Raw genomic sequence first — 287506 nt, 5'->3', positions numbered from 1 at the left:
CAGCAAAACCTAGGTTGTTTCTAGCACGCCCGAGTCGGGGGGTTTCCGGTTTCAGCCGGGACCCTGACAAATCACGGCTGGTTCATCTGAGAGTGAAGAAAAGGTTGCCATGGGCCCCTCTAAACAGATCCTGCTGAGTCTTCGGGGCTGGCTCCAGCTCCCATGCTCTCGCTAATCAGCGCCGGGGAATAATTGGATTCTTCACCCACCCCTCTAGGGCTTGGCAAGGCATCTACCGCTGTGGAAGCTTCAGCACAGCAAAGCTTTGAAGCACCTAGCGAACTTTAAATATGAGAGTCATTCCGCTGCAGTCAGTGGGCCTACCCCTGTGCACTGAGTTAAGTGCTCTGCTGAATCAGGAAAGCGATCCAGCACTGTGACAATCAGTGACATTTCGGGGTGTGTGGGGGGCGGTGATTGGGCTCAGACGCAGCATCCCAGAAATGGAAAATTCTCAGCAAAAAACAGGGAGCAATCTTTTTTGCAATTTCTTCTGGGCAAAAATCAATTTGCCTCACAACCAGAGCAAATTCCTTTGTCAAGGCCTGAGGCTCCGAACTGTGGCAGCATCCATCGCCGCTGGGTCTGATGAGTAACTCTGAATCCCTGCAAGGGACGCCCCGTGAAATCAGTGCCGCGCCTCAAGGAGTTTGCCTCTGGACTGGGGAACTGAATGCTGGAGCAGCCTAGATTTACGCAGCCAAACAAGACCCGCAGCAGTGATTCTCAGAGCCTGGGTCAACTGCCGTGAGCTGGCAGGGGCTAAAAACAAGCAGGGTAGCCTTTCGGGCTTGGGCTGAAACCCAGCGAGGGGGAAGAATCTCGGCGCCTGGGCCCTAGCCCAAGCAGGCGCATCTCCCCTGCTTTTTTAGCCCTGCGGCGTGAGCCCAAGTGGTTTACCCGGGCCCTGAGGCTCATTGCCGTGCAGGTGGTTTTGCTGGGTAGAGTTACCCTACGTTTGTCTCATATGGGGTTCTGAGCATGGCCACAAAGAAACCCTCCTAACAGTCCTCCCAGGGATGCAAAGGGTTCCAGGCTGGGAGAAATGCCAGATTTAAAAAAGCGTTTTGCTTCACTTTTGCTCTTTTAGGAAAGCCGGTCGCATTGCTGGCTGGGTTCATTTTATCCTGCCCCCTTTACGAGGCAGAATGAGGTCACAGTCGTGCAATCACCCAGGCACATTGCCCCATGACCTCTTCAAAGACACAATCAAGATTCTCATCCACGTGGCTTTCACCAGGCTCCAGTAGTGAAATATCTTCCCGGGTACCTCCCCAGCCCCCGCACCCCAGCTCCTCGCAGGTCACATAGCAGGAGTGGTAGCAACAATCCCTCCAGTGTGGTGTGTTAACTCCATTCCAGCTCCATGCCTATTGATTCAGAGCAAGGCAAAACAAAACTCCTTAATGCTGCCTTTCAGCTGTGCGATATCAAAACAAATTGACCTCCTGACCCCCGGCAGCGGGCGGCTTATGTGCAGAGGCCTAGGATTAGATTGCCTCTGCTCCGTGGTGGATCACGAGCCTGGCTCGGAGGGGTTCAGCCCTAAATGCGGTAGATCAGGGACTCGGCCAATGGAGGGGGAAGAAAAAATAGGAAGACAACCAATGACTTCAGAAGTCATAAACGCCGCGTGAAAATCGACGGGCTGGGTTATTGGCATTGGCAGCCCGTGTAGAGAAGAGAAATCTATCGATCAGGCTCGGCTCAAGCCAGTTGCCGAGCAGCTCTGTTCCGGGGTAAGTTTTAATCCATAAATAAAATTAGCTGGAACAACTGCAGTTTAAAAGCTATGTAGGCGCAAACTGAGATCTTCCCAATACCGTACGGCACTGTCTGCAGGCAAAAGACGCCTTGCTGAATGACAGCCCAGGGGTTAGCGCCCTTCCCATGCCAAGCTCCCCCCCAGCACAAAAGGGGGATGGGAAGGCAGAGTGGGGGCTGAGGATTTGAGGAGGTCTACTCTCTGCCCTGCCCCCGACATGCCCTAGGCTGGGCTGGGGGCACAGCTGGCTCTGCCAACTGGACTCTCTCGGAGAGCTCCAGCCCCTGGGCACAAAGGGGCCAGCACCAAGGAGAGAACCGGACCCAGTATGTGGCTAAAAGTACATGGCTGGCTTTGTTGCACTCACAGAGCGTTTGGGCAGAGCCGCGGTGGCTGATCAGAGGGGCCTGGGCCATGCCTGGTGAGCTGGCCTGGGGGAGCTGGGATCAATGCACTCTGCATCATGCCTTAGTGCTGGGTAACACCCTAAGCCCCTCTACCAGCAGCAGCATGGTGGCAGAGGGGCCTGGGCAGGGGCCCCAAGCTAAGACTGTGGAGCGCAGTCAGACACTTGTTAGCACACAGAGGAATCCAGGTTCCGGGTGCCAGCCTGTAACCACTTCCCCCGGCTGCAGTGCTAGCAAGGGAGCTGAATATCGGCCAGCCTCTGCGGCGTGGAATCTGCAGAGACAGGTGCCATCACCGCGGCTGCTCACTTCGGAGTGACATGCTGCGGCTCAGCAGGGCATCCTGCTGGCGCACGGTCGCCCTGGGGCTTGCAAACACAACACGCTTCACCAGCAGCCCTGTGGTCAGTGGGTGACATTCCCTCCAGGCGTGATTTGAGCAACACCAGCCAGGCAGCTGAGGACGATAGGTGCCCAAAGCCCATTGGCATTGGGCACCAAACTCCCTTTGGCACCAGTGCACATCCCGTCCCTCCTGCCAGAGATAAATACCCCGCAGCCTGTCGCGTGGAGTGAGAACTTAAAATGACATTGTGCATGGCATTTAACAACTACCCACCTACGTTTCAGATTCAAACAAGTTGTCTTTGCTTGTGGTTTCATTGTCAGGGATTAATTGCACACATGCGCCCCATCCCTCCTATGTGTGGGGATCAATAGCACAGAGTAGAATGAAGACATATCTCCTGGTAATACGGCAACAGAGTAAGTTTGCAGGATCCGGGCCATGGATCCTCTGCTCCTCTGGGAGAGCAGAACGAACTCCTACCCCTCTCAACGCCCTCAGAAGGCATGAGACACAGTATGAATGGAGCCACTGAGTATGCCAGTGAAGTCACAGCAGTTGTCTCAGCCGGAGTGAGAGATGAAACCGAAATTCCACCAGCTGGGTGCCACCAAAATACCCAGGGCGAATTGGGTAACTTGGATCCACATGGTTTCCCAGTTAATGAGGACCACGTGCTTTGCAGTAGGGATGACAAACCCTGATAAGATTTCAATCCTGGTTGTGTGTTCCCTCCATCCAAGAATGTGTCCAGTTAGCTCAACACTGAGCCTGACCTCCATGCCGGGGTTTCTTCCTTCCTGCCTATATGCTGGGCTCACCCCAACTCCAGCCCCACCATGATCCATATTTGGGGAGATGAGGCCGGGGGACCAGGCCACTTTGCCCCCCTGGTGTCTGCCTCTGAAGTGATTCTCAGAAGGAGAAGAATTCCACATGGACAAGCAGTCAGGGGTAAATGGAATTCACCCACTTCTCCTTTGGGGAATACAGCATTTGGTTTAGGGTAGTTTCCCCTCTTCTTTTGTTACCTCTGCAGCCGAGGGATGCATTGTCATTTTGGTGGTTCCCAATTCCACCCCACCCCAGTGTCCCGGGGGTAGTCATAGCCAAGAGGAGTCAGGGGCATGGACCCAGATCCTCAATGGACCTTTGATGATCCAGGTCATCGTTCTTTTTTGCTCCTCTTGGGAGAGTAGAACGAACCCTTCTCCACAGGCTCAGCAAAAGAGAAGTGAAATCCCTGCGGCTTCCCAAGCAGTGGCACTGGCCATCCGTGCCTGCCGAAAACTGCTACATTTGAGATGGGATCGCAGCTTACCCCAGAGACCGTCTGAGACGCTGGAGGCTCCGACGGCTCACGCAACCGCAAAGGCCTCGCCCGACTGCTGCTGTGGTGAGCTGAGGAGAGTACGCTGCTCTGGTCCTACGATGTGAACTACAGTCAGCTGAGGGCCAGGATGGGAACACCTAAAGCTTTCGCTTCCAGTGGAGCTGAAAAGCAGGTCCCCAGAGGTGGGACGAGGACATTTCGCCCCTTATCCTCTCACATTCGGGTTTGTGATATGGTGCAGTTGCTGGGGCTCTGTCTGTGTGGCAGGAAGAATTATCTGCAGGTGAGGAGTGCACAGTGGTAATTGCCAGTCTTTCCCCTTTGGTCTGATGCCAAGAAGGAAAGCGCACACCAGGAGTGTATTGCCACCCTGGCAGTCACTCAAATGGCAAGAGGAGAGAGGGAGTGTGTGCCGAGTGGCGAGCCCTGCAGAGAGAGCGGCATCCTATAAACACCCGGCTTGGGTACCGTGACCCACAATGCACCTTTCCAGTAACACTTGACTCAAAACCTCTCCTTCCCTCCCACAACCATGCTGCATGCATATTGGCTGGCCCAGCTTTGTAAGTCAGTCAATGGTCACAGGACACACATACAAGGCTGCCAAGCAGGACTCCAGCACATCATCACTTGAGCTAAGGAAGGATTTCCATCAGTTGCCCGAGGCATTAATGGCGATAACCTCTTTGGGGGCATGCTGCTGGTAGATGCAAATTAAACAATGCTGAGTCAGACCCCGAAATCATAAGACTGGCTTAAAAAGTGCGAGAATTAAAAAACAAAAAAACGAATTACTTTTGGTTTCTTTTCCTTTGCATTCTGGTTGCTGATCCTTTAGAGTCACACTTGAGGTTACTGCAGTTTCTGTGCTTACATATTTCAGAGTAACAGCCGTGTTAGTCTGTCTTTGCAAAAAGAAAAGGAGTACTTGTGGCACCTTAGAGACTAACCAATTTATTTGAGCATGAGCTTTCGTGAGCTAAGCTCACGAAAGCTCATGCTCAAATAAATTGGTTAGTCTCTAAGGTGCCACAAGTACTCCTTTTCTTTGTGCTTACATAAAGGCTAGAAACCCTTACTATTTCTAAACAAACAAAAGCTGAGCTTCTCACATACACAAATACCCCCAGAAGTTGAGACTTTTAAGAAAAACACCAGAAATCACGAGTGGCAATCAAATCACAAGAACTGGCAACAATGAGATTAGTTTAGTCACAAAATGTGATTTACCTTTTACATGGTTAGATCAGGGAAAAATACCTGTGGATTCTTTATCAAGCAAACAAAACACCCATAGAAAGTTTTCAAATAATAAATCCCACTTCAAGATTTCTCTCTTTTTTATCACCCATCAAGTAACTTTCCTGTCATTGTGTTACCATTCAGTGAGACTGCATAGCCCATTAATAAATCTTTTAGATAAAAGATGGGCTGAGCCACTCTCTCTAGCCAATTTCATGCACAGTTAATTTGGGAGATAATTTATACTTTGGCTTCTTGACTGCTAGCAATGAGTGGAAGCCGGTGACATGCTTATTTATATGTTGATTTCTTTGGATCAGACGCAGCTATTAAAGCGATCAGGGAAATCTACGAAAAAAATCAAGACAGTGATATTTTAAAAATGCAAATCAATGGGCAGAGGTATTGTTGGGTTAGTGTCCAGGTAGCACGAAGATCATTTGTAAACCACTTGGCCATCTACCATGATCCCCTGGTGAGAAAATGATAACCTGCTGACAGAAATTTTTAACCTAGAGAATTACAAAGACAATTATTTCCCTGCTATCAAATTCTATTGGATAGTTCCAAAAACATATGCAAAGAAGGAGATTCAATTCTATTGGGTTTTAGATAAATTCCTGTAGAAACCTATCAATTCTGAGGCTGTTCATTTCTATATTATTTTGCATAAGGGGAGGAGTTATGCTTACTGACAAAAGACTGATTGTTGTCTTGGGAGTGAGACATGCTGGGTTCAAATCCTGGAGAAGCTTCCACAAAGCTGCAATGGAGTTGTCCTTTTTTCTGTGCGGCTCAAACAGAATTTTCAGGCTTGATGCAGAAATTCCTGGTGAGGTTCTCTGGCTTGGGCTCTGATGGTGAGCAGACTGGATGAACAGGAGGACAAGGATGGTCCCTTCTGGCCTAAAAATCTATGAAAATTGATGTATGAAAATCGATGAAGATGAACTATGAACTGCCCGGTTTTGCCCAATTTCTTTTAAAAAAGGCCATTGCCTTAGGTCGGGTAAATAAGCAAAGCTCCAGGCGAAATCCAGAGACTAACACTGATTTACTCCCCCTGCGGGTCTGGCTCAAATTGTTCAAACAAATCAACCTTTAAAAAAAAATCCAGTTCTGAGAGAGGTCTAACCAAGAACCTTGATTCCCACCAACGCTTTGGAGGAGTTTGGATCAGGAGTCAGCACATAGTTCGTGTCTCCGTGCCTCAGTTTCCCCTATCAAATGGACATAATGATACGTCTGTCCCTCACAAGGGTGTGGTGATGCTAAAGTTATTAATAATTCAGAGTGAGGGGCCTCAACAGATCTAAGGATCTGGGTCTAAAATACTTTGTTGATTAGACCCACAGAGCAAAGGGGTTTGGCTAAACCTCCAGCCAAGTGTTTCATCTGCATAATCTTGTGAGTGTGGAATTGATAGGGAGCTGGGATGCCATGGCATCCACTGACGTGATCAGTTAGATGCTTATCAGAACGATGGAAAGTTCACACCTTGTTATTTATCCGACACCTTGGACAGCGCACTTACAAAGCAATGAGCTAAAATACATTGAAATCAGCAGGTATTAAAACTCAGTGGGAGTTTTGCCTGAGAAAGGCCCTCAGGATCTGATTTTTCCATGATCAGTAATTAATTAACTAGATGTCACAACAACCCCCTGTAAGGTAGGTAAATATTATTACTCTCATTATTCACATGGGGAAACTGAGGCACAGAGCGGCAACGGGATCTGCTCGTAGTCACACAGTGAGTCAGCGGCAGAACTGGGAATAGAATCCAGGAGTTGTGGCTCAGCTCCCCCTCAGCTCTAACCATCGGATAAACCAGGTTCAAACTCACGCTCTGCTCGTTGGAGCCCTGGGCGCATGGGACCTCAGCAATGAGTGAGTGTTGAGAGAATTCAGAATTGGTCAGCGCTACACTCGGCTGATGCAGCAACTTATGGTGTCGGACGCCATCAGGTGGTCGAGAGACATCTCCCTAGAATGCATCACCGGACATAGGCAATACCAGGAGGGATGAGCTGGAGTCCTGATGAGGAGCACAATGGGGAAAGTAACTGAAATACTTCCCTGATGGATTGTATTTTCTAATGGCCAACCTACCCTAAATTCTCAATTACTGAGGGACAATCTTCACTCATTCCTATATTTGCTTGCCATAGCCAACTCTCTCTATAACTTTCCATGAGTGATGTACCCGAATGCTTGGATGCTAACATCTAAATTGTATCGTTAATTTTTTTAAACTTATTTGGGTTATTGCTGATTATGTACTATATATATTGTATTACTTTTAAACCAACCGTTGTACTTTTGAATAATTAAAGCACTATACCAGAGATCAGCAACCTTCGGCACACGGGCTGCCAGGGAAAGCCGCTGCAGCGCCAGGCCGGTTTGTTTACCTGCCGCGTCCGCAGGTTCGGCCAATCGCAGCTCCCACTGGTTGTGGTTCGCCGTCCCAGGCCAATGGGGGCTGCGGGAAGAGTGGCCAGTACGTCCCTCTGCCCGCGCTGCTTCCCGCAGCCCTCATTGGCCTGGGACGGTGAACCACAGCCAGTGGGAGCTACAATCGGCCGAACCTGCGGACGCAGCAGGTAAACAAACCGGCCCGGCCCGTCAGCGGCTTTCCCTAGCGGGCTGCGGGCCAAAGGTTACCGATCCCTGCACTATACCCAGATGTACAGACTCTCTTTTCTTAACCTATATATTAGATCATTCTCTTTAACACAATTTGTATACCCGATGAGAGTGTACCATGTGCTGAAGTTGCTGGCTTGAGGGCCACTGCAGTTCTAGCAACCTCCGCAGTGATGAATGGTAGCCATGTAGCAAGGTATTAGCTGTGGGACCCTAATGATTTAAAGAGATGACTACATCACAGCTCATAAACTCACCGCACTGCACCGGTTTACTAACACGAGCGTCAGAGAGAGGGTCCCACAGGAAAAATAAACACAAAGATTTAATTTCTCATGGAAGATTAGAACAGCTATTGACCTGCCTAGCAGGAACAGCGACCCCAGCAACAGCCATTTCCTAGCTTTACAAATTAATTAGCAGAGATCCACCGGGCAGGGTTGGTTTCTTTATGAATTATCCCTGAAAGGTGTGGGGTGGGGATGAAGGCAGTGTGTTCAACAGAGCAACTCCTGCTCATGGTCTATAGCACAAGGCTGGTTCCAGAAAAAAGATGACCGAGTTGCAATTTGTAGTTAGATCTGCTATTTAGATGTCTAACTCTTGATGTCACTGTTTGGCAGCTGGAGAAGGTGCCCCCCTTCCCCCCCGAGAAGGTCTTCCTCCCTCTGCTTTAACCTCCCTTGCACTGGTAAAGGGCAAAAGCCAGGAAATGAAGCTGTGGCAATGACCATTGTGTTTATTAAAAAGCCCCCAGGAGTTATTTAAGGCCAATGGCTGTAACATGTTCCGTTTCCACTGGGAAGACTTTATATCTTACAGCCCTAGAAAACACCAGACAGACAGCTCCTTTCCCAGGAATTGGGAGCCTGTTCACAGACACCTACAGGACCAATATATATTTTTATATTAAAAGAAAAAGTCAATAGGCAGCTGCCTGAAAAGACACTAAGCAATTTACAGGTCTCGTCAGCGGCTGCTCAAGCCAGACCAAGCTGTACACTTGATTCTCAAAGCCCGAGTAATTGAGCTGCACTGCCGAGCAGTAGAAATGCCGCTGATCATACCAAATGCTGCAGAGAGAGATGGATTTCCAGCAGATCGTCAGACAGCTCTCTCCCCACCCCCACACGGCAGAGCTTTTCTAATCTATCGAGTGTCTCATTTGCATAATCTTGTTAGTATCAGCTTGGTAGGAAGGTGGGAGACCAGGTGCATCCACCAAAGTTGTCCCTTTCTCATTAGATAGACAGAAAGATGCATTCTATGATGTTTCCTGCTTTTGCTCGCCAGAAGAGCGTCAGGTGAACATGAGAGTAAGAGCATCCCTGCAAAAACAGGTGTATTACATGAAGATAACAGTCGGGATGTAGAATCCTAGTGGAGACAAGATTCGTGTCATTTTTAGCCTGGATGTGTCCAGGTGATGTGAACCCTATATCCCCACTGGGTCTTGACTAGCTACATCCAGGTAACAACTACTGTCCCCTTGTTTCTCTTGGGATTTTACACCAAGTTAACTGTCTCGATGTAAAAACACACCTTTTTGCAGTGAGGACATAACAGCAAGAAGGGCGGCTGCTGTGCTGGTGTATTTATCTTGTTTGCTGGAACCAATTGCATTGGGAGATTTCTTCTGTGGGAGCTATTTAGAGATGCAGACTGTGAAACAATGAAGACATGAAATGGCAGAGAAAGGTCAAGCAGAAAACTGCAGCCCATGGAACTTGGCGACTCCCAGGGAAGCTGCAAACCTCTGCAATAATCAATTCCAGTGGTTTGTTAATTGTTTAGGAACCTGCAGAGCGATGAAAGTAGAACATGCAGGCATTCAAATACAGAAGCCCCAGAATGAAATCAAACCAACCAGCCAGGTAAAGGAAGGCCCCGATCCTGCTATCAGGTCCTTCCAGCCAGGCCTTTGCAGTCCCTGTGGAACCCAGGCATGTGCAGGATAGATCCGATTGCAGGATGGGGGCGTCTAAGGTCCGGCTCCTGCTTCCATTGAAATCAATTGCAAAACTCCCATTGATCTGAATGGTGCAGGCCCTAAATGAAGGACTGTCCAATCCCCTTTGGGTGCCCCCTTTGCTCCAAGTCCTCCTTTAAAGGGAGACAAGGCAATTTAGGAGAGCTAATGAGTACTTGTTTATTCAAGGATTGTTCTGAAATTGCAGCCCTGAAAGTAGCTGTTAATTGACTGTGTCTTACAATGGTAGCTTTGTCCAAGGGCTCTGTGGTAGGTGCCTATCATATAAAGAAATAACACTGAAAGGAGTTATCCACTGAATGCATCCGATGAAGTGAGCTGTAACTCACGAAAGCTTATGCTCAAATAAATTGGTTAGTCTCTAAGGTGCCACAAGTCCTCCTGTTCTTTTTGCGGATACAGACTAACACGGCTGCTACTCTGAAAACTGAAAGTTTTTCCTTTATTCCGTAGGCTGCTGAAATGACAACTAGGACATGAGATGTGCCCATGCCCAGCCACCCTGCTGCCTGCATCCTGGCATTTCTGTTTGGAGCAAAGAGCCAAGTCTCTTCAAGCCTAATTGTTGCAGAAGGTTGTTAATTAGAGCTGGGGTGGAATGTAGTTATAGAGTAATTGGGCTTGTCTACATGTGGAGTTATTCAGGGGTAATTTAATCCACAGCAACAAGACATTCTTGTTCTGCAATGAGCATCCATACATGGAGGTATTCAGGGATAGCTAGTGGGCTTTAACTTCACATCCTACCCTAATCCAAATTAAGCATCCAGTGTAGACAAGCCTGCAATCAGATACATTAACGTGGCCACCTGATTCTGAGCGGAACCCCAAGTGGTTCTGACTGCAGCATCAGGTTAAGAAGCTATTGGGCCATGGTCTGTGGATAAACTACTGCAGGTGAGCAGCTCAGTAGGGTGGTGAGTTGGTAGCCCGTGAGCATAAATAGGGAGTGCAGTGGCTGCGCATGGGGGATTTGGCTCCGTTAACTGGAGAGAAAAACAAGTGATGGTTTAGGTCTCTGTGTTGCAGCTTGCTACAAAGGGAAATCTTTTTCTGTGAGCGCTGAGCAAACTTGCTTTGATCACTAAGGTTCTGCAATGTTCTGGGGGGATAAAGCGCTTTGCAGGCCAGTTTGCAGGTGTTGCTGTGTTAGAGGCTTCCCCCATCAAGACCGTTTGGATTGTAACACAGAGAGGCTCACAATAACAACAAGATTTAGCACTGGGTGCTTTTCATCTGCAGGGAGCTTCGCACATTTAAACTAATTAATCCAAGTGTCACAGGCATTACAGAATCTTCCCAAGGCTCCTTTCTGGGGGGGAGATGAACAATCTCATTTGGTGGATCTGGGTAGAGTCAGCAGGGAGGGAAATCAGGAACATGCTGCTGCTCTGACAAAACAGAAAATATGGGATTTAAGACCTGTTGAAGTGGGTGGTGAAATGTCCGGGGGGTTGAGTGGCAAAGGAGCAGGCCCTGAGAGAGGAAAACACGGTATTCATTGGTATGATTGTGGCAATATGTTTTTAAAGTGTCAATCGATAAAGCATAAAGTCAAGAATTAAAGGGACAGTCTAAGACTGAATCCAGCCCATCGCTTAGGCTGTATGAAAACGAGCTTTAAAAACCTAAGACCCATGGGAAATAGTTCCAGGCACACATAAGAAAAGTCTATTATAATAATAACAGATATTTTCTAAAGCCAAGAGTTGTCCAGCTGCAGCGAAAGGCACCCTGTCAGTGCAACTGACCAGAAACAGAAGGCTAGTACAGTATGGGTAAGGACTCAGGAGTCTATTCCCTACCCTGACCCCTGCCACAGACTCCCTGTGACCCTGACCAAGTCACTTAGTCTCTCACTGTGCCTCAGTTCCCCATCTATAAAAATGGCAATAATCCTGTTGTCATCCCCTGTCAAGGTTCCTCCCCCACTCTGAACGCTAGGGTACAGATGTGGGGACCTGCATGAAAACCTCCTAAGCTTATCTTTACCAGCTTAGGTCAAAAAGTTCCCCAAGGTACAAAATATTCCACCCTTTGTTCTTGGATTGGCCGCTACCACCACCAAACAAATACTGGTTACTGGGGAAGAGCTGTTTGGAAACGTCTTTCCCCCCAAATACTTCCCAAAACCTTGCACCCCACTTCCTGGACAAGGTTTGGTAAAAAGCCTCACCAATTTGCCTAGGTGACTACAGACCCAGACCCTTGGATCTTAAGAACAATGAACAATCCTCCCAACACTTGCACCCCCACCTTTCCTGGGAAATGTTGGATAAAAAGCCTCACCAATTTGCATAGGTGACCACAGACCCAAACCCTTGGATCTGAGAACAATGAAAAAGCATTCAGTTTTCTTACAAGAAGCCTTTTAATAGAAATAGGAGTAAATAGAAGTAAAGAAATCCCCTCTGTAAAATCAGGATGGGTAGATACCTTACAGGGTAATTAGATTCAAAACATAGAGAATCCCTCTAGGCAAAACCTTAAGTTACAAAAAAGATACACAGACAGAAATAGTTATTCTATTCAGCACAATTCTTTTCTCAGCCATTTAAAGAAATCATAATCTAACACATACCTAGCTAGATTACTTACTAAAAGTCCTAAGACTCCATTCCTGGTCTATCCCCGGCAAAAACAGCATATAGACAGACAAAGACCCTTTGTTTCTCTCCCTCCTCCCAGCTTTTGAAAGTATCTTGTCTCCTCATTAGTCATTTTGGTCAGGTACCAGCGAGGTTACCTTTAGCTTCTTAACCCTTTACAGGTGAGAGGAGTTTTCCTCTGGCCAGGAGGGATTTTAAAGGGATTTACCCTTCCCTTTATGTTTATGACATCCCCTCCTTCCCCCCATCTTACTGCACAGCAGCTTGATGGCTTGGATCCCATGACAGTCCCTGAATTATCATCATCTGTGATGTGTTTAATTTCCTTCCCCTCCCCTATATATTGTCCCATATCGCACCTATGGTAAAAAAATAACATTGCTCTTCGTGGTATAGACGGCGTCAAAAGCAAAGGTTCGGTGTCTTACTCCTGCCAACTGTGGGATGCAGGGTTAGACCAAAAAAAGGGATTTTGCTAATTAAGGCCCTTATCCAGGACTCGGGTCTCCTAGCAAGGATTCTGGGGCTGCCCTAGCCCATCAGACTTCAGGACTGGCACCTAATTCTTCACTCCGCAGATACTAACTCTAGACTCAGTTGTGCAGGGGTGTGGGAGCCTCTGGGAGGGCTCCTGAGTGTGGCTCTTTGTTACCATCGGCTACAGCAGAGTAGGTGGGAGGGAGCAGGCTGCCGGGCCGGTGAGAACCCTGTGTTCTACATATGCACCTCACCGTTAGCTGCTGGCTGGGGGCGAGGCTGTCTTGTGGGAATTGGTGGGATGTTCCCTTCCCATCTCTGTGGCTGGTCCTCATGCCAGGCCCCCACCTGTTCTCACTTTCTCCGAATAGCAGTTCTTTCTCATGCGCTTCCGTCAAGCAGGAATCCCAGGTGGCAACAGGTCTTAGCCTTTGCATTCCCTGGGTGGCATCTAGACAAGTCTACACTTAATCATAGAATCATAGAATCATAGAATATCAGGGTTGGAAGGGACCCCAGAAGGTCATCTAGTCCAACCCCCTGCTCGAAGCAGGACCAATTCCCAGTTAAATCATCCCAGCCAGGGCTTTGTCAAGCCTGACCTTAAAAACCTCTAAGGAAGGAGATTCTACCACCTCCCTAGGTAACGCATTCCAGTGTTTCACCACCCTCTTAGTGAAAAAGTTTTTCCTAATATCCAATCTAAACCTCCCCCACTGCAACGTGAGACCATTACTCCTCGTTCTGTCATCTGCTACCATTGAGAACAGTCTAGAGCCATCCTCTTTGGAACCCCCTTTCAGGCAGTTGAAAGCAGCTATCAAATCCCCCCTCATTCTTCTCTTCTGCAGGCTAAACAATCCCAGCTCCCTCAGCCTCTCCTCATAAGTCATGTGTTCTAGACCCCTAATCATTTTTGTTGTCCTTCGCTGGACTCTCTCCAATTTATCCACATCCTTCTTGTAGTGTGGGGCCCAAAACTGGACACAGTACTCCAGATGAGGCCTCACCAATGTCGAATAGAGGGGAACGATCACGTCCCTCGATCTGCTCGCTATGCCCCTACTTATACATCCCAAAATGCCATTGGCCTTCTTGGCAACAAGGGCACACTGCTGACTCATATCCAGCTTCTCGTCCACTGTCACCCCTAGGTCCTTTTCCGCAGAACTGCTGCCTAGCCATTCGGTCCCTAGTCTGTAGCGGTGCATTGGATTCTTCCATCCTAAGTGCAGGACCCTGCACTTATCCTTATTGAACCTCATCAGATTTCTTTTGGCCCAATCCTCCAATTTGTCTAGGTCCTTCTGTATCCTATCCCTCCCCTCCAGCGTATCTACCACTCCTCCCAGTTTAGTATCATCCGCAAATTTGCTGAGAGTGCAATCCACACCATCCTCCAGATCATTTATGAAGATATTGAACAAAACCGGCCCCAGGACCGACCCTTGGGGCACTCCACTTGATACCGGCTGCCAACTAGACATGGAGCCATTGATCACTACCCGTTGAGCCCGACAATCTAGCCAGCTTTCTACCCACCTTATAGTGCATTCATCCAGCCCATACTTCCTTAACTTGCTGACAAGAATACTGTGGGAGACCGTGTCAAAAGCTTTGCTAAAGTCAAGAAACAATACATCCACTGCTTTCCCTTCATCCACAGAACCAGTAATCTCATAATAAAAGGCGATTAGATTAGTCAGGCATGACCTTCCCTTGGTGAATCCATGCTGGCTGTTCCTGATCACTTTCCTCTCATGCAAGTGCTTCAGGATTGATTCTTTGAGGACCTGCTCCATGATTTTTCCAGGGACTGAGGTGAGGCTGACTGGCCTGTAGTTCCCTGGATCCTCCTTCTTCCCTTTTTTAAAGATTGGCACTACATTAGCCTTTTTCCAGTCATCCAGGACTTCCCCCGTTCGCCACGAGTTTTCAAAGATAATGGCCAATGGCTCTGCAATCACAGCCGCCAATTCCTTCAGCACTCTCGGATGCAACTCGTCCGGCCCCATGGACTTTGCACATCCAGCTTTTCTAAATAGTCCCTAACCACCTCTTTCTCCACAGAGGGCTGGCCATCTCTTCCCCATTTTGTGATGCCCAGCGCAGCAGTCTGGGAGCTGACCTTGTTAGTGAAAACAGAGGCAAAAAAAGCATCGAGTACATTAGCTTTTTCCACATCCTCTGTCACTAGGTTGCCTCCCTCATTCAGTAAGGGGAAACTTCCTCTGTTCTCATCACACCCTCTTCCTTCTCCCCATCAGTTGGTTCAAGCCTGGGAGTCGGCTCTTGTTGCGAAGCAGCGCATTCATGTTAGTTCGAGCCCTGGCGAGGTGCTGAGCACGTGACGTGTGCTAGGCCTTTGAGCCTGGACGCCGTCTTGGGACTGGGACAAGATCACACTCGGCTTTTGCCACATCTGTCTGGCCCCAGCTTTGTCTATTGCAGCACGCTGAGGCGAGACCTGCCATTCTGTCCTCTCCACACCTGGACCGCAGCCTGACTTAATGGACCTTTTGACTGTCGGGCTGGGTCCAGGGGGCTTTTCGCAACAAGGGAGGACAGGCTTTGCCATTATGTCGTGGTCTCTTTAAAAGAAATCAGCGTAAAATATCTGCGCCTGCTAAATGGGAGAGGCCAGAAAGGGGGATATTGCAGACTATGTGTGAAAGGGACTAGCAGGCTTCTGAGAGCCTTTGCACATATCGGGGAATGAAAGGCAAACAGGAAAGGGGTATAAGCAGTGTCTGAAATTAGTTCTTGATTAGGGCAGGTTTTTAGATTTACAGGGCTGGAATTTTTAAAGCACTGGCCTTGGATCAAGACGTATGCTCTGATGCAAAGCCATTTGGGATTCCGCAGTGAATCGTGTTTAGTGTTTCAGTCCATACTGTGGAAACCACAAAACCAGCTGAAGCTCATCGGATCCTTTTCCTTCCAAGCCAGGTGCTCTCCCTTTCCCGCTTCTCACATTATGCTTGGGTGCAATGGGCCATCTGGACTGGGGAGAGGGCGGAGCTGTCACTGTCATGGCATGGGTAGCCGATCTTCGGAGGGGTGGATTCCCTCACAAGTCAGTGGTTGGCAACATGTGGAAGCTTCCACTGGGTTGTTCTCCTTGTTGTATACAGATGATCAGGCGGGTTTGCATGTGGCCCCAGGAACTGGCCCCAGGAACTGCCATCACGGATTAGGAATCTTCTGGCCTGGGGGCGTATCTTGTTGCGCTACAATTTGTTCCACACACACTGTGCGCAGATTCTCCCACCTCTCACGCTTCCATCACCTCTCGCCTAGCTCCCCACTGCAGATCTTTCCCCGTTCCCAGTCAAATGAGAGCACGGCTTGTGCTTAGCACCTATTTCTGCTTACAGCAGGCAGGTTTCCTGTTCCCTGACTAACCCCAAGTTGTGTGGTTTTGGAGGTGAAAGGGATCTTGCATAAAATTCTACATTTTACAACAGCCACGTGGGTCCACTCTTTGCTGCTCACCCGTCTTAGACAGTGAAATAGGCTGATGGAGGGGTCACCCATGTTTCTAGGCAGTTCTGCTTTCCATATGTGACCTATTAGTCTGACTCTGCAGAGTTAGGCCAGGGACTTCCACACCAAAGCACAGATCTCTACAGTTTACACGAAAGGGGCAACCCCATTAGCAGACTGTGGACCAACAAGTAGAGGGGGGTGTGATGTATTTTACAAGCGTGTCTCATGCACCTTGCAAATAAACGTTTATATCAAAAGTCCCAGCCCTGCTGGAGCTACTCCTGCGGTATCTTCCTCCCACTTGCAGGCTGTTAACACAGAAAGACTGCTGTCGGTTTTTTAAAGGACTGACGTTGTTTTCTCTGTTCAGTGCCAAACAAAGACAGGCCGACAGGGGAGTAAGAGAAGCAGGTGTCAGGACAGCCCTGAGGATGCTTTGGACAACCAAGGAAGCAGTTAAACCAGGATGGGCCAATTTGTGCCCAGTGGGAAAAAGAAGCAGCAAAGGGAAAGGATATTTGGGAGAAATCTCTCTCCCATCGGGTTACCCACAGCACCTTTCACTGGGGCATGTAAGCTGGAGATGTAGTGTGGTGCACTGGACAGGGAGGACCTGCTTTCTCTCCCCAGCTCTGCTCCTGACCTGTTGTGTGACCTTGGGCAAGTCACTTCACGCCCCAGTGCCTGTTTCCCCTTCCACACTTTGTCTGTGTAGATTATTAGGGGCAGAGACTCTCTCGCACTGTGTTCATACAGCGCCCAGCATAACGTGGGCCTGATCTCAGCTGAGGTTCTAGGCACTATTAATAATATCTAACTACCAAGGGTTTTCTAAGGCACTCGTCAGTGCAGGATTCAAGCTCTTAGTCTGCAATGTTATTCTGAAGATGCTGAGAGGCCCTTGTAAACAACGAAAGGGAATAGAATAAACACATAAAACTGTATACAGTGATTGACATGAAAAAAATCCCACTCCAGGAGTTTTTGCCAAAATCAAATATCTGTGATGAAAGTAAATAAAACTGCCTCTTACACCTGAAATATAAAGTGAAAGGTTTGTTACTAATAGGAAACCTGCAGCTGTAGATAAAGCCTTTTATCTGATGCGAGCACCTGGCATTGATACACAGGGGCATGCTGTGTGCTAGGAATTCTGGAAATCAGAATCAGCTAAGGAGATAGACGGCAATCGCAATAAAATACCACTTCAGGTAAGGGAGAGGCACTCCAAATCAGCACCCTGTTTATCCGGCATCAGGGAAACATCTCAGCCCCGTGCCAATAAGTGAAAACAGGAACCATCTTTTTCTGCGGCAAACGAGTTTGCTGGGTAACACCCTAATCTCTGCATTGACACCCCTCATTGCTAGAAAACACACTTTCAAACAGCATCATGTGGCAGTCTGGGAGGGAGAGAGGCTAGCGCTGCTCAGCTCTTCAGCTCATCTGGTGTAGGGCCTCACATTTAGAGGGGAGAGTTAAGGAGAAAGGGTGTTTTTACTTTGGCCAGGAATAGCGGGGAGGGGAAGGGGAGGCGAGACCAGAAGGGTAAGCTGACCTATTCTTTTGTGGCGTTGTCAACCTAAACTGCACAAGCATGGGAACCAGGAAATGAAACTGACGAAATATTTTGATATATACAGAAAGAGAGAGTGTGCAGGTTACCAAACAAGATGGAGAGAAGGAGACAGTACAGTGAATAGCTGCTACATTGTCTGCAGGGCAGCTTTCATTAAATACAAGACAGGATGGATGAACCACCTGGAGTTGGCGGGGGGAGGGGAGAGTCAAGCCTCTCCGATTATTTTTGGGTGGGTTGCAAAACGCGTTCAGGTACATAACCCTTAAACCCAAGGTTGGTTTCCAAGGATGATTCAAGGTTTTAAAAAAAAACAATCTTGCTAAAGGCAGCCTGTTCTATGTATCCGGGGTAGGCCCAACTCCCCACAGCTGGGGGGTACAAGCGAGTGCCATTCTTAGGGGATACCGAGACACATTACCATTGATGTTTGTGCTCTCCCTGCCCCATGCACCTTTATTTGCAGTCTCCTCCTGGTTTGGTTTTTTATTGGGGCCCACTCCCTGTGCCATTTTAAACTCTATTTTCCAGTCCTCCTTAGCACAGGTCATGAACCCAAAAACACTGCCTTTACTTTGCATTTTCAACCTTACTGATGCTTAAATGGGCTTGAAATTAGCCACAGGACTTCTCCCTCGAGTACTCTCAAAGCTGGGCTGGATATTCGTTATCGCTGCTGATCCGTTTGCATTAGTCCTACAATAGCTACAATTGCTCCTGGCATCTTCCCAGTACACACACATCAAGGTGTAGTGCCAATCCCCAGAAAATGAATCCAAGTAAGCAGAAAAAACCTGCTTAAATCTGAACCAGAGCTCAATCAACTCAGAATGCCCTTCCAGCCTAGAGCTGCTGGTTGCTCTGTGTTGCCAGGGCATAGTGAGAACATGAGATCTTTATTCGTGTTATTCTCTGGCATTTAAGAATGGGAGGGTCAGGGGGATTTGTATTAAAAATCAGATTTGGTCAGCCTGAACCCAGAAGGAGGATAATGAATATTGTACTAGACAGGACTATAAAGCAAATGAATAGAAGATAGGCTACTACCACCTGCTGGACAGTTTCCCCAATAACACTGATGGACTAAAAGCATTTTTATTAAAGCAAGGCTGGGAGAGCTATAAAAAGGGGGTTTTAGAAGAAGAGTGGCTTCCCCTAAACCTTCTTGTTTGCCTGCAGTTTCAAATGCAAAGGCCTGATTTTTGACACCAGTCTCCCATTTAGTGGGCAGACCTACGGGCCGAGCCCAGAAATGAGACTGAGGTCTACATCCAGCACTGGCATCTTCTGTTAATTGCACTCAGTGTGAAATGTAGCTGCGGAACCTCGCTCGGGGTGAGACTGGAGGCTGAAGAGAATGCGATTCCCTTTAAAAACCATCCTGCAGTGGAAATCTTCACAGTGCATTTTCCTTCCAGTGTTGGTGTGTTTACAGAACAATTCCTCCAGGAGAGGCAGGTGGGCAGGAAACTTTGAGGGATGTTTCCATTGCTTCTGCCTTTAGTATACCTGAACTGGGAAGAGAAAGAAGGATAAATAAGAGAACATTACAGGATACTTAACTCTCTAATAAAGAACCCCAAATTCACGAACCTTCCCCTCAAAAGAGCAGTTAGGTTATTATCTAAAGCAGTGATACGCAGACCTCAGTGGTTCAGGAGCCAAATTAGTGCTCAGACTTACCCAAAAGAGACGCAGTAGTGTGCATTCATTGTTTCATTTACTATAGTACTATTCACATTTAAACAATCTGACGGGGAAATATTTAGTTTTTATATGTATATATATTATTCTCACAGCAAATAAGTTCGTACCCTAGTGCAAGTTGACAACTTACTTGGTTAATAACATAGTAAAAGCATCCTGATTGGTTAATAACTGTAACAGCTGTGCTGCAAAGAGCTGCAGGAGACGCATTAAAGCCGCACTCTGAGTATCACGGAGCTAAAGAGAGATTCAGGTATTGGACTCCTACCACTGGCATTGACCAGCTGAGGGCTGGACATTATATTCTGTTTGATGCATTGTGGTGCCTCCAAAAGCAAACGGGAGTGCAGTGTTATTTATTTTCAACAGCGATACCCTAGAACTCATCCTTTGTTAATCCCCTCCCTGCAGAAAGTATTTAAGGCACAATCTAGAGAGAGAGCTCTTCATTGTTGGGGTTAGTCAGCTCATTGATCCATGGCTGCAAACTGGAACCTAGTCATGTCTTGCCATGTAGTAATGTGCACGCAGAGGGTACACGTCTGTGATTGCGACAGGCGCGCTCGCATATTGGAATCCTGGCAGATCCAGGAGGCTCCACTCAGCAATCAGCTTTGTAGGAATAATATCCCTTAGCTTGACATTTCAAGTGAACCCTAGTCAGTTTCGTCTTCCCCTTTAGGTCACTATTTCATATCAAGCCCAAATCATTGCAATAACCCAGAGTCATTGGCACATGATAGCTTTTTGGCAGTAGGATTTTCCTGTTCCCCCTCCACTCTGAAATGGGGTGTAAGAACCCTGTCCGGAGTTGCAGGTTAAGTACAGCTGATTCATGGGGCAGGTAGGCACATTCAACTCCATCCTGAATTATAAGACAAATGGGTGTCACCCTTACCAGAGAGGGAGTTTGGGGTCTGAGCCAGCCCTCTCTCCCTCTGGGACTGCTGTGTTATTTTGGACTGACAGTTTGATTAGTAAACTGGCTTTTTAGCTCTCGGAGTAGCGTGCTGTGTGTGTGTTAGCAGTAGGGTCGGGACTCTACCACCTAACAGGTGGTCTCGTGACTTTTTGGCCCCAGCCCGGATCTTAGCAGTAAAAGGCCTTCACTCAAAGAGGTTAGGCAAATGACTAATGTCCTGACCAGCCAATCAGCTAGGAATGGACAAGATGACATGCAGAATCACTGGCCAATCCGAAGCAGTGACACCCCAACGTTCCAAAGCACGCTTGACCTTTGGAAGGTCATATGAGTGCAGGAAACTATTGACCGCGGCGCATAATTGCACAAAACAGACTGCGTTCCTATGCTTATTGCACATCCTGGGCTGTTCGAAAGGTCAGGGCCGAAATCTCTCCATTCAGGAAACACTGGGCTGTGAACATTAATAACCGATCATGGAAATCTGTCATCTATATCCTTTCGTCTGTCTCCTAAAACCTCCGTTAGTTAAATGCCCTAAGGGCTAAGCTGCTCCAAGGCTCTGTGATGCTGTGCTTACATTTTGCCATCCACTAATTGTATTAAGTTTTGAAACACCTTCCTGTTCTTCCATGGCAGGAGAAAAAATGGGTGTTGTTTTGACAGCTGGAGGAAGTCTTTGTTTGCCCACTTTCTACTGTACATAATATTTAAGCGCAAAGAGGTATGCGTCTGGAATCCTATTAGCTGAACAAGAATAGAGGTTGAAAGTGTCTCTAAATCATGCATCGAGAACAGAAGGTTTTTATAGCTGGTAGGAGAAACAGTTCCTCAACTTAGCACTGTAAATGTCAATCACAAATACACAGGTCATCTCAGAATTGATGGCCACCTTGTAAAGCTGGAAAAGAAACGAATAATTAGCAGGAGCAAAATATTCGCCCAGTGCGTCTCGGCATGTGGTGGAGTTTCAAGGGGGTGTTGAGAAAACAGTTTACGCCAAACCCCTGGCTTTCTGGTGGTATTTCAGGCAAGCTGCCTCCAATCCCTGATTCAAGGAAGTCTTTGAGCGCATGCTTAAGTCCATCCCTGTTCAGGAAAGTCAGTCAGGCTTCAATACGTCCTCAAAGTTAAGCACATGCCTAAACGCTTTCCTGAATTGGGCTGTCAGAGTTCTGAGAAATGTGGAGACCAGAAATGGGTCTAAGCAGCAATGTCGGAATCCAGATCCATATCTCCTAAAAGGTGGGATGGTGCCAGGCTCCAGGGATGAGTGTGGGCCTTTAGTTTACCGAGATGTGCAAAAACACCAAATAAATAGAAGGCAATAAGTTACCCAGACGGCTTGGAACCTGCCTTGCTCTGGCTCAGGTTGTGGGGTGAAGCTGTTTTGGATTAACATGGGATCTGTGGGCTCCCCAACTCCTTTTTCTATTTTAATTCTTTGTAAAGGTGTGAGAAAACATCGGGTGTTTAACATAAAGCCGTGGGATTGCCAAGGTGTCTGGGCGCAGTCCCCTCTGTCTCCTGCTTGTGTCTATTGGGAGATATCCTCTCCACTCCTTCTGTGTCTTTGGGCTTGGTCTTCACCCATTGAAGGCAATGGCAGAGCTTCCATTGTCTTCAGTGGGGGGTAGGTTCAGGACCTCTGCAGGTGGTTGGAGGGGCAGCTGGGGTGGAGAAATCTACCCTCCAACCCTACTCTCTGGACTATCAGCCCATCTGTACTGATTGTATGGCGCACACTGAATCCATGTAAAAGTGGATATGGGGCCGTTCCTCTGATCCCGCCCCAAGACCCACTTCTGCGGTGGCCTCTCTCATTGGTCTACAAGAAACCAACAAGGAGGCCCTTTGTGTGCTGTGTAGGGGCTGGGGGTGGACAGGCAGCCCTGTGCCTCCTCTAGGGGGACCTTCATGCAGCCCTTATGCTGGGCTGCAGAGCCGTGCACTAACCATCTGACCAATGGGTGAATTGCACCCTGTACCGTACGTGTGTTTGGTCTCTCCTTGGAGTTAGATGCAGTCCACCTCTCGGCAGCAAAGCACCAGCATGGCTGTGAGCCCCTACAGCTGCACGTGGTTTCTGCTATGCTGTTGTTTGTTTTATAATGTGACTCTCCCGGAGGAGAAGTTAATGTGGGGAGAATCCTCACTAATCTTCATAGTTGGCTTTTTCAGCCCCATCTAACTGCAAACAGCTGAAAACTGCAAACAGCTTTCCCATAATTCTGACTTGGTACATAACCTTGGCTTAAATCATCATGATAATGACAGCTTTGAAAACCTAATATTTGATTTTGTCTTTGTAGCTGTTTGCTTATTTAATATAAAAAGTCTGTTTTACATACAAATATGGCATATCCGTGCAAAAGCTCCATGCAGAGAGAAGGAAGTCTGGAGGCTTCCAGTAGGCTGTTGTTTTATAATGCTCTAATGGATGTTTCTATTTCTAAAATACAAACGATTCATTAAAAATGAAGGGCCAGATCCTCACCAGGTACAAATCGACATAGTCCCCTTGACTTCAACAGACACAGGCCAACAGACACCAGCTGAGGATCCAATCCTGAGTTTGCCAATCTCCCATCTTAGTAGTTAGACTTCTAGCACTGGTATAGAAGCACTTTAAATACTTGATACTTTTTAGCTGTCTGCCATTATGTGACGTAATTGAATGGGACTTTTTTTCTTTTGACTATTTCTCATCAGATCCTACCTGTATTTTATCATCTTCCATCCTCTCCTCCTTACTAGGACATAGAGAATCTCCATTAGTAGATCCTCCCATAAGGGATGTCTCTATCCGAACCACATGCTTCTCCGCACCTGTCTGCTTTCCCCCAGCCCTTAGGTTAAAAACTGCTCAACGACCTTTTTCAATTTTAAGTGCCAACAATCTGGTTCCATTTTGGTTTAGGTGGAGCCCATCCTTCCTGTACAGGTTCCCCCTTTCCCAAAAGTTTTTCCAGTTCCTAATAAATCCAAACCCCTCCTCCCTACACCATCGTCTCACCTACGCATTGAGACCCTGCAGTTCTGCCTGTCTAACTGGCCCTGCGTGCGGAACTGGGAGCATTTCAGAGAATGCCACCATGGAGGTCCTGGACTTCAACCTCTTACCTAGCAGCCTAAATTTGGCCTCCAGGACGTCTCTCCTATCCTTCCCTATGTCATTGGTACCTACATGTACCTTGACCACCGGCTCCTCCCCAGCACTACACATAAGTCTATCTAGATGCCTCAAGACATCCACAACCTTTGCACGAGGCAGGCAAGTCACCATGCAGTTCTCCTGGTCATCGCAAACCCAGCTATCTATGTTTCTAATGATTGAATTGCTCATTAATACCTGTCTCTTCATAATAACTGGAGTTCCCTCCCCTGGAGAGCTATTCTCAGTGTGAGAAGATACCACATCATCATCTCGAAGGCGGGTCCCACCTATGGGATCGTTTCCGTCTGCTCCAGTTGGATGTTCTCCTTCCCTGAGGCTTTCATCCTCCTCAACAGCACAGAGGCTGTCAGACCGGGGGGTTGGACCATTCTGCTGTGTCGTGGAAAGTCTCATCTATGTACCTCTCTGTCTCCCTTAGCTCCTCCAGCTCAGCCACTCTGGTCTCCAAAGCCAGTACATGGTCTCTGAGGGCCAGGAGCTCCTTGCACCGCATGCAAAGATACACCACCTGCCCATAGGGCAGGTAATCATGCATTCTGCATTGGATGCAATAAACTGGGCAGCCCCCGTGCTGTTGCTGGACTTCTGCCTGCATTCTCTTTTTACTTCTGCAGCTGGTTCCTTTGTTGTTGTTTTGTTTTTATCAGGGGGTGTTTTGGGCTTTAAGTTTAAAGAAGTTTAAGGAATGGTAAGTGTATGTAGTTCCCCCTCACTCTCTCCCTGGAGAACTCCCTCGCAAAACTCCACTGTTAGCTGCTCCTGTTCACTAGCTCCTCTGGTTGCTTAGGAGGGGCTTTCTAAAAGTCTTCCTGAGTAGTCCTGCCCGCTGGTTAAGGGTTGATGGGTGCTAAAGGGCTTTGGGATCAAAGCCTCGTTAAGAAGCTCTCAGCCTTGCCTAGCAGGCTGCTAGGCTCAGCACCCACATGGTCAGCACACGGTCCCCCAAACAAACAGACCACATAGTATATTTCAGTCCAGCAGCAAGCACACCACAACAAACACAAACCCTGCCTAAACTGTGACCTTCCCAGCCAACCCCCTTTACTTTTCTCCTCAGTGATGATAAACTGTGTAATGGCCACAGTTAATCTGCCACCCAACTCTTCCTAAGCAAGCACACGTATTCATAGGGTAAAAGCATTATTCAGACAGAGCATTACAGACTCTGCCTCTGCGTTCTCTGACTCCTATGGGCTTCAGAGAGAGTGTCTTTCTAAAATAAGGCAGGATCCTTTGTTTTGTGTCCACAAGCTGGTGTCTCCTCCCCTTACCAAACTCACCTTGTGAGCACGGCAGGGGCTGGAGATAGCCCTGCAAGGAGAACAGTGTTGGTAGATGGCTAGCTAACTGAGGCCACTGTGGCCCTTTCCTGAGAATGTGTGAGTCACTGCTGCAGGAATTGAACTCCTTGTCACCTCATGGGAGAATACATCCTACTAATCAAAACACAGATTATCATTCATAAGCATATTATTACTCTCGCCCACGTTCTTCATGGGGCCAGAATAGGGAAAGGTCATCTTTAGCTTTTGGGAGTTTCCCCATGACTCAGTGAGAGAAGCACAGGAAATGGAAATTTCATTTTGAGAATTTCGGTGACCAAAAAGCAAGTGAGACTCTGCTGAACCTCTGGCAAGGGGAGCCTCTCCAACATCATTTGTCAAAGCACTTTGCCAAATAATTATGCAATAATAATTGATTAATCTCAGAGCTTTTTTCCCTTTTCTTCGGTGAGATTTGCATCTCAAGACTCTAACAGGGCTTGCTGCTATGGGAATGGTTTTATTCTATTCTCTGGATCGTGTTCTGCTTTCATTTACACCGATGGAGCTCACGGGTGTTAATTAGAGCTTAACCTTTCCAAGAAACAAACAAGAGACTGCAGGTAGCATTCACCAATGTAACAGCTGCTGCAGAATGACTAGCCTCAGGAAAGCAGGATCAATGTGGTGGTCACAGGTTTATAAGCAGCAAAGGTTTGAGACTGTGTGAGGAGAGGAGCATTTTGAGCTTTGGTTTGTCTTAGAGACACTACATGGAATAAAGCTGCCTCGAGGACCAGGATGATGTATTTCTTTTGCTGGTACTTTTAGATCCTGGTGTTTCCAAGCCATTCAGTGACTGTGCAGCCATGGGAGGATTAAGAGAGCAAGGCAGAGAGAGACCCCCTGACAACTGCCGAGCCCAAATCCCTTGTGAGGAAGAGCTTCAAAGTACAATATGTCTGCATGCTATCTTTGCTAACCTCAAGATGGCCCTGGGGATTCTTTTCTTTGGTCTGCAGACATTAACGGAGCTAGCAAAATAAAAGAAAATGATGAGAAAGAGATGCACCATAGTAACAGAGCTGCTGATAACCCAGAGTGGGTCAGCACACACTGTAGGGAAGCGGGGGCTTTGTTCCTTTCCTTAGTTTGGCTCTGAAGGAAAGGATCCAAGAGGCACATTAGGATGATGAGCACATCCTTAATAACAGAATTCCTGCTTGCATATCTGCTGAACTGTGCACAGCTCTCCCTCGGAAGCAGAGAATAAAGGCTACTCACAGGAAAGCTCCATCCATTTTGCTCAGCGGCCTTGAAAACTCCTGGGGATGAGAGAATCTCTTTCCCCCCCCCCCCCCACTCCAAACAGACAGCAGAAGTGTTTATTTTTTGGCCTTTCCTTTATTTGGTTTAATGTTCTTCTCTTCATGGCTTCACTCCTCCTGCTGCTTCTTCCCCTTCACAAATACTCTCCAAGCAGATGAGGGTGAGGTCAAGGAGCAGAAGTTTGTGACTTTGAGGAAGGAACAGGCAACGTGATCCTCTCTAGACTCTCTGGGGCAGGGACTGGCTTTCCTGTTGGTTGTCTGTACAGTTCCCAGTGCAATGGGGCTCTGATCCTCGATTGTGATTCTGTAGTGATAATAGGGCAGGAGCGCTCTGACAATGGGCTACAGAGAGTCACATAGGGCATCACGTTTCGGCATCGCTGGCTCACACTAAGCCAGGCAAGTAGTAACTGAGAGTCTTTACCACCTCATCACCGTTCAGTGGCGTATGCAAAGGGAATTGGTGGTCTCAGCCCAATTCCCATTGGTGAGAGGTTCACTGCACTAATCTGGACCCTTGTTTTAATCTCACCAGTCTGTGAAGGCCACACAGACTGAACTGCTTTCCCAGGTCCAGCCCTAGTGGTGTGTCCACTGGACAGGTTGAGACGCAGCGGCAGGCAGCCCTTCCAAGGAGAACTTCCATGTTCTGCAGGAATGGTTATCCTACACGCTGATCCTGGCTGAGGAGCACACAGTGCAGCGGAGAAGTGGGGAGGGGAGGATGCAAAGATGGTGTTAGATGCCTTGGGGCTCCCCTAATTCTGGGCCGGCTCTGCAGAGTAGCTCGGAGCAGCCGAAAGGCTGTACTAATTTATGTCAGCTGCCAAGAGCCTTACCAAGCAGTGTCGGTCTGGCCACGCACCCGTTCTTTGGCCATGGCCCCTGCACAAAGGAGAAGAGCCATTCTGTGGGTTCTATGTCAGGGACGCTCACCCTGTGCTGGGCTGATACTCCCAATGCTCTTTAAGGTGCAAAGTGTCCCAGTTGAGGGTGGGAGTGGGAAGAGTCTGGGCCTATATCTCAGATTCATGATACTGTGGAGTGCTTGGGTGATCACTGTGGGGTTTTGATTTGGATAGGGGAGCATGGGATTGTGCTATACATTTCCCGTAAGCGTCTTGGGCCCGCCATCTTCCAGGCCGTCACTTCAACCCCTCTGTTCACGTCAACGCAGGCATTTAACGAACCGCAAACCTTGCAAAAGGACTGCCAGCATCCTGTGTCTACAACAACTCCTTTCTGAACCGGAGGCTCTCCCAACTGTTCCTCAAGGAGTCAGTGGATTTTTAAGCACAGATGATTAATGGCTGAACGGCTCTGTTTGAATCCCAAAAGCAAGTCCTGCTTTCCAAGTGCTGCTCCGCTCTTGAGAACATCCCGTCTCCAAGTGAGCTGAGCCAATTGCAATAGAAATCAAAGAGAAAGATACGGAGGCTCAGAGCAAAGGAACTGCTGAGAGCCAGGACTCTACATATAACTCTTCTTGGAGCTAATCTGCTCTCAGGGGAAGCCGGTTGTAAATCCTGCGATCAGAGCTTCCTTTTTGGAAGGAGGGAGTTGAACCTTGAACACGGTCCAGTTTAGTGGGGGACGTACCTTCTGCTAAAGTGCAGTAGCTAGTGTGAAAATGCTGGTGTCAGCTGTGTCTACACAATGCCCTGCAACACATCAAAAGGCTTCAGAGCTTTCAGAGTCTCTGTTAAAGGGGATCAATTCACGTTATGGGTCGACATATATTGTTTACTAATGACGGCCATTCCCCCCCACCTCTGATAAACCCGCCTGACTGTCACCCCTGTAGGTTGGCGCTTCTAATGCACAGCATTAGGTACCTGTCATGAGAGTTATTACATCAGTTTGAAGAGGCTGTTCGATCCCTCTCATAGCTACGCTGGTGTTTGTTGTCAGCACATAGCAGCTGCCTACCATGCCAGTGCAAATATATCGTCCCTGCAGCCTGGTGTCCAGGTCTGCTATTTCACAGGAAAGACAGAACAGGGAGTAATGGTCTCAAGTTGCAGCGGGGGAGGTCTAGGTTGGATATTAGGAAAAACATTTTCACTAGGAGGGTGGTGAAACACCGGAATGCGTTACCTAGGGAGGTGGTGGAATCTCCTTCCTTCGAAGTTTTTAAGGTCAGGCTTGACGAAGCCCTGGCTGGGATGATTTACCTGGGGATTGGTTCTGCTTTGAGCAGGGGGTTGGACTAGATGACCTCCTGAGGTCCCTTCCAACCCTGATATTCTATGATTCTAAAGCCCAGCTCACCCCTCTGTCTCTCACACATTATCCCAGGGAGGTGTGTGGAGAGTTTTCTCCACCTCTCACCCCAGGAACATCTTATATCCTGCAATCTGAGGGCTGGTCACCCTTTGAACTTCTAGCTCAGATGATGTCACCTTTCTTCCTTAGTTCAGGTGGGAGCTGGTGAGCTCCACAGACATGCCAATAATGTTTATAAAAGCCTGACTCATTTGATTAAGGTACTAAACTGTCATCTTAACCCTGGCCTCTGAGAAATATCTCCAGGGTGAAATGCACCCCCCCTACACAAAAGCTCTTCTAGCTGCAAAATATAGCTTGAGGGGTGTGTAGGCCTCAGGCCGTTGTTCTGCACTGGGGTGAATTTGCTCTCGAGAGAGAGAGACAGCTGAAGCACAGATTACAGGCCAGTCCATTTCCAGGTCGCCCTGCCCTGAAACCTCTCTCATTCCTTCCACATTCTGCCGCCTGCAAAGGACAGACATGGGTCTGCCTACGTGTGTCTAACTGCCTGGGTCCCATATATGTATTTTCTGCCTTGTCTGAAAGGCAGACATGTTTGCTGCTGCCCCATGGAGGAACATCGTGTAGGGCTATCACTGTGATGCTGGCTATATGCAGATCCCATGGGTTGGAGCTGTTTCTCTCCCCTGCCCAATTCATTAATCCATGCATTGAGTGGCCTACAATATTTTTCTTTGTATTCATGTCAACATGATGTGTTCTCTGTCCGATATGATCTGGCAAATGTTCTGTTATTTGAAAAAGAATTATTAATGACAGCGCTGAGATTAGTATCTGGTTCGAAAGAATTTACATCTTGCTCTGCTCTCACAGGATCAGAGTTGGCGACATTTTCCTCCATGCTGAGTTTGCAGACATTGGGAGAGTTTTCGTCACTGTCTCCATGGCGTGAAATTGATTTGGCATGTTTCAAATGACTTTTCCGCTGTTTTACGGCATTGTTTCCCATTCTGGGATCTGAATGATGGGCCATCTGACTTACCGTTCCATGTGTTCAAATGTAGGCAAAAATCTGTTTCTCTCCACTGCTTCTCATTCCAGTATTGCGCCTAATCACTGGCTATCAAATCTATCTAGTCTTAATTCTTATGTATCTAAGTGTCCATTAGAGCAGCCTTAACCAGTAACGAGAAGGCCAACCATCCCCTTTGCTAAAGGCACTAAACTGGGAGTCAGGAGCTCCTCCACAGACTCTGAGTGACCTTGGGCAGATCACTTAATCTCCATGTTCTGGGCACTGTGGAGGCATGCAGAAGAGACAGCCCCTGCCCCTGAGGAGCGTACAGTCTAAATAGACTAGGCACACAAAGGGTGGAAGAAAGATAGGATTATTATCTCCATTTTACAGCTCAGATCCGGATTGTAGGTCCTGGGTAGTGATGGAAATGTTCGCTCGCAAGACCTAGGAGTGACTCCAGCTCTCATGGACACTTTTCTTTCTCCCAAAGCCTGATTACCCAACTGAGATTAAGAGAGCAAGGCAGAGAGAGATCCCCTGACACCCCGAGTGTTCAAAAATCGCAAGTCTGGCTCACCAAAAATCACGAGATTGGCTTGAAAATCCTGAGATGATGTAAAATAATAGCTTTGGGGTTCTTTTTATTTGCTGTCTGCTTTCTGAGCCTTTCGGGTGCACTGGGGTCACATTTGGAAGCTTTCTCCACAGCCACGGGGGCTAGAAACTTCATTTGTCTTTAAGAACGAAGGCTGAAATCAGCACATCTCCACTTGACTCCAGGAGCTGGGACTTTAAGGAAAACAACAATTATCATGAGACTCATAACAAAATCATGAGAGCTGGCAACCCTGCAAATGTCTGGAGGAGCCCAAAGATAGGTGGAAGCACATCTGCTCCTCCTGCTTCTGTTAACAGAGAGAAGACAGGGAAGCTTCCTGATACAACAGCTGCTTTCAGTCCAAAGTATTTGTTCCTCTTGCCAGAATGACTATCAAACACTTTAATAATGAAGGGAGAATGCTTAAAATACATGGTCCATGCCAGTTTTGTGTTGCAGCTTCAGCCAGCAGATGGGTTATACAGCCGCCATCTCTGGGGGAATGGCAAAGTTAAATGTGTTGCAGTTATCCAGCCCCTTTCCCAAAGGGGTCTCATAGCACTCTCCAAACACTAACAATGAATCCTCAACTCCCCTGGAAAGTGGGGGCATACTATCCTCATTTTACAGCTGGGCAAGCTGAGGCAAAGTGACTTGCCCAAGGTCACACAGCAAGTCAGTGGCCCCACCAGGAATAGAACCCAGGAGTTCTGAGGCGTTGCGCTAGCAACCACATCACTTCTTTGCCACCGTTATTTCTTTTCCGTATTTAGGGCAGAGATAGCTATGTGGACGGATTGGGCAGGCAATACTGAAAGCTGCAGCAAACCAATTTGGAAGGAATGTTGCACAAAACATGAAGGCCAGCAGATACCCAGAACTTTTCCTCTGAGGGCTTCAGCTGTTCATTTTAGAAACCCGCTCATATGCCTTTGACCTTTCTGGTTTCATGAGAAAGCAGGAGAAATACTAAAATACCCCAAGGAACAGCTAATCTGGTTTTCTATCCAACCTGACTGTTCGAGCACGACTAGAAAGCTAGCAGGGAAATCCTGATTTCACATTATTACTGGTCCGATTTTCAGATCAAAGAAGTTCAGTGAAGTGGGATAGACTCTGAGTGCTCATTCCAAACCCAGGGAATCTCTGTATTAACTGAGCTCCCTTTCATCCCAAAGGAAGCTGGATGAAACACACGGTACCATTGATCTCCTAGGAAACAGTGAAAAATATAAAGTGAAATGAAGGGCCAGCCCACCCAAACATCCTACTGCTCCTGGCCTCAGCATCGGTCCAGTGGTCACCAATGAGATGTGAGCATTTGTTAACAGTTACCAAACAACGGTATCTGAGACAACAGTGTGCTTAAAACAGGAAATTGGGGTTGTCACCATGTGGTATGTGTTGGCAAATATTGGATTTTTAATGGCCACCACTTTAATTTATGAAATATCAAAGGTGGCCAAAATGTGATTATTGCATTTGTCAGCATAGCCCAAGGCCTTCCTCCACTTTAATACACAGGTGCAGCCCCCGGGAAGCAAAGATCCCAGCATGCAATGCTCCAGCTTTGTCCAAGCAGCCAATGCCTGCAGTCTACTCCATTTTATTCAAATTAATGTGGCCCTCAGTTTGCTGCCACTCTTGCCAACATAACTTTCGGGTTGGACAAGCTCTGGTCCCCGCCCCCCCCCCAATCCTTTGAGTGAGCTGCAGTCACAATAAGAATGGGCACCTGCTCTTCTATCCCTGCCAACTTCCCACCAATCATGACTTCCCTACTCAGCATCCACCCGGCTCTGAGTACTGCATCCCGTTAATCTTCCAAGACTGACAGGGAGCATTAGCCACTAATTACATTTCCACTATCCCAACAGTGGCCAAGATTTATTCTTCTGAAGCTCGTTACTGCAAATTGCAATCCCTGAGAACAGAGGGGTTGGATGCAGAGCGAGGCCTGGTCTATACTACAGACCTATAGCGGTATAATGACATCCACACCCCTGAGCGACGTAAATCTACTGACCTAATGAGCTACGCCGGCGAGAGAGCTTCCATGAATCAGGGTCACAAGGAAATCATACAAATGCTTTCCAGTGAAGTGTATTGCATGCTAAGGCTGTAGCCTATAGGTATTTCCTATGTAAGGCATAAATATATGTTAAGGCAGTAACACAAGGTGCCGGCAAGCCTCCAGGCCCGTAAGACAATAGCTTAGCATAAGCAGCTAACCAGGAGTAACCCTCGCTCATAAGATAGACTGCTGTAATGCACAGTTATGACTAAATGGCTGACAGGTACCCCCAAGATGCCAGCTGATATGCCAGCTTTAGGCATTTGATGTCAGAACATCCACAGGTGTCCAGCCACAAGAACGCCATGGTAACTAGTTGAGGCATGTGCTAATGAATTTGAGTAAAAGGCCTTGTAACCTATGGGAGAAGGGCACCCTCGATATGAATGGAGTGGGGAAGTGCAAATAAGGAAAAGGGGCTGAAACCCCTATTGAATAAGCACGAGGCATAGTGGGCACCAGCACAGCACATTACGGAAGTTGCATCCCGGCCTGCGTGCCTTGGGAGATGCCAGGATGACAACCACTGGTGAGGACAAGGATGATGACTGACACTTTGGTTTGTTCCACAAGGGATGGTGAGAGTATGTGGATGCCCAGACGCTCATTCGGTATTATCCTCTCCTGCTGGTAATAGCTCATCTTAAGTGATCACTCTCCTTACAATGTGTATTTTTTTATGGTCTGTGTCTATATATAAAATCTGCTCACTGTACTTTCCACTTTATGCATCCGATGAAGTGAGCTGTAGCTCACGAAAGCTCATGCTCAAATAAACTGGTTAGTCTCTAAGGCGCCACAAGTCCTCCTTTTCTTCTTGGTATTATCTCTGTCTGCCTCGCTGGGTTGGAGCGTTCCTACCTTTGCTAACTGTGTTAATAAAGTTATTGCAAATTCAGAAGGTTTTTCCTATGTGTGAGTCTTGCAGCCGTACCCGCTGGGGTTCTCAAATTAACAGTACTTCTAATAACAGGGCGCCTGACCTAGGGCCGAGACCCTGCCAAGCCTCAGAGTGTTAAATGGGTAGTCTTAAGTGATCAATATAACTAATGCACAGCCAACAGCTCAGGCAACAGGGTAGTGCATAGACTAAACTAAGAGCATTTGCAAAGTTTACATTCACAGAACATAAATCCCTTGGTATCCTGCTGTCAGTTGAATTGTCTCGTGAGACTGACAGCACACTTGGTAAGGCAACTCACATCTTTTCATGTATTTATACCTGCTCCTGTATTTTCCACTCCATGCATCTGATGAAGTGGGTTCTAGCCCACGAAAGCTTATGCCCAAATAAATTTGTTAGTCTCTAAAGTGCCACAAAGACTCCTCGTTGTTTTTATAAAAGAAAAAAGAGAAGATAATATGAGTAGTAAAACATCCGTAAATAGAAACGCTCAGGAACTAGACAGCTTCCTAATCTAACTCCTGTTCTGAGTGAGCAATGCAGGGCAGTCAGGTATCCAAATGCTTTGCAATGTAGCTTTTTTTTTCCAGGCTAATATTTTTCCCTGTGGCTAAAATGTCCTGTATTTTGATAGGTTTGCCCATTGCACAAATTCCTGCAGCCAATGGCACCTACCTGGGATGTTGAACACGCATCATTTCAGTCACCTGTCAGATGAGGCATTAAAGCTACATCCCTTTCGGCGTCTATTGCAAAGAGGGGGATAAAAATGTTTTATGTTACTCTTAAAAGTACAGGGAAGGTGGGAAGAGCTATGGCTGTGGAGAGTGAAATGAATTCTCCAGTATTTCTTCTGAATAAAATTCTTTTCCAAACTTCGCTATGATTTCCACCGAAGATTGGACCAACTACTGGAGAATTCTAACCAATCACAGTGCCACTAGTTAGTGCCATTTTGACTGTACTTTTAATGGTAATGTGAAAGCTTTTTCTTTCCCCTCATTGAAGCATTTCTCAATTTGATCAAGCTCTGGAAGCTTGCCACTGAGAAGGGCTGCCTAGCAATGCAGGATTTAAATGAGCTGCTTTTGAGCAGAAGGTCTAATATATTAGAGCATTAATCCTCGAAGTCACCATGCTGACCCCAAATCAGCCAATTTCATTTATCTTATAATCACGAGAGTCTAAAAATGTAAGTTACAAGCTGGCCCTTTCTAGGCGTTAATTCTGTCCATTGAATAAATCATATCAAGCGGGTTAATGAAACTGGAGTGAAACCTAAAAGCAAAATTGTCATCAGCATTCAGACTAACGTCCTTGTTCCAATGATACCGAAGAGATTTAGTGGTCTGGGGGCAAAATCCTGATTTTAGCTCGATCTGACCCCAAAAGAACTGAACAGATTTTAGAATTGTCCTAATCCTTGAAAAAAGAACAGGAGTACTCGTGGCACCTTAGAGACTAACAAATTTATTTGAGCATAAGCTTTCATGGGCTACAGCCCAATCCTTGGTCCTTAGTGAAACTCCCATTGGCTTCCATGGGAAAGAAGGACACAGGGCATGTCTGGGATTTACTAGCCCCTGGCAGGCTTGAGCCCCATGCCCATGCTGTGAAGTTTTGTAAGTTATGGAGAGAGCAAGGACTTCAGGATTAGGCCCCTAGGGTTGGGTACCATCCTGTGCAGTGGGCCATTGCAAGCCCATACATTGCTCAGTCCCACTTACACCCTCGAAAGAGGACTTTTGGCACAGGCATCCCTACTGGTGCCATCTGCTAATGGTTCTGAAGAACTTACTCAGGACAAAAGCCTCACTGAAATCAATGATGTGAGAATACAACAGGGACCTGAATTTCACAGGTACGAGTGGCCAGGAATTACAGGGATTCCAAGCCCAATCTACCCTGTGTGACGCCTAGTGTTAAGCTGTTTGAACGCAGCTCTTAGGAAATTGCGGGAATGACTGTGACTAGGATAAACTATTCACCAGCTAGTTAGAACCATCGGCATAAAAAACTTCTCCTCACTGTCAGACCCCAGTGGATGCAGAACCATGATGATCATCCCTGACTGTGTTTCAAAGTCTGGAGTACCCTGCTTATTGGGTGCTGGGAACACCAATGCAATGGTGAAGACCATGTCTGCTAGGCCCTTTACAACATGCGTGCAGGAAATAAGGATCCCATATTTGCTATGTCATCTTTTATTTTTGGGATCCCAAATAACTTTACAGAGTGGAGCACTTGTTCACTCCCCTGCCACTGGAATGTAACCATCTTCGGAGCGCTACGTGCTATTCCTCCTGAGCCAGAAGCACTAGGTGACAGTTTAGGACAGGAAGTGAAGAAGGTTCTTGTATCCAGTTCAATGAGGTTGATGGATTGTAACAACTATCCAAAGTGGAATTGGGGCAGGACACCTGTCCTTGCAAAAAGTGCCATGGACCCTTTTAACGATGATCTCACAGGCAAGATGGCACTTCCGTTCATACAATACCCCATACCCAATATTGGGTCAATACTGTTCCAGAGAGAGGTGTATGTACTGAAACACTTCCTGCGGTACTGGTCTGTTCCAGCCCTGGCTTCTGAGATACGGTGGGATCACAGCCTGAGGTGACTCAGCTGTAGATGGGACCTTGATTTTAATGTTTCATCCCAAGGACTGTTAAAGAGACGCATGTCCAGCCGCCCAGGGTGACTCCTCTAGCTGCCAGAATTCCAGAACCGGGCATCCTCTGATTGGGTCTGGCTGGCTTCTGTTCCCCGCCCTGTAGTTACAAGCAATTCTCCATGTCCCTGCAACTTTGGGGTTGGTCTCATTTCATGCAAGTATTTGGAAAATTAACTCCAGAATCCACACAAAAATCATTTCTGTTGAACATAACGACTGTTCTTCCCAGGGAGCTGTCAGGCGCTCGACGTAAAGCTGTGAATCATAGAATATCAGAGTTGGAAGGGACCTCAGGAGGTCATCTAGTCCAGCCCCTTGCTCAAAGCAGGACCCATCCCCAACTAAATCCCTGGTAAATCACCCCTTTTGTTTGGAAATGGATTGAGGAAATAGAAGCTATATTTTTAGCCTATCTCCTTCCTCCATTGCAGGCTGGTTGGAGCCGCATTTAGAAGATGTCTGCCGCATTCAGGCAGATTGTCAACTGTAAATTTTACGCAAAATAGTAAAAGCGATAAACAAACACGTGGTTTTTTTGTAGGGGAAGGATATGATCGCTATTCAGATTTATAACTCTCATCTCCCCTGCATTTCATTGCTTCTGTAAAGGTGGAGCTGTCGGCCTCTGTATTACACTGGCAAAAATGTTTCCCCTTTTCTCATTTAAGTGTCAGCATGAACTCGATCCACAATTTGGAGGAATATGGAGATATTTTTTTTCTCTGTTGCCTCATCATGGGGGCAGCTCCATTTGCAATATGGTGGATTTTCTCCTGTTTTACAAGTGCGTTTTGGTGCTGGTGACCAACTGGTGGCGCTTCATGGTAGCCAAAGTCTGCTGCTGTCCCTAGGCCTGGCAAAGTGTGGGCAGAGGCAATGCACGCTTCCATCAACGCTGAGGTGTGGAAAGACCAGCTGGAGTTGGCACCATTGAAGTCCCAGGTCTCCTGGGAACCTGCTGGGGAACTTCCTGTAGCAGCTTACTATCAAGGCCTGTCAGCAGTACCGCTTAGTCATGGACACAGCCAAAACCCCACTCCCTGCAGCTGCCGCTCCCTGCAGAGGAAGCCTGTGGACAGAGAAGACCAGGAGAGAATGACTGGGGATGTGTGGGGCCCCTGCCCAGACTTGCCTTCCATCAAATTGCATGGTTTGAGGACATAATTTGATTAGTACAAGAGGCAGGACTTTCCCCTCTTGTATATGTCATTGCAGAATGTTGGGGTGGAGTCGTCTTCCTGTGGAGTATTAAATACTACTTAGAATTTCACATCCAGAGGTTTCAAAGCACTTTTGCAGAGGAAGCTAAGTATGGTTATCCCTGTTTTCAAAGTGGGGAAACTGAGGCACAGAGCTCTTGCTGCGATTTGCCAAAGGTCAGATGTGGCAGATGTAGCTTAGGGTTCCTGACTCTGTGTCCAGTGCCTTACCTATGCTGCCTCCTCCCTGCTAGGGGCAGGACGCTTGACCAGATGACCCAGTGTTCTTCCATATGAATCCTGTATTCTCAAGTTCCTATCCCTTTTGACCTTAGACCCTGGGCCCCACTGCTGTTGGATTGTTTAGAATACAAAGTAGTAGCCCACTTTTAAAATGATCTCTGAAAACTGGAGTTCGGTTCGGGTCACCAACTTCAGACCCCGATGCAAAGTTGCTCAAGAAGTGGGGGAGTTTGGATGTAAGGTTCTGGCTGAGACCCCTCTCTGCTCAGGATCTCCCAGGGTGAAACGTCCACTTCAGTCCCACTTAAACCCTTTTAATGCTTCTACTATAACAGTTAGACGTGGAAGCTGGAGGCAGCTGGCAATGCCGACCCCAGTAGCTGTTCCAGTAAATAACACAAATCCCCACAAAGTCTCTCTTTATTAAATACCCAAAGGCAAGCTGAAACCATGTCTCTTCAGTGTGAAGAGCTGATGGACGGAGCGCTAGAGGAGGTCATTGGCAGACATCAGCTGATCCCTTGTGAGGCGTGGGGGGGACCCTTTGCTCCCAGAGTGTTCCAACTTTTGGTGGTCTGTCGCCCAGGGTGTGAAGGTGAAATCTAATGCGTGGCCAGCCATGTGGCTGGCGCACAAACCAGCCAGGAGAAACCAGTGATGAGTTCTTGGCCTAGCAATGCATCCTCGGCATTGGCAGTCTGCAGAGTGAAGTCTCCCAGTGCAAGGGATGTTGAAGAGACCAATCCCAAGTCTGGTAGCTGGTCTGTTACTTTTGGTATGGTAGGAAGTTGGGTCCTTTACTCAGGGCATGGGGAAGTTGTGTACAGGAAGTTGTCCCTGTGTTTTTCCCATCCCTTGTCTCACGTACGATGTCAGTCATCTTATACTCCACCTCCCACCCTGTCCATTTTAATATCTTCTTTTCTCAGGTGATCCATGCCATGCCATTTCTTTAACTGAGAGAGAAAACAACAATGTTGAAATTGCAGGCTAATCTGAAGTTAAACAAGGAGGTGATAATCCTCCTTAAGAAAATCCAGGTTTTTAAATGCACCGGCTGGGCTTTTGTTCAGCTGCTCCAAAGATGGATTTACTGCTCGTGGCCACTGTCAGGAAAATACTTCTCAACAGAGATGACCCTGGTTTTGTTACCTCTGATTTACAACTGGCTGCAGGACTGACGGTGCACTGGGCCAGGGGCACGGGGCTGTGATAGGAATTTCTCTTGCTGCACTTCTCTTGCTTTCACTAATCCTGCAAGCCCTTACTCAGGCAAGTAGTCCTTACTCATCAGCCTAGTGGCCCTATTGATTTCAGTGGGTCTGTTTTTCATCCCGCATGATCCATAACTGTCTGTCACGGCACGCTGCAAGGCCCTACCTTATTTCCAGTGCCTGGGAGGTGAGCGGTGCTGGCTATCCGCAAGGAGGGGATTTTGTTACATTGGCTCTGGGGTAACTGATGCATCTGTGTGTTGTGAGTGTACTTTTCAAAGACTGTCAGTTCGACAGACCCCATTTTACTGTGAGGTGGTAGAAAGCCAGATCAATGCATATATAAGGTAGGAGAAGATGGGCTCAGAGCCATTTGCTTTTTAAGAGAACAGTCTCAAGGAGCTGGCAACAGGAAAGGTTTGGAGAGTCAGCTCAGAATACTTGAATGGGGATCACGACATGTTCTGGGCCTGGAGCGGGTGAGAAATATATTCACACAAACATCTGAAAACCAATGAATTCTCTGGGACCATTCCGGGAGCCAGGAAAATGTGTCAAGGAAACTGCGGCATTCAGCTCAGCTGGTACTCGTGGGAGGGCAGATTTGGATGCAGGGCATCTGATATACTTTAGTCAGCCACAATTTATTGGGCTCACCACAGGAGCACTTGCATGAGAGTCTCTGGCCTGTGTTAGGCAGGAGCCCACCGTAGACAATCAAACGGTCCCTTGTGGCCTTAAACTCTGTAAATCTAGGATGAAACCACTGGGCAAAAGATGGATGAGGTTGCACCAAGCACAGCCAGTTCCAATCCCTTTTGCAAGAGCAGGCGAGGACGGATTGGGACCGTCCCCATTATTCTAATGAAGTCACATCTGATCTCCTGGATCATTTTCTTCTATCTAAAGCAACTAACCCAGTAAGTACAGAAATTGCACAAAATTGGGGGAAATACAGCGAGAGTTTTAATATAGACACTGTTGCTAGGGCAACTGCTTGATAACCTATCTAGCCTGCTTTGCCTGTGACTCCTGGAGAGAGATCTTGAGAGTATTCTGCCAGCCACAAAATTAGGAAAAGCAGTAAAACTAAAAGCATTAACAGTCTGACAATAAGTGTGAAAACATCCCCAAAAGTAGGAGGGAGAGGGTACTGACTGCTTTGTGCAGAGACCAGGACTACCAAGGCCTCAGCATGCTCATAACACTTGTAGTTCTTTTTTACGATAATGACTATAATCTAATCTCATGCTTCAGGGCTTCAGCCAAGTGACCTGCAGGAGTCAGGAAGGAATTATTTTTCCTAATGCACATTTGTAATCTGTTTCCCCCTCCTGCCTTGCTTTGAAGAAGAGAGATCTGCCACAGCTGAAGGCAGGATATTAGTGGGGGGAGACTGGTGTGCCGAGGTGGTACAGAGAATCCTTTGTCTTAGATGTCTGGCTGGTTGGGTCTGGCTCACGTGCTCTGGGTCTAACTGAGCACCAGATTTGGGGTCAGGAGGGAATTTCCCCCTGGTCAGATTGGCTGGGACATTAGGAGTTTTTTTTTGCTTTCCTTGGCAGCATGGGGTATGGATCACCTGCTAGGATTATCTAGGCATGTCTCACCTCAGCAATTCCCTGCCAGCGCAGGGACTTCCAGCTCTGAGGCCCCCTTGGTCTCTCCTCTCCTCTGTCTGGGGCACACAAGAGTCTCCTCAGGACTGGAATGCTTTATTCTAATGGAAGCCCTTGGGCTCAGCGTAGGGACATTTGGCTTGTTATAGGCAGGTCAGGCTAGATGCTCTAACGGCCCATTCTGGTCTATGCAACTATGAAAAAAGAAGGTTCCATGGAAGATTGAGCTATAAGTGTCATGTATCCAGTCCCCAGAACTATCCATTCCCTCCTTATCCTCTTACCACCTCTACGTGATCCTTGGCTTAGAATCATAGAATATCAGGGTTGGAAGGGACCTCAGGAGGTCATCTAGTCCAACCCCCTGCTCAAAGCAGGACCAATCCCCAATTTTTGGCCCAGATCCCTAAATGGCCCCCTCAAGGATTGAACTCACAACCCTGGGTTTAGCAGGCCAATGCTCAAACCACTGAGCTATCCCTCCCGCCCTTAGCACCAGCTCTGTCTCTCCCCACCCCGCTTGGTCTTCTACCTCTCTGACCAGGGTGCCAATGAGCTTCATGGCTCGGGACGGCGCATTCCAGGGTGAGCTCCTCAGCTTTGTAATGCTATGAAGGGAAAGGCCTGGCCAGGAGTTCGATCAACGGGAGGCCTCTATGCAGAGCAATAGCCAGGTCCTTGCGGGAAAATGTTGCTAGCACGGCTCTCTCTCTGAGCCAGGCTTGAAGCAAAGCTCAGCAGCACGGCCACCTTGCCCTCTGACTCAGCACCGACTCAGACCCGGAGCATGTTGCTAGAAGATGCTCTGGTGCTGGACACCCCACCTTTCTGATCAGACGGAAAACCCAGGCACCTGCCACCACTAATGAGCAGCTGACCCTTTTGATCAGAGCAGCAGAGAGGGAGAAAAGCGAGGCCATGCGCCCCAGACTCTGAGCCCCTACGTTCACTCTCCAAGCTGCCGTCCTTCTGAGTCCGTCTCCCTGGCTGTGAGAGACATCCCCCCGTGGGAAGGGTCGCACTGTGCAGAGGGGATGTCAGCCCCAGCAGGGGCTAGTTGCAAAAATGCCAATCACCCTCCAGGAGCGACAAATTCCACTTTGAGCAGCTTAAATGCTGACAAACGCTGGTGCAAATCCTTCCCCACAGGGTGCTTGAGAAACCGGTCTGGAGGCAAAATAAACCCACACGCCCTCACTTCAGGTTAGTGGTCTGAAGTGGAATTCTTTTCATTCAGCAGATGAACAGCACCGACGCTAAACCATTTAGGTGCCTCTCGCTTCCCAGCTCGCTTCAGCTTAAAGCCTGTTGCCCCTTGCACAGCCGGTGCGGTAACCAGGGTGGTTGCATGCTCTGCCTAAATGCGTGGAGTTAATGGGAGACAGTGAAACTCATCACACGCCAAAGAGTAATTGTGCTAATGAGAGGCAGGCCTGGGCCTCCGGATTAGTAAATAGTAAGTAACTGAGCCATGGGGTATCCATCCTCTTGCTGACTGCATCATGCCCTGAGCTCCAGCTAACAGAATCCAGGAGTCCTGGCTATCAGTGCCCTGCTCTCAAGCCTAGAGCCAGGTCAGCAGCATTTCCGGCTTCTCCCAGGCAGCCCCTGCAGGTGTCCTGTAGGCCTGGCCTGGAAGTGACACCACTATCGGTACTGGGGGAGTTTGGCCTCTGGGCCGATTTAACGCTGGCTCTCTCTGCTGAGATTCCCCTGAAGGGTTCCCCATTCCTAGTTTGGTGGCTGCTGAGATGAGCCTACCTGCCTGCCAGCTGTGGAGTGAGACAAAGCGTTTCACATAGGTCCCTAAACGGCTGTTAAGTGAGAATCACGTTCTGATCCAGGCTGGATCAAGCCCTCGTGCCTTTACCAAAGCACTGAGCCATGCACATGTCTCTGCCCCGGGGAGTGAGATCTCACCTCGCAGCTCCTGTTCTGGACACCGTGGCACCTGTCATGGGCTTCTTCTGCGTCAGTTTTAAGATCCCTGTCTTCCTGTTCCGTGACTGGCATGATCTCCTGCTCACCCACACGGCTGCTCTCCCTTCCTCCTACTCCCCTTCTCACTCCATGTGCTCTCCCCAGTCCTCTCCCTGGCTGCCTTTCCTGTGCTCAAACCAGTGCTGGCTTTTGGGCTATATGGGGATCTGCTGGCCTCTCTCCTCTGCCAAGAGGCTCCCTCCCCTTTCCTGTCCATCACAGATTCCCAGGCCAAAAGGGACCATTGGGATCATCTCGTACAGGGGTTCTCAAACTTCATTGCACCGCAACCTCCTTCTGACAGCAAAAATTACGACACATCCCCAGGAGGGGGGACCGATGCCTAAGCCCAGCAAGTCCCCCATCCCCAGGCAGGACAGGGGGAGCCTAAAGTCAAAGCCTGTAACCTGTGCCCCACCACCAGGACTGAAGCCCTCAGGCTTCAGCTTCAGCCCCCGGCCCCAGCAAGTCTAAGCCAGCCCTGGCGATCCCATTAAAATGGAGTAGCGACCTACTTTGGGGTCCTGACTCACAGTTTGAGAACCGCTGCCCAGTCTGACCTCCTGTATAGCACAGGCCAGGGAATTTCCCCCAGAACTTCCTTAAAACCCACTCCTTCCACAAATCCTTCCTAGCTAGCTCTCCCTTCCCCTGCCCCCTCCCCCCTGCACCCCTCCTCCGGCCCCTGTGTTTACCTATGGCAAGCACCCTGAAGATGAGCAGTACCACATATGCTTAACGGTGATAAGAAATAGCCCTGACGATCTGAGCCGGCAGTGAAGGAGAGAACCTGCTCTGCTGAGAAATGAGTGGGTCAGTCAGCTCTACCTGGATATGTGGCTCGGGGGGCTGGAGTGTGCATCTGGCCAGAGGCGAGCACGGCCAGAGAGGAAAAGAATTGCTCCCTGAGCAGTGTTGTTTGTGCTGAATGGGGAAGCGGAAGCCAGGGTCAGGATAATTTAGAAGCAGAGGCTTTGCCAGTCTGGCTCAGACGTGGTAGCAGCCTTGATTGATGCTTCACAGGAAGGCAAAACCACTCGAATGCACCTGGCCAGTTGTGCAAAATGTGTTCGTGTACAATTCCTTCCGGAACCCACGCAGGGAGCAGTGCGCGCCTTGAGGCATGAGATCGGATGCCCGCTAGCTTCACCTGCATGACTGCCATGGACTAACTACAGTCAAAATAACCCTCAGGCCCAGCCAGATGGAGTAACAGGCCTCTCTCAGTGCAGGCTAATGGAACTTTTCAAGCATCTTGGCTTCCTCTGCCTCCTTTGCTTTGCCCAGGGGCTGCAGCCGGCTCTGGACAGGGGTTGAACAGGCACAAACGGTTGGTACATTGTCCTCCTTTCCTCTGTAAAATATAAAAAAAGCGGGGAGGGGGTTTTTGTAGCAATGGGGGAGGTCTCTGGGAACTTCCCCAAAGGTCCTGATATCCTTTACCAGCTTTAGGGATAATAGGTCCAGGTTGCCAACTTACCAAGGGGTGCAGTGGGTTTTCCATCACTGGCTATTTTAAAATCAAGATTGGATGTCTTTCTAAAAGGTCTGCCCTAGTTCCAACGGGGATTAATTCAGAGCTATGCAGGTGGTCAGACTTGGTGCTCATAATGGTCCTTTCTGGCCCTGTAATCTGTGCATCATAGGTCTTGCAATAGTTGGTGTTTTTTCTTAAATCTCCAGCTCCTGGTTTCATGTGATTAAAGGAAAATCTCCACATTCATTCATTCATTCATTCATTCATTCAAAAAAAGTACATTTTTAGCCCTCGTGTTTATGGAGGAAAACGTGACCCCTGAGCGCTCTTTAGAGCTTCAGAAGCCAGAACGTGAATAAAGAGAACCCCACATTCATTATATTTTTAAAAGCTCATTATTTTAAAGCCAATTTCCTGATATTTGGGGGTGAAAACTCAAGATTTTTGAATGCATGGGGTTAGCAATCGCGTACTCTCTCCCTTATCCTGGTCAGCTCCCTGATTCGATGCTGGCAGACAGTGGCTCTCCCTGTGACGATCATCAGCAGGTGACCCGGGCTCAGGCGCTGACTCACCGGCAACCTGCTTTGGAGGAAAAGAAAATGCCCAAGTGCAGCCCCCAGCAGATGGAATAAGCTTCCCGTTCTCCCTGCACACTGGGGTCCTCTTGCTCAGGCACTGTCCAGCCATCCCTGTCCTCTGCCAAGCCCTCTGAGGCTGCCTGCGCTTTGAGAGAGAGCCTTCATTTTCGCTTGGCCTTGCAAGCTTCTCTCTTTCTCTCCCCTCATGCTGGGATGTTAAGCCTCACTAACTTAATGACAGTCATAGACGATAATGTCATCGAAATCTGCTGAACATACATTTCGTGATCTTAATGAAATTACGGGCTGCCTCGGCTAACCATGTTTCCAGTGGGATTGCTGGAAACTGGCACAAACATGCTGAAAGCAGATAGATAATCTGATGTCATCCCTTGCCAATAGCAGACCGATTGTACACTAGCCGCAGCGGTGGCTTGCCCTCTCAAGGCCTTTCCTCACATCCAAATACCACTGGCGAATCTTAAACAGCTGGATTGATCGGGGTCCAGTGTTCAGCTGGTTTGACTGAGCAATTAGGGGAATGGTGGCGAACCAGCCGCAGTGTTGGGACCGCTCTGGGGCAGGCCACAAGGTTGGGGCTTGTGGCTAAGCTGGGGCAGCTTTCGTCAGGGGGTTGCTGGAAACGTTGAACAGCAAGACGCTGATGAGAAGCAGGGGGTGAGAAGAGACAGATCACCAGCACCGGAGGAGTGAGATCTCTACACACAGAACATGTAGAGCAAAGTCAGCTGCATTCTCCTAGATCCTCTCCCCCTCCCCAATGCATTCAACCTCTTCTCCACAGGCCACCTCTCCAGAGTTGGGAGTTCAGTTCCCACGGCCCCGGGGTTCTCCAGGAGCAATCACATTTCAGAGGGAGGTGGGGGCGGGTATGTGGAATGGGGTGGAGGGCCGCTAAATCATAGCATGGATGCTACTGGAGAGCCACCAGCCTAGGACAGTCTTTGCCTGGCAAACCTGCTTCCTCTCCCTGGTACTGTGGGAAGGCAAAGTCTGGGAATCCCATTGTCTGAGAGTTTAATGACAAACTGGGTGAGCATGAGCCCCACTGTTACGTTTGCTCCGCAGCCACCAGCCCCCTGGACTCGCTGTGAGTGGGGCGAGATATGGTCTGTGACATCAGCACCACCTCGCAGTAAGAGGCTGCATCGGCAGTGCTGCCTAGTGGTGCAGGGTTAGGGGAAGCCCAGGATCTTTCACTCCACTGGGTTCCAACCCAGGGGCTCTCTGGGCGCCGGAAGGCCGGAGTCCGCTACCTGCAGTCGGCTAGCACTCTCCCCTAGGTCTCTTCCTATTGCTGTGCCCCCGCTTGGGGCACGTTATAGCTGGTGGTTGTCTCTGGTCCATGGGTCTCAGTGGCTGAGGGAGTCCTGGCTCTGTGCAGGAGACCCCGCTCCCCCCCCCCGCCCCCAGCCCCCAGGATGCCTTCCTGGCATAGTCCCTTTGCAGCAGTGAGCGTACATCTGCCTCTCTTCGCATGCTACCCTGCTGGGCTAAAGACATTTCCTTTTAAGTCCATGCCCAGCAGGCCTGTGGGGGCCAGGCTTCCTGGGTCCAGCGCCATCCTGCACCCGGCACTCTCCTGCCCCCCGCACACTCACTTACACTGTGAGCTGGCAGCCTTGGGCCATGCACTCTCCCTGCCCTGACGGTGACTTAGCTTATGGCTTCACTGCCCCAAACGATGTAAAACAACCTCAGGATAAGTAAAGCGGGTTGGCTGCTGCCCTCACTGTAAAATCCAGGGGAGGCCGGGGGGGGGGGGGCGGGCAGTTCGCACCGTGATGTAGCTCTTCTTCTTCAGATTGCGGGTAACAGCCCATTCTGCTAGGTGCTGCCCAAACACGGAGTAGCCAACAGGTCACGCCCCCAAGAACCGACCATCTAAACACACAGGGGAAGAGAAGCAGAGGCACAGAGTGGGGAAGTGATTTGCCCAAGGTCGCCCAGCAGATCAGTGGCAGAGCTGGGAGTAAATCCCAGGTCTCCTGATTCCTAGTCCGGTGCCAGGCAAAGCCGCTCCCTCCTCTTATTTTACCTGAGCCATCCCTGGGACACACCTGCTGTGTGTGTGGCATGGGAGTCCTGGCCCATCAGAAAGTGGGAGAGAAGCAGAGGAAGCACACGAAAGCCAAGACAGATTCTGCGATGAGCTTTAATCCTGGGGAACCGATCAAAGCTTTGATTACCTGTCTCTGTCCTTTCAGAAGCGGCTGCAGGGGAAGTCAGTGACGATGACATTTCTCTAAGCAGTGTGTTGCCAGAAACCAGGTGTCTATATTTGCCTCCCAGATCAAATCTGAAATCGGTTTGAAAATGAAAGGAGGAGGCTGCAGCTTCCAGGCAGAGGCTTGCTGATAACTTAAGAGCTGGCGTAAGATTTGCAATAGATGGGGGGATGGGAGCAGCAGCATAGCTAGTGCATGTTTTAAATATCGTTATTATTTGCACAGCTTCTTTCCTCTGGAAGGACCCCAAAATGCTTTATAAGCTGTGTCTAAAGGGAATCATCGCTGAAATGCAGCCACCTCTGGGGTGGAACATGGCAGTTGGTCTACACTAGCGATGCCACGTAACAGACTTCTGGGAGGGAAAGTGAATAACTTCTTTGCCCTGGCAGGGGGACCTTGCACGGTAGTCGCCCACCAGGGAATGCTGGCACATTGGGTGCGTAGCGAGAGAAGCATTGATACCTATTGTATCCCCAGCACCATGTCCTGCAGCCCTGGGATTTTCTTTGGAGGTCTCCCCTTTATGCTTTTCTCACCTCCGTCCTTCCTTCTGCCTGGGGCAGAAGATTTGCAATCATTTTTTGGTCTGTGTTTGTACAGCGCCTAGCACAATGGGGCCCTGGGCCATGGCTGGGGCTCCCAGACATGATGATAGTACAGGTAATCAATAATAATAATAATAATTGCACTGACATAGCTGCTACCGTCTCCTAACAATGGGTGAAAGGAAAGTGCACATGGAGATGCCCTGCCATGGTTACTGTGACCGGCCATGGCTGTTCTCTTCAGGTGAAATTCACTGTTGGCTCTAGCGGGACGTACGTGGTGCATCTCCTCTATGAGTGTGGCATGGCACCTTAGTTAATCCTTTGCTGCAGGCAGAAGAATATCGGCTGTATAGAGGACACTGCCTTTTCCCGTTCACACATGAATCTCTTCTTCTGTTTCATCCTCTCACCTCATCCTAATCGCGCAGATGCTCCGCTTCCTGCCTGGAGAAGTCAGACACGGTTGGATTCAGTGCAGTAACCTCAGCATGGTAATAAACTGACAGCTTCCACCCAAGCCCAGACTGGGTTTCCTTGATTGTGGAGCATTGAGAAGGTGTTTTTCTTTCTTTTTTCTTCTTCTTCTTGTTGTCAGATCTGGGGAGCAAACGCAGCGGCAAACAGCCATCAAATTAGTTATTTTCTGCTTTTGTGACTAGAGCACACTTCAAAGTTCCTTTTATTTCCAGCTAAATAGCCTTCAGAATTGCATTCTCCTGCTCGGCCAATATTTCATGAGAAAATTCGATTGTGAACTTTCCCTGCGTCCTATCTGCTGCAGAGCCAGGCCAGCTCAGCAGGCCTGATCCCAGGCCCCGGGGCATGCCTAGAACACCACAGGGGGTGTTGATCTACCTGGTACCCCACCCGCAATAAAAGCAGCTTGGTGGCATGGGCAGAACGTGGACTAAACAGCTTAGAAAGGGTGGCCTAGGCTTGGAGAAAGCTGTATGTCACTCATCCGCATTCAGCACCACGGCCAGTGTGTGGGGAGAGAAGTAAAGCAACGTAAAGGAAGGAGATACAAGGAGAGCTGGGAGGGAGAAGAGAAATGGTTCTTCTGGGTGCTGGGCACTTTCTCTCCGGAAGGATTCTTCTTCCTCCTTGGCAAAGTCAGTCCCCTGCAGCCGGATCAGCCAGACTGGGACCCGGTGAGGCACTGCCTGCAGATGGGTTGGTTTTGTCCACTGCATGCAGATTGTTTTGGGTGGGGGTGGGAGTGGCTGATATTGTTTATGTGCATACCACTGCAAAGAGGGACACACCATCCCTGCCCAAGGAGCCTATGGGCCAAGTACTGATAAACTTGTAGCGGTATCGAAAAAGAGAGAAAGGGCAGAAACTCCCCATCCCACATGGAGCCCTGGGCTGAGAAGCTGCAGTGAGCTTGTTTGTGTCAGGGCTGAATTTAGCCCTCCACTTAACCCCTTCACGGCTGATGGCACACAGGTAGAGTCCAAAGGCATCTTAATGGCAGGACCATCAAGTGGGACCCGGTTGCACCATGGCACACGTAGGGGTCCCCAGTCTGAGATGCAGCAGCTGTGTTGTTCAGAATCCAAGCGGGGGGAAACCACATATTTTTCTGAGAAGAAAGATGCATGGCAAGAAACATACAGTTGACGCAATACAATAAAATGCTACTTTGCAAAATACAGCAGCCGGAAAAGCACTTGGCTCTGAGAATACCAGTTGCTTCTTTCAGCCCAAGTAAGGATGGCCGGAGCCTTAGGCCTGGTATAAATCACCCTAAAGCTATAGGGGCTATGCTAATTTACACCAGGCCAAGATTTTAACTGAACCAGGCAGAGAAAAGAATTTAGGTGATTGCACCTTTCATGTGAGCTAGAGATGGATTTCTGAGCAACAACGCCAGACAGCCATCCCTTAGGCACAGAGCGCTCACCCATGGAAACCAGAGTCCTCTTCCCATATTCTTTCCTGAGATGGGTAGGATTTAATTTCAGTGAATAGATGCTTTTTCATTCCGAAGAGCAGTTGAGACAGATTATTGTTTTCAAGTGAAAATTTCAGGGTAGTTTATTTATAGGAGCTGCTCCTTGTGCTTTATATAACTCGCAGCTTGAGTGATGCTGGAACACCAGACCTTGGGGGACAAAAAGTCTTGAGGCTTCCCTCGCAAGAAGTGGCATCTTGATGACCCACTCGGAGTCCTTGTGCATCTGCATTTCTCTGCCCGTGCTACAAAGCCAATGTTTTATTAATCCAGCTTACTGAGGCACTGGGAGAATTGCAGATCTGTCAGGGAAGAGTCAGAGGCAGCAATCAAGAGCTCAAACTTCTCCCCTTGCACTTATGTGACAAACCCATCTGGAAAGACAATGAGTCTTGCTAGCTTTGGAGTCTCTAATAGAGTCAGTGTGTTGCAGGAAGGGAGCAGGGGAGTGTTTAGTTTCAGAGGCATGCAGGTTCCTATTTGTGTGGAGAAGAGAAAAGAGGCAAGGAATGGCATTTGGGATCCGTTGGGAGAAATGAACTAATCTGCTTGTGGATAACTGTCGTTTTATCTCCCTGCCTTTTCAGCTTTAATCCTCTGTGTTTCTTTTTAGCTTCTTTTTATCTCTTGCTTTTTAATATTTCTGCAATGCTATTTTTTGTTGGTGGTTTTTACGCTGCCTAGCTGAATGTCAAAATGCCACATGTCCCTTCACTAGCAGTTGGGAAAAGCATCCTAGCCCCAAGGGAGTGTCAGATGTTCACAGAGGTGCTACTTTGCCTTTAGAGACGAACAACCAGCTACCTAGCAGCCTAATCCTGCATCCCTGGCAAAGCGCGTGTAAGGGGGCTGCTCCACTAGAGGATAACAACCTACTCCTGATACTGCTTCTTTAGCTCAAGTGATCAAGGTCTGGGCCACAAATTGAATGTGCTCGGTTCAAACTCTGGTCACAACCCATGGGAGGAGATCATTATACAGAGTGCCTCAGTGCACCCTAAAGCAGGCAGAATCCCTCTGCATCTGGCTCCTTGTGCCCATGCTGCTAAGGATGAGCAGATCGGTCTCCAAGACGAGCTCAAATTTGTGTTTTAGGGGTGATTCCTTTTTCTCTCAGGATAACGTGTTTCATTTTACCCCTTCCTATTTTGAACTTTGGGTGGAAACAGAAGAAACAAAAACAGCACCAGAGGGCGGTGTTCCTGCTGGAATCCCAGCCTGGATCTGAAGTAAGAGGGAGCAGAAATCCAGTGAGAGTATTCCCAGCCCTGTTTACAGACCAGACAGGGTCAAGTGGTTTCAATTAGTATCTGAACTTTCAGTTGTTTATCTGGGCTGATCCTTCTGAGGGCTTCAGTCATTGCTCTGCAACAGGCCTGCCTGTGAAATGTACAAATGTGCAGATACCTTCAAAGGCCGCTCAGGACCAGGAAACTCCGAATTGCAAAGAACTTACTGTGCCTGTAACATCCAGAAGACAAACTCCCCGGACCACTGGCAGGACGCTGGAGCAAACCAAGAAAAGCATGCTTTCTGGGTCTTACACTGAGCACCGTGTAGGCAGGGCCAGCGCTTGGAGAGTCTCGTCAGTCTGGTGTCCATACCTAGTGCAGTGAAAACAGGGTCAGTGAAGTCCAGCCATGCACTTCACTGCTGCGACTCATTGCCATGAGATCCTCTTACCTCTCGGACACAGCACGACCTGGGTCTGCTTGGCTGATAACTTTGCACTCAGTTGTTTCTGCTCCTTCTTATTGTATTTATATAGCTCCTGAAAATGGACTAGTCAGTTTCCTGGCCCCTGGCCCAAAGATCTGACCCTCACAGGCCAGCACGCAGTCTGTCAGCAGGGCGGGGATGCTGCATGGAGCTATTTAAAATTAGATCATGGTCAGAAAATTGTCTAGGTAGAAATGGCCCCTCCTTACATACAGGATCTGCTCCCCGGGTGTCTCCAAGTCAGAGCCGTCACCTTACTAATAACTAACAGATTTTCGCTATGTTTAGCCCCTGCTGGGCTAACCAGCAACACAAGGGTAGTTTTTGACCAATTAGCTAAAGCCGGCCCCTGGCATAGTCTGCAGCCACCCACAGGAAGAGTCAGGGACTGCTTTGCTGCCTGCTAGAACTTTGCTGACACAGGTAATCAGCTGTTCTGCCGGCAGTGGTCCTGCATCTTTGGGGCACTGACGGACCTTCATGATTCAACACCATATAGCCACCAATTGCAGAATCGCCATTGCTAGTGAGGATGGAAGAGAATCCAAGTCCCAGCTTGTGGCTCTGGCTGTTAGAAAAAAAACCATCTCTCCACTTGCAATTTTGAGCCTATCTGACACGGAATAAGTTGAGTGGGAGCAAACATGCAGCCCTGGAAAAAGCCTAATAGAGCATCTGGGGATATTCAAACTGTGCAGAGGGGCACCCAGTGGAGCTCATAGGGCCATATTTCAAACATCTACACAATCTGCTGTCATCAGAGTCTCATTCTGGGGACTTGCTTGGGTGGAGCTTATTTTGTGGGTGGAGCTTGAAAGAGGACCACCTCCTTCCCCTCTCCAGTTTGACCCCTGAGTCTCTTTTCAGAGTTGCATTGTAGGTAACATCTGAAGCAGTGGACCTTAAGGTCCCATAATGTGTGGAAAGAAGGGTGGTAGTTTCTTTGTGAGAAGGTCCCGCAAAAAGGTGAATCGGAATGTGCTGACGCGGCTCTTCCTGGGAACAGCTGTAAGCCACCGATATACAGAAGCAGAGTATGTGCTATCAAATGTTCAACAGGCAATTACCAGGAGGTAATGACTTAAATTGCTCAATTTCATTGCAAAACGCAATTGCTGTGAAACAAATGAATTAAGCTTCTGTGATCCTTAAAGCCACAGAAAAAAAGGCAGATGATATTGTTAGCATTCGGAGGGGTTCCTCTGTTGTTGTGCAAGCTTTAAGGTTTGGTTTTCTCTGGCATCTGGAAATATATCTGATCTGCTTCTGAAATGCCTCTTCCATCACAGGCTAGGCAAGGCTAGGCTGTGTCTGGATAGGCACCATTAAAAAAATGGTTGCACTAACTCCAAAGTATTAGAGAAGGAGAGGAAACAATCTGTAGGCCCAATCCTGTTCCTATCTCAACAGCTTATCACCATTTTGTGGCTGCTGTATACATATATTGTCATAGGGTAATTCCCATGGTGCCATGCAACATACATAAAAATGAAGAAGCCCGCAATTTACAAATATTTCCAAGTTTCCGAAGCAAAATCATCAAACACCAAGGTAGTATTTTGAGAGGAAGGGTTGCCAAGTGGTTAGAGCACTAACCTAGGACTTGGAGACCTGGGTGCAAGTCTCTGCTCTGGGATAGACTTCCTGTGTTACTCTTGGCAAATCATTTAGCTGCTCCGTGCCTCAGTTTCCCCATCTGTAAAACAGGGTTAATAGCACTGCCCTACCTCCCAGGGGTGTTATGTGGATAGATACATTAAAGACTGTGAGGCCCTCAGAAACGATGGTGACATAAGTATAAGTACTTACGGTAGAGCCCATTATACACCTTGCCACGCTCTGATGAGTTTAGAATGGTTTGGTTGGCTCCACATTACATACAGCGTAAATGCTTCTGTAATTCAAAACTGATCGGCCCTGCTCGTGGGAGACAGCACGCTGTGTGTGGTGATCTCTTGTGTTTTGCTGAAAGGAAATAACACCAGATTGCATCACAGATATAAGCAACCGTGTAACTTGTGCGATACTCACTCTAGAGAAGGCTGAGGGCAGTAAGATGTGCAATACCTCAGGAAAACTGTAACTTGGCCAAATATTTGCAGACAGCCCCCTTAGAAAGGCTGGGATGGAACAAAGATCAAAATCCTCCATATTGGGACAAACTGTGCAACCTCTGGAGGTTAGTGTAGGTCTCTGGGCATCAGAATTCCTGGGGCCTGTTTCTGGCTTTGCCACTGCTACGTTATAGGATGGGGGTTCTCAAACTTTTTCATAGCATGTAGGCCACATCTTAATGGGGTGCTTGTTTTATAGCCACGTCCCCTCCTATTTGTGATTGCATGACATTCCTGCAGCACTTACAGCAACTCTTCTCATGGAAGAACGATGTCAGGAAAGGATCTAGTGCATTTTTTGCTCTCTCCAGGGAATTGCTGGTTTTCTTCCTTGTTGCTCACACTGTCTGCTTTTGTTCATTTCAGTTCTGCCCCCCAGTTATCTTCCTCTGGTAACAGGGAAGAGAACCAGCACCTCTGTTGTACGACCTTGGGCAAGTCACTTACCCCCTCTGCCTCAGTTTCCTCAGCAGTGAAATGATCTTCGCATGCACCTTGCCTCATGAGGTGTTTTGAGCGCAAACTCTTTTTGGTGCCACATTTTGAGAGGTTTGGACACAAGGGGAAGTAAAAATGCAAGATCATTTATTATGGATTGTGATACAGCATGGCCAGAGGGCAGCAGGACAGTGTTAGAAGGGAGCCTTATTCCCTGTGGAAAGAAGAAAGTTTGCTATAAATTAATTAAAGTACCTGAAGCCAATTAAAGCACCTGAAGCCAGGCACATGATAACCCCCCCCTGCTTCAATCAGACAAGAGGAGGAGTTGAAGCAGAGTGGGTTGGTGTTGGAGCAGAGAGCAGTTTGGAGGGAAGCAGAGGAGAGTTTTGAGAAGTGCTGCGGTGGGCTGAGAAGACCAAGACCCTCGGTGAAGGGACACCTGATTTGTGCAGAGGGAGGGCAGGAAGCCCCACAAGCTGAAGGGCAGGAGAGGGAAGTAGCCCAGGGAAAGGAACCACTAGTTCTAGTGGTTTACCGCTGTCCCTAGGGCCCCTGGGCTGGGACCTGGAGTAGAGGGCGGGCCCGGGTCCCTCCCTCTCCACTCCCCTCCTCTAGGGCACGAGTGGGGCAGTTAATACCCCAGTTCAGGGGCAAGAAACGGTGCCCTGAACCCACCCCGCCCCCAAGAAGAGAAAGCGCGAGACCCATCATAGTAGTGCTGGCAATTTGCCACACGATTCACAGATTTTGAAGGCCAGAAAGGAACCATTATGATTCTCTGGTCTGACCTCCTGCATATTAGAGGTCATAGATTTCCAGTGGTTCCAGCTTCAAGGCTATCCCTTCTGGCTAAGCCACAGTGTATGTTTTAGGGAGACATCCAGTCTCGATTTAAAGACTTCAAGTGATAGAGAAATCCCTGTGTGCCGAGGTCAGTGTTTCCAATGGTTTATATTTACCTTCACTGTTAAAAAATTGCTCCTTATTTATACAGTGATTTAGACTGTGTAAGCCAAGTGGGGCTGCATTATGTATTTTTAAACATACAGAGCATGGATCTGCAAAGAGACAGCAGTCGCCTGTTTGATTCCACGGTGCCACTGTCTAATCTTGTAGACAGACGTCTCATTAAAGATGGGTTCAGAGGAGCAGCCGTGTTAGTCTGTATTCGCAAAAGAAAACGAGGACTTGTGGCACCTTAGAGACGAACCAATTTATTTGAGCATGAGCTTTCGTGAGCTACGGATGCATCCGATGAAGTGAGCTGTAGCTCACGAACGCTTATGCTTAAATAAATTGGTTCGTCTCTAAGATGCCACAAGTCCTCCTTTTCTTTTTTCATTAAAGATGGTTACCATACAGGGTATCAGAAGTCCCTTCCTTGACTGCCAAGATGTACAGAGTTCCGGCGTGGTGATGCTAGGTAGCAGAGCGGTTGCGTTGGGTCATAGAGCCAGAGAGAACAGCGGGGTTTATTCAAGTCCCTTAGCCTTAATGAAGTATCCCCTTTGTATTCATTACAACTGAGCCCTGTCTCTTCTCAGCCAGGAAGCTCACTACAGGTTCCGCTTCTGGGCTTTCAGAAAATGCAGTCTCCGAAGCATGATACATCTTGTTTCTTCCAAATATTTTGAAATGAACTTTCAAATGATATCTCAGTGTATTATCAATTTCCTCTGATTTCTGCCCACCGGGGATGCAGACTACATGTGATCTGATTTCTCTTGCCTGGTAGCTGCTTACCTACACTCGGGGTGTGACATGAAGGCACATCAGAGCCTGGTGAGCACAAGCACACAGCCTGATCTAAGCCTGAGTTGAGATCGGGCGAAACCAGAAACATGGGCAGCAAAGACGTCGATGCACTGGATGAACCTCAGAAGGTTCCAGCTTCAGGTTCATTGTGGGTAGCAACTTGCGAGGTTTGGATGTGACCAGATCCTCTTGGGTCTGGTAACCTTATGAAACAATATACTGATGCTGTCCAGCTCTGTGTTGCTCAAATGCAGGCAATGTCCCACACCCGAGCGGTAGAAATACGCGGATGAAGAGGAGATGACTGAGGCTCCATCAGGGAGAACTGAAGTACTGGAAAGGTGAAGTTAGATGCTGCAGTGGATAATTTGGCCAGTGCTCGTCCCTTTTGAAAATCTCACCCATTGTGCCCAGATTCAAAGGTGACAGGAGTATTTAAATTACAGTGGAGAAAGCAGTACAAATCCAGACTCCCGGCACAATGCAGTTTTTTAACGATAAACCAAATCAACCATTAGAACAATTTACCTAGCAACGGGGGGTAAATCCTCCATCACTTGGAAGTCTTTAAACGGAGACTGAGTGTCTTTGTAAAGATCTGTTCTGGTTCAAGGAGAATTTATGGGCTTGATGCGAGACTGGCTGGGAGAAATGCTCTGGCCTGTGTTATGCAGGACTAGATGATCATTATGGTCCCTTCTGGCCTTGTAATCTATGAACCCATGAATCTTATGGGCCTCCTGGACTCATCACTGATCCTTGACACCCAAATGACCGTGGTAGCTATTCACGTCTTTTACCAGAAGGTTGCACCCTTTCCTTCCAGGGCCAGGCCACAACAAGCCATGCCTTTGTCAGCTGCAGGCTGTGCCGAGGCACTGTTCTGCCTGTGGGCCTGAAGGCAAAGTCTGCATGAAAGTTGCAGCAGCCCACTACTGGGTACTGTAAACTGACGAGCACACACCGGTCCAGTACTCTGCACTCTGCCCCAGCTCCCCGTCCAGTTCCAGCTCTCTGCTGAGGTCCTTGTACTGCTCTTGAAAGCCACAGCAGCCTGGGCCCCAGCTGTCTCAGGGATGGCTTCCTGCTCCAGGATCCACAGGGCAGCTGCAATCAGTGGGTCCTTTCCACTACTGGCAGAGCCCAGAGCAGGTTTCCAGGTGACTTCTTCACTCCTGAAATCCATCACTCTCAGCGTTCGTCTACACAGGGATTAAAAAAACCCAGTTGGCCCGGGTCAGCTGACTCAAGCTCATGTGGCTCTGGCTCCAGGGCCACACATGAAAATTGCCATGTAGACAGGCTGGAGCCCGAGCTCTGGGATCCTGTGAGGTCCCAACCTGAATGTCCACAGAGCAATTTTTATCCCCTCAGCCTGAGCCCTTTCAGCTGACCCGGGCCAGCCATGCCCGTGCCCTGGATCTTTTATCCCAGTGTAGATGGACCCTTAGAGAGCAGGGTAAGCACTTGGCATGAGCGTCCCATCAGTGTTGTCAGCAGAAGGAGGCCTGGTGGCATTCATCGTGGAGACTAAGCAAGAAAACCCTGCTGTTGGAGAGGCGGAGACAGGGCCCCCGGTACACGGAGTGCAGGGTTTGAATGTGTATGTAAAGGGCTGGGATTTCCTAAAGGGGTCAACACTGACCTCACTCTGCCCCCACTGAAAGCAAGGGGAGTTTTAGCATTGGCCTCAATGGAGCAAAGTCGGCCAAGGCCAACGGCTTTGGAAAACGCTGCCCATTGTGATGGTAGTGATGGCAGTGCTGAAAATACAATAGAGAGAGAGCTAGAATTGTATCCATTTGCCAAGCCCCTCTATTGCTAATCAAAGGGGATTATAAGGTTTAGATTGAAAACTAAGTACAGGGTATGTTTTATGCATGAGATATTGACTCTTAATTCTTTTATCTCTGAGATTAGCTTCCTTTCTCTGTGTTAATTATTTCCAGTGGGGTTTACTGGAATTTTATGTGTTGCAGGATGATACTTCTCAGAATAAGCCATGCGCTGCATACAGGTTTACGGTGGTGAATGCATCACTAAAAATAACGATTTAAAGAATCGAAAACGAGAGGGCGATAGACAAAGAGAAAAGAAATAAATTCCACCAAGTCCAGAACTTTATTTCATGGAAATAATTATAACAGAGAATGGAAATAATGTTCTTAGTGAATCAGTTGGCTTTAAACTTAGAGGATGCAACAGAAAAGCCCTTACTTTAAGGATATTCCAGAGGTAATAAAAATATCATGAAGGAGCTATTTATGTTTGTAATGTGTTGTCATTACCAGTGGCTTATATCTAGGAACAATAATACAAGAAACCTTCTATTTAAAGAATTTGTCCTGAGAAGTTATTTTCCCCAAGATCCATAGATTGGAGGAGGAAGACCACCGGGGACTCCTGGCCAGCTCCTACCACCAGGACAGACAGGACAAAAGGCAGCATGTAACCCACAAGGATTGGTGGAAGGGTGATAGGTCATTGGTGACCTCATCCCATAGAAGACATCAGCAGTGAGAAAGGTGGGAGCCGGGGTTCTCTGTGAGAAGGAGTTGTGGGGTTGCTTGCATCTTCCCCTGACATCCTGGAAAGGGGAGATGGGGATCTGTCATTTAAAACTCAAACTTAATTTGTGAATCCTAAAATGTTTGGGGGGAAAATAGTCAGAGGAGCTGGAGAAACCTCCTACTTGGAGCCTTCACCCTCCCAAATTCTCATTCCATCTTGCAAGCTCTGCCACACAGCATAATGCCCTACTGTCTGTGGGCAAAGGCATTTTGCTCGGACAAAGCAGACCATTGAGAACTTTGCTGTTGGGCATAAAGAACCTGTGTCCTTCGGGCCTATGCTGTGGTTCTTTCCGGGCAGGCCCAATGAAACCCCATTCATGTGGCTACAAGGACGGCTGCGTGTTCCTTGAAAATCTTGCTCTTGGCATGGATGAGTTGCAGGTATTGCTGATGTGGGACAACACAGGCCTGGCCCGGGTAACAGACCACAGGCCTGTGAACTCCTCTGCCAGTCACACTGGGGCCTGTCTGAAGCATTACCCTGGCTTGACTTTCTCGCCAAGCTCTAATTAAATAATTAGCTTGGTAATTTTCTCCTTTTCACTCGAGGCACCACCGAGTCTGATTCCCATTGTAAACTGCCGGCTCGTGTGTAAGGCCATTAATAGCTTTGCTATGGAGCTTTCACTGTGCAGCGTGAGGAGCTCTGTGTATTTGGGTCTTGGGGTTTTCACTCCGTTTCCAAGAACATCAGTGGAAAGGATTTTATTACAGGGTGGGCCAGTACCAGGAGGGCCTGGGTCGCAGGCCAGTAACTCTGGTGGCTGCCGTCAGGGGGAACAGGGAATTTACAAGGGTCGGGCTGTACAGTATGGACAGAGAGAACTTTGTGACTGACCTAATGTGTTGTGCTAACCTTCTCTGCCTTCTCAAAGAGCTGCAGCACTGAAGTCTGTATTACTTAACTCTTTGTTTGCTCAGCACTTACCGCTAACACAAACTGGACAATATTTTGTGCCAAAAATGAAAAGCAGGCATATTTTGCCAGGAAAAAGGGGTGGTTTATCTCTCTAGCCAATGAGTTTTATACACTCATAATGCACCCATCCATGAATCCACAGACTGAAGCTCAGCAGAACTTTTCTGGTGTAATTGGACATCATGCAAAACTCACCTGAATTAGGGTTTTGTTGCAGATCTGAGTTTGGAGGTGCAAGGTGTCAAACTAATGCAAGGAAAGGCTGTTCTTACGGTCTTTTCAGCCTCACAAGAAGCAAGAAGGACCAAAAACGTCACCTGAAAGCTGATTAGCATGAGTTTCCTCGTGCAATTTGTTGACTCTAGAAGCTGAGCTGTTCATCACAACTCTTGAGAGCTTCTCCAAGCCCAAGGGGCTTGTGAGGCTCAAGTAATTAGTTGTTATAATTTTGATGACGTTGATGCTCATCTGCCACAGGAATCTACAAACATGGGTGTGCAGGACTGCTAGGGAGAGGGCGAAGTGGGGAACATTGGTGTCCACTTGTATGCAGGATGACCTTTTTTAGATAATGCTTTCCCCCCTACTGTAGTGCCTTATGTATTACTAATAGCTTGGATGTGATCTCTCCAGCAGCTGAGTCTGCTCTGTCCATAGATCATAGACATCAGCAATTTCAGCAGAAGCACGCTGGTGAGTTACTAGATTGCGCAAACTCTGGAAGCACTGGAATATTGTTTTGCAGTATTTTTTCCAGTGAGTTAGAATGATCCTGATATCGCAAGTAGTGTCTCAAGCGTACCAGTCACTCCTGCTGCTCCGGAAATCCAGTGGCTACTAGCACTTAGCCTTTCACTCAGGCTTTGCCTACACTACCAAGTTCTGTCGCCAAAAACTGCCTTTTGGCAACAGAACAGCAAGAGCGTACACAGTACAATGCGACTTTTGTCAGGAAAAACGCCCGGTTTCAGTGACAAAGAACATCCACCCCTCCGAGAGACTTTTTTCTTTTCCCCTCCCTTTATCGTGGACAAAGAGCCAGTGCAGACTCTGCTGTTTGTTTTGTCGACAGAACTGGCGTCCCCCAGTATCCCACAATGCCTGCTGGGATGGCTCTGCTCACCGGTTTGATCTCTGCTGCCCTGCAGACATGCACCCCTCCCTTTTCAAAGTTCCGGGAAGTATCTGACAGCTGAGCGTGCGGCTCCGTTGGGGGAACAAAGAGCAAATCGTTAATGTGGAAGGCTCCTGTTCTGCCCTGCACTGGAGCACAGCGGCAGGCAGACTGCTGCTGCAGGGACGGGACTGCTGCGCTGCTTTGACAAGCCTCAGCCCGGAGAGCTCCCAGAGCAGCTCGGGATGTCGCTCCCGGCAGCTGAGGGGGCTGTGGGAGAACTCGGTGGGAATCCTCCCCAGATGCGCAGCTCTGCCTTCCCGCAATGCTCACTGTGGGATACATACCCACGGCGCATTGCTCACCCTGTCGATGATGGTGTCCCCAGTGTGGCCATGATCTGCCGACAGAGGGAGGAAGTGTGAACACCCTTCGGCGATTTTTGTTTTGTTGACTGTTGGGTGTCGACATCTGCCTTTCCGTGGTTATTTATGGATCTAGTGTCTACAGATTTCCTGCGGGTCACCCTGGAGAAGATTTCTCTGGATGCCGGCTTAGGGCTATGCTGTCAGTTTCCCGGCTTGTCATTTTTTTTCTCTTTTCCAATTACACATGCAGGCTTCCTTTAGAGCATCGATTCTAGATGCCAGCCTGGCATTTTCGCTCTCTTTTTGCAATATAGGGAGGTGTTATTTTTGCTTTCACTCTTCTTCTCCTGGCTGCCCCAGTTAGAATTCATTGCCCTGGCAGTTTGTTCTTAGCAGCATCTGCTCATGGCAGCAGAACTGATCTGCCCTAGGCACGGCTGCTCTTGAACTTGGCCCATGAGGCTCTCCAAGGACATTGCATCCATAACAAGGGGCAGAATGCTCCCATGGGAGAGAGGGATTGTTCCATTTGCATCATCACCCAAGGAGCAAAGTGCTTGCCCCAAGGCTGGCAAAACCAGGGAGATTCTGGGTTTGGGTCCCACTGAGGTAACACATCCTTGAACTTCACCAGATGGTTTGTGTTTGCACGGGAAAACTCAAGGGACCTGCCTTTGCAGGCTTTTAACCTGCGTGTGTGTGTGTGTGTTTGGGAGACATTTCTTCTCCCAGTCCCATGCCTTTGCCCCTTACACGTGTAATATCCTGAGCAATCCCTCCCTTTTTTTCTCATTCAGAGCCTTCCTAAAGCACCACTTATTTTGTGTCTCCCAGAAAAGGCATAAATATAGCAATAACATTGTGATTTTCCCAGGTTTGTACAGGCGAGGGAGTGCACGCCTGTAACCCTGGCCCTTTGCTCCATCCCCTGTTGCTCCCTGCTTTCCGCCGGTTGCTGCATCCCCTCCTCTTTGCTGCTTTCGTCAATGATGTGATTGTCAGCTCTTTGGCCAGGAAACCATGTCACGTCGGAGGATTTGCTCTGTGAAGCACCTAGCCCGTTTTGGGGGCAATATCGTCCTTGTCTGACAGTTGCCTTTGAGCTGTCTCTGTGGGTGACATCTCTGTGTCCCGGGCGCGTGTCTGTGTGTGTGTGTCGAGCTGCTCTGCAAAACACATGCCAGCACGCTGAGGAATATCAACAAAACTCTCGTTTAATAGGCGTTAACCTGAGGATTGCTCTGACAGAGTTTGACAGTCCCTGGACTGCCACATACGAAGAAAAAGGAAACCAGATTGCTTTTCTCTGTCAGGACACAGGCGTCCGATCTCCTAGAAAACCTCAAATGATTGGCTAAAGAAAGAGTTAAAAACTCTGTAGTTACTCCTTACAAAATACATTCAGAGATGAGACCTGGTTTGTAAGCTAAGGCTTCTGCTTGCACCTAGATGACTAAACAGCCAAAGAAAAGAGAAATCAGGAAGGGAAAAAAAAAACCCAATGAAAGCAAACCCCGCAGCCCTGATGTTGCTGTCATTTTCCATTTGGCTATGTCTTTTCCTCAGACACATTAAAAAAATATATTTATTTAAATTTTTCCTCTTCTCAATGTAGTTTGCTTTGCTTTCCTGGAATATAGAGATATATAGAGAACTGTGCACTGATTTCTATCAAGAGTTAAAAGCCAACTGTCAAGTAACTAACTATAGAAAAAGGCAGAGTACAATATATGGCTTTTGCATCTAATCCAAAGGGGACTCGCAGATTATGTTGGCAGGGTGGGGGAACTGGACTGCAGTGAAGTATTGATCCGGGAATGAACTGGTGGTTTGGAATTTGCTGCAGGACCACACACAGCTCCTAGGAACTTCGGCTTTGCAAAATGATACCTTACTGAAATACACACACACAAATCCTTTGGTTTTTGACTCCTTTTTTTCCACAGCAAGAACTCAGAGGCGACAGAGTGTCTCTCACAGCTCCCTCTTGGTGTGGCCATGGATTAGTGTCTGCGTGGGTGTGGGGGCGGGTTGCAGGGAGTGGTCCTGAATTGTTTCCAGCTGGAGTAATTTGTTCCTGATTTAGCCATCTAAACAGCTCAGTCTCGGGATTTCCTCCCTAAAACTCTCCATCCCTCTCCTTGTTCTCTTGTGCACAAGGCACGGTAATGGCTGATGGAAAACGGAGCAACATCCTTGTTGCTGAACAAATTTCAGGTTAGAGGAGCGACTGCGAACTCATTTCCAAGGTGGGTGCTCAACCCTTCTCGGCAGAGCAGCAGGCTTTGGGAGGAGCAGGAGAGAAGGAGAGTCAAGCAGGCTGAGTAAGAATGGCTGCTCTTATCCTGTTGACTCCAAAAGGCTCCTTGTTGCCTCTCCAGAGATGAAGGGCTTTTTAAAAGGCGGTGAACATCTAGAGTACGAGCTATTCAGCTGCAAGATTTTCAATTACAATTCAGCTAACTAAAGGCTGCATCCTGTCTGCTGTTGCTGTACTGTGGAATCCAAGCCAAATGGGTACCTGATGCATGATTAGCGTAGATCGGTCCAATCCGGACACTGGGGCCTGAACCGTCCCTCCCCCTTGAATTTTGAGGGAGTTTGGATTCACATCTAGATCCAGACTTCACACCTTGGACACACTGAACTGGAACCTCAAATCTGGGGACCCCAGACTCTGGTTGACATGAGGCTCAGATCCAAATTCAACAGCTCTCCAGCACTTGGTGCCCAGCCCCCAAACCATTTGCTCATTTGTAATCCTCCAAAGGACATTGACGTTACCCCTGCTTTATGGCTTACGGGCTGTGGAGGGCAGGGATGGAGGACCCAGCACTCCATCTCTCCTTGAGAATCATTTTTTCCTCTCCTTCTTTCTGTTCTAATTTTCAGTGGTAATGAATGTCAAATGAGCATGCAGGGGGATCTAATCAGCCTGACAGCTTCAGTGCTAAGCGGCCCTGCAACTACTTCCCCACCCATGGGTGATTGTCAGCACCAGGGGATGGGTCAGCTGTGAGCGCTTGAGGGAGACCTTGGCTTGCCAGAGGAGAGAGCTGGCGTCTGCGAGGAGGGCAAATGGAAGTGGCTTGTGGTGCCCTTGCACCGACGAAGCAGCAAATATTTGTCTAAAGATAATGGCCCTGTCTGAGATTCTGTGACAAGAATGTCAACAGCCACCGCAGGAGCCTGTCCAGGCCCGGCCGCATCTGCTGCCAAAGCCAGTGATGGGAGAGATGATCAGCATCAGCCAGGCCTTAGGCAGGAGGAGGTGGGAAGGACAATACAGCTGGGATGTGGGTGGGGGATGGGGCACGTTTGCTCTTGTTTAAGCCAGTGTAACTCCAGTGTCATTCCTCAGATTTAGACTCATGTAACCACGGCCCTGATCCAGCAAAGCGCTTAGGCACATGCTTAACTTTGAGCATGAGAGTAGTGGAATAGGCCCAGTGGGACTGTTCCTGTGTTTACAGCTAAGCAGGTGCCTGAAATCAGTGGTTCTCAGCCTCTTCCTTACTCCTCTCCACCCCAATGCCCATCCCATTCGGTCAGGACTTCCCTCCTACTGAGTGATCTAAGAAAATCAAGGTGGTCGTGCCCCCCAGGTTGAGAAGCCGTGCATACAGCTAACTATGTGCTAAAGCGCCTTGCTGGATCAGGGCCTGTGAGCTGAATTAGGCCCGGGAAATGCACGGTGAGTTTTACTGTTAATCTCCAGCATTAGCATTACCCCCAAACTCCAAGGAAGGTTATAAATAAAGAAGTAAGTTATTAGGAATGAATGGATCACCGTCAATAATATCAGATGAAATTTTAAATGCCGTGTCTCTGTTCAGCCCTGTTTCAGACTGGAAACCGGAGGCTGCTTCTCCTTCCTGCCATTTCTGAGCATTGTTCGCCACTTTGTAAAGTCTGACAGAGAACGGAAAACGCACCCCGCGTTACAGGAGAGAGAAAACAGTAAAGACAGCAGAGGTGAAGCTTTTCAGGTCGCAAACGCCAATTCACAACAGCACGATCCCCAAAGAATTTAGACTCGTCGATGTGTTTGCCAAGGCATCTTCTCAGCGATGACGGGTAACCATTCTTTTTTCTCATGCAGGGAATTCATTAACAGCTAATAGCAGCAGGTGGATAATTCAAAGAAAGCCACCCACTGGGTGGAACTAGGTACTGGCTGGGAAAACCAAGCCTTTCTGTTCTGGTTAGAGTCCGTTCCCCCAAGTGTCATCTTCATCATCTCGGATAATAGTCATCTGGGACCCCTGTGAGGTTTCTGAGTTTCAGAGCCATGTCCACGGTTTTAATGTAAGTGCTGATCGTTTTTCTCATCTCGGGCGTGTAGGGGTCATATTCCAGTTTCCTCAGCCCGGAGCGCTTAAAGTTTCCATCTTTCTGGCCCTCAACACACAAGAGTCTGTCCTCAAACACCCTGGTGCCCAGGAGGCTCACCATCCTTTTCAGTTGGACAAAGAGATCTCGCTTCAGGTCCTCAAAGTGCACCACAAGGACGTTTTTGCCATACTTCAACCAGTCCAGGGTGTGAGTGGCCCACCAGGGGGCGTAATTCTTAACGAATTCTGGCCATTCTGCGAGAAGCAAAGGAAATCCATTAACAACAGTATCAGTCACAGCATGTGTGAAGGCACTAGACACTATGTAGGTCTCTTGTTTACCAATCTATCTATGAGTAATATTATTAATATTATGGTGGCACTTTGCAAGAGTAACAATTCCCCTATCAGGACAAAGACCTCAGCCCCTGACCCAATGGGATTACAAAGCAAAGGTCAAATCCTGGTCTGTTGGACGTCAAAGAGACCTCTCAAGCAGGGCTGGACTGATGCATAGGTGAACTAAGCAGGTGCCAATGCCCTAAATTTGGGGGGAGAAGACCCAAACCTGAGTGGCTTTGTGACCCCTATGGTTGCCTAGGGCCCAGTGATGGGTCAATCCAGCCCAGCTCTCAGGCATGCAAGGAAGGCATGCAAGACTTGGTCTAAGTGTACAAACAGGAAGGGTGCAATTAATGTAGGTGGGAGCTACGACATCAGGACTTCATTACAGGGTGAAGTCTTTAGGAGTGGCATGAAGGAGAGGGGGGAAGAAGTGGCACTCGTGTTGACTGGGTCTGGGAGCCTGTTCCAATCCTGGGGACACTGAGGAGGAGGTCCTGGAGCCAGCAGTGGGGGGAAAGAATTGGAGGGGGCTAACACTTATGCCAGGGGGACGGGGCAGAAATATCTGGAAGGCTGGAGACTCTATAAACATATCAACACGGTGTTATGGACTAGACTGTGTTCTTGACCCTGACTCAGGCTGAAGAAGGGACATATGGTCTTAGTTTCCCCCAGCCCTGTCTGATATGCATCCGTGTCTCTTCCCCAATAAGAGTAAGGAGGAGGGACAAGTGAGAAAGGATCGGACGGGAAATGTAGGTATCAAATAACCTGGCTTGTTTTCTCCCTTCCTGCAGTCCGTTTGTATTCCTTTCGTTTTCCTGGAAGGACACGCTGAAGCCCCCCTGTACATGGAGACAGAGTCCCTGAAATGTCAGCTTTGTACAGCTGATACCTCCCTTTGAGCCTTAAAGTGAGACCAGCGGTGACACCATGGTATGGCTTGCTCACTGTGTAAGCTTGGCCAATGACCTGCCTTCTCTGTGTCTCATAGCCCATTCTGTAAAAAGGGGATATGAATTATACTGGTTATACTTGCCTAGCTCACTGGGGTGTAACAGGGCATAATTAATGAATGCCTCCAATGTGGGGCAAAAATCTGATCCGTGCTATGGCTGAGATTTCCACACTCAATTCCCATTCATTTGAATTGCAATCGGGCATCCAAATCCTTATCCAGTTTGAAAATCCTGGCATGTGCATATAGGAAAATCCTCTGTATCTGGCCCCACTGTAAAATACAGTGAGATCTTTCAACAACAGGCAGAAGTGTGCACATTATGATGATGATGAAGGTGATATAAAATTTGCAGATGACACCAAGTTGGAAGGGGAGGGTGGGTTGAAAGCACCGTGGAGGACAAGATTCAAATTTAAAATGACCTTGATAAATTGGAGAATTTATTTGAAATCAATAAGATGAAATTCTATGAAGATAAGTGCAAAGTGCTTCAATTAGGAAGGAAAAATCAAATGCAGAGCTACAAATTGGGGAATACCGCTAGGTGGTGGTACCGCTGAAAAGGATCTGGGGTCTATAGCAGATCACAGTGCGATGCAGTTGTGAAAAAAACTAATGTCATTCTGGGATGCATTAACAGGGGTATCATATGTAAGACACAGGAGGTAATTGTCCTGCTGTACTCAGCACCAGTGTTCCCTCTAATTTTTTACCTCCATGTGTGTAATTAATTTTGTTATGTGCACCAATATGGAGGTGATGTGTGGGGGAACTTAGCTCAGCACTGGTGAGGCCTCAGCTGGAGTTCTCTGTCCAATTCTGGGCACCACACTTTAGGAAAGATGTGGACAAACTGGAGAGAGTCCAGAGGACAGCAACAAAAGTGATCAAAGGTTTAGAAACCCTGACCTGCGAGGGAAGGTTAAACAAATCGGGCATGTTGAGTCTTGAGAAAAGAAGACTGAGGTGAGGGGTGGGGAAACCTGAGAACAGTCTTCAAATAGGTTAAGGGCTGTTATAAAGAGGAGGGTGATCAATTGTTCTCCATGTCCACTGAAGGTAGGACAAGTAGTAATGGGCTAAATCTACAGCAAGGGAGATTTAGGTTAGATATTTGGAAAAAGTTTCTAACTATACGGGTGGTTAAGCTCTGGAATAAGCTTCCAAGGGTGGTTGTAGAATCCCCATTATAGGAGGTGTTTAAGAACAGGTTGAACAAACACCTGTCAGGGATAGTCGAGGTTTATTCGGTCCTGCCTCAGTGCAGGTGGCTGGATTTGATGACTCTCCAGGTCCCTTCCAGCCCCACATTTCTATAATTCGGTGTGATTTTTACTACTGTAAGAGCTGCAGTATTTTTAACAAGCGCGGGGGTGCTCTTTTGTTCATGTCTCTGACAACTGTGAACTGTCATGTTTCTAAACTTAACGGCCCTCCTTACAGAACTAAACTGATCCCACATTCCTACCCTGTTCAAATGGTGTTTTCTTGCTGTTAATGGCCTCGTGTTTTTCCAGTCATGGTTGAGTCACTCTCTGCAGCACATCTGCTGAGGAGGAGTCTTTCCATACAGCATGCAAACTTCATGCATGTCATATGCATCACGACAGGTTTCAGAGTAACAGCCATGTTAGTCTGTATTCGCAAAAAGAAAAGGAGTACTTGTGGCACCTTAGAGACTAACCAATTTATTTGAGCATAAGCTTTCGTGAGCTACAGCTCACTTCATCGGATGCATACTGTATGCCACAAGTACTCCTTTTCTATATGCATCACATAACCTTGCTGACCTTGCCGGATTGATCTTTACCAAAATCTCCTAAAACTGGCTTTAAGTCTGAAACTTCTCTTCTGTAGCCCAGTATCTTTTCCCCTTGTAGCTTCCCTCGACTCTGCTGAGATGCTGCTTGCTTCTAAAGTCAATGGGGCTGACTCACTTTCTGAACACAGAACTGGTATAATTTCCATGACAACAATGTCATGTGAGCTGGAAATCTCAGCTACTGAGGCAAGGTAATGCTTGCCTTCTTTTCACTTCTACTGTCAGTGGCAACCACTTCAAGTCCCCCCCGCCTCCTCCCCTCCGGGCATTTAATCAGCCTCGACTCTGCATTTCTTCAGGCCACTTGGGCTCTCTGGGTTTAATCAAAGTGGCTATTACCACCTGTCACTCCTGAAATTGAATGCAAACAGTCTGTCTAATCATGGAGTTTTGAGGTTGACTTTATAGTTTCAATTCTTTCCCTTGGACAACTGTAAATAAAAATGGGCCCCATGTGTGTGTGTGTTTGAGAGAGAGAGAGAGAGAGAGATACTAAATGTGGTGTTTTCTGATCCTCAACACCAGGAGTAGTTCAGCAAAATGGCTCTGAAAGAAATGACAATAGGCCCTGTCGATAAACTTCCACAAAGGTCTTTGGCTGGTGATTGATAACATCCTCAGTGAGCTCAACTAGTCATCTGATTCCTAGGCTCACTTCACACGCTCCCTACTAAAAATCTTTCCGTTATTCCCAAGGTCTCTCACTAATTGATCCCCACATTAAAATCAGGTGATAAAAAGGATAATGAAACACCAATAATAAGCTGTGATTCTGCTGAAACTGTAATACACATGTATCTTATGATGCATAAAAGCTCTGGGTATGTGCTCCTTCCTCTTGTCCTCCTTGAGGAACCAATGCCTGATTAATAGCTTAACTGTATTTAATTCCCCAAAGAATCATTAAAGACGGTATCTGTTTCATTAAGCAGATACAGGACAATTCACCTTGTGTAATCATATCACATAAAACTTTGCTTTGGAACCACTCCAGGGATATCATAAAATTAATGTCACGGAACAAAATACTGATTTCAAAGAGCCTTCAGCCCAGGCTGGTGAAAAGCCCGGCTGCAACCAGGAGGGAAAGAAAAGATCAGCAGCTATATTCAACAACAGCAGCAGCCAGGAGAAGCCAAGCAAGGTCTCATCCCCTCACATGCAGTTGTTCAGATAATTCTGATAGTGCCTTACATGCCCACTGCATTTGCTCAGACAGGGAGCTGCCATACTTCCATTTTTGAAAGTTGGGTTGGTATCCTAGTCACAGCGATAAGCTCCCCTTAGACGGGTGGATGTAGATTCCTCTGCCACTCACACCGGTGTAGATTTGGGCCACTGCAGTGAGCTGAGTCACTCCAGTTCCACAGCGTGGTGTGACCAAGGTCACAGTCTGGCCTGTTCGACTCAACGGGCCTAGAAGTCACTTGCTGAGTGAGAGGTTCATAGATTGTAAAGCCAGAGAGGAGCTCTGCAATCAGCTAGTCTGACCTCCAGCATAACAGAGGCCATAGGACTTCCCTGAATTAATTCCTGTTTGAGCTAGAGTAGATCTTTTAGAAAACTACCCAATCTTGATAAGAACCCACCTCAACTATTGGGAAATTGTTCCAATCATTAATTACCCTCACCATTAAAAAATTGTCCACCTTATTTGCAGTCTGAATATGCCTACCTTTGACTTCCAGCCCTTGGATCTTGTTACATCGTTGTCTGCTAGACTGACATGCCATTATCAGATGTTTGTTCCCCATGTAGGAACCTATACGGTGTGCTCAAGTCACCCCTCACCCTTCTCAGTGTTCCAAGAGTGACTGAAAATCACCATTCATGGTCCAGCAAAGCCCTTCCACACCATCTCAGGTTCTAGTCTACTCAGACATATTTCCACAGGTGAGGCCAAAGCACCTTCTTAGGGCAGAGCAGGTCTTTGGTCAAATCCCATTGTTGGCAAAGGGGAATTTGTAAGTCAAAGCTTGAAACGGCGGAGGGGCTTTCACAGAGATTTCGGCCGCACAAAACGTCACCTTGCTGGGAGTCAACTGCTGGTGTATTTCTGTGAAATACATATTCACCTAATTCAGAGCTGGGTGGAAAAAACTCATCATTGGCATGATGGCGCTGATTCAGGAAAGCACTTAGGCTCATTTCACGCAGGTCCTGAAATGCCCTTCCTGATCTGGGACCTAAAATGCCCTCCCAGTTGGCACTCACAGCCTTTAGGACTGGATTGGCCCTGGGGAGTGAGCTCCTCTTTCAGCCATTGCGGGAGGTTCCCTCTTTGGGGCCGACTGAGCCATGTTGGTGAGGGAAGTTGCAGTAGAGTGACACACAGAAAACAAGAGGAATCCAGTCTCCAGGGTCTGTCTGCGCTGACCAGTGCATAGACAGAGCATACGATGCTTGGACATGATGCAGAGATCCTTATGAGAAAAGTAAAAACCAAGAAGATCCTGTTTCTATTGGTCATTTTCATATCCAGCCAGTTAGGCCTTTCCTTTGTTTGCTTTTAATGACAGGGAACAAGGTACCAGTGGCAGTCCCTGGTCTGCCACTACATACAGACACACATGATTTGGATGCATAAATGTAGCCCCATGGTGAAGGGTTAAAGGTAGGCTTTCCTGGGGGCTAGCTCAGAGGGCAAATGCCATGGAGGATGACTTTAATTTTAAATTAAAATTAATTTAATTCATTTTAAGTTTATGCTTAAAATTAAAGTCATGTCTGACATGAAATAAGTTGGGTGTCCATAACTCAGTGGCAAGAGAAAGGCCAATAGCTCGGTCAGGAAAGAAAAACAACCAGTGCCCTACGTGTGGCCAAACTGACAGTCGCGGCTGAGGAAAGGCCACGGATTAAGCTAGCAAAGAAAATGTAATCATCTCTCTCTTCCCATGAAGAGTCGCTCCCCCTTCCTTCGGCCCGGAGGCCATGGCTGTGGGAAGAATGAGCAATGCTACAGCTGTCTGTGCTGCACAGGAGGCTGCGTCGATAAGGGACTCCCATTCTTCGGGATTTACGGGGAAGTAACAAAATGCTGGCTCACCCTTTTGTTTTAATCTATGGCTCCGGAGCATTCCAGACAAGAGGCCTCTTAAAAGGGTGAGCGGTGTCTTCCTCCACCTTTCATCTTAGGGACTTATCTGGCCCCCTTCACTGCAGTATCTGAGTGCCTCACAATCGTTACTGTTTTTGTTGCACAAGACCCCTGTGAGGCAGAGTCATGCTGTTTTCCCCATTGCACAGAGCGGGACCTGAGGCACAGACAGGCTAAGTGAGTTGCCCATGGTCACATAGGCAGTGTTGCCCAGTGGATAGTGGACTAGGACCCACGAGCCCTGGGTTCTATTCCTGCTTCTGCCATTGGCTGGTGGCAAGTCACTTCTCCTCTCTATGCCTCAGTTTTCCCATCCCTAGAATGGGGATAATCGGATCGACCCTCCCTTGTAATGCACTTTAAGCTCTATGGATGAAAAGTGCTAGATAGGAACAAGGTATTATTGTTATTAGTCTATTGCAGGGCAGGTACTTGCACCAAGGTTCAAAGGTTGTTATCCTCAAGGAGCTGGTTCCCATTCAGGATAACAGCCCTACCACTGCTACCAACATATGGAATTATTCCTTTCACGTGGTAGAGGCTTGTGCTTTAGTGGTTACACAGAGTGGCGGGCAGGAGCCGGAGGGGGGACATGCCACTGCTTCCAGGAGCTGCTTGAGGTAAGAGCCGCCTGGAGCCTGCACCCCTGAATCCCCCCCGTGACCCAACCCCCTTCCCCAGCTCTGATCCCCCTCCCATCCTCTGCACCCCTCAGTCCCAGCCTGGAGCACCCTCCTACACCCCAAACCCCTCATCCCCAGCCCTACCCCAGAGTCTGCACCCCCAGCCAGAGCCCTCACCCCCCTGCACCTCTGCCCCAGCCCGCAGCCCCCTCCTGAGTGGTCAGCCGTATAATTTATGGGGACCTAATGGTACCAAGCAGGAGATCAGGAAATGGGGGCAAGTTTTTCACCACTCTCATTCCGTTGCTGGAAGGGAGACTGGGCTGGAATGTGAGCTGCCAAGTGAGAACTGGACCACAAAACCGCAGGGTCCCAAACATGCCTACAGCTGACCTTGGCTGATTCTGCAGTTAGAATAGTTTGGAGAACTAGCTGGTATATTTCTCTCCAGCCTTTCCCCTTCAACCCTTCGGGGAAACAATCACTTGTAGTAAAAAAGAAAAATCTGCGCTAGTGCCCCGACTCCAATTCCCTCTCTGCCTCTCTCCTTTCCACTGCAGCAATCCTGAGCAGAGATTAATAGAACACACATGGATGCCAATTGCAATGAAAGCAGCCTTTCTTCACTGCACTGTTTCATAGTTATTGACAGAACCATAACTCTGTAATATTAGGTCCTGTGTTTCTAAACCTGCTCGGCACTAAGACATATTTTCCCATTTTTACTGGACTCACTGGTACTCTGGCACTTGGAATCAGCAGTGCGACTGTCTTGCAAGTCCCCCATTGAACGGGGAATGCTTTGGGACAGGTATCCAGGAGCGGGCAAAGCTGAGTGAATGATTTCCAATAGATAATTCCTATGACAAATGTTGCCTTCTTTTCAGTTTGCACCATTGTTAAATTGATTCTCTATTCAGATTTATCGGTGAATTTCTGCAGAGAATAATTTTTGCTCTGCAGGTTATTTGTTAAGAGTTTACTGCAAATATTCAGAATGGGTAAAATTCACCCCTGGGCAGAGGCCACTTATTGTCCACTTCAGCCCTCAAACAAGGGCTTAAGTAATGCCGAGGCACTGTGTGCTGCCCGCTCTGCAGAGGGATATAGTGCATCTGGTTTGCAGTGTGTTGACTATTCTATGAATTCTGGTTTTGTCCTCTGATGGGATGAGTCAGGTAACTAAGCAACACAGTGCTAGTCCCAAACAGGACAGTCCAGTAGGAAATGTTGCTCTTCATGAGTATTCATGCTGGTAAAGATGAAGTGCTTGAGCTTTCATGGAAAGTGAACTTGAAAGGTTTGCAGTTCTATAGATTCACAGATTTCCAGGCCAGAAGGGACCACTGTGATCACCTAGTCTGACTTCCTGCATAACACAGGCAAAGGGTTTCGCCCTCTATTTCCTGTCTCAGACCCACATCTTGTCATTGATCCATTGCGTACCCTTTAGAAAGCCATCCGTTCTTGATGTAAAGACATCGAGTGATGATGGGGACTCCACCACATCCCTTGGCAAGTTGTTCCACCAGTTAATTACCCTCACTGTTACAAATATGTGTCTTATTTAGAGCACATGGTGGTATATTTTGACTTAAATCCAAATCGAAATTAGTTTTTGCATTGGAGAGAGTATTTGTGGACAGATTTTTCCCACCTTCTCCTCAGCTTTGTGTGTTGATTGTTCTAACACCTCAAATAAGCTTCTCTGAGGCTTCCTCTCTCCACATTCTCTGTGCAGTATAATTATTGCTAAGACAATCAGTGAATCATGCTGAGCGCTCTACCTGACTGGCACAAACTTACACAGAGAAATTTCTGGAACAGTTAGCTATCCCAGACCAGTATGTTAAAGAAAAAGGTTTCAAGTGTGGATACAGTGAGGGGAGGCATGGAAATATGCACATGCTCACTGGACCCGAAAACCTGCCCACGTGTACATAGTGAAACCTGCAAATGACCCCATTGGTGCAGATCGGGGAATGGCCTGCCTGGCTACCTGTTGACAGTTGCCCTTCCCTGAGCTACACAAACTGAGCAGGGCTATGCAGGAATTTTGTCCCCTAAACATCAACAGTGGAGGGAGAAATGGACAACTGCCTTTGTCCTGTATCCTTCTGAAGGAGTCATCCCGTATTGCTTGGTGTGATTCTGATCTCACTTGCGTGGACATAAATCCAAGAGAACCCCAGTGACTTCAGTGGGGTAGCTCTGGATAATTGAAAATAAAATCCAGTCTGCTATCTCTGACAGTCATTTGAAGGAGAGCAGCAGATGGGGCTGCCTGGATGGGTATCCAAAAACCTACCACTCGTGGTTCCAGATAGCACTGTTGTCAGCACCCTCAGCACAGAGACCAGGGCATGGAGACACATACTCCAAAGAAAGACTCAGCACCCCGTCATGCCTGAATTCCCTCAGCCTTCACATCAGTCCTAGAGGGGGGCCTAAACTGCTAAAATGTAACCCCAGAGGTGAGCACAAGATGGGCTGTTATTTTAGAAGATCTGCTGCAGTTCAAACAGCCATGAATGCTGGGACGCTCTATGGCCTCTGTCACGCAGGTCAGGCTAGATGATCAATGTGGTCTCTTCTGAACCTATGAACTACCCCAGATTGAGGGCTAGATAGTGACTTGGTTCATGTCCCCCGGGGGGGGGTATGGCAGAGCACAAGCCCCCCTTACACACCTGCATGGGCTACCCAGACCTTGCTTCCAAGACACACAAGCCCCAGCTACTCCCTAGTGGCACAAATGGGTGAGGAGTAGATGGAGACAAGGCTCCACCCCCTCCACCTCCCGGGCACAGATGAGCTGGTGTGAAATGGTGTTATGATTTGTTACTGGCCTAAGTCAACAGCAAATCGCTACTGCCCCAGAGCCAATGGGGAAACAATTCCTCCTGGGACAGCGCCCCTGACGCACCACCCTGTGCTCAGAGCTGTGTCGAAAAAGGCAGAATCTCTCCCCAAGTTTGGCTTCCAGTCGGAGCTGGGGTTCTGCTCTGGGCATGTCTCTGGTATTGGTGGCTTTGCAACGAGGCGAGAGAGAGAGAGCATTTCAGTGCATGTGGCAATAATGAAATCCAGGCACATACCAACAACGCAAAAAGAGATCCCCTTAAATAAACTCTGAATTAAGGGTAGCAGATGTTCAATCAAGCTAAATATTTTAACTCTTTCCAATGAAGTCAATTTCACAACAGCAATTTGTAAATTGCTATAATTAACAAGCATCTACAATATGTGTCTGTGCATGGATGGAAAAGGTGCTTTCTCTGGAGCAGCTGGGTGTGCAGAATTAAAAGGCTGCAACTGATTTGTCTAGCAGGGAGGATTCTCTCCTGCTGGGGCTCCCACATGGAACGTCCAGTCACTCAGAGGGAAAGATCATCAAATCGTAAGAGGATAATTAGCCACATGTCATGGCCAGGTATTTTATGGCATCATCCTGATAACAGTGATTTCTGCAAGGAGGCCAGGCCCCTTTCTGAGAGCAGCTCTGGCTTCAGAGGGGAAAACCCTGGAGGATTTCTCCTTCATTCTACCAAGCAGAGATTCAGGGCCATGTCGGAGTGTATTTGGGAAAGCAAGGCCTCCCAATGGGCTCTTACAAGCATTTCAGTCCCACGGGTTAGTAGAGTGTTGAGGTTAGGCTGGGCTTGTGTACAAGCACTGGATGGTACCTAGATGAAGGTGCTTTTGCCTTAATGAGCTACTTGTTTTGGTTTAACACCACAGGGAAAGGCAGCCCTTGCAGGGGCATTCTCCATCTAACAGGTTTCCTGTTTCAGCTCAGCACATAGTAAGGCTGAATTGAATAGTCCAATGGGAGTGATGGTGTCACCCTCTGCTAACACCACTGTTTAAGGGATAATGTTCCAAATGGAGGAGTAAATGGCTTTGATGGGTGTTTGAGAACCAGCTGCAAAAGCTGCGTTCCAAGCCTGCTGCAGCCCCTGAGGGTTATCTCTATTGTACCATGAGTTAAAAGAAGATAGGGACAATCAATCCCAGCATCCTCTCCGTCTGCCTCTACCAGCCATACCAACCAAACTCTGTGCACCAAAGCTGGGCAAAACATCTTTTCCTTGAATGTTTGCCCAGATTAAAGGCTGAATTTCCTTTCTCCATATCTAGTCCCCTTATGAGTTTGCTCTCTTGGTGAAATGCCCCTTTGTGCAAAGTATGAGCACAAGGCCTCTGATCTAGTGGTAAAAGCCATGGAATGGAAATCAGAACTCTGGGAGAGAGAGAGAGAGAGCTGTGAGAATAGTGGATTTTTCAGTTTGCTGGTAATTCCGAAAAATTAGGAAAAAAATTGAACCGAACATAAATGGTTTTGAAATTTTCAGTGAATCAAAAAGTTAAAAAAAAAAAAAGAGAGAGAGAGAGAGAGAGAGAGAGAAATCATTGTGGGTCAAATGAAATCCGGAAGTGAAATGTTTCATTACTGCGTCATTCAAGCGTTATTTTAAAATGTGACTGAATGCATGAAAAGAAATTTGATGGAAATTTCAGAACAAGAAGTCATTTCAATCCAAAAAAGTCAAAGCATTTCATTTTGAAAATGTTGAAACAAAATCTTAAGACTTTTTGGTTTTCTTTTCCTCAGCCCAAACCAGTCCGAAACCGGCGCAAATACAGAAAGCATTTTGGTGTCCCCAAGTCTGCATTTTTAACTGAAAAAAAGTTTTGTCTAAAAAATTCCACTTTACTCCTGGATTCTAGTCCCAGGTCGGTCACAGGCTGACCACCTGCTGTGGGCTGGTCACCTCAGTGGTCTTTTAATGCATTCAGGCACATTTTAAAATAACGCTTGAATGACGCAGTAATGAAACATTTCACTTCCAGATTTCATAGCAATCTGTAAAAGGGGGGCGATTATGCCGCTGTACTAAGTAAGGGCAAATACTATTATTATACATGAGGCTGCTGGCTATGAGAAGGATGCATTCATTAGGTCCCTTGCAGCCCTGTAATAGCCTCTGCCCTCATGTACTGTATGTAGGTGTTACAACTGTCCACTGTACTGTAGCACAGCTCTGAAAAACACAAGCCAAAGGAGCGCTGGGTATGGTAGCCTCAGTCTTTCTTCCTACTAATAGAGGGCAGTGGCATGCATAACTCAGCCAGCCTAGACTGCATACAAATTCCGGTGCACGTCTGAAGGACGTTTCGGAACAAAAAGTCATTTCAATCCAAACAATCAACACATTTCATTTTGAAAATGCTGACACAAAACACTGAGACGTGTTCTGAATGGGTGGGTGTTTTCCCTCCAACCCAAACCAGCAAGTGACACCGGTGCAAAAAGTATCACGGTAACTTGCATACCTTTGCCTTTCCAATGCGCGTGAGACGCGAATCCAATGTGACCGCCATACTTCCGATTGAATTCAGCCATCAGGGCTTTGTATGGGTTCCGGATGAGCAATATGGCTGAATCAAAGGCCTCGATTTCTTTCTGGCCACTTTCGTGGGTTTTGATGCAGATTGTCCTTCCACTTCGCCAGTGATCCCTTTCACCTTTGAACCCTTTCCAGAAAAATAAACAGACACAAGAGAATAAGTAAATGCAAAAATAATAATTAAAAAAAAAAAAGACCAAAGAAAAGAAAACAGGAAGCAGGAAGAAATCAGATTGCAAGATATATTTGGATGAAGGCAACTGGCAATTTAAAATATATTTGCATCCTCTTTCCAGAAGGAAATAATGTATTTGCTTGGATTCTGAGCAATTCATGTTTTACTTAGCACAGTGCCTGGTTACCCAGTGCAATGATCTGGTGGGTCAGCATGCAACCTCAGCTTCAGTCCTAGTGACAACTGTCAGAGAGTGGGGCCTAATGGTTACAGAAGGGGATGGGAAGTCAGGAATCCTGGGTTGGCTAAATCACTTTGGGCCAGATTGAGCTCTTGTAGCAATGTAGATCAAGAGTAACTCCAGTGGATTCTCTGGAGCTGGGCAAATTGGGTGACCTCTCTCCATGCCTGAGCCTCTCCCATCTGTGAAATGGGATGATGATGCCTGTACTTTACTAGAAGACAGAAGGCTCTGTGAGATTTAGTTTATCAATGCTTGCAAAAATCCACGGTACCGTGGTGTGTTGGAAGGCAGAGGCTGTCCCCAGCTCCACCACACTGTGTCGATCTCAGCCTGTGAGTGCTGAGGTCCCACAGCTTGCTGACGTGAAAGCACGGGGTGGCAGTGGCCGTGTCCTCGGGGCATTCCCAGGGACTTCGAGGGAACATGCTGCTCATGTCTGGATTAGCCGAGGCCAGTTGTTGGAGGCATGCTAGGCAAAGGGCCAACTGAGGTGGTGAACTGTCCCCCTAATTCGCCTCGCCTGGGACTAAACCACGCACACCACAACTGCAGCGACTCTCAGCAAGATCTGGAGCCTCCTCATTGGTCAATGCCATGTCTAAAGAAGGGGCACCAAAAGCCCCATCATTCCCAGTGCTCCCTGGAAAACAGCACTTTGGGAGCCTCCCCCACTCCAGTCAACAAGGATGGGATGTGTCTGGATTTCATGTCCCCAACAGGGCTCCAAGACTGGATTCCTGGGTTCTTTTCTTGGCTCATTCACTGACTCACATGGCTACTCAGGCAAATAACTTCCTCTCAGATTCCTCATGTATAAAAGGAGGATAGCGATACTTAGCCAGGTTTTTGAATCCTGTGCACCAGTACGCAACAGGTGGTTCAGTGCCAAGGATTCTCCGGTGCCTCTGGCTTTGCACTGGTGCAGTGAATTTCACCACTTGTCAGCAGAGCTGTCTGCAAACAGACCGATTTCCCAAATCTCAGCTTTCCTTGAGGCCTCAGTGGCAAACACGTTGGCATTCATGAGCCTTCATGGGCTATTTACAGCATTAACCAACATACCTGAGCCCTGGTCTGAATCTGAGGGTCAAGAGCACTTCTTTTAAAGTATAACCTTCCTGGCTCTGGTAGTTTGCACTCAACTCAGTGGTGGCGGCTCGTAAAGTGAGAAATGACACTTGACAGCCTGTTATGGGTGCGCTCAGAGTGCCCATTAATGCCACCGGCCTTTGCTGTTGTCTGTAAATTGGTTTCACTCGTCCGACTTTTAAAGCGGTTTGTTTATATATAGCAACAATCCAGCTCAGCCACGTCCCCTGTGCACAGCCAATGAGGCACCACTCTTGTTCAGCTGGGGCAGTGTGGGATTTGTAATAATCCCCCCCATATCTCTGACTGAAGATCTCAACTCTGGATGCTGAGGAGAGGAAAGGCAGGCTCACAGGCCGACGGGTTGAACTCATGTTTGGCCAAGCCTAGAGGTGGCCATCGTGACCCGACCCCTGGGGAGTCCAGCGCTGATTTCCATCCCTATGCAGCAGACGAACAGGAGGCTTCTGCACCGCTTCCTTTAGCCCAGTTTGGGGGTGTTAAGTGGTGTAAAAGCATTGCGCTGGTTCTCTGCACCAGCCTCAGTTTTACCCACGGCCCATACGATGTCTGGCTGGGGCTTTCACCCAACACCTGGCCTCTGTCCCTGATCCAAGATGACTCAGCAGAGCTCCTACAAGGAATAATTTGTCTTAAATAAACTTGAAGGGAGCAGATGTCTCTGGGCATTGGGAATAGGCTCCCCGCCTCCAGGTTGTGAGCCTGGTCCTGGCTGAGTGATTTAAAGTCATTATACTGCCTTTGGGAGGAGAGTCAGCGGAGTCAGTCCACTTCCTGCTGGCCAGGTGTCCACAGCAGAATTGGCGCTAACTACAGCCTGGGTAGGGCAGGCCGGGCGCCAGGAGTGCTTGGGGGTTCCTGTGAAGTAGAGGCAACGGCCCAATGTGTGGTTGCCGAAATCACTTTGCTTTGCATCCTGTGCCATCTCCTAGGGCTAAGATAACAATAGCAAAAACTACCTGCAAACTCATTTTGGGAAGACACAGATTTCCCTCTCCCAGCTGCTCTGAATTCTACTTATTTTGCTGCTGAGCACACAGGGCTGTGGCCTCACTTTCTTAGTTCACCAGCTGCAAATCCAACTGAGCAGCCAACCAGCTTGCACTCAACCTGCCGAACAGCCTCGTCTCCATGACCCGCAGGCCTAGCTGTATGAAAAATACACACACCATGTCTAAATAAACAGAAAAAAAACATGTCAACAGATGAGTCAAGCCAGGGGGAGCCAGAGGGTGTAAGTAGATGTATTACATCAATTATGGATGTGTAATTTGCTTTCCTCTGTTATGCTGTACAACATAGCTACATGGTCGCTAATCTATGAGTTGCTTGGATACATTCTAGCCCAGTCAGATGAGTAGAAAGCCCAGAATAAACATGAAATACTGTTTGATTTTTAGCCAGCAGAACAAAATGGTTTGGATCATTAGTGTGTAGATTTTGGTGTGTGTTTTGTTTTTTCTTTAAACTCAGCGGGATAAAGACGTTTAAATAAATTGCTCTAGTGAACGAACATACTCAAGAACCATTGTGCAAAGGAGAACGAGGGGATGGGCATTGGTTGATATAAGTGAACGTGTCTGGAAACTCTATCATGCTGTATCAGCTACAACTATTGCAAAGACATGTCAGATGGGTTCCATAGAATTAAACTGAGCTCAGCATTTTGATACTGAAATTGTAGAGAATCTTGGAATGTATTTGAAATAGACTTCTCATGGACTTGATCTGAGCAAGGACTGGTAAGGTAAAGCCTACCAGGGAAACATGGTCTCTTCTAATCCTAGGAATGACCAGTTCTGGGCATAAGCCTAGACCCCCTGGAGTCACAGGTTCAATTCCCCACATGGTCAGCTTAGTTGGTCATCCTTCAGAAGCACATAAACTGAGTGCCATGCAGTTTACTAGGTGTGAGTCTTTCAGATATCTCCATGGACATGAAAGAATCCTGAAGGTTTGACCAACATTTCCAATGGTGAGCCATTTGCGCACATACTCAAGGAATAATTTATTCATTGACTATTTTACTCAACAACAAAAAAGTTCTTAAAATTATTCACCCAGTTCCAGTGGCAAACACAACGAAATCAAATGTCATGTATGTATTCAAATGACTATCTATGATAACCATTTGCACTGCAAGGCCAGCTCTGGTATGGACAGCATTAGGAGGAGAGATTTTGTCTGAGATTTTGTTAAGAAAAGAAAAGAAAAGAAAAGAAAATGGGATCTATAAATAAAGGTATTGAAAATAAATATAAAATCTGATCATCATTATTCCTCTTATCACAAGACTGAATGCTATTGAAAGACCATTTCTTGAGCACTAATCTAGATTGCAAACTCTCTGGGTCTTTCTAGTCGGTGTTTGTGGAGCAAAATGGTGTCTTCAGAGTAGCACATTCTGTGGAACAAACTGGCCTCCTCAGCACAGCGTGACCTAGTACATACGGTGCATATGAGATTACGCTGCCTGCAGGGTGCCATTTTAAAATGGCATCCTCCATGCTGTCTGGGAGGCAATACATCTGAAAATGGGATCACGCAGGGGGAAAGTTTGGGAACTGCATGCAATGGGGCCCTGAACCCTGCCTACAGCACTACTGTAATACAAAGAATAAATAATAATAATTTATGTATTTTCTTCTGGAGCTTCATGAGAACATAAAAATTACCAGACTAGATCAGGGCAGTGGTCCATTAAGTCTGGTATCCTGCTAGCCACACTGGCCAGCAATGCCTGCTTTAGAGGCAGGTGCAAGAAATCCTGCAGAAGGAACTGACCAAATAACCTTTTCACAGAGAAGTTTCTTCCTGACCCCCCTGAGAGGTTGTCTTATGCCCTGGAGCATGAGGGTTTATAACTCTTCCACAAGTCTTCTTTTATAACAAATAACCATATTATTCCACTTTGGATACTATTGTTAGCCATATAAATGGCGACGCCTTCAATGAATCCTACTAATGTCTTTGGCTCAATTATATCTTATGGCAAAAAGTTCCATAGCTAATTGCATAAGTGCATGAAAGCTGTTCTTCCTTGTGTTGCCCTCACTCGTCCCAGAAGCTATTCCTCTGTCCGTTTCAGACCTTCCCTGCACTGAGCACACCTGTAGCTCTTTATAGTTCTAGCCAAGTCATACCGTCATTTTTTACCTCATCGGGGCAGTGTTGCTATTGTCCCTCCAGGGGCTTTAGAGGCAGAATGGGGGAAGAGCTCTTTCCCTGTAAAAATATTAATTTCTCCATCTCACACAGGAACAAAAGATGGATATCCGCAAAATCATTATGCCCAAGGAGAAACATGCTTTGCGAGTCAACCAGCAGCAGTGAGCAGACCGGCAGGCTAACGTTTTTCTGTTAAGCCATCCTGCATGCCCTAAGCAATAACATTTGCGCTGAAGCAGTCTAATTTGTAACCAAGAGATTGGCCTCTCCCAACATAGGGTGAGGGGATTTACTGCATTTCGAAAGCAGATATTTTCTTATTTGGAGGAGGGAGCGCTTTTGTGGAATGGCCTGTTTTGTGGTAGGAACAGGGGGAGCTGAGCCTGACAAAAAGCAAAGTGATCTGACTCCATGCTCACATTTCAGTCTGAACCAAAACATTTTTTTGCAATGGGGAAGGGGAGTGGATAACTTGTTCTCAGACTTGCCCTTTTCACGCTTTCCCAAGTTACCAGCAAGACGAGAAACAGAAAAAGAACTACTGGGGCTCGTTAAATTATCCAGTGTGAATGATATTCAAAAGGAACTGACCCCCTCTCTCTGTTTGCAAGTCACCCGTGAGCCCGTTGATGGATTTCAAATGCAAACTTTATTCTCTGTTTTACAAAGGGGAACTGAAGTCCAGAGAATTTAATTTAATAATTTAATTTAGCGTTATTCCCTGTTTTACAAAGGTCCAGAGAATTTAAAGTCAAGATTCAGCAGAGAAATTTAGCACGTGTTTAATTTGAAGAATGTGGTTATGTTCCTCTCTGTTCTGCAGAGCACATAAAGGATCCTGGGGGATTCTCCATCACTGGTAATTTTTAAATCAAGATGGGCTGTTTCCTAAAAGATCTGCTCTAGGGATTATTGTGGGGCAGGTTTCCAGACTGTGTCATCCAGGAGGTCAGACTACGTGATCACAGTGGTCCCTTCTGGCCTTGGAATCTTTGCAGCTATGTATAAAGCACGTGTTTAGCTTCAAGCACATGCTTAAATGCCACTAAAAAGGACAAGTGCGCGGCACTTTTTTAGAATCAGGTCCCGTAAAACTGCCTCAAGTTGGGCCACCAGAAGTGTGGTGCTCAAAACCACATGTCCCTTCAGAAATTCCTGCTCATGGTGGCTCCAGATGGAATGGGCTACTGTCTCTTTCAAGAGGCATTAGCGGGCCAGGAGAGACGACTCGGCTTGATGCTGTTCAGTGGAGGTGGGCTGCGGTCCTGCTAGCCACAGGGAGGTTCCATTGGGTGACCCCCAGATTGCCTCTGTTTTGGCCCTTCTCACTAGGGGTCTGTGATGTTTTTGGTTAGCAGTTTGTGCACTCTGGAGGAAGACTGTCAAATCCATGAAAGCCAACCCTTTCTAGTCCTCTACCTGACTGTTAATGCAGGACATCGGTGTTTTACCGTCATAGCCAGCCAGCACGCAGCCTTGCTTTGCTGTATCATTAAATTAACTCTCAGCAGTTTTCCTCTCTGCCCGGGAGATTATGTAAGACTGATTGATGTACCGACGCTGTCTTTGTTATTGTTGCGTTTGGTTGCTGAATTCTTCTTGTGCTCTCTCAGAGGATGGAGATTGTCAACTGTGCTAACTTAGTCTCCCACAGAAGTTATTTTTAAAAAAATCCCTAATGAAATGTGAGTTTAAAGGCAGATTTGATGGTCTTGGGGTGACCCACATGAATCCACAGTTTAGTACTGACATACTACAAAATGGGTATCATAAACAGGGGACAAGGCAGGATAAAGGCAGGGTAAAATACCCATTTAAGGGGGCGGAGGGAGTCTGTTATAAGACCCCCAAATCGTTTTTATAATGCAAAACAAAGTGGGAGTTTGCCCCCTGGCATTTGGTCCAGCCACGCTGCAGTCGGCTGAGCCTGGAGTTGGTCAAAAATGAGTGGATATTTTATTTATTTATTTTTTTTTTTGGTGCAAAAATGTGGAATTTGAAAATTTTTGACAAATTCCAAGCCACTCCAGCCAAGACCTTTTATGGGAAGTTTCAGTCCCCAGCATGGACCACAAGTGACAGCTGCAACACAAACATGACATAGAATTTTTCCACGCCAAAGTGAAGGGCCCAGTCATGGCATGGCCTCGAACCCCAAGCAACAGGCAGCGTGATTGGCTTAGAATCTGTCTCCCAGGTTCCCACTACTCCCAGGACCACACCGGGTGTGGCATGCATCCCCTGGGAGGCTGGCATAGCAACTGTAGCTGGTGCAATGGAATGGAGGGAGCCAAGGCTCCGCACACTCTCCACCCACTTCCCACCTCCTCCTCCCCCTTGGTCCCACAGAGACTGTTCTTCCTGCTTCCCGCAATCCAAGTAGCTGGTGCCAGGGAATTACCCCCTTATTTACTTGGGAGGTCACGCAAGGCAGCCCACAATCTGGCCCTCAGGAAGGTGCGTGTGGATATGCAGGGGGTGAATTCATATTGTCCTCATTTGAGCTAAATGGCACCATGCCCCACCCAGGGCTCCGTGGAAATGGCACAGTCCAGCCCTCGGGCCTTTTCCGAGGAGGTAATGCTAGGTGGACCATGCAAATAGAACTGTATAGCAGGAACAGAAAGGAGTGACGCGTATCATAGAATCATAGAATATCAGGGTTGGAAGGGACCTCAGGAGGTCATCTAGTCCAACCCCCTGCTCAAAGCAGGACCAATCCCCAATTTTTGCCCCAGATCCCAAATGGCCCCCTCAAGGATTGAACTCACAACCCTGGGTTTAGCAGGCCAATGCTCAAACCACTTGAGCTATCCCTCCCTCCCTCCTACACTGTGGAGATCACACCACGAGCCTGGGGCAAGACTTGGCCCAAAGCCTGAAGTCTTTCCTCAGGCAAAATTCCTACTGGAGCCAAAGAAAGTGTTGCCTGAATAAGGACTGCTGGGTTTGGGGCCATTTGAAATGCACTAAGCGAATTCCTAGTAACAAATCTACCAAGACATTGTGATGGCTTGAAAGACTCAAAACTCTGTTTCAGAGCAGTGAGGACAAGAAGGGGAAACAGAATCAGCTGTATGTGCTGGCATGTGAGCAGGTGGCTACACTTCTCAAGGGCCTTCCATTAACTGTGGTTTTCAGGTCCCTGTTACTTTATGTTTTACAGCTATTGCTCCTTCATTGACAACACAAGTCAGCGGCTGCTTTGAAATGAGGTACCTTTAGACCAGTGGCTCTTCACCTTTCCAAACTACTGTACCCCTTTCAGGAGTCTGATTTGTCTTGCGTCCCCCCAAGTTCCAGCTCACTCAAAAACTACGTGCTTACAAAATCAGACATAAAAAGACAAAAGTGTCACAGCACCCTATTACTGAGAAATGGCTGACTTTCTCATTTTTACCACATAATTATAAAATAAACCAACTAATATAAATATTGTGCTTACATTTCAGTGTATAGTATATAAAGCTGTATAAAGTCATTGTCTGGTATGAAATTTTAGATTGTACTGACTTCGCTAGGGCTTTTTATGTAGCCTGTTTTAGAACTAGGCAAATCTCTAGATGTGTTGATGCAGACCTCTGCATACCCCCAGGGATCTGTGTACCCCGATTGAGAACCACTGCCTTAGACCATCCCTGACATATGTCAGTTTCGGGAAGAAGGGGTAAATCAAGAGTAGTTACATTGAATTAAATGGAATTCTACCCACCTATCTATCGATGAGTTTTCATGGCAGGGAGGAGAATTTGGCCTGTGCACCATTCATAGGAGCTGACTCCGTGGGTGCTCTGGGCCTGGAGGCAAGGGGTGGAGTGGGGCAGGGTCTGGGGCAGAGCCAGGGGTCGAGCACCCCCCAGCACAATGGAAAGTCAGTGCCAGTGACACCCTTTATGTTCTTTTGCTCATTAATAAAGCACATTTCCTTCCCTACTCACAGTAGTGTATTTTTTAGTTTAAATCTCCTCTGCTGCCTTTCTTCTGAAATCCTTAAAGTTGTCCAGTTCCTGAGATCCCTGTTGATAGGCCATCGGAAGTCACAGAGATAGCAAAAGTGCTGGTGACGCCTGTGACCTTGCATTTTAAATGTTTCCAATACGCATTAAATTGTTAAAGCTAAGAATGCAATAGACCAAGCTTAGTTTTCAGGTTTGAGCCTCTAAGTCAGTTAAAGACAATTTAATTTCGTAGAGGACCTTGGATGATACTTTGAATGATAGAACCAAATTTTATTAAGGGGAAAATGACTAGTAACAGGCATGCACATTACCATTAATACTATATATATCCTGCTAAAACCAGTTATAACCAAACACGGCCCTGGTCCTTCTTGCTCACTTGAATGTTCACATCTGATTGACTCCAACTTTTATTTTTAACTTTTGCTCACACTAACGAACTCAATTTCTCATACTCCTCTATTCTTAGGCCAAAGCCTAATCTCCACTTATTTCTTAACCGAGCACATTTTAAAGGCTACCCGCCCCTCTCACCTTTGTTGTAGAGCGATCCATCGAAGTAATAGCTCCCAGTGTAGAAACCTGTAGCTAGCTCGATGAGATGGCGCGCCCAAGTGTTGCCCGCCCCGGGAAAGCTTGCCAGAGCTATCAGTTGTTTGGACCGAGCTGGTAAAAACCTTCTATCCATACAACGATTGTCTAGAAAGAGAATAAATGGAAGATGTGTCAAGGTGCAATACATAAGATTCCACCACTGAGGTAAGGGGAAGAGAGGTTTTCAGATCTCAGGGGACATACTAACGGAGATGTGGAAATGGTCATTCAGTGATTGGTCATAATGGCCACCGTGGGGGAGTCTCTTTTCCCGCCCCAGGAGCTGAAACAGCGTTCGGCTTGTTTTGTGGCTAAAGCACCAGGTACCATCCAAACTCCCCTCCACTGTGGCCGCCTCAAGGTTTATTACTATTTTCTGGATCTGTGGACAGTGTGTCAAGAAACATTCCTGCTATTTTGCTGCTACATCCTCAGCCTCGTGTTTGTGTATGATGCATCCCAAACTAAGCACTCTTCCATCAGTTCCTGTGGCCACTGGGGCCTTTCCAGTGATACAGCGACTCTCCTGCCAGTTTCAGGTTCCGCTTTGGCAGCAGGGCATATGAACCACATAGCTCTGGCAGTGAGGATAAGAGGGGGAAACAGAAGGAAAATCAGCTGTATATGCTGGTATTTAAAGACGTGACTACATTACTCAAGGGCCTTCCATTAACTGTGGTTTTCAGGTCCCTGTTACTTTATGTTTTACAGCTATTGCTCCTTCATTGACAACACAAGTCTGCAGCTGTGATGGCTGGCTGGATCCCAGCTGTGCTGCTTTGAAATGAGGAACCTTCAGACCATCCCTGACATGCTTTGCAGGGGGCTGGGATGTGGGGAGGGTGATGGGGATTGCAGGGATTGGAGAACCATCTCCGGGCCGATCCTGCAGGGAGCATCACTTGGACGGGTTTCAATGTACAAACATGAAAGGAAATGATCACTTCCCAAAGGATCCCCCACAGAGTTAAAAGCCGTCATCTAAAGTAAGAATGGCCAACAGGAAGACACACAGATCCACCCCCAAAAGGCACAAGAATCTTTGTGGCCAAGCCAGACACACTGTGACACTCCCATTTGTTTGTCAAAGCTTTTTCTTCTGCTACCCAGCTCCGCCATCATATAGTGACCCCTTCTGAAGGCAGATGGACTACAGCAAAGGACACCATGTGTGCTAATAACAGTGCGTATGTCCTAGAGGCAGACCTGGGCTGCAGTTCAAACTTTGGCCCCAGAGGCCCTGGGATGTCTAGATCAGGGACTTGGGTTTGGCCTATTATAGCTATGGGGGATCTGAGGTGAATTTTTTGGGTACAGAGCTGGACATCCATTTCAAAGGTGGTTTTGCTTCAAGGACATGTGTATGTGATAGTCTGAGTGTACTGGTGGATGTATATCTAATCTGTAGGTACTGTGGGTGTGTGCACACAGTGGAGGTGTGTGCATGCTTGAGTGTATACCTTAATGGGTTTGTGTGTGCAGATGCCCTGTGCTAGCTTATCTCTGGAATAATCATTCTCATTATAGCTGTTCTCTACTGCCTGGTGACTTGGCCCTTAGACTGAAAATCACATCAGGTCCCTAGACCGTTCCCTTCTAGGATATCATTTTGCAGCTTGGAAGACGGGCTGGCTTGGCTCCAGGAGTAAACATTCATAGAATCATAGAATCATAGAATATCAGGGTTGGAAGGGACCCCTGAAGGTCATCTAGTCCAACCCCCTGCTCGAAGCAGGACCAATTCCCAGTTAAATCATCCCAGCCAGGGCTTTGTCAAGCCTGACCTTAAAAACCTCTAAGGAAGGAGATTCTACCACTTCCCTAGGTAACGCATTCCAGTGTTTCACCACCCTCTTAGTGAAAAAGTTTTTCCTAATATCCAATCTAAACCTCCCCCACTGCAACTTGAGACCATTACTCCTCGTTCTGTCATCTGCTACCATTGAGAACAGTCTAGAGCCATCCTCTTTGGAACCCCCTTTCAGGTAGTTGAAAGCAGCTATCAAATCCCCCCTCATTCTTCTCTTCTGCAGGCTAAACAATCCCAGCTCCCTCAGCCTCTCCTCATAAGTCATGTGTTCTAGACCCCTAATCATTTTTGTTGCCCTTCGCTGGACTCTCTCCAATTTATCCACATCCTTCTTGTAGTGTGGGGCCCAAAACTGGACACAGTACTCCAGATGAGGCCTCACCAATGTCGAATAGAGGGGAACGATCACGTCCCTCGATCTGCTCGCTATGCCCCTACTTATACATCCCAAAATGCCATTGGCCTTCTTGGCAACAAGGGCACACTGCTGACTCATATCCAGCTTCTCGTCCACTGTCACCCCTAGGTCCTTTTCCGCAGAACTGCTGCCTAGCCATTCGGCCCCTAGTCTGTAGCGGTGCATTGGATTCTTCCATCCTAAGTGCAGGACCCTGCACTTATCCTTATTGAACCTCATCAGATTTCTTTTGGCCCAATCTTCCAATTGGTCTAGGTCCTTCTGTATCCTATCCCTCCCCTCCAGCGTATCTACCACTCCTCCCAGTTTAGTATCATCCGCAAATTTGCTGAGAGTGCAATCCACACCATCCTCCAGATCATTTATGAAGATATTGAACAAAACCGGCCCCAGGACCGACCCTTGGGGCACTCCACTTGACACCGGCTGCCAACTAGACATGGAACCATTGACCACTACCCGTTGAGCCCGACAATCTAGCCAGCTTTCTACCCACCTTATAGTGCATTCATCCAGCCCATACTTCCTTAATTTGCTGACAAGAATACTGTGGGAGACCGTGTCAAAAGCTTTGCTAAAGTCAAGAAACAATACATCCACTGCTTTCCCTTCATCCACAGAACCAGTAATCTCATCATAAAAGGCAATTAGATTAGTCAGGCATGACCTTCCCTTGGTGAATCCATGCTGGCTGTTCCTGATCACTTTCCTCTCATGCAAGTGCATCAGGATTGATTCTTTGAGGACCTGCTCCATGATTTTTCCAGGGACTGAGGTGAGGCTGACTGGCCTGTAGTTCCCAGGATCCTCCTTCTTCCCTTTAACATTGTTAGAGACGGGATCAATCCTCACAACCTTTCATCCTTAGCCTCAGAATGGGTCCCAGTTTAACTTTCCGTGGACATTGCCCCTCAGTATCCCCTTGCTTAGTGGGAGGCTGGGTTTTATTAGGGGGTTGTCCCTGGAGTACGCATTAACAGAATATTCCAAGGGACAGAGAGTCGACCCGAGGATTTCTCCGTGGTTTGGAAGCACACTGGTTCTCCTGTTTTATTCTAGTTATGTCTTTCTTCATCCTCATTGCTAAAGATGCAAAAGAATGCATCACTGGCTGTACTATAGAGAAAATGTGTCAACTCCGTATGGCTTGCTGTCGTCTCCTGGAGCAGACAGAAGCAGTACACAATTAGATGGCTGCATTGGGGAAAGCCTCACTCACTGTAGAAACACTGAAAAGTGCCAGCCACTAAGATATTCTAACTGGGTACAGCTGCTCTAGTTCAAAATTCTGCTGCTTTCGAGGAGCAGCTGGCCAACTCAGATAGGTGACAGGATCACAAAATGCTCAGGAACTGAACATTATAGAAGTATGCGGGTGGATCTCCCATCCTGGTACTGACCACACTTAGTGCTGCTTTGCTTGAGATCACTGTGCAAGGTGGAATGGGTTTAAGTTAGATCCTTTGTGTTCATTGTTTTCTGACGGTGACATCATTGACCTCGCACAGAATTTGGCAGTTCAACTTGCAGGCATTTTGGAGGTAACATGTTCTAAGAGTTCCTTCCCCTGGTTGCTTCTCTAAAAGATGGGTTATTGCTATTGTTCCTATCCCATGCCCTCCTCCGCTCACCAGAGTCTCCAGATAAAATAAAAGGAACAGCATTATCCTGGCCAAACATCTGCTCCAATGACTAGATCATGAAAGGCAGCACTGAGGAGCTGCAACGTTTGCCTACAGGATGCTGCAGATGGACAGAGGAGTGGCTTTTAAGTGCCAATAATAGATTCTCTGCTCCCACCTATTAGGCTTTCAGCTGCTGAAGTGGGATCAACATTTTATCTTCCCAACACTGATCCCCTGTGCTGAATGCAGCTTATCACCTTCCAGAGCTGGGGATGCCAGCCCAATACTGCATGTCCAGGACTGTTGTCAATCTTATGTAGAATAACCCAGATATATGTTTCAGAGTAGCAGCCGTGTTAGTCTGTATCTGCAAAAAGAAAAGGAGGACTTGTGGCACCTTAGAGACTAAATATGTTAGTCTCTAAGGTGCCACAAGTCCTCCTTTTCTAGATATATGTATAGTTCCTAAGCTGGGTATGTATAAATGCATCCTGCTCTTTTATGTTGATTAATGCAAAAGCATTTTTCAAATGACCACAGAGAAGAGGAGAACTGGAGGAATACTGTACAATAAATCCCTGTGCACACTTGTCTGACTTTTGAAGCCAATTCTCCTGGGCTGGCTGGTGACTCTTTCTCATTCCCATCCCATGAACCTGCCAGTGAACACGAATTGCAAGAATGTTTGTCCAAAGAGCGAAGGCTAAAGAGAATTTTACAGATTATTGGACACTAGGATGGGGGAGCACATGACTTACCTGCCTCCCAGGGAGCTCTGAAGTTTAATGGACAATTAATGTTTGCAGAATGCACTGAGCTCCTTGGATAGCTCCATGCTAAATGTTATTAACAGGAAACTTTCTACCCTTTTTATTTTCTAGCAAAAGCTAAAACTGCTTGAGAAAGTCCCTACAGGAGTTTTTGTACAGAACACAAGTAACCACGTTATAGCAAAACAATGTGTTGCAGATGTCCTTTGAAGCCTTTGCTTACTTTGGGCCCTAATGAAATTGATAAAAAAAGAATCTCCTTAAATGCAGAGCAGAGGGCTCCTTTTTATTTACTTAACGTTTTTTGGAACAATCTTGATGGAGCTGGGTCGGGAAGGAATTTTCTTCCAGGGCAGATTGGAAGAGGCCCTGGGGGTTTTTCGCCTTCCTCTGTAGCATGGGGCAGGGGTCACTTGCTGGAGGATTCTCTGCTCCTTGAAGTCTTTAAACCATGATTTGAGGATTTCAATAGCTCAGACACAGGTGAGATGTTTTTTGCAGGAGTGGGTGGGTGAGATTCTGTGGCCTGCGTTGTGCAGGAGGTCAGACTAGATGATCATAAGGGTCCCTTCTGACCTTAATGTCTATGAGTCTATGAGACCTTGAATGGGGGCTGGGAGAAGTCGCCTCTAATGAAAAGCCCTTGAGTTTTCTGTTTAGGATTCCTTCCTCTAATTTCCTGGACTGGCTTTTCCTTTTCTCCTTCCTTGACCCACAGTCTTTTAGCCTGTGTTGTAACTTGTATGGATCTACTCTCAGCCTTGCCTCTGTGAAATGCTAACAGAGTTCAGAAGACAAAGGCACATCTGTCACCCACTCACCAGAAGACAAGCATATTCTTGCAGTCTTCTGCTGAGCAATTTCATGTATGTATCTACTTTGCATTGCAAGCTGGCAAAGTCAAAATGGTCTATGGAGGTTTGAGGATATTTCTTTCTATGACAGTAATCCCCCAAGCACCTTTCTGTAACATTTCTCAAGCACTGATGTCTTCAAACATGATACCTCTGGGCTTTCCGCCTTCATTTAGGCCGCGTTTTCACAGGGTAATAATGTTTTGTGCTCAAAGAGGGATTTCAAAGTACTTGACAAGCATGGATAGATTAATAAAACCTCATCACCCCCCTGTGAGGAATGTTAGTGGCATTTTATGGATGGGGAAACCGAGACACAAAGCGATTAAGTGGCATGCACAGCAAGTCAATGGCAGTGCCAGGAGCTGCACCCAGAAATGCTAATGCTCAACCTAGCTATGATCACCAGACACGGGCTTCCAACTAGGTGCAAGAACAAAGCAGCTAGTCCCACATATCTGAATGAAGCTGAACCCTAAATTCTTTTTGGTTAGCTAGTGAGATAACTGAAAAGCATTGTCACACGCGGGGCCTACAGGCATTCAGAAGGGACTGATATGCAACGATCCCATGTGATGAAAGTCAGAACCACCCAAACAAGAAGAAAATGCTGCAGTGAATGGAAATGAACAGCCTAGTTGGGACACCGGGTGCTTCTTTGGGAAGGAGACTGGATTTGTCACATTTTGCTTTCAAACAGTCTTCACAGCCTCCTGCACTCTTCCCCCAGGGCAGCAATGGACAGCAGATGCATTGGGATGTCTGGAGGGCTCTGTGACAGAAGATCAGAGACCCATTATTAACCAGTGATTGGTTATTCTGGCCTGTAACTTATTGACAGTGACAAGGAAAAAAAAAAAAGAAAGAAAAGTCTGCTGAAGGCAGATGGCAAACTGTTATTTCCTGTGTCTGATCTAAGCAGTAATTAAAGTCGCATGTTCAAAGGAGGATTTATTTCCTGGGAAATTGAAATAAATGGTCATTTTTAATGAACACCGAATGGATATTTGGAAGCCCGGGTTCTTTTATCCAGGATGACAGAACGCTCAGAGCTCCACGTATTCTATGGCCAGTTTGGACACGAGTGGAAAAGCTGAAATCTGCCGCAGAGACATATGACCATCTGATCAGTCAGTGTGTCCTTCCTCCCACCCCTTACTCCTGTGCCCAGGTAAGAAAGAAAGGAAAAGCTACACAGGAAATACAGCTGGGGCAGAGGAACCAAATGTCAGTATAATGTTCAGGGCAGCTCCACTCTGTGGCCCAGATTAGGACCATTAAACAACGGAAGTAGAGTCTGCTGCCACAGAATTCCCCCAAGAGCCCAGCAGAGGCTAGCACCGGGCACTTGGTGTGTGTGTGTGTGCGGGGGTTAATCTAGTTCTATAGAGCCCACCTGCTGGGCTGAATGTAAATTCACCAAGTCCTGGGGTCTCAAGGTATGTCTACACTACGAAATGAGGTCGAATTTATAGAAGTCGGTTTTGTAGAAAGCGTTTTTATACAGTTGATTGTGTGTGTCCGCACACAAATGCTCTAAGTGCATATAGTCAGCGGAGTGTGTCCACAGTACTGAGGCAAGCGTCGACTTCCGGAGCGTGGCACTGTGGGTGGCTATCCCACAGTTCCCGCAGTCTCCACCACCCATTTGAATTCTGGGTAGAAATCCCAGCGCCTGATGGGGCTAAAACATTGTCGCGGGTGGTTCTGGGTACATATCGTCAGGCCCCCGTTCCCTCCCTCCCTCCGTGAAAGCAAGGGCAGACAATCGTTTTGCGCCTTTTTTCTTGAGTTACCTGTGCAGATGCCATACCACGGCAAGCATGGAGCCCACTTAGCTCACCGTCACCGTATGTCTCCAGGGTGCTGGCAGACTTGTTACTGCATTGCTACACAGCAGCAGTTTATTGCCTTTTGGCAGCAGACAGTGCAGTATGATTGGTAGCCGTCGTCAACGTAGTCCTAGGTGCTCTTTTAACCGGGCTCCTGGGCAAACACGGGAGTGACTCAGCCAGGTCATTTCCCTTGTTTCGTCTTGTGGCGATTCAGTCCCGCACTGTCTTTTAATCTGCAGCTAGCAGAAGACGATGGCCAGTAGTCATACTGCACCATCTTCTGCCGAGCACGCAGGTGTTGACGATGGCTAGCGGTCGTACTGCACAGTCTGCTGCCAGCAAGATGTAGAAAGATAGATGAAGTGGCTCAAAACAAGAAATAGACCAGATTTGTTTTGTATTCATTTTCTCCTCCTTCCCTCCCTCTGTGAAATCAATGGCCTGCTAAACCCAGTTTTGAGTTCTATCCTTGAGGTTTTGAGTTCTGTCCTTGAGGGGGCCATTCAGTTTCTCGCAAAGCCATCCCCTTTGTTGATTTTAATTCCCTGTAAGCCAACCCTGTAAGCCATGTCGTCAGTCGCCCCTCCCTCCGTCAGGGCAACGGCAGACAATCGTTGTGCGCCTTTTTTCTGTGCAGACGCCATATCACGACTAGCATGGAGCCTGCTCAGATCACTTTGGCAATTAGGAACACATTAAACACCATGCGCGTTATCCAGCAGTATATGCAGCACCAGAACCTGACAAAGTGATACCGGGCGAGTAGGCGACGTCAGCGCGGTGACGTGAGTGATGAGGACATGGACACAGACTTCTCTCAAAGCACGGGCCCTGGCAATGTGGGCATCATGGTGCTAATGGGGCAGGTTCATGTGGTGGAACGCCGATTCTGGGCTTGGGAAACAAGCACAGACTGGTGGGACCGCATAGTGTTGCAGGTCTGGGACGATTCCCAGTGGCTGCGAAACTTTCACATGCATAAGGGCACTTTCATGGAACTTTGTGACTTGCTTTCCCCTACCCTGAGGCGCAAGAATACCAAAATGAGAGCAGCCCGCACAGTTGAGAAGGGAGTGGCAATAGCCCTGTGGAAGCTTGCAACGCCAGACAGCTACCGGTCAGTCGGGAATCAATTTGGAGTGGGCAAATCTACTGTGGGGGCTGCTGTGATGCAAGTAGCCAACGCAATCAAAGATCTGCTAATATCAAGGGTAGTGACCCTAGGAAATGTGCAGGTCATAGTGGATGGCTTTACTGCAATGGGATTCCCTAACTGTGGTGGGGCCATAGACGGAACCCATATCCCTATCTTGGCACCGGAGCACCAAGCCGGCGAGTACATAAACCGCAAGAGGTACTTTTCAATAGTGCTGCAAGCTCTAGTGGATCACAAGGGACGTTTCACCAACATCAACGTGGGATGGCCGGGAAAGGTACATGACGCTCGCATCTTCAGGAACTCTGGTCTATTTCAAAAGCTGCAGGAAGGGACTTTATTCCCAGACCAGAAAATAACCATTGGGGATGTTGAAATGCCTATAGTTATCCTTGGGGACCCAGCCTACCCCTTAATGCCATGGCTCCTGAAGCCGTACACAGGCAGCCTGGACAGTAGTCAGGAGCTGTTCAGCTACAGGCTGAGCAAGTGCAGAATGGTGGTAGAATGTGCATTTGGACGTTTAAAAGCACGCTGGCGCAGTTTACTGACTCGGTTAGACCTCAGCGAAACCAATATTCTCACTGTTATTACTGCTTGCTTTGCACTCCACAATATCTGTGAGAGTAAGGGGGAGATGTTATGGCTGGGTGGGAGGTTGAGACAAATCGCCTGGCTGCTGATTATGCACAGCTAGACACCAGGGCGGTTAGAAGAGCATAGGAGGGCGCGGTGCGCATCAGAGAAGCTTTGAAAACCAATTTCATGACTGGACAGGGTACGGTATGAAAGTTCTGTTTGTTTCTCCTTGATGAAACCCCCCACCCCTTGGTTCACTCTACTTCCCTGTAAGCTAACCACCCTCCCCACTCCCTTCGATCACCACTTGCAGAGGCAATAAAGTCATTGTTGCTTCACATTCATGCATTCTTTATTCATTCATCACACAAATAGGGGGATAACTACCAAGGTAGCTCAGGAGGGGTGGTGGAGGAGAGAAGCACCAGGAGGGGTGGTGGAGGAGGGAAGGACAAGGCCACCCAGCACTTTAAAAGTTTAAAACTTTAAAACTTATTGAATGCCAGCCTTCTGTTGCTTGGGCAATCCTCTGGGGTGTAGTGGCCGGGTTGCCGGAGGCCTCCCCACCGCATTCTTGGGTGTCTGGGTGAGGAGGCCATGGAACTTGGGGAGGAGGGCGGTTGGTTACACAGGGACTGTAGCGGCGGTCTGTGCTCCTGCTGCCTTTCCTGCAGCTCAATCATACACTGGAACATATTGGTTTGATCCTCCAGCAGCCTCAGCCTTGAATCCTGCGTCCTCTCATCATGCTGCCGCCACCTTTCAGCTTCAGCCCTCTCTTCAGCCTGTCACTTACTCTCTTCAGCCCGCCACCTCTCCTCCCAGTCATTTTGTGCTTTCCTGCACTCTGACATTGTCTGCCTCCATGCATTCGTCTGTGCTCTGTCAGTGTGGGAGGACAGCATGAGCTCAGAGAACATTTCATCACGAGTGCATTTTTTTCGCCTTCTAATCTTCGCTAGCCTCTGGGAAGGAGAAGATCCTGTGATCCTTGAAACACATGCAGCTGGTGGAGAAAAAAAAAGGGACAGTGGTTTTTAAAAAGCTACATTTTATAGAACAATGGCTACACTCTTTTACGGTAAACCTTCCTGTTAACATTACATACACAGCACATGTGCTTTCATTACAAGGTCGCATTTTGCCTCCCCCAGCGCGTGGCTAGCCCCTCCCCCCTTCCCGTGGCTAACAGCAGGGAACATTTCTGTTCAGCCACAGGCAAACAGCCCAGCAGGGACGGGCACCTCTGAATGTACCCTTAAGAAAAGCACCCTATTTCAATCAGGTGACCATGAATGATATCACTCTCCTGAGGATAACACAGAGAGATAAAGAACGGATGTTGTTTGAATGCCAGGAAACATACACTGCAATGCTTTGTTCTACAATGATTCCTGAGTACGTGCTACTGGCCTGGAGTGGTAAAGTGTCCTACCATGAAGGACGCAATAAGGCTGCCCTCCCCAGAAACCTTTTGCAAAGGCTTTGGGAGTATATCCAGGAGAGCCACGAATGCCAGGGCAAATTAATCATTAAACATGCTTGCTTTTAAACCATGTATAGTATTTTAAAAGGTACACTCACCAGAGGTCTCTTCTCCGCCTGGCGGGTCCGGGAGGCAACCTTGGGTGGATTTGGGAGGTACTGGCTCCAGGTCCAGGTGAGAAACAGTTCCTGGCTGTCGAGAAAAATGGTTTCTCCGCTTGCTTGCTGTGAGCTATCTACAACCTCATCATCATCATCTTCCTCGTCCCCAAAACCTGCTTCCGTGTTGCCTCCATCTCCATTGAAGGAGTCAAACAACACGGCTGGGGTAGTGGTGGCTGAACCCCCTAAAAAGGCATGCAGCTCATCATAGAAGCGGCATGTTTGGGGCTTGGACCCGGAGCGGCCGTTGGCCTCTCTGGTTTTCTGGTAGGTTTGCCTCAGCTCCTTAAGTTTCAAGCGGCATTGCTTCGGGTCCAAGTTATGGCCTCTGTCCTTCATGCCCTGGGAGATTTTGACAAATGTTTTGGCATTTTGAAAACTGGAACGGAGTTCTGATAGCACGGATTCCTCTCCCCATACAGTGATCAGATCCCGTACCTCCGGTTCAGTCCATGCTGGAGCTCTTTTGCGATTCTGGGACTCCATCATGGTCATCTCTGCTGATGAGCTCTGCATGGTCACCTGCAGCTTGCCACACCGGCCAAACAGGAAATTGAAATTCAAAAGTTCGTGGGCCTTTTCCTGTCTACCTGGCCAGTGCATCTGAGTTGAGAGTCCTGTCAAGAGCAGTCACAATGAAGCACTCTGGGATAGCTCCTGGAGGCCAATACCATCTAATTGCGTCCACAGTACCCCAAATTCGACTCAGCAAGGCCGATTTCAGCGCTAATCCCCTTGTCGGGGGTGGAGTAAGGAAATCGATTTTAAGAGCCCTTTAAGTCGAAAAAAAGGGCTTCGTCGTGTGGACAGGTGCAGGGTTAAATCGATTTAACGCTGCTAAATTCGACCTCAACTCCTAGTGTAGACCAGGGCTCAGTAAAGGTGGCCACCATCAGGTGACTTTCCCGTCCTGGGAGGTCTGCAGACTGAGATAGCTGGAGAACCACTGTCCCAGGCAGCGCTCCAAGCTCTGCCTCTGATTTAATGGTGCTCATTGTCCTTTGCTGGGATCACATCAAAGCCTTATAATCAAAACATTCCCCTTGCTGACTTTGAAAGGAAATGAACATGCTCAATATATGGCAGAGTATTCCCGCCAGGGCTTGTAACAAAGGCTGCTGTGAACATGCATCGCACTGCATGTCGCATCAGCCCAACCCCCAGTAGAGGGTGCACTGACGAATGGGAGGTGGGCAACGGGGGGCCACCAAGGATCAGCATTTGGCTAGGCAGCGGGGAGTCCAAAGCTACTGAGCAAAAGTCTTTGTGAGTCAGAGAGGTACTGGCCCTATTCTCAGCGGAGGGGGGGTCGAGCTGTCTTCTGGCAGCCACTTGGCTCTGCTCGAAAGCTGTTAAAGGGGAAGCATCGAGTGAGCAGCTGATGCACCAGCTCTCCAGCATGCACCAGCTCTCCAGCCCCTCTGCAGGGAAGAAGACACCACAGGCACGTAGCAATAACTATCCAGTATTAGCTGAACTCCAAGTGAGCAGCTGCGCTCAGGGGTTCCCGGCATCATTGCTCTTGCTGCAAGAGGAGAGTTAGAAACCTCTCGCGCTGCCTCCCCAGCAGACACACGCTGTCGGAGCAAAGAGCCCGGCCCGACACGCCGTACCTTGCACTTGCGTCTGGTACATGATGAAGTATTCAGCGGTCCCGCAGCTCTCGAACTCCTCGCCGCCACACTTCTGGGCACACAGCTGCTCGTCCTCGCGCTCGTGGAGGGTGAAGAGCGTGGTGGGGAAGCCGCAGTGGCAGGAGGCCCCCCCCAGGGCTGCCAGCGGGTATTCCTGGGGGGGAGCAAGGGACAGAGCCGCTCAGCTGGAGCCGCCTGAAGCAGGCCAGGAGGCTGGGATGTACAGCCCATTGCTGCCTGCCTGCCAGCTGCCACCCACCACCCGCGCCCACCTGCTTCCTGATCGCCACCAACTCAGCCCCAGACACAGGGCCCATTTCTGCTGCCATCAGAGTTCAGGGCCAGCTCCCATCATCTGCAGGGGCAGCATGGTCAGGCCCTTACTTATTAACGCTGGGTCAGTGATTGAGCACAGTGGCCTGGGAAAGTGTTTCCTTTAGTTCTCCCAAGTTTAGTCATTATCAAAAGGTCCATCTACACTGCAGTTACACTTCAGCTATCACCCCACCCAGCAGAACAGGAATAACGGCATTGGTGTTTGGGGCCAGTTCACAAGTCTCTAGGGTGACAGAAGCTTTTCCCTCTCTCTCTCTCTCTCACGATTCCTTTCTGGGTCAGGAGCTGGAAAAGGGCTGTGAATTACAAGAGTGACCGCTCCTAGCTCCTAGGGGTAGGTTTACTCTTAGGCCCTGATTCTGCACTGCGATCTGCATAGGCAGACTGCTCGCAATCTATCCATGGTACTTCGGCGGCCCTCCCTTCACCAGAGCGCCTCACAATCTTTAAAGCCTGCTGTTGTCCCCGTTGTAAGGACGGGGCACAGAGAGACTAAGGCCTAGATGCACAAAAGGAGTTTGGCACCACGGCAATGTGCAATGTGCAAACCCCTGCCCCACCACCACCCGACTCTGTAAGTGCCTGAACTCACTAGGCAGCTACATTTCCATGTTAAAAGGTCCGTAAGCACCTTTGCTGGTGCCTCTGGGTGGGCCTTTGGACACACCCCTCTCCTTGGCATCTCCCGCTGGCTATCTTCACACACACCCCTCTCCACACCGCGCGGGCAAATTCGGTTCAGGGCACAGAGTGCTTTGTAAATGAAATGTGTTCTGTGGGCCAGATTCCAGTGGCACTCCGCAGACCAGCAGTACCTCCACTGCGGCCACGAGCTCTGCAGCCACGTAACCATGCTTGGAGCCGAACCGGGCGAGGGGCGAGGGGTTATCACTCCGGGCGACCCCATCACAAAGCTGCATAGCTAGCAACGGCAGCTTGGCTTCGACAAAAACCAACCCAACCAGAGTTCTAGCATTTCCAGCGCCTCCTCGCCCAGCCGTGGCCCGGCATTCCAAACCACGGGGCTGGAAATTGCCGAGCTATTTGCTAGTGCAGGGTGTAATATATCTGGAGCTATGATACTCCTCTTAGAATCATGGCCTGATGCTGCTCCGGTAATTTGTGAGTTTGTCACCCAGAGTAAGGTTACTAAAAGCCCACAGACTGCATCTTCTGTGACCTCATTTGGATTTTAAAGTGCAGAGTTATGAGGGAACATTCAGAGACTGACAGGCAATTTAACACCCAGGACTGTAGCAACGCTGGGTTAATCAAGGGGCTCGGTGCTCAGGATTTTATTTACACCTCCGAGAGCCAAGCTCTCAGGGGAGCAAGAACAAAGCAGGGCTGAGGTGTAGAGCTGCTGCTTTCCTATTTATCCAATGTGACAGAGTGCAGGGAACCTAATGGTTTTTAGTGGGGCTCTCTGGTCCATCAAGCGGCTGAGGGAGCATGTTCCCTGGGGTAGAGATGCAGACACAGCCAGGGAAAGCTGCTGAGTCTAGCTATATTGTTTTCAAATCCCTTTCTTAACGTCCTGTTTGCCAGGCATCTGTTTGAGCTACATCTGTCTATGGCACTGAAATGTGACAGCGGGGAGACCTCCAGTGTCAGCGGATGCAGGACGGGAGGGCCTCATTAGAGGGCAGCCATTTAAGTATACGTTTGGGCATCCTCAGAGCTCATAGCAACCGAGTCCCAGGAAGTGCTGTCATTGCCAGACAGTGGAGTTTCATTGGTTCATAACAGCATTTATAAGGAAGTCCCCACACACAGCTTCCTGTTTTGAGGGTGGCGATGTAGCCCTATGTGACACTTGTAAGCTGTAGGGATTGTTTGCTGAGGAACTCCCTGCTGCAGACGGTTTGACCTTTACATGATTAACATCTGCAGTTATATGAGCCATCAGAAAAATGAACAATCCTCATGCTTCAGGACATAAACTGTGACCACAGCTGGGGTCAGGAAGGAAACTACCTTCCCCCATTACTATGGTATGGAATCCGCAGTTTCCTCTAACACATTCTCCTTTTTCCCATGTTGGGTTCAGATTCTTGGCCATCAGTCTACTGCTGGAGGTGAAGCATTAATCTGTTATTTCTGGTCAGCGATCTGCCAGTAAGTTTGTTCGTTTGCTTGTTTTCTTTCTTTCTTTCATTTTTTTAAAAATTAACATTCAAACCCAGATTAAGCGAAAGGAGAAATTTAGTGATCCTCAGCGTTGCCTTAGAACCTACTTTTTGTATGGCAAAGATACAAACTGTAAATTTCACCTCTTGTAGTTTGGACACAAGCAATTATTCCATTAAATTGGATTAGAATGTATTGAGTATGATTTTTAACATGACTATTCCGAAGCAAATGCAGAGCTCTGGAAGGACTCTTAGCTTGATCCTTCCCCACTTGCACCCATGTTTCACCAGTCACTCCCTTGGCTCTAGTGGGGTTATTACTGATTTATGTCATTGCAAACTGGAGGTGTGTGCCAGGTCCTTCGCTTAGAGCCCCATTCACTTCTCCCACCTACCTTTTCAGTGCAGAAGTCCACACACTTGTCCACAGACATGTTCAGCATCACCCCAGTCACAGGCAAAGCTAAGGAAACGTTGTCCGGCCGGTGGAAGCATCCGCGAAATATCGCACTGCCATCTGGAATAGAGACAGCTGGTTAGTAAAGGTCCATGTGACATGGAAGACGGAAAGTAACGTCTGTAGTGCCAAGAGACGATATACGAAACTCTCTGAGAGCCTTTCGTGGTCTTCTCCACCTGCCGCCACCCATCCCACCGCAAAACCTGGGCAATCAATCCACCCAAACCCAATCCTTACTTCTGGCTGCAAACTACCCTCAGCAACAAGTAATCCGACCCTCCTCCCAACTGAACAAACCTTCCTGACTGATGCAAAAAGCCTCCACTCCAAATCCTCCTCCACACAAAGGCATGAGAGATAGGTTATAGACCCTTGCCACACATGCCGGTTCCATGCAGTTCCCTAACACCTTGGGCTCGTTCCATGAAGAGAGGGCCAGTATGAATGAGTCTGCAACCACCTACATATCTCTAACAGACCAATGAACAGTGACTGGCTGGTAAAAGGGCTGGCTACCATTGACCTCATCAGGATCTGAATCCATGGTGAAAGGCTCCAACCCCTTGAGCAATCTTGTCTCTTCACTACCACAGATTTATTAAGGACCCTTCCCCTTATTCTCAGGAAACGATCCAACTTTCACTACAATTTTAAGTTAAATAAGCCTCTGGTACAGTAAGGGAGCCAGTTCTAACTGAATACCATTAGCTGTACTCTGAGAAAGCACTTAGAACATTACCCGGAAAAATACTCTTTGCTGCCTTGAATAAAAATGCACCAGTTGAACTAGAAAAGCCTCATGTTTATTCTGAGAGGTTATCCGGAAAACAAACAGCAGCACAAACTCAATGAGAATCTGTCTCCCCATAGACTTTCTTTGCGGTTTAATTCCTTATCCTCTGTTCTATGCAGCTTGTTTCTTTTTTCTCTTGCTATACAAGGAGAGTATTGAGCAGCCTGATTAAGGATCATTGCTTCCAGACACCAGTTACCCCCACTCAGCTACTCTGTGCTCTTCTCCAGCCAGCCTAGAAAGGGTGTCAATTGGAATGCCATTCTGGAGGAGGAAGACCTGTCTCCCTGGGCTCTGAGATGCTGTGCACTGTGGTTATGGTGTGAGTGCACCCACCGGCATACAGTTACACGTTAGCCTGGCACTTTGTGTCTGATCTCCATCATTTTACGAAGGCAGGGTGAATCTTGGAAAGTCTCTGGCCTGATTTGCTTGAAGCCATAGACGACCCGTGACTGCCAATCGTGGGGCAGAGGGGAAGAGTGAATCCTAGACTCTCAGGGTTGGAAGGGACCTCAGGAGGTCATCTAGTCCAACCCCCTGCCCAATGAACTTTTCCCCAACTTTTTAATTTGCCAAAAACATTTTTTAAAAATGCAATTTTGGTTTGACCCAAAGTGATTTTTTCCCCTGTTTTTGAATTGCCAGTAAACCAAAAAATTATAGGGGGTGGACCTAGTCATGCTGGGGGTGTGGCAGACCTCCTGGCTTGAAGTGGTTTCCATCATATACCGGGGTTACAGTTTGGTACAATGGCTCTCAGCACCTCCACGATACCATGCAAAAAATCCATTATTCATACACTTTTACTTCCATCTAAAGTGGCTGCTAGTTTAGATTAAGGAAAAATTCAGTGAGGGAATAAAAATAAACAAGAGAAACAGAGTGATCACAGTGCATGTGCCTCCCGGTAACAGGCTGCAGCAACTCTGAGAACAAAATGGCTGATGTTTTGGAAATATAAAGAAGCAGTACACAGAAAACGAAGTCATCCCAGGTACAAGGCTGCCTGTGCCACATGACAATGGGGTAACTGTTGATTAAAACTGACTTTTTAATGGAACCATGCCATAGGTGTGTACCAACAATGGCTTTGCGCAAAGAGGGTTAGCTTCCCAGAGTACGCTGGCAGCAAAGCACCGCTTGGAGTATTCCACTCCCTTCTGGTCTTCTCAGAGCAATGCCAGTACCATGAACAATTTGTGAGTGTTCATTTGCATTTTTCTAATTTGATTTCTGCTGGCTTTCCTGTGGGACAGCCTGGCAAAAACCCCAAACCATTCCTGCTGGAGATCTTAGACGCAACCAAGTATCACTGTAAATGATCGTTCTCCTGACTGGATAGATTCTCTCTCTCTCCCTTTGACACTTAAGTACTTGCTAATGAGCCCCACAAGTCTAGGGGCTTAAAGATGAAGGGAGGCTGAATACAATGAATATGAAATTACAGACAAGATTCACAAAAGCCTTAAAAAGTCAGAAAGAGATCAAAAACCCATTTCTGACTCATTAAAGAAGACTCTGCATTCACAGATGCCTCTGCCTTTCTGTCTTTCTCTTCTTTCCCTCTCCTTTGGCTGTGTTACAGTTAATCCGCCTGTCCAAATCACTTAATAAGGTTACACCCCTTCCATTCACAACCCTGGCTCCGTTTATGCAAAGTGGGTCTTTATTATCTCGAAGGGAGGTTATGGGTTTTCCAGGCAGCAAAAGTGATCTGCTAAAGTCACCTTGTACTTAGAACATGCACCAGTGAATTACTTTCCTGAAATGGGGAAATTTCCCTCAAGGAAGGAGTCTGTATTTTGGACAAAGTCTGGTGTTTAGAGCAGCAGTGAACTGGAAGGCAGGACTCCTGGGTTTCAAGTCCAGCATCTGCCACTGATTTACTGTGCAACTTTGGTCAAGTCACTAGATTATTTAGGCCCAGCTTCAGGTGTAAAATTGCCACCATCACTGATCACCAGGGGATAGCTATACCCACATAGGAAATATGAGTTTCAAGTTGATGGCATCCCTTTAACAGCCAACAAACAATAACAGACCAAACCAAGCAGCCACTGCGCCTCCAGAACCTTCAGGCTTGGTTTCTGATCATTTGTTTCTACTGCCTCGTTTTAAGGCGCAATCCAAGCTCGACTGTATCTGCCTAACACAGATGTAGGTAGGAAGCTGAGATTTAACCCCAAACTATCACAGCTTTTTTTCTGGGCTCAGCATGACCTTCCTCTAGAGAAGTCACTGTGATAGGGGAGTATCACAAGGAGGTCTCCTCCAGAGGGCATCGAAGGACCTACCATACACCATGACACCCCTGAAAACAAGCAAAACATACACATTTACTGAGTTACATTATTAGATAGTTGGGCCAAAGACAACAGATGCATTCCTTTAGATGTCAAGTGACTAGCTAATTATAAAACAGGCATGGCCTCTAGTCTAGATCTGAGGCTGCTATCAGTCAACCTGTGGAACTCTTTGCCAGAGTGAAGGCCAAGACTCTAACAGGGTTCAAAAAAGAACTAGATAGATTCATGGAGGATAGGTCCATCAATGGCTATTAGCCAGGATGGACAGGGATGGGTCCCTAGCCTCTGTTTGCCAGAAGCTGGGAATGGGCGAGACGGGATGTTTCACTTGGTGATTAATTACCTGTTCTGTTCACTCCCTCTGGGGCACCTGGCATTGGCCACTGTCAGAAGACAGGGTACTGGGCTAGATGGACCTTTGGTCTGACCCAGTATGGCTGTTCTTATGTTCTTATATAAAACCTACCACCTTCGGAAATCCCTGTAATAACTAGTCCTCGTCAACAAAACCATGGCAGAATGAATCCTTTGTGATATTAAAAAATGGACATCCCTTGAGTAATCAAATACATTTCTGCTCCATTAGAGATGGTCAGCGGGGAAAGAGCGCATTGATCAGCAAGCTGTTACAGGCTACCTGGGGCCAGTGGTATGCTTAATGAATTGAAAGGGTCTAACTTCCTGTGGACCAATCAGCTAGTTCTTTTAGGCTACTCTCATAATCAGCTAATTCCATTCTGTGTCTGGATTCCAAAGATGTGCAGCACCCAGGTGTACAAAGTTTGCATTACATATGGAATCAGAATGAAAGTCTCCAATAGTTTCAATGCAGTGTCACTTGCAAATTGCAAATCCCACTCTTCCTATTGATGGTTATTATGGTAGGTGCCTCCAAGCCCCAGTCAAAGCACCAGGGTCCCATTGTGCCAAACAAATCAAGAAGGCAGGCCATGCCCCAGAGAGAAGTATCAGGCAGGACACAACAGATGGATCAAGCAACCAGACAGGGTGGGAAGACAGAAAGACAAGGTACCTTGACTGACTACTAGAGCAAACAATCAGTGTGCCAGCCAGGTTATGATTTAACACAGGCTACCTGCACCGCCGAGTGACGGGGCGAGGAACTGAACCTTAACAGGGCATAGAAATCCCCCTCAGAGCCTGTGCTTCCAATTGTTCTGGAGTGCTCAGCTACCTTGGTGGCTGGCACAGTAGCGAAGACAGAGAGCGTCACTACTGCACCGATAGAAGATGGGTCTCTCGTAGGAATCTCGCCACCACTCACTCCTGCCTGCTTCCTGTATGGGTGCATCCTGTGACCTCCTTGTCTGCTCTGGCACATGATCTCCCTGCTGGCTGGAGAAGCCAGCTCAATTTTCCAGCCAGTTGAACCTGGCCTCCCTCCTCCCACCAAGATGACTTGGCTTTTGACTGCTCTCCTGAATCGGCAATGACATCTCTCCAGAGCCACCTCCAGCCTTTGCTCTTTAATGAGCATTTATTTTTCCTGAGGTCTAAACCACACTCTGGAGTGAGCTAGTCAGATTGAAGTTATCAGCAGCAGAGGTGACCAGAATTTTGCATCCCTCTGGAAACTCACAGGCCAACCTCATTAGTCAAGTTATTGATGCATGGCCACTCGGTTAATACTTCCTTTCCAAGCATGGTATGCCTTATCCATGGGAGACTGCTGACGTGAAGGACTCTTAAAGGACACTGAGAACATTCTGCCAGAGAGAGATTCCTGGCTGTTGTCAAAAGCGGGATGGTGAAGTGGGGGAGCCTAGCCCTTCTCTTCATGGCATTTCACCGAGCAGACACTTACTGCAGAAGAAAACTTCATACTTCCATAGCACCTTTCATCTCATTCAATACTGCTCTTCTGGTACTTCCTAGAGGGCCCAGTTGAGATCCCAATGTGCTAGGTCCTGTCCATACCAGTAGAGAGAGAGAGAGTCTTTGTCCCAAAGGACTTACAATCTAAACAGACAGATGAAGGACGTACAGTCACCCCCACGTTATGGGTGAGACATAGATTAAGCAATTTGTCCAAGGTCACACAGGGAGTCTGTGACAAAGCCAGGGACTAAACCTAGATCTCTTGAATCCCAGCTTGTCTCTTAACCACAAGAATGTCCTTCCTCTCTGCTGCATCCTCAAAGCACTTTATAGCCCTGTGAATGAGGGGAACACCCCACCTGAATGATAGATAGAATTATCCCCATCGTAAGATGGGGAAACAAAGGCAGAGAAAAGTTACAGAGCCACATTTTCACTGCAGGGTTCAGTCTATCAGCGGTGTCTCCTTCACCATTCCAGTCCACAGACAGGGATCAATTCCTACACATCCTCTTCTATCTGCTTCCCCTCCCCCACAAAGCCCACAGATTCTGTGTGCCTGGAGAGCATTTGCTGTGTCCTATTATGATAACGATCTGCAGTCGCCTAATGGCTGTGAAGCTAGATTTGCTAATGGCATTTGAATGAGTCATTTCGAGCTGTGACAAAACAAGGGCAAAAGCAATTTGCAGGGAATGAGCTTCATTCCTTCTGTGTGAGGCTTTTCCAGTGAGACGCACACGTTGCTGCATTTTGCTGGTTGCTTATGTCACAAAACAGGAGGGAAAGCCCAGGAGCAAAGTCTCTCTATTTTTATCCTCTCCTGGGATACCCACCACACTGGGCCTGGGGACAGTAGGGCAAGAAGCACTTCAGATTCTGTCTCTTCTCCTGGACCTGCCCTGACCCTTTGTCAGGGAACCAGATGATCCTTGTTCATTTGAATTTCGCCCTTTGCTTGAGGGGAGGTTCTTGCCTGAGGAGCAAAGAGATTTCCAGGGTTCCCCCCGACAAACAGACGGTCTGTGTCTCATGTGGTTCTCCCTGTCCATGTTATAAATGCTCAGGAGCTGATCAGGGACGACTTGAAACGCTACCACATTCCACTGCAGTAGAAGGGAAGCTATATTCACTCTCCAAGGCTGATGAGCAAAGGCCAACAGGGATGTCAAGAGAAAGCTGTTGATTCAGAACAGAGACCAGAGGGGTCTCCGATTGGTGAAGGTGGCACAGTTTTCACAAAGAATCACTCTCCTAAAGGGGCTGGAGCAGCAGGTGACCTGCTCATCAGAGCAACCTGCTGAATCAGATCCTTAGAGCCGGAGACCGGGTGAATTCACTGTCTGGGCATCCCAATGTCTTTGGCCAGCACAGTCCGGCTCAGTTTGTTACAGACTGGCAGTCTTTGAGAAAGTTTGCATCTACAGCTCTAAGTTCCCAAAAGATTCAGGTTTGCTGGACAGACAGACAATCAAGCTGGTTCTTATAGTATTCAAATGGATGCGCCAATCTCTAATAAAAGTGATAATGCAGAAAAGGCAGGAGGGTTCAATTAACAGTTCTGTTTTGTAATTGCGGGGGAAATGGATGATGTAGTCATATTATCATATGATGATGAAATATTTTTCCTTCTTCCAGTACCTAAAGATGATATTCAGCAGCATTAACTCATTAATTAATTCATAATTAACTGAAATTAAACATTCCACGTGCATCCAGTAGTTTTAAAAGAGATCGCCAAGGAACCGCTTGAATCATCAGTGTTGTTTCGATACGTCTTAGAATGCTGGGGAAGTTCCAGAAGTCTGGAAGAAAGCTAATGTTGTGCCAATGTTTAAAAAGGGTAAACAGGATGACCTGGGTAATTATGGGCCGATCAGCCTGACATAGATCCCAGGCAAATTAACGGAATGGCTCATATGGGATTGATTAAAAAGAATTAAAGGAGAGTACTGTAATTAATGCCAATCAACATGCATTTATGGAAAATAGATCTTGTCAAGCTAACTTCTTGTCTTTTTTGATGAGATTATACATTTGACTATAAAGGTCTTGATGGAATATACGTAAGGCCTTGTCTACACTACAAAGTTTTGTCGGCAAAAGTTATGCCACTTTAATTAAAACCGCTGTTGCATGTCCACACTAGCTTCTTGTGTCAGCCGGGTGCATCCACACTAACAGCTCTTGCATCGACACAGAGAGCAGTGTACTGTTGTAGCTATTCCACTGTGCAACTGGCCACAGGGTGCTTTGGGAAGGGTTTGCAATGCCTCATGGGGCAGGGTCAGCGTCACATGATGCAGATTTCTCACTCCCATCCTTCCATGGGCATCCAAGTAGATTGTCAGCTGCTTTTCACCCCACTGAAGGGGTGGAGGGAGAGGAGAGTGGTGTGTCTGCGGCAGGGGAGACAGCAGGCTGACTGATCTATTCTGAGGCAGGGGGAGGGGGACACACTCCCACCCCCACATCAGCCCCTGGCTCTGCTCGGCACACTGGTCTCTCCTGAAGCAGCCCGCTCTGCCTGCCTGCTTATGGCTCTGTGATTCCCTCCGAGTTCTCCCACAGCCTCCTCATCTGTGGGGAGCAGCATCCCGAGCTGCTCTGGGAGCTCTCCGTGCTGAGGCTTGTCAAAGCAGCGCAGCAGTCCCGTCCCTGCAGCAGCAGTCTGCCCGCCGCTGTGCTCCAGTGCAGGGCAGAACAGGAGCCTTCCACATTAACGACTTGCTTTTTGTTCCCCCAACGGAGCCGCACGCTCAGCTGTCAGATACTTCCCGGAACTTTGAAAAGGGAGGGGTGTATGTCTGCAGGGCAGCAGAGATCAAACCGGTGAGCAGAGCGGTCCCAGCAGGCATTGTGGGATACTGGGGGAAGCCAGTTCTGTCAACAAAACAAACAGCAGAATCTGCACTGATGCTCTGTCGCTTTAACTTTGCTGCAAAAAGCTTTATGCCTCTTGTTGAGGTGGTTTTAAACAAACAGCAGAATCTGCACTGATGCTCTGTCGCTTTAACTTTGCTGCAAAAAGCTTTATGCCTCTTGTTGAGGTGGTTTTATTTTGTCAGCAAAACACCAGAGTTTTGCGGCCAAAAGTAGCTTTGTAGTGTAGCGTAGACAAGGCCTTAGACTTCTGTAAGGCATTGACTTGGTACCATGTGACATTTTAATTAAGAAACTAGAACTGGCCAAAATAAACATGGCACACATCACATGGATTAAAAACTGGATGACTGATAGGCCTCAAAGTGTAACTCTAAAAGGGGGATGACTCTTGCCAGTGGGGTCCTGCGGGAATCAGTTCTTGGCCCTACACTATTTAACATTTTTATCAGTGATGTGAGAGGAAATTTAAAATCATCACGGAAGAAGTTTGCAGATGACACAAAGACTGGGGGAAGTGATATGTAAAGAAGAGGGCAGGTCATTGATACTGAACGATCTGGATCACTTGGTAAGCTGGGCACAAGCAAACAATATGTATTTTAATACAGCTAAATGTAAAGTCATACATCTAGGAACTAAGAATGCAGGCCATACTTGCATAAGGGGGGGACTCTATCCTAGGGAACAGTGACTCTGAAAAGGACTTGGGGGTTGTGGTGGATAATCAGCTGAACATGAGCTCCCAGCGTGATACTGTGGCCAAAGGGCTAATGTTATCACTGAAGTACAAATGGGAATCTCGAGTAGCAGTGGGGAGATTATATTCCCCCTGTATTTGACACTGACTGCTAATGGAATACTGCATCCAGTTCTGGTGTCCACAATTCAAGATGTTGGTAATGGACAGGGTTCAGAGAAGAGCCACGAGAATGATTCAAGGATTGGAAAACCTGCCTTATAACGATAGACGGAAGCAGCTCAATCTGCTTAGTTTAAGACAGAGAAGTTTAAGGAGTGACTTGATCACAGTCTATAAGTGTCTATGTGGGAAACAGAAATTTGATATTAGAGGGCTCTTCTGGCTAGCAGACCAAGGTATAATAAGATCTAGCAGCTGGAAGTTGAAGCTAGACAAATTCAGGCCTGGTCTACACCTAAAATGTAAGTCAACCTAGCTAAATTGCACAGAGCTGTGAAAAATTTCACTCCCTGAGCATTGCAGTTAGGTCGACATAACCCTCACTGTAGACATGGCTGGGTCAACCAAAGGAGTCTTCCGTCAACCTAGCTACCGCCTCCGGGAGAAAAACCCCGCCGGTTGATGCAGGGAGTGTGCACTAGCAAAACTGCAGCATTGTCGCTGTGCCCCTGGAGTGGCTGTTCTGTGGACACCCTCAGACGAGAAATAAGGCACAGAGAGGGATTTAAGCAGGGGAGCAACTTACCAACTGGCAATTTTTAAATCAAGACTGGATATTTTTCTGAAAGATCTGCTCCAGGGCAAAGGGGAATTAATTCAGGGATGTTCACTGGCCTGTGTTATATAGGAACAATCACAGTGGTTCCTTCTGGCTTTATAAGCTATGAAATAACATCTGAATAAAACACCCATTCCACCCAGGGACAGCTCAGCCCGTGAGGAACATCTTGCTGCAGGCAACACCCATACAGATAAAATCAAATCTGGAAAGTCCGAGGTATCCTGACATGAAGATCGTACCTTAGCACAACCTCAGCTATCACCTTATCAGCACACTACAAATAAGCTGCTCTTCAGATCTCATGTATTGGCCTGAGACTGTCAGGAGACATGGGTTCTTTCCCCAGACCTGCCGCAGGCTTCCCGAACAAGTCACTTCTGCTCTCTGTGCCTCAGTTTCCCCACTGGAGAAATGGGGATGATCATTCTGAGTGACGTTACTGAGGGGGCTTAGGACACTTAATTCAGTAGTACCTGAAAAGCTGTCTGGGATCACTGGATGGAAAGTGCTACAGGACACTTCTGTGCTGTAACCGCTGCCTATCATGCAGACCAATATTGTCTCATTGTTTACATCTACTCCCCTGTCCGTCTGTTTCTATCTGTTATCTCCTGTCTCACACTCAGACTGGAAGCTCTTTGCAGCAGGAACTGGCTTTCTGAGCTGTGTTTGTACAGGGCCTAGCACAATGGGGTTCTGGCCGATGCCTGGGGCCGCTAGGTACTACAGTAACACAGATAGTCAATAGTATAGATAACTTGTAGGGCCATCTCAAATAATAAGTAGCAACAGCAAAGTGGAATCCATTATCTATTATTATCTGTTGCTAAACCAGTCTGAGTTACAGACGCAAGTCACTTGAGATCCGTATGCTCCATGCTGCTCACATTCCAGCCATGCACTGTCTGTCCCAAACAAAAACGATTATGCCTCTGTTTTCAATCAGAGAAATTCAAATCATTTGGCATATTTACCAAGCAATCACTCAGGAAGACTTTGGTCTGCCTGGCAGGAATGAACTAATTAGCCAGGCTCACTGCATAGCCGGTGCTGGCTTAAGTATGCAAGTACTGTAAGTATGCAATCCAATTCAGACAGTCCATTTCTCAGCTCTTCTGTAATCCTGCAAATAATCCTGACATCTGCAACTCAGCATTAAGGTTAATGAGATCTGACAGCTCCATGCTGACACACCTTTCGCTGTAAATTAATAACACAGCTCCTCTAAGAGAACGTCAGCTCCTTAAGACTCTCTCTCTCTCCCCACTCCTCTGTTTCTGGCAAACGCTAATGCCAGCTCACTGCAAGGGAAAGGCCTTTTGATTATAAGAAGTGTCCTTTCGGATTGTAACATCGTTAACATTTCAGGACAGTTGCTGAGGGAGACGCGCAGATGCTGCAGTTTTAATGGAGAGCATTTCACCACTTACAGCGGAAGACACAAACAAGCACAAGGTTGCCGCGGACTTTGCTTTTGACAACAAGGGTGGGATGCACCTAAACAAGCAAAGTGCGCGTCACTGGGCAATGCAGGAGTTCCCCCACGTTTTCACTGGGCGGACCACATTTCGACACTCAGATTGACTCATGAATGCTTTCCCGCTCATAGAATCATAGAAGATTAGGATTGGAAGAGACCTCAGGAGGTCACCTAGTCCAACGCCCTGGTCAAAGCAAGACCAACCCCAACTCATCCGCCTCCCCTCCTCGTAACATACTCTGGCAACCATGTCCCTGTCAACCCGAAAACGTAACAGTAGGGAAATAGTGAATGGATTTTGAGTTTCTTTTAATGCAGGTTAGCCACTGGGAGCCAGTGCCAAGCAACTAGCTGGTTCTCTGAGTACCACCACCAAGTGCTCTGCAGTCCATGGACCACACTTTGAGAACCTCTGTTGTGATCTGAAACGGCTGCTTCCTTGGGCAAGTAACCTGGCCTTTTTTGATCTCAGCCAGGCCAGGCAGAGAACTGGGGGAAAATCAGAGGCAACCTAGTGCCGGGGAGCGGGAGTGGAGTGGTATTCAGGAGACCTACATTCTGGTCCCACCTCTGCAGCTGACCTGCACAAGTCTCTCACCATTGACTGTCTTGCCAAAGGTGCATTAGAGATCATTCTGCACTTGTGTCTCTTGTTCTGAGGCCGCGGCCCTTGCCTCCACTCATAGACCAAAAGGGACCACCAGATCATCTCAGCTGACCTCCTATCACAGCCCACCAACACCCTCCACCCTAACACCCCACACTAAAACCAACATCCAAAATAAGACGAAAGTTTTACCGCCCTCAGATTTCTGCTTCTACAACTACCCCATGGTACTTGATATTAATATGGAATCTTGTTCTCCTGTAGTTCAAACCCCAGGGCTTCCCAGTGCTCAGATCTACATGTTAGCCACATACTGCCTTGTATCTTTGTAAGGGTTCCTTTCAAGAAAAAAATCTGGCATGTAGTTCATCAGAGAAAGCACACAGCATCGAGTTTTCCTCTTTTCGTTATTTGTTGCTAAATTATGCCAGTGAAGTCAATCAATCCTTATTAAAACGATTATGGCAAGACCCCAGTCGGAGTAATTTGACGGCTGCTGCACACTTTACCATCACAACGACACAGTTCTTGGCAGCTTCTGCCACAGAGTGTCAGAAAAAAGGCTTAGAATGGGGGCTAATTACAGTATTATGCAACTTAACTGGAAGCCAAAGGAGTCCCTTTAAGAGAGAGCGGGAGAGAGCCTGTGTTCGAAGGAGAGTGGAATGGAAGTCCCCTCATTCCTTTATGGAGCCCGTGTATATTCTTCATCTCCTAGAGCAGGGGTGGCCAGCCTGGGGCTCCAGAGCCCCACGCAGCTCTTCAGAAGTTAATATGCGGCTCCTCGTATAGGCACCGACTCCGGGGCTGGAGCTACAGGGGCCAACTTCCCAATGTGCCGCGGGGGGCCTCACTGCTCAACCCCTGGCTCTGCCACAGGCCCTGCCCCCACTCCACCTCCTCCCCTGAGCCTGCCGTGCCCTCGCTCCTTCTCCTCCCCCCCCAGAGCCTCCTGCACGCCACGAAACAGCTGATGGGGAGGTGCGGGGAGGGAGGGGGAGGCGCTGATCGGCGGGGCTGCTGTTGGGTGGGAGGCGCTGGGAGCAGGGGAGGAGCTGATGGGGGGCTGCTGACGTATTACTGTGGCTCTTTGGCAATGGACATTGGTAAATTCTGGCTCCTTCTCAGCCTCAGGTTGCGCCACCCCTGCCCTAGAGGAATAGCAAGTGCCCACGGTCAGTTCTGATGCCCACCCACAGCCCTGCAGACATCATTTCTGCAGAACAAATGGAACAACATGACATCCCTAATTCAAAGGTCCCTCCCTTCCTGCGGGATGGAGAGGAATTAAAGGGGCGGTGTCCAGATTTTGGCTTCAGGCCAAATCCTGAGTAACTCCCCTCAAGTTACTCCACACACACATCAGCGTAACTGAGCTCAGAATCTAGGGCCAGCAATGACAGCGCCTCCTTATCTTTCCTTATGAAGAGGGACAAGAGCAGAGCTCCCCATCAGTAAACTGGGGTTAAAGATATTTACATTCCTTTGTGAAGTGCTTGGAGATCCACAAAGGATGAGCACTATAGAAGAGCCAAGTGTCCGGAAAGGGTGAGATTTGCCCCAGGTCAGCGGCATGAACAGAACCCAGGTCCCCTGATTCCCAGTCTAGTGCACTATGTGCTGGACCAGAAGATTAACTGGGGCTTGAGGAAAGCCAGTAGGGGGGTGGAGCCTCTTTTCTGAAAAGATAAGTGCAATTCCATCCTCTCCTTTTCAGCTATCAGACGGTCATTCGGCACAGCTAGTCTGACAGATGAAATCAGCTTCAAAGGGGGAAGGTGTAATGAATTCAGTATTGAATTTTCCCCTTTCCTGTCTTGCTCCATGGGCAGCAGCCTAGGAACTATCTGTTTCAGGCGCCTTCTGAATAATTCCTCTCCTAAGTTACTACGGCCCCCGGCATCAATTTGTCATGATCGTCCCTGGCCTTGCCAGCTAGTTTTCTCAAGGTGTGACTGTGGTTACACATCGCCCTGGTTCCAGGGCTCATCCAATTCATTACTGAAAATAATCAACCCCCCTCCTCCCCACTCCTCTTTTCCCTGGTTTATGACTCCAAGTTGCCCAGCACTCGTATGAGGAATGGGGGGTAGGGGGGAAGACGTAGCTCGGAAAAGAGAAAGAGGCCAGGCAAAGTTGATGGGAAGAATATAAAGTTCCCCTTTCTTTATAGCAGAGGGACACAGAATGGCTGCTTGAAGTAGCCCTACAGTTACCGTATTGTGCACGACAGGACCTACAGGGTGTGAGTGTAAAGCCAAGCTATTGTCCTGTCATAGTTCACTCTTAATCACTCTTGCTTCCCCTGTCTCAGAGGGGGGTGGGTGGGCAGTATGGGCATTGTCCCTAACACTGGATCCTACGTCTGTCCACCTTGAGGGCACAATGTGTGCCATGCCTCTTGGCACAAGCCTTCCCCCAAATAAACCCCATCAATTTCTCTGAAAACAATCCCAGTTAAGAGAGCAGCCCGGCCCCTCTGTGCCTGGGATGCCCCTTCCAGAGCTGCCCTCTGCTCACTGAAATCCTTCCTGCAGCCAGAAGCAAGAGGTGCTGGAGCGCTTGCCAGAGAGATCATAGTCATCCACAGGTGGGGAAGTCTGGAGAGTTCAGAGACACCTCTGAACATTGCAGGAAAGCATCAGATCCCAACCAAAGCCAAGCTCCCAAACTGGTGAGGTACTTTGGCTCCCCAGCTGGGTCTCACTATTCACTTTGGGCTACAGGCATCAGCATGAATTGAGCATGAGAAGAGGAGAGCACCGTGTGATCACCAGGGATGAAATGCACCCACCAGGTAAGCCCAAGGAGTGCATTTCACCCCAAAGAGGTGAGCACAAAGCTCTGGGAAATGCAAATGCTTCCAGCCGGGCACTTTCCCTGTTTCCATGTTGCACCTGCCAATCCATTTTCATTAGCTACTTCAATGTCTGACAGCAGCGCGGTTATTACTTACATCTCCTGGTGGACTCCTGGGCCAGCTCCAGCCGGTAAATGGAGAGACGGTTCACACCTCCGCAGAAGTTGCTCTTCTCTCCCTTGCACTCCATGTTACATTCAGACTCGCTCACATTTAAGGCCTGGATTTTGTGTCCACAGTAACATTCTGCACCGAACTCCAACCCGGCGTACAAATAACCCCTGGAGATAGAAACCACAGTCAGAGCAGCATCCCTTACACAGTGAAACAACAGGCGCGGGAGGAAGGAGGAGCCTGGCCCAGGTAAACCTACTGGAAGTCAGTAGAGCTACCGGGGATCTGACCCCTGAGTTCTTGCACCTGCTGGAGGTGACGGTTCAAATCCCTAATGAGATCAGTGGTGGGTAAGCAGTTCAAGGCACTGGGAATGTCTACGGAAAGGGTTGAGGTTACTCAGAGCCCATCGCATGAGACAGATGTGGTGGAAAAAGTCTCTCCTGCATAAATTCTCCTCTCAGCTCCACACAGTGGGTTGCAACTCTTATCCCTTGCTCTTGCTATCGGCTGAATCCTGAGCGGTGCTGACCTCTCCCGCTCACATTAGCAGGTCTCAAGATTTGGCCCTGTGTGTGCAGATTTCTCACTACTATCCACAGCAGCCCTGTTTATGCACAGAGAGTTTCACGTGCAAACCTGCAAGGGGAATTTTGCTCAATAGCTGGTGGATTTTCCTTCCAAGTACTCTTGGGATCTTCCCCGTTCAGTCCTCTTCACTGGCACAGACCACAGGGGGAAGAGAAATGTACCCGTCACAGACACATCCCATTCCTGGTGGCCCTGGGGAGCACACTGCCATCGCAGATCTATGCTTTTCAAATCAAGAGGAGCTGCACCCAAAATAGGTGATGCAAAAACAGTTGCACATTTCGGAAACCTCTATTAAGGCCAATTCGACTTTCCTAAGCCTGGTCCTAACCTCTCTGATTTCAATGGGCTTTGGATCAGGCCCTCAATGGTGAACGACAGGTGCTGGGGAGAACACATTGGGTAATCTCTACCAGGAAGCCCCAAGTCACATCAGTTAACTCAGGCATCCAGATTGTACCAGGTGAGCCATTTAAACTGATCAGGTTTCAGAGTAACAGCCGTGTTAGTCTGTATTCGCAAAAAGAAAAGGAGTACTTATGGCACCTTAGAGACTAACCAATTTATTTGAGTATGAGCTTTCGTGAGCTACAGCTCACTTCATCGGATGCATACCGTGGAAACTGCAGCCTTCTGCAGCCTTCTGCTGCAGTTTCCACGGTATGCATCTGATGAAGTGAGCTGTAGCTCACGAAAGCTCATGCTCAAATAAATTGGTTAGTCTCTAAGGTGCCACAGGTACTCCTTTTCTTTTTTTAAACTAATCAGTACACTATTTATCCAGTATTTAGCAAAACCAGGCATGAGTCTGATCTCACTTCAACAGGTGCAAATCAGGAGTAATTCCTTTAAGGAAACGGAGTTACACCAGCGTCAACTGGGTGTGAGATCAGAATCAGGCCCGTTGAATCAGAATCAGGCCAGCCTGGAATCCATTGCTTGGCTGTTGCATCAGTTAAGCTGGTACACTGATTAAGATACTGATAAGAACATAAGGACAGCCACGCTGGGTCAGACCAATGTTCCATCCAGCCCAGGATCCTGTCTTCCGACAGTGGCCAATGCCAGGTGCTTCTGAGGGAATGAACAGAACAGGGTAATTATTGAGTGATCCATCTCCTGTCATCCAGTCCCAGCTTGTGGCATTATCTGGATTCTGCTGTATTTTGAATTCTCTATAACAATTCAGCCACTTGAGAGTCAATCTAAATTGCTCCAAGTACTGGGCACAATAGGAGATCAGCTTGCCGCAAGCCATTTCAGGGCTCTGGTTGCCACAGCAGTCATGTTATAGCTAAAATTCTCTGAACAAGAGTGTGTTTGATTTTTCTGTATGTGTGTGTCCATTGCTGATGATTTACTAGACACCAGCTGGAAGTAGCATCACTTTAAAAGAAAAAGGGCTCAGTGCATCTTATAGATCATAAAGCAAGAGACAGCAACATTACTTACAGGCAAAAAGGACATTATGTGTGTTGCAAGTGAAATAATAAGCAATGGAGACTTTACAGGGCCCTAGAGTTGGAAAGCTCCACTAGTTGATACCGATTGGATTTGAAAAGAGGAGATTGCAACGTTACCTGAAAGAGGAGTGGGCTTGAAAAGTGAACATAGAGATGAACCCCCTTGCCTCTAGAGACAAGGGTCAGAGCTTGGCACAAAAAATTGACTCGCAAGAGTGGTGACACGGGTTCTCCAGGAAGATGCCAGTCATGCAGCAATTCTGCTGAGTAAGAGAGAGCTGCTGGGCAAACTCTCAGATTATTTTATTTTATTAGTGGTTGAATAGCAGTGCTGAGCTCAATGCTGTGTACAACACAGAGCAGAGAAGATCCCCACACCTGGGAGTTTACAATCGAAATACTCTTGTGGTGTACTATGTGGCAGATGCACATATGCAAAATTGCATGCACACGAACTTGAACTTGCACTTGCATTTGTTGTCTGCAAACACCTGTGCACGTACCGATGCTGCATGCATCTTTTCAGTTGTCTAATGGCAGCCCGGAGGGATATCTTAGCATTTGTACCCACAAACCTAACAAGAGGCAAGGTTTCTTTCAAGGGTGCAGATGCTAACACTTGTGGACGCCCGGGTGCGAGGCTGTGTAAAGGGCACACGGAAGCATTAGACGTTTTAGCAGCTGTTTGTGCAAGTACCCACAAGTCTGTGCCCATCCAGGTAGGTACTTGCACAAACAGGCAGTGAAATAGAGGTCCAGCTGCAGCTTTGTCCCTGCATGACCAATATAGCTTGGACCAATGGGGGATCATTCAGTTCCTAATCTGTCTCCCCGCCCTGCGGATGTGGTCGTTGCTAGGAAAGACTGCAGTCAGGAACTGGGGGTCAGCGAGGAGGACTCCACTTGCTGTATCAATGGCAGCACTAATGGAAAAGCTCAAGAATGTCACAGGTATATGTAGGCCCACGTGCTGGGCTTTGGCCTCTCGACTCTACAGAAGACACAGGAGTGATAAGGTCTGCTAGGGAGCCGAGAGGAGGGATTATCTGGCAATATACAGACGCTGTTCAGTGCATTTCCGAGGCCCAGCAGTGAAGAAGCTGGTGCGTGGAATGCTGACTGGCTGGTGGAATGTTTAGAATTCCAATTCCTTTCCTGGCTCTGTGTTAATTCATCCCTCCAGCTTAAAGTTCTGATCAAAGACATCCCAGAAGGAACCACCATGTCTATTGACACTGTGGATGTGAGCGATTAGGGTTCAATCCCTCCCTTCCCCATAATAGAGTCCCTGGGTGACCTTGAATAAGCATGTGGGGCCAGATTTTTTAAGCAATTCAAGCATTCAAAGATGCAGATAGGTCTCTAGTGGGATTTCAATAACTGATTTCAATGGGAGTTAGGTGCCTACTCTCTGTATCTTTAGATGGCCCAATTCCTTTAAAAATCTGGCCCTTAAGATCTCTGGGCCTCAGTTGCCATCTGAAAAATGGGGATAATGGCACTTCCTTACCTCATCACGGTGCTGGGAGGGTAAATCTGTTTGTGAGATGTGCAGATACTACGGTAATCGAGGCAACGGAATCACATTATATCTCTGAGACGATACACGGGGCAGAAGAGCTTTTCCAGGCCCCATATGTAATAAAAGGTTTCAGACGTTCATTCATCTAGAGATCAATGTATTTTCCCCACTGTCTCCCCAAAACAAAAAGGGATTTAGGGGTGAGCGGCAATTACTGCTATTCAAAGGCAACACTGGGCAGCCTGGAAAGATGCCGGCTGTCTCATGCAAAACCAGGGCGCTAGCCGGTGTCCCTTTTTGTTTCACGATTGTTTTGTTTCACGGGCTGCAGTGCTGAGTGAAGGGTAACCCTGCGCAGAGGGCCAGCGTGCGGCTTGTGGGGCACTGTACCCTGGGTTGAGGGCATGTGCGGCATTGAAGTGCTTGCTGCACAAGGTGAATTGCATCCAAAGCAAACGGGCATAAAACCAGGGTAGTTTGGGGAGGTTGGAAAATCTTGTCAGTGGGTTTTGGTTTTGCAAACTCAGCAGTGATAAGCATCCCTGTTCCATTTTATTCCAGGCTCCACCAGGGCCAAATTCCCTGCTGGTGTAAATGGGTGGTATCAAGGGAGCTGTTCCAATGTACCCCAGCAATGAGTTCAGCCTGCTCTTTGGGTGGCGCTCAGCAAAAGGGCCTCAGGCTCCCCTCGAATCAGGACAGCATTTTCATCCCAAATGAGGAACATCAACTGCCCCGGCCTTTTCCCGGTGGGAAAAATAGGATCTTTCAAAACATCCGGGGGGGGGGGGGGGAGTTAAGGATGGGGGGTGAGGGAGAGACAGAAGAAAAATGGCCAAGAAACTGGAGTGCTTGAGCTGACAAGCAAGAAACGCTGTTGATGTGTTGAAATTAATGAAGACTCTGTGTTCATTTACCACCCTACCGTTCGGCACAGTTGTCCTGGCAACGGAACACTGTCATCTTTTTGTAGTCGAAGAAGGACACACCACGCAGCGCCCGTCGGCGAGTGCTGTCCACGTAGCAGCCAATGTATTTTGCTGGGGAAAAGAAAGAGAAGACGAATTTGGCTTGTTATGAGACTCCCAATATCTAAGTCACTCGTGACTCCCTCTCTCTCCGAATTTGAGCCTCTGGCTAAATATTATTTTTCACCTCTTCAACATGAGTCAGTTCAGCTGGCCTAGAAATGCAAGTCAAGGGGAGGGGGGAAGGGGGAGCAGGAATCCATCAGTGAAGCACCCACGTAGGTGCAAGGAATGAATACACAGGCAAATAAAGCATGTTCCCGAGAAGGAAGGGAAGCAAAATGAGTTTTTCAGAGCCCTGGAAGGCTGAATGCTTAACTCATTCGCTTAACTCCAGTCAGTGCACGTCCGGAAAGGAACCATCACTAAAGCAATAGCCCATATTCCAGTGGGAGGTTCTGCTCTCCTCAGCAGCACTGGTCTCAGGGGCAGCCTGGCACAGGAAGGGGCTAAGGGGGTTGAATTTGGGGAGGTAATTTGTGACGTGTTTAGTGCTTGGGAAATGGCGAGGCTGAGAATGCAGGCCAGGAACACAGCCCAGACGGGGCCTGATTCATCTCTGTGTTACTCTCGTTCCAGGCCGGCAGAACGCCATGGGAATTAGAGCCCTCCCCGCTGTGCAATCCGAACTTCTCGGCCCAACCCAGAAGCCTGCTACTCGCTGTGCATCCGGGCACAATCCAGGGATGGGCACAGGGAGCTAAACATCCCAAGCCCAGTGTTGGTTCTCTCGATGCCATCCCACCCTGGGCATCCCCATGACCATTGCCACATGCAATGTCCTCTCTCCGGGCCTGATCCAGAGCCCTGGAATTCAGTGGAAAGATTTGCTTTGCCTTCAGTGGGTTTGGATCAGCTCCTGTATCATCATATTCCCAGGACATGTTGTGACTAGGGGCCAGACTGGGGCAGAATAACTCCCAAGACAATCCAGTGTGCATAGGGAGCTCAGCCCTGCTCCCCTCTCCACAGACGTGGCCAAACTGCACCCACCAAATCTTCTCCTTGCCTCTGTGAGGGCAGGAAATGTGACTGGGGCTTAGGGTTGCCAGCTGTCTGGTTTTCGACCGGAAAGTCCAGTCAAAAGGGAACCTGTACAGTGTCCAGTCAGATGTACTGTATTTCCCAGTGGAAAGCCTCTTTGGATTAATGCTGCCGGAATGGTGTGAAGGGGCCATAGGGCTATGCACAGTTGAGCTTTGTGTCCTTATCTCAGGCACAACGTGAGGAGGGGTGTGAAGACAGGTTCTGTATCCCAAGTATGGCATGTGGCACATAGCCAGGTGCTTTCTCTTCCTTGTGGGTTTACAGATCATGCCACAGCTGTACAGGTAGAGCAGGACACTTTTCAAAGCTTGGGCATTTGCATTCTCTCTCCTCTGTTCCCCCCCGTTTTCACCCATTTCTATGGGCAAGCCTGTGGCTACAGGATTCAATTCTGGCTCTGAACAGTAAGTGTGAATTTTGGAGAGTCTAGGGCATGCCCCTGGCCTGGAGAGGGCACTTCCAGTATCTGCAGGCACAAGCCAATTGTGGGTGTTTTGGCTCAGCTTACTTTATTGCTCCCTGCTCTTTCCTCTCTCTAGCAGCCTTACAGCACTATCTATCGGGGGATGAATTCTCTTTTTACCTATCAGCTAGAGGAAACAACACCCCAGGTCATTCAGAGCAAAGGCTCCTTGTATTTGCAGAGTGAACAGTTGTTTCAGGGCTAATTCATAAAAACCATAAGCTATATACTATATAATTAGCACAGTCCTTTCAAGGACTTGCCTTACATTAAAAAATAATACAGCAGCCAAGGCCAGGAAGATGGCTCAATCCATCATGTTTAGCACCAGTCAGTTGATTCTTCGCATCACAGATTGAGGCAGAATACCTAGCGCTTCAAGTGAGAGAGCCGAGACAACAAGGCAGCGATGCTTAGGAAATTAGTGCCAGCAGGCATGGCGAACACTTGGAATCAGATGGTGAGGCTGAGGCTGGTACCCCCCTACTGTGCACAAGCGCCATCAGCTCCACCGAGCTAGAGCAGATAAATCACAGAGTGCAGGTGTAATCCTCTGGTGAGCATGTGTCATAGGACTCCCACCGTGCTGCTCTGCAGCGGAAATGCAGTTACAGCCCCTGTGGCTTTAACAAAGATGGCTATTTTAGCTCAAGATGTAGTAGCTCAGGCATTTAGCTCTGGAGGTCGCCAATTCAATTCCCAGCCTGCCAGCTAAGAAGGCAGCCGTCACACATGCTTGGGCAAAGGCATCTTGGGAACAAAGCCATCAGTGCTAACAATGAAAGAACCCCCACCATTGATGGCAGCGGGCCTGGGATTAAACCCAGGTTTTACCCCATTAAAATCAACAGAAGTCTTTGCCTTAGCAAGGCCTGAGTAAAAACACACTAAGGTCTTCGGGATTTAGCCCTGCGTGTTGGTTTCAACTGCTGCGCTATGGAACTTTAATTTTACACCTACAAAAAGATCTGTCCATTGTTTTTCAATTTGCATGTAAAAACTAAATGATTTCCCTGATGGAAAAGAAGCAATTCTTAAAATTACAGTAAAGTCATAACATTTTTTCATAAGTTTAGGCATAACCCATGGCTAACGTTAGAATTGAAGTCTCACTACTAGAAAACATGCTCTTACTTGGGCTTGGAAGAACAAAAACGGGAAAAGAGAATATAATGGTGGTGAACCAAACGAATGTTAATATATTGAAGAAGGGTCAGATTCTGAACAAGGACATAAATCAGCACAGGCCTGTTGATGTTAGTGGAGCTATACTGATCTACATCAACTGAGGATCTGGCCCTGACTGTATAAAGCAGCTTTCCACATCAAGGGGCTGAGATGGTAATAAACTGCAAAGAGAAACTGAGGCACCTCAATGTCTTTGCTTTTTATTTTTATTGGTGCATTTGATTGTCACCAGATGCTGCTGTCTCAGCCTCTCGAGGAGGATGTTGTGCACTGGGCAAAAGGGCGAAATTAACCTGATTGATGGGTAACATTTACTATAAGGGGTCATTTGCTTACTAGGGTCTTTTTTACCTTGAGTTAACTGATGGCCACTTAGCTCAGGGCAGTTTACACCTTGATAGAAGCAGGCGTGGACACTCTCCAAACATTTGTTCCAGGATACAAACGTGTGTGCTTTACGCGAGGCTTGGGTAGGGAACAGGAAGTCAGGGAAAGGCAACATGCTTGGTGCTCCTTCCTGCACACTGCAGAGAATCACAGAGATGCTCGAGGGCCTAATGCACAAGGATGAGTCTCTGAGGAAGCCCACTCCATTTTGAACTCTGCAACATGGAGCTCTTCAGAAACAGGGAATGGAGCCCAGGAGTTTCTAAAGTGAAAGGAAGTCAGGCCTGGAAGTCTGTTCATTGGGGCTTTCTGTTGTTGTGCATCCCTACAACAATCTCTAGTCTACAAGATATGTCCTGAAGTGTGAGGTCTGATTCCCCCTAGCCTAACATGCACAAGGAAAAATGCTATCAATGGACACGAAGTTACTTAGCCTTTCTTAAAACACAGCAACAGCATTTGACTCTGACCTCCTGTGGCAGGAGATGTATTAGCTTTTCTTTGTTCTAAAGGCAAGAAGTGGCTTGGGCAGGTGGAGAAGCTGGAGGCAGCAGGAGCAGGCAGATAGGAAAGGTCAGAATTATTGGATAATGCAAAAGGAAGAGGGAGACACACTGGGCCAGGGAGAGAGAAAGGAGAGCAGGAGCAAATCTGCAGTAAGCAGAGTGATCTCTGTGCACATCCTGTTCTTGCTGCATCATGCAGTGACAATCCAGGGCTTATGAAGCTCTTAAAGGACCGTCAGGTCGGTCATGCCCAACAAAGGAAATTTGTTTCATGCTACAAGCCATTGTTTGTGAGCAAATATTTTTCCCCTCCATGACTTTAATTAAATGTTTACGTTGGTTTTAAGTTATGATGAGCAGAAAAGCACTAGATACTTTTAGGTGCATCATCTTGTGCATCATCTAGGCTCTGCTCCTGCAAACACGGATTCATATGCAGAACTTTACTCATGAATGAAGCCAACAGCGGAACTTACTGGACATAATACAACTCCTTTCCCCTAGGTCAGCAAACGGACTGGGTAATAGCTTCCGATCATTACAGACCGAGGCCACATTCAAACCAGCAATGTGGAGGTTAGACTTCTTATGCCAATACAAATCCGCTGAGCCATGAAGTCACCCAGAATGTACTGTCTTTTTAAAAATAAGGCAGCTAGCATGGACGAGGTATGGTCACCTCTATATCTCTAGCCATGTGTCTTTCTTTCTGTCATGCATTTTTATGCAGCTGAAGAACTGAGCGGGAGTTAATTTCGATTCCATCCATAGGAAATTATAGTTACAATACCAGTAAATTGGGGGAAAAGTCTGCAAAGCAGGGACAAAAATGACACTGAGCTAATTTAACAGGACAGAAAATGAGGCTGCACCAATGGGACAATTACCATTTGGTTTGAAGCTCAGCAGGTACCTTGGTCACTTCGCCTCGTCCGTCTGGCGCCCATGAGTGTTGCATGCTGAACCCGTCACGATACAGTTTCATTGAGGTCACAGTGCTGCATTCTGCTGGGCATCTCAATGTGAGCTGCTTGCTCACGGCACGGTGTCAAGGGGAAAGCTGCTCGAAATGGCCGATGGGACAATACGCAGTTCCCTAACACAGTCGTTGCCGCCTCGGGGAGCTCACAGAGAGCTGCTAGAGCTGGGTCATTGATTTGGGTATCCTCAACAAGGGAGTTCTCAGACCTGCTACATCATCTGTCTTGTCGAAAGGCAGAGTGAAATAGGCCGGCACTGTCATAACATGAACTCTGCCTTCTGAGATGAACAGCCGTGCTCCCACACACACAGACAGGGCCCTGGGTGTGATGAACACTACATTCCGTCTGGATACAGACCGCATTCAGGTCGCTTCTCCTGCTTTCAGTATGGCTGGAACTGTTGAAAACAGCATGGGGAAAGCATTGCACCAAGTTGCTGTAGAAGTGATAGTGTCAATCTTCTATTTGGCCTGAACTGGCTGTGGGGGAATCTGTAAGAGACCTGGCACCTACAAACACTTCCAAGAAATGCTATTTTTGCTCTCTGTTTTTATTTTGTTGCTGTATTTCACAAAACCTTTACTTTCCAAAGGCTGGTGAATCAATATATTTTATGGAAATGTACCAATTGTCCCAGATCTTTGTCTAATAATAACTGATGGATTCACAGATCTTAAATTAAGTTGAAAGAGAAACCTTTATTTGAAAGAAAAAAAAAGTTTTAATGGCCGAATGTAAATTTGTCTGTCACTTTAACGGAGGTGGGGATCCTGAGACGGTGTAGATAGAAAACCACATTTCATGTCTGAAGCATGATATAGGGGAGAAAATAGGCTGCAATATGGCATCCAATTTTAACAGTGAGAATAATTAACCATTGGAACAATTTACCAAGAGTTGTGGTGGATTCTCCATCACTGACAATTTTTAAATCAAGACTGGATGTTCTTCTAAAAGATCTGCTCTAGGAATTATTTTTGGGCAGTTCTCTGGCCTGTGTTACACAGGAGATCAGATGAGATGATCACAATGGTCCCTTCCGGTCTTGGAATCTACAAATATTGCACTCAGTCATGTAAATTGCCAGTAGGTTCAGAAGCAGACCCGCCTAGATGATGGAGTGATGTTTGCAAAATCGCACTTGCAGGACACAGAACAGAGCGAACGTGACTGGGGTGGATTCATTTAAACATTCAGAGGAATAGTCAGGGAAAATATATTGCACTATTCAGGCAGCTCTAATTATGAATGAGAATATTGTTGAAGACTGGGAAACCTCACTAACACTGATACTCAGGTAAGACATTGTGCACCAGTTACCCTAGCCAGTCACAATTAAAGCAGGCAGGCACCCATGCTAGATGCTTTGCCTGGGGTACTGTATCACCACTAATAAGCGTGGCCAACATAATTTTCATTGCCTTCACCTTTTCTTTTCTAATCAGATACAAAAATACATGCTCTGCTGAAAAGATACATCGCAGATGAAAGTCACGTGACATGTTTGTTCAGTGAACTGAACCTACAGCCATTTCTTGTGCCAATTTTAAGGAAGAAAAAAAGCAGTTTCCCAAGTGCTGGGTGGGTAGTCAGCTATTTGGTAATCTGTTAATGTAACGTTTATTAATCTGTTTTGACGGGAGATGTGCAGTTTACTGATTAGGACAGGAATCGCCCGAGGCATGCAACTCTGAAAATATCTCTAATCTGCTCTCGAATGTGCAGAAGTCAAATGGTTTCTTTAAAACACGTTCCTGAATCCTACCGGGGTCAAATCTCTTTTATCTCTGGGTTTGTTTATGTACCCCTTACTGCAGGGTGTCAGAGCCCCGTCTTCGTCCTAGACCTAGAGCAAACCTGTTAGCCTCAGATGACCACGTGCCCTAGTTTTCCATCAGCAGGGATGTGACCACAAGCATGGGATTCAAAGACACAGAGACAAATACAGTTTACCTTCAGTGTTTTCTTTCAAGTGGAGCCCTTAATCTTGCTTATCATAGAATCATAGAATATCAGGGTTGGAATGGACCTCAAGAGGTCATCTAGTCCAACCCCCGGCTCAAAGCAGGACCGATCCCCAACTAAATCATCCCAGCCAGGGCTTTGTCAAGCCTGACCTTAAAAACTTCTAGGGAAGGAGATTCCACCACCTCCCTAGGTAACGCATTCCAGTGTTTCACCACCCTCATAGTGAAAATTTTTTTCCTAATATCCAACCTAAATCTCCCCCACTGCAACTTGAGACCATTACTCTTTGTTATACTCCTTGACTTACAGCCAAGTCTCAACCTCCTCCTAACAATGGATTCCCAGCTGTATCTCTGACATAGGAATCCTGCTGTGGTGAGATTATCCCATGTCCAGGCAGGTTGTTAGAACCTATTTGACAGCAGTGAAATTACTTTGGATTTGTTCCTGTGACACGGAGATGAGAATCTGGCCAAGTAATAATAGTATTCATGTGCTTATTGGCTGCCGGGGTAATCGAGATGATTTACAGGGTAAAAGACAAGAAACCTATGTCTGATCTCAGACTGGTTTTAAACCAGTGCTGTCTTCACTGGAGTTACTCTGATTTACTCTGAATGAACTGATCCAAATCTAGCCCCAGTCCTGAGGAGCTTGCAGCATAGTGTCACAGACGACAGATCCATCGGACTAGAGCCTCACAGGGCGAAATTAGTGTAAACTCAGCTGAAGTTGATGGACTGAATCTGGCCTGTAAAAAGTGGAGACAACTGGGGGCAAATCACAGAAGGGGGACCAGGTTATTTTTATACATTTTCCCCCAATTGGAGCAGCGGAGACACACACCCTAAGTAGTCTGAAGATGGAGCTTGATACATTTTTGAACAGAATTATCTGATCTCTTTGCCTGTGTTCCTGTAAACTTCCATATTGTTTCGACCCCATCATTCCCATGCACCAAGCTCATATTCTTATTGACTTCAGTAGGTATTGGATCAGACCCACAGAACAGCTTCATTATGGGCTCACTCTGGCTTGGAAAGCAATCTGCACATTGCAACGCACAATGTGGGCCTTTCATTCTCTCTTTCTTCATCTGTCTAGATCCACACGCCAAATCCATCACCTGGGTATCGAATGCGGCAGCAATGAACTTGCTAATACCAAGCCGTCCCGTGCTCCCGACTGATAACATTCTTCAGCTCCTGCTTGGAGTCTGCAGCCCTTACATCTACCTAAGCCAAAATCCGTACTCTCCACACCCCACTGCCTGGGTGCCATCCAAACCACAGTGCATCCCAGGAACAATACTGACTGAGTTTGGTTTTTTGGATTCAACTCGAACAGTTAAAGGTTGTCGGATCCTCTTAGACCTCTTAAAAGAACGTCTTAGAAACTATTAAAAGACTTTTGGAGGATGAGGAGAAGGCTGGAGGAAGATTGAGGGAAATGTGCCCTGGTAACGGTAACCACGGAATAGTCATAGCGCATTGCTTCCAATTATTTTCAGCATAACTTGGCATTTCCACAATGCTGATCAGGTCTCAGAAGGTCAGCGAATTTTGTTCATGATCTATCCAACTGATATGGGATTACTCCAGTAATTTTTAACGGGCCAGTGACTGATGTGCATTATGTTTAGTACACTGCTCTTGACATATATGAGCTGCAACTTATTAGGAAGTCTACTGAATAATTAGGGAAATGCAAGGATAATGAGTTAACAAGGGGCTAAGAGAGGCATGATGAGCATAGTACAGCCCAGTTGGAATAGCAGAAGCTCAGAGTTAATAACACAGCTACCATGATATAATCCTGCTAAATAATGCATTTGGACAAATTCAGACCTGGTGTAACTCTACCGATGTCAATGGAACAGAAGTGAATTTGGACCATGTTGACTTGCTGGAAAATGGCCATCCAGCAAATATGTATTAAATCCCTACTACTTCATTCTCATCTGATGGCTTTGTTAGTGGGTAAGTGGCATTAGCATTGTAAATATAATGGCAATATTAAGAATAAATGTCGTTTTGTATAGATTGTGCCTTTCATCCCAAAGAATCCCAAAGCACTTTACAGGCCATGCAGCAAATACACTTTGTCCCCCACTGAAATGCAGCCACCTCTGCAGTGAAATATAGCAGCTGAGCATGTAGTGTAAAATCAGGGCCAATGTCTTTTTTGCATGCTTGGAGTCCCACCTCCAGTGGCCACGATTTGGCTGTGCGTAGACATCTGTTCCGTCAAGGAAACCAAAAAAGAGACTCATCCAGTTGGTCAGAACTTTACCGAGTTATCCTTAGCTGGAACTACAGCCTTTGCATATCTTATCACTTGCAGGAAATCATGCTGCTGCTTCCATCCACCTCCAATGCCCCTGGGAAACGGCATTCGGCTTTGCACCGAAAGCAGCAGATGTCGGGAGGTTCATTCTTCTGCGAAAAGTGGATGCGCTGCAGCTAGCTTTTAAAAGGAACAGAGAGATCTCCATGGACACATTCCTGGGTAGGAAGGCTGAAGAAGAGGCAATCACAAGAACAAGCACGATTGTCCTGTGATCTCCTCTGAAATAAAAAGTGACCAAAAGGGTGCACTTGTGCTTTACGAGCACAGAATAATTATTACACCCTTGTGAATGTTGCCCTTTTTAGCCTGTTTCGAATGGTCCATAGACCGATCCTGCCTTCCGTGGGTGTGTTCATTGACCAAGCACGTCAAACTTGAGGATCAAATTCCCTGCTGGTGCAATTCCCTTGAAGTCAGCTGAATTAGGCCAACGGAGAAGTGGGAGCTGGGAGCCTCGTATTAGAGCCCCTTTGTCTTCAATGGGAGCTGTGGGGTCTTAGCACATATGGAAACCTGGGCACTTATTTAGGAGCCTCACTATGGATTTGGGGAAGAAGGGGTTAAAAAGCAAAGGTAGCATCCAGCTCTCATTCACCTCCAGTCCCTTTGGGAATGTGACTGTAATAAAAATAACAATACCTATATGGTGATTTTCATCCGCCTGGAATAACTCTCCCTGGTGTTATATCCCGTAATATGGGATCTGAAGGGCTCACACGGAGAGGGCCTGCTCTCCACAAGCCGCTCCTCTCCCTGCCCCAGGGAGCCATCCATCACCTGGAGGAGACAGCTGTGTCGGTGGCTAGTGATGTATACTGAGAGCCTCTCTGCATGGGGCCGGTGACTCAGAGGGGCCTTTGATTTACAATACCAAGCCCAGAGTAAAACCCTCCCCTCACACAAATAGCCAGCCTGGTCATTTTTGCGGCACAGCTCAATCGGCATATGGTCTTACTCGGGCTTTGATACGCTACTGTGCTCTCCTCAGGACCAAAGGTGAACCTGACCGCCTGCTGTCACTCGTATTGCGAGGTGGAGTCTCAACCCCTCAGGCTCTTCCTATCTGGCTGCTGCCCCCAGAGATTTTTCTGCTGCTCCAAGGAAGGGCTTGCAGCAGGCAAGGCTTTTCAGCCCAGATTCTCAAAGGTATTTAGGTGCCTAACTCCCATGGGGAAGGAGGCACCTAAATAGCTTTGAGGCTCTGGGCCTCTGGGCCTAGCTACTTGGCATCTGGACATAACAACACGTGATACCATCTCTGCTAAAACAAACTTGCGATGTCCAGGAATGCATTCAGTGGGATTGACTACAGCTGAGTCAGACAGTTCACTTGGCCTAGGGATCCTGGCACTGGGAATGGAACGGGTTCCTAGCGGTTAGAACAGGGGACCTGCAGTCAGGACTCCTGGGTTCTATAACCACACCCAGGAAGGAGAATATTGTAGTGACTGAAAGAAGAAGCGAAACGGTGTGAGTCAAGGTTGCTGGCTTTGCATACCCTGCTCTGGGTGGGGTATGGAGTTTAGTGGTTAGAGCACTAGGGGAGGTGGGGGCTGGGCAGCAAGATTTATTTGTTCCAATCTCAGCTCTGCTACTGACTTGCAGTGTGACCCTGGATCGGTCACTTAACCTCTCCATGCCTCACTTTCCCCACCTTTATAATGGAGCTGGTGATATTCCACTACCTCCAGGGAGGATCATGGGGCTAGTTCACTAACGGTTACAAAGTACTTTGAGATCCCCAGACAGCGGACGCTAGGGAAGTGCAAGGCGTGGATACTGCCAAGGCCTGCGATGCGGAGCAAGAGCCTGCTGCCGGGAGCTCTTTCGGAGCTGGCAGAAATCACGCGGCTCCGCTGGCTTCTGCGTCTGCTCCTCCACATTCTCTGCTGGCTCATGGGGTGTTAACTGTCACTTTGTTAGTTAAAAGCAGGATGAAAGAATTTCTCCGGGCTTAGCTTTAGGGTGGAGTAAGTATCTACCCTTATCCTGAAGGCTCCAGATCAAAGGACTTGCATATTTGGTGCGCAGTTTCTCCAGCCTAGATAACGTTCTGTTCTAAAGGGTTTACACACTAATTGCTGTATGCAATGCTAGTAGGATTGCGCCTGATGGCTCTTGGGTAGCAGAAAGCTTCCAGCAATGGGGCAGGAGTTTAGCTTGAGTCTGCTGTGTTTTCCACCACTGAGTCTGAAGAAGTGAACAGGGGCTGGACTGAACTGGTTTTTTGTGATTTTAGCAGGAGTGTCACCAAGTTACAGCTTGCGGACATACGCCGGGGGTGCATTTGGCCAGCTTGTTAAGGGCATTTTTCCTTTCCTAAGGTCATCCTTAGTGTCATTAGCAATTCACTGCAGGGGAAATTCACCTCTGTCGGGAGGTCCACACAAGGACTAACCCTACAAAATCGGTCTGAGGTAAGGCCTAGGCCCTTGTGCTGTCACCTCTGCCCAGCGGTGAATTTTGCCAAGAGTATGGTATAAAGGCATAGGGTTCAAGGCCAGAAGGGATCACCAGATCACCGAGCCCAAGCTCCCAAATATCACAAGCAACTAACCCCACCCACCCACCCCCCAAATGCCAAACAGACATAACAAAGAGACAACCCCTGAATGAGGTGCTCAGACATGCTTGGACACTCAGACCACAACATACTTTACAGGAACACAGCTCGCTTCTCTGAAAAGCCACACAACTGGGCAGTGAATGGCTGAAGAACAGAGGGAGACATTTTCAGTGGAGGGCACAAAGGAAGCACAGAATCATAGGACTGGAAGGGACCTCGAGAGGTCGTCTAGTCCAGTTCCCTGCACTCATGGCACGATTGAGTACTATCTAGACCAGCCCTGGCAGGTGTTTGTCTAACCTGCTCTTAAAAATCTCCCATGATGGAGACTCCACAACCTCCTTAGGCAATTTATTCCTGTGCTTAGCCACCCTGACAGTTAGGAAGTTTTTCCTAATGTCCAACCTAAACTGCCCTTGCTGCAATTTAAGCCCATGGCTGCTTGTCCTCTCCTCAGAGGTTAAGGAGAACAATTTTTCTCCCTCCTCCTTGTAACAACCTTCTATGTACTTGAAGACTCTAGGGGGATGTCCACACTGCCACCGGAGGTGTCCTTTGCAGCTCGGATAGACACACACACGCTAACTTTGATCAAGCTAGCACACTAAAAAGAGCAGCATGGGCTAACAGTTCGAGTATAATCCCATCCGAGACCCGAGGTGAACCCTTGGGCAGCTCGTCCATGCTGCTGCGCATTGCGATGCTGCAATCAAAGCTAGCACAGGTTTGTCAACCCAAGCTGGAAAGGAGGAGTGCTCATAGATTAGGCAGTAGGGCCTTGATTAAGAAGGGAGCATGGGCACGCACACTGGGCCCAGTTCTGTCCTCCCTTACACTGGTTTCACACTGTGGAAGGCCTTTGAGTAGGGTGTGGTTACTGCCAGTCCATACTGGTGAATCCGCCCGATTGTCTTTATTGGGTCTACTCAGATCTCATTCAGGCTCCATTTGTTCACAAGCATCTCATGTTGGCCTCGCCGGCTCTCGCTTCCTCTTGTTAATTACGGCCACAGCTGCTTATACCCGGTCTGAGCACTGAGTCCCGTGCAGTTTGATTTTTTTGTCCTGAGTAACCAAATCTTCTCGTTCCATTATAAAACAAACAGACAAGTAAACTGCTAATAAATAAAGTAGCATGTACAATATCTGCGCTTCGAAATGCAGGGAAACTTATGCAGATGAGGCGTTGCCAGAATGTACTGAATACAGCCCCAAAGTCTCCCTCTGTCTCACATGCAGCCCCGTCTCTGATTGGGCTGATTCTCTACTGGTGATTTCGCAGAAAGCCAGCAGAGGTTTCTTACGGATGAACTGGCTTTGCTTAACTCGAAGATTCTTCTGAATATGGTTTGGGCCGGTTACTTGCTGGGAGCTAAGGTATAAACCGAGTGGTAGCAGCATCTGCTTTCCCTCTGAACACAAAGTAGCCCCTTTTCTAGGAGTCGCTAATGCAAGTGTGGAGTCCAACTCTTGTCACTCATGGCCAGCACCAATGTGCATTGATAACGATAGCATCTCCCTGCATCAGTCCCCATCTCCATCGTTAGGAATTAGAAGCCATTTTATCAGCAGTTAATTGCAGTGGACACATTACATATGGCCAGGAACAGGAATGCTGCATGTTTTTTTATGGTGACAGACAGCTGATTCTCGCTAACCATCTGGTCGAGATTCTCTGCGTGTCAATCCAAATTAATCTAATGAACACGACCACATGCGTTTCAGAAGTGGGTTTCCACAGATTACTCTGTTGTAAGTATAAGAACACCACAAGGCTGGAGAGGGAAGGGCAGACTATTTATTTGGGCATTATATTTCCCATCTCCTGTTATGTGACATGAAAGTCACTTGACTGGAGGGCATTTACTTTTTTCCAGCTTTGGAAAAGCCTGTTTAGTAGGGGATTGGAGCATGCATCATACACAGGTCTCTAGCGACCTGAAATGACTTAGCTGCCACTACAGAGCATTGCAATGAACTGTCTAGAGAGCATTTTCATCATTGTCTTCTACTAGATTAAATAAGAACCATTCAGCTGTGATTCATAGGCCCTATACTGCTAATTGCCAACAGTGATCCAACTTGAGCTAAAGCAGCTGGCGGATGTGATTTTGGAAACCGAGGACCTGAGAGGCAGATCCATGGTGCACAGCATAGTGACAGCTGTGAAATTCCTAGCTTGCCACAGATTTATTACAGCATTCCTCCCACACACACCTCAAGAAATACATACTCAACCTCTCAGTGAACTTTTCCATGGAAGGTTACTTCTGTGCATAATTAAATGTTTCACTGGTTACTTATCTGGCACATCAATGTGAAATCCCGACTAACTGGGGGTATGTTGTCATCTCCATACTCACTGTGCCCTGGGCGTTATACATACAGATTCCCATGCACACTGATGAGATCATATTCCCATCTGCACACCTGACAAGATGAAAGGTAGCGGGGGCAGCATGCTCAGCGAATGGCACCGGGCGAGGCACCTGCTTGCGAGGGAGTTGTGCGCGTCTGTCATCTCTTTGCTGTGGCTTTGTGTGTGGACATTTTACATAAGCTCCTTGTTGTGTGAGTGACAGTTGCTATTCTAGGGCAAACGTTAAGTGCAGGGGAATTCCAAACAGAACACAAAATATCAACCAATTAACAATCATTTCTGCGCCCACGATGCAGAGGTGAGTTTCTGGCTGGTTTCAGTGCTGCAGCCATTCAAACACACAGCATACAGCATCTAGGAGTATTGTTTCAGGCCTAATCCTTTTTGGTGCAGAGCATTTGCTGAGGGGGTGCTGCACGCCACAATTCCCACCCACACCACTGGGAGCTGAGGATGGAAGTTAATCGGAATTAGCCTGTAAATTGTTCAACATTTATTGTCCCTCGATGCTCAGATTCTGTACAAAGGGGCTGATGCTGCAAAATGTCCAGGGATTCAGAGGTAAAGCATAAGCTTTCATAGGTAAAAACCCCACTTCTGCATCTGAAGAAGTGGGGTTTTGACCCACAAAAGCTTATGCTGAAATAAATCTGTTAGTCTTGAAGGTGCCACCGGACTCCTCGTTGTTTTTGTGGATACAGACTAACACGGCTACCCCCTGATACTGGAGAGGTAAAGGAAATAAACAGGGATCATATTGTGGGAACGGATTATGAGAAGCCATCACCTCTTGCGTATCTCATACATCCCACCTCCTTTATGTTCTTTCCAGTCCTCCTTTGCACCTCCACAGCCCAGAACCACAAACATTGATCCCTGCAACCAGAGCTGCTTGACACAGTCGCTGCAGATGAATTAAATCCTTTCATCCACTTGCCAATTGTTGCGGAGCCTTTCTCGCAGCTTGTATGGGCCAGATGCCAGCCTGTGACTTAGAGGGGAAATGCCTGGGAAGAGATTACCTTGCTACCTGCAGGACATTCGCCCATTAATGCTAACTCAAGCAGGACGCTCACAGAACTATCCTGGGGAACAGAGAGAGAGAGACTGAATTAGTTCACAATAGGGGGACATGTGAATGCTCCCAACATTCTTCACATGCTCAGCTTCCTAATGGCTCACGATGTGTTTGTCTGGTTTTGCAGGAGGTCTCGTCTTTCCTGTGGACATGGCCCGTTTTTAACTATGTGTTTTTGCAACAGAACTGCACCAGCAATTAAATACCACTGGTGACGATAATATGGCTGTCCACATTGTTTAAGGTCCACATAAGCCTTCCCTGGGAAAAGCTATGGAAAGAAATCATCTTCAAAAATATACCAGGGCTTGAACGTGCTGCTGGAGCCATCATCAGTAGTTACTGCTGCTATTTCGTATTTCATTTTGGGTTCCCATAATGGATAACGCTGCCGCTATTTCCCTAAATACCAACGCAATCTATTATGCTGCTGTCACAGGTGCACTGTACTGTAACAACATGCTATATTGCTTCTTCTCACCAGCCCACTTTATTAATGACAACAAATTGTAACAGCATTCACACTCAACCAAAGACGCAAGTTAGTGCTTCAAGGGGGAAAAACGAGTAGATTGAGAACTCAAGGCAAAATGTATTTGCAGAGTCTAACTGCCTTGTAAATGTACCGTTCCCGTTCATCTTCCAATCTGGGAACACGGATTGCAGGTAATTTTGTGTCATCTTTGGGTACTCTCCTGACACCTCATCCTGTTATGTAGGACAATTTTCTAAAGCGAGGCTTATCCCGGGTCTGAAGCAGTAACCCTGGCATACTGGCCTGGATTTTCAAAAGTTGCCACTAGTTTCGGGTGCTCGACTTGAGCCATTTGGGGCCTGATTTTCCAAGGTACCAAGCAGCCCCCGCGCTCCTGGAGTAGGCCCAGGATGGAGAGAGACAGATGCAGCGAGCACTTCTGAAAATGCAGCTGCACACACACAACCTTAGAGCACCTCAGAGAGTGTGTGTTTGTCTGCGTATACTCAACCAAACGGTCAATAAGTGAGCTTTTAAAAACCAATGAGAACTACTAAATTAGCTTATCCTGGGTAATTAACAACATTTTAGCCGATCCACAATATGTTGTACGTTATTTACCGACAGAGAGAAGGACAGTTGGTATATCAGGACATCTAAACATCAAATCAGAGCACCTACTGCAAATGTAATTGGCTGTACTTTAATTTCCCATTACTTTAGAAGGAATTTGCATCCACCCATTCACCCAGAATGCCCACATTAAGTAGGTGAGGCATACCAGAAGTATTAATAACAACAAATATTGGGAAGGTGTCTTCATGATCAAAGGCATGTCTGTGTCTTTCTGGGCGGGCAGTCTGGCAAATGTTTCAGGGTAAGCAACAAGACCGCTATAACTACAGCAACCGAGCGAGGTGATCCATTCGTCTCCCAGTTCGTACCGATGGCACAAATGCTTTTAGAGACTCTTCGTGGAGCAGCGGGAATGTTCAGAACAGGAGGAGGAAATCAGGTAGCTCCAGAAGTAGGTTTTGGGTTTCTTTGGCTCTTGCAGTCTACTGCGCGCAGCAAACATCCATGCAGGACAGTGTTAAGCAAAAAGATGCAGGATGCCTTTTCTTGCTAAAGAAATGGATGATGCACTGCCTCTCTGTGGCACCCTCTGGCACGAATGGAAATAATGACTGGGAATAGACAAAGCTGGCTAAGCCACCCTGCTCAGTAAAGAAACAGAACCTATGATTGCTCTGCATCCCCCATAAAATAACTGTCCTGTTAGGTACTGTAAATTAGGTTCTCAGAGACGATAAGCACATCAGAAGCCACGCAATAAGTCACCACACAAAAGACGCTGTCAGCTGAGGGTAAAATCAGTAGCAGGTTTCATTTAAAACTGAGATAATGTATATTTAAAAGGGGATTAGGAGGGGCTGACAGGTGTTGGTCTGTCCCCAGTGCCCTCTCGGTCCCCCGTCATGGTGCCAAAGCTGAACCGCCAGGGATGTATAGTTCAGATAGACGCAAAGAGATTGAGGATGCTGATTTTGGTGCAAGCTCTTTGGCTGGTTTAGAAACATCACTGATCCACTGCAGTGCTGCCTTATCAGCTCCAATGCACAGAAAGCTTGGGAAACAGAAACTCACTTCAACGTGTGGGTTTCGGTCTTTCTCAGGCTTTCAATTAGGCATCCAGCGGGACCATTAAAAATGAGTGGATTTCAACGCACCCCCATGGGAGAAGCTCAGGTTGTGTTCAGATTAGCGTTCCCACAGGCAGGCGCCAGTAAAAATACAGGGCAAGATGAAGATCCTTGCTAATCTCAGTTACGCCAATGTAAATTGAGAGTAACCCCACTAAAGCCAATGGAGACACAAGATAGTGTAACTGAGATCAGAATCTAGCTCAGGGTGTGCCTAGCAGATGAGACTCACTCAATGCAGGAGACACAAGAGCATATTCAAATCCGTAGGGCCAATGGGACATAAATTGGACCTCAGATTCAACTTGTGTTTCTCTTCGCTTGCCAGTTATCCTCTTGAAAGTTCCCTGAGGGTTAGTTGGATGTTTGCAAGCACCACTTATCAACACCCTAGGGGAGGCAGATTGTTTTGGTCTGAGGCCCTTGGACGTTCGAGATGAAAATGAGCAAAGGAAACTTCAGGCTGAATATCTGGGGGGCGGGGAGGGGGGATTCTACTGGCTGAAGGCATGAATTCCCAAAGGAAGTGGGGGAAGCTGGGTTGAGTGAATTATGGAAAACCAGAATCGCTAAAGCCCTGGAAAATGCCCTACAAGGGGATGGATGAGCAAATATCAGGGACAAAACTCCTCTTGACTCCTGGGGGCCAGGATTTTGCCCAGGAGGTTTGCTATTAGTCTCTGCCATTTCCCTGCTATGAATATATGCTATTATTCAGCCTCTCTTCCCACAGCCCCATCAGAATCTTACCTCTGTCCTCCTCTTTCTCACGGACCTTCCTCCCTTTGAGAGCTCTGCTCCAGGCCCCGCCATAGTCCCCCATTTTGTTCCTCTCCGGCGTATCCTTGGAAACGCTCTTGAACCAAGGCCCATACCTCCGGACCGAATTCCGAGCCTCCGAGGTCTCTTTGAAGCCCCTCCCGAGCTGAACCACCCCCAGGTACTGAAACGCCGTCCCTTCGCTGGTGCCATCCACGGGGTTGGGTTCATTCTCTGAGATGGTGGGCTCCCCCGCAAACCCAGAGTGCAGAAACACCAGGCTCCCGGCCGTCAGGTACAGCACGATCAGAGTAAAGAAGCGCACGGGTTTCCGCCTGAAATAACGCTGGAACTTTACCAATAATTTGGCCATAGCGCCTTCATTACTCGCCTTGTGTTGGGTGGGATGTCGCCGAGCAAATTCAGCAACTCTAGTCTCGCCACTCTCTTCAAGTGCACAAGAGTGGGTCAAAACCGGCTGATATGAGAGAAGTGGGAAAGGAAGGACAATGGCCTTTTGTCAGCCGTCCCACTGCGCTGGTTCAATTGCTGAAGTATTCTCCCCTGGTGTTATTTTGGGATCAATAAGTACCCACTAAAGCAGAACGGGACTGTGTACAGAACTCATACAGAAATATTTTAGAATTCAATAAAGTCCGAAGGGGCTAGGGTAAGGGGATGGAGAGTCTATTTTTCAGTTCCCGTTTTGTGCTAAGAAAACGAGGTATTTCTCAAAGCAAATCACAGTAGCTCCCATTTTATTCTTCTCCTGTTAACGTTCCTAAGGGGTGCTCTGGAGACTCCACTGATGGCAGGATCATGTTAAGAAAATTGAGTGTTTGAAGGTGATTTGAAAGCTGATCAGCTGACACAGCTCCCCTCACTGGCTTTCTCTGCTTTCAGCTCCTCAGAGCTGGTTCTTGCAGGCATTTCTGTAATGGAAATGGCACCGTCTCCCTTTCAGCGAAAGAATAAAAGGTCCCTGGATGCATCTCCAGGTACGGAATACTGACTGGAGCCCTTTGTTTAATGAATCTCCATTCATTTTGGTCTCAGGACAAGAAATCTCTACCTGCAAGTCAAAAGGAATGACAATCATTAGAAAAGTGTTCAGAAGGCTTTAGGGACAGATTTATAGCATCTGAAGCTGCAAACCCTCCCCCAGACAGATCCCAGTCAAGATAAAACACAACTCCTCTTCTTTCCTTTTGAAGCTTAGCAGTCTGGGATATTTGCAAATTAACTTATTATAAGAAATCCAGGACTGTCCAGGCATGTCACAGTTGTCACTGTGTCATACACTGCGGCCACTTGGAATTTCCTGGATTCAGCCAGGATAGAACTCAGATTCTCTTGCTCTGAAAGCACAGGTCTCTGCTACCTAAGGGAGAATCCCTATTAGCTATCAGCTAACTCTTTCAATCAGCTGGCAGAGGATTGCAGCATTTCATACAAAGTGCATCTTTGTGCATCGCCTCCCTGTCATGGTGTGTGTAAAGCCACAGCCCCAAACAGCTGCCTGCATGTGTTCCCGTCCCAGCCTGAGCAAAGGCAGACTTCTCGGAGAACATCCAGTCAACCGGTTGATGAGACCCGGTTCAAAACACATGTGTCTTATTGTTCCTACAAATTCCCTGTTGGCTTGGCATATGGTTCCACATGGAGGAATGATTAGCTGTCTTCATTTTCACCAACATTGTCTTGTTAAAGGGACAGCTAAACCTCCTTAAACTGTGCTCATTATGAGCAGCATGGATGGGAAGGGCTCTCCAGCTGAGCCTGAGGTACAATGTGAGGTGTTGCTGTGAAACACGCAAGATTTTTTAAACCATCTCTGATTTTCAGTCTCTGGAGAGCATGTGTGAGCCTATGGTAGCTGGAGACTGGAGTCCAAGCCTGGTTTGTTCAGGTCATTATGAAGCCAGTAGGCTGCTAGTCCTATGCATATCATAGCAAATCTCCACACACAATGGGCAGTTCCTTCACAAGAGTGTCAAAGGAGAACGGCAGAGACCAGTGTCCTAGAGCCCAGTCAAAACTGAGGGGTGCCAGCAGAGCCAGGAGGAAGGAGCTCATGGCTGGCATAGCAGGGGAGCTGCAGGTCAGGGCGGAGGGGTGTCATCGGCAGAGCCGGTGCAGGGAGCATCCCAGGGCTAGAATGGTGTGTGTGGGGGGAGTGGGGGTGGCTGCAAATGTAACGGCAGAGCTAAAATGAGAAGCTTGCCTGGCACCTGCCTGCATCTTCTTTGGATCAAACCTTTGCTATCAAGCCATTCGGTTCTTGAGGATCAACTTCCCTCAAAAATGTGTCAAGGCAAAGCACCCGATCCCCGCATCGAAACCATTCACCACTTTGAAAAGTCCTGGCTGACTCAGACGGATTGTCTTTTATCTCAGCACCTGACTGCCCCCCTCCCCCAAGGCGAGAGGCCTCAATGGCAAAGCAACATGAAGGTCCCAGTTCTTAGAGCACAACCGCTGGAAGCAACTAGGGCAGACGCTTCTGATGCAATCCTCATGCACTTGATGATAAAACCCCCACTGATGGCAGAAGAAAGATAACCTAGAGCTGGGTGAGTAATTTAGTTACTGCATAGCAGCAACCCGGCTCTGACTCTGTCTAAAGGGGCCGGTCCATGGTCAGGTGACCAGAATGCAAATGACTTTTTATGCTGCAGGCTCCCAAGGCACTTTTGAAAATCGCTCTCTTCATATTAACACCCTGCTTCATTAACGGGTTCAGGATCTCGAATGCCCCCCCCCCCCGCCCAGCAGTCAGAGAACCTCAGTGTTATACCTCTCCCACAGCTCCCATCAGCACAGCCCCTCCTGCCCTCCCCAGGATCATGTGGTGGCATTGGTTCATAGTGGCTCAGTTCATCTGCTCCCAGACTACCACCCACCGAACCCCAACCACCACGTGGTGCAGACCCCAGAGATTTCCTTGGAAGTCTCCCATCTCAGCGTTGCCCAGCCTGGACTCGCCTTCGCTTGCTAAATCGGACACGGTCGTAAGCCACGAGCTCCAGGTACCTGTTCGACTCCCTCATAATGGCAAAAGAGACGGCCTGTTTCCCATGCCGGAGTTGAGGGGGTGGCCACAAAACCACCCCCACCCCAGCGAATGTTCCGGTTCTTTTGTGAACAACCTCAGGCCTACACTCTGGACCTATCACAGTGTAATTACGTCACTCGTGGGCATGAAAAATCCACACCCTGAGCGACGGAGTGACACCGACCTACGCCCGGGTGTAGACAGTGCTGCGTTGGCGGGAGAGCGTCTCCTGTTGACAAAGCTACCGCCTCTCGGGAAGGCAGATTAACTACGCCGACGGGAGAAGCTCTACCAACGGCGTAGTAGGGTCTTCACTAAAGCACCACCGTGGCACAGCTGAGAACTCTGCACTGGTACAGCCGCCCCACTGTAGCCCTGTACACGAAGACAAGCCCCCAGGTGCGCTTGGAGGGGAAAACGACAGGTGAAATTCCTGGCAGAGCGGAGTACCTGCGCTAGGCTCTTTGCACAAGCAGGGATTAAACGATGCATAGGGGGCATGCAGGTCATGTGCACAGACTGCGTAAGCACAGAAAAAGGAGAGTAGGGCCACCAGTGAAGAGTGTGACCGGAACAGATCAACCCGGCTACTTCTCCTTGTGCAAATGCCATACTCGCTCCTGGGCTCCAGACAGGTGGTTCTGAAAAATGGACCACTGCCATCAGACCAGATCCTCAGCTGGGCTAAATCTGCACAGCTCCCTGTGCTTCATAGGTCTTCCCTGGTGCATCCGGGAAAGCACGTAGCTGCTGCTATCGCATGATACTGAGGAGCCTGGTCTTCAATGGATCAACATCACTTCATACCAGCTGGATATCTGGCCCTGTGTAGGGATGCACTAGCTAGTTCACTGAAAAGCAGAAGTGACCCAAACCTCTGCCTAAAGCTTTCCCTGAACCCAAACCTGAGGGAGGGGGCAGATTTGTTGCAGTTCTGATAACTTTGCACCCATTATTTCTTTATTGAATGTGTTTCTGTGCCCCTAGCTTCATTGAAGACTAGAAATATTAAGTACCAACTTGTAGCTGGCTCAGCTGTTCTCCTGGTGTTTCTAATCCAATGCAACCCAGAAATAGGTTATTTCCAGACCAGAAAACACCCGGACCTGGACAGCCCCATGAAACTCTCTTTAAATGTGGTCATTCTCCTGCATTTTCCAGACTGTTCTGCATGACAGATGAGAAGCAACCATCGGAAACCTCTCCACCACAAAGCCATCCAGCATTGGCAACAAACTCCTCATTGCAGCCTGCCTAATAGAGCACACATCTGAGTGCAGAGGGAGGTTTGGTCACGGCCACTGTTTCCAATTAATGCTCTCCAACCAACAGATGTTCCTTGGTTATGTGCACTTAGAAAAAGAATGGATTTTACATTTATATTTCCCTCCCTAATCAAAGTAACATGCAACAGACAATTTGCGCTTCTGGGGTTCCTGCTATCTGAAGATCTCAACAGGCTTTACAACTATAAGCCTCATAAACCCCTGTCAGATAGGTTGGTGTTATTAGATGGAGAAACTGAGGCACAGTGAGAGTAAGTGATAGAATCCGGCTCTCCTGATTGCTGCTCCACAAAACCGGCCTTCCTCTCAGGATTAGCCAACCCAGTCATTGTTCAGCGACTGCCTGTCAAACTGCTTTAGCTGTGTGTCTACTGCTCTGTTGTGCAAAGATACCTGTGTGAATTCCTTCAATGCCCGGGCCCCTTTCCAAGCTACTTTCCCCCATGGGAGGTCAGGTTTTCGAGTCAGCTCAGCCCCCACAAATGAGGCCAGATTTTTAGGCTGGCTCCGCTCCCAGCAGCTCTCACGGTGACACTTACAGCTAGATTTTCAGAAGAGCTGCTCAGCACATGGGGCCTACGCTTTGCTAGAAGCCTGGCTCTTAGCCTTTGTATCTCTGTTGCCTCGGCTACCACCTCGATACTGATGAGAAAGTAGCCTTCTCCAGCCCTTGTCCCGGCTCCTCTCTGGCCACACACTATCCATCTGGACCCCATACACGTCTGGCACCATCTCAACTTTCTTTGGCCACACGTCCCAAAAGGCACAAGTTCTTATTGTGGGCAAGAGGAACGTACCCAAGGGCAGCTCGTGCCAGGAAAATTACCCCTGGAAATGTCATCATCAAGCCACAGAACCCTGAGGAGTCAATGTAATTTGGAAAGGTCTAATTACATTGCAGCCCTTTGCCTTGCTGTGAGTGAGAGAGAGAGAATATCTGTATACAGAGGCTACTGCGTGTCTCTAGCTAGGCTTGCCAGACCCCTCTTCAGATATCCTATATGCAGCTCTGGGTTCCTCGCTGGGATTTGCACTGCTATTTAGCAGCATTTACAAAGGGGTGAGAAAGATTTTTAAAATGCGAATGAGACAATTAGTAGCAGACTGAAAACGTGGAGAGAAGATTCATGAACCCTGAACTGCTCACGCGAAGGACAACGGTGCAAAACTGACTGCTAGCTTCCCGTGAGTGTCTCGGGAGCTCCCCCTAGAGTCAGGGAAGCAGGCCACTGTGATCTCTTTCCTTTTCCAGCCTTTCTTTCTCTTCATTCAGGTCTTTCCGGCTTCACGGTTCCTCTTCATCACACTGAGGGCCAGGCAGCAGGCACAGACACATAGATTAGGGGGAGGGATAGCTCAGTGGTTTGAGCATTGGCCGGCTAAACCCAGGCTTGTGAGTTCAATCCCTGAGGGGGCCAATTAGGGATTAGGGCAAAAATTGGGGCTTGGTCCTGCTTTGAGCAGGGGGGTTGGACTAGATGACCTCCTGAGGTCTCTTCCAACCCTGATAATCTATGATTTATGCTAATTATCATTGCATTTAGCGTACTTTAATGCTCTAATCAATTTATATCCACTGCTCTCAGCCCTATATCTGAATGAGCTCTTATTACTAATGACTTAGGGATGGGCCAATAACTCACAACAGATAACTGACCACTTTTTCTGCTAAGTGTCCCCAAGCAGATCACAGTTACCTCTGGTGTATTTGTTACTGAACACATCCTTTTTGCATTTTATTTTAAACTACCCAGATTGCTCACAAACAATTCTCTGAACGTAGCCAATCCCGAGTAGCTAAGAGTGGTCAGATCAGTCACATGATATTGTTCCTGTTCCCTGATTGGATGAGTGAGCAAGTGTGACCACTTCCTTGTGTGGATTTAAAATTCAGCTTCTCCACGTGACACTGAAATTCGCTTTACAGGAGCCTTTGTGCTAGTGAAATTCACCTGTAGGATGGACCAAAGGGGGCACAGGCCCATGGTGTGTTACAGGACTAGAAGAGCTTTATGCCTGGTAATAAGGGTGACAAGTTAGAGTGACAACATTTGTTTTTTAATGCCATTTGATTGCTAGGGAAGTTCCACTGAATTTTTCTAGCAAGAATAGAGTAACCCTCTCACACAGAGATATACACAGTCACACACACACACTGATATGCACACTGCCATATGCACACAGACACGCACCAGTGGCTGCCCGGTGTACAACATATACGTACGGACAGCATCCATTTTCACTCTTTTCCCCTCCGCTTCTTTGTGCCACACTCCCTGCACATTTCCTGTTCGCTCTGCTGCAGTAGGGTCTGTCTTTCAACAGTTTTCCCTTCTCCTCCCATCTCCTCTCCTGTTTCCCCGCCCCCGACCCCATCTTTCCAAAGCCGGACACAAATGCAATAACAGCCTGGACGTTCAGCTGGGTTTGAAATGAGTCGAAGAGTTTCCTGTCCCTGGAAGGCAATGAGGCCTATGCAGACTGATCCGCAGGGTCGCCTTTTGCACCGTCCTGTTAATCACATCCCTTTGAGACTGTCATGCTTCAGTCCAGACTCCCACAATCGAATGAAAAGCAAATTTACAGCTAAGTCGTCAAAGGGTCTTCAGGAATTCCCCAGCAGCAATCCCAGGCAGACTCTTCTGATTGGCTGCTAATTCAGATTCACATATAATGAGCCAGCAGCTATTCAGTCACAAAGGTGCTGTGGGGAAAATGTCACCGTTAATTGTGGCCTTGTCGGAACAATGGGAGAAATCTATGAAAACCCTCAAATTCAGAGGGTTCTTTGGTTTAACTTTAACTTTTTGTAAATTGCATCTTTGCTGCTGGGAAGTGGCCGAGTTCTAAATCTCCGATTCCCAGCCTTCCAAAGGCCACGCCCCAAGGATTTCCCGGAGATGAGAATGGCTGCATGTCACTAGGGGGGCTAATATGAATTCACCTGGTCCTGATGTTGTCTGCGACAATGCATTGTGAAGGAGCATTCAGGCCCTCCCCGCCCCAAAAAAAATTTTAAGGTGGCCTAAGGGAGAGCACCAAGCAAGCCTAAAAGTCTCTTTTCTGACTGTCACAAGAACCAGAACCACCTTATACAACATTTCCCCTGTTATTTCACCAGTCAGACGAGTGAGTGTGCCACTTGCATAATCACAAGCACTCAGCCTGGATAATGACTGTGGCAGAATCTGTCTGCCCCGTTGTCTACCCAAGTCAAAGAGCCAATAAAAGGGGTACAAAATTGTGCATACAAAGCAGGTAATGGCTCGTCTGTGTGTACCCATGCAGTGGCTTGCAGGCATCCGACGTTCCTATGCATCCTTAGGGATACACCCATTATGCCCACACACGAAAATCTGCCCCACATGCCATTAGGCAGGCAGGGGACATGGCCCGAACACGCTGCCCATTCTGCTGGTACCCAGCTTGCTGACCTGAAAATGATTGGCTTGTGCATGAGCTTCTGTTCTCCCCTTTGCCCTGCTCGGGGTCGGTGGGGAGAATAAACAGGAGAAGGAGGCGCTGAAAAGGGTCACAAATAAGACAGGCCTTTGCCCTTCAGTGATCCGAGAATGCTCAATTTCTAATGGCACCCCTGTCGCCCCTCTTGCATAAAGAGAATGCCATGTAGTGTGCAGTGCAGATGGGTCAGCAGGGGCCTACACACAAGCATACACCTTCACAGGCCCGGCACCCAGCTCTTGCCATGAGCAGATTGTACGCTGATACTGTCTATCAGGCATTCCCAGTCAGGGCAGTTATGCTAGCTCAGATACAAGCCACCAGGTCAATCAATCCTCATGCCTCAGGGCGGAAACTAATTTCCAGCTCGGGGTCAGGAGGGAATTCTCCCCATCACCCATGTTGCAGCATTGCACGAGGGGTTCTGGAGGACGGCACGAGAATTGCTCCTCAGTCTGACTCACTAGCAGATTTTCCAGCCTCCTCTTTATGTGATGTGGAAGATGGCTTTGCTCGTCAATAAATGGGATCAGATCGTGTAATGGCCCCCTCCCTCCCGCCCTCCTTCCCACCTGTGTTTCAGATCAGCTGCAAATTCCACGGGGCTTATGTTCTTGGCTACACACCACAGCTATTTAGGATTCCGCTGACTAGAGGAGGAGGGGAGAGGGGAGGGTTTGGGGGGGGGCCTGTGCACGAGTATCCCTTATTTCCCCAAGTCTGCAGGCAGTGCGGGCACCAGGCATCTTGCAGGACAGTATCTTTGTGGCATTGCATCCAGTGCAACAGCAAGGCAAGAACACGGCCCTCTCGACTCAGCTCTGGCTGATGGTACAATAATACGCCAAGCCTGTTGGAGTGAGAGGCATAGCAGTAGCTGTGGCCATTAACTTTTTCTTTAATACCATTTTCAGCATATTGGAGAGCACTGTGCCGTGCTGGGAGTAGGGAGATCAGGCTCCTGGATAGACACAGAGCCCCAGTGAAAACGGTTGGCTATTTCAGATTGCCATCACCACGGTCCGTTGGGGCAGCTGCTCGGGAGCGGATGGAATTCAAACCCTGATCGGGCATGGAAGATAGCACTGTGCTAACCTCGGGTTCCCAGGCATCCCGAGCAACTCAAAGGCGAGAAGGGGAATTACAGTGCTTATAAACCACGATCGTATGGGGATGCTCACCGGATATCACCAGCTCAGACGCACGCACATAAGGAAGCTTCACACTTGAAATGAGTGCTCCCCAAATGACTTGGATCTGGTGGAAGTGCCGGACAAAGGTTCAAGTCGGTTTTCCCATTCCCTAGTAAACATGCACGGGGAGGCGCCTGTGCTTGTCGAATGTGTGTATCTATTCAACAAAACCCTCCTCTGAATTTCAGTAAGCATCAGAGCGAGTTCCCGCCTGGGTTCTACTTCTGAGTCGGTTCATTTCTTATTTTCTCCAGGCTGGTTCCCCATCCCTATTGCAGATGAACCTCACGGTTCCTTATGTGGTGTGAACACACTGTGGGAAATAAATAAATAACAATGGGCCTGTAGCAGGGCCAGGGGGCCAGGCAGAGCCCCTTGAAGAACCAGGGTTTGGGCCCGGTAGAGGGGATGATAAGACCCAGCTGGGCAGGGGTCAGGTAACTGCCTGATGAGCACCTGGATCCTAGAAAGGCTGATAGAGCTCAGATAAGGAGGAGAGCTTGAGGGGACAGGTTGGTTTCTCGGGCAAGGGAAAGGCCGAGGTAGATGGTCCATAGGAGGGATGGGGAAGAGATGCCAGGAGCAGGGAGGTGTGAGCCAGGTGGCTGTTGGAGTTATGTTGAACTGGTTTATTATGGGGTTTGCGGGAGATTGTAGGTGGGAGTGGTCAATGGTGTCCTGGAGAAAGGGTCTGAGCAGACTCTGGGGTGTGGCGTTTAAGCTTCCCTGGGCTGGGAGACAGGACAGCAGTCTACAGGGTCCTGATGTGAATTTGGACAGAAATCAGTGGAAGATTTCCCTGAGTAATGACCACAGGACTTGGAATAACAATGATTGACCCTGGGGCTCACTTGTGATGAGCCCTTTAGTTACTTACATGGTTCTTGCCACCACAGGGCCTGAACACCTCCCAGTCAGGAGTGGATTTTATCCTGGGAGGCCAGACAGTCTGATTCTCCTTTTGCAGAGGGGGACCAAGGCACAGGGTGGAACAAGTGACTTGTCCAGGTCACAGGGGGATGTGTGACAGTGTCTAAGTGCAGTGATCTACCCACTAGCCCACCGTCCTGTCTCATGAAACCTCGGCAGCTGGACAAAATCACCAGGCCTGTGGCTCTTACAACATTGAAGAGGTCTAGATTTTAGCTGCCTTTGTTTGCATATGGCACATTCTTACCCTGTTGACTGAATTAGGAAGGGGATGGGCCCCTGGATTTCAGTTGACTTCACAAGCAGAATGGCATTTAATTTGTCCAGGATTATTGCACTAGATGCTGACCAGATTAGAACCACATAGTGTAAAATGCTGGTTAAGGCTTAGCAAGGCCAGTTGTCTCCAGATAGGCAAACTGACTAACTGGTTGCTGAGGGCGTAGAGAAAGATTAGAGACTTCTCACTTCAGATCCAGCCTAGGATTTGACTCCCACCTGACAGCTGTTCAGTGCGCTCATGACAACTGTTTTTCTACCGTGCTCCTCACTAGGTGACGTGACATCTATCCACTCACTTCTTAAAGGAAAATGTGCCCATCATGACTGGTGTTACTAGGCCCCTTTGTTTGCAGAAATATCAGAGACTGAAGGGGCCCCGTTGTGTTAGGTGCTGCACAGATGCATAAGAAGGGCCCCTGCCCTGAAGCACTTGCAGTCTAAATAGACCAAAGCAACAAAGAAGAGAGGTGAAGTAACTTGCCCAAGGTCACAGAGTGAGTCAGTAGCAGAGCTGGGAACAGAGCCTCCTCTGCTAGACCCACTGCCCCTCAATGCTACCTACATAGAAACACTCAATATTAATAGTGGTACAACTATTTTAGTACTACCTTTGTTTACCAAAGCTGCTGCCACTCTTCCGTTCACTGATCACAGTTGACCCTCTGGCTAATACCCCCTCCTTCATTAGGCAGGTGTAGCTGGTGTTCCTCAAGGAAGAAGATTTTACAGGACATGCTGTGTCGTCCATATTCAAGAATGCCCTGTAATCAGAGCACTTTGCTCTCCCTTATTACAACAAATATCTTTTCCCTGTAGAAACTGCTTTGTAGCTGTGTGAGGTACTTACGACAAGAGGTGCTAGAAATCAGTTTTGTCCAGCTAGCTGCTTTGATACCCCTTTTATTTTGATATGGGGAAGAAAATCCCATCTCTAGCCGAAATTGTTAGAGTAATAACAATACCCAGTAGAGTGCAACAGAGCTTGCTTTATAGTTAGCTCAGATGCCAGGGTGGTGAGTTAAAAAAGCAGGTGAATTTACAGTTGTGGGGAAATGGGGGGAAGGGGATATCAACAAGCAAAAGAGATTTCCTAGTGGCCTAAAAAGCCAAATGGCAAGTACAACTTCAACCATCCCACCCCAAACTATCCCAGTCTTCCTTTCCGGGAGCTCCAGGACACAACGCTGCTCACACAACGCAGCAAAGGGGAGGGAGACTGGAACTAAATAAACACCGAAATCTCCCACTGATGAGAAATAGACTGGGGGGAGGAAACACTGACCAGGACTGGCCGTGGAAAGAGGCCGCAGCGGCCCACCCAGCTGTGGGAGGGAGAAGCTGTGCGTGGAGGAGATGTAGCAGCACTTCGGTGAGTAAGGCAAAGGAATATGGGCCGTGGGGAGGAAGGTGGTGCATGGTTGTGGGAGCTGGCTGGGGGGCGGAAGAAGCAGCTGGGAGCTACCTGATTCCATCAGAACCTAAAGCAGATTGTGAGGCTTGAGCAGTAAGACATGAGTCGTCTGTATTTTTGGTGTCATCAGGCTGCTCAGATGTTCAGGCCCAGGCAAGAAAAGGTCTGTTTTTTGTATCTCACGGAGCCGTTGAGGGGGAGAGATGAGAGTTGCTCTGGGCCACTGTTGAGAGAGGCAGAGTGGCTCCAGGTTTATTTCATCTGCCCTTGTCCATCACGGGAGCTACTGGACTGAAAACATACCTTTGCCTGGGATGTATCCATGGTACTTTGTGATACCACGGGAGGCTCAGAGACAGAGAGAGCAACCACACCTAGTGAATGGGTGTGACAGAGTGGGGCTACCGGGAGAAGACTGCAGAGCTCTGCAGAGCCAACACACGCCAGAGTCCAACAAGAGCAGGGCACTACAGCCTGTTTCTCAACCATCCCGCCCCAGCAGCCAGGTCACAATCTTGTCTTGACCAGTCAGACTTCACAATATCTCCGGGAGGTAGCTAGTATTATGACCCCACCCCCATTTTAATGAGGGGGACCCTTAGGCACAGAAAGGTGAGTCAGTAGCCAAGGTCATGCAGTAGCAGAGCTGGGATTTGAACTCAGGACCTCCTGTCTCCCAGTGCTCTACTTAAAGAGCCAAGGCAGGTGAGGGAATAACTTCTGGTGGTGAGATAGCTACACTGAGCTCTTCTTCGCTCGCTTCTGCAGATACCAGCAAAGTGCTCGCGGCTGCCTGAACTGTGTCCAAATCTGCATATTTATTGCTGGATGCTCCTGTTGCTGGGAGAGGCAGATGTGTGATTACCTTCCATGTCTTATCCTCGTTAGTTAGATTAGGCCTTTTAATGCCCTTTCTAAATTAATTGTGCAGCTAAAACGGACAGAAGCTGTTTTGATTCACCCCTGGGCATTAGACCAGCGGCACCAGAGCGCCTTATTGCAGAGGAGTTTGTGAGGAAATGGAGGGCGGCTTCATTCAGCGAGACCAGGTAGCTCCTTCCCGTACATCCGTGCAGGAGAGCACCCGCCTGAGACAGCCTCCTTCTCAAGAGGCTGTTGCAACGGATCTTCAGAGGGGGCAAACCTGGCTCCAGCTGCCCCAGGGAAGAGATTCAGCGGTTTCAAGGCCAGAAGTGACCATGGTGATCCTCTGCTCTGACTGCCTGGGTAGCACAGGCCAGAGACCTGCCCCACAGCCATTCCTGGAGCAGAGCTTTTAGAAAAACACGCAGCTGCTTCTTCAGCCTCCCTACTGATTGTCAGTGACGGAGAATTCACCACGACCCTCAGGAAATGGTTCCGGTGGTTAATTCTAGATTACTCTGCATCAGGGACTCAAACCTGGGTGTCCCAGCCCATCCTCTAATCCCCAAGCCTTAGAGCAAGTACCTGCCTTGGTCTCCTGCTCTCCCCTTCCCAGACCCAAAAACCGATAAGTCTCTGAAAAACATTTTGGCTTTCACGGAAAACCATATTTTAATGAACACGTTCCGACTGGCTCTGGTTAGGACGCCCCTCTCTGGTCAGGGCCTAGCCTTTGTCATGCGCCTGAGCCTTGCTCCTCCCAGGAAATGGGTGTCTCCCACTGAAACCAGCTGGCCATCCCCTCCTTCCTGACACAGACCAAAATGCTGGCCAGCCGGGGCCCATATGTTACATCCGTGCATAGGTTTAGCAGCACCTCTCTTTGGGAGCTCTAGGAGGAGCTGTCTGCCTCGGACGCAATGCCTCTGGGAACTGCTGCTTGGGCCATGCATATCCACCCCACCCCTGATATGGGGCTGGGCCTGGAAAGCACGGCATTGCCGGTGTGCCCCCCCGTCACCTAGTCAGTGTGCTAGCCGGACTCTCCTGTTAGCACCGGACTCGAAAGATAAACGGTTTACCGCTGCCAATGGGCCGATCCCTGCTAATGGAGTTTCTTTGCCTGAAAGTGTCTCTTTGTCCACCTAGGCTTAGAGTTCTTCCTATGCTTCTGCAAACGATGGGGGACTACTACCTAGTGCAGCTCTCTAGGGGCACAGGGCAGAATGGGGTGCCAGCATCACTCTGCAGCAATAGCCCTCCCCCCCAGAACCCAATGGGCAGTTCTCTGCTGGGGTTATCCCTTGATGTGACTTGGGGTCTGGAGCAGGGTACCAGCTGCTCACCAGGGCATCACCCCAAGCTGATATCCTATTGGGGTTCTCCGAATGCCTAGCCGTGGGGGCACCGGGAGAGAGGCAGCTCGGGGTGTCAGGTGATGCTGACAGAATGTCAGGATGGCCCGGAGCACATTATCACAACATATTTGCTGTAGAAACATTCTAAATGATTTAATCTGTGCAAAGCGCTGTATCTCAGCACACCCTCCAGACCAGCTTGCTGACAAGCACACAGCCCCTTTCTGCATGCATACTGGCTCATTTCCCATCAGAATGTAATTTTTAGTCAATCTCAGCTTTCAAAAAACACATAACAGACTGTCTGCAGCACTCTCCTGGCTTTTCCCCCTTCCTCTTCCTTCCTAAATTCAAGTAGACAAGCTGAGTGATTACTTTTTTTTTTTAAAACACACTGTAAATGTTTTCCAGATTCTCTATCACTCAAATGTCTCTCCGAGCCCACGGGACATTTCCTACCCTCCAATTTGAAAAGCAGCAAAGATTACTGTGGCTCCTAAGAGCTCATAAATGTGCCAGCCTTCCCCACAAAAGAGCTCGGTGACAAGTCAGTCAGCACCTCTCTTTCAGAGGAACAGCCGTGTTAGTCTGTATTCGCAAAAAGAAAAGGAGTACTTGTGGCACCTTAGAGACTAACCAATTTATTTGAGCATGAGCTTTCGTGAGCTCACGAAAGCTCATGCTCAAATAAATTGGTTAGTCTCTAAGGTGCCACAAGTACTCCTTTTCTTTTCACCTCTCTTTCGTGGCTTGATGACCTGTGAGTATCAAAAGTTTGAAGGCCTGTTACTTCCTGGGGAGGGCTCAGCATTTGTGATCAACCTCCAGTAGCAGGTGGGGGCTAGCTGGCTATGTGGGATTGGTAATAGCATTTGGAGAATTTCACCTCCAGGCTGCTCGGTTTGAATCCAGCCCAAGCAAACAAAGGTCCTTACAGCGGTTTGATGGCCTCTGCAATATAGCTGATGGTCTCAATCCAGTGGCTGATGGAAAGGCAATTGTTCCAACAGGCCCCACTGCGGGCAGACTAAGCAGAGCGGCCAAGAACTGATTGATCCCTTGAGACCAACGGGTGGTTTTGCCAAGCAGTGAGTTGACTTTACATCTCACAGATGTGAGATGTTCCCGTTGCCTGGTCTGAAAGTACCGTGAGACCATCTCTGATTTGCGCCGCTGATGCCGTGCCAGCCAAGGCTCTCTTCCCGGCCACTGCTATAGCCGAGTGTTCTTGTGTGCAGGCGGCCCTGGCATGCCAGTAGATTAGGTACCAGGTGCTCAGTTTGGTGAAAGGCATGTTGAGTTCTGTGCTGCAAGAGGGGGACTGTTGATGGCACCAACGAAGAGTTGGGAAGTTTCAGTAAAGTCTGATCCTGACAGATGCTGAGCACCCAGCATAATGCTGAGCTAGTTATTACACAGTCCTGCCTTGAGTGCAGGAGACTGGACTAGATGACCTCCTGAGGTTCCTTCCAGTCCCACAAGTCTATGATTCTAAGCACTAGAGGAATGGGGTATTGGAGGGGGAGTGGGAAGGAGGGAGATACCACAACCTCCCCAGGCAACTTATTCCAGTATTCAACCACCCTGACAGTTAGGAAGATTTTCCTAATGTTCAGCCTAAACCTCCCTTGCTGCAATTTAAGCCCATCGCTGCTTGTCCTCTCCTCAGAGGTTAAGGAGAATAATTTTTCTCCCTCCTCCTAGTAACAATCTTTTATGTACTTGAAAACTGTTCTCATGTCCCCTCTCAGTCTTCTCTTCTCCAGACTAAACAAACCCAATTTTTTCAATCTTCCCTCATAGGTCATGTTTTCTAGACCTTTAATCCTTTTTGTTGCTCTTTTCTGGACTTTCTCCAATTTGTCCACATCTTTCCTGAAATGTGACGCCCAGAACTGGACACAAAACTCCAGTTGAGGCCTAATCAGCACGGAGTAGAGTGGAAAAATTATTTCTCGTGTCTTGCCTACAACACTCCTCCTAATACATCCCAGAATGAGGTTCACTTTTTTTTGTTTGGGGTTTTTTTTACACTGTTGACTCACATTTAGCTTGTGATCCTCTATAACCCCCAGATCCCTTTCTGCAGTACTCCTTCCTAGGCAGTCATTTCTCATTTTGTATGTGTACAATTGACTGTTCCTTAAAAGTGGAGCACTTTCCATTTGTCCTTATTACATCTTTCACGTGAGCATCTCTCTTGCCTTCCATCAGAGGCATAGATGCAACGCTGAGCTTCAAGCTATCCCGCTGAGGAGTACTGTAACAGAGTTCCTGCACGGGCTGGCCATGCAGGGCTTCCTTGGCCCACCGATAGACAGCCCTGGGCAGGTGGCAGGGAGGGGGAAGGTTCCTTCATCTCAGGAAGTGTCTCTGTTCTTCCCGCCACTGGGAGAAGGGGAAGTTGCATAGTAACAGCAACCCATGCAGCTTGGAGTGAGCTGCTCCTGTGCCCTTTCAGGGATAAACAGCCTCTGATCTTTGGTTCACTGAACTCTGGGCTGCACCGTTATTCTGGGGGCTGTGTCTGCTACTGCCAACCCGCGGCCTAGTAGCTGGTGAGTCTGCATAATGGTGCAATTGGTCTGATTCTGACCTCGCCCCATTTCTACACTGGAGGAACTCCATGGACTTCTGGGGAGAAACTCCAGCTGACACCAGAGTAAGTGAGAGCACAATCTGACTCAAAGGTGCTAAGGTCAGAGCTCCAGATGGCTCAGCCAGCTCGCCCAGGCAGGAGTCTGCCTTTTAACTCGGAAGGGCCGATTCGCAATCACACTACACCCAATGGAGCGATTGCCACCAATTCAAAAGGGGGGTCAATCCTTCCCACTCCGATCTGGCAGTGAATAACTGAGGGAGTAGAAGGCCAGCTTTGGGAGCATAATGAGCCTGATTCACCTCTGAAATCCAGACAGAAGTAACCTCATTGAAATCAACAGAGCTAAGAGAGACGGCTCTCGCCCAGGGGTTCCAGCCGCGAGGTGTGGGAAACCAGTGTGGGAAACCAGAGACACTACAGGCTCTGTCATCCTGCTGATGTGCAAGAGAATTATGCACCAAGCTTCCTGTAACATTCGCATGTCTTGTCTCTTCCCCTCCTGCCTCTCAGGCTGCTCCCAACAAGCCCCAGAGGCTGGGGGCCTGTGAGTTGCAGATTGAAGGTTTTAATTTCTGCTTTAAGAAGAGCAATAGATTATTGCAAATGTTAACACCTCCAGGAGCTGTTTATCCAACTGTGAATCATTTTCACCTTGAATGTGTACTAACAGAGCGGGGTCGGGGGGAGGCTCGGTTTTCTGAATGCAACAGGAACTATAAAGAAAACCGTTTTGATTGCTGCCTTTCGTCACGTTTTCTTTTTAATAAACTATTTTTCTTCCCCTCCTTCCCCCTTTAAGAGTGAATTTTCATGCAGCTGAACTAGGCCAGATTGACAGCCCCGGAGAGTGAAGTCGGCTTTGTGTGCACAGAACAGACAGCAACAATGCGAGGCCAAGTAGTTTACCCTTCTGAATCCCAGGAAGAAGAAAGCAGCCTAGACAATAGGGAAGTTGCAGGAGCTCTCTTCATTGTCTCTTTCAATAAATGGGGCGTTTGCAGCACACATTTCTTAACACACCAGCTCTTAAATAAGTAGGGTCAACATTTGGGCAGAAGCTGTTACCATAGGCTTCGTGGATTGTGTCTTAGGGGGGTTGGGAGCAAGCTGGCAATCAGTCACTGCAGTGCCTTATAATGGTCTGGGTGGAAGATTCTAAAACACCCACATGATCTAGGAGGCCACGACTTTCAGTGGGGCAGCACAACAGCACAAACTGCTTCACAAACCAGCCCGTTGACTTTCACCAGAACTCGGCTCCCACGTCACCCAGGCCTCAAAGGAGGAATGTAATTTCCATGGGAATTAGGCACCTACATACATCAAAGGGTCTCAGCTGTAGGTGTTTTGAAAATTCCACCCTCCATGCCTGTCTCTGGCACGCAAGTGTGAAACTTTTGGTCTAAGGACAGCCTGCTGGGAATTTTCTGATGAAACATTTTTTTCATTGTAAAATGCTGATTCAGTGAAACCAAAATGGTTTGATTTGGTGTTTTGATTGACCTGATCTGATTTTTTTCCCAGCTGATCAGGCTGTGAAAAATTTTGAGATTTCAACCTTTCCTCCCCGTTTGGAACAGGACAAAAGTTTAAAAACTCTTGCGGGAGAAGAAAACTGATTCCTGCCCAGCACAGCAGACCTCAAGGCTAAATGGAACTGATCTCTGTTGTGCAGCCAGCACCTGGAAAACCAGTATTCTTCTCCAGTATGGTGTCCCAGACTGGCCAAAATTAGAGACGAGAGCTTCAAATACATTTCAAATGCTGTACAATAATTCAGTTCCTTCACTGAAATGCTACACAATATCTGTGCTGCAGGTACATTCATTCCCACACCAGCAAGAGTTCTGCATCAGCACTGGAGGATGAACGAGCACGCCGAGTTAAAGAGTCATAGACTATCAGAGTTGGAAGGGACCTCAGGAGGTCATCTAGTCCAACCCCTGGCTCAAAGCAGGCACAATCCCCAATTTTTTTTGCCCCAGATCCCTAAATTGCCCCCTCAAGGATTGAACTCTCAACCCTGGGTTTAGCAGGCCAATGCTCAAACCACTGAGCTAAGACACTTTTGCATAATCCATGCATGAGTATTACATCACATGTGTATTATCCTGGCGTGCGTGGCTTAACACTGTTTCACACAAACTTCCCCAGCAAAGCCCCTCCAAGGTGTCTTAATCCTGCCCTGTCCTGATTACCTCCCAACCAAGAAGAAAGCTCCAATCACTACCCAATCTCTTCATTGACACTGGAGTGTCATTTGTGGTGTGGCTTGCTCACTAGGAACTGGACTGTGAGCGCCAATGTTCCTCAGAGGATGGTAATAATGTCAACTGACTGAGGCTGGATGAGAACTGGCGACCGATGGCTCCAGAGTACAGTACTGATCCCAGAGCCACCTACTGCCTTTTGATAATGAATGACTAAGGGCTTCATTCTGACCTCAGATTGGTTTAACCCAGGAGTAACTCTTCTGAAGTCAGTGGGGTTAAACCATTGTGAAACTGGTGTCAGCAAGACAGGAATCCAGCTCTATTAACTTCAGGCAAAACCTGTCACTCCTTTTCCTGGTTCCTACCCTCTAGCTCCACTTGGCCTTTCCGAGATCAGAGCTCACTGACGTCATTCAGTTTCATGTGTCCACCTAACTTTTTTCCACAGGAGAAGAAAATAAATGGAAAAACTAAGTGCCATTAGTTTAATGGCCTCTAATGTTCTGCCATCTGTCTTTAGTTGATTAAATACAAAATATTGGTGGAACATATGGTGTGAATTATAAATAAATATTTTAATTCTGCTTCCCAGAGTAATTATTCAAACACCTCTTGCTCTATAAGTGTGAACTTTGTTGCAATTAGCATCAGGCCGCAAATGAGGGAGGAGCATTAGCTCAAGAATCAACCTGACATTAGTTCAGAGACTTCATCATGGGCCTGCTTCTGAGGTCCTTACTCGGTGTTTACTCTGTTCTTTACTCAGTTTGAGTAAACACTGAATAGGTCCCTCAGGATTGGCACCGTTGGCTTTAATGACAGTGGCAGGTGCTAAGCATCTCTCAGCAAGCCATATCCTGAAGTCCCTACTCAAGCAAATTGTCCGGGGCTCAATGGGAATTTTGCCTGAGTAAGGGCTGAGTAAACACTGAGAAAAGATTTCAAGAGATGTTCCAGCACTTGGCTCTTGTCCCCCTCCTCCCACAAGGACCCCTTGTCAGCCTGACCAATCGCCCTGTTAGAGAATTTTTCTCGCCTTATCTGGTTTTGCATGCATCTATAATTCATAGGTGATAATAGTAGTGTCTTAAAACTGTAGCTAATAAGGGCTAAAAAAAGCCCTGTTTAAGCCTAAATTGGGGTGGATGTTATCTTTCACCCAACAACCCCAGTCAAAGAGGGTTGACGCTGCTTATCTCATCCACCCCAGTCCAGGTAAGCTAGAGCAGGATACGGAGAGGTTGCTCCCTGCTGTTCCCTCCAGGGGCAGAGCGTGCTGTCTCCTTTCATTCCTGCGCCTTGCCAGACCTGGCTACTCACACATTCCTCTTTGGAGAAGGTGGTTCGCCCCTCAGATACAGGCCAGAGGGCTTGCCAGCTGCCCAAAGCAGGGACAACGTGAAATTCTTATTTTAACCATTAACCTCTCCACCCCATCCCCACACCCTCTAGCTTGCTATAACTCCCAAGGAGTTTCTTTTTCAGGGGAAGGGGGATACATAGGTACTGCAAGCTTTGGGGAGGAGGAACCAGGTGCCAGCAATCACATTATTTTGGGAGGCGGGGGGGAGACACAAGAAAAGAGACACATCAGCCAGATAATAAAAAGTTTGGGGACATGCCCGTACACCCCCTGCCCATTGTCCTGACTTTGGAGGCTGGGTTTAACAGCCGAATGTTCATGAGATTAGAGGACTAGATAGGAGACATAAGTGCAGAGACAGCCGCCGACAGGAGGGTTTTTTTCAAAAGATCCTGTTCCAAACTTTCTTCAGCCTCGGAAAAGTGCTGTGGTTCCAAGCAGGAGGTGGTGTTTTACACACCCTGTTTGAATCCAGCACTGAATCGATCCTCCCAGGGTGGAAACAAACGGTAAATGACCAGAGTACATAAAATAGATGGTATCTTCTCAGGCAACATAAATGACTTGTGCATATACACACATGCGCACCACCTCCCTCTGCTGGATGGAATTAGAATTGCTTAACTGTGTGTCATAGGCTCTATGCTACTAAAACCAATAGAGAGTCAGTCTCCTTTCACTCATGTGGCAGGGGTTGGGCTGTTTGGAGCAGGAGGATCTGCGGTCTATCCCCGCTGTACCCCTAAAGCAACAAGTGGCCCATGGATGTGTCGCAACAATCTCCAGCTGCACTCCTCCCAGGGTAGAATGCAGCCTGGCTTTTCTTAGTTCTTTTGTGGCTCTGACATTCTAAAGAAGGGGCTTAAATTACTCTTATTAAGCCACCTGGAGCTCATCCTTCTCCATTGTGAACTGAAGTCTCAGGTCAATTACTGCACATTTGCATATATTCCATTAATACTTCTGCTAATTGTCTTGAGGAGATAATGTCCTCCTCTTATTGTTCCCCAGCCAGGGGGATATTTACAAACAGTCTGAAAGGGAGGCATCTTCATCGGTCCCTTTCTTTGCAGCTTTGGACGAACAGATAATCAATTAAAAGGAGGAGGAGGAAACCCCCTTGCTGTTCTCCCTCTTCCCCCAGCCAGCACACACAAAATAGCCATGGTGATTCCAATTACATGTTCACAAGCCATGAGCGCCGCTTTATGCGGTTGCCAGGGGTAACCGGGGCACCTTTCAACTTTGATTCCTGCCGCTAAACCTCCTCTAAAGTGTGAAAAATTGACAGAAATGTAAAACAAGTGCTGAATCAGTCCTGTGTGCTGGAGGTCACTCGCTCCGAGATGTAATTATCTGCATTCTCTGCAGCAGCCAAGAGAGGATGGGGAAAACCATACGCTGGGACAGAGTCTAGGAGCAGAGTTCTTTCTTCTGGAACAAAGTCATGGTGACCCCAGTTTCTCCTACTCCAGAAAAGGCTCAGCGTGAGGTCCACATTGCAACTTTGGGTGCAACTCATGGGAGATGTCTTAGTGCCCACAAAGCCTGGGACAGCTCCAGAAAAGTTCAAGCTGTCTCTGCAGAAGTCCACCAGCTCATGGGATTGCTACTGAGAGACAAAGCTCTCAACAGTCAAGAACAGAACCAGTTCAAGGCTCTTGAAAAAGAATTATCGACCCTCCTCCTCCACCTCTGCTGAGTTGCAATAACTCTCAGTCTGGAACTGCCTCTCAGGACCAGAGCTAGCAATGTAGTAAAGCACAAGCTTGATTTTAAGCACCTGAGAAGGCCCGTTGAAATCAACGGCCTACCCTCCAGCCACTAGGCGGCAAGACTTGTACAGCTTCTGAATAGTTTGCCAGCAAAACTCTTTGCAGACTGACTGCCGAGCCCCTAGTCCAGTGGTTCTCAAACCGTGGCCCAATCATCACACAGCTGTGGCCCATGTGACATCCTCAGGGCCATGAGGTAGTATATATATTGTGCAGATGCAGCCCACATAACACAGAGCTGCACACGCAGCCCACAGTGGTAAATAGGTTGAGAACCATTGCCCTCATCTAACATGGAAGGAAGGCAGACAGATGGGCTGGTTTAACAAGGTGTCGTGCAACATGTCACCAAAACACAGTATTTTAGTAAGACGCCACAACAGGATCAATAAATTCCTGCCAAGCCCTCACCCTGACCAGACAGTGGTGAAGCCTAACACGTCACATCCTTCCAGCCAATTCTGTCTACAACAATAATACCAAGAGCCAGAACAATATTGGTGCAATGCCAACGCTCCGTCCTTTCCCCACCTCCAGCGCAATTGCTGTCAGCTCAGGCTGAACGGGATGAGTGCAGAAACAGAAAGACGGGGCCCTCTGGTAGCACCGAAATCTCTCAGAATTTCACTCTAAGAAGGCTTAATCCCAGATGAAGTGGGCAATCCCCGGTGGGAGGGGCTTACAGCACCATAACCCTCATTAAAGGAGCTCTGCCATGCTAACTTTCAGGCAGGATAAAAAGAAAAAAAACACCAGAAGCAAAAGATGCAAGGTAACGCTAGAGAGTGTAAATAGTCTCTGCATAGGAACATCGGCTCTCTCTCCTTAGCCGGAAACCCCAAGTACCATCAGGGAGATAGAAACTCATATTTGGACTCTAGAGCATGCTCTTTCTGCATCGCCTGGATGCTGAATACACTACCCCCGTGGTCCTTCATTCTAATGATGCAGCGCTGCTGTTCCTCATTACCGGTCACACTTCCATCAAAGCTGGGATTAATAACCCAGCCAAAGTCATCCTCCAGCTCTTTGTGCTGCTGTGCAACAAGTGTGCGGTGGTGGCCGGGGCGCTCGTGGGTGGATGACACAATGCGTCCTGTCACGCATGGCTAACTGTCAGACCTAACCTGCTGTGGAATTTGCCTTGTGATCATTCCGAGGCAGTGGGAGAGAGATAGTAAAGCGACTGGAGGTGTTTTTGACTTCATGGCCTTCCAAGAAATTCCCTATTCAACCCAAAGTGATTTCATTTTTGAGCTTTGTCTTGTGTGGGGTAGGCACTGCAGACACCGGTGTATTTGGGGAGGTTCATAGAATCATAGAATCATACAATATCAGGGTTGGAAGGGACCTCAGAAGGTCATCTAGTCTAACTCCCTGCTCAAAGCAGAACCAATCCCCAACTAAATCATCCCAGACAGGGCTTTGTCAAGCCTGACCTTAAAAACCTCTAAGGAAGGAGATTCCACCACCTCCCTAGGTAACCCATTCCAGTGTTTCACCACCCTCCTAATGAAAAAGTTTTTCCTAACATCCAACCTAAACCTCCCCCACTGCCACTTGAGACCATTACTCCATGTGGTACCACTGAGAACAGTCTAGATCCATCCTCTTTGGAACCCCCTTTCAGGTTTGAGTGTGTCTGGCGTCGGGTGTGGGGGAGGGCGTGAAATGATCTCAGTAGTCTCAGTCCATCTTCCAGTGGACAAGTGCCCGCCTCCTAAATCCACCCCCACAGCTGGCACTGGTTGGCAAACTCAGCCAGGAGGCTATGAAGACTGAGCCATGAAGACTCACCTACTCTCCGTGCCAGGTTTGAGGCACACCAGTAGGGGCAAGAAACCCATGCTGGACTTGTTCAGTGGATGAACCGTGCACTGCATTTGTCAGTAGCTGCCAATCTGGCACGTTCCATGGCCTCTCCGTTCCCATGGTTTCTTTTATAGAGTAGGAAGCCTGAGTGCTTTTAGATGTCAGAATCCTACTTGGCTCTCCTAGATCCCTACTACTGATGTTAAAGACGACATACGCTGTCACTTACTTTTATTCTGCCCCAAGGTGTCTGCTCACCTCCTCTGGGATCTCCAGCTCTCTCTGCCAGGTACGAGGGAGAGTGTACGTATGTGTGTTTGTGCACACACGCACGTGCTCTTAAATAATATGCCATCAGAATGACAAGTGTGCGGGATTTAATCTGATACCTAAACGCTTCCTCAGCTCTCGTCCCCTAAAGCCCCTACTCTACTTGCGCTATATTGATGACATCTTCATCATCTGGACCCATGGAAAAGAAGCCCTTGAGGAATTCCACCATGATTTCAACAATTTCCATCCCACCACCAACCTCAGCCTGGTCCAGTCCACACAAGAGATCCACTTCCTGGACACTACAGTGCTAATAAACAATGGCCACATAAACACCACCCTATACCGTAAACCTACTGACCGCTATTCCTACCTGCATGCCTCCAGCTTTCACCCTGACCACACCACACGATCCATCGTCTACAGCCAAGCTCTGCGATACAACCGCATTTGCTCCAACCCCTCAGACAGAGACAAACACCTACAAGATCTCTGTCAAGCTTTCTTACAACTACAATACCCACCTGCAGAAGTAAAGAAACAGATTGATAGAGCCAGAAGAGTTCCCAGAAGTTACCTACTACAGGACAGGCCTAACAAAGAAAATAACAGAACGCCACTAGCCGTCACCTTCAGCCCCCAACTAAAACCCCTCCAACGCATTATTAAGGATCTACAACCTATCCTAAAGGATGACCCAACACTCTCACAAGTCTTGGGAGACAGGCCAGTCCTTGCCTACAGACAGCCCCGCAACCTGAAGCAAATACTCACCAACAACCACATACCACACAACAGAACCACTAACCCAGGAACTTATCCTTGCAACAAAGCCCGTTGCCAATTGTGCCCACATATCTATTCAGGGGACACCATCACAGGGCCTAATAACATCAGCCACACTATCAGAGGCTCGTTCACCTGCACATCCACCAATGTGATCTATGCCATCATGTGCCAGCAATGCCCCTCTGCCATGTACATTGGTCAAACTGGACAGTCTCTACGTAAAAGAATAAATGGACACAAATCAGATGTCAAGAATTATAACATTCATAAACCAGTCGGAGAACACTTCAATCTCTCTGGTCACGCAATCACAGACATGAAGGTCGCTATCTTAAAACAAAAAAACTTCAAATCCAGACTCCAGCGAGAAACTGCTGAATTGGAATTCATTTGCAAATTGGATACTATTAATTTAGGCTTAAATAGAGACTGGGAGTGGCTAAGTCATTATGCAAGGTAGCCTGTTTCCTCTTGTTTTTTCCTACCCCCCCCCCCCAGATGTTCTGGTTTAACTTGGATTTAAACCTGGAGAATGGTCAGTTTAGATGAGCTATTACCAGCAGGAGAGTGAGTTTGTGTGTGTATGGGGGTGGGGGGGATGTGAGAAAACCTTGATCTATGCAGGAAATAGCCCGACTTGATTATGTAAAGAGTTGTCACTTTGGATGGGCTAGCACCAGCAGGAGAGTGAATTTGTGTGGGGGGGTGGAGGGTGAGAAAACCTGGATTTGTGCTGGAAATGGCCCACCTGTTGATCACTTTAGATAAGCTATTACCAGCAGGACAGTGGGGTGGGAGGAGGTATTGTTTCATGATTTCTGTGTGTATATAAAGTCTGCTGCAGTTTCCACGGTAAACATCTGATGAAGTGAGCTGTAGCTCACGAAAGCTCATGCTCAAATAAATTGGTTAGTCTCTAAGGTGCCACAAGTACTCCTTTTCTTTTTGCTAAAGTCAAACGGCACTCCCAGCAGTGGAAGGCAGCTCTCTGCATTGGAGATGAGCGCTCCTCTGAAGAGCTGTGTGAGAAATACCACGGGAGGCTGGGAATTGATGTGCTGAAGAAGGCTTTATCTTCATTGCACAGGGAAAGCAGTTTCAGAACATACTGCTGCCCAAGCATCGCTTATTTGGAAGCAGAGTTAATAAGCGCCAGCCAGATCAGCATTTTAGCCAGACGACAGTTTGTGACATGCTTTACGAGTCAAAATAATGACGCTAAAAGCAAGAGAAATTCATCACACATTTCAGTGCAGTGGGGCAGGGTTGGAAAAGTCAGATTTTAGAGCAGTGGCTTTCATCACTTGTTCTGGGCTACGCTCTACAAATGCCCTTATTAAAATCTCAGAATCACCTGGGTTGGAGGAAAGCTCTAGCAATGGCTGGTCTCACCCATCTCCTGCATTTGGAGAGGAATCATAATTGATTTTTATTATGTCTAGATTGTCCCTTGGTTTTTGTCCAGCCTGGAATATCAGCAGTGCCAGCTACTCCATCACTTTCTTTGGCATTTGGTTCCATTATAGGGTTAGGGCCAGATTCTGCTGTCAGCTCCCACCTCTACTAACTTTAATGGATTCATATGGGTGGAAACAAGCAGAATTTGGGCCAGATATGGTTTATTTCCTTCCTAATGCTCAACCTAAGCTCTCCCTCTTGCAGTTTAAACCCAATGCTTGTTAATTCTCCATTGGCTAATGAGAATAATTGATTTAATTGGTCTGAGCAGAGACATGGTGTTAGCAGTGGCGACAGCAGCTGCTTTCCCCCACAGTGGGCGGTTCCATCCTAGAAGGAAAGACGGAGGTCTGGGGTAGTAGTCCACCAGCTCATGCTCGTATAATATTGCACTGCAAAGCAGGCTAAGAGCCCGGGTTCCTCCTCTCACTGCCCAGCACCATGTGCAGTTATTTGCACCTCTGCAAAGTAGGAATAAACTGCTAGCAAATCGGAATGGTGGCGGGCCGGGTTCCTCACGGCCTGGTTTATTTTCTAGTCATTCTCGTTTGTGCAAAGTGTGTGAGAAACATTCTGTTGGAGTTTCTGTTGGAGGTGAGGGTGGGAATTCTGATTTGCTAGCATTTTACACTCACTTCTCACCCTGTGCGAAGCAGGTGAGATCAGGATCTCTTCATTTTAGGGTCCTTTGCTCATTTTCGCTAAAGAGGAAAACGTCATCGGAAAGTTCAAAGTGATTTAGTGCAGGGGACTGGACTAGATGACCTCTTGAGGTCCCTTCCAGTCCTACGACTCTATGATTTCTTCCCTTTCCAAACTAATGCCTGGGTGTAGGTAGCCAGCCACATGTCCTGATGGCAATTGTTTTTGTACTATAAAAATTGTCTCAGTAACTGCCTGTGACCAGGATGAATAAAGCGCCCATAAATTATACATTTGAGTCGTGTCTCCAAATTGCTCTGCAATTATTGAGCAACAAGGTTCAGTTGCCTTCCAGCACCACCTAGCATGTGACCGCTGCAAAACACACCGAAGTGCTCACATGGCTTCCCTGGGATGTGCAGAACAAGCAGGCCATTAAAACCAGCAAATTAGCCAACACAAGCATTCCATTAGGAGAAGAAAGGCAATTGAACTATCTAGTTGCTTCATATCAGAACCACTTCTTATTGGGGCCTAGGACAGAGCAAGAGAAAAGGTCTTTAAAATAGACTGTGGTCTAGGGTTTAAAGCGTGGAAGCAGGCTATCTGCTCAGGAGACTCTGCCAGGAGCAATCATTAATTCTTGGTTTCCTTAACTGTCAAACAGGAATCATGATCTGGCCATGCGCTAACTGGACGGTATGGCATGTGTATATGTCCTACTGACTGCCCCCTTCTGGGTGGAGTTAGCAGTACACAGACTGTGGAACATTTTTGAACAGTCTAACAGTTCATGGCAACTCTCCTGTAGGTCCCTGTGGTTTGGAAGCAGGAGCATCTGGGTCCTATCCCCCCACTGCTACCATGAAGTTTGAAAGTGGTTGTGATGTGAAGCATCGTGACAGTTGTGAAGTCCTAGAGAGCCACAGGTGTGTCACTTACCTACTTCACATGAGGCCAAAAAAGTTCTGTGAGATCTTCCTGTGGACAATGCCATACCTGCAATGCACAAAGGCAAATTCTGCTCTCACTTTTAGTTCCTGGCACTAGCAGCTTGAATGAAGAATTCATCTAGCGTTTGCAAGAGGAAGTATGTGTTTGCACTGATTACATCAGCAACAGTCAGATCTGGTTCATCCACGCTCAGTTTAACCAGATGCTTGGATAGCTGAAAGCTTTTGTGTGCAATCAATCTTATAGAATGCATTTTTGAGCTGGTCTCTCTCTCTGTCAAAAAAAAAAAAATCAACCCACAGCTTTTAAATTGGATGCTGCCTCACCATATTGATTACCATCTAGTAATTTGGCAATCCAAAATCTCTTGATGTTAAATGATCAGCATATACATGTCATCTTATGTATGTATTCTGCAGCTTTCCTAGCCTCTCACTTACACAAGATATATGGGGCACCATTGGCAGATGCTGCAATCAAGTTGTTCCTGTGAATAAGAATTTACACTGTCACAATTCTTGGGGAAGCCAGGAGCCCTAATTCCCAGCTTCTGCTCCATCCACTAGACTCAAAAAGGTCCAGGGTTGCAATAGGGACCATTGCAGATAAAAGGCGAGAGAGAGAGAGAGAGAGAGAGAGAGAGAGAGAGGTGCCCTGGCTATTTTAGGAGCTTGCAAATCATCCGTCTTAGATCTAGTCAGTGCTAGGAGTCCTTCACTCCCTTGAGCACTTTCTGAAAATATGAGTCTGGTTATCAAACTAGACATATGTTAGGTGTGTCTCCGCGGTGACATGAAATGCGGACTTCACTCTGCTAAAATCAGAATGGGCTCTTCGGTAAATCATCCAGCTATAGCACTGTCAGTAAAAAGGTATTTCTCCTTCTCCCTGTCCCCCAAAACCTCCCACCAAACAAAACCGAACCAGAACCAGAACATGAGATGCATCCAACTAGATTTAAATAATATTACCACTGGGAGAGAAACTGAGCAAAGCCAGGGCAGTGCAAATTAAGGTTTCCATTCTGTCCTTCGGTCAAACACAGCAGTGCAAGGATCATTTGATGCCCAGTCCCTTGAGCCACTAATACACAGGGGTCGTGAATGCCACTGGAAATGAGAAGAGCTTGCTGTGCACTGGGCTGCTTTTAAATCAAAGCTAAAATTCTATTTATTCAGCTGGGCTTTGATGCAATTTTGTTGCTGAACTTGTTTGTTATCTTCTTTTGTTGGGAAGCAATCTGGTCGGGTGTGCAATGGGGAAACCACATTAAGAGCCATATACATATAAAGTGATTGGTTTTGTGTATCAATAGGTGGGACATGTTTTTTCCCCACCCAATGAAAACTGCACACACTGAACCTGCTCATGCTCTGCCGTAGGTCTTGGTCCTGCTCTCGTTCAAACTGATGGAAAGCAAGCTCAAGCCCTTACACCAGCATGGATTCAGAGTAATTCCATTGGCTTCAGAGTGAATGACGTCAGAAACTAGCAGAGGGTCTTTTCCTGGAAGGAATGCCCGTTAGCCACATTGCTTTTTAGAAGAAAGCTTTTGGCAGAGCTGGCCTCTTTTTGCTCTGGTAGCAATAAGAGACGATGCCTTGGCACTAATCATTCAGGATTTTCACGAGAACACAACTGATTTCATAGGGACATTTCGAAAAGGCCTCCGGCACTGGCTGCGCTGACTAACGCATGGGCTAGTAGTTGCAGGAGTGGGGACTATAGTATTAGTGCATCCGTGTGTGTATTAGTGTAAAGATTTGTGTCATCCCAAACAGCCGGGAATTTCCTTTGTTCACGTCAGATTCTGGACCTAACTCCCTTTGCCCGGATGCCACTGGAACTCTATTGATTCCAGTGGCATGACTCCTGATTTTACACGAGGGGAAACAGGGCTTCAAATTGTTTTCCGGCAGAAGGAGCGCTGTTTTGCGAGTGTGTTTTGCTATTTTCTCCGCACAATATCCTCCCTCTCTTCTTAGATTTCCTCTCTGCAGGCAGCCTCGTCCCATGCTGGGTTTACATCAAAACACATTTTACAAGTGTTTTGTTTTTACGTGTCATTCTATTAGACCTTGGTTGCAATGGTTACTAGAGTAACAATTTCTGGGAGATGAATGAAATCTCATCTGAAAAGGCTGGGACTTTAATTGAATGATTTTATCAACAGGAACATTATTTATTTAATTCGTCTGTTTCTAGGGCACCTTTCAATGTGCGTTAACCATGCAGTTTCAAAACTAAAAATAGCAATGGGAGTGCAAGAACTTCCCCAGCCTACAGACACACAAGCAAACCTGTCAGATGTAGATTTCAACTGTTTTGTTTGATGGAGACACTGAAAAGAGTTCCTTACTATGGGGGAAGTCCACCACGTGAAGAGGGCTAGAATGAAACTTATGCACCAGTTAAGGAAAGAGACAGTCCATCCTGGTTTTCCTGGGACAGTCCCATGATTCCCTGAATTCTGTCAGGGGTCATGAAATGTCCAGGTTTGTCATTGCACCAGTCTAAACACTTGAGTTTTTTATAATGCAGAATATTTTTTCCAGATGTAGTGCTACCCCAACAGTACCTGCTTTGCCCACAGCTCTGGGTCACTCGCATCACGCAGCGAACATGTTTCACGACAGCCACTGTGCTGGGTCAAAGCTTGTCAGAACTTCCTAGGCAACAACCTTGCAAGACGAGTTGATGACCTGCTCTAGTTGATGCAAACCCCCAGCTGTGACCCCCTCAGAGGAGAGGGGTCAGCGTACACCTGATGGTCTCTCTCCCTGTCACTTCCTTCCACTCTATGAGGGAACACAGAGAAGTGAGGTAGAATTTAGCCTTTTTCAATCTATGTCATCCAGGCAGGGCTGATCACAGAAAGGAACCAGAGTGGGAGCCCTTGGGCATGTCATGAGTCTAAGCCATGTGGCCATAGAAGTGTCCTACTTTCTGGTTTTGAAAATAGGTTTTGAAAACAGTTAAGTCCCACTTAAGCCCTTCAAATAGGCCTTGTGCAGATTCTGTGCCCAAGAGTGAATTGAATCCTCAGCCATCGGCCTGCTGCATTCCTGATTGGCCCAGAGGACTGCGGTGTAAATCTTAATTGAAAAATTGTCAGTGATGGAGCTCCAAGCTAGCATGTGTGTGTGTGTGTGTCTAGATCTATTGTCAACCTATATTTCAATCCATTGGTTAGGTTTTCAAAAGTGATACTTCAAATTGTCTTCATTTCGCAGAGGGGAGGTGCTCATCCCTTTCTGCAAATCAGACCCCAAAGTACATAGGTTATCAGCTCCTTGGGGCAGGGGCTGTCTTTTTGGTCTCTGTCTGTACAGGGCCCAGCACAATGGAGGCCCGGTCCATGACTAGGGCTCCTCAGTGCTACGCTAATGCCAATAATAAATAATAAGCTGGGCACCGAAAAGGTGAGGCACCCAATATCACAAGTCACATTTGAGAATTTACACTAGCTAGGCAAGGTCCTCAGCCAGTATAAATGATGTAGGATCATTGACTTCGGTGGAGCAATGGGAATTTACCCCAGCTGTAGATTTGGCCCTATCTCGATATAGTGATAGTCAGAAGGGAGTCGTGTCTATCGCAATAAATATTCCAAGAGGCACTGCTGTAGATCTAGTTAGAAATGATATTGCCATAACACTGAGGCAGATTTGGCGTCGTCAAGCACAGCAAGTTTTTGCAGGCCCTTTTAAGCTAAGTAACCCGTTCTGAGCGCAGAGTGTGGGGCTCGGAGGGGAGAAGCTGTAACAAGAAAGCACGTTGGTCTCATCCACACCACAAACAGACTTCAGCCCAAACCAGAACACACACTCCACAAAGTCATTCCAGGGCTGCTGCCAAGCTAAATGCACCACCTGAAATGTTAGAGGCAGTTAAAATAAATCTAACTTTATTTTTTTAAAAATGTTTTATTTGGCTTGGCTTGAGTTCAGAGTCTGTTGGCAACACCCGTAGCCCAATATGGCGCTATTTTCTGCTAGGCGGTGGCAGTTTCTGTTTTCCATCTGTCTGAGGTTTGTGCAGTATAACTTAGTTCATCTCATAGTTCCTACTTCAGGTCTCTAGCTAGTTTCCATTTCTTGGGTGCACTTTAAATGGGGTCGAACTTCTGTATAAGTCCATCAGTTCCCTACAGGAAGTGCCATCTGTCTTTTATTTCTACAGACGAGTCTGGGCCGTTGAGTTCAGTTCTAGACCTGGATCAAAACTTTCTCTAAGTTTAGATCTGGCGGGTTGGTTCATTCCATGTTTGAGTGGGGTCAGGTCCAAAGTGTGGATCTAGATCGAAACTTCCCAACTATTTAGGGGTGTCTGGATCTGGGATTATGGGTCATTCCCCTCACTGCTCACCACTAGCGCTGGGTGACATTTTTCAACTGAAACGTTTGTCAGCGAAAAATGCAGTTTGGGGTTGACCGAAACATTGAGCAAATTCATGTCGTTGTTGCTGAACTGTTCCTCGGCAAAATAAACATTTTATTTTGACAGTTTCTAAATGACTTTTTGTTTTGAAATTTCCTTCACTTATAGATTAAGAAAAGTTAAAAATTGCTCAAAATTAAACCAACATGACCCAATAATTCCCCCCCCCTTTGATTCGCTGAACATTTTAAAGACTTTCATTTTGGGGTTGACCCGAAACCATTTCTTTTTTCAGAACTGTCAGCTCTTTCCGTCATCATGCTTCAAGGTGGTTTTGTGATAATGGGTTATAAATTCCTCATATAACTCCGTTCAGCCAAAAATCTCAAAACGCCTTCCTCAGATATAGTCTCACAGCACTCACGTAGGATGCTGTATATAAGTATGCCAGGTTTGTACATGGGTAAACTGAAACACAGCAAAGTTAATTCAGACACCCAGATTCACGTAATGAGTCAGTCTGTGGTATTTTTAGGAACAGAACCCAGGAGAGTTGTCCCTGCCCTCCAGCTTCCTACTATAACCACTAAAGTTCACTCTCCCAATATGACGGACACAGGAGATCGACAATCTGGTTTGGATCAATGACGAGTTTAATCCTTCCCCAGTTCATGAAACCAAAAAGTTTGATCATTAAAAAGTATGGGTCAGATTTGGCACTCGTCTACATTGCTCTCTGGAGCTCTCTCTTCTTCTGTGTTTGTATATCCATCAGCACAATGGGGCCTGGACCCTGGCTGGGATCTTTGGATGCCACAGTGCTACAAATAAAGAACGACGCCAATGGATGTAAATCCAGAGCGTGACATTGACTTCAGTGAAGTTACTGCAGACTTTCATTGGTGTATCTGAGAGCTAAATCTGGCCTGGCCTGGGAGAGCCTGTTCTCAGGATAAATGTAGACAAGCATCCAAACCTTGGACAGCTTTCCCCCTTTCTGTTGTGCAACCCCCCAGAGCTGTGTGATGTGATGATTTTGGTTAACAGGGACCATGAGATCCTTTCCTGTTCTGCGTCTCAAGGGTTCCCACCCCTTGGCGTTTCAACTTTGAGTGAATGCAAAAATTCAAAGTGAAACACAGTCCAAAACACTACATTTCAGGTTAAAAAATGTGTGAGGTTTCCTCCCAAAGCCAAGCAACAGCTCCAACCTTCAGGACCCCGGGCTCATCTCCAGGACCGCAGCCTCCTTCAACTCAAGTTTGCTAAAAAGTTTTAGATCTCTTTGCAGTTCCCACAGGGCATGCTCTACCCAGGTATACCCTGTCCTGTAAGACTCAGCGTGACATCCCTTCAGCACCTCTCCTATTGTTTGTCAGCTCTCAGTGTCTAGCTACACCCCGCTTCCTGAAAAACCATAAGCAACGGCATGCACAAACGGAGGCGCCCATAAGAGCTGCAGGGGCATTTAAATGCCAACCCCTTCCTGATTAAACCTCGGAGATTTTCCATTCAGCCTCCAATGGAAATAAGTGGGGTTTTCACTGGGCCTCCAACTTGGACTTGTTGCTGGCTGCGAATAGAGCTGATCAGAGGTCTAAGATGGAATTTCTGGTCCAAACCAGAGAGTAAGAGAGAGAGACCCACCCCAAGAACCGCCAAAAGCCCAGCAGCCGTGGTACCCACTTGGGATGTGAGACACCCAGGTTCAAGTCCTGATCTGAAGCAGGGACTGGAACCCAGGTTTCCCACATGCAGGTGCATGCCCTCATCACTGGGCCATTGGCTATTTCAGGGTAGGGAAGTTTCTCTCCTTCCAATTTTTTCACACCAAAAGAAAATGCAAAGGGTCTCATTTTTGTTGCATATTGGAACAAAAAGCAAATGTCAAAGCCTCTGAATTTTTGGAGAAATGGAATTGTTTCCCATCAAGCCCTCAGCATGAGCACAATTTCCCTACTTTAAATATTACAAGAGGGCCACAGCTTGTATCCTCTAATGTATCTTTGAACTGCTTTATCTGAGAAGTAATTACGTTCAGGTTAGTATTCCTATCTCTGTATATCTGCTATTGCACAGCTGTTCCTCCAGAATAGGTGCCATAGTAGCTGAAGAGGGGTCAGGCTCAATAGCAACCTTGTACCAGGTTCACAAGAGAAGGGAAGTTCTTGAGCCCTCTTATGCAGATCTTCAAAGACTGGAAGAGTTCTCCACAGGCTGAGATCCTCTGTTTCCAACCAGACAGGTGTGGTCACTCTTTGGATTACCCTCCACACTCGGTCTCCTTCAACAGCTCCCATTCTCCTGAGAAGGGTGCCCAGATCAGTGACTCAAGAATGCCTGGTGGGTCTTCTTAGCTGATCCCTGTGTCAACATGAGCGGGTGCAAAGCAGAAAACCCAGGCAGTCTCCCCATCATAGCCCCTAGCCAATTAGCATCAGAATGAGAGAAGTAGGCCCCAGCACCTCTAGCTCTAAGGCAGTGGGGGAGTTGATTGAAGATGGAAGAGTAGCGTGTCAGTTAGAGACGGGGCCTGATCCTAAGCCCACTGAAGTCAATGGGAGCCTTTCCACAGACTTCAATGAGACTGAAATCCAACTCTTAGTCACCAAGTTCTGCCGCTAGACACACACATGAGGCTGCTACTGACCTCAGCGGAGGTCAGACATGTGCATTCGAAAGCATATCATGTAGCTGCTGGGAAGACATTGAGGCACGGAGATGTTGAAACAACCTGCATTCCAGGTGGGCGGCCGCCAGTATCTTACCTGACCCTGTCCAGGAAGAACTACATCATGAAAGTGTAGGTAGGGCAGGGTTAGGAGCTCCAGTGTGTTGGTGTGAGAGAAGAAGCACAACTACACGGGGGTTGTAAACTGGGAAGCCGGTCAGCAGAAATAGAAGACCAGATCCTCAGCTGGTGCAGATTGATTGCAGTGTCAGAGCTAGCCAGTGGAGACCAACTGAGGATCTGGGGCCACCGGTACAGACAGTGGGTGGTGGAACTTTACTGGTGAGGAAACAGTCGGAATAGTGAGATCTGTAAACAGAAATAGCGGCAAGCGGATTGCCTTCCGTTCTGTATGTTTGTGACACTGCAGCGTGAGGGTTGCCCAGGGTACAGTGCTTTCCTGAACCACCGAGAAGAGTCAGGTACAGAATTTTCTCATCCAGCCATTTTCATGGAAACTGTATGTCTAGTGGCTTGGGCTCCAGAGTCCCTAGTTAATAGTTAAGTCCCTTCTCTGGCCCAACTGCAAAAAGATTTGCAATGGAAAAACCTCTTATTTGGGATTTATTGGCTTGATTTGTAAATCCAAAGGAGGATTTGTCCATCTGATTTTTACAGGGTTTCCAAATCTGTTTTAAGGTTTATAAATCTATTTCCTCGCTGAAAGTCAATGGAAGGCTTGAGATTTAAATGAGACCGCAAACGCCGGTGCTCACAGGGCTGGGGGAGGAAAGGAATTTTTAAATATTCTTTATAAGATTTACTGACGCTCTGTATAGCATACGACTACGATACAGGAGACTGGCTGTTCTGTTGCTCTGGGTATGGCGGGGAGCATCTAAGGCTGGCTGCTTGGTGAGGAAGGAACCTGAAAGAGGGTTGGCTCACAATATTTTGGATGCTCAGCTGACCTCTCCTGGGGAATGTATTTTATTCCCGCACGTAACCCTTCCTCTGTTTCTCTCGCTTTCACGAGGCCTGGTTGCTACCATACACAAGCCCAGCTTTACAAGTCAGTTATAAATAAACTCTGAAATGCTGGACAAGATTCTCAGTGCTGCTTCCCCTGGCACTACGCCAGCTTCCACCAGCTGAGGATCTGGCCTGATATTCCTACACAGAACAACCTAGAGATGATTTTCCGCTGCCCGTCCACATTGATTAGTTCCGCAGATGGATACCTGCCGGAAACGTGTTTCCTCTGCTGTACACAACAGCCTGGGTCAGGATAAGTCAGCTGACAGCTGCCCAGATAATCTTTCAGTGCACGGCTGAAATCACCTCAACATGATCTGTGGCGAATTGAGGGGAGTTCTTTTATTTAACTGAGTTGATGTCTTCAGTTTTAAACATAACTGACATTCGGAGTTGAGTGGTAGCGGATTAAAAATTCAACAGGCTGCTCAAAAGCCCCAGTCCCAAGCTCTCTAGAGATGCCTGCCTGAGCCACTGTGTTTGGCTTGTGAAAGGATAAGATATTCATGGCTTTGGAATATTTGAGGTGGAAACGGTGGCACAAACTCTGCTGCCAAAATAATAGCGATGATTGGGTCAGAAGTAGAGGCAACCAAACTGCAGGGGGGGGCATGAATTTCGCCCAGGCCCTGCTGAAAGCAAACACAGCACAGAGGATTTCTACTGTGAGGGCTGTTTGAAAGGTGGAAGAAAAATGCACATTACTCCACACTGCAAAGGAAAAGCTCGTAATGTGATGGCACAGAAAATATTCCCAAGATATTGAATTCTTAAACCCATGAGAATGCCAGGGCAATTTTTGACTGGAAAGAAGACCCAGACTGAAAACAAATTGCAGCCAGAATTTTTCACGACAGGTTTGCAGCAGTAATGCCCTTTGTATTGGAAGCAGTGCAAAAACCATTTGTGAAAGGGATCTCATCAAGGGAGAAAGAAATCAGGGCCTACAGCAGGGTTACATCTTGCATTCAAGACTGGAAACAACGTTATTAATTATTATTATTATTATTGTCTGTACTGCAATAGTGCTTAGAGACACCCCCCCCATTGTGCTCGGTGCTGTACAAACACACAACAAAAGATGTACCCTGCCCCAAAGAGCTGACAGCCTAAATAAACATGCGTTTCTGCCTCTTTGTTACTTAGGGGAGAGGGGATGCATTGCTACTTCTTTGAGTGCCTAGAGCAGAGGTCCCCAAACTGTGGGGCATGCCCCCCCTGGGGGGGCACAGACGAAGGTTCAGGGGGGGCGCAGCTGGGGCCCGGGCCAGCCCCCACAGGGGCCAGGAAGGGAGCATGAAGCCCCTGCTGCCAGCCCGTGCCCGGGGCTCCCCAGCTCCGAGGGGGGGATGCGGATGGGGTAAGTGGGGGATGCAAGGTAGAAAGTTTCGGGACCACTGGCCTAGAGCACCATAGGCAATGCTTCCCCTGTGGCTGCTACATGCCAAAAGATCTATTCACATGATCTTTTCCCATAAGATATGTACCGACCCTGCACCTTGTCCTTGACACCAGAATTACACAATATCTGTAACAAACCAACTCCCCCCTCTTAGCAGGTGAGATGGAATGTTTCATAGCTTCTGCATTTTCTATAGTCTCCCAGGTCCGAGTTTTGTGCAATAGAATATTCCTTGCATGCGGTATGCATGGGGAAAGTACATGCGCCTACATACACTTAGGTAGAAAGTGGCTTTCGGAAAAGAAATGGCCCTTCTTTCTTATCTCTAAATGAATACACAGGTGGGTAACTGTGGGTGACTCGGTTCATACAAGGTGTATCATAAAGGCTCTTTGTGCTTTCCTTTGTCTTGTGCCTGCAAAAGATCAGCTTGCAATGCAAAGAATGCAACCGAGTTTGCTAGTAGGATGTTGTTACATTCCTACACCCAGAGTGGAAACCTGACACCTAACTGGGCTGCTTAATTCGGCAGACCAGCAAGCCCAGTGTCGGCCTCACACAGCCAGTGCGTAACGGACCAAATCCAGAAAGCTGCTGCAGGTGCACGGCAGCAATCAGGAAGTGACCCTAGGAGCGCGCTAACGATGAAGTGAGCTGTAGCTCATGAAAGCTTATGCGCAAATAAATTGGTTAGTCTCTAAGGTGCCACAAGTCCTCCTTTTCTTTTTGCGAATACAGACTCACACGGCTGTTACTCCGAATACTGTTTTAATATCACTGAACTAGCCCTTCTGGTTAATTCCAATACTTGCCTCATTCTCTGCTTGATTCTGCAATAGCTTTTCCTTAAATGTGATGCTCACTCACATGCTCCTGAGTGACACCCCCAAAAACTACAAAGACAGACACCTTTGCGAAAACAGCCGGCCAAGTAGGGCTCGTAATCAGTGACACCAAAACAAACATCCTTGAAACCCGGTCATCAAGCAGTAACGTTCCATTAAAAGGCAAAACCATCAAGAAACTAGAACAGTTCGTTTACCTGGGCAACATCACACTAGCCAGGGGAGACCTCAAGAAAGATGTGGCATGGAGGATAGGAAAGGCATCCACAGCATTCACTAAACTCAACAACGGATGGCAATCAAACCGGAGAATTTTCTACTCAGTCCTAACATACAGCTGCAAGGGCTGGAGATCTAGGAGATGTTAGATAGGAAACTAGATGCGTTTGAAAATAAGTAATTGGAAGGAGACACTATCACCAACTAAGAGACCTGAGAAATTGGAAGGAAGCATCGGGCATATATGGGGCATGTACTGCGGAAGCCAGCACACAGACTCCCACATGAAGCTGTCAAGTAGAAACCAACTGGTGTGAAGAGACAAGGATGCCCAAGAGAAACCTTCAGAAGACCCCCTAGCAGGGCGGGCAGAACAGTCGAGCTCAAAACCATATCACAGATGGAAGCAGCAGCCAATAACAAAGAGAGATGGAAGAGATTTGTTTCACCGCTGTGCTCCACCACTGGTGGGAGAAGGATGTAATAATAATCAATGCTTACTTAAAAGGAAGATCTGCCCTGAATTAGCCACCAAGTGAATCCAAGCCTGGCAATGTAAGAAAACTTTGCTCGCGAGGTGCCTAACCTCAGAAGGTTCCGGGTTTACTTTGAAGACGTACCCTAACACTCAAGTACTTTTTCGGAGCCTGTGCAGTCTGGAACTGTGGGATTTCAGTTCTGACGTCAGCCGTAGCAAAGACATGCAGCAAGGATGTGTGAAATATGGGATGAAACGCAGGGCAGACATAGGAAATAGATGGTGAAATTCAACACGTGTGAAGAAACTGTTTCATTTGAATCAGTCCCATGCTATTGAATTTCTCCAGCAACCCAATGCCCCTCTTGTGCACAGCACTAGACATTGGCTGTAGGTATGTCTTCACGGACCAGTTAACCTGGGCTCCTACCTGGTTTTTAGCCCAAACCGCTACCATCCATACAGACAAACCTGTATGCTGGGTTTGGAGGTGCTTGAAGCCCAGGCTAGCTGGCTGGGGGTATGGGTTAGACCCCAGGCTCCCATTTAACTCAGGCTGGAACCCGCCCTCTTTGAAGTTAGGACGCAGGCTAAGTCACCCAAATGCTGGTCGTCCTCCAATGCCTTTCTCTGATTCCCTCCAAGGACAGACACGTTTTCCCACAATTGCCTGAGAAAGAATACTAGAGCATCTCAGCACAAAGAACCCTAGGATATGCCCCCAGACCTACAAGGGGAACCGCAGAAACAGTGAGGACATAGTAGATGTAAGTAGGGCCTTGCTGGGGCGGGAGAGGGGGATGCTCCCAACTGGGCTAGCTAACCCGGCCCTGGCTAACTGCAGTGAAGACAGACATAGCAGGGTGCCAAGCTGCAGGCTGAGGACAATGGACCTCCAGCTGTTACTCATTCACTCAGGAAGCAGCAGGAGAGGTTTGTTTGCCATGGCTGGTGGGGAAGAATGCAAAAGCAGCATCTGCTTCAAAAGCTTCCAGGCAACTCTGTTGTGTGGGTTATATTGAATTTTTCACACCGTCCCCCTGCTTTCTAGTTTGGGCCAGGACTGGAGGGGAGGTGCTGGTCTGCTACAAAGCTTGTTCTCAGGAGATCCAGCTCTGTAGGCACGAAGGGTCCCATTAAGGATCCAAGTTCAGCTATGAAATATTAACTAAAACGACTCTCTGACCTTATGATGTGCAGCCCTATTTAGGAAATAGCCCCACTGACCTCCTTATCCAGTCAGAGAAAGGAAACAGAAATATAAAGGGCCAGATTCTCCATGCTGCTCCAGCTGATCTGTGCCACTGTGGCAGTAACAAGAAGCCTTACAGCCGGATTCCCTTTGGGGTGGAAGGTTGATGTAGTGGCTCTGTGCAAACCTATCTCCATGCCCTGTGTAGGGGGTGTTGCCAGAGGTTGGGGGGTCCCTACACTCCAGCAATCCCCAGTAAAGTCCGAAAAGCCCTGGGGTGCTGCTTGCAGCTAGCACAACTGTGAGTGCTGGGAGAATGGCCTTTGCATACGGGACCCTTAGAATCATAGAATCATAGAATATCAGGGTTGGAAGGGACCCCAGAAGGTCATCTAGTCCAACCCCCTGCTCGAAGCAGGACCAATTCCCAGTTAAATCATCCCAGCCAGGGCTCTGTCAAGCATGACCTTAAAAACCTCTAAGGAAGGAGATTCTACCACCTCCCTAGGTAACGCATTCCAGTGTTTCACCACCCTCATAGTGAAAAAGTTTTTCCTAATATCCAATCTAAACCTCCCCCACTGCAACTTGAGACCATTATTCCTCGTTCTGTCATCTGCTGCCATTGAGAACAGTCTAGAGCCATCCTCTTTGGAACCCCCTTTCAGGTAGTTGAAAGCAGCTATCAAATCCCCCCTCATTCTTCTCTTCTGCAGACTAAACAACCCCAGCTCCCTCAGCCTCTCCTCATAAGTCATGTGTTCTAGACCCCTAATCATTTTTGTTGCCCTTCGCTGGACTCTCTCCAATTTATCCACATCCTTCTTGTAGTGTGGGGTCCAAAACTGGACACAGTACTCCAGATGAGGCCTCACCAATGCCGAATAGAGGGGAACGATTACGTCCCTCGATCTGCTCGCTATGCCTCTACTTATACATCCCAAAATGCCATTGGCCTTCTTGGCAACAAGGGCACACTGCTGACTCTTATCCAGCTTCTCGTCCACTGTCACCCATAGGTCCTTTTCCGCAGAACTGCTGCCTAGCCATTCGGCCCCTAGTCTGTAGCTGTGCATTGGATTCTTCCATCCTAAGTGCAGGACCCTGCACTTATCCTTATTGAACCTCATCAGATTTCTTTTGGCCCAATCCTCCAATTTGTCTAGGTCCTTCTGTATCCTATCCCTCCCCTCCAGCGTATCTACCACTCCTCCCAGTTTCTTTGAGCTAAACCGAGCACAGGGCCTGAAGATTGCATGCCAGTCTCCCTTTCCGTGCATTGTAATTTGCTTTGCAATGGGCTGAATTTCATCAAGCTATCTACCTGCCCGAAGGTCTGGGTTTGGATTGTGTTCTGTTCCATTGCCTGCAATTCAATGCAAGCACATTGCATCCTGCCATACGATGAATGCACCTTGCAAGTGAAAAGGTGACTCATAAAGGAAAAAAGAAAATAGCCAGGTATATCCAGAATGTTATACAGGATACAATGTATTCAGATCAGACGGTTTAAAACAGCCAGGGTAACAGTAACACTGAAATCACTGTAATAATATAAATAAGAATGCATTAATTTACAATTCAAGCCAGGGCCAGCAACAGGTAACTGTAGACAGCCCTTTGTAATGTACCAATATATTACTGTATTACTATTTTAATTACCCAGTAACAACCACAAGCTGGTGTTATCTGACACTTTCCATTAGTGTTATCTTAGCTTACAGTACTTGGGTTTCCTTTAACAGGGCCTGAAAATGTCTCTGGAAAGAGCAAAGATTCTCTATCATTTTCTAAGAAGGGCTAATTGCATTAAACTAGCAACCTTCCACTGTGCTGCAGTGGACAACATCTTAGATCAATGTTTGTTTTCATTAATGTAAATGAATAACCATAATACAAATATAATATTAGCATGCTGGAATATGAAATTGCAAACAGGACAAGTCTCTTTGTCACATTAGCCGAAGAACAGCCTTCCTGCTTTCTCCAGCAAGCAGCAGAACAGAGCTTCACCAGAGCAGAATGTGTCCAAATTCTCCCCTACTGGAGAGGACAGTGTGTGCAGGTCTATGTTCCCAGGCCTGTTTCCACTTGCCCACACAGCAGATGCCTAGCTGTGTCAGCAATCCCAGTAAGCCTGCCTCACGAGAGAGGTGCACTCTGGGATGCAAGTGGAGAAGCGCTGTTTGTCATCTCCCTCTGATGGCATATGCTTCCCTGCAAGGGGGCTGCTTAGACCCAAATGGGAGCTCCTCAAATGAGGCAGCTATTGAATCAGATGGGCTGTCCGTCTGCATTTTTCCAGGCTTCGTGGTTTTCACGGTATCTACTCTGTAGGCCCGTTAGAATTTGCATGCACGTCGCATTACAGCTGGATCCCAATTGGGAGAGACTGTTGCTGGTTAAAGGATAAAGACAAAAACAGCATTTTGCAGAGTTGCCCCTAGTGTTTCTTCAGCTTTCTCTTGTCAGAAATGGTTTCCTTTACACAAGTTAAAAACTCCTTGGGTGAAATCCTGGTCACATCCAAGTTAATGGTAGTTTTGCCACTGCCAGGATTTCAGCCATATATATATAAAAATCCTGTAACTGACAAATGTAAAAACAGCCTGTGGAACCTTTCTCTACAATGTGGAATCAGCCCTGTAACAGGGTGACTCGCCCCGTTAGGGCTGGGGCTAGCCAGCCGATAGCAGAATAAGCCATGCCTGGGAGTGATCAGGGTGACTGCCCTATAAAGCACAGCAGAAGGCTGCAATGAAGGGGGAAGTTTGCAGAGTGAGGAAAAGTCCTACAGGGAAGACTCCAGGACCAGGGGAGCTGCCCCAGGCAGGGAGGACGGGGAAAGATCATGACTAAACAAGGGAGGGACTGCAAAGCTCTCCAGGCAGGAGGTCTGGGAGATACCTGTTGTATTAATTTAGATGGAATAAATGTCCCAACATAACCCAGTCACGGTCCAACATTAAACAGTGTTTTAGGGGATTGGTATCCAGAGACCCCAGCCTGCTCAGCACCATAGTGTCATCCCATATCTCCCAAAAAGCAGGGCTCATCCCTGTACTGTTAGCAGATATCCGGCTATACTGATGGTAAATACCAGTGCAATTGAATTTCCACACTGCCGAAAGGGAACCGATTCTGTATAGATCTAAGTACTTAGGTTGCCTCTTCACCTGAGCGCCTCCCAATTATTAATGTATTTATCTTCACAACGCCCCTGGGACCCCAATTTTACAGACAGGTTACTGAGGCATAGGGTGGACTAGGGCCTGGAATACACTAACCATTTAGATTGACAAATTCACACCCCTGAGCACCGTAGCCTGGCTGAACTCAGCTCTGGTGTACACGCAGTTGGCCAGCGGAAGCATTCTAGCTACTGCTGCTCAGGGAGGTGGATTACCTGCAGTAATGGAAAACCCCTGTCCACCGCTGTAGGATGCATCAACGCTATGGGTTTGCGGCAGCATAGCTACCAGCAGCCCCCATAGTGTAGACAAGCCCTAACTGACTTGCCAAGGGCACAAAGGAAATCTGTGACTGAGCCAGGGATTGGACCCTGGTCTTGAGCTCTAGGCCAAAGTCCTGCCGATATGACCGAGATGGAGACACGGGCCCAGATCCTCCAAGGTGCCACGCCCATTGATTTCAATGGGAGTTAGGTGCCTAAATACCTTTGAGGCCCTGGAGCCTGGTCTCACTCTTAGCCAGTACATTAGGCCTAGCAGTGGAATTATTGCCTGGGTCTCCAAGACGCTGGTGAGCACAGATATCTCATGCGCCCCCACATTGAGCCTCCTCAGCACCATGGCTACAGCACAAGTCTTGCTTTGGAGTGACTAGGTTCCATGTGTATTAATCAGACACCTACGCATGTTTCAGATGTTTACTGTGTATGGATGGTTGAGAGAACATCGTGCAGGCAGCGTTCCATCTGCCCGGGGGAGATCAGAGAGACAGCCCTCCTCCCTGACGGACAGACATCCTCAGCAAGGGAACCTCAGCGGCTATCCCAAGGAGCCCACGGCCTGTAAGATGATATGGTGAAATTCCTGGCCACTGCAGTCCCAGTGACGCCTTTGGCTGTCTTTCAAGGAGAGGATGAGCTGAGGCATCGCTGTTTAAAGCTGATGTAAAGGTCTCAATGTGGGAAGTATTGATGCAGAACGGCCAGCTGTGTTGCATCAAAGAGAGAATTTAGATTGCAGCAAGCAGTGGGCGTAGTGAACGCTGGACACTTGTGCAAGAAGTCAAGGCACAAGAGCAAATTGCTAAACCAAAATGAGACCATCAGCACACAGCAGTTAGGCATGCAGGCAAGCGGGAAGGAGGTGTTTATCTGTGTGAGATCTCACAGCCAGATCCACTTGGAGAAGAGAAGGCAAAGTCCTGAGGGGAGCTGGCAACCTGGGAGATGCCTCTGGACAGATTCCTTTGTAGAGGCAGTGAACAGTGCATGCTGGAGGGGGTCTGAGTCACTCAGTCTTCCCTCAGCAGCCAAGGAAAAGAAAGCACTGGAAAAATCAGAGAAAAGGACAAGGGGCTGGCAGAAAACTGTGGTGAGAGACCAGGAAAAGAGCTGCCCTCCTCCAGCAATTGTTGCTATGAAAGAGGAGTGAGCCCAGGAACCGGAGGATGCTGGGACGTGACATTGGTGGCTCACCGAGCGCTCCAGCACTCGGAGGGGTGAGTGTCTGCCCGTTTGCCTGGGCCACGAGCGTCAGAGTAACGTGTGCAGTAGACAGAGTACGTTAACGCTAGGCTAGCTCACAAGCAAGCCTCTTACACAGGGAGTCAGGACTGAGCTGGGCACCAGGTTAAACATGCTGTTTACTGTGTAACGGGCTCTGGTGGACTGGAAGCAAGAGGATTAAGAGAGAAGAGCCAGCATCTCCCTGACGCAACGCCAGAGCCAGCCGGGCAGGAAAGGACGTGGCAGGCTGCATCAGGGCCCACAGCAGGCAGGGCCAGGCCCCGGGCTAGCGGAGGAGGAGAGCACTTTGGGGCAGAGTCAGCACCAGCAGCCAACCCACTGACAGCAGCAAGGTGGGCTAGAGCCCAGCCGTCAAACAGGCCGCACAGCACCATACGCCTCTAGATCGTTGTGTAAGGTTAGGCCTCAGACACCAGCTGGCTTGGTCGTTGGCCTAGTCATCGTATGTCAAGGCCAGCAGTAATGTCTCTGATATCTGGCCTCTAGCACTCAAGTTTGGCTAAGCGGGCGTGGGACTGGCTAGTCCCGGGTTCCCTTTAGTCTGGCTTTGTCATGATAGCGCATCCCAGAGGCCTTTACACAGCATTTCATTGTGTCATCCCTGGGACGGAGATGGGCAGACATAGGCTCCCCTGGTGGGATACTCACGAGAGGGCTGGGTTACACACCATGGTCAAAGAGTCATTGTACTGTATCTCCTCAGCCTCGAAGTGAAAGAAGCAGCCATAGAGAAACAGACCAGATCCTCAAAGGTATTTAAGCACCCATCGCCCAATGAAAATAGTTGGAGGATCTGGGCCCAAGGGTCTTCACCCTTCAGCTAGGGGTTTGCATTGCCCATGGCCATGGGCAGGCTATCTGGCTTTGAATGGCCTGCAGAACCCGCAGGGGGGTTACTCTTCAGTGCCAGACAGCCTGAGGTTTTCAAGACTTCTTGCTACAGTTTGTGAGGGATGAGTTGATCACTGAGCTGGCTCTGCCGGGAGACAGGCTACAAGAGCCGAAAGAGCTGACATCAGACTGCTCCCCGGGCTGCAGCGCAGACAGGTCCTGTGGTTAGATGTGTTAGAAGAGTTTAAAGCTAGAAGGGAACTGTCATTGTCACTACTGAAAACTCCCCAGGACACATTTTCCCAGGAAGAGATGGCAGCTCTCCCAGGGTACGCCTGACTATGCTCAAGTCCAATGTCAGATATCTGAGCAGATACGAAACGAAAATTCTGTCTTTGTCAGGTCATCACGGTCAAGTTTCTAGAGGAAGAACCGATTGTGCTATGGAGATCGCACTCTTCAAGAGTATTGCCAGCTGGAAGGACATGATGGTGTCCTTGATTTCTATGAGGTGAAACCCAAGCATGTCAAATGTGGGCAAGGCCTTGATGGTAGACTTTCTGCTTGCTCCTTCAGTGCTGCGGTATGAACTTCAGCCTTTCGTTGCAGCTAGGGTGACCAGATGTCCCAATTTTATCGGGACAGTCCCGATTTTTGAGTCTTTTTCTTATATAGGCTCCTATTATCTCCCACCCCCCGTTCTGATTTTTCACACTTGCTGTCTGGTCACCGCAATGCTGAACACCTCCAACGAGTCAGAGAAATCAGGGATGTGAAGTCAGGGTATTTTCTCATTTCAATTGATTATTGTACACTGTATACGCTAGTCTTTGAACAGAGGTGGTGATCAACGGCATGCAGGCAAACCTGTCAGCCCAAACACCAGTGCTCAGTTCTGCCCCAGGGACTGACTTTAGTTAGATAGATTAAGGCAGAGAACAAACTTCCTTGCAGTTTGCAGCAAAACCTTTCCCCCTAAAAATTCACATCCCCACATTAGCAGCACAACATTTCTTCCAAGACTGAACATTTGCTCACACACTAAGAAAAATAGCATGTAAAATTATGTGTAAGAGTGCCCCCGCCCGGTGACTCCTTGCCATGACACTAGAATTGAGGGAGGGACAAAAGGTGGCTTCAAAAGACACCTTTGTCCCCTGCCACCTCAGACTTGCACCACGTGCTCCTTGGGTACACCATAGAATCAGGACCAGAAAGTAATGTAATATTGTGTGTATTAGAATGAATGAGGCAAAACTTGCATTGTCTAAGAACATAAGAGTGGCCACACTGGGTCAGACCAATGGTCCATCTAGGCCAGTATCCTGTCTTTCTACAGTGGCCAATGCCACATGCTTCAGAGGGAATGAACAGAACAGAGCAATTATTGAGTGATCCATCCCCTGTTGTCCAGTCCCAGCATTTAGCAGTCAGAGGCTTAGGGACACCCAGAGCATGGGGTTGCATCCCTGACCATCTTACATAATAGCCACTGATGGACATATCCTCCATGAACATATCTAATTCTTTTTTAAGCAGTCAGAGGCTTAGGGACACCCAGAGCATGGGGTTGCATCCCTGACCATCTTACATAATAGCCACTGATGGACATATCCTCCATGAACATATCTAATTCTTTTTTAAGCCCAGTTCTACTTTTGGCCTTCACAACATCCCCTGGCAAGGAATTCCACAGGTTGACTGTGTACTGTGTGTAGAAGTACTTCCTTTTGTTTGTTTTAAACCTACTGCCTATTCATTTCATTGGGTGACCCCTGGTTCTTGTGTTATGAGAAGGAGTAAATAACACTTCATTATTCTCTTTCCCCACCCCAGTCATGATTTTATAGACGTCTGTCATCTCCGCCCTCAGTCGTCTCTTTTCCAAGTGGAACATCCCCAGTCTTTTTAATCTCTGCTCATACAGAAGCTGGTCCATACCCCTGTTCATTTTTGTTGCCCTTCTCTGTACCTTTTCCAATTCTAATGTATCTTTCTTGACATGGGGCGACCAGAACTCCATGCAGTACATGTGTACTGTGGGTTTATACAGTGGCATTATGATATTTACTGTCTTATTTATTATTTGCTGCCTAAATACTCTGGTTTCTCTTCAGATCATATACATCTTTCACCATATTGTCTAAATATCCAACAAAACTTCAAGGCAGCCTCATTCAGGAGCACCTACCTCCCCTACAGCTGGATACAGGTGGCCCCACCTCCCAAAAAAACACTTTGTTTCGGTTCTTTTCCCCAGCCTCTCTCTTAAACCATACACACCTGTGACCCAGCTGACCAGGGAGGGAAAACACTTGCACTGCAATTTTATATTGGGAACTGTGTCTCTGCAACAGGTCACGTGACCTGTGCAGCGTTGCCAACTCTTGCTGTTTTATCGCAAGTCTCGCGCGTGGTTGGATGTTTTTCTGAAAGCCCCAGTTCCTGGATTCATGTGACTAGGGGAGACGCTCAGCTGCCGTTTTAAATAAAGGACATTTCTAGCCCAGAGAAGCTTAAAACCGTGACTCAGGTGCACCCTAAAGGTCGAGAAATCAGAAAAGGAATAAAGTGAGCCCCAATTTTTTTAATTCGTCATTTCTAAGTAAATGTCATGATTTTTGGAGGACTGACTCATGGTTTTTTGATGCTTGGAGTTGGCAATACTGCACCTATGGGGTCCACTCAAACAGTTTGGACCTGGACTATTAAATATTGAACGCTCATAATAATAATACCTAGCTCTTAGGTAACACCGACAGACCGCGGTCATCTGTGGGCAGGATTCAACTTGGGATCTCTGGAGCTAAATTCATGAGCCTCTTCTGCATGAGCTAAAAGCCACGTAGCTCTTAGCGAAGGCTGTAGCAGACTCTTTCATCTCTAAGTGGTCTTGGTTCCACTAGAGGAGACAGAACACCACACCCAAGAGGTGTGTGGGTTACGCTCGCATAGGCCTTCCCATCTGTAGATCTCAAAGTGATTTACGACAGAGGTGAGGATCATTTTATAGGTGGGGACTGCTGAGGCACGGAGCCGTGACGTGACTTGTCCAAGGTCATGCAGCAGGCTCGCAATAGAACCCAGCAATTCTGCTCTTGCCACTAGGCCACAATGCTTCACAGCAAACTGCCGGCAAACAAACTACAGACCAAGTCCTTTTCCCAGACACTATGTTCAAATAACAAATAAATTCAAGATCTGGTCTGGTCTGATCTGCTCTTGACCAAAAAAAAAGACACTTTTAAAAAATGCATCTTGAATTAGTCCCCTCAACTGCGATACATCTCTAGCACGCAGTCTAGTTAGGCTGCAATGATTACCGCAGGTGTGAACCTTGCCCAAGGCAGTCGGACCAACTCTCCCATTGGATTCATTATTTAAAGACTGATCTCTCTTGGGTGGGGTGGAGCTAGCTGTCTGTTCTTAACCTAGCATAAAGAGGCATTACAGTGTCAAGCTTTCTAGTAATGATACTTTCCCCTTCTGCGGCCTGGCCGATTGGAGACACTGGCTGAATCAAATCCAGTCTCACCTGACAGTAATTCAGACTTAAAGAACATGTGTGTGTGGGGGGGGGGAACCCCAGCACCCCAATCCCCTTGGTCAATCTGATCAGCTGTTAACACATTGGGTGACATGGGAGAGAGATGGCTATATCAATGCTCTACAAACTTTTATGACCAAAGTTCCATTCATCGTCCGGGGCGTTTGAGTAGCAGAGACTTCAAAGCAGCTGTTCGTGGTTCCCAGATGACACGGTCAGTGCTACGTCTCAGGACTGCTCTGAAGTACACCCGCTGGCTATGGCCCAGAAGGGGCTGTTCACCAGCTGGGAATCACCAGAGCACAGTGGCCTTCTGCCCTCCTCCCTGACCCAACTCTCATGCCAGCAGCTGGAAGGGCAGGACCCCAAAGGAATACCTGGAAGATCTGGCTGCTTGCTGATCCCTTTGCTTGCATCACCAGAATGGCGCAAAGGGCCCCTCGCGGAGGAGAGATCCTGACCCTCAAAGTGGAAATGACGCCTGGTTATAGCAAGAAAGTTGAATACAAGGATGTGTTGCTAGCATCACCAGGGTGGATGGAGTAGATCTGTTTTTTAACTAGGAGCCAGGGCCCATTGCTCCCTTGGCATTCTTTTTGCTGGGTCAGCAGCCTGCTTGCGTTTAGCAGGCTGCAGAAGAGAGAGAGAGAGTGGCCTTTACCTTTAACTGAGGGTAGGCAATGTAGAAATACAGGCAAATAGAGCTGAAAAATGGAGGTCATTCTAGCCTGGCTTGTTATCCCTTTTTCTGGGTTAATGGACACATTGCTGGATTCTGAGCCATTGCACCATTCCCTGCAAATCTCTTGCTTTCTGACTTAAAATATCCAGATAGAATTCTGAAGCTTTCCAAATTCCCTCCTCCCTACAGGAAGGGAACAATCTGGGGGGTTATTTTTGCAGGACCTCAGTGTTATTTGATGCAATTCACCCCACAGGGCACACGAACCCCCTTAATGCTCCAGGTTTGTAAATACAAATACTGACTGTTTTAATGATGAAAAAAATGACAAAGTCAAGGACAGATTCTTATAAAATACACCTGGATTCCTATAACGTGAAAACTTGGTTCTATTTTATATAGGTTATATGAGAAATACATATGCAGCCAGATCCTCAGCTGGTGTCAATTGTCATAGGCCCATCAATTGACCTATGACAATTTATACCAGCTGCAGATCAGACGCATGCTTTATAGACATCAGGAATCAAGGAGCAGCACCCTAATATGGAACTGACAACAAAACAGAAGTCTAATTTCTGGTGTTCACTTTAAGACCTAATGCTGAAATCAAGCCACTAATGTGTATCTAAAAATAACATTGTTTTGTTGAGCAAACCTTGGGCAAGTTGGAGTATTGGACTTTATTACTAAGGAAGGGGAGTAAGCCATTTAATGGAAGTTCCAGTAGAAGATTGTGGAAGATTTTGGTTAATTCAGCTTCCTACCAGGTAGTAGATGATAAATCCCTTTCAGTAATCATTGAAATGTTCCTCCTTAAGACTGCATGTGAAGGTCAAATGAGTGGTGTCTCCAATTGACCCCAAACCTCTCCAAGTGGAAAGGAGACAAAACTAATCTCACCTATAAAACCTCACTTCTCTAGTTCTCAGACGCAGAGTCTTTCCCCAGATTTCAGTAATCTAAGATTATGAACAGCACTGTGCAAGCAAAAATACCATTTCAAGCAGGAGACGTTCTTTTTATCAGTGTTCTTAAAACTAAAGTAATCAGAAGAAGAGTTTCTTACAGACTAGATTTTTCTTTAAAAAAAAAAAAAAGAGTATTTTGGCTACTACTCGAGTGTAGCAGACCTAACAACGTGTCAAGTTGCCTTCGGTTTAAGGACCACTGTGAGTGAGAGTCTAGTTTAGCCCCGTGTTTTTGTTGTTAGAAGAGATTCATGATGGTGATGAATCAGAAGATTTGATGGTGCATGACCCTGAAAGGAAAAGGCATCACTCACAATGACATATTGATGAGTGGTCCAATTGGGTTCTTTTGCTAATGAATGTGCACTTTTAAATGTATTTAATTGAGATACAACATGAAGAGAAAGAGTGTGCAATTGCTGCACAAAAAAGAATTTCTTTATTAAATATATTGTAAGAAATCTGCGGCCACCACAGAGCCTTATATTCATTACTGTGCTTCGCACCAGGGATCGAACTCCTCCAAAAGTACCCGGCCCTGCTACTGGAGATAACAGGGCCCTAGGTGAGCAGTTCTGATTGCCTCCAATACAGGGCTCCTGCATGTTAGAATGTCAATCACCTTCTTTTCTTGGTAAACAAAGCACCTGAAATCCAGGGGAGTTCAAATCTCATCTTTAGCACCATTCCAAAAACTCTGGCCACACGTTTAAGATGGCTTCCAAATAAGCCCTATTTTTGCACTAAAAGCTTGCACACTGTAGTGATGTATGGAAGTGGGCCTCTTTGCTAATGCACAACAAAATGGGGAGAGAAGGAGATCCAGTTTTGGAAGAAATTTGTATTTTTTATGACTCCTTCTGACATCCACTAAGTTTGGATTTCTATCTCATCTAAAATACAACTCCAACAGCACAGTGCCAGCTATTACCACGGTAGGGCTTTTGTCTAGTACTGACTCAGACGCATCCTGGATAATACGTGGGATCTTCCTAGTGGTCTCCTATCCAAGCATTAACCTAGTCCACCCCTACATAGCCTAGAAGATTTGACAAGGTTAAAGTTTTCAGTGGTAAGGCAGCAGGATCTGCAGGCCACCTTTCCCTATGGAGTGAGGTGGGGTATCTCCAACTCCTGGTTACTAGAGCTTTATAGCACCCCAGGCTGGCACGACTGTAACATGCAATCATTATTTATTAAATCTAGATAAGAGGCCAGGTTCACTGCCTGGGTTCCATCAGGGCTGGTAGTGGAAACTGCATTTGAAAGAGAGTCACAGTAACCCGTCTTTTGTGGGGGCCCTGAAGCTGACTTATGCAATGCACAAAGCAACCACGGTACTACAGGGAACAGTTAGATCATTGCATCTCCTCATCAGCCTCCATCAGGTGGGGCCAGCTGGAGTTGAAAGCTGCTCTCTCCCAGCAGAAGGCAACAGAGAGATTGTGGCGGGGCTCCCCCAGGGAGTGAATTCCCCTTCTCTGCAGCTGCTCTTCAGGTACACAGAGGTGCAAATTTGCACCCACAGGGGGTACTCAAGCCCTGCTTGTGTGCCTGAGCCACCTGAGAGTTGCTGTGAATCCTTTGCAGCACGATGTGATGTACTGGCGAGATGAGACCCAGTGGGGCGCTTAGCAACTGACAGTTTCTTCTCCTGATTTGTTTATTTAAGCAAAGCAAATTCATTCTAATTAGAAATCTTTATGCCAAGGTGTTGCTCTGTATCTTGGGCTGCCTGTTTCCCCGATGCACTTAATCAAATTATACCTGAGCTTTCAGCGCCCATGAGTTTATTCAGCAATTCCTATTAAATTGGGGCTTCTTGCAAAGAGGAGCTGGAAGAATGGCATGGGAGAGAGCCACGGAGTACCGCGTGCATCAGAGCATCGCCTGGAGCAGGTCCAGTGCAGCGCTGTCCCACATTAACTAGCTGAAAAAACACCAGGTTAGAGCATTTGTCAATTACAGTCAGGCAGCAAGAGATGCCCAAACTGCAGGGATTATTCACTTTGGAAAATGAGTATGTCCAGGAATGCTAAGCCACAAGGTTCAACCAGTACCAGCTGACTGCCTTGCATGACACACACACAGATACGTGACCACCAGGCAGCAGACTGTACATATCACAGCAGCCCCCTCCGTGTCCATCCAGGGGTTTCACTGAGTTTATATCAATTTGTACCAGGCACAGGCCCAAACGAAAATCTGAGCTCAGACGCCTCTAATCCCTGAAGAAGTTCAGATTCAGACCGGAGCATCGTGCCTCTGTCTCTACAGTCGGGCAAATCAGAACCAAACAAACCTGAAATTTGGGGACACAGACCTGGATCCAACATAGTTGCTCAGGCTCACCTCCAGCACTGTCCAAATTGTGCCAGAAGTTTTCTCTCCTCGCTGACAAGTGACTTTAACTTTAACAAGCCCATGCAAACAGCTGGGCTGGTGGCCAGGCCCTGAACTGCCCTGGAAGCAACCTCAAACCTTGTGGAGCAAGGGGTGTATCTAGCAATACGAAATGTATGCACTCACCAGCCAATCTACCCCCTTTCCACTGCACCCCAGAGTAACAGGCTAATGCACCCTACCTGGGCATTAACACAGTAGCTGCCAGTTGTTAAAGAGGAGTCCAGGGCTGATTCTGATATCTCATTTTCACCAGCTTTCCAGTCACTTCAGAGGAGTTACTCCAGATAGACACCATTCTGAGATCAGAATCGGGCCCCTAATGTGTTTTGATTAAGGCCTGAGGAAGACCAAAAAGTAAAGCGGTTTGTTCGCCACCAGAAAGGTCGCTCCCATGAAAAGTGAAATTTCATGTCCCTGCCTGCAGGCCCTCCTGCTGTCTCCACCCATGTCACAGACTGGTACCCTGGGCTTCTGCAGGTGGCATGCTACCTCCCCATCTCATATCTGCTTGCTACAAAGCGGGAGGAGACTAGCTGCCTTCCTGCTGCGTGGCGAGAGCTGGGATCCCAGCTCTGGCTGTAGCATATGGGTAAGTGGTGAAATGGCAATAGCAAATGACAGAGAACATGAACCCCCTTGATCCCTATTTGGCAGTAATGGGTTAAGGATAAAAATGTCCAGGTGGATCATACACACAGGACCTGAAGCCCGTTCTCTGCGGGGAGATCAATTGTAACATCGCAGAGTCGGTCTCAGAACATGCAGCCCCAGCCATCAGACCTGGCCTTAGTGTTTCTTGGACCAGCCATGGCTACAGGGCCAACTCCTGCAGGCCTTACACAGGAAAACCTCCTCTTGAAGTCATTGGGAAGATTGCCTGGATGTGCCTGGAGCAAAAACGGTGGCCGTTCACCTTTAGGGAGAAGACAGCTCCCGTGTCTCATGCCCTTGCTGGGAGTGAAGAGGACAAGGGTTCATGTGTGATTTCCGGGGGACCTTCAGTGCAGAATGCAAGACAAGGCAAGTGGTTGGGACCTTTACAACTGTACTGGAGACATATAGAGACAACAGAGACAACCCTGCAATTTGCCGGGGCGGGAAGTAGATGCTCTTCTATCTCGCATTTCTCCAAGGCTATATTTTTTGGCTCCCTAGGGTCAGACAGACATAACGCTCTAACCTTACATATCAGCATAGCTTCCCAGTGCTTTGCCCAAAACTTGGAGGAGAATGTTCTTTCACGGCACAGTTCTTGCCCTCTCCTGAGCACTGAACTGCATTTGCCATAAATAATAACAACCATCAATGGCAGATGAATGGAGAGCCAGCCACTCATTTGCAATGTAGCTTGTCAAGCTAGTTTTTTCACGAATCATACAAAAGGGGCTGCCTATTAAAACAATAGCTCAGCAAAACTCTAGTGGAACTCAGAGGGAAAGACTCTTCCATTTGCAATAAGAGCAAAGGGATTAATTTGGGGATGATGCTTCCAGACAGGTGGTCCCTGTAGAACCCTGTTCATGTTTTGTTAAAATAATCTGAGCAGAGTAAACCAGCAAGTGGAGATTCCCCAGCTTACAGCTGCCAATGGTGCCATAAGGAGCAATCTGGACTGGAAGGGTCACCGAAGTGTATCCGACATCTCATGCTTCCAAGGGCTCCAGCCGGCTTTTTAAGCATCTCTGCTCTCTGCCCTACAACGTACTACCCTCTTGCCTCACCTCAGTCTCGTCCCTTCTCCAAAGTTTGCCCATCCAAATATTTCAGTTCAAACCCATGATGGGCTTACTGCATTTGCAGAGAAAGTTTATTAAATCGTGCCCCTTTGGAAGAAGCAGAGACTTCCTTTTATTTATTTTTTTCTAATCTTAGGCTCAAGGTAACCTTCATATTATTATTTAACTGTCTGCTCACTATTCCCTTTTTCTTAATGTATATATTTAAAAAATTCTAAGAAGTTATCAGCCGGGATGCAGAATGAATCAGGAAAGTTCATTTGAAAGGATTACCAGTTTTTTCCAATTTCCCATGCTGCGAATGTTCCTGCACAAAGTCTAAGGAGAGAGATTTTTGTTCCCCCTTCTCCAAGTCTAGGAGCCCTTTTTAAACCAGCAGGATATGGTGAGAAATCACGGACAATAATAGAATTATTAACACCTCCCTGCAAAGGATCTTTAACCCTTTCAGAGCCAGGAAGCTCTCACATATCGATTTCTAACTTAATTACACAGACAGCATAAAACGCTCGTTATAGATTAACAAATGATTTGTCTCCTCTCCTTCCCCACTCTCAGCTTTGAGAAGCAGAAACAGACACTCAGGTCATTTCCAGTGTGGCGTTTTTTTGTTTTAAATGGGGACAACTGTGAGTAGAAATGCAATTGTCTGTCCATCATTTGTCACGTTCGGCATTTTTAATAAGGTCCTGAAAGCATCTCCCGTACGGCTAAATGCAGATGGGGGAAGATAACGGAGCAAATTCCCCTTCCAAAGAGCAGCTTATTGGCAGCCCAAAGTGAAACTTTGTCAGTAACCCTCTGGCCTCTGGTAATCCCTGTAACCCGGCCTCTCCTGCTTCCCCGCAATAGCCTTATGTACATTTTTTTGGCAAACAATCTTCTGTTAATGCTTTCAGCATTAAAAATAAAATAAAAGAAGCCATCTCTCCATCAGCCCGAGCATAACCAGCCCCAGCACGGCTCACTTTCCTCTCCCCTTACCTGAGCGCTGTGCAGTCACTTCAAAACTCCACAGAGGTCAGTTGCCAGGGCGCCAGCTTCCTCCCCTCCGGGTTAAGTCCACGGCTGCTTTGTGTGCCCCCTTGGTCCTTCCAACAGCATTGTACAGGATCTGCCTTTGCTACCGGGACCCTCTCTTTCCACTCGCCGCCCTGCTCAGAAGGGCATTTGCTTTGCGTTCCACCAAGGCGCCAGCAAAGTAAGCGTGTGCAGGAGGGAGTGACCGTCCCCCCAAATGCAGCAGCCCCAGCCTGTGCCTGTGTGTGTCTCAGAGTCCGCGTCTCCAGGAAGGATGGCAGCGCTGGAGTAGCTGTCACTGCAATTCCCCCTCATGCAACCTAGACGGAGGCTTCCCAGAATCTCTGTCCATCCTGCCACTCCTGCTTTCCCCCGGGATGCTTTTCATGCCAACCGCTGCCTCTGATGTCACTGGCTGGGGGGGGGGGGGGGAGGGGGGAAAGCCTTGCCCTGTAGCTAAGATTCCAGCTACTGGTGCAGTTGAGGCTTTCTGAGCTCCGTTACTTAACATCTCTATCCAGCTCTCCTTGCTGCAGCTGCACACTGCTATTTGCAGGCCTATAGCACTGCCTACTGCTTAACTCCTTAAATGCCATCTTTCCACTTTTCTAATGGGGTGGCTGTTGCTTCTAGATCCCCCCCCCACCCCCACGCTTCTGTTTATTCACGCTCCTCTGCCCCCAGAAAAAGCACACCCAGGCAGCCAGCGTTAAAAAGGTCACTTGGAATGCACGGTCACAGATGGAAAATGCTCCCTAGAACGGAGCAATGCACACACAAACACAGAGCCCGCGCAGAGCTGGGATGGCTCAAAGGGGGCCAAACGTGGGCTGGAGTTTGCAGCAGCAACCTGCAATTATTGTTATTGTTTGTGTTAGTGTAATGCTTGGGGGTCCTAATTATAGGCCAGCAGCCCATTGTGCTTGGTGCTGTACGAATGTAGAACAAAAGATGGTCCCTGCCCCCCAAAAGCTTGCAATCACTACCATTATATTTTGGCAACATAACACTCACTATTATGTGCAATTATATCAGATTCCACTATATGCGCGTTTTCCCTTGTTCCAGTTTGCAGGCCCCCATTGACTGCCATGGCTTATTTACCAAATGTCACCAGGAAAAAAAAAACTTTGTGACGGGAGTAAAGAAAAAGAAAGAAACCCTTTGCTGGTTGTAGTTTGTGTCTCCCAGATAAACACCCAGGGCATGCATGGCTCTAGTTACATACACAGTACAGGCTTTGGATTATTTTTGAGATTGATTATTATTTAATATTTCTATTGCGGTACCCCCAACAGGGCAGCAAGGTGAGGACCCCACCATGTATGCAGCTGCACATCTAGATAATAAAGGAAGGCCCTCCCCTAAAGAGTTGGCAATCTAAAAGTTTCAGAGTAACAGCCATGTTAGTCTGTATTCGCAAAAAGAAAAGGAGTACTTGTGGCACCTTAGAGACTAACCAATTTATTTGAGCATAAGCTTTCGTGAGCTACAGCTCACTTCATCGGATGCGTACTGTGGAAAGTGTAGAAGATCTTTTTATACACACAAAGCATGAAAAAATACCTCCCCCCAACCCACTCTTCTGCTGGTAATAGCTTATCTAAAGTGATCATCAGGTGGGCCATTTCCAACACAAATCCAGGTTTTCTCACCCTCCATCCCCCCACACCCCCAGAAATCCAGAAAACCTGGATTTGTGCTGGAAATGGCCCACCTGATGATCACTTTAGATAAGCTATTACCAGCAGGACAGTGGGGTGGGAGGAGGTATTGTTTCATATTCTCTGTGTATATATAAAGTCTGCTGCAGTTTCCACGATATGCATCTGATGAAGTGAGCTGTAGCTCACGAAAGCTCATGCTCAAATAAATTGGTTAGTCTCTAAGGTGCCACAAGTCCTCCTTTTCTTTAATCTAAAAGTTGAAACCTAACAGGGGCATGCAGAGAGTTTCACTTTAGTACAATTCTAGTACAGTTCTTACTTCTCGGCAGCTGTTTTTTAAAACCCGGTGAAGAGCCAACTGGGACCAATGGGAAGAGTAGGACCAGAGGTTGGCCATAGATACGTATTTAAATCATTGATCCACTTATGGGCCAAATGTCCTAAGGAGCTTTCTAAATGCCACTCTCAGAATTTGCCACCATACCTGTTTCGGTGAAAAAGCACTTGCATTTGTACATGCAGAGAGACACTGGTGTACGCAAGCTAGAGAAGTGCATGAAAGCGTGTCCAGGAGTCTGTGCAAACCCAGGGGCTTGAACGTACAAACGCTGCATGGGCACGGAAATGCTGGGGAGGAATTTGGAGGCTCTTTGAAAAACGCATCCCTTCGCAGCCATCATACGTGCTGACAGTGATGTCCACCCCTAGGGGAGCTGCTTGTCTGCACGCAGCACCGAATGAGAGCACCAGGCCTGGGGAAGTCATGGGGACAGAGAGATGTTTCTTAATGACTTGGTCTTTGCCTGCCTTGAACAGGGAAAGCCCTGCTATTCTGCCCTGGGCCCTGTTACCTCAGCCAGACCCAATGCCCTGTCCTGCTCCCTGTGCATTGGGGCTGCAGATTTTGCATGAGCCACTAGGCCCATGACAAGCTGGCATCACTCTGAGAGGCATTGCAGGGAGCCTGGGGCCCTGGCCCTCCCTCCTCCCCCCGCTTCTGTGTACGGCGGGGGACAGCAATGCAAGGAGCACAGGAACTTGCCATCACGAGTGGTAGCTGCTGAAGGGGCGGGGACAAGCTCCTACCTGTATGGCTGCTCAGGGGTAGTTTCAGCTCTGGCCCTTCCCCTCAGCATTCCTCGGGATTACGTACGACCTCCTTCCAACAGCCCCGCTGAGCAAACATGGCAGGATTCACACCATGTCCAATGGGAGCCTGTGCCTTTCCCCTCCCTGCCATGTGCTCACAGTGCATTAAATGGCACCCAAGGTGGGATGACTCCCAGGGAACTCGGGAGGAAATAATCTGTGAGACAGGCTGGGAAGGGGAGCTTTTTCTCAATCACTTGCTTTTCTTCCTCCAGTAACTTTCCAGCAAGCGGTTCCATTACTCAGTTTAGGCACTTGGATTATTATTAGTTGTAATGGCTGAAGAGATGTACTTTGTTCCTGCCGGGTAAAGGCAGGCAGGGCCCCCTTCTCAAGGGTCTCAGGAGCAGAGCTCAGCAAATCATTTCCATGGACCTTGTTTATGTGGGGAATTTAGCCCTTTGTCTAGCTACCAAGTTACTGTTATGGCCCCCTTTATCGTAGTTTCAGAGTATGGCTCAATCTTTATTGTATTTATCCTCGCAACACGCCTGGAAGGCAGGGCAGGGCTGTTATACCCATTCACATATGGGGAAGTGAGGCCCAGAGGGACTAAGGCCCAGATTTTTAAAGGTATTTAGGCCTTTTGTAACTGACGATGGGCTTGTCTACGCTGCATCGCAGTGCAGACTACAAGGGTGTGACTTGCCAAGCGCACCAAAGTGTTGCTATTTAACTATCTTGTGCAGACGCAAGCCAAAAGGTACCACGTCTTATTGACTTTCCTTACCTTTAAACATAGGAAGTCTGGCACAGAGCAACAAACTCCCTACATCCTCACGCCCTGAGCACTGGAGGGAGTATCCTTGTCCTAAGGAATTTCCCTGTGTCCAAAGTGTTCCATTTTTTAGGAATTTATTTACGCTTCCAAATTTTCTGATGAATGTTTTGCGCAAATGAATTTCATGTCATAAAACTGCTTGGTGCAGCTCCTATTTCAAGGATTGGATATTGGCAGGACACGCTCTTTTAATTTGCTACGTTCTCTTAAATCCCCTTTTGCAAACACCCCCACTAGCAAACTCACTGACCAGAGAGATGAGAGCATTCCTAGAAAGGGCATCAGCCGACGTGAGGGAAATCAATTTAAGAATTCAAACACATGCTTGTGGGTTTTTGCAATGTTCACTCAGCCATAGTAATAAGCAACTGGCCCGGAGTCTGGTCCATCTCGAATGGATCAGCAATTTTTAGCCAATTCAATTTACACGCAGGAGCACGTAAGGCACCTGAACCTGTAAGAAGCAGTTGTCTAAACTTTCTGGGCTAACACAGTGTTGCTAGCCCTCATCTCCTCACAGTTATACAACATCTTGAGACAAATCGCATATCCTTTCCCTCATTCAAAACTATTTAGCATTCAAAAAAATTAATTAAGGGACACTGTCAAGATAAAAATAACATCTTTAAGCCCCTACTAACACATTCAGCACTAGGTTGTGCAGAAAGGCCCAGTTCAGCAAAGCATTTACTTCCGGGCTTAACTTTAAACATTGATGTCTCCAGGACTTAAACGTAAGCTCCTGCTTAAGTGCTTTGCTGAGTAGGGGTGGACTTTAAGCACATGCATAAAGTTAAGCATGTGTTTAAGCACATTGTGGAATTGGGGACAAAATACGCAGCCCCATATTAGGGGGCAGTGCACAGACACTGGTTGCTGGGGTGGGGGTGTAATTTGTGACATCCCAGGCCAGAACATGGAGGGGTGGGGGTGGGGAGGACAGAGCCATGGCTCTGCCTACACCCTACCCACCCTCAGTTTCTTTTTGGCAAGTTGCTCCAAGGTAGAGGAACAGCAGAGTAGCAAATCCTGCACACCCTTGAGTTGTACAGGGTAGGTGGAATCCCCTCGCTCTGCTGTAGAAAGCGAGTCACAAACTCTCCCTACCGGGAGAATGTATTACACTAATTCACTTTACACCATCCATGCAGTTTGTTTACTTGTTGCACTTCACTCATTCACACAAAGCCAGTTAGTTGCCCTTTCTACTTAGAAGCAGTTTCACTTGCTGCTTCTCAGCACGGAGAATGTTTCTTTTTAAAAACAAAGGGAAAAAAACCCTGTTTTCATCAAACTTTTAACACTGTCATGAACATCCATCCTAGGTATATTTGATTTCTTTTAAATCCTAAATCACTGGCCCAAAACTGCTTACTAAGGGCTGTTTAAACAAACCTATCAAGCAAACAAAACCCGTGTGATTAATTTGCATCATTGCACAGAGGTGACTTTTGTTGCATAAATGTTCTTTGTGGCTCAACCCTGAAATGCGCTGACTTCTGTCCCTTGATAAGAATCCCTCTCCTTACATTTTCCTAGGTTCAAACTCAGTGAACAAGTTCCTTTCCTAGGAGCAAGATAATGGAGAAGAGACGAGAGTCTAGCAGAATCCATGCGGCCTCCCTCCACAATATTGTCTAGTTGTAGCATCAATTTATGGGAATTTTCAAAAACTTCTAATTACCAAGGTTGTCTCGAGAGGACATGACAGTGGGAGGGGGGTGACATAGGATGCAGTGCCTTGTAATAAAAAGGCTTTATAAAATCTCATTTTGAGGATTATGAAGTGCCAATATAAAAAATCCATAAACAGGATGTCTGAAAAGATCTTAAACGTAAAGGTCATAATCTACAATTTAAATGGGGCCCGTGTTGCTTTCTTGTTATGTGCCACTAATGAGCTTGGGTGTAGAAAAATTAAGTTTGTTTCTGAAGCAAAGTTCGGTCCTCTTGTGATTCAAAATGTCAACTTTTTATAAGCAAGTTTTTAGCTGGGATATGTGGGTGGGGCGGGGGCATGTACGGCTTAAAGTGCTTCTTCCCTGCTGGTTTCTCAATCATCAGATTGTCTCTGGACCTACTCCTGTACAAGGCTGTTCTTCTGAGCCCCCAGGGCAGCTGGGGCTCAGAAGAACAGCCTTGTACAGGAGTAGGTGCAAGCAAGGAGGGGGGTGAGCCTGTGTGAGAACATTTCAAACCTACCTGAACCCCGTGGCTTTGACATTTGCTCCTCGCGGAATGGGGCCATGCATTTGGCTGTCATATTGTTTCCATCAGCTTGGTGCGACAAACTGGAGCAGAAAACCTCACCGTGGTTGACAGATTAATAGCATGGGAGGACATTACAGGTAGTGCTGTAACTGGCACTGGGGGGACAGAAACATTTGAAAGAAGAATAGCAAAGTAAGGGTGGCTGGTTAGGAGCTGGGAGAGAGGGGTGGAAGCCTAGAGGAGAGAGGCCTAGCAGGAGAGGAAAGACAATTGAAGATTTTGGGGGGAGGGGTAGGCGGCAAGGGAGAAGGAGGTGTGAGAGCCCTGGGGAGATAAACTGGCTCTAAAAGAACAGGAAGCAGAAGGAAGGCAACCAGGCATGAGTGAGAGAGAGAACCCTGGGCCAGATTGTGAGGTTCTGACCCACAGTTACGCACACGGACCCAATGGAGTCAATGTGAGTATGACCCAGGAAGCTCTTGGACCCAACTAACCAGGGGTGCTCAGGGGTTACAGAGATCTCCTGAATCTGGTATTTACATTCTAGCTCACCAAAGAATGGCAGGTTAGGTCTCTAATAAAAGCCTGTGTCACGCTGGTTGTCAGCACCTGCACCTGGCTTCCAAATCTTTTCCCATGTAAGACATTTCAGAAACGTGTATGTGTGTGTGTCTCATACCAGACAAAAAAGTTTCTCGGGCTGTTTAGCGCTCAAGGACTTTGAAGCACCAAGTAACAATCCTTAGCAACAGACTTCCCAGCTCCCCGGTCCTGGTAACTATCCTCAGCAAAAACTTGTATTTGCCTTGTAGAAGGAGTATTAATAGATTTGTGGTCTTTGGAGGAGCAACAGATTAAAAGTCAATTTTCAACCAATCTCGCTGCTGTAAGCACTTGGCTTTACCTTGGTCAAGAGGATTTGTGTGGGCTGGGAAAAAAAATCCAACTGGAAATAACCAACCTTGCAAGCTAATGAGCCTTTGTTGGCAATGCGGATGAAGTTTTTAAATTTCCATTTTGCATTGCTTCAGCTTTGGCAAGGATGAGCAGACGTAGCTGAAAAGTGAGCGACACGAGCTGGTACTGGCGGTTTGTAATTACTTGTCAGGAACAATGCTCTTTGAATTGCCCAGGGGTTAGAAGGGAAGGAAGGATGCTAAGTGGCGGTTCACCACCTGCCTTGAATGTCCCTCATTACTTGGTATACCCACTGGCGGCATTTCAGAGGCCTTGTCTTTATTGCAAAGTGAACCTCAGTGTCGCCCTTAACTAAAATCCCAGCCACATACACGCCCCATTCGCTGGAATGTGGTGGTGCTTTTAATTCAAGATGGCGGCCCCATTGTGGGGATAGGCTCTGGTGCCACTTGTCAACTGCTAACATGACTGCTGTAGTGTGGACGCAGGCTTGCTCCCCTTGGCGCCACTAGTCCTGCAACACCTTCCCACAATTCCCCCCTGTGTGCCCAGAAAGGACAGACAAGTTCTCCCACAAGTCACTGGGAAAGGATTCCTCGAGCAGCTCAGCTTATTGCAGTTCAAAGGACCATGGGATGTGCCCCAGAAGTCCCAGCGACACACACGAGTGAGTGTCGCCCCAGTTGGGACACAGCATGGCTCGGGTTAACTCAGCAGTTAACACATGTAACTCGGGTTAACTCAGCAGTGAAGCCAGACCCAGACTGAACTGACCCTCTAGGTCATATGAACCTCTCGTGTTTCTATTGCTGCAAATTTATCACCAAGGGCCAGCGGATGGCTGGGGAGAGCTGAGGGCAAACTTGAAAGCTGCTGTTATACCTGCAGCCTAGGAGGGGGAGAGGGAGAGGGGCAGGGGATCTTTCTGAGCCAGCAGCTCTTCACAAGGGTATAGACAATAATGTCCATGCTCTGCCTGGTTATGCCCCGACCACCTGCCCAGGCTGGCTCGGAACGTGGTGGCCAGCCCTCCTCCAGACTGCAGGTAGTCTGCTCCTGGTGAGATGTAATCTGGGGCAGGGCAGGGGGAGGGGACCTCCCTGTGCCCATTCTCCTCTATCTCAGCCACGCTGCGGCAGACAGGCCCCAAGATGCACAATGTATTTCTGTGCCAGATGAGCCCAGGTAAGGATTCCAACTGCAGGTCGCCATTAAGGTTAGGCTATTGCTTGGATTCAATGGGGCCAATATGTCACCTGCTGGTCTTCTGAGACTTTACTTCAGTTGACCCCAAACCCAAAGCAGCAGGGCAGGTTTGGCTGCTGGGGCTCGCCCCCAGCCCTTGCCCCCTGCACCCCCAACCCTTGCTGACATTTGGAAGTGGTTCAGATTCGAGGCTCCAGTCTCAGGTCTTGGATTCAAATCCCTTCACTCTATAGTAGCTGATCCGTGGTGATGTACTGTGTTGTCTTTTAAGGACCAGAAGGCATCAGAACATGAGCTCTGTGGGAAAATCAAAGGGTTAAATAAAAGCACGTCAGAGATCTGGAGTAACAATTATAGGGCATAGACTGTGAAGTGTAATGAATCCCTTTCCTTTTAAACGCCACTTCCATTTCCCCAACCACCGCTCTCCCAGCGTAAGTGCCCAGATGCTGTCTTATTTGCATGTAGTGAACGGCCATCCTGTTCCATCTATCTGCTCCTCGGTGCTGACAGACAATGAGGATTCACTGTGGGGACACTCTGCGTTTGGGTGTAATATATGTTCTGAGCTCCCCTTCCCTCTGAGTCCCATGACATTTACCAGGTTTGTAGGATACTTGGTTTTTTAACAAACATTCCTGCTGCCACAAAGCTTGACTTGTGACATCGCCGGCCTGGCCTGGCTTTGTGAAACAGCCAAGATCAGCTCGTGTTTCCAGCCTTGTCACGAAATAGTCTCATTGTTCAAAACCATCCATCACATCCACGTTTTAGCCAAGAGCCCAAATCAGACCCCTATGGCAGGGCCACGTGGTTTCATCAAGTACGTTTCATGGGTGACACGCAATATTTTGTTCTGTAACTTTTGTCCCAGCTGTTTTCCGGAGTGCAACTTGGCAGGCGGAAACCCAAATTCAGGATCCCAGTTCATTGGCAGGTAAGAATGGGGACAAAATATCCTGATGCAGTAGATAGACCAGATCTGACTGAATCTTTCTGAGCAAGAAACAACAAAACATGGAGCAAATCAGCATGTTCCAGTGTCTAGGACAAAGACTAGCAGCCTGGAGACCTGTTCTCTCCTCTGCCTCTGACCTGCTTGGGAAAATCATTTCTCTTCATTTTGCCTCTGTTTCCCCTCCCACTTGGTCTGTCTTGTTTCTTTGAAATCTAAGCTCTTATGGGCAGATAGGGTCTCTTAATATGCCTTTATACAGCACCTGGCACACAGGGACACTGATGTCAATTGGTTTTGACTTTGTTTTTGCTGCTCCTCAGTCATTTGCAACATGTAATAGTTATAATAATGTATATAAATTATACTCATGACAGGGATCTTTACTTCAATGGAGCTTTCCTGAGCCTGGACTTCAGCATTTGGCCCTGTGTAGGTGGCCAAAAGTCGCACCACCCCACCCTGTGAGCTTGCCAGATTTGTAAATGAAGCATTGTTGGGCCAGTTCAGTATTTGAGAGCCTCGTATCTGAAACCAAGACTGATGCAGAAAGGCGTTGTGATAGTTCAGTAGGTGGCTCACTCCACCAACAATGAACCAGTGCCTGAGCATAGCAGTAGGGGTGCTCTCCATCTAGGGATCCAGTCTTTCAGATGAGACAAAAATCTCTGTATCCTGACCACTTGCAATCCACACAAATCCAATGGCATTTTATGCAAATGGAGGGGTGATGACACCAAGCCCTGGCCAATTTACAATGCTGGTAATTACATTCTCCCGATCTAAAATCTCCCCTGCCACTTACAGTATTCCTCTGAATTCCCTTTACCGAAATCCTTGTGTGTAATCACTGTACACTGTTAAACAGCTGCTGCATCCTAGCTCAGAGGTGGCAGCACTCCAGTGGCAGGTGAAATGATCTCGCTATAAGCACACAGTGTTTGTAAAAGCAATTTGGGATCTCCCAGAAAGAAAGATGCTAGTGGTATTATATTAATGATTTATTATTATTTTTGTCTTTATTTTATTATGCCTGTAAATAGACTGCACTCCAGAGCCCTTATTACAAAACGGGTGCTCCCTGCCAGCTACTTTATGTGCTTTGCTGTCATCACCCCACATCTTCCTCTTGCCTGTTTCACTGATGTACAATTTAGCTTTCCTCTGATGTGTTAAATGTACAGGGTAGTGGGGGTGGGGGAGACGATCAAGGACACAAGCTGCATGTAGCAGGCTGCTCCTTTAAAAAGCCCAGAAACTGACATCCCTGCTGAGAATTTCAATTAGGGTCCTGAACCCTTACCCCGATGAAGAAATGGGACATTCCCAGGCCTCCTATCTGCGCCCACACTGATATTTCACAGTGGAGCATCTCTAAAAGGTATTGGGTAACAGGTGTTTTTCAAACGTGCAGCTCCAGCTGTTTGGGGTCAGGTGCTGGCGAAGCGGAATAATGGCCTACCACATGTTCAGCAAGATCCGCTGATTCAGCGCTTTCGGCTGGCTACAGATTTTAGTCTTTCCCCTTTTGCATTAAAGAGAATGTAGTGCTTGCTGAAAGGTGCCCAATTTGCCGCTTCCACTCTATTCCACATGAGTGCCTGTGCCTTTTGCTGTAACAAATCGCTTTACCTTTAAAAGCCATTCGTTCCCTTTTACGGGGCTTTTCTAGAGACTTTATACTGTGACTTTAGGTCAAGTGATTTTCTGCTTTGGATCCTGGATCTTATATTTTCTATTCAGCCCAGCTCCAAGTGAGGTAAGGAGAGTGACCAAGACAATATCGACCCTCTCCCTGAGTGTCATTCACCATTGGTCACCCAAGTTCACAATGTAGGTGGTGTAAGACCCCCAGTTGCTTATGACAGTTCTCTTGTCGTCGCAGTCCGGCAGAGAGCAGTATTCCATCTATGGCCGGCTAGGAGAGCATACCCTTTCCACTCGGACATGGAGCTTGCCGTTGTCATCCATGCCTGTGTCTCCTTGGAGTATAAAGTACAGCGGTGTGACGTACATGGGGTGCAAACCTGAAATGAACCCGGGAACCGACACAGATGTGTCATGAAACAGCTTGTTTATTAAGCAGCAAATCCTGGCACCAGGACATAAAGCCGGTGCTCTGGGAGCTGAAGGCTTTGCCCATTGATTCCTGGGTGGAACTGAAGGTGTTGCTTTTGATTTGTACAGCCTTAAACTCATCAGAGTCCAGGCCAGAAAGGACCGTTGTGATCATCTAGTTTGTCCTCCTGGATAACACAGGCCAGAGACCTGCCCCACAATCATTCCTAGAGCAGAGCTTTTAGAAAAAAACATCCAATTTTGATTTTAAAATTGCCGGCGAGGGAGAATCCACCACAACCCTTGAGACATGTACATTGATTTCTTTGTTCCATCTCGCTCCTCGCCAACAAGACGTTGTTGCTCTCTCTGGCACACAGTTAATGGGAAGAGGGGCACATGAGGCTGCAGTTCCACCCACTGTCCTGCCAATGACCTTGGCTGCTATCCCACAGGGTCTGCTCAGTCCAAGGAGAGAAGTAGTGTGAGATCCCCCTCACCAGACCAGTCCCAGCTGGGCCTGGCCACGAGGACTGACACGAGTGCGCCTCGGTGATCTCACATGGGCTCTGCATACAATGGGATACGTGTGTGGGGAAGATGTGTGAGGCTGGGTGGACCTGCCGGCTGCTGGAGTGAAAGTGGTGCAGGGCCTCCTAGTAGCAGGAGGGAGTGCATAGCTAAGAGCCTCAGCCGGTAAGCTCATGTCGCCTCCTGCAGACACTCTCTGCCCACCCCCATCCCTTTGTAACCTTGGGGCGTTAGAGTCATCACTCAACACAGGGAGACTAGCACTTAAGCAGACTTGTCCCCGGCCCCATCACACCATGATCAGAGCCTCAGGGTCCCCACCTGCCCCTAGTCCCAGGAGTGGCAAGTGACAACTTGATTCGCTCACTCCTCCATCCAGCTGAGCCCACCACAGAAGTGCTAACAGCAGTAGAGGTTATAAAGCAGGCACTGGATGCCAAGACAAAGGAGGAATCCAGCCAGTAACTGGCACTTGAAAGCAGGGTACCTTGCATCTCATCTACAGCATTTGCATATTTTGATTGGCTCCCCTGTTCACATCTGGTGCCACAGGAAATAAATGGATTGCCACTGGCCCCAAGAGGCAAACCAAATCCTCTCCTGCAGACCACATCTTCAATTAACTTTTCCCTGAGGGCTGATACCTCACTTGCCCTAATTTTTCTTAATGAACTCATTAAACTGCCTGAAATGGCGGTGTGTAACTCTCCCAGGAAAGATCTTTGTTGCAAACCTTTCCTGGAGAGCTGCATGATTCACTGGCAGCTGCCCCTTCCTTTGTTCTCATTTTCCTGTGGCAGAGATGGTTTAACGTTACAATATTTAGCATTTTCCTGGATCCAGAAAGATTTTCCTCCTTTTCCCAGTTGTGCCCCTTTTCATGCAGCCTAGGAGAAATTCTGTTTCACTGGCAGAGGCAGAAATCCCCCATTCATGGGCCTGGTTGGTGTAGGTCCTGATTTTCAATTCCCAGTGGCTTCATTTGGAGCTGTGGGTGAGTCACACATCTGAAAACCAGACCCAGGATAGTCTCCTTCCTGCTAGCTCTATCCCAAATGGCTTTTTACATTTAAGTAATACAGTTACGGGGTGATATAAACAATGACAGCAAAGCGAGCAAGAGAGAATGGTTAAGAGGTAAAGTAAAGGCAGAGGAGAAACAAAATGTTTTCAGATGAGCTATGGATAGAGAAGCAGGATCACAGAGACACTGGGCTCTGCAGTGGAGAAGACTCTTGTGCCAAAAGTGGTAAGATTGTGTGAAAGGACAGTGAGGAAACCAGCCCTAGAGGGGAGCAAAGCGAGAGAGGAGAACCCTGCTGCAGATTGGAGCAATCCCGAAAAGAAATAGGTGTTGAAACCGATGTAGAAAGGTGAAAGGACTTGCTCCAAGCCATGTGGCAGGTCACTGGCAGACGTGGGAATGAAACCGAGATTTTCTGAGTCTCATTGTCCTATGCAGTGGATCACCCTGCCTCCCCGAAGTTCAATCTGTTAAAACGCTGGCAATCTGACAAATTTAAATAAATAGAGATTTAAATCCCCACTAAGCATGGTTCTGTTGAGCAGCATCTCTCTGGCTCTGGCTCATTCTCTAAAAGTTTGGATGACTCATGAAATTGGCTCAAAGATGCTCAGAGCAAACAGGTGTGAAAGGAGCCTCCCCTGGGAACTAGATGACTTATTCATAGCAAACAATTTTTTTTCCCGAAGATATTTGCCTATTTTTGACGCTGCCAAATTCCCCCAAACTGAAGCAATTTTACAGAATTTTGAAAATGTTCAGTAAAACTTTGTGCAAAATATTTTTAACAAACTGGGATGTTTGTGAAATAATCCAAAAGTCATTTAGTTCCATAATTCATGTCTCCATATGGACAAATCTCATCTCATAATGCAGATTTATACCAGTCCACACCAGGGGATAGACTGAAATGCCTATAGATTTGTTTCACCTGAGTTCCTGAATCTATCCCTAATTGCAAGTCGCGAAAGGCCTGTGTGTTAACCTGCTCGGTAGCAACCTGCATAGAACTCGGAGGAACATGAAACGTCAAAGGAGGAGCACAGGTTGCGGGAAGGAAGAGTTTGAAGGAAGCACCAGGAAGTCAGTCTGTATGAACATGGCTTCAGTGTACCTGGTGTTTTAGCAGTCTGTAAATAGTTCTCTTAATAAAGAGCCAGTTTAGTTTTACAAGCATGGAGTCCTCTCAAGTCATTACCCAGCACACCAGATGTGAAACTCTCTCCATACACCCACTTGAATGCAGTAACGTAGCTAAAGTGCTTCTTCTTTCCAGCAGAGTTGATTATGTCTCCGCATGAAATGTCTCAAAAATAACTTTGCTCCCAAGGAGAAATGTCATAACAAAAACATCTAAATGGCAGCTTGTTAAAAAGACAAGTCCCATTGCAAATGGAAACAAGTAACATGCAGAAAGGAGTGAGCTGGGATTTTTACTCCGGAAGCTAAATCAGAATTAGGCACCTTGATCTCTATTTTCAAAAGAGCTCCACTTCCATTTAGGCACCAAAATGAGTGGCCAGATTTTCCGAAGATCTGAAGCCAGTGGGATGGATGCTGAGCTGGTTTGAACATCTGCTCACAGACAACTCACCACGCTTGACACAGCCCTGAAACAAATCTGCAGGCTAACCCTTCTGAAAACAATCTTTGTGTAGCTTCTTTCTGAATACCACTGTCTCTCAAGTTTCAGAGTAACAGCCGTGTTAGTCTGTATCCACAAAAAGAAAAGGAGTACTTGTGGCACCTCAGAGACAAACAAATTTATTTGAGCATAAGCTTTCGTGAGCTACAGCTCACTCTCAGGTCACACAACATTATATTCTCTCCCATTAACTTAAACTGGAGCAAGAACTAGGCCCTTAGCTACGTTACCGATGCTGGCAATTAAATGTAGAAACGTCTCTCGTCTCAGACAAACTCAGGCTCTGTTCAAACCCCCAGGGTAGAATCTCAGTTGCACTTCGCTGGAGTTACGCTTATATCCTGCTGGGGGTGAGGTGGGGAACAGACTCCTCTCTATTCAGTGCATTCAGGTACCAGCCTCTGCTAGAGGCAGGCCACGCAATGCGATGGTCCATCGGTCCTTGAATATCTTGCTAACTCCTGCCTTCCTACCTGCTTACTGGGGGGGCTCGGTTATCTTACAGACCCAGGGCTAAATCATCCCTTCCCATGGAGTTTTCTTCAGCAGGGGAGCTTTGCTCAGGAAACTTCACACCATGGGGAGTTCCCAGCATATCATCTCCTGGGGAGAGAGGAGTTGAGGGCCCACAGAGGGGGAAGGGAGTATAACCTGCTGTGTAGATAGCGATCAGCAGGCAATCACACTCACCTCTAGTCAGGGCTTGCTTACTGCACTGTCATTTGTTCCCTCTCCACTCCTGAGAGCAATGCTGCCTCTGTGGGAATTTCCTACCCAAGTTCTGCTGGGTGGCAAGTGGACAGTGTCACGTACAGAGCTCTGGCTGGCCACTCCCCTACTAAACCCCTGATGTGTGTTGCGGATGTGAAGGGGCATCCATGGGGACATGCTTCTTCCATCCCCTCTATGCAGGGGACAATCTCACCCACAGAGCTGGGGTGAAGGGTCGGTTAAGCTCAGACAAGCTCTCAAAAGATCTCCAAAAACAGGCAGTTCCCATGGCAGTTTAGGCCTGACAAGAAGAAGGAAGCACTGTACATCTTGCATGGGCCTGAGCTCCCAATAAATATCCTCCAAAAAAGCAGGGTGCCTGGTTGAGGGGAACCTCCAATGCTTCTGAGTTTCACACCTCCCTGCGTCCAGTCTCTGCTAAACACACCAAAATCTCAAAAGAAACTGAGTTGGCTTTATTTATAGTTTTAAGTCAGCAATGGCCACGGCCTCTGCAAAACCTCCCCTTTCGTGGCTGGGTTTGCAACCTTGTTGCATATGAACACACTGACTATGCTGTTGAGTTTAATTAATGCCCCATGTTCCCAAAGCAAGCAGTCTGCCAGCTCCTGGCAGCTGGCCATTAAAAATGTCAGAAAAAGGAGGGGGAAATGGGACACACTTGCCAGTTGGCACTGGGGATTTCCATGGCCAATGGCCAACTGGTGCTATTTGGTTATTTGCCCTGAAATAGGAAACAAGCATTGAAGGAGGAACCTTTGCGATTTGCTTCAGGAATAAATGAATTAATCCTTTGTTAAATCTCATTCACACACTGTCAAATGCACATCTGTCCAGTGTTGGAGGGGCAAGTTGGGAGCCAGTTGTCAATAGGTCTTTTGCATTTGAATGGACGAGTGACTGCCAATTTGTTATGCATAGTGACTATTGAATAAATTGTCCAACACACACACACACACACACACACACACCTGCTGTGCCTTTTATCTGCTTCTCTCCAATACATCCTTTCCCTTATCAATTTTGACTTCTCTCTTTGGCAGCTATGGATTTTTCCTTTCTTCCATTTCTGATCTACCTAGAAATGAACAATTTATTTCAAATGACCCCTCTCACTGTTAGGACCACGGCACGGCTGACCTTGGGAAACAGGATTGTTGGTTAAAATGTACTGTAGAACCAGCAGGGAGAGCACGGGGGCAGAAGATATTGTCTGAACTTTGCCTGCTGGCTTCCCAGGCAAAACTCCCATTGCTGCTCAGTGGACACTGAATAAACAATAGTGTTTCCCCACAGGAGGGCTAGAAAGAGCTGCATATTGCCTGGCCTTAATCACATGACACAGGACCCACTGACTTCAGGAGGTACAACATAAACAGTGGTAGCTTTTTCTTTCCTGTCTCTAGCCCAAAGTAGCAATTTCCCCCACAGACATTAAAACTGGGCCCTCAGTTTTCACTCAGTCAGCTGCTCCTCAACTCCTTTTGGGTGAGTGAAAGCTGAGGAGCTCAGTTTACAATGAGCAAGGTTTCCTAGACTAAGCTCTTCGGGGTGGGGACTGTCTCCTTTATTACATGTTTTGTATGGCGCCCAGTGTAGTGTGATGCGTGGAACTGGAAAAAGGGAACCAAGTTTCAGGAAGGACCTAGTTTGATAGAACACCAGCAAATCGGGGCTACATAGACTGGGGCCAGGTGGCTCACACGCACCCTCTAGTGGTGCAGTATGTAACACTGGCCCCGCAGCTGGCTTAATAAAGAGCTCGTTCCTGCAACTCTGCCACCTCACTTATTGCTAAGGAAACACCTACTACAATGGGGCCCAGATCCATTGGCACTGCTGCAGCACAAATAAATAGTCATAATATTGTAGCCAGACGCCAGTAAAGAAAGGAATTAAATGTGTGTTCCCACTGCTTTATGCCAGCTGCCCTATATGCCTGTGTGAGGGCAGGGCAGCCTACGGCATGCTCTGGGGCAGGAAGAGGATCCGTCCAACACTGGTACATTTGCAGAGTGTCCAAAGAACACTGAAGAATCCCTGAAAAATTTTGGATGTGACTGAAGTTCATTCACAACGTGACAGGTTTCAGAGTAGCAGCCGTGTTAGTCTGTATTCGCAAAAAGAAAAGGAGGACTTGTGGCACCTTAGAGACTAACCAATTTATTTGAGCATGAGCTTTCATGAGCTACAGCTCACTTCATCGGATGCATGGTAATGAATTACAAAGTGCTGCAGCATAAACAGCATTAAAAATACCCCCTTCCTGGCAATAAATTCCCCAATTAAATTTAGCCCCGTGATGCCTGCCACCCACTCAGCGCCCCCATTAGAAGCAATCTGGCCCTGCACAGTAACAAAGGTCCTCCTGCCTGGGTCCGGTGCAGGATCAGGGCCTTGGGCAAGATGCCAAAGAGGGGCCTTTTCCTATTCCACGAAGAAATGCATGCTGCAAAAAATGAAAAAAAGTTAGCAAACATTGTAATTCGGAGACATTCCCTGTACAAAGGGGTTTACCTGATAAATTGCACGTGGACAGGGAGCGATTAAAAAAGAAGATTAGTTGGTTTAGGCATCAGAGTGTGTGTTGCAGGAAAGCAGCTGCATGACTCGGGCTAACACAGCTCTTAGAATGATTGTTGCTGTCTTTCCGCATATTGATATTGTTTTTGTGATTATTTGGAGTGGACCATGTGGATTAAAGCTGGAAGCAAGAGGATTAAAAGATTAAAGGGGGGGGGAAGTGCCGAGAATGCAGATCTGAAGGATATTTCCCTCTTTTTTTTTTTTTTTTTTTAAAGATGCTGATAAGCTCTTTAAAAAATTCATGAGGTTTCTGTTTCTCTGCTTATTTATTTGTTCCCCAGGACAAACACCTGAAATACCACATCTCATTTTTCAACATGCCTGGGGGGGAGGGGCCGCTCAAGGCATACCATCCAGACCACTACATTATAAAATGTCAGCATATTCTATCCAAAAAAGCCAACCCCTCCACAGCTTTGGGCCTTGTTAAATAGAGAGGAAAAGTCACCCAAACTCTTGGCTTCCACCAGAATAGAAAACAGGTGGAAGTTTTTTAAAGTTTGGAGTTGTCTTACATGGAATGGAGAGAAGAAAACATCGGGTTAAGGTCTTTGCCGGTGTGAACAGGCTCAGCGGCGTAGAGTTCAATGACATTTTGGTGGTTTACACCAGGAGACAATCTGACCCATTCACTTTTCTGAGGGAGAATACTCAGGGCCAGGCTTTGATACCCTTCCTCACAATGCATCGTGTCTTCCTCCCAGTGAAGACAATCAAAACTTGGTGTTTCCTTTTGAAAAGAAAAATAAAAGCAAACTATGGAAATGCCATTTAATTGGCTTATACCACAGTTCTAGTCTGAAAGGTGATTTTGCAAAAATTGCTTCATATTTATTCTCTCTTGCTGACTCCAGTCAAAAGTGCTCCATTGACAATTACAGCTCTTTTAACTAGAGCTTGGTTAAATTTTTCAGCTGACATCTTTTTCGGTGAAAAATGCAGATTCGGCATCTGTTTGGGGGCCTGCATCATCGCCATGAATAAAGATTCAGCAGGCCAAAATCTGCTCCCACTCCCAGCTGTGCAACCCCATTTCCTTCTAACGCTGATGTCAACTTGTCCCTGCAATCAGACCTTCATTCACAATTCTGTTGAGGCTGCATGAGCAGGAATAGAATCCAGCTCTTTCTCCCAACGTTTCTATTGGCTCTGCGGGGCTAGAAAGGTAACGCAGTTATGGTGTATAACTGGCACTGTGATGCTGACTGGACTTGCACAGGATCCCATGAGTAAGAAGGAGCTCTTGTTGCACGTCCAAGAAGAGCACCATACTTTCCTCCCTTCACACATTTTTAACGGGCAAATGGTTGTATGTTTTTGAACAGTAAGGAGCAAAGGAAAGTGACACTAATGACATTGAGCTCTTGCACGGCGCTTTCCATCTGTAAATCTCAAGGAAGATCACAAAGGAAGTTAAGCATCGGGATCCCCATTTTATAGGTGGAGAAACTGAGGCACAGAAAGGGGAAGAAACTTGCCCAAAGTCCCAGATCAGAGCTGGGAATAACACCCAAATCTGCTGACTCCCAGCCCAGTGCCTTACCCAAAAGACCACAGTACTGCCCCATAGTATAGTCTGAATATCCTTTGTAAAAGATCTGAATTCTTAGTAACCTGATATCTCACCACAGCACTCAGCTATTAAATCCCAGGTGATAATGATCAGATTAATGGATTAGCAAAGCAGGAACTGATGAGGTTCCACTGTGTGTTTTTGCCATATCTATATTCTAATGCTTTTTCGCTGGACAGACTCTCAGTTTCAAATACCAGACATTCACAAGCTCAGGAATATGCTTCCTGAGTACAAGCGGTCTCTAATGTTCTATAAATCATAGAATTCATTGTGGGGAGCACGTAAAGCCATTTTCAAAAAAGCTTTGGTTTGAGGCTACAGTTTTGGATCATTTGTCAGGTTGCCACTGAAACCCTCCAAGGACCTCATGGTGCCAGCCCACCTCAAGCACTGATGGGCAGAACCTTCCTCATTTGGAAATGGAATTAAATAGCCTGTGGCTTTGGACTGTAGTACAATACGTGCAGGGGAAGGAGGGAGATTGGTGCAGTGCTCTTCTGTTCTCTGATGAGACATTAAGTTCCAACAGCACTCTGGGAAGCAAGTCACTCTTGGTACAATGCACACTCTTTCACCATTTATGCCAGGATCTTTTTCCATTAGAAGCCAAAGAATCCCTGATTGGACCCAAAAGGACAATACCTGTTCCACCTCCAGGCCCCACTCAAGATTTGCTTCTTTCTCGATCCTACAGGAAATTGACTAGCTATTAATGCTTAGACCAAAGGGCTGTTTGATATGGTTGATGTATATTTATTTAAGTTACAACAAGGTGTATATAGTATCTAAAATTGTACGTCTCCAGCTGTATCCCTCCCCATCCTTCTCATATGGCTTGTCTAGAGGGCAACAAAATAAATTCCGTGGTACTAAGAGGACATGCCTGGATTCAACCAGTTCACTTTGCTCCTGTGTGATATCCCAGTCACCCTCCCTTTGTCAGTGTTCGTCTTGTTAGACTGGAAGCTCCTTGGGGCAGGGGCTGTCCTTATCTCTGTTTATACAGCACCTAGCACAATTGGGCTGAGTCCTGACTGAGGCCCTCGGGTCCTACTGCAATATAAATAATTTAAAAAACTGAATCAGAGCAACACGGGGTGTCATCTGTAGATAGCAACAACCCTTCTGTGCATATAAACAGAGCTACGTCTGTGCTGAGACGTAAGGATGATTATCCCAAGAGAAGTGGTTGGATCCCATGACATGAATCACTTAAAATGGCTCAGAATTCATAGTTAATCTAGAATCATTCTGTACTGATAGTGGGTGAGGCATGGACAGGATGACCTACTAGGTTATTTTCTTTTCTACTTTCTATGTTCCCTGGATCCTGCTTGGGGACTTTGTGTGTGTATCTACAGTAATACCTACAACTGCTCAAAGACACTGGATGGGTATCCAGCACTTCTCACTTGCAGGATCCCAGTCTAATTTGTCTTTGTCACTATGAATCATTGGCAGCTGTGTTCAGCAGATTGCTGGGGTCTACTGAATGGTCTGTATGGACCTGCAGAGATTGGAGCCAACAGCCATAGTAAGGTTAGTGTAATTGTTTTACCAGGACCCAAGAGACATGTTGTTCACCCCAGATCCCCAAGCTCCCATGTCACTGTTCCATACGTACCCATCAGCACTATGAAAACATTGCTACTGCTGTATAATGGAGAGCTTTGGCAGCTATTTAAGCCGATCATTCTTATAAACCACAGCAGTGTCCTGGCTGCTTTGAAGCTGTCTTAGTGGAACAGGACTAGGTGGGAATCTGATATCCCCACCATGGAATCAGGCCAGTACACATTGCAAACATAAGTGTCTCCTCTGGCTTCACTAGACACGAGCAGCTGGGGAACGTCCCTCTTGAGCCCTCCTGTTGGTCAAGGCAAGCGCCTTGTAAGTAAGGGGCAAAAGCAGCTTATGTATCCCTGGCTCCAACATGTGACACGGCTATTTGTATAGCTGGACCGATAGCAGTGAAAACATGCAGCAGAATAGGACCCCCTGTGGCATTAGTATTCGGGGTAGAGACTCCCAAAGAATGGGTCCGGTTTGTGTCGTGTAGGAGCTGGAAACTGATTGACAGGGAAATTTTCAAAGGCACAAATGGGAGCTAGGTGCCCAACTCCCATTGACCTGCAATGGGCATTAGACACCTTCCTGCCTTTGAATATCGCCCCCTAGATTAGCGGAAATCAGACGGTTCCGAACAGAAAGTGAATCTCATAGGGAAAGTCTCACAGGCCCCCGGTAAGCGGAGATGGCACAAGGCAAGGTCGCACTGTGGGCAGGGGGAGGAAGGCTGCATACAGCTGCTCCTACCCTCAGCCAGTGCTTCAGAAGATCTTGCTCCCCAGCTTTCGCAGCAGCGATATTAAATTACGATAATGCACAATGTAATACTGTGACGCCCCCCGATGCATGCCAATTGCACTGATTCGAGGCAAGGCTCCAGAGAACCCATTTTGCTGCTCTTTGTGGTGCCTCTGGCAATCGGCTGATGTTGCCACACCAGAGGAGAGAGTGTTTTATAGCCAGACTCACGTCTTTGCGTTGCAGACATGGGCAGGAAGGGGAGGGGAGGGGCAGCAGTATCTACCACTAGTTAGATTTCCCTGGCGGAGTGAGAAGGCAACTATGTGGTTCTGGCAGAAATCTGACAGTGCCGTCCACAGATCAGCACCTAGCGAGAAAATGGGAGCGCAGTTTTGACTAGCAATGTAGGGCCATTCCAAGCTCTGTGTGTATCTGTACGGGAGGAGGATAAGGGTTGGGTATTTCTGAGTCCATCACACACACTTATACAAAAATAAACCCCTCCTAGCAGTGCAGCTGTATTGGAAAGCAGCAGGAATCTCCAGCATTATCCCAACACCAGATCAGAACACTGAGCCATCCCCGCTGGCAGTAGGCCAGTACCTAAAGCTTCAGAGGGAGGGTAAATAACACCATAAGACACATGGAAAATTGTGAAAAACTCTATAGCAGGGCGATGTGAGGGAATTTCTTATAGTCTCATGTCCTGTATGTTGTTTCTAATAGCTGTTGCCAATGTGTGTAATATAATTTCCCAGGTGCATTGGCATGATCATAGAATCATAGGACTGGAAGGGATCTCAAGAGGTCGTCTAGTCCAGTCCTCTGCACTCAGGGCAGGACTAAGTATTATCTAGACCATCCCTGACAGGTGTTTGTCTAACCTGCTCTTGAAAATCTCCAGTGATAGAGATTCAACAGTCTCCCTAGGCAATTTATTCCAGTGCTTAACCACCCTGACAGTTAGGAAGTTTTTCCTAATGTCCAACCTAGACCTCCCTTGCAGCAATTTAAGCCCATTGCTTCTTGTTCTATCCTCAGAGGCTAAGAAGAACAATTTTTCTCCCTCCTCCTTGTAACAACCTTTTTTGTACTTGAGAACTATTAGCACGTCCCTTCTCAGTCTTCTCTTCTCCAGACGAAACAAACCCATTTTTTCAGTCTTCCCTCATAGGTCATATTTTCTAGACCTTTAATCATTTGTGTGGCACAATACTCCAGCTGAGGCCCTGAGTAGAGTCGAAGAATTACTTCTCGTGTCTTGCTTACAACACTTCTGGCTAATACATCCCAGAAGGATATTTGCTTTTTTTGCAACGTTGTTACACTGTTGACTCATATTTAGCTCGTGGTCCCAGATCCCTTTCCGCAGTCCTCCTTCCTAGGCAGTCATTGCCCATTTTGTATGTGTGCCACTGATTGTTCCTTCCTAAGGGGAGTACTTTACATTTGTCTTTATTTAATTTCATCGTATTTACTTCAGACCATTTCTCCAGTTTGTCCAGATCATTTTGAATTATAATCCTATCCTCCAAAGCACTTGCAGCCTCTCCCAGCTTGGTATCGTCCACAAACTTTATAAGTGTACTCTCTATGCCTTTATCTAAATCACTGATGAAGATATTGAACAGAACCGGACCCAGAACTGATCCCTGCGGGATCCCACTCATTATGCCCTTCCAGCATGTCTGTGAACTGCTGATATCTGCTCTCTGGGAACGGTTTTCCACCCAGTTTTGCACCCACCTTACAGTAGCTCCATCTAGGTTGCATTTCCGTAGTTTGTTTATGAGAAGGTCATGCCGATCAGTGTCAAAAGCTTTACTAAAGTCAAGATATACCACATCTACCACTTCCCCCCTAGCCACAAAGCTTGTTACCCTGTCAAAGAAAGCTACCAGGTTGGTTTGACATGATTTGTTCTTGACAAATCCATGCTGATCTTGCTCAGCGGAGCATGATCTTTCACTTGTTGTAACTCTGGTTGTTCATTACCAATCTCCACTCCCCCCGTCCTTTAACTTTGCTGTATTATATTGGCTCTCTCTACCTATCTGCCTATGGTATTTATATAGCACCAGTCACCAGAGGAGACTTAGAGTGAGAGCTGCTTGGGGCAAAAACATGCAATTTTTCACATGCCACCATTCACATCTATCACATTTTCTAAATAGTGACTATACTAAGACACAATGTACTGTATAGCTCCACTTCTGTGCCAACAGCTCCTGATTCTATAACTCCCATTTATAGCATTTTAATTAAAGCTGCATATTAACAGTGACATGCAAGGACTGAACTTCTTTGTAATCTGCCATTTAAAAAACAAATATATCCAAGTTCTCATCTACATGGGGAAACTGACCAACAGAAATATAAAAGTGACTTGGTTTTCAGTATAGCTTGTGTCGTTTTGAAAGCAGTTGAAGCTACCTTGGAAAAAGTCACTTTTATTCTGGGCTAGAGTGTCCCCATGGGAGTAACACTGGCATAGCTATAAGGGTATAATTACACTGCTGTAGGCCTGCTGGCCAGTTTCCCCATGTAGACATGCCCTACATCTTCCTCTGGTGATGGCATTTCCACCCCAAGTGCAGGAACTAGCCTCAGAGTTCACCAGTGGGGCCTATTTCTCCACAACACTCTGCTTTGCTTTAAAAATATTAAGATTTTCTCTTTCATTTTGTTTATTTAGCCATGTAACAAGAAATTAGATCATTGGACTAGGAGCCAAGACGACTGGGTCCTTTTCTAATGTACATTTGCTAATCTCTGTGAGATGCTTAGATACTGTGGTGACTGGGACTGCGTAAGTACCTTGAAACATAGACATTGATGATTCTGCCACTGACTCAGCGTGTGGCCTTGGGTAGATCCCTTACTTAACCTTTCTGTGCTGTATCTGTCTATAACCTGTATACAGAAATATTTGCCTACATCACATGGGCATTCTGAGGCTTAATTAATGTTGGGAAAATGTTCTGAGCTCCTTGGATGAAGCGTTCATAGGTTTAAGGCCAGAAGGGATCACTCTGATCATCTAGTCTGACCTGTATAATACAGGCCATAGAATTTCCCTATATAATTCCTGTTTGAATTAGATCCGATCTTTTAGAAAAATAATCCAATCTTGCTTTTAAAATTGACAACAATGGAGAATCCATCATGACCTTTGGCAAAGTGTTCCAATAATGAATTACCCTCACTGCGAAAAATGTGCATCTTATTTCCCTGATATAAAGGTGGTCTAGCTGCACATATTTTCGTTATGTTTTATACTGTAATATAGTGTTGAAAACAAATATTAAGATCCCATTTTACACATTGGCTTTTTGATCTTGTGACACTTCTTTTCTCTTTGAATTATTTTCTTTGTACGAAAGTTAGTTACTGTTCTGTGGGTCTCTAACTAGCCATTGATTCTCTGCTGATCAACATCTACTCTGAAGTTTGATACTGTTTCTTTTACAGCACGTTAATCAGGGCATTGCCTGCCAATGTCACACATAAAGGAGTCCTGTTAAAGCAGCCACTTGCGTGTGAGTGGCACTTCTCCAAGGCAGAGCAGTTTGGGGAGGAGTCTGTGGTTCTAGGCTGGAACTCATTAATAAGCCCAACGTTCTTTCCTTGGCAAAGAAAAAATGGCCCCTTAGTCCTGTGCTTTGCTACAATGTTCGTTGAACCTAATTATGACATTTTCTGATGAAAGAGTAATTTCAGGTTGCAGATTTTGGAAGGGCACATGGCTTTACGGGGCCCTTGTTCATTTCTGAGTAACGGTGGGTGTATTCCCCCTTTTGTGCTGCTCCCTTAATATAATGGGCCAGATTCCCCCTTCGTGTAGTTTCACCGTGTGCGTATATAAAATTCCATGGCACTTGCCTGGTATATCTTGTCGCTGCTACTTAGCCCCTTTCCTTACAAGAAACCAGTGTCTTTCTCTACCATGGTCTTCCTTTGTCATTCCTCAAGACGCCACTGGTGGCTTAGTCCCATTCGAAAAGAGACAGTGCCATACACTGGCTAATCTAGGACTCCAATGCTGATTGCTGCATACCCGTGTTTGAACAAGGGGTCTGGGTCTGGTGGTGTTTCTCTGGTTGGCTTCCAGCATCAGTTTTCCATGTGTACCATGAGACCTCTTGGCAAGCTTTACTACTTCATCCACTGCCCTGGATCAGTCTATGATGTTGGGAGATGTTAGAGACGCCGTGTGAAATTCGCAATGTCTAGGCACTGCTCATATCCCGCGTAAATCCTGTTTTGAGGCCCATGCAGTGGTGGATTAGCCACTGGGCCAACAGGACCCATGCCCAGGGGCCTCCGCCAACCGGGGGGGGCCCCGGAAAAATGGGCGCTCCCGCGCTCCGACCCACTCTGCCCAGTGCTCCTGCCGGGGAGGAAACCCTTAATCCGCCTCTGGGTCCATGCACCTTGTGCTGACCCTCTATACAAGGGAGAATTACACCTTCAGTGACTTGTTTAGTCTTCCAGAATTTCCCTGCCATCCCCTGAGCCTGGGCTCAGCAGCTGCTCAGCATCTCTCAGGATCCAGGCCCTAAACTGTATTGTCCTGTAGGGCTGGGGAATGTGCTAGGACTGCAGGAAGACAAGTCAAGTCAAGGCTTCAGGCTGTTGGCGGCTGCTGGAGCATCTTTCTTATTAGAACTGTGCTGGTGAGAGAGGGGAAAGGTCTCCCACTTACTGCTCCCTGGGGGTGGCTCTTTCCTAAAGAGATGACAAAGTTGGAGAAGAGAAACAATTTTTGTCAAAGGACAGAGGGGCCAGATGTGCACACAGGACATTCATGGGGATATAATGGCAGAAGTTGGCTAGGAAAAAGTCCCCTTGTGTATATGTCCCTGCCAGTATATTGTGTTAGGTCTTTGTCCACTCTAACATGGAATGACCGAGAGACGTGCTATTAGGACTTTTAATATTAAAACAAATAGTTGAACTTGTAAACAGGGAAGCCCGAGCTGATTATCACCGAGAGGTGAATAACAAGGCAGGAGAGAGGCTAGTTCATTTTTTCCAGTCTCTGACATTGTCTTCTGACACCTGCCGTGTCACAAACGATCCTGCTCTTCCGCTGCCTGCAGGAGGCCAAGAATTGCCAACTTGAATTAAAAGCTTTGCCCCCCAGAGCCACTGAACAATTTCTTCCTGGTGAGAATTTCTTCCTGGCCTGGGAACTTTCAGGCTTCAGGGCAGTAGCGCTGCTCAAGGGAACAAGCTTTCTTGTCAGACTGCCATCGCGAGGGTGAGAGAAAGCGAGGTCGATAGGGGAATGCATATAGTCAGAGGCTCATTCAGAGAGCTGAAAAATTACATCGGGAAACTAGCTCTGCTCTCTAATCTCCGCGGCAAAGGGTCTGACAAGAACACAACTGCAGGAGCAGCAGATACGCAGGGGAATAAATCACCAGCATGGAGCCAAGTCTCAGTGCATTCTCAGGCACTGCATATTTTATCAGCAGCCAGGTCACGCATGATTAAATATTTGTTAGGCAATGATCTATATTGAGCAAGGCCTCCTGAAAGGAATGCAAAGTGCAAGCCGTCCCCAGTGACAGGACTGAGCCCAGACTTTAAGCAAAGGGTAGTTTCACAGATGGTAAATCACAGACAGATGGAGCATATGACAGCGTTGTAAACATGCAGGAATCATTTGCCTACCACTGGCCATGGACAGGTTGCCCACTCCGAAGCAGGCAGGCCCAGCCGGCTGGGTTCTCTCGGGCTACGAGCTACAGATGGAGTAGTGGCAGATTTACAGCAAGATGGTGCTTTTTGTTATTTCTGTTCCCTGCTGTCCCTCTGGCTGGGGCTCAGTAGTAAAGCTGCACCTAGATCATGTAACAAAGTAATCGTACCTAAGGGCCAGGCACAAATGGATCCCCGTCGTTATGGTGCTGCACAGCCCCAGAAAAGCAGACGCTGCCCCAAAGAGCTTCCGGGTTCAATAGACCCGACTCGGGGTGAGGGAAGGGGTCGAACCCCCCACCAGAGTGAACAATGGGATGGTGGCAGATGTTATGTTAGTTCCTTGATTTTTTGTTTATTTGTTAATTGTGGGGGGGTTATTTAGGAGGGGCTCAGCTAAATGGGGAAAAAAGAAAGGGAGAGGTCCAACAAAGGCTATTAGCCAAGATGGTGAGGGACACCACCCTATGCTGGGATGACTTTAAACCAGAAGTCAGGAGGCTGCCGTGTTCTGTACACTCCCCCTGAAGCTCTGGAATTGGCCACTGCCAGAGGGGATACTGGGCTAGATGGATCGTTGGTCTGTCCCAGCATGGCAGCGCTTCTGTTCTTATGGATTAATGTTAGCAGGACAAGTTCTGCTGTCCTCACGCGAGCGCAAGTCCCAGTGACTCGGATGAGAGTCTAGCCGCCTGGCAGCGCTTGCCTGAAACACCCTCCGCACCCAGACCTGTTAGTTGCAGTTGGAGCTGCTGCAAAGTGTTCTGCAGAGGGTTGGAGGTCATCGGCTTGTTACCCCACCCAGAGCCAAGGGACGTGGGACAGTTCTCGTCGAGCACAGGGAGTTTAGCTGAAGCTAGGGCTGCAGAGCTTGGTCGTATAATCATGTTTATATCGGCATGTAAATTAAGAAGCATACTGAAAGGTGAAATAATTTAACTCTATTTTGTTTCCTGATTTCAACATCTCCATTTAGCATTTACTGATTAATTAACTAGACACTCACTGATCATCTGCTAATCAATGTAAATTGTTAGTTTATCCAGATGAACCTGGTGGAAAGCTACATATACTGCATTATTCCCATTGTGTGACATGTCTCAGGAATGCAAAGCAAGGGATAGATTCGATTCCCAAAGACCTTTCCTTTGCGGGGTCGCATTCAGCTCTGCTGTCAAGTCTAATGCAGGCACTCGTGTACGACAGACTCGGATTTATGGGGTGGTTCACCCATGGATCATTACAAGAAACAGGCTTACCTAGCCACAGATTTAAGGTAAGCCTATTGCTCTGCAGAACTGCACAGATCGAGCTCATCCACTGAATTGTATAGTTTCAGAGCTGATGGGATCGGCTTCCATTAAGGCTTAATCCCATTCATATATCAAGCCTAGAAACTCAAATGAAAAACTTCAGAAATCCCCACTCCGTGGCACTTGAACGTGTTTCCAGATCTTCCCGCTGGCATCTCCTGTGACCTCTCAAACGCAGGAGGCTTAAGAGCTGAGGGTATAAGAACTGTTTTCTTCTGTTCCCGGCCCATGCAACTAAAAGCTAAAGAGAAAGTGTAGCCCACTGGTATGTGTGTGTTACAGCTCCCCCACTGTGCTGATTCACAGAGGTTCTGGGTTGTTACAGCCCCGAGTCACTGAACCTTGGCTCCTTAGCTCAAGTGGGAGCAGCTTGTGCTTGTAGCTCTGGGGGTCCTCAGTTCACCCCCAGGGTGTCAGCCAACAGGGTGGTGGTTAAAAAAGAACAAGGAGTTTTGTGTCATGTTGCACAATACACCAAAGAGTTAGCAACTTTAGTGCTTATTTTTTTCAGAATAATGGCACGTTTATTTGCAGTTTTCAATGCATCACCTTGAATCAGTTCATTCGTTCCCTTTGTGCGTAACATGACTGCTCGCTCTGCCAGTACAAGATGCATGAAAATACAATAAAGTTTTGTTTATTTGTTCCTGTTTTTCATATGCTCTCTGTGTAATCTACAGAGGTGCTTTACAGCATTATGAATCATGGAGAGTTTTATAGTCTTGTTTTTTTCACTAGAGATCTTCAGTGCGAGTATAAAAATGATGTCACCAGTATAACTTGGAGCAAGAAGCTCAGCCTGCTCCCAGCCCCAGGGAGCTCTGCGTTTGGTGGGATGGACTATGGCTCTTGTCCCAAAGGCCTGATCTGCAAAACCTTTACTCACGTGAGAAACTGCTTCATCCACACCAGGAATCCCATTCAGTCAATGGATGGGCCTGATTCTAGCTTCACATCTAGTTTTACATCACTGTAACTTACTCTTGATTCACACCAGTGTGAGATCAGGCAGGACCAATAGGACCATATGCTTAAGCTGGGTCCCTAATGGAAAAACCTACTGTATATTATGTGTGTCCTTGTTTCTGGTCAATGCCTATCTCTTTGCTTGGTTAACTCAATACACACCGCGACAGGTAAACTCCCAACTTGCTGTGTATACCTAATTCCACTTCATACTAATGGACTGTGAGTTGCACACAGTACATCTGTTTTAGGAGTCTCTAAGGTAGCAGACAATTCTGTGCATCGTGAAGCAACAGAATCCCTTCATGTAAATAGACCTTTACCAGGTGATTGCTAAACAGTTTGTGTTTAATATTGCGGAAGATACAGAGGTGCAGTAGTACACATCACTATGCATGGATGGCACAAATTTGCTCCCCATTCATGGAGTACAACTGCTCCTGTTTTTTTCTTCTGTGATCCCCCAAGCTGAATATACTCTATGTATCCACCAGCACCTCCCCTTGGCAAAGAGCAGCCCGTTCTGGGGCCGAATCCATCCAGCCTCATTCTCCATGGGCAGGGGCTGTCCTTAACTCTGTTTATACAGCACCTAGCACAATCATGGAGTAGGACCCAGTCCTGATTGATGCCCTGGGGTCCTACTCCATGATGGGAGTCACCCCCTCTTGGCAGCCAAAGGCATTTTTACAAGGCTGAAATGAAAACAAACTGTGAAATGGGCAGGAGCCTTGGCTGTTTGGCTACATTTAAACCCTTTGGAGGCTGTTGCCCTGGAAGGAGATGGCCTCACACATATGATTACCTGAAATCTATGTTCAGACAAGTCGAATCCACCTTAAAGATAATAAAGCAAGATTTAAGACTTCTGTTTGTCCTTCACCTGCCTCCTTCTCTTCTGTTACTTTCTGCACTCTCAAGACCTACTTAAGGCACTTCAGTCCATAGATAATGAACACAATAAATAATAATTATGGCCCTTCGTGTCAATGGGAGCTCTGCATGGGCTGGTGTACTTAAAGCAAACCACACAGTACAATCTGCATCACTATAGGGCCCAGATATGGTAATTATAGGAACTCAAAGCCTCTGGAGGAAAGCAGTTACCATGCTTCTTCTTGATCCATATAAGAAACCTAAAACACAAAATACCCGAAGGTTCTTGATTGACATTAAAATAACAGAACAAGGCGTTGATGAATTTAACGGTTAAATCCTGACATTTTCCTGTTTTCAGGTTCTGGTTTAAAAAAAAGAGCCGTGCACACACACTCACGTAAAGCAATGTAAACCAAACTTAATGGGAGCAATACATCTCTCCTGGGATGGAGAATTTACATGCAAAGGTTCAGCCCAGAGTACATTTTGACAATTGAGCTACAAGTAAATGAAAAGAAGGGTTTGTAATAGAAACGGCTAATTGCGGCAGGCCGTTACACAGAAAAAAAGTGGTGAAAGAAGCCCATCTTGTGGTGAACGATGCTCTCCATTAAATAAGCTAAGAACGTGACATTCAAATCAACCTCAAGGTAAAAAAAACTGTTGTTTCCTAGACAAGTTCATGCCCACTTCATGCAGGTGCAAATTATCAGTAATTTTACATCTGATAACGCTGGCCATAGGACCAGGGAGGGCTGATGTAGGAGCCAGAACAAGCTATTCCCCGGGGAGTTAGAAAAGTAACAACACGGATCTGTATATATGTATGGTGGGACTTTGCACTGGAGGACCTTGAACTTATAAATGAGCACTCCCCAGTGCCCTCCGAGTAAGGTATTAGTATCACCTCTTTACATACGGGGGCATCTGCTTAAAGGACTTGCCAAAGTCACACAGTGAGTCAGTGGTGGAGACAGGACTAACAGCCAGGAGTCACGCGCCCAGTCTTGTGCTCTAATCACTAGACCGCACTCCTCCTTATCATTTGAACTTGCAAGGTGACTCTGGAAAGTCACTGCCCGAGATCAAGGAGAGGACCCCACACGTTCATTTTTACAGAGGCGCTTTTCCAGCTAGAACGGCACACTGGGCCAAATTCAACCTGGGTGTAAACAGATGCACCTCCATTCACTGCTGTGCCCACTCTCACCAGGGGCTGAGTATGGCTCTTTATGAACAGTGGGTGTTGGGGGGTGGGGAGGTATTAGCATTACTCACTTGGAAATGAGCAACAGAGCCCTACAGTGATGCAGCTCTCTTGCAAAAGATGACTTGGAGACTTATGCAGATAACTCCTGTTAATGGTAATGCATCGGGGGAGAATAAAACTGGTAAAGTCTAGGGGCACTTATTCCTGTCTTTTAAAAAATGAATATTTCAGCCATTCTCCAACATGACAAAAGCCTACGGTACATTGCAAATTAACAGCCAGTAAAATTCCACTTGGTTAATAAATGAAGACACCATTTCCAATAGGAATTACAAAACGGTACCCAAAGCTACTCCATTTCAGCCCCCTAGCTCATTTGTACAACAAAGCAAGAGCTCTGGGAAGGCAGGGTTAAGACAGGAAATGCCAGGAGTCCTATAATGCCAGCTGTGCTAACAGGCTCCTCAGTCCTTATCACCAGCCGGGCTGGTCATCTTCATTCTAATTAGATGCCTGAAGAGATCCATTATCTTTTTCGCTTTCTCTCTCTCATTCACACATGAATGTAATCCTGGGAAATGTTTCCCCCTACCTCTGCACGACATCCCAACCCAGCACTATACAGCAGAGCAAGGTGTCCTGTTTATCCATTTTCGTTTCTTTGCCAAAATTACGTGGCAGCGTGGTCCAGGGGGTAGGGCCCTAGACAAGGAGCGAGGAAATCTGGATTCCCTTCCCAGTGCTGCCATGTGTCTTTGGCAATTCACGTTCCCCGATCTGGGCCTCAGTTTCCCCAGCTGTGAAAGCACTTTGAGACCTACGCTAGATGAGAGCTCAGCTTTATTTCAATTGTAGCTATCTACCTAAAATTTCCCCGGGTTTTAAAAGCAACGAACCGCCTAAGACGCTCACAGGCCAAACGTCATCCCTTAACTCCGTGACACTCTTTGCAGGTCATTCGCTTAGCTCTGAAGCTGGAAACAAGCCCTCACAGGGTTGCTACGCCATAAAAGACAGGAGGCCGCTGGCACATCTGAAGAAGCCAGGAAATACGGTTTCTCCAGACATTTTCACCTGCTGCACACGTGAACTGCAGTAACAGTGTCTACTCCACCTCCGGACCGCCCCTCTCTTCAAACCCGCCCCTGCCAGCCATAAAAGTCCAGAACTGTCTTTGCTCAAGGACATTTCTCGCCTTTTCCGAGTTCTGCGTGTGGGGTGTGTTCAGTGTTACGTAACTGTAGTAATGCGTGCTAAAACTCAATACCCTATTGTTAACCCGAGTGCAGCATTATCAGCTGGCCGGTCCATGTGCCACTTCGCCACAGCCTCTGCCCCTTGGCAAGGTTAGAGATCCCAGGCTTCCTCTGGCAGGGAAAATACCAATACTCGAATAAAGGTCTGACTGAGAGGTGCTGGGGATGACATGGCTGGGAGCTGTAGCTGATGGATGCAATGCAGTTCGGAGGGGGAAGAGCGAGGGAGAACTCCGAGCCCCTTTCTCTCCCTAAAGTCAAAACCTTCCTTGGCTTAAAAGGGGGAGATGCAAGTTAATGAACACGGGATCTTGACATTTGTAGTGCCTCTGTGAGCCACGAACAGCTGCTTAGTTCCACCCCAGAGATAGCTGCATTTCAACGATGGGTGAAATGATTCCTTAATGTACGTTGGACCAAATCCTGAGATCTTCACTCTGATTTTTCTCAGTTGTTATTCAAGCAAAATTCCCATTGACTTTAATTCATCTTCTGCATGTGTAAGGACTGCAGGCTTATAAGAATTGAAGGGCTTTTTCTTCCCTCTGGATGAACGGTGCTATATACTGGCCCCAGTGAAGTCAATGGGAGTTTTGCTACTGAATTCAACAGATTCAGAACTGAACCCCTTTAGAGTAGCATTATTCTCATCAACACCTGTAGACTCCAGAAACCCAATCACTTGAGGACGTTTCCTTGCAGCAGTACACCAAGCTAAAGTATTTAAGAACAGCAGTGTCTTCAGTGAACGTTACTGTATGTTCCTTTGCTGCAAGTTACTGCTGATAATATTCCACGTCAAATTCTGATTCCTCTCTCGCTTCTGTGCCTCCTTCCATGCCAAATCCCTGGACCCTTGGGTACTTTCTGGACAGTGAATACCCGCAGACTCTCCTTGCATTACCACCGTAAAGAGACTGCATGGGACCTAGTGCTCACACTTGTAACAATAGGGCCTGCCTCTTTAAGGGTCAGGAGGCCTTGGGCCAACCATCCCCGTTCAATTAGCCCCACCCACAACACCTGTGCAGGGTGTGGGATTTAGAAGGAGGAAGATCCGGCAGTTGGAGCACCCGGTCGAAAAGGGATCCTGGCAGCGCTGGTCAGCACCGCTGACCGGGCCGTTCACTGTCCGGTTGGCAGCGCAGTGGGGCTGGCAGGAACCGCTGCGCCAGGTGGGATGAGACTCGATTGTTGGGTTGACCAGAGTCCAGGTACCTACTGATGGATAGGCCCCTGCAGCCAGGACCTGCCTGTAAGGAAGGGGGCTGGATGCTGAGCCCGGCGGGGCCAAAGATACCCGAGTTTTGTTTTTACTGGAATTTGGCTTCAAGGCTCCATTTCCCCCTGAGGGACTGATCTGTCTGGGATTGACTGGCCACCTCCCATCGATGGTGGGAGCAGGCTGAAATACTGCAGCACTTGCTGTAGCAGGTTTCAGAGCAGCAGCCGTGTGAGTCCGTATCCGCAAAAAGAACAGGACGTGTGGCGCCTTAGAGACGAACCCATTTATTTGAGCGTGAGCTTTCGTGAGCTACAGCTCACTTCATCGGATGCATCACGAAAGCTCCTGCTCAAATAAATGGGTTCGTCTCTAAGGCGCCACACGTCCTCCTGTTCTTTTTGCTGTAACAGGCGCTCTGAGATGGTGAGGCTTGTACAGCATTCCCAGCCCCACAGCGGGGTCTGTAGTTGTTAATGGCACCGCGGCTGCGGTTACGGTAGGCCGCGCCTTTTGACCCGCCAGACCCCAGAGTGCCTCATTAACTCCAGGCCGATCTCTGCAGCCCTGACTCATGCAGGGGTCTCATTGGAGTCAGTGGCTGTTTTGCCTAAGCAATGATTAAGTAAAGATTGTGGGATTTGTGCCCTTTTCCCCCATCCCTGAATTGAGCCCATGGAACTTTAGCAAAAGCTCACAAGCTGTCAAGGTTCCTCCCCCACTCTGAACTCTAGGGTACAGATGTGGGGACCTGCATGAAAAACCTCCTAAGCTTATCTTTACCAGCTTAGGTCAAAACTTCCCCAAGGTACAAAATATTCCACCCTTTGTCCTTGGATTGGCCGCTACCACCACCAAACTAATACTGGTTACTGGGGAAGAGCTGTTTGGATGCGTCTTTCCCCCCAAAATACTTCCCAAAACCCTGCACCCCACTTCCTGGACAAGGTTTGGTAAAAAGCCTCACCAATTTGCCTAGGTGACTACAGACCCAGGCCCTTGGATCTTAAGAACAATGAACAATCCTCCCAACACTTGCACCCCCCCTTTCCTGGGAAATGTTGGATAAAAAGCCTCACCAATTTGCATAGGTGACCACAGACCCAAACCCTTGGATCTGAGAACAATGAAAAAGCATTCAGTTTTCTTACAAGAAGACTTTTAATAAAAATAGAAGTAAATAGAAATAAAGAAATCCCCCCTGTAAAATCAGGATGGTAGATATCTTACAGGGTAATTAGATTCAAAAACATAGAGAACCCCTCTAGGCAAAACCTTAAGTTACAAAAAAGATACACAGACAGAAATAGTTATTCTATTCAGCACAATTCTTTTCTCAGCCATTTAAAGAAATCATAATCTAACACATACCTAGCTAGATTACTTACTAAAAGTTCTAAGACTCCATTCCTGGTCTATCCCCGACAAAGACCAGCATATAGACACAGACCCTTTGTTTCTCTCCCTCCTCCCAGCTTTTGAAAGTATCTTGTCTCCTCATTGGTCATTTTGGTCAGGTGCCAGTGAGGTTACCTTTAGCTTCTTAACCCTTTACAGGTGAGAGGAGCTTTCCCCTGGCCAGGAGGGATTTCAAAGGGGTTTACCCTTCCCTTTATGTTTATGACACAAGCAGAGGAGCAGGAGGTGAAGTTTGTGGTTCTGAACTATTTCTAATTTAAACAGAAGGGATGATTTTATTTATTATGTTCTCCTAGGGAGGCTGGGATACTGTTTTGCTTTATCAACCTAAATTTCCCAGCCTGCCTTTTCCTGTAGAAGGTACAAAAGGTTCCTCACCTACACCAGGAAAAGAGGAGCGCTGATTCCCTCTAAATGCTGAGTGACAGAAGGTGCTAGGAAAACAATGTGGCCTGAGGACGGTGTTCAGAAGAGACAGACTTTGTGCCTAATACCCTTCTCCCAATTTCTCTTAGCAGCCTGGGGGGTGGAAACCTAAGGCATTTTTATTCCTGATGTTTCAAAACATGTTTGCCTGGATCTAGACCGTGATCCTCACTTGCCCGGCACCCCTGCAAAATAGGCCAAAATTGGCAGAATTGCTCAGGAAAATTCTCTACCAGGGCCCAAGAATGCTAGCAGAATTCCCTGGGCTGTCTTGTAAAATTTCTGTTGGCCCTGGCATCAGACACCTTGGGAATCAATGCAGGCCTTGCAGACAATGGAGGGATAAGACTTAGACTTAGCTATACGAAGACACAAGGAATTACATCTCAGCAAGAGGTACTTTTGTATTAATCCTAAAAGCCTACAATTGCATAGCTCAGCTCCTGGTGCATGATCAATAATGCATTACTGATCACTGTGCTCGCTCAGGAGAAGAGGGGCTGAGTGAAATCAATGTGTTTCAGTTTGTCTGGTATTGAAAGCGATCCCGCATGATCAATACTGTGGAGAGCGCAGGCTTGGCAAAAGCAGCCCTAAAAGATCTCACCCCATTTCGGTGTGATCCTCGACGATGAGTACAGGGAAGGAACTGAGCAGGGCACAAGAGCAGGGGCCAGGTGACTCACTGGCGTAAAGCCACATAGCTCCACTGATGTCCGTGGACTTTGATGCCAAGTTCCACCAGTTGAAGGATCTGGCCCTTGTTGGGCTAACTCCGGTGTCCTCGTTAAATCACAACTGAGCTGATTACAGTCTGACATTCCCCTGTCACTTCAATGGGCTAAATTATTCTTCACTTCCCCTCCTAGAACAATTCACCCCAGAGGTGGCTGCAATCCAGGGCTGAGTGGGATGGCCCCTCTTTACGTGTATGTTCAGTAGCTAAAGCACCCTGAGACCTACTTCTTCTGGATGGCAGATATTTTTCATTATTAGCAGTGTATAAATGGGGGGTTATTTTAGTTAAATTTAAATAACACCCTTCTTTTCCTAAACAGAACTTTCCACTGGGGACCCCCATGGCCTGGAAAAGTGGCCAGTGCCGTGATGATGGCCACAGCACAAGTGCCTAGATACAGATCCCCCCACGCCAGAACTCACCTTTGTGGCTCTTGCAGCTTTACACATATAGGCCATTGCAAGTTGATTTTTTTCCTTCCCTGCCACCTGTGTCATTTGCATTTGCTAGAATGGTACCAGGAGCCTGGGTGAGCTGTTCCAACGCTAATGCCAGGGGAAGAAAAATTCCAGTGCCTCTTACGAAATCCAGAGATTGATTGGTAACTGAAAAACCCAGCGAATCTCCGCCACCACAAAATGCCTGCTCCTGACTCTAATATAACTCCTCAGCCTGGGGAGTGGATTTTCTCTTCCTCTGTACATTTATTTGCATCATCAGCTGCAGCGTCTAGTTCTTTATGTGGTTTTGTTCCCTATGCCCTACCGCCTAGGAGCTTCACAGATAGATCACGGAGAAAAGCTGTGCTGAACGGAGGCTTCTCGTCCCAGTGCAAAGCTAAAATGCTGCAGCCCTGGACGGGTAAGGATGGATCCATAGTCTTATTTCCCAGCTGCCTGAGGAAGTCACATAGATCGTAACAAATTTATGGCTGCCTAGGACTTCATGGCTAGAGTGCGGAGAATCCTTCTCTGAAAGCACAGCTCGCTGTCCCTTGACACAAGGGAGAATCATCCCTTGGTATTAGCAGAATATGGTTTATGGCACCCAGTGAAGCAGTTCTGTTTATATCCAGTAGGTGGCAGTGGTGTGCATACACACCCATTTCACACCATACTCCCCTATGCGGAGCTTGCCCTCAAGGAGCTGAGGTTCCCAGGAGTTCAAATCCTACTTCTGACCTCAGTGAAATGAACACGTGGCTACTGTAGGACCGGTAGGGGCCAGCTGAGCATCTCATCCAGCCAGGATTGGCCGTGACAAAGAGTTGATGGCTGTTTGGATGCCTGTGTGCAATGAGTTGGTTGGAGCTCAGTCCAGTCTCGCTGCAAGACATGGGGCTAAATGGCACATAGAGTGAGCCAGCCTTGTGCATGCGGAGCAGGTCCTTCCAACGTGGGCTGCCGGGAGGCTGGCCGAGTGGGGTGGGCAGGAGCTCGCATTGCTGTTCTGCGTTTGACAGACTCCAGGGCCCTTCCCTGGCACCAAATTGCAAAACCCCACCACACTGCTGGGTACTCAATAGGTTTGGTCATTAATAGTAAAGGGGGGATATTTGAATGGCTGATGGGCTAGTCCTGCATCAGGGCAGCCACTGAGCTACCCAGGCACACTGAGGATGGGCAAGGGAGTGAGAGGCCAACGGTCTTCTGTGTTTGTACAGCACCTAGCACCTGGGGGCAGGAGTGCGACTGGTGCCCTGCGGGGCTGTTCATCAGTCTCCTCCTCCTCATTATTCACCTGTCAGAGCTGGTTAAAAAGGGACAGTTCTTGTTTGCAGGATTTTTTTTAAACTCGCCTTTCCCAGCCCCCTCCCCCACCCTTGTGGAAATTTTGCGAGTTTGCAATGGGGAAAAACTGGCATCCAGAAAAATGTTGGGTTTTTCAAACACCATGCTGGGTAAAACTGACGACTTTGTGCTTTAAAAAGAAAGAAAGATTTTAGCAAGAGTAGTTTTACTCGAAAACCAGGAAAATCTGCATTTTTTGGTGAATAAAATGCGATGAAATAAAATAAGAAATAAAATGGAGTGGGGGCTGTATGTTTTGATGAAAAAAAATCTACCAGCTCCCCGGCTTTCTCTTGCCATTTGATAACCCCTCTATTTCCCCCATCGAATCCTGGCTTTTAAGGCCATTAACTAATCTAGTTCAGGGGTTCTCAAACAACCTTGTGATCCCTGAGGGATCACGACCCCCAATTACATGGGGAGGTCACGCGCTATCAGCCTCCACCCCCAATCCTCACTTCACCTCCAGCATTTAAAATAGTGTTAAATATTTTTAAAATGTGTTTTTAATTGATGGGGGGGGTCACCCTCAGAGGGTTGCTACGTGAAAGGGGTCACCAATACAAAAGTTTGAGAACCACTGATCTAGTCTGACCACCTGGCGAGCACAGGCCACATAATTTCACCCAAGTACTCCTGTACGAGACCCCCCTAACTTATTTGCCAGACTGCGCTGTATTTCCTCACCATCCTTCCTCCCCTCCCCGGAGACACTGCACCCCAAAAGCATCAGTCAGACGTCAGCAGGGCTTTCTGATCCCGCGTCTAAACTGAATGGCAGCTTGCTCGTCAAAGAGCTGGCAGGTCAGTGGGTTTCATGGGTACAGCCTGACAGATCCAGAGGAAAAAACTGCCACCCAAATGCCCGGCCCTTCCTTGAGAAATAGCGCTGACTGAAGGCCCAACCGAAATCTGCCCCCGCCTCCAGCCCTCTGCTATCCATTTGCAAACACAATTGATTAGTGGGTGATCTATCACTTCTCCACTGGTTGGCCCAGGAGACTCAATTAATTTGTTTCTGTCAGCGGAGTGGTGTTGATGGTGACCCGGTGCTTTACTTCCCTCAACAACAATGCATTGCTCAGGCGGACCCGGGTGATCAATATGGAACTCGTCGATAATGCCTCTGCATAACCTACAGCTACACTTAGATACAGTTTAATAAGGCAATTGCTCAAAGCAGCTCATCTAACCATTTTTTATTGGGCAGGGACGCTCATATTTCAGTGTCCGTTTCTGCCTGGGCTTTTGCATGCTGCATAATCTGGGTTTATTATTTCTTTCTGCTGTTTACATTTTCTCATTTATGTATTACAGATGAGCTGTGCGCAGCGCTTCGGCTGTACTGGCTTCTCCCCTCTGGTAAAAGGAAATTAATCATTGGCTTTAACACAAAAGAAGGGGGGACCCTTAGTTAACAGCTCCAATTTCCCAGGCTGTTCTCGTCACTTGAAAACAGCATTTAATTTCAAAAGCATGCTCCGTTCCGCTACGGCTGACAGCCCCGCATTGGAGGCAGGGCCTGCTGCATGAAAGGCACATGCCCTTAGATCTTATTCTGTCTGTTGATCCAACTGAACCAGGATTTGGCCTTTAGAGCACAGTCATCTCTCTGCATGGGCTTTTTTGCTCTCTTTTTTTGCTGTGCTGCTGTTTGTACTGGGCCTAGACACTCGTGGCTAATGCAGATGGTGCGGTGTGTAGTATAGGGCTTCCTCAAGGGAACTGCATTTTCATCTGCAAGGGTCAAATCCAGCCCCAATTCTGGGGGCAGCAGAGGTCGGTGTGATTCTGCAGTGCACATGAATGGGTTAGATTCCAGGGGGCTGGGAGCAACATTCTAATCACACCCAGAGCAGAGTGGGCAGGCTGAAAACAATGGCTGGAAGAGAAGGATGGATTTGTTCAGTTCACCCCAACAGACTGTTAATTCTGAAACCTAATGAGCACATTTTACATGTCATCCACTGTTAACTATTTCATTAGTGATCATCCTTACCCTCATACAACTACCTTGGCCTCTTTCACATATCAGTCAGGACCTCCAGTTTATTTTTCATCTGAAATAGTAAGTGAAGTCATGGTGCCAGGAGGGAGAGAACACAGACTGGGGAGATAGTTAGAGGAATAATGATGTGATGAGAAAGGTATTTTGTACAAAACTGCCCGTCTCACTGTGTGGCTCAAATTTTCTCCTGGTTTGGTGGGGTCATTACAATGGAAGCAGCACTCGGACAGGAGTCTCGGGTGCGAGAGAGAGGCTGTGAGTGGAGGATAGATGGCACCTGCCGTGAGAGAGGGCTGGCAGGAAGATGAAGATGGATGCTCGTTTGCTTGCAATGTATCTTTTATCCACCAGATATGTATTCACTCTTAGGCCAACAGTGTTTTCCAATGCTTTGGAAATCAACCTAATTCATCATTCTTTGTACTTTTGATTCATCTTTCAGGCAAAACAAGCAGCTTTAAGATGTACCAAAAAAAAAAAAGGACTCCACTTATAGCCTTGAGCATCACAGCTCGGTTCACCCTGCCCCTGTGAATCCCTCAGCCCCTTATCAGACGCCGACTCCTCCTGGTACAGGGTCTGCCTTGCACACAAGCAGCCCCATGAAGTCAAGTCTGTGTTTAAGCTCAAAGTGCCGGATAGTACCATTACATCCCTGTGGAATCTCACTCAGATATGGACATTTCCTGCGTGAGGTCTGGGAGAGCTTCCTGTATTAAGTGTATTTATCATTGTGGGTCAGGGATTGTATGTAATTCCAGTGGGGAGGGTGACCACAGCTCCCCGAGGAACTGAGAACAATACAGGCAGGGTGGTTAGGCAAATTGGCTGAGGTTTGCTCAGAAGAAGTACCACCACCTGGAGAGGCTGCATCCACTAGATTCTCCAGAGACCGACAGACAAGAAAAGGACTTTTGGATAAATAGCCTGACTTTCAGCTGACTCGGGCTCTGCTTTCTGATAGAATCACCGAATATCAGGGTTAGAAGGGACCTCAGGAGGTCATCTAGTCCAACCCCCTGCTCAAAGCAGGACCAATCCCCAATTTTTGGCCCAGATCCCTAAATGGCCCTGTCATAAATATAAAGGGAAGGGTAAACCCCTTTGAAATCCCTCCTGGCCAGGGGAAAGCTCCTCTCACCTGTAAAGGGTTAAGAAGCTAAAGGTAACCTCGCTGGCACCTGACCAAAATGACCAATGAGGAGACAAGATACTTTCAAAAGCTGGGAGGAGGGAGAGAAACAAAGGGTCTGTGTCTGTCTGTAGTCGTCTTGGCCAGGGACAGAACAGGAATGGAGTCTTAGAACTTTTAGTAAGTAATCTAGCTAGGTATGTGTTAGATTATGATTTCTTTAAATGGCTGAGAAAAGAATTGTGCTGAATAGAATAACTATTTCTGTCTGTGTATCTTTTTTGTAACTTAAGGTTTTGCCTAGAGGGGTTCTCTATGTTTTTGAATCTAATTACCCTGTAAGATATCTACCATCCTGATTTTACAGGGGGGATTTCTTTATTTCTATTTACTTCTATTTTTTATTAAAAGTCTTCTTGTAAAACACTGAATGCTTTTTCATTGTTCTCAGATCCAAGGGTTTGGGTCTGTGGTCACCTATGCAAATTGGTGAGGCTTTTTATCCAACATTTCCCAGGAAAGGGGGGGTGCAAGTGTTGGGAGGATTGTTCATTGTTCTTAAGATCCAAGGGTCTGGATCTGTAGTCGCCTAAGCAAATTGGTGAGGCTTTTTACCAAACCTTGTCCAGAAAGTGGGGTGCAAGGTTTTGGGAAGTATTTTGGGGGGAAGGACGCGTCCAAACAGCTCTTCCCCAGTAACCAGTATTAGTTTGGTGGTGGTAGCGGCCAATCCAAGGACAAAGGGTGGAATATTTTGTACCTTGGGGAAGTTTTGACCTAAGCTGGTAAAGATAAGCTTAGGAGGTTTTTCATGCAGGTCCCCACATCTGTACCCTAGAGTTCAGAGTGGGGGAGGAACCGTGACATGGTGGCACAGTGGTGGGATTAACCTGAAATCATTTTGAGATCCAGTTGAGATTTTTTGAACTAGAAATACAGATTTTAAAAAGGAATTTTTAGGAAGTCCAGGAAGCAGCTTTGAAACTGAAAGCAGCTTGGTTTCTCTCCGCTTTGTGGCCAAGCAGAGACAAAAGGGGATTATCTTGTGAATTGCAGGTTTTCTTTGCCTGGAGGCAGGGTACTTAACTCCTGCAGGGAAATTCACAGTCTTCCAACCCAGAGGTTTTTTTTTTTCTTTTCTTCCTAAAAGTAAATAGGGGGTGTGTGCTCTACCCATTTGCCTGGAGACAAAAGTGGCAGGGTTTTTTTTTTTGGATTTTGATTTTTTTTTGTTTTACAAGGAGCACAGGTTTGAAAAGAAATTTTTTTTTCTTTGGGCTGGGTAAGCAGGTTTCCAAGTAGTTGGAGGTTTTTTGCTTTAATTTGGGCCCAGAGCAGAGACAAGGGAATTGTCTTTTTCTGTAGGCTGACAATCACTATCAAAGAATAGGTATTCTATTCCAGCACAGCAAAATTTTACAGCCAAGTTTTGTTTGTTTATTTCTAAACCTCGGGTGTAAAGTTAGTTAAAAACAGAGAGGTTAGAATGGCCAAATCCTCGGCTCGACTACAGCTGGAATTAGCCAAATTTCAGGCGGAGGAAAAACAAAGGGAACATAAAAGACAGATAGAACTCATGCGGCTGGAGAAGGAGGTACAGGAGGCTGCCCACAAGAGGGAAATGGAGGCAAGGAAGCATGTGGAGGAGATGGAGAGGATAAAGGCCCAGCAGAATATACCAACAAACCCTAGCAATCCTTCTCCAGGTACCACTTCCCATCCCAGAAAGTTCCCCACCTACAAGGCAGGTGATGATACTGAGGTCTTCTTAGAAAACTTCGAAAGGGCCTGCCTTGGGTACAACATCTCTACTGACCAATACATGGTAGAGCTGAGGCCGCAGCTCAGTGGACCCTTAGCTGAGGTGGCAGCTGAAATGCCTAAAGAACATATGAACAAGTATGAACTGTTTAAATCCAAGGCGAGAGTCAGAATGGGGATAACACCCGAGCAGTCTCGTCGGAGGTTCCGAGCCCTAAGGTGGAAACCAGACATGTCATTTACCCGACATGCCTACCACATTGTGAAACATTGGGATGCCTGGATATCAGGAGCAAGTGTTGAATCTCCAGTAAATTTGCCCTTCCTAATGCAAATGGAACAATTCTTAGAGGGTGTTCCTGAGGAAATAGAAAGATACATCCTAGATGGGAAACCCAAAACTGTAATCGAGGCAGGAGAGATTGGAGCCAGATGGGTGGAGGTGGCAGAGAAGAAGAAAACTGGTCGCAGTTGGAGCGGAGACCAGAAGGGACCACCCCAGACCACACCCTATTACCGGGGGCCGCCCAAAGCCCCACCTACCTCCCAAAGAACCCTCCAGACCCCTTATCGTCCCACCACCCCGTTCTCCAGCAACCCACCTCGCCCCGGTGACCCGTCAGCTGGACGATGTTTTAAATGTAACGAGCTGGGGCATGTAAAGGCCAACTGCCCCAAGAACCCCAACAGATTACAGTTCATTGCACCGGAATCACACCAGAGGTCCACAGGCCCAGATACCTCCCAGATACCCTTGGAGCGGAGGGAAACTGTGAGTGTGGGCGGGAAGAAGGTCACCGCGTGGAGGGACACCGGAGCACAAGTGTCAGCTATCCATGCTTCCTTAGTGGACCCCAATTTAATCAACCCAGAGATCCAAGTGACGATTCAACCCTTCAAGTCCAACTCTTTCAATTTGCCTACAGCCAAGTTGCCTGTCCAGTACAAGGGCTGGTCAGGAATGTGGACTTTTGCAGTCTATGATGATTATCCCATCCCCATGCTGTTGGGGGAAGACTTGGCCAATCACGTGAAGCAGGCCAAGAGGGTGGGAACGGTCACCCGCAGCCAGGCTAAACAAGCCGTGGGGCCTAGCTCTGTTCCGGAAACTTCTATCAGGGCCCGGTCAGAGGTGATGGACCCGGACCCCAGGCCAATGTCTGCAACAGCAGTAGTGGATCCAGTCCCAGAGACCCAGACGGAACCAGTCCCAGAACCGGAACCAGCCAAACAACCAACACCAGACCCCGTGCCAGCACTGAATCCAGTACTTGCAACCTCAACACCAGAGGGCCCCACCGAACCTGAACTGGCAGCAGCCGATAACCCTACACAAGAGGCTCAGCCGGAGCCTGAATCCCAACATAGTGCACCAGCGGAGAGCGGTTCACAGTCAACAGAAACAGCTCCATCCCCTATATCGCTTCCAGAGGGACCAAGCCTATGTCCCCAATCCAATGAGGAACTGATGTCTCCAGCATCAAGGGAACAGTTCCAGACCGAACAGGAAGCAGATGAAAGCCTCCAGAGAGCGTGGACGGCGGCACGGAGCAACCCACCGCCTCTCAGCTCTTCTAATCGATCCAGGTTTGTTGTAGAAAGAGGACTTTTATACAAGGAAACTCTTTCTGGGGGACACCAGGAAGACTGGCATCCTCAGAGACAGTTGGTAGTTCCAACTAAATACCGGGCCAAGCTCTTGAGCTTAGCCCATGATCACCCTAGTGGCCATGCTGGGGTGAACAGGACCAAAGACCGTTTGGGGGGATCATTCCACTGGGAGGGAATGGGCAAGGATGTTTCTACCTATGTCCAGTCTTGTGAGGTGTGCCAAAGAGTGGGAAAACCCCAAGACCAGGTCAAAGCCCCTCTCCAGCCACTCCCCATCATTGAAGTTCCATTTCAGCGAGTAGCTGTGGATATTCTGGGTCCTTTTCCGAAAAAGACACCCAGAGGAAAGCAGTACATACTGACTTTCATGGATTTTGCCACCCGATGGCCGGAAGCAGTAGCTCTAAGCAACACCAGGGCTAAAAGTGTGTGCCAGGCACTAGCAGACATTTTTGCCAGGGTAGGTTGGCCCTCCGACATCCTCACAGATGCAGGGACTAATTTCCTGGCAGGAACTATGAAAAACCTTTGGGAAGCTCATGGGGTAAATCACTTGGTTGCCACTCCTTACCATCATCAAACAAATGGCATGGTGGAGAAGTTTAATGGAACTTTGGGGGCCATGATACGTAAATTCGTAAATGAGCACTCCAATGATTGGGACCTAGTATTGCAGCAGTTGCTCTTTGCCTACAGAGCTGTACCACATCCCAGTTTAGGGTTTTCCCCATTTGAACTTGTATATGGCCGTGAGGTTAAGGGGCCATTGCAGTTGGTGAAGCAGCAATGGGAGGGATTTACACCTTCTCCAGGAACTAACATTCTGGACTTTGTAACCAACCTACAAAACACCCTCCGAACCTCTTTAGCCCTTGCTAGAGAAAACTTACAGGATGCTCAAAAAGAGCAAAAAGCCTGGTATGATAAACATGCCAGAGAGCGTTCCTTCAAAGTAGGAGACCAGGTCATGGTCTTAAAGGCGCTCCAGGCCCATAAAATGGAAGCATCGTGGGAAGGGCCATTCGTGGTCCAGGAGCGCCTGGGAGCTGTTAATTATCTCATAGCATTCCCCACCTCCAACCGAAAGCCTAAGGTGTATCATATTAATTCTCTAAAGCCCTTTTATTCCAGAGAATTAAAGGTTTGTCAGTCAGTTTACAGCCCAGGGAGGAGACGACGCTGAGTGGCCTGAAGGTGTTTACTACGAAGGGAAATGTGCTGGTGGTGTGGAAGAGGTGAACCTCTCCATGACCCTTGGGCGTATGCAGCAACAGCAGATCCAGGAGCTGTGCACTAGCTACGCGCCAACGTTCTCAGCCACCCCAGGACTGACTGAACGGGCATACCACTCCATTGACACAGGTAATGCTCACCCAATTAGGGTCCACCCTTACCGGGTGTCTCCTCAAGCTAAAACTGCTATAGAACGGGAGATCCAGGATATGTTACAGATGGGTGTAATCCGCCCCTCTGAAAGTGCATGGGCATCTCCAGTGGTTCTAGTTCCCAAACCAGATGGGGAAATACGTTTTTGCGTGGACTACCGTAAGCTAAATGCTGTAACTCGCCCAGACAACTATCCAATGCCACGCACTGATGAACTATTAGAGAAACTGGGACGGGCCCAGTTCATCTCTACCTTGGACTTAACCAAGGGGTACTGGCAGGTACCGCTAGATGAATCTGCCAAGGAAAGGTCAGCCTTCCTCACACATCTCGGGCTGTATGAATTTAATGTACTCCCTTTCGGGCTGCGAAATGCACCCGCCACTTTCCAAAGACTTGTAGATGGTCTCCTAGCGGGATTAGGAGAATATGCAGTCGCCTACCTTGACGATGTGGCCATATTTTCGGATTCCTGGGCAGACCACCTGGAACATCTACAAAAAGTCCTTGAGCGCATAAGGGAGGCAGGACTAACTGTTAAGGCTAAGAAGTGTCAAATAGGCCTAAACAGAGTGACTTATCTTGGACACCAGGTGGGTCAAGGAACTATCAGCCCCCTACAGGCCAAAGTGGATGCTATCCAAAAGTGGCCTGTCCCAAAGTCAAAGAAACAGGTTCAATCCTTCTTAGGCTTGGCCGGTTATTACAGACGATTTGTACCACACTACAGCCAAATCGCTGCCCCACTGACAGACCTAACCAAAAAGAAACAGCCAAATGCTGTTCAGTGGACCGGAAAGTGTCAGAAGGCCTTTAACAAGCTTAAAGCGACACTCATGTCTGACCCTGTACTAAGGGCCCCAGACTTTGACAAACCGTTCCTAGTAACCACAGATGCATCCGAGCGTGGTGTGGGAGCAGTTTTAATGCAGAAAGGACCTGATCAAGAATTCCACCCTGTAGTGTTTCTCAGCAAAAAACTGTCTGAGAGGGAAAGCAACTGGTCAGTCACTGAAAAAGAATGTTATGCCATTGTCTACGCTCTGGAAAAGCTACGCCCATATGTTTGGGGACGGCGTTTCCACCTGCAAACCGACCATGCTGCACTAAAGTGGCTTCACACCGTCAAAGAAACTAACAAAAAACTTCTTCGGTGGAGTTTAGCTCTCCAAGATTTTGATTTCGACATCCAACACATCTCAGGAGCTTCTAACAAAGTGGCTGATGCACTCTCCCGTGAAAGTTTCCCAGAATCAACTGGTTAAAATTGTCCTTGAGATGTGGAAAATATTGTTAGTCTTTATGTACTTGGTAGTATATTTAGAGATGCATGTGTCTTATTAACTCTGTTTTCCTAGAGCTCCAGGAAGAAATCCCAGCCAGTGTTTCACCCTAGCTGAGATTTGGGGGGCGTGTCATAAATATAAAGGGAAGGGTAAACCCCTTTGAAATCCCTCCTGGCCAGGGGAAAGCTCCTCTCACCTGTAAAGGGTTAAGAAGCTAAAGGTAACCTCGCTGGCACCTGACCAAAATGACCAATGAGGAGACAAGATACTTTCAAAAGCTGGGAGGAGGGAGAGAAACAAAGGGTCTGTGTCTGTCTGTAGTCGTCTTGGCCAGGGACAGAACAGGAATGGAGTCTTAGAACTTTTAGTAAGTAATCTAGCTAGGTATGTGTTAGATTATGATTTCTTTAAATGGCTGAGAAAAGAATTGTGCTGAATAGAATAACTATTTCTGTCTGTGTATCTTTTTTGTAACTTAAGGTTTTGCCTAGAGGGGTTCTCTATGTTTTTGAATCTAATTACCCTGTAAGATATCTACCATCCTGATTTTACAGGGGGGATTTCTTTATTTCTATTTACTTCTATTTTTTATTAAAAATCTTCTTGTAAAACACTGAATGCTTTTTCATTGTTCTCAGATCCAAGGGTTTGGGTCTGTGGTCACCTATGCAAATTGGTGAGGCTTTTTATCCAACATTTCCCAGGAAAGGGGGGGTGCAAGTGTTGGGAGGATTGTTCATTGTTCTTAAGATCCAAGGGTCTGGATCTGTAGTCGCCTAAGCAAATTGGTGAGGCTTTTTACCAAACCTTGTCCAGAAAGTGGGGTGCAAGGTTTTGGGAAGTATTTTGGGGGGAAGGACGCGTCCAAACAGCTCTTCCCCAGTAACCAGTATTAGTTTGGTGGTGGTAGCGGCCAGTCCAAGGTGTAATATTTTGTACCTTGGGGAAGTTTTGACCTAAGCTGGTAAAGATAAGCTTAGGAGGTTTTTCATGCAGGTCCCCACATCTGTACCCTAGAGTTCAGAGTGGGGGAGGAACCGTGACAGGCCCCCTCAAGGACTGAACTCACAACCCTGGGTTTAGCAGGCCAATGCTCAAACCACTGAGCTATCCCTCCCCCTGATCCAGCAAACGGACAGGACCTTCTGTCCTGGGAAGGGCTGGAAGGACGTTGACCTGATGGCTGACGTCTGGGAAACGTTTAGCAGGCATGCAGGGAGTTTGGCTGTTTTTAATACGTTTGCTCTGTAGTGCTTTCGCCTTCAGAATAAATGTACTTGCTTAGAGAGCGCTGCGTGGTACCTCGGAACTGCTGGCAACTGCAGCTGTTCAGAGCTTTCAACGGGAAAGCTGGCCTGCTTCGGCAGTCTGGCTTGCTGGGGACAGCACAGTGTAGGCAGGGACCTGTGCTGCCTGGAAAAATCCCCAATGAGGAGGGCGTGAGACATGGATCTCCACCCAAGAGAGGTGACAGCCAAGGAGCTGGGAGCCTAGAGTGGATGCCCACAGTGGACCACAGAGGAGGAACGCAGATGCAGTTAGCCAGAATTGCGACATATATGGTGACGGTGTGTGTGCAATACGTGACAGTCACCATTATAAAGGGAGCCCCCAAGTGCTCCTTAGAGCACCCAGAGTGCACCTGCTCTGCCGCCCAGGAGGTGCTGTATGAACTCCCTTCCACAGTTGAGGGATGGGGCCAATGCGCTACGCCAGTAGGAGTGGGTAGCGCCCTCCAGGGGCACAAACAAGGAGCAGTCCTTGCACTCAGGGACTGTATCTGGGCTTGGCCCCTGCCTGGGGACAGCTCCTTATGCTCACCCTCCGTGCACACTCACTCACCTGGCAGGCCCCGCCTGGCCCTCAAGTGTGCGACAGCTGCTCTAGCTCTTTGCCTAAGGGTGGAGAAACTGAGTCCAATATTTCCTAGTATGTCCAGTCCTTTATCATCCCTTCTGCCAGGCAGCGGGTTTAAAACAAACGGAAGTACTCCTTCTCGCAGCGCACAGAGAGCCTGTTGAACTCCTTGTCAGGGGATGCTGTGAAAGCCAAAACTATAACTGGGTTCAAAAAAAGAATGAGAAAAGTTCATGGAGGCTAGGTCCCCCAATAGCTATCAGCCAAGATGGTCAGGGATGCAACCCCATGGGCCGGGTGTCCCTAAACCTCCAACTGCCGAAAGCATCTTGCACTGGCCACTGTCAGAGACAGGATACTGGGCTGGATAGACCATTGGTCTGACCCAGTGTGGCCATTCTTACGTGGCTATGTGGGCAAAACGCCCATTCACCTTCATGTGTCATGGCTACTGAGGGTGGTTTCCAACACAAGCTGTACGGCTCAGTTAAGCACCCTGAGGAATATTGTAAGCAATGGAGGACAAACCACCAGAGCACTGGAGACACCTGCTCAAGTTTGAGTGCAAGTGTGAAAATCCAAGCCTTTTTACATGGCCCTCGAGCCACCTGTTCTCCAAGAGCAGCTTTGTCCATGGGATTCTCAATGCATCCACTTCCAGCCCACCCCAAGAGCTACAGAGGAGCCTGAAAACTAAACGAAATCAAATACAGATGGACGGGCTCCTCCAAAGATATTTGCATCCTTCTTGGTCTGGGTTGGGGCAAATATTAGGGTCAGCTCTTATTGATTCTGAACCACAGAATAACACGGAGTTCCTGTGAAATAGCCAGACTTCCTTCCAATACAGCCAGTGGAATTTTTGCCATTAGTATGAGCTTTGAACCCAGGAGCCCGTTAGTGAGATCAGCTGGAAGAAGGGGAGAAAACACAGTTCCCAGCAACACAGCTTTATTGGCTTCCCCTTTCCCCTTCCCAGTGAAACTGAAGCCATCCACTCAGCTTTTATTCACTTCTCCTTTCTCCGCCATGGGGGAAATGGAGCCACGGGAACAAGCCAACGTACAGCCAAAAGCCTGATGAGTGAAGTCATTCATGACCATGCAAGCAACAGTTCCAAACATCCCAAGGGGCTACCAGTGTCACCTTTGGACACCAGCCTAATCCAGTTCCATATCTGAAAAGCCTCTCTCTTTCAGGGTCATCAGTTGAGCCAGGCGACTCAGGTTATGCGGTCAGCAATGGATTACAGTGATTTCAGCCTCCTGGCAGAAAAAAGCCTCTGGAGTTCAATGGAACAAGGCCCTATTTCAGCCAGCTCCTCCCCCAAAGCCAGAATGTCCTGGATGAAGTTACTCATACTGTGACATATCAAGCTTGATTTTTCAGTTGCGTGAAGGATGGACTGCCAGGGCTCTGCAGCTATGCAGCAGAAAGGTCAAGTCTGTGCTCAAGTGGGAGAGCGGTGGGTCGTCACTGGAATTGGAGCACTGGGTACATCAGGCAGTGGGTTTGAATTATTGTTGAGTCTGTGGTTGGTGTTCCTCTCTCTGAGCCAGTGTCCCAGCTTTTTTTGCAAAGCCTCTGGCCTTCTGGTTCTGTTTCCACAGTGTTTGCAGTTCAGCCCTTAGGAGGAAGCACTAGAAATTGATAAGAAAACCTGTTCTCCTGAGATTTGCAGTCCTAGGATGTTTGACTAGTTCAGATATCATCCCTTGTCAGGTATAAAACTGAACCTTGGTATTATCGGGGTTCGCTCATCACAACTCCAAACTCAGCAGATGGAGAGAGGCTTGCGTCACTTTCATACAGGCTCTTAGAACATAATTTCCCAGTTTGTCTAAAGCCTTTGGAGAAATGGACCGCACAGGTGAACCTAGGTAGTGCAGAGCTAGGTGCAAAGGCAGCATTCCCACCTGTAATCATGTATTTCCCAAACTTCTGATCTCCACTTTCTCTTTGTGCAACATTTAAGATGCTGAATATTAATTTGCAATAATTTTGAGGATTTTAAATGAAGCAAATGTCCCCAACACAAACATCTCGAGTGGCACCAGGATTTCAGGGAAGATAATTCTCTGCAGAGTTCTCAATAGAGTCAGGTGGATATCTCAAAACCTCTTTCTATGACTATTGGCTGCAATTTACACTGCATTCATGGCCTTTTCACATTCACTTTCCATGAATACTCTAGTGAGCAACTGGCAGGACTGTTCACAGAAATGGGAGATTTGAAGAAACGTCTGGGAATATTCATGGAAAGCGAATTTCAAACTCATAAGAACATAAGAACGGCCATACTGGGTCAGACCAAAGGTCCATCTAACCCACTATCCTGTCTTCTGACAGTGGCCAATGCCAAGTGCCCCAGAGGGAGTGAATAGAACAGGTAATCATCAAATGATCCATCCCCGTCACCCATTCCCAGCTTCTGGCAAACAGAGGCTAGGGACGCCATCCCTGCCCATCCTGGCTAATAGCCATTGATGGACCTATCCTCCATGAATTTATCTAGTTCTTTTTTGAATGCTGTTATATTCTTGGCCTTCACAACATCCTCTGGCAAGGAGTTCCACAGGTTGACGGTGCGTTGTGTGAAAAAATACTTCCTCTTGTTTGTTTTAAACCTGCTGCCTATTAATTTCATTTGGTGACCCCTAATTCTTGTGTAATGAGAAGGAGTAAATAACACTTCCTTATTTACTTTCTCTACACCAGTCATGATTTTGTAGACCTCAATCATCTCCACCCTCAGTCATTTCTTTTCCAAGCTGAAAATCCCAGTCTTATTAATCTCTCCTCATACAACTGCCGTTCCATACCCCTAATCATTTTTGTTGCCCTTTTCTGAACCTTTCACAAGTCCAATATATCTTTTTTGAGATTGGGTGACCACATCTGCACGCAGTATTCAAGATGTGGGCCTACCGTGGATTTATAACTTGCCAATGTGCATGCCGGAAACCGGCTTCTAAGAATTATCCTTCTCTACCCAGGGAATGGACACAACGCTGTGCAGTCTGTGTGCACTGAACGCTAAGAGCCCACATTTCAGAAAATGAATATGTGCAACAAACTGTGAGCAATCTGCAGAGCAAGAATTTATCCGCAGGAATGGCACAAAAATCATGATGTCTACAATGGACAATTCATCGTTCGAAGTTGAGATGAAACTCCCCTAATAACTCACCTAATAAATGAGTCCCCATTATTTGCTCAGCTCTAGTGCTTAAGCTTTGAGATGCAATTATAACTGGCCCATTATAATGCCCTGAGGATCTGCTCTGGCAAAGCTCAGCGGTGCAATTCCCCGCTGGCAGAGCCCCACTGGGGACAGCAAGCTATAGTGTCCACCTGGCCCGGGCATTTTACCCCCATGCTGTCTAAACCTGCCTGCCGCCACTGACTGCAGCTTCCAGCATTGCTACCCCCGGGGCTGCTCCAGCAGGGCTGAAGCGCACATCTGATTTCTGCCCTTAGGGGTGCTATCGTCGATCTTCGGGAGACCTCGACGCGAGCACCAGCCAGGCCACTGCAGCCTCGGGCGTCGCCCAGTCGGCCCCAGAGAGCATTGAGCTGTGGGGAGGGGCGAGACCGAATCCTGCAGCACTGCTTCCAGTTCCTTCTTCTAGCCACTAGACTGCGCTGCCCCGTTATTGAAACTGCCTAACCGAGGCATTTAACTCCGTCAGATCTAAGCTCCTCATTAATGAGACCACCTGTTCCCCCGTCTCTTGCCAGCACCAGAGTCGTCCCTCCATTCAGAGGTGCTGGAACTAGGGGCATGGCGGGGACTGCCGCACCCCCTAGCCTGAAGTGGTTTCCATCACATGCAGGGTTTACAGCTTGGTCCAGTGGCTCCCAACACCCCCTCTATACAAATTGTCCCAGCACCCTGCCTCCATTTTCTCCATTCGCTCCCCTACTCTGTCCTCCTCAGGCCATCGCCTTGAACTCTCTCTATTCGTTGTCTCTGGACAAAGGGAGTATTTATTGATGGATTATTTGTTTCAAAGAGGAGTGGGGCTGGACGCGGGGTTCCCAGCCCCTGGGAGCCAGCATCAAGCTGGCCAGCTGAGGCTTTTGAAATGACAGGGAGTTCGTTTAAGCCGAGGCTCTCGCGTTGCTTCCTCCCACAGAGAGCTGCGGGTGCTCTTCTATCTGCAGTAATCCTGACAACCGTTCTCATTCCCAGAGGCAATTCTTCTGCACATGGGGTTTTGGTGCATACACACCACTCTAGAAAGCCTGCCCTGTGGGCAGATTGCTAATGGCCGCAGTCTGTAACCTCCAGCCCACGAGTCCTCCCGTTCTGGAGGCTTTTGTGCAGCTGGGTCTTTGGACAAAGGCCAGTCTGATAACAGCACAAAACTGCTCCTGACCAGGCCGACAGAACTTGGACTGGATCCCAGGGTCATGGCCCTGGGACGGAGACGCATTGACTCCGGCTCCCTCCCCGAGTGCCCGCAGAAGGTGTGGGCAGATGCCGATGGCACCAGAAGTGAACTGGCTTCTAGGCGGCTCCTTTAAAAAGACATGCTGGCCGTGTGCTTAGTTTGCCTGAACCGGTTCCCGCAGCTCTGCCTTGGAAAGCAGATAGCTCATTCTGGAAATGTGCTAAACACAAGGGCCTCATGTGGAAACTCCAAACTGAAAGGATCAAATAAAGTCACTTAATTACTATCATCTGACTAAAGAGAGTCTGACTTTGGAAAGGCAGGCAGAGCTGGCTAATAAGCTGCAAATTAATGGTTCTTTAACAGAGTGGCTTTGAGATGCTCTGTTTATCCCATGCATAATTCTGTTGTCTTGTTTTTTCCCTGTTGCCGGGGCTTTTTGTTTGATTTCCTCTAATGGAGCCATTAAAGCTTGTCTGTATCAGATTCCAGACACTCCTCCAGCTGCTCACCACGCCTTTATTTTTTGCATTACATTTTCCTTTAGGACAAGTGAATAATTGATTGACACCGGGATTTTTCCCCCTGCAGTCAATACACTGAACTACAGCAAACAAGCGAGCTAGAATAAAGCTGTTTTATAATTCAGGGTCCCAAGGCTGCGCTGTGAAACAGCCTGTCACTGCAACCTTCCTTTCCGCTCTCCCTGGCTGAATCACTGCTGGCTCATTGGGTATCTCATGCCAGGACCTTGAACGTCTTCTCCTCCCGTGCCATGTGCTTGACTCCATCAGAGCACCTCCTTTGGTCCCCATCATGGACTAGAACCCTTTGAAATGGAGCCCTTTGGCAGAGCTACTTTTACCACCTCTCTCTAGGCTAGTAACATACACCATGGGTTTCCAGCAGGTAAGAAAGCCCCCCAGCCTGGTCCATTACGATTAGCACCAGGACTCCCATTCCTGAAGTTCTTATTCAGTTCTTCCCACTGCCTTTGGCATGTGAGTGACGGGACAACGCCCTCGCTTGCTACGGTAGGCCTCGCTCGTGGCCAGCCTGTGCCGTGGCGCAATGGGTAAGGACGAAGCAAAGGGTCCTCCCACTCATCCAGGGGTCAGGCGTGAGTATGATGGACTGCTCCAGGTCGTCTGTTGGTGCTACCCTCCCAGAAGGGATGGGGACAAGGGGGGGACAAGGGGAGGACAAGGGGAGGAGCCAGGCATCCTTCAGCCCCTCTGCATCCATCTCTGGGAATCCCCACTCCAGACAAAGGCCTGCATTTATTCAGCTTCATTTACAAACGAGGCGATCAGTTACTACATAATTCTATCTCAGCCTAATGTGTATTTACTCTCTGTGCCCCATTATCACCAATCAATATAACAGTTATTACTTAATGGGCTAAAATTGTAATTCTAATGTTCCAGATCTGCATGTTACATTGCTGCTAATTGGTACAAAACTTATTCAGAAGCTTAATGAAAATGTAAATTCAAACACATTAATCACACAATTATTTCTTAGCTACAAGACAGAGGATGCTAAACCCAATTAAGAAATAAACAAAGTTAATCGGTGAACAGACAACATTTACTAATCATATATATGTAGCAAGAAAGAAATATTAGGCAATAATTTATGAAAGATTCCCCAACCTGTTTCACTTGCTACAGTTCTTAATAATACAACGTTCTAGCTTCAAGGAAGCAATATCCCGATTTTATTAAAGCCTTTGTTCTGCTTTAAGGTCCAGTGGGCATCAGAGAACAAAAAAATATATTACTCTGCAAGATGAATAATTGTACCAATTTACAATAATAGGGCTGGGGACTAGCTGTGCGGAAGTGACACCTAATGTGGAGTCCAGCCCATTTGGGGTTTAATTATCAGAGGTTAGTGCTTTGCTATCTAAAAAATTAATTCCAATCCAGGCCTAAAAATTGCAAAAAGGCATAAAGCTGCACACCAATGGCATTTCTCTTTCCTCTCCACATTTGTAGCTCCTTCTCAAAACCTGCTGCCTGGCACAATTTTTGAACATAAATGGGAATTCTTCTCCCCAAACCTGCCTCTGTCCATTGCTGATTTGTACAATGAAGTTATTAAAACTCCTTATGGCATTGCAGTGGTTTCTGCAGCCCCGCCAGAATCGGGTGATGTTGCAGAGAGGCTGGGGGACTGCTGATTGATTGAGAGCTCTGATGGAGAAAGACGCTTTTTACCCATAAGAGACATTGTCTTCAGTGCTATATGGCGCAAGAGGAGAAAGCTGGCAGGGCACCAAAAGCGGAAGGCACACAAGCAACCCCCTCCCCGAAAACACTGCAGATGTAGGCTGTGCTAAACTTACCTTTCCGCCATTTAATCATTTAAAAAAAAATATGCTGAACATTGTGAACCTGTTTAAAACACTTCTGAAAAAATGGGACATCTGCTCTGCTAATAGCTCTCAGTTCTGATCTGCGGCCGCCCTATTATCCAGTCCTGGGCTCCCCGCACAGCTCGGCTGCCCATCCTCCAGTTCCACCCAGAGCCCCCTGCTATCCGCCGCTGGCACTCCCCAGAACCCTGCCAGTGCAGCTCAAAGCGGCCCCAAAACACCTCTCATCTGCTGCTTTCCCAACTCTTGATCTCTGGTGAGCTATCCAGCCAGTCTTGTTGCCCTGTCCCACACTGATTTGTCTTCTTAACATGGGCTGGCTGCTCCTATGAAATGTCCGTGGCTTTCGTCTCTGCCTGTTTTGATCATGCTGACAGCACTGGAGGCCCAGCAGGAATTTCTGCACCAGAAGGGTACCGGTGGAACAGCTTAAATTCCTGCTTCTGTTCCTTCCCCGAGGGCAGCGCCAGGAGAGCTGCTTAAGTCTGTGAAGTTTAAAATTTAAAGTGAATGGAATGACCTGCAGACTCCCAGAGACCATTCTGATGCTCTTGTAATTGACGCGACAAACACTAGTCCAAGAGATTATACATTCAAAGTAGATTTGATAAATGCAGCTGCCAGTTAGGGACCACAAATGAACCATGCATCTACTTCTGAAACGGCCAAGTGTCAAGTCCACCTCAATCACAGTGGGTGGGTCAAATCTGGGGCTCGAAGAAGGAAACGTTAAGGCCCCTGAGCTTGTTTCTCCCCCAGTGGATTCTGATTGTAAAGGGAGGCCCTTCAGCATTTCCCAGCAGCTGGGTGTGATGGTTAATATTAGCTCACCCCAGCAGATTGCGATCACCACAGGGTGCTGTACCCAAACCAAGTCTAAACCTAGACCTCCCCAGCCTGCAGCCCCACAGAAATGCATCTGTTCGACCCAAGCCTTTGGTGCCAAGGTGAGACTGAGTCAGACTTGTCGTTTTGCCATTTTAGCCGTGGATGGTTGGTTCACTTTTGGTCCCTAAATGCAGGTGCGTTTATTAAATCTATCTCTGAACGTGGGCCGGAAGAATGGCAAGGTCGTTGATGACGATTTTCACACCCATCACAAGATCTCTTGCAATCACCCCCAGAACGCATGCCAGTGAAGCCGGCTCCCAGCTCCTGTGCAGTCCATGTGTCAGATACTCAACTCCCAGCATCACTGCAGAGCCATGCTGGGGACCCCACCAAGTCCCGCCATTGGGCTTGCTTCTCTTGGGCAGAGATGTAGCCCTGTTAAACACAGAGTGGAAGATGTTCAGCCTGCCTTGGTTTTCAGGCCCAAAAGGATGTTTTTCCCATCGTTCTGACACACGGTCGCTGTATTACATCGCTATGTGTCATGTCATATCAGTTTAGAGCATGCGGCAAGCCAACAGAACATGACATAATTCAACATGATGAATCCGAGGTTCCTACAAATTTCCTTTTTGACCTGATCTGGGCTGTCAGTGCAGATTGCGAGGATCAGATCCAAATGGATTGTGTCTGGGAGAAGCTGAGAGAGAAGGAGAGATACGTCCCTGCCTGCACATTTGCATATACCTAACTAGCAGCCGTAAGGATGGCCACATCAGTCATCCCCCCCGGCAGAGTCTGACAGTATAAACCCTTTTAGCATTGGCCCATGTCTGTCACCTCAACTCTCACAAGGACGACGCACCACGTAAGCCTCGTTTGGAGGGAGTAGGTGGTGCCCAATCGTCAGACTGGCTCTCTGCTCGGGGTGAATGAGGCTTAAGAAACTGACTATTATGCAGTTGTAACGTTGCACCTAGACGGCTGCTTTCACCCAAGCACCCCACGGACATGAAGGAATTCCGAGTCTCAGTACTCCTCCCAGGTATTTCTGTTTGAGAGATGGGCAAGTGGAGTGGCAGAGAAGTTCACTGATTTGCAGGGAAGTTCAGGGTCACACAGGAAGTCTGTGGCAGAGGCAGGAACGCAGTTGTCCAGGCTCTGAGCCGGTCCCTTGATCTAAGTGCCAGATAGTCATGGAACCCTCTGAGTTCGAATCAGAGCTCTGATAAGTTATTCAGTGCATCTCCCTAGCTATGCAGGTTTGTTGGCAGTGTGGCAGTGAGCGAGACTGGAAGGGATTGCCCACTATGGACTTCTGTGACTGATCCGAACTTTTCTAACAGAACGCCTTTTTTTAATATTTCTCCACTGCAACCCAAAGGGCTGCTGCTTCTTGGTTTTGTGTCTTGAGTATCAAACTCCAGATTGACTCACTCTCCTGACTTCACTTCCTTGCCGGGCACCACTTTTCAGACAAGACGCCGCATGAAGTGCAGGGCCTTCACCCTAATCCCCTAATGGGCGTTTGGCTAAGTGGCAGGATCAGTAGCCAATTCTGTGCGATGTCCAGTCTCTCTGCTCCTGTCAAACATAAGAGTTAACCAGCAATGGCTGCTTTGGAGCACCGGCAAAACAGCGTCCCACTGTTACTGCTATTCGTTATTCTTATAAGCGCGAAATACACCAGGACATTACATATACTTGTTCCCCACAGTGTCAGTAATGCCTCACCTGCACCTCCATGCCTTTAGAGGAAGCTAAAGCCTTAATATTCAGACAAATGTGCATCCCATTGCCTGTCTGGTTTGCACCTGCATTTGCCTTCACTGCACACGGAAATGATCAGTCAGCTGGCGCATGCAGAATTGCCCATTCACATTAGGCATGCAACAGCAGGTGCCGTTTGTGAAAACATAGGCCAGCGTCTCCAGCAAGAACTTCCCTCCATTGTCACAGTGCTACAAGCAGCTGGCAAAAGATGGGAGTAGGTGTTCAAACGGAAATCCAGCTGTCCAGCTGGGATAACAAGCTGCTGTGGTAAGAGGCAGAGGGAGTCCAACCTCGTTTCTACAAACTACCAACACATTTGGCGGGATGACTCCTGGGCGAGACTAAAATAGAATGGCTTTAAGATCCGGGGCGTGGAAGGAACAGTCAGGCAAGGCAATCTTCCCGGGTGAGAAATTTGCTGGTCAGAACCATTCTGCTTCTCGCTGTGCTGATCTTTGCCTTAACCCAGGAATATTATGATTTAAGGATCGAGCTCAGAGCACTTGGGAAACGAGTGAAAAGGCTACAACTGCTGGGCCTCAGACACAGCTGTATCAGGCAGCCTTGCTATATTCCTGACAAGCCCTGGGTCACATGCTTCACCTTATCCTTCAACCACTCTAAATTATACTTTAAGCCCATGCATCTTCATTTAGCCTAGTGACAAACAGTTCGCTTGGGGATTAGTCAGAGCATTTGGCTGTCATGTGTAACGGCTGATGGGCAAACTTCCATTCAATCTGCTCATTGACATTGCATTGAGTTTTAACCATTGCCTGGGATGACAGAATGAACAAGGCTGGATGGATGTGGTGGGGAGGGTTGAAGAACACATTTTCTTCTTTAGCTTGTTAATGTGCTAGATAAACATCACCGGCAGAAGAAAATATTATTAGTTATCATTTACCCTAAATGCCACTCCACTATTCATTATATTTAAAGACAAAAATAAACCTGTTTGAAACTATTCACACATTCCATAAAACGCCCCCATCTCAACGAGTGCATCATTAACTTGGTCACAGGTAACAGTAATTAGTTTCCTCCCACCATGAAGAGATCGCTTGATGTGTTTTCTAGCACTAATGTATGTCCGGGGCTCCAGATGAGACAGGCTCATACATTCAGGGGACGTCCGCATGCAGCTGCTGCACCTGGAAGGCTAGGGGTTGGGGAAATTGCTACAAAGACTTCGTCGAGTCCGGAGCTACTTCCAACCTTAAAAAAAAAAAAAAAGACTAAAATAGAGATTTCTGCAAAGGCCCCTGAAGTGGCTGGGCTGCATTTCCTTCTGCAGAGAAGGCTAACGACCGCCTGGTTTGGCCAAGAAGTGCGCACCGTTATCCTCACACTGCCCTTATTGCTACTGCTCTTCCATGGAGCTGAACAGCCAAGGCTAATTCAGTACCGTCTGTAGACCAACCTGAGCCAGATGCGAGCAAGCACGATGCACACTCATGTCCCCGGGAGCTAGCCACAGCGATCCCGGCAGGGCTGAACCTGGTTCGTTTCAATAGTTTTATCTTACCACTTCCATGTCTCATTGGACACTGGCTTGTAATTGCCTGAGCCGGACAAGAAAGCAAAGCGAGCAAGCTGTGAACTCTAAGTAAGACACAAAAGGCAACCTTGCCATCTTCAGCGGTGCGCTGCTGGTCTCACTCTGACTAGGTCTGGGGCCTGCGCTCAACGTCTCTGCCACACTGTCTGATGTGGCTCATTGACAGGTTGCTCACTTGGCAGCGACACAGAGCTTCGCAAATACTAGCTAATCAGCCCCAACAACAGCCCTGTGAGGCGGATGCGTCGTGTAACAAATCCAGGATGCCGTAGGCTCGGCCAAAAGCTTGGCCACGGAGCATATCTGGGCTGACACCTCTGGAGCATAATTTTCCCTGCAACCATTAAGTGAGGAGCTGCATTCATCTGGCAACTGCCTCCTGCCCCTTGGGGCTTGGGCAAGCTTTGCATTCTGCAAAACACCTGCCCCACTCTGGTGCCAACTTCAGCTGGCTCTGCTGGTGGGACGTATGTTGCTCTGATGCTTGCTTGGCTTGGGACCTCTTTCCGGAGAGCCATGCTGATGAACACATTGCCAAGACAGATGTAGAAGAGGCCAGAAGATAAAAGAAAAGTCACATCAAGAAAACGGGCCAGTGTTTCCTCATGGGTTTTGTGGTGCTCAAGATTTTCCCATCACCGCTCATAATAACGCTTTGTGGACATCTGATGTCATGCTCTTCCAATCAGGGACAAGATACAATACTATGTGACTTAGGTGACCAATCACAACTACACAAAACAGCTCAGATTTTGGATAGTATGGTATCCCCACTTTACAGGTGGGAACTGAGGTTAGAAACATGCCCAAGGTCACACAGGAAGTCTGTGGCAAAGCAAGGACTGAACCTAAATGCCTTAAATCCTCTTAACCACACGGCCATCCTTCCTTTCTTTTTCCTCTAGACTATTCAAAATCTGAGCTGTTGTGATTGGTCACCTAAGTCACATGGTATTATATGTCTTGTCCCTGATTGGATGAATGTGACACCAGACATGCATAAAGTATTGCTGTTATTTTTAGAGGTAGTGGGGGAGAAAGTCCACCCGTGGACACAAATCATGACACTTCTGGTTTCAAATGTAAGGCATGAGTTCTGTCCCCTTTAATTCTCACCAGCGATATTTTACCTTATACCTATGGATTGTGGCCCATGAAGTTTCCCTTTTTTGTGATGTTTCCTTTCCTAATAAAAATGCTTAATATAAAACAAACTATAAACTACTGAGACCTGATTAAATCCAAGTTTGACACAGCCTTGAGATGACACTTCAAGTTCCATTATCTATCAAGCCTGCAGAACTGGACTGGGCAGATGGCAGTTTAACCTTCACAGAAAGTTTCGAGTTTGTTATAAATAGGTGTTTGGAGTCTCATCTCACGCGTGGCTGGAATATCTTTGCTGGCTGGACCAGCCCCAATGTGCAAATGTAGGGACACTGGACTTTATAGCTCTTCGCTGAGATATACGAGTGCTGGTTACACACGTTGCAGATCTCATCAAGCATCATTTACTCACTGGAGTTTTTGTAGTTCTCACCACATCAGCTTTTTCCCCACCCCCAAGACATCAGGTCAGGGGAGTTGTCCTTTATGCCTATAATCACAGGTTTGTCACCCTGCAACATCCTCCCCAAGAGAGCACTGATTTCACACACTTGTAACTGAGTTCCTAACGTAAATCCAAGGCAGACTGGACCAAGACCAGGAGCAATCAAACTAACTGCACTGCTCTTTACCTCTTTATGATGGAATATCGGGTACCTGTAAGGATGACAGTAGGAAAGTCCTCCGTATCCACTCATGGTTATGGGAGTCTCACAAGGCCAGCTCAGAGAGGATGCAAAGGAGAGCCACTTCTAAGGCCATGTCTGCACAAGTGTTAGCAGATGTCATTACTAGAGAAGGTCAGAAAATGGGGGTAAATTTTGTTTAGTAGTCAACAACCCAATTTTCCACGGTAACACACTTTGACAACCAGCCTGAATAATTACACACCCGAGGATGGTGTTGTAGCAAGGATAGCAACCAAGAGAGGGAGTCCTGCTGTGTCTTTATCTTCCACTTTCTCACAGGTTCCTGCTAGCTGATTTTACTACTACAACCCCCTTCCCTCCCCTCCATGACTTCAGCATGTAAATTACACCAACCTACACTCCCTAACACTGACTCACTAATGTGTAACTCACACTGGCATTTATGTCTGCATGTGGCGCTCTGTGTCAGTAGTAACCTCTTTGCCTTGCACAGGAAAAGAAGCAAAACCACATTTACATGCAAGATGGGTTGGTTTGTTTGATGAGGTTTATCACATTTTCCTTTTTTTCTTACATGTCATTATCACATTCGTGTCTCTCCAACGTAACTGATTCTTGTCCCATATTTTAGCGTAGGGTTTTAGGCACATTTGTAATGATGGTGATATGATTAGGGATAAATTAGAATGATCCTGTTAAGATGCGAACCAAAAAAAAAAAAAAAACTGTCCATGCGGTGTAAAGAGCAAGTATAATGAACAGATGTTGATATAAATTCCTCTGACCTTCTCAAATTACAACCAAGTTCAGCTCATCCGCAGACTGTGCTCAGACTAACTCAGGAGGGGGAAGAAGAAAAGGTCAATTTACATACCTCCAATTTAGTCAGCTCCGAGCACAAGTGACAGCAGCCTCAAAGCTGCTCTAACTTACTCCTTGTTGCTTATGGGACCCAGGGGTCATTCCAGCAACAAGGGAGCATAGGATATAGATGCAGTGTGGCCATGTCCCCTGTGCATGGGCACTGGAAAGAGTTGGATTGGAGCTGTGAGCAACCAAGCCAGCATTACAGCCACTGTACTGTGACACCTGGCCCTGGCCCAGATCATATTCACTGGACCTTGGAAAAATATCAGACCTATAAAGAATCTTTGTCTGAGACCCTGGATTACACGGGACCTGAGTCTAATTCACCCCTTAAAACCACAACCCAGTGACAAGAAGCAGAACATAACCCCCTCCCAGCCACCCCCAGTTTTGCCCTTCCCTGGAAAAAACATCTCAGCAACTCCAGACATTCCAACTCACGTCTCTTTCTAGGAAGCGGCAGGGAAACTTCTTGTGTTCCCCACACTAGTCCTCCCTTTTGAGATCGCCAGCTCCCCACCTTCCCAGTGTCCTTTGGATCAGAAGCAGGAGGCCCAAGGACACAGGGTGAACTCTGGACTCAGGCCTGCCCATCAATTTGGCCTCTGCTGCTTCCCACTCATGTCTGCTCTGCAGTGTACTGTTAACAATAGGGTTTAAAAGCTGCCAGGCATTCTGGGCCCCATGGTGCTAGATGCTGGGACCCCTGCACTTCCCATGACATCAGAAAAGGGCACTCAGCATTTTGCAGAAGGTGCAGGATCGGGCCTTCTTTGCTGCAGCTGCTTTTTCTGAAATGGGTCCAGCTTTCCACTAGTGCCCTGCAATGAACAGCATAGCTAACTCCTACCGTCCACGTAAATCACTTCTGACCAGTCTAATCAGATCCCATTCGCAGATTACAATTCCCGGAAAGTCAGCAGACATACTGGCTCAGTATAGGCTGTCACGGAACATAGAAATGATTCATGATCAACTTCTCTTGATAAGAAAACAGCCACCGAGCAAACGGTGCTGTTCACGTTTCCCAGCTAGACAGTAAAGGCTGTAAATAATCTGTGCTTTCAGACTAATTCTTACCTAAGGTGCGGCTGGAACAGTAAATTCATTGGCTCATGTCTGGAAAGTGCTTTGAAGAAGAAAAGCATTACATGGACCATGCAAAGGATGGGGAAGGCTCTTTACACTCACTTTCCCCCAACCCCAGTCTACACCCTGAGGGCCAAGCACAAGCTGATCCTAAATTAGCTGGGTGAGCTTCGAAGAATGGTAGAGAGTGTATGACATTTGCCTAGGGCTTAGAAGAGCTGGGTTCAATCTCTTGACTCTTCCACACATTCCTGTGATACCTTGGGCAAGTCACTTACTCTACCCTGTGCCTCAGTTTGCCGGGTGTAAAATGGGCAAAGCACTTCCCTATCTCACAGGGTAGTCATAGATTTTAAGGCCATCAGGGACCACTGGAGAGTCTAGTCTGATCTTCTGCATAACACAGGCCATGCAGCCTCACCCATAATGTCTGTCTGAGCTAGACGGTATCTTTTAGAAAGATGTCAAATGTTGATCAAAAAATTTAAAGGAACAGAGAATGCACATTGTCCCTGGGTAGGTCGTTCCAGTGGCTAATTACCCTGACTGTTAAAAATGTGGGCCTTATTTCTAGTCTGAACTTGGCTCATTTCAGCTTTCAACCACTGGATCTTGTACCTTTTTAAAGAGCCATCTGCTATCAGAATGTTCTTCCCCATGCAGGTACTTGTAAACTGGGATTACGTCACCTTGTTACCATCTCTTGGATAATTAGATCGAGCTTCATTAGGCTCTCACGACAAGGCAGGTTTTCCAGGACCCAGATCATTCTTGGAGCTCATCTCTGAACACTTCCCAGTTTCTCAAGATTCCTTTTGGAGTGTGGACACCAGAGCTGGACACTGGATCCAGCAATGGCGTCGCTAATGCCGTACACTGAGGTAACTTCACTCCCCATTCCTATTTGATATCCCCAAGGACTGTGTTTGCCCTCTTGACTACAGCATGGCAGTGGGCGCTCCTGTTCAGCGGTTATCAGCCATGACCCTGACTCAATCACTGCACTCCAGGATAGTGTCTCGCACCTTGTAGGCATAACCTCCATTTTTCATCCCAGACATATGACCTTCCATTTGGCATGTTATTCAACTAAGCTTCCCTTACCAAGCGACCCAGGTCAGTTTGTATAGCTGACCCAGCCCCCTAAATCATTAACCACACCACAGTTTTTGTGTCATCTGCAAATTTTACCAGCAACGATTTTATCTTTTCTCCCAGATTATTTATCTTGTGAGGATCAAATCGACTAATGACGGCAAGATGTTCAGTGATGAGGGCTGTATAAGAACCTAGACAGACAAGCAATCATAAAGAAACAATGAAAGACGCTCACAAAAAGCAGAGCATACAGAGCAAAGGGAATGTTATTGACCAGATCTGGTCATTTACATGCTGAGGTTTTGAGTATGTCCTGGTTTGGTAGGAGAGAGTGAAAGGCTCACTAGAGGGAGGACAGGAGCTGGAATGCAAGGAAGTTAGTTCAAGGAGTTACAGCTGAGCTCCCAAGATCAGCAAGGACAGTCTTATGGTTAAGACACTGGACGGGCACCCAGATATTCTAGGTTCACTTCCTGATTCAGCCACAGAGTCTTTGGGCAAGCTGCAAAGGGTCTAATCCTATGCCCATTGATGACAATGGGAAGACTCGCATTGGGCACTGGATCAGGCTCTTCAGCTCTATGGCCTGTCTGTGAAAGAAGACTAATCCCCCGCCCCCTGTCTGTCTCCTCCACTGGACTGGGAGCCCGTTGGGGCAGGGCCTGTCCATTACTGTATGTATGTACGGTGCCCAGCACAATACGACACTGAGCCTTGCTCGGCCACAAGGCATTGTGTAACACGAAGCACGACGCTCCTCTTTGTTTACAGTGGCAGAGAAGGAAGAGGCTCAGAGAGAGGAGGCTTGCTCCAAGTTTCAGTGCAAAAAGAGGGACGGGATAGCAAGGGGTACTGGGAAAAGCAGGATATAAACGCACTTCCTTCTTCCCCAGTAGGAAGCAGACTAAACGCCTGGTGGGAACCTGCCCACTGGGGAAGCTGCGTGGGTTTCACCTGGTGAGGGACCTGGGAGGGGTTTGGTGGAGGACTGTGTGGAAGCCCCTGTACTGAGGTGTGAAGGTGGATTGGACTCCTGTTTACCATGGAACGAGAGAGCTTCTGGATGGAAGGATAAACCAGACTAACTGCCCAACTGCAGAGAGGGAGCTGAGCACAGGGCACCTGCAACCAGCCCAGATAAGCCCCTCTTGCACTCCCAGGATATAGCTCATTAGGCTGGCTTTCACATGCATGGCTTTCCCTATCTCAGTCCTACCTGTTTACCTTTCCCCGACAGATACAATGGGAGTAATGATATATATTATAATAATGGCCCTTTACAAGCTTGTCTCACATCACCCCAAGAGCTAGGGAGGAAGGACTCACCTACGATACAGACAGAGAAACTGAGGCACAGAGTTCATGGTCACACAACAAACCATTTTCAGAGCCAGGGACAGCACCCTGGAGTCCTGACACCTTACGCACCTGCACCATAGTGTCCGTATGCCTTTGACTTAAAAAGGTGACCCGCATGCTCTTCTAATGGGCTGTGTCTCATAGCCTCGCTGTGATCGCAATATGGCTGTACGCTAGTAATCGCCTTCTGAACACACGGCCAAAGTCGCTTACGCACTTCCGTTTCCCACACAAGAGCCAAAGCCAGGCTGGTTCAATTTAACTCAAGCAGCATCCCTGTAAAACCCCTTCAACTCCTTCCCAGTCACTGGCAGTGCAGCGGGGAGGCTGTGTGATGGGGCCTGGCGGTGCATGACTATTACCAGCTGATTAAGGCTCCTGGTGCTCATGGCTGTACCGAACTTGACTGCTGTCCCAGAAAGCCCTCCCATGTTCCGTGGATTCTGTCTGGCAGAGTTAGCAAGCCAGGGTCTAGCGTTAAACAGTTAGCGTCATTGTGGGAGTCATTGAAGTGAGCGATTCAGGGCACTGGTTTGAAAGCGGCATGATGCAGGCAGTAGCAGGGAGCTCAGCCAGCACAGCTCCTTCCGGATCTCCACCCAACATTTGCTCTTGCTTTTCAGTCTCTGGCTCCACACAGCTCTTGCAGGGTGCCCAGCTCCTGACTGGCAGCACGCCCTGGCCCTCACACCACGCTTCTGATGCCCCTCCGGCCTGAACTGCTATTCCTGTCCGCAACTCGCACGCCTGATCTGCGGCGCCCCTGTGACCACGATTGGCCTTGATTGCAATGGAACGAGGTGGCGGAGTAAAGGGAGCAGAACTGGGTCCGCGGATGGCAAGTGTTCTTGGCTAAGGAAGCTGCCTGTAGTCATGCGAAGCGCCATGCACATCTATAGAACTGTATAAATGGCTCGTTACGTGAGCGCTGCAGAATGTCCAGCGGTTTGCTGAGTCCTACGCCAACGGGGAAGGGTTCTCCAATGGGGGTGGACAATCTGCCTCCCAGAAAAGCAGTAGCTAGGTCAGTGGAAGAATTTTTCCATCAACCTAGCACTGTCTACAGGGGGAATTAGATCGGTTTAACTACATCACGCGGGGGGTGAATTTTTCACACCCCTGAGTAGCATAGCTGGGTCAACCTAACTTTTCAGAGTAGGGCAGGCCTTAGTTCAAATTCACACCCCTTCAAACATCAATCATGCTGGGAATCTGGAGAGGGCCCAGCCATTAGACTTTTTTCACCCTGGTCTCTCTGAGTATCTTTAGAGTAAAGTCACACACGCCTCCAGGCTATTTATTTGTACTTGTTAGTGTAACGGACACTGGCAAAAGCCGCAAGCTGGTATCATCTTTGCCACAAGGAATCAGAGTGTTCACTAGAACTGGCTGGGACCAAGCGGGGGTTATTGTGTTTGTTTTGTTTTGGGTTTTTTGGTCAGCAAATGTGAAAACCGAAACTTTTCATGGGCATTTACCAGTTTTGATTAAACTTTTATTAGAAAAGGGCTCTCAGGTCCAGGGTGGACTTTCCACTCCAAGTTAGAACGAGCCACTCGAGAGTAGCCAGTAGCTGGTGGGTAGGGCACTCCCGGGCGATGTGGGAGAACCGCAGGGCAGGGACTTGACCCTGGCTCGCCCACATGCCAGGAGAGCGCCGTGTGCAACAGGCTATGGGCAGCTTGTGCTGGATTGGTCACTGCTCTCTATTGCAGAAAAACCCAACAACAACTTCTGAAGGGATCTCTTTTGTCCCGATGCAGAACAGGAAAATGTTTGAAATCTCAATTTTCCTGGGATGAGAGGAACATTTCCTGCCCAGCCCCAGTGCCCACATCTGGAGTAAATCAGGAATAGCTGTTCCTGAATAGAGCCATGTGTAGCCCGGCCCTTAGGATTTACTTGGGATTTGGACAGGGGGCTGGGCCTTCGCCTGGCAGGAATGTCACCCACGGAATCTGAATGGTAGGCCTTAAAATTGTTTGATCACAAGCACGAAATTTTTGCTCTGAGCTCATTTGGCCTCTCTCCTCATGAGCCTCTGAGCGCAAACAATGGGGTGAGATTTCAATAATCATCAGTATCAGCTACTAGTGCACAAAGCAGGCTGCTCTCTGCATTTCCAGGTAACCCTAAACAGGCTTCTTCACCTGAGCACCAATCTCCAGGGACCTGCCTGCAGCTCTAATTACCGTGTCTTTTATGAGTCATCCAGGATTTTTTTTTTATCTAGATTCATTAAGCCCATTTTCCCACAGCCAGGCTAAGCAGTTTGTAGAAAGCCTATATCATTAGGTTAATGATTCTCGGTAAATTATTCCAAACACAGCCCAGTTAATCCAGAAAATGGAACATTAATGTTGATGGATCAGTCAGCTGCCATCACACAATAACCTAAGATAACACAAAATGCGTAAGGTAGAGGTCCTCTAATAGGAGAATGTTTATCAGGGTTAAATTCTCATTTGATAATATGTGATGTGAAACATTTCTGGTTCAGCTCACAGGCCTGGCTGCCTGACCTGGTGTTATTTTTGTAGTCATAGACAAATTGATGTACTAAAGGATATAGATGATTTCTGTTTCACTTCATTCCTGGCTGCTACTTTTCATTTAATTTTGACATACATCTGTCTCTGAAGCAACCAATTTAGTTTAGAGCCACGACCATGTTTGGAGCTGATGAACAGAGGCTTGATAGACAGCTAGCAGATAGATCCTGCTATGTTGAACTCAATGCTGTCATTACAAAGTAGAAGTAATTTACACCAAGTATCTCTCCATTGAATGACGCATCCATGCTTTGGTCTTCTGAGCTGCAGAAATTGTGTTGTCAGCTGTCCCACATGTTGATACCTCTTTAAGTGAAATTCGCTCCTTGGGCAGAAGGCTAGCACGAGGCTAGTGAACCACGTAAGTGTTCAAAATAGGGTCCTGAGCCGACTCTCTCTGCAGGGGTGAATTTTACCCAATACGTTTGGAGGGGGTGTTTCCCTAATAAACCTCAGTGTGTCAAGAAATTCCTGGCTTGATAGGACTAGTGCAGTGGGGCTCATGCAGCAGCTTTTGGGGTGTACGTTTATTCAACAGCCAAACCTGGAAGAAGCCTATGAGCCTATTAGTTTGAAGGATGTAACGTAACTTGGAATGTTCTCTGTTTCAGTTCCAAAACACTCCGGGGAGGGGGTGCTCAGCAGGCTCTGTTCATGGGGTAAAATCCAGTGTACGTGGCACACAGGCCTTGTCCTGTCCTTCTGATTGCTGCATTATACCTTTAAATCCACCTTTCTGCAGAGTTCAGAGATACTTCCAAATTAACTTGCTGGAGTAAAGCCAGGAGAAGGGGCACTGTTTTGGGGCAATGGGGCTCAGTGTTCATGGCTGGCCTTGCGCACCGCTGGTGCGGTTTATCACTCTTTCATGTGTCTGGGAGTGTCAAAGAGGTGCTCTGCCTCAATGCTAGGGCTTGCTTTGAGTACAGCACAAACGTTCTAGAAGTTTAAATATGACCAAGCACTATGCAATGTGAGCGGGAATCTGACATGACCATAACCTGCTAAAAACAGACACCCCAACACCTAGGTGTAGACATCTCCAAAGGGAGTGGGGATTTTGGGTGCTGAGCACCTGCCTTGTCAAAATGAGCCACCTTCAAAGCGTCTCAACTTGGGCACTCATAGTCACTGGCCGGATCCCTGCTGCTGTCCACATGCCAGGCCAGCTGCCAGTACCTCCTACCCACAATTTGTATTGTGGCAGCACCTAGGGGTCAGAGCCCCGTTGTGCTGGGTGCTGTACAAATGCATAATACAATAGTCCAAGCCCACAAGAACCTCCAGGCCTGGTAGAAAAGAGACGACACGAAGATACAGCAGACAAACTGGGGAGCACCAGGAGACAATAGTGATCAGCATGCTCAACAGTGCTGCCAGCACACCAGCTGCCTAGCTTTGCGTTGGGTTCGGCATCACGGGAGAGGAAAGCTTTAAAAGACCCCTGGATTCCTAATAAATAATAGGGCCAAGAAATGCCACCTTGAATTGAGCTGCAACACTTTTTTCCATCCTCCTCTCTATTAGCCTCACCACGAGCTCCACTCTGGATCACTCTATTAGCCACTAGGCATACATCTGGTATTGCCAGGCTCCCCTCTCCTGTGCAAAACTCCCTTCCCTGGACTCTGGGGTAGAGATGTCCCCTTTCTGGGGGATGAAGAAAATGGAAAAGCATCCTGAAAAGCAAAGCTTTCAGGGAGGAGACGTACTTTTGTACACAGAACTAGTCAGCTTGTTCATTGCAGACTTATCCCATTGATTCTGACAAAATTTGGTGGGGCCAATTGAAAGTGAAGAAGAGATGCACTTGAAAAATCGGGCTGACCCAAACCACCAAGCTTTGCACCACTTTTATCTCTGCACTAAATTCCTACCAGAACAGTTAAACCCCACTGCTGGTCCCCGGTCCTCTGGAGTATATGCACGACAATTGCAGGGGAAAGAAATAACCGAGCATTTGGATGCTAGCAGATACCTTAACAGATTCCATAACACATTCTGTATACACAGGGTTTTTCTGGAGCCGAGATTTTCCAAAGAAGCCTAAAGGAGTTACGTACCTAAAGCCAGTTGACAGCCCATGGGGTTGGTGCACCTAACTCCCTTCAGGTCCTCTGGAAATCCCAGCCTGAGCCCTTTATGAACAGACAAAGACATAGATAATAGGGGGCAAAATTCTGCTCTGATACATGGTGTGACTCCCAAATAATTCCACTGATTGGAGTTCTTCTGGATTTATTCTGGTGTAATTGAGAGGCGACTCAGGCCCAGGTTGTACAGTGCCGTAACATGCCCCAAGTATTTGCAACTCATCTGGACTATACTTCTATATGCTTCTGCTGGGCTATTGCAGTCTCTTGAGATGTCACTTCAACTAATGCACTGTAGTGGTGTCCAGGGAACAGGGCAGATGTGCCGCTCTGTGATGTACACATGAACACAGCCTAGTACCAGCTAAGCTCTGCTAATGCTGCCAGAGGCTCTCCTTTAGTTTAACTGGTAAATGCCAGTGTCTTTGGAGCCAAAGGTCTCGGGTTTCTTTCCCTGCGATGCATGTGTATGCTATGTTGACCTCGTTTCTGTCTGTATGCAGCACATGGATTCCCTTCTGTGGTCAGCAAGCCAGCCCATGACTGCGGAGTCCGGATCAGTATTTGGGGACAACCCTGTGTATTTAGACAGCATTTCTCAAACTATGGGGCGGGCCTCCCAAGGGTGGCGTGGGAATGTGTCAAGGGAGGCGCGAGCTGTGTGTGTTTTTTTCAGAGCTGTCAACCCCGGTGGCTGGGGCTCATGCAGAAGGGCCGTGCACACCTGGGAAGCGAGGACAAAGGGGATGGCTGGAGCCCCACTGCTCGGGCTCTCCTCCCTCCCCTCCCAGTCCTACACCTGGAGGAGGCGAGGCTCCGGCTGTCAGCCCCAGGGTGGCGGCAGCAGCAGGGCAGAAGGAAGGGTGGCAATGGGGTGCTAAGTCGGCTGTTGTCAAGGTTCCTCCCCCACTCTGAACCTAGGGTACAGATGTGGGGACCTGCATGAAAAACCCCCTAAGCTTATTTTTACCAGCTTAGGTTAAAACTTCCCCAAGGTACAAACTATTTTACCTTTTGCCCCTTGACTTTATTGCTGCCACCGCCAAGCGTCTAACAAATATATAACAGGGAAAGAGCCCGCTTGGAAACATCTTTCCCCCCCAAAAAAATCCTCCCAAACCCTACACCCCCTTTCCTGGGGAAGGCTTGATAAAAATCCTCACCAATTTGCATAGGTGAACACAGACCCAAACCCTTGGATCTTAAGAACAATGAAAAAGCAATCAGGTTCTTAAAAGAAGAAGTTTAATTGAAGAAAAAGTAAAAGAATCACCTCTGTAAAATCAGGATGGTAAATACCTTACAGGGTAATCAGATTCAAAAGATAGAGAATCCCTCTGGGAAAAACCTTAAGTTACAAAAAGACCCAAAAACAGGAATATACATTCCATTCAGCACAGCTTATTTTATCAGCCATTTAAACAAAACAGAATCTAACGCATATCTAACTGGATTGCTTATTAGCCCTTTGCAGAAGTTCTGACCTGCATTTCCTGCTCTGGTCCCGGCAAAAGCAACACACAGACAGAGAGAACCTTTGTTTCTCCCCCCTCCAGCTTTGAAAGTATCTTAGAATCATAGAATCATAGAATCATAGAATATCAGGGTTGGAAGGGACCCCAGAAGGTCATCTAGTCCAACCCCCTGCTCAAAGCAGGACCAATTCCCAGTTAAATCATCCCAGCCAGGGCTTTGTCAAGCCTGACCTTAAAAACCTCTAAGGAAGGAGATTCTACCACCTCCCTAGGTAACGCATTCCAGTGTTTCACCACCCTCTTAGTGAAAAAATTTTTCCTAATATCCAATCTAAACCTCCCCCACTGCAACTTGAGACCATTACTCCTCGTTCTGTCATCTGCTACCATTGAGAACAGTCTAGAGCCATCCTCTTTGGAACCCCCTTTCAGGTAGTTGAAAGCAGCTATCAAATCCCCCCTCATTCTTCTCTTCTGCAGGCTAAACAATCCCAGCTCCCTCAGCCTCTCCTCATAACTCATGTGTTCCAGTCCCCTAATCATTTTTGTTGCCCTTCGCTGGACTCTCTCCAATTTATCCACATCCTTCTTGAAGTGTGGGGCCCAAAACTGGACACAGTACTCCAGATGAGGCCTCACCAATGTCGAATAGAGGGGAACGATCACGTCCCTCGATCTGCTCGCTATGCCCCTACTTCTACATCCCAAAATGCCATTGGCCTTCTTGGCAACAAGGGCACACTGCTGACTCATATCCAGCTTCTCGTCCACTGTCACCCCTAGGTCCTTTTCTGCAGAACTGCTGCCTAGCCATTCGGTCCCTAGTCTGTAGCTGTGCATTGGGATCTTCCGTCCTAAGTGCAGGACCCTGCACTTATCCTTATTGAACCTCATCAGATTCCTTTTGGCCCAATCTTCCAATTGGTCTAGGTCCTTCTGTATCCTATCCCTCCCCTCCAGCGTATCTACCACTCCTCCCAGTTTAGTATCATCCGCAAATTTGCTGAGAGTGCAATCCACACCATCCTCCAGATCATTTATGAAGATATTGAATAAAACCGGCCCCAGGACCGACCCTTGGGGCACTCCACTTGATACCGGCTGCCAACTAGACATGGAGCCATTGATCACTACCCGTTGAGCCCGACAATTTAGCCAGCTTTCTACCCACCTTATAGTGCATTCATCCAGCCCATACTTCCTTAACTTGCTGACAAGAATACTATGGGAGACCGTGTCAAAAGCTTTGCTAAAGTCAAGAAACAATACATCCACTGCTTTCCCTTCATCCACAGAACCAGTAATCTCATCATAAAAGGCGATTAGATTAGTCAGGCATGACCTTCCCTTGGTGAATCCATGCTGGCTGTTCCTGATCACTTTCCTCTCATGCAAGTGCTTCAGGATTGATTCTTTGAGGACCTGCTCCATGATTTTTCCAGGGACTGAGGTGAGGCTGACTGGCCTGTAGTTCCCAGGATCTTCCTTCTTCCCTTTTTTAAAGATTGGCACTACATTAGCCTTTTTCCAGTCATCCGGGACTTCCCCGGTTCGCCACGAGTTTTCAAAGATAATGGCCAGTGGCTCTGCAATCACAGCCGCCAATTCCTTCAGCACTCTCGGATGCAACTCGTCCGGCCCCATGGACTTGTGCACGTCCAGCTTTTCTAAATAGTCCCTAACCGCCTCTATCTCCACAGAGGGCTGACCATCTCTTCCGCATTTTGTGATGCCCAGCGCAGCAGTCTGGGAGCTGACCTTGTTAGTGAAAACAGAGGCAAAAAAAGCATTGAGTACATTAGCTTTTTCCACATCCTCTGTCACTAGGTTGCCTCCCTCATTCAGTAAGGGGCCCACACATTCCTTGGCTTTCTTAGGGTGAAGGCCCTGCCATATTTACTATTCTTTCGACTCATCGGGATGGTTTGTCCCTGTAACCTCAACAGGGATTCCTTGAAATACAGCCAGCTCTCCTGGACTCCTTTCCCCTTCAAGTTAGTCCCCCAGGGGATCCTGGCCATCCGTTCCCTGAGGGAGTCGAAGTCTGCTTTCCTGAAGTCCAGGGTCCGTATCCTGCTGCTTACCTTTGTTCCCTGCGTCAGGATCCTGAACTCAACCAACTCATGGTCACTGCCTCCCAGATTCCCATCCACTTTTGCTTCCCCCACTAATTCTACCCGAATTCTATCTTGTCTAATTCTAATCTATTCTTATCTAATTCTATCTTGTCTCCTCATTGGTCATTTTGGTCAGGTGCCAGCGAGGTTATCCTAGCTTCTTAACCCTTTACAGGTGAAAGGGATTTTCCTCTGGCCAGGAGGGATTGAAAGGTGTTTACCCTTCCCTTTATATTTATGACAGCTGTGAAAAGTGATACTGACAAATATCGCTTCCCTAACTTCTGTGCTGCTGCTGGCCTGGGGCTGCCCTCAGAGCTGGGCATCTGGCCAGCTGCTGCTGCTCTCCACTCTGCCTTCAGAGCTGGGTGGAGGTATAGTACCCGAGGGAGGGGGCGTAAACGACTACAGAAACAAAGAAGGGGGGCCAATCAAACAAGTTTGAGAACCATTGGTCCAGGAGTATGACAGCCAGAGAGAACAACAGGAGCTGTGTGTCCAGCAGTCTCAATGCCTGTCTCTACCATGATGGACCCAGTACTCAGTTCAGTGCTTGTATAGAGCTGGACCGCTAGTGAGCAGCCCGAAGGTTATAACAAACTGAGAAGGGTGTCCAGAAATCTAGGTAACATTTTGTAACCACTGATCTGAAACTCTCCCATCTCCAATGGGGGCAGAGCAACTTGCGATGCCAGCTGAGACCAGCCCCTGGTCTCGGTATCCCTGAAATAGCTACATGTTAAATTATAGATCTGTGGGAAGCCTCTAACTGCAGCGATCGTTGTTCATGTGACAGCTTGCAAATGGAGAGGTGACTTATTATAGTAGCTCGCCCCTCGTTCCTCACGCTGCCTGCCAAATGATAATTGCCATGGGGGCAGGGGGCACTTTTGTACCCTGTAACCTTTTGCTCGCCAAGTCTTTTTTTCTTTCCTTCTTGTTGTTCAGCAGTAGCTGAGGACTGGGGCATTCAGCAGCTGCTGCAGTCGCAAAGATGTTTCCTTGCCGACTCAGGAAACATGTCTGAGGTCAGCGATCGGGGGAGAACTCCGTTTTTCCTCGATGGTTTAAAACAGGCTCGCGTTTCCATCGGGCTGTTGCCACCTGACAGTGCGTCATGTGGAACTGTAGGAGTGGGGCTGGGGCGGATTGGTTTATTGGCTGGGATTAGTCAGGACTCAGTTCTCTTCCCAGTTTTGCTCCTGACTAGCTACAGGCTTGACTCTTCTGAACGTCTCCCCTGGTCGCGTTAGTACCAGTGAAGAAACACGACTGGGAGGGAGGAAGAGTCGGGAAGCCGGCACTCATAGGAGTGAGACTCTAGTGGGGCTTTGCATCTCCCTTGTCCTGCAGGCCTGACAAGAAACAGCCCATTGCAGAGTTCAGGAGCGTCCATGCACAGAGGCCAGCCTGTAGTGAGAGTGTGACGGCATGAAGGTAGGGCCCCCCAGGGAGGAAGAGGATGCTACTTCTGTGGGGGCACTAGGATCTCTAGAGACAGAACCAGGGGCTACTGCCAGAGTTAAGTCATGATTGTTCAGTCTGGAACCCCAGGGACCACCATTAAGGGCCAGTGGGGCTCACCAGTAGAGGTGGGAGAGGGCCAGCCTTGACATGGTTGGTTTGGGTTGCAAGCTTCACATGCTTTTAACTTTGGGCAGGCGTGGGAGTAAGGGGGGATGGCCGGAAGCATGCTGTGCTTGGCAGGCCTCAGCTGCCACAATAGCCCCGAGGGGAGGCTAGGCAGAGAATGAGCTGTCAGAGATTTGAACCTCAGGGTGCTGGTCTTTGGATCCTGAGGACTGAGGGTCAGAACAGCACAGGTGGGCCTTGTTGTCCTCCCCAGGCTTTGCTATACATCCAACCGCTGGTCCTGAGGATGTGGCTTGTGTATTTAAAAGACTCGAGGAGCAGGGAGCAGCTGGCTGGCACATTTGTTGTGTACAGACCCATCTCCATGGTCTCTAAACCCTTGTTATCAGCTCTCCATGAGAACGGCAAAACCAGCCACCCTGTCCTCTGCCGTACTCCATCTGGCCATGGGAGCATCAGCCTCTAGGGGGAAGGTATTTCTAGGAATGGAGGAACCCTGCCTGGCAGCCACTCACTCCTCCTCTCCCACACTGGCATAGAGAAGGGCTCCATCGCTCACTGTCAGGAGAGCATTGGCATGTAGGGACCTCTCCTCTGCCAGGCATCGGAATGGTGTAATGGCTTAAAGTGACATGGCCTCACCTCACAGGTCTTTAAAGGCAGCCATCCTGGATTGCAGCTCCGGCCTGAGAGCTCCTGGATGTGCAGTGAGGCTTCGAGACTAATTGAACCAGCGTCGATCCCTGAATGATTTGGTGACTTGCCAACATATTGCAACACACACACACACAGAGCATTGCTGTCTTATGTAAGGGGGGCTGGGAGGTGATCTAAGGAGGAACTGGGCATTGTTCATGCACTTGTAGGGTTCTGGCTGGAAATAATTTTGTTCTGCACCATGTGCGTGGTTAACATTCTCTGGCAGTACTGTATTCTCAGTGGAAATAGGCACCACTGCATACCACTGAATTATTCAGATCAAGCAGGTCGTATTTGATCGAGGAGGATCCAGGGAACTACAGGCCAGTCAGCCTCACCTCAGTCCCTGGAAAAATCATGGAGCAGGTCCTCAAAGAATCAATCCTGAAGCACTTGCATGAGAGGAAAGTGATCAGGAACAGCCAGCATGGATTCACCAAGGGAAGGTCATGCCTGACAAATCTAATTGCCTTTTATGATGAGATTACTGGTTCTGTGGATGAAGGGAAAGCAGTGGATGTATTGTTTCTTGACTTTAGCAAAGCTTTTGACACGGTCTCCCACAGTATTCTTGTCAGCAAGTTAAGGAAGTATGGGCTGGATGAATACACTATAAGGTGGGTAGAAAGCTGGCTAGGTGGGTAGAAATCTGGCTAGAGTGTTGGGCTCAACGGGTAGTGATCAATGGCTCCATGTCTAGTTGGCAGCCGGTATCAAGTGGAGTGCCCCAAGGGTCGGTCCTGGGGCCGGTTTTGTTCAATATCTTCATTAATGATCTGGAGGATGGTGTGGATTGCACTCTCAGCAAATTTGCGGATGATACTAAACTGGGAGGAGTGGTAGATACGCTGGAGGGGAGGGATAGGATACAGAAGGACCTAGACAAATTGGAGGATTGGGCCAAAAGAAATCTGATGAGGTTCAATAAGGATAAGTGCAGGGTCCTGCACTTAGGATGGAAGAATCCAATGCACAGCTACAGACTAGGGACCGAATGGCTAGGCAGCAGTTCTGCAGAAAAGGACTAGGGGTGACAGTGGACGAGAAGCTGGATATGAGTCAGCAGTGTGCCCTTGTTGCCAAGAAGGCCAATGGCATTTTGGGATGTATAAGTAGGGGCATAGCGAGCAGATCGAGGGACGTGATCGTTCCCCTCTATTCAACATTGGTGAGGCCTCATCTGGAGTACTGTGTCCAGTTTTGGGCCCCACACTTCAAGAAGAATGTGGATAAATTGGAGAGAGTCCAGCGAAGGGCAACAAAAATGATTAGGGGTCTGGAACACATGAGTTATGAGGAGAGGCTGAGGGAGCTGGGATTGTTTAGCCTGCAGAAGAGAAGAATGAGGGGGGATTTGATAGCTGCTTTCAACTACCTGAAAGGGGGTTCCAAAGAGGATGGCTCTAGACTGTTCTCAATGGTAGCAGATGACAGAACGAGGAGTAATGGTCTCAAGTTGCAGTGGGGGAGGTTTAGATTGGATATTAGGAAAAACTTTTTCACTAGGAGGGTGGTGAAACACTGGAATGCGTTACCTAGGGAGGTGGTAGAATCTCCTTCCTTAGAGGTTTTTAAGGTCAGCCTTGACAAAGCCCTGGCTGGGATGATTTAACTGGGAATTGGTCCTGCTTCGAGCAGGGGGTTGGACTAGATGACCTTCAGGGGTCCCTTCCAACCCTGATATTCTATGATTCTATGATGATAGAACAAACAAAGGGGGGTGTGGGGGGGGCAGGCCTCACTAAACTGAGTGCTCTGGGAAAGCAAGCAGCCAGGGGCAGGGGGTTAACTTCGTTGCTTTCCTTTTTAAAATGCTCTGAAGTGCACTGGGTCTGCACTGCACCAACTTCCAAATCCATTGGGGATGGCAGCTAACATCTGTTTGGAGCTCAAATCTAACCAGGCTTGTAGTGATCTTTTTTTCACTCTTAAAATCAGATTCGCTTCTTTAAGCCCTCAAACAGCCATTTGGTTTCATTATAGTTATAAATTAAGAAAAAATCGCAGCCTCTGTCACTGTCTCAAAGAGCCGCCGTGAGGGTTTTTCTTTTAGAGGCGACTGATCAATCTGCGAAAGTGAACCGGGGGCTTGTGAACGCACGGCAGAGGCTCCAGCCACCCAACCCTCCGTGTGCTCGGAGCCGAGCCCGACACCTGCAAAGCCTTTCTCCACCCTGGCTCTAGCACCCCTGCATTTTCTCTAGCTCCCTCTCAGCATCACGCGAGGCACACCCTATTCCGGGGCAGGCCTCAGAACCCACGTAATGCGGTAGGGAGGATCTCCTGCCCAGAGTGGGCTCTGAGGGAAAGCTCAGAGGCTGGATGGAGCAGAAAAGTTCTGTTTGTTAGGTGAGCCGGCATGCCCAAAGCATGAATATTTCACGTCTTTACACTTTCCAGGCCCTCTGGTTTTCCTCCCCTATCAGCACTTCTGTGAGTGATTTCATGGCTCTGCCAGTGACGCTGACTCACTTAAGACTCATCAGCATCAGAGCCGTCGAAGTGAGTTGGCATCCGGCGGAGAAGGGAATAAGCCATGCGTTCGCAGAGTCTGAATTGCTGGAATGGCCCAGAGAACTTAGCAGAAGCAAGAGCCGTTGGAGATTTAGCAGAGAACTCCTCTTTCAGCAGATCGTACTGAGCCTCTAGCAGGAGCAATCGGACTTACATGGACAGCGATGGGAATCCATGCTCCACATGTTCTCCACGCCTTTTCTTCTCACTGGTGGGGCAGACACCACCCTTCCTCATTGCTTCCACTTTTGGGAAGGGAGGATGTAAGCCAAGGAAAAGCAGGAGGGGAGGGAGCCCCCCTTAGAACCTGGGATACAAATCCCTGGAGAGAGGCTCCCAAAAGGTCCTCGGTGGGTGGGGCTAACCCCAAGAGATAACCCGGGGTTAGAACAAGAAAAGCATATTAAGGCGATCTGGATTGTGAACTCTTCAGCTCAGGGATTATGTTCCTCTGTATGTACAAGGCCTAGCACAACAGGGGGGTGTCCGCCCCAACTGGATACCACTGCTGTGGTTATAAAAGCCTCCAGCGACTGTGAATGCTGAGCTCCCGACACATCCAACTGCCCACCTCTCCAGACTGCCCAACCCTGCACCTGGAGGCTGGACCACGTGTGTCTAACGGACACCGAGGTTACGGTCCTCTCTTTAAAATGTCCTCACCGAGTTACCGTTCGCACTTTTGATTCTTAAACCTGTCCATGGTTTTGACAGTCTAACTTTTTCTTTCCCTCGGCCAGGATGGTGACACTAAACCCATCAGTTTCGCTTGCCGGGCCTGTGCCACTCCCCTTTTACAGCTTGCCCTCAGTGATGTTGAACTGGTGTAAAACTGGACGAATGCAGGGTGAATTAGGCCGTCTGTTTCTAGCCCGTTTTGCTTGCTGATCCTCAGATCAGCTTTGTGCTCTTGCAAACTGCAGTGCCCAAAAGCTAAACGCCCTTGTTTGTGCTGCATTTTTAAAATAACCTGAGGAAAGTACTGCTGCAAAACTTTAGAAATTACCTGAAACAGAGAACTAAGGCCAGATCCTTAGGTGGTGTAAAAGGAAGTGGTGCCATGGCAGTGACATTATGCGCTTGCCTTTGGATTCCAGGCCTTACCTAACTGTGTGTGTCCTCTAAATACCAATGAAATTCTACCCCTGTCATGGTCCCCATGAGGAAAATCATCTGATGAGATGTGAAAACATGACTGCCATGTAAACAATCCCTCACGCTGTTTAAAAATCTGTTAGCTTATTGATTTAGGGCTTTTGCCTCAGTTTGTGTTGAGATGGAAATCTTATCATAATTCCTGCTATCTCTACCAACACCAAAGAGCAGTTCAGACTGGTATTATGCAAATATAACGATGCCCCTGACCAGAGCCCTGCGCAGCTGCAGGTGTGTGTAATGAGGAACTCTGAGCTGAGTAACATGGATCGGCTCCTTGGCAGCGTTTGCCATGGTGTTGTGACAGCTGTTTAGCACTACACCAGAGAAAATTATTTCAAGACATGCAGTGAACTTTCTTTATTTAACTTGCTGTCAGTAGAAAACCAGCCTCTCCACATGCTTTTCAGCCCTAAGGTGGCCGCCACGGCCAGCTTCACATACAGCAGCGATACCCAGCAACTGGGCCATTCTCCATGAGAGCTGTCGGGGAAGACTGGCTAGTGAGGCAGTGCTGGGAAGTCAAGACTGCCTAGGATATGCTGGGTAGCATCTGGTTGGCCTCTCTCTCCCCCGTCCTGGAGTATCTCCGGTGTCAGTGACAGGAAGGATCCAAAAGCCATTGGCGGGTCCATGGCCTATGACAGATGCGTGGCTGCTCTTGTCAGTTCCCGAGAAACCATATGCTTGTGTGACAGCCACCTCTTTGGTGCACACACACCAGTGCTGAACCGGGGCCCTCCAGCCCTAAAAGTGTGAGCTGCTACAGCCTGGGTTAAAGACCCCGGTGCTGTCGCATGGGTGCTAAGTCAGCTCAGACCCTCTGCCGGTCAGCACAGAGGGTGACCTGTAACACATACCTACAGCACTGCTGGTCATCTTGGCAGAGCAGGTTGAATCAGCTGCGAAGACTAATCCCCCTACCCACCATCCCAGCCGGCACTATCTCTGGGTGTGTCTCTACTGTAATCATAGCGTGTGGTTACAGGACAGACACACTCAGAGCGACCTGGTAGCAACCATAAACTCCAGCCGCTGCAGCCATCTGCAAAGAATCAGCAGATGTCAGCATCTGGGGTTATCCGTCTGATACTCGTCATCAGCCCCAGCTTCCCTTTAAAAACCTATTTAGCATTATCAACCGTAACAAAGAAATCTCGGTCACCCAAATGCTAATGTTGTGATCTCTGGTGGTAACTACTGCTTTGGAGCAACAAGTCAGCTGTGCATTTGACAAAATAGTTACATGCTGCCCTGCCAGAAGAGTCTCTATTATAAAGATAAATTGCTTTGTTTGAAAATGCTCCTTTCCACATTGGTATTTGAAAGTCATCGCACTACAGATATATTCTTTCCTCTCTCCTTATCAAGTTCATTGGCATTTAGAAAAGCACATTTTAGGCCAGTTCTTTTGCTTCGGACCCTGGGAAAAAGAAGAGCTTTGGCCTTTTGTAAGTAAAATGGAATCATGAGTTTCCCCTGTACACAGCTAATATCTAGGGTCTCTTATCTCTGGCTGGAGAACTTCCACTCGCTCTGCATTTGTGACTGGGCCAGCGAGATAGAAGGCTTTCATTTGATATGGTCCCCTGAGGTAAGGGTTTATTAATAGCCTAGAAAGGCACAGCCAAAATCACTGGAGTGAAAGACGTTTGCGGGGGTGGAGGGGACAGGGAAAATGTCACCTGCCGTAGACACATTTGATTTCTCTCAGCTGAGTCACAGTATATTATCCAGTGAGCAGAGGGATACATACAGGTTCAGCGATGGAGGGAAATGGGCTTGGCTGTACAACAAAAAGCAAGAGGATCAGGTCAGCTGGAAAGTTCACACAACAGCACTCCCTCGGGCTGGAAGAGACAGGAATTGCCTGATGCGAGGTTCAGCTAGCTGCCTGCAGATCCCTCCCTGAGTGAGAAATGCCATTATGGGATCCAGGAGGTCACGGTTCATGTTGGCAAAGAAGTGGCATTTCACGAACAGAAAGAGGTTGTTATGATCTCGGCCCAGTGACTGAAAATTCCCCATTAGCTTAAGGGGCGGGGGCCTGTATCCCTGGACCAGGAGACTCAGGGTTCTCTTCCAGCTGAAAGGGGAAGAGCCTCTCTCTCTCTCGTAACCATTTTGTTCCCAGGTGCAGCTCTCCTTGCCTCGTCTCGACACGGCTCTTACAGAAGGTGGCTCTTTAGCCACGGCCCACTGATGCCTGCATCCTGCAACTCCAGAGAACATTATCCAGAGAGGATATCTCCTTCTGAGCCCTGGCCATTAATCCAGGCAAAGGCACCCTCAAAAAGCTCCCACCACCCTTGGAAGGAGGCTCGGTCTGCTTTTTTCTCCAGCAAAGATATTTCTAATGCTCTGTTACTATGGCATCAAGGCAATTGCTCTAGGGGAAGGTTCCTTCCCGGCTCTGAATCTAGCAGTCGGTTCAACCTTTGCATACTGAGTGCCACCCTTCTAATGTTCTCCTGCGCCAAACCAGACTGGCTTGGCTCGGTAACCTGTAGCAACACTGATATATACTCATGTGTTACCCAGAGCTCAGTAACATGCTAGCACCACCATGGGGTTGCACCAAACTTATTGCTCTGAAGGGAACACTGCAACAAAAGTACTTGTGCCGGAAGAAGTGAGTGGGGTCCATGGCTGGAAGAGAAAAGTCTGGGCCAAACTTGCCGCGTGTAGAAACGTATGCAACTCCACTAAGGGAGTAGCAGCTGCTTCTGCAAGTGGTGAATTTTTGTCTGCTGCATGTGTGAGGGCCACCCTGTCTCTCCACAGTCTCAGCCATGAGGCTCCTGCCAGATACTTTCCAAATAAACGGGTTCTGTTCCTCTCCCCTGGCGTAATTACGTGAGGGCAAGAGCAACCGTGGCCATTTCCAACACCTCATTTAAAAACCACGGGAGAAGTCAGAGAAACCTTCCATCTGCATCCAGCCCATGTCAAAGCCAAAAGGCATGTTAGAAGATACAAATGACATCCCCGCCCAGGGCATGTATTTTTATGCTCCTCTTCCACAGATCCAACTTGCTTTATAATTTGCCAGTTATATTCCTGGGTGCTCTTTACCTCTCTGTGCATGTGCTATTCCTGTGGCTCAAGGCGTTCCACTGATAAATCAGTGACTTTAAGACAGCTCTCCAGCATGGGGACAGATCCCACTCTAGGAATGGCATCAAATTAGATACTCGGAGAATACACCCACCCTAAACCAGACTCTTCCATTGCCTGGAAACGTTTGGGCTCTAGAGAAATAACCTCGGCAATATCTGAGAATGTGCAACCTAGAGTCTGGACCTACCTTCTGCTGGCAGTGCTGGATCATCAGGTCCTCATGTGCTAATTTATTACAGCATGTGCTAAAGCCAGCTGATGGTGGCTGTTCCCGCCAATGCTCAACGACTTCTAGACTTGGCTGTCTTCATCTGTCAGCTCTGAAAGCACAATATGGCAGGGTGGCGTCTGCGTGCTCTAGAACTGCTAAGTCAGTAAATGTGCCCAACTCTCAGCAATACTAAAAAAGAGGGGGAAGGTCTGTTCTGCAGCACTGAATTATAGTAATGGGCTGGAATGGACCTCACGGGACAGGACCAAGGCAACCTAGACCATCCTTGACAGGTGTTTGCCCAGCCTGTTCTTAAACACCTCCAATGATGGGGATTCAACAACTCCCTTGGACGCCTGGTCCAGAGCTTAACTCCCCTTATAGTTAGAAAGATTTCCCTAATATCTGACCTATTTCTCCCTTGCTGCAGATTAAGCCCATTAGTTCTTATCCCACCTTCAGAGGAGAGCACGCATGGCGCAAACCCTATTTTTGGAGGGTGAGGTTGTTCAGCAAGAGGATATTAGGCAGGATGTAGCAAAGGGACAACTACTATGTATATTTGATTCACTGAATTTGGCATGGTCCAATCCATAAGCTCCAGGCTCACACGCAATGACAAATCCAACCCAAAGATAACGCCCATCAGCACTATTGACAACGCCCTCCTCAAACCACAGCGTGCCTTCCTAACCTGCCCCTTCGCAAATGCCTGGGAAAGAGAGACTTCTTCAGCATGCCACGAAGGGCAATAGCCCTTGATTCTATCCCCTCAAGGAGGAGGGTGAGTTCCAGTCTCAAGAACCCCACATCTAACTTCCTGCCAACGGCCCCAGCCCATTTCAATGAGGGGGATCCTAGCACAAGGACCTTACATTAGAGAACTCCAGCTTGTGTAACTATCTAATGCCTGGAGCCCACTGGTCATTTCAAACGGATGCAACACTTGCATTCATGACATATCCTAAACTGCTGGGTGGCATAGCTGTGAGCTGGTCAGCAGTTGCTGTGCCTCCCCCCAGAAATGGCTGCACTTTGTGGAGTCGTCACTCAATCTGCCCTCTCCTGAATTCACAGAAAAGCTTCCCTGCGTTAGCAAAGCTTCATGCAAACTCTGTGCATCAGTAACAAGAGCCTGACATCTCCCACTGGCCTCCTGTGACAATTCCCAAGCAATGAATTGGTTACCGTGGGGGAGCTGGACAGTAGTTTTCTAGTTCATGGACTGGTTGAGCCTACACCATGTGACCAGGCTCAGCTGGTGCCTTGCTGATATAGTCTAGCATTTCTTGCTGGGTTGCTCTTTTTCCCATGGCCCTGGCCCCTAAGATTTCCCTAGCAGTCAAGCCAGACTCTCACTAACTGTGCCTCTGTCTGACCCCTGCTCTGCTACTCCCTGCTACCCTGCGGAGGGGTTAATCCAAAGGAGAGCAGTGATCCTGCCCAGTTTCCCTGAAGACACTATTGCTTTCATCTCTTCAGTACTGGGGGATGATGGGCAGAAAAGACTCCAGGTGATTGGTCTGCTTCTTTGCTGCTTTTGTGTTTCATCACCATGTATCCCTGAAACAGTCTGCTGTGACCCTCCACCCGCAGGCCAGGAACACGAGCTGTTCACATGGCCACCCGGGTAATGTATAAAAAGGAATTCTGGAGAGGTACTAATATGAATTTGAGCTTGTTGTGAACTCTGAAGCCGTGTAGAGGGCCACAATGAGACACAGGCATTGCTGCACCGAGAGGATAAAAGGAAGAGTCGTTCATGGCCAAGAGTTTTTGAAGTCGTTATTAATGAGGCTAACAACAATGTGCATCGGGGGGAGGACCCTTCCCTGTTCCCGGGTTTGCTACCTACCAAGGAGATGCATGATTGTTCTCTACAAGGATCTCTGGGTGCTCTTAAACTTGCATGGATTTTGGTTTTACATTTTTGGTCCCAACTGCTTTCGTTTCCTTGGCCTTACTTATGGATATCAAGCTTCCCCCACCCCTGACCCCTCTTCCTAGTAACCCCAGTGAGATTAACAGGGGCAGAAACAACCCAGTCCTGGCACCTGGTGACCAATAGTGAACATTCTGGTTGTTTTGCAGGTGAGGCCTTTGCTGTCCAGCCATGCAGTCTTTACCCCTCCAAATACGGCTGGTCTATGGCTGACACTCACTCCTGTGCAAAAGGCCAGCACAGAGCCTAACTCACCCCCTCAGTGTGGCAAAGGGCTGGTCCCAGCCTGCTGCCTATGAGTGGTTTTCAACCTACCTATCTTTTTCCCTGTCCCTATCCAGATTGTTCCTGTTCGGTTAGTTTGGGCAAAGGTTCAGGGTGGTTTTTACATATGGCTGAACTGGTTGGCCCATCTTTAATATGCTACCTTGATATTTTTAATAGAGGATTGTGTTAAAAAAAGAAAATCGTATGGCACCAGTTATATAAAATTCTCACATCAAGATGAAAATGCTTAGTAAAACCTAGTGTTTCACTCCAGCTAAGTGCCTGTCTCATTCCACCACTCTCCCTAGAACTACTCATTACATCTACAGGGAAGGCAGCCGAGGGCATGGAAATGAATGGAAAAATTCCTTCCCAGTGGTTGCTACCCAGTGCTTAGGGTGTATTTGCCATTCATCTGGCATGCCCTGCGCTAACTCTTTCATAGCTTGTTCCTGCTCCACTGCACTCAGCTCAAATGCATGGGAATTAAAAATGCTATTTCCATTTTTAATCACAGTGCACATGCTGTCTACACAGATCTAAAATTAAATGCATAAAAATATGCATGATCAGAGAGGTGGCCGATCAGCTCGTTTCCTGCCTACACTTAAAACGCAGCCAGGCAATGGCTTTCAAAGAGCCTGTCATGAACGCTGGGAGGAAACATTCACTGGAACAAGGATTGGACAAAGTGAGGAAAAGTGCGAGCTGTTCTCTGACTAAGGCGCCCTACGAACCATAGCAAGCCGCCACCTCTCACATGGGCCAGATTCTTCTCAGTACATTGGTGTAAATCTGGAGTAAATCCATTTAAGTTACTTTAGATTTACACTGATCTGAGGGCAGATTCTGGGGTGCACTTGAAAACCTGTAGCCCAGTATGGATGCAGGGCCCCCTACTTCAAACCCTTGGAATAGCCCACATGAGGAGCCCACAGTCCCTGGGATAAGAGCTGCTCCCCTGCACTGGCCTTCACGGGTCGAGCAAACCACCCCCTACAAAGCAAATGCAAGGTAATGCACCTGGAACGCAGAGCCAAATGGTGAGACCCAAGAGCATCGTGGTGCTGGGTTCTGGAAACACATCAGTAGCTGCAAAGCGTTTTGACTGCCTGTCCTGGGGCACGGCTGCAGGGTGACGGACGCGACAGTCCCTGGCTGAGTCTGTCGCCCTCCGTTGTTGGACGCCGGGCTGCTGGGAAGATGTCAAGCAGTTGGAAGGAATTCAGAGGAGAGTGACAAATGATGAAGGAACTGAAGGGTTTTTGATTTATGTTGAAAGATTTTTTACAAAATGAAAGCAGCGTCCTTTGGCCAAATGAAGACAGACCGAGCAGCACAAGCCGCTCACGGAGGTAAAAGTCAAGGAGAGGCGTTGAGCACAGTGGGATCTAAATGGGCTGAACCCACACGGAGTCTGGCTTTTGGGCTATCAGAGACAATGAGATACAGCCTCCGAAAGGGAGTGCCAATCCATCGCACCAGTTGATTCATTGTCACCTGGATTGTGCAACGTGCAGCAGGAAGGAAGAGCCTTGCATGAGCAAGGGGTGGGCAGCTGGGGAAGGTGACCTGTTAGCTCTCACTTAGGTAATTTGAGGATGACATGACTCCAGTGAGAACAGCTTTAAGAAATTATTCCGGCCTGGGGCTGAACGCTGCGGCCCCAAGCCAACAAAGCACTCTCTGCCATGTGTACCCTACGCGCTAGCTGACTTCCGCAGGGCGCAACACCCCTACAGCGAGCCTCCGGGGGGGGGGCATGGAAAACGCCACACAGCTCAGTGCCAAAAGGAACGTTCGCGCAAAGCTCTGCAGAGGAAATTTGTCTCACCCCCACCTACCCATACGGGTGGCCATATTTGCTGAAAACTCACAGCGCCACTTGGTCTCGTTCAAGTGCCTTGGTTTGGTAACAGAGCACGGCTAGGATTCAGGGGCTCTCGTTGCAGCGAGCATTTGGAAGATTACCAGCCGGGTACTGCAAGTGAATCACATTTCCTTGGCACGTCTCCTCTCACTGCAGGCTCTGCCTTACCCGTCCCTTGCAGTGGGATGCTCCGTGCAGCAGGAGCACTGGTGTGCGGGGCTACTGAACATATGGCCCTGGCTTTGTGCCGGGAGTGCTCCAAAGGGTCATGAGCGTGCTAAGCTGGCTCTAATCTCCGCCCCCTGCAGAACATGGATTCGGGCTCTTTAGGAGAACTCCAAAACCTGCAAAAACCAGGGGGCTCTTTCATTAGTATTAAAAGGGAAATTGCTGCATGAGGAGCTGGTGAAGAGAACATCCTGACCTCAGCTCTTGTCTTTTTAATCAGCTGTGAATTGGTGCTTACACACCGTTGGGAAGGACTCTGAAGATATGCAGAGGAAGGACCAGATGTTCAACTGGTGCAGACTGGAGTGGGTTCGTACACCTCATGGGCACCTTGCTGACTTGTGCCAGCTGAGGATCTGGCCCAAAAGGTCCTAAATATTCGTTATTGTACTAACAAAATGATCAGGATCTAGCGTGGCAGTAATGGGTGGTCACGGGCGTTTGCAATACAACTTCAAACTGCACCAGGGATTTTTTTATAACTACGTTTATTCAGAGTGAATTTTCCACATCTTGTTTCTGGTGAAGCTGCTCTTTACTCAGATAGGTTCAAAGGTGGGAATTATGGGGCGTGATTAATGAAGCAACGTAGAGCTCACTTGTAGCTCTCAGAACCAGAGCGAGTGTGTAAGGGGCAGGACCATCTTCTTGTTCTGTGTTTGTGCCGCACCTCGGACAACCCCACTTTTCAAGAATCAGGATGTTGCAAAAAAAAAAAAAAAGAAAAAAAAAGAAATGCAGCTATCCAAGCTGCCCCACTCTTTTAAAAGAGGTTTAACTATTTATCGTCTCCCCCTTTTCCTACACCCAGTTAGCATTTGACTGATACTTAATAGCCAACATACAAGCCCTTGCTGGGTAAAATTTCCCCCCTGGTCCCCCACACACAGAGGGCTAGTCACCATGTAAGATCACCATGTGTGCATGGACCTTCCCAAGGTCCTCTCTGCAGGGGTGAAATTGGCCCTTGTGTTAAGCCACTTCTATTACCCTCATTGATTGGAGGAGGGCAGGGCGGTCACATTTCCTGTCTGCACAGAATTCACCTTGTATAAACCATGCAGTGGATGATTTGTTAGGGAAGCCCGGTTGAGAATAACGCTGCTAAGACACCCAAAAGTGAGAGAGCCAAGAGAGGGCTACACATGAGGCCCCTACCAAGCCGAGCCATGCAGGTAGGTCTGCCCGGGTGGCAAGGTCTGAAAGGCAGCTGCCCTAAATTGGGGGTGAGCGAAAACTGGAAGCGAGCTTTCCTGAAGGCTGGGCTGCGAAGTGACAGATGAGGCGATGAGGTTAGGTAAATCGTCTGTGTCGCTGCCTGTAATCTCCCGCGCACACCTGTGATCGGTGGAATTAATCAGGCTGGCGCTGATCGCATATATTGTTCCACAGGTGTTTGTTTCTTCGCTCTCAGCTTTTTTATGTTTAGAAGGGGAAACCGTAAATAGCTCTCTTGCGAGCTGGTAAGGAAAGCTGCTAGGGTTCAGCCTAAAAGCTCCGATCGCTCCGTTACTACCCATAGGTGCAGATACACGCATCTGTGCAAAATGCAGCGGGTCGGGGAGAGAACCAGTGTCAGCTCTTTGGGGCAGGAAATCCAAGGCCCTGAGCCTGCGAGCTGCTCTGTCCAGGCTGACCACCACTGGCATCCATGCAGGGCTCTGCAGAATGGTGGCCTATGAGCTACATCCGAGGGCTTGACTTGCCCTTCTGCAGGAGCCCCGTGTGCTGGGTTGGCAGGCCAGGGCCCAGCTGGCCTAGACCAGCTCGTTGACAATTCTGCACCCCTGCAGTGGCCCAGAGCAGCCAGGTGTGCAAGTTAGTGCTACCCTGACCTGTATGGAGGAGGCACTGGTCCCTGCAGACCCTCACTGTGGGAGACCCAAACAGACTCTTTGAGCTTCTCGCGCTGCTACTCATGCCAGTATAGGGATAAATCTGGCTCTCAGACGACTAGATGCACTTGGACACCAAGAAGAGTGGACGCCTAGTGGGTGGAGGGATCACAGAGACGCGCTTTGGGTGGGCCTTATGCACCCCATAAAATTCCTCTCCCATCTAGTGATTTCCCCAAGCTGAGCAACCAGCAAATAACTCAGCGCCGTCTGCTCTGCAGCAGAACTGCCAACTGCTTAGGATTGCAGGGCGGATGCAGGCTGCATATTTGTATCCAGCAAAATGGGGTAAAGGGATTTGTTTGGTCTCCCTCTAATTCCCCAGTGTGACTGAAACATTGGGTTAATTGAGGCAAACTGGGAAGAATGGAAATGTGATTGTCCCCCATCCAGTAAACATGACAGCTCATCAGTCACTGCTCCATATGACTGATGGTGGGAGCAGACAGAAGATGTTTCCTGTGGTGAACGATGCTGCTTGCTAGCGACTGCCAAGTCTGTGCTGGAAGGAACGCGTACCTCTGGGTGTTACATTTTGTTGCAGCTGTTGCACAGTTCCCCAAGTGCAGTTTCCTCATCTACAAGTGAACGTTCAGTCTCTGCAAGGCCTGCTGTGTGGCGATGAATTTTTTGCTGTACCAGGTTCTGCACTTTGGCGAGGGAGCGGTAGGAGCGTTTGCTCTCTACCTTGGTCTCTGAGCAGAGACATTTCCTGAAGCAGAGTTGCTCCCAGGGAACCAGGCATTGGGTGGGCTGAGATCCCTGAGAAAAGGGGCTGCCCTGCATGCTGTTTGACCTCTTCTGTTCCAGAACTGGTGTATGTATGTAAATGCGAAACGATACAGGCAGAACGTGCTCAGACTTTGCGTCAGTGATTTCTCCTCTACTGGGAAGTTGACTTGAAATTATCTGCCTGGATCCATCTCAGAGGAACATGAACCACAGGGACTGACTTGTGCTGGGCTCTTCCAGTGGCTAAAATTTTGTGTCATTCAAACTCCTGCCAATAAATACATTGTGAGAAAACTTCCTCCCACAAGAGATGTTTGCAGAGGCCTATGCTGGCTGCCCCTGCCACTGGAAGAGCGTCTATCTCCTTCTACCAGCTCACCCATCCCTTTCCTAACACCTCACACAGTCCATCCGCTACCCTAACCAGCTGAACTCAACAACCCTCTTGCTGCCCACAGAGGAAGTTTTCTAGGCAAGGGCTCAGCCCTGGTTATGCATCCAACTGGGAGGCCTAAAGCAAGAGATGAGGCCAGGCAATGGAGCATCGGCTCTGTCTCCTGAAGGCACACTCTTCCTCTGGGGCTCTCAGTGCTGCAGTGGGGAGAGGAGGAGGGTGTGCTGGGGTCATGACGGGTGGGCACAGCTCACAAGACACATCCAGGAGAGGAAGAAGGAAGCAAGTCACAGCCCTCCTGCCTTGTGGTAGCCAGTAGAGCTGTCTGAATAACCGACGGGTCCGCTTCTGTGGCTGAGCCGAAAACTGAAAACAAAAAACATTTCCTTTCTGAGAAGTTGCTACCCGCTTTAGGGTCTGGCTCTAGGGCAGTGAGCCTGAAGCATGCCTCTCCTTTTGGCATGTAATTCAAACAAATACTTCTACAAATCTAGCCGCCGATGGCCTCTTTGTTCCACACCAACTTGGGGTACTGTATTGATCAGCCCGGAAAGCTGATTAGGAAAACAATACCTGGAAGAGAAATTGTGGTAAGTGACAGGAAACAAAAGAGGAAGAGCCTCCAAAGTGAAATGGTAAAAGTCCAGAAGGAATTTGTCTAATGGGAGCCACCCTCCCGCTGGACCAGTGGCTCTCAACCTTTCCAGATTACTGTACCCCTTTCAGGAGTCTGGTTTGTCTTGCGTACCCCCAAGTTACACCTCACTTAAAAACTACTTGCTTAGTACAGTACTCAAAATCAGACATAAAAATACAGAAGTGTCACAGCACATTATTACTGAAAACTTGCTCTCTCTCATTTCTACCACATAATTATAAAAATTAATCAATTGGAATATAAATATTGTACTTACATTTCAGTGTATAGTCTATAGAGCAGTATAAATAAGTCATTGTCTGTATGAAATTTTAGTTTGTACTGACTTCAGTAGGGCTTTTTATGTAGCCTATTGTAAAACTAGGCAAATATCTAGATAAGTTGATTTACCCCCTGGAAGACCTCAGAGTACCCTCAGAGGTACGTGTACCCCTGGTTGAGAATCATTGTGCTAGAATGTTGCCTCAGGCAAAGAAACTCCCACTTATTTTAGCAGGTGTGAACTACATTTTAGCCAGTCGTTCCTCATAACTGTCATAACAGCATTACGGTCTTTTCTAGAGATTTCTGGATGTGTGTGTTGCTTACATAATACTGCTGTATAGAAACTTTGAGTAGATCTTTCTCATTTAATACACCCATTTCCTTCTTTTCTCCTTGCTGCACCTGTCCATCACTGACCAAATTATCCCATGGTCCAACCAGTAAGTCAGTGACTCGGGTGAAAAGCTTGGCTTGCCATCTCCAGTATGTATTCCAAACTAGCCGCCTTTCTGCTTCTCCCAGAAAGGGGCAAAGGCGGCTTTACCTTTTGAAGGATCACCCACTGGGGGGGAAGGGGGGGGAATCTTACTCCTTATGGTCTTTTTAAAAAATCCAGATTTATTAAGGACAGAATCCTACTGCATCAAAAATTGTACACACAGATAGCTACCCCCTGTTGATTAAAGACAGAAAGACTTGCACTTTCCCATAATTCCAATTACTGGTAGCTGAATCTCCCATCTATCACACCTTCCAGCACTGGCCACTTTCTATTTACATGAGAAACTTTGAAGCCCTGTTGTTTACTACGGCAGATCCCTTCCAGAGGCACACCGAGGGAGGCCTCAGCAAAGCAGCAAGGTGGGAAGAGGGTTACGTTGCACCCCAAGGCGAGATACCTGTATCAAGCAGACAGCTTGCTGAGCGGAACCCACGCACTCTAATGCATGCCCTTTTTGCACCTGCATTCTGTGCACCTGGACAACTCCAGTGCAGCCCATGACAGCACAGACGCTTAGCACATGAATTTCAGAGTGGAAAGTTCATCAGCATGTGTTGTCCAGTCGTGCCTCCAGCAGCATCTGGCAATTATGGAGATGGTTAGGCCACAAATGTTATTCCTGGGTCATTCTTCAAATTATTAAAACAAACCAAAAAAGCACCTCCCCCCTCCAGTTGATATTTCAATGGTGATGCTTCTGCCAAAGGCCAACCCATTGAGGTTGATTGTAAAACAAAAGCAAAGACCAGTGTCATCATGTACCTCCTTGCTACCCTGCTATAGCTGGCAATTAGTTCCAACGCAGCATTTTTTCCATATGCTTTAAGACATGCAAGCTAAGTCATACTGTGGGTTTGTGTAGCTACAGATTCTGCTGTGATTATTTGATGGCATTTTTTAAAATTTGATTGGCCTACCTTAATACCCTTTATCTGGGTTTGCTTTCTGCAAACAACATAGTCAATGCATTTACAGGCAGGAATGTTGGCTGGAAGAAAAATCATTTGAGAATAAAGACCTTTGAGCTCCTAGAAGTTAATATTTGTTCCAGCGACATAACTCTAGATGATGCGCTTCCATCAGAGAGCAGAAATTATACTGTTTGATCCATCCAACCAACTGAGCTCCCATTTCAGCAACTCAATACTTGCCATGAATTG

At 47.7% G+C, this 287506-nt stretch overlaps 1 protein-coding gene across 1 annotated transcript; it reads right to left on the bottom strand.

Annotated features, from left to right (window-relative positions):
• Window positions 1-61052: 61052 nt before the first annotated feature.
• Window positions 61053-193998, bottom strand: WSCD2 (WSC domain containing 2). The gene is made up of 9 exons (XM_073313578.2): window positions 193602-193998; window positions 137775-138855; window positions 119829-119943; window positions 115310-115494; window positions 100894-101015; window positions 98010-98184; window positions 85643-85807; window positions 76379-76579; window positions 61053-64445 (listed from the first exon to the last, which is right to left on the bottom strand). The coding sequence occupies exons 2-9, from the start codon at window positions 138154-138156 to the stop codon at window positions 64093-64095; spliced, it is 1698 nt and encodes a 565-aa protein (XP_073169679.1). The 5' UTR covers window positions 138157-138855; window positions 193602-193998; the 3' UTR covers window positions 61053-64092.
• Between the last annotated feature and the right edge of the window lie 93508 nt (window positions 193999-287506).

This window comes from Lepidochelys kempii, chromosome 15 (assembly GCF_965140285.1).
Source record: "Lepidochelys kempii isolate rLepKem1 chromosome 15, rLepKem1.hap1, whole genome shotgun sequence".
Lineage (NCBI taxonomy): Eukaryota > Metazoa > Chordata > Testudines > Cheloniidae > Lepidochelys > Lepidochelys kempii.
This window is presented reverse-complemented; position numbering and strand designations above follow the sequence as displayed.

What these genes read in the sequence shown, in the direction of transcription:
- WSCD2 (XM_073313578.2), bottom strand. Translation starts at nt 138,156, where the DNA reads ATGGCCAAATTATTGGTAAAGTTCCAGCGTTATTTCAGGCGGAAACCC. An exon ending in TGAGAAAGAGGAGGACAGAG is followed by an intron (nt 119,944 to 137,774) that starts GTAAGATTCTGA and finishes TCTTTTCCCCAG; the next exon opens with CAAAATACATTGGCTGCTAC. An exon ending in CCAGGAGTCCACCAGGAGAT is followed by an intron (nt 101,016 to 115,309) that starts GTAAGTAATAAC and finishes TCTCTATTCCAG; the next exon opens with ATGGCAGTGCGATATTTCGC.